General features: G+C 42.6%; 13 protein-coding genes across 20 annotated transcripts; 3 read left to right on the forward strand and 10 right to left on the reverse strand.

Moving 5' to 3' along the window:
- Nucleotides 1-5,972: 5,972 nt before the first annotated feature.
- On the reverse strand, nucleotides 5,973-19,425 carry LOC139343427 (voltage-dependent calcium channel gamma-1 subunit-like). The gene is made up of 4 exons (XM_070981083.1): nucleotides 18,887-19,425; nucleotides 12,030-12,104; nucleotides 9,950-10,087; nucleotides 5,973-9,643 (listed from the first exon to the last, which is right to left on the reverse strand). Exons 1-4 carry the CDS (start codon nucleotides 19,125-19,127, stop codon nucleotides 9,411-9,413), a joined length of 687 nt encoding a protein of 228 aa, XP_070837184.1. The 5' UTR covers nucleotides 19,128-19,425; the 3' UTR covers nucleotides 5,973-9,410.
- A 4,010-nt stretch (nucleotides 19,426-23,435) lies between these two features.
- On the reverse strand, nucleotides 23,436-37,603 carry LOC139344177 (voltage-dependent calcium channel gamma-4 subunit-like). The gene is made up of 4 exons (XM_070982153.1): nucleotides 36,867-37,603; nucleotides 28,612-28,695; nucleotides 27,163-27,303; nucleotides 23,436-26,762 (listed from the first exon to the last, which is right to left on the reverse strand). Exons 1-4 carry the CDS (start codon nucleotides 37,087-37,089, stop codon nucleotides 26,236-26,238), a joined length of 975 nt encoding a protein of 324 aa, XP_070838254.1. The 5' UTR covers nucleotides 37,090-37,603; the 3' UTR covers nucleotides 23,436-26,235.
- Nucleotides 37,604-39,681: 2,078 nt separating this feature from the next.
- LOC139343525 (uncharacterized) lies at nucleotides 39,682-42,512 on the forward strand. Its single transcript, XM_070981235.1, has 2 exons — nucleotides 39,682-40,007; nucleotides 40,348-42,512. The coding sequence occupies exons 1-2, from the start codon at nucleotides 39,816-39,818 to the stop codon at nucleotides 42,058-42,060; spliced, it is 1,905 nt and encodes a 634-aa protein (XP_070837336.1). The 5' UTR covers nucleotides 39,682-39,815; the 3' UTR covers nucleotides 42,061-42,512.
- Nucleotides 42,513-44,045: 1,533 nt separating this feature from the next.
- aimp2 (aminoacyl tRNA synthetase complex interacting multifunctional protein 2) lies at nucleotides 44,046-47,312 on the reverse strand. Its single transcript, XM_070981184.1, has 4 exons — nucleotides 47,050-47,312; nucleotides 45,672-45,890; nucleotides 45,116-45,350; nucleotides 44,046-44,912 (listed from the first exon to the last, which is right to left on the reverse strand). Exons 1-4 carry the CDS (start codon nucleotides 47,176-47,178, stop codon nucleotides 44,524-44,526), a joined length of 972 nt encoding a protein of 323 aa, XP_070837285.1. The 5' UTR covers nucleotides 47,179-47,312; the 3' UTR covers nucleotides 44,046-44,523.
- A 7,053-nt stretch (nucleotides 47,313-54,365) lies between these two features.
- pvalb8 (parvalbumin 8) lies at nucleotides 54,366-56,895 on the reverse strand. The gene is made up of 5 exons (XM_070981036.1): nucleotides 56,743-56,895; nucleotides 56,176-56,243; nucleotides 55,482-55,614; nucleotides 54,894-55,003; nucleotides 54,366-54,425 (listed from the first exon to the last, which is right to left on the reverse strand). The coding sequence occupies exons 2-5, from the start codon at nucleotides 56,234-56,236 to the stop codon at nucleotides 54,400-54,402; spliced, it is 330 nt and encodes a 109-aa protein (XP_070837137.1). The 5' UTR covers nucleotides 56,237-56,243; nucleotides 56,743-56,895; the 3' UTR covers nucleotides 54,366-54,399.
- A 3,215-nt stretch (nucleotides 56,896-60,110) lies between these two features.
- LOC139343198 (parvalbumin beta-like) lies at nucleotides 60,111-62,358 on the reverse strand. Its single transcript, XM_070980690.1, has 5 exons — nucleotides 62,014-62,358; nucleotides 61,318-61,385; nucleotides 61,081-61,213; nucleotides 60,499-60,608; nucleotides 60,111-60,400 (listed from the first exon to the last, which is right to left on the reverse strand). The coding sequence occupies exons 2-5, from the start codon at nucleotides 61,376-61,378 to the stop codon at nucleotides 60,375-60,377; spliced, it is 330 nt and encodes a 109-aa protein (XP_070836791.1). The 5' UTR covers nucleotides 61,379-61,385; nucleotides 62,014-62,358; the 3' UTR covers nucleotides 60,111-60,374.
- A 1,641-nt stretch (nucleotides 62,359-63,999) lies between these two features.
- Nucleotides 64,000-66,276, reverse strand: LOC139342914 (parvalbumin beta-like). The gene is made up of 5 exons (XM_070980214.1): nucleotides 66,215-66,276; nucleotides 65,239-65,307; nucleotides 64,857-64,989; nucleotides 64,357-64,466; nucleotides 64,000-64,111 (listed from the first exon to the last, which is right to left on the reverse strand). The coding sequence occupies exons 2-5, from the start codon at nucleotides 65,297-65,299 to the stop codon at nucleotides 64,086-64,088; spliced, it is 330 nt and encodes a 109-aa protein (XP_070836315.1). The 5' UTR covers nucleotides 65,300-65,307; nucleotides 66,215-66,276; the 3' UTR covers nucleotides 64,000-64,085.
- Nucleotides 66,277-69,111: 2,835 nt separating this feature from the next.
- pvalb5 (parvalbumin 5) lies at nucleotides 69,112-72,039 on the reverse strand. The gene is made up of 5 exons (XM_070980215.1): nucleotides 71,905-72,039; nucleotides 71,303-71,379; nucleotides 70,072-70,204; nucleotides 69,668-69,777; nucleotides 69,112-69,394 (listed from the first exon to the last, which is right to left on the reverse strand). Exons 2-5 carry the CDS (start codon nucleotides 71,361-71,363, stop codon nucleotides 69,372-69,374), a joined length of 327 nt encoding a protein of 108 aa, XP_070836316.1. The 5' UTR covers nucleotides 71,364-71,379; nucleotides 71,905-72,039; the 3' UTR covers nucleotides 69,112-69,371.
- A 1,097-nt stretch (nucleotides 72,040-73,136) lies between these two features.
- lmtk2 (lemur tyrosine kinase 2) lies at nucleotides 73,137-100,219 on the forward strand. Of its 2 annotated transcripts, none has more exons than XM_070980202.1 (14): nucleotides 73,137-73,671; nucleotides 80,717-80,850; nucleotides 81,045-81,198; nucleotides 81,690-81,766; nucleotides 82,078-82,196; nucleotides 82,506-82,593; nucleotides 87,732-87,862; nucleotides 90,738-90,822; nucleotides 92,049-92,170; nucleotides 92,975-93,124; nucleotides 93,273-96,345; nucleotides 96,436-96,568; nucleotides 96,656-96,910; nucleotides 97,976-100,219. In XM_070980202.1, exons 1-14 carry the CDS (start codon nucleotides 73,569-73,571, stop codon nucleotides 98,002-98,004), a joined length of 4,653 nt encoding a protein of 1,550 aa, XP_070836303.1. In that variant the 5' UTR covers nucleotides 73,137-73,568; the 3' UTR covers nucleotides 98,005-100,219. The 2 variants fall into 2 exon arrangements, with proteins under 2 accessions (XP_070836303.1, XP_070836304.1); XM_070980203.1 differs by having other exon boundaries at nucleotides 73,441-73,671; nucleotides 96,656-96,914; nucleotides 97,980-98,096.
- An 840-nt stretch (nucleotides 100,220-101,059) lies between these two features.
- On the reverse strand, nucleotides 101,060-111,904 carry tecpr1b (tectonin beta-propeller repeat containing 1b). Of its 4 annotated transcripts, none has more exons than XM_070980208.1 (26): nucleotides 111,772-111,904; nucleotides 111,484-111,580; nucleotides 110,385-110,616; nucleotides 110,121-110,300; nucleotides 109,885-110,007; nucleotides 109,677-109,799; nucleotides 109,148-109,322; nucleotides 108,857-108,957; nucleotides 108,672-108,773; nucleotides 107,570-107,697; nucleotides 106,869-107,455; nucleotides 106,557-106,675; nucleotides 106,311-106,466; nucleotides 106,074-106,223; nucleotides 105,821-105,978; nucleotides 105,471-105,598; nucleotides 104,766-104,859; nucleotides 104,587-104,683; nucleotides 104,422-104,501; nucleotides 104,268-104,324; nucleotides 104,017-104,191; nucleotides 103,736-103,871; nucleotides 103,434-103,526; nucleotides 103,236-103,342; nucleotides 102,995-103,114; nucleotides 101,060-102,144 (listed from the first exon to the last, which is right to left on the reverse strand). In XM_070980208.1, exons 3-26 carry the CDS (start codon nucleotides 110,607-110,609, stop codon nucleotides 102,004-102,006), a joined length of 3,555 nt encoding a protein of 1,184 aa, XP_070836309.1. In that variant the 5' UTR covers nucleotides 110,610-110,616; nucleotides 111,484-111,580; nucleotides 111,772-111,904; the 3' UTR covers nucleotides 101,060-102,003. The 4 variants fall into 4 exon arrangements, with proteins under 4 accessions (XP_070836309.1, XP_070836306.1, XP_070836307.1 ...); XM_070980205.1 differs by having other exon boundaries at nucleotides 106,557-106,735; nucleotides 106,869-107,460; nucleotides 107,566-107,697; nucleotides 111,772-111,887; XM_070980206.1 differs by having other exon boundaries at nucleotides 106,557-106,735; nucleotides 111,484-111,875.
- A 1,183-nt stretch (nucleotides 111,905-113,087) lies between these two features.
- Nucleotides 113,088-120,457, forward strand: bri3 (brain protein I3). Its single transcript, XM_070980212.1, has 3 exons — nucleotides 113,088-113,862; nucleotides 115,261-115,369; nucleotides 119,061-120,457. The coding sequence occupies exons 1-3, from the start codon at nucleotides 113,718-113,720 to the stop codon at nucleotides 119,191-119,193; spliced, it is 387 nt and encodes a 128-aa protein (XP_070836313.1). The 5' UTR covers nucleotides 113,088-113,717; the 3' UTR covers nucleotides 119,194-120,457.
- A 128-nt stretch (nucleotides 120,458-120,585) lies between these two features.
- Nucleotides 120,586-150,787, reverse strand: LOC139342912 (BAR/IMD domain-containing adapter protein 2-like 1). 2 transcript variants are annotated; one of them, XM_070980210.1, is made up of 14 exons: nucleotides 150,373-150,787; nucleotides 148,475-148,550; nucleotides 148,096-148,182; nucleotides 140,567-140,628; nucleotides 138,897-138,968; nucleotides 137,772-137,906; nucleotides 132,184-132,336; nucleotides 131,835-131,990; nucleotides 131,343-131,457; nucleotides 130,451-130,667; nucleotides 127,592-127,654; nucleotides 126,437-126,662; nucleotides 121,603-121,649; nucleotides 120,586-121,514 (listed from the first exon to the last, which is right to left on the reverse strand). In XM_070980210.1, the coding sequence occupies exons 1-14, from the start codon at nucleotides 150,421-150,423 to the stop codon at nucleotides 121,442-121,444; spliced, it is 1,533 nt and encodes a 510-aa protein (XP_070836311.1). In that variant the 5' UTR covers nucleotides 150,424-150,787; the 3' UTR covers nucleotides 120,586-121,441. The 2 variants fall into 2 exon arrangements, with proteins under 2 accessions (XP_070836311.1, XP_070836312.1); XM_070980211.1 differs by lacking the exon at nucleotides 148,096-148,182 and having other exon boundaries at nucleotides 150,373-150,673.
- A 10,832-nt stretch (nucleotides 150,788-161,619) lies between these two features.
- Nucleotides 161,620-218,084, reverse strand: LOC139343998 (neuronal pentraxin-2-like). 3 transcript variants are annotated; one of them, XM_070981870.1, is made up of 6 exons: nucleotides 218,074-218,084; nucleotides 172,758-173,447; nucleotides 170,712-170,958; nucleotides 168,058-168,302; nucleotides 165,079-165,258; nucleotides 161,620-164,502 (listed from the first exon to the last, which is right to left on the reverse strand). In XM_070981870.1, exons 2-6 carry the CDS (start codon nucleotides 173,205-173,207, stop codon nucleotides 164,275-164,277), a joined length of 1,350 nt encoding a protein of 449 aa, XP_070837971.1. In that variant the 5' UTR covers nucleotides 173,208-173,447; nucleotides 218,074-218,084; the 3' UTR covers nucleotides 161,620-164,274. The 3 variants fall into 3 exon arrangements, with proteins under 3 accessions (XP_070837971.1, XP_070837970.1, XP_070837973.1); XM_070981869.1 differs by lacking the exon at nucleotides 218,074-218,084 and having other exon boundaries at nucleotides 172,758-173,725; XM_070981872.1 differs by lacking the exon at nucleotides 218,074-218,084 and having other exon boundaries at nucleotides 170,712-170,955; nucleotides 172,758-173,634.
- Between the last annotated feature and the right edge of the window lie 70,274 nt (nucleotides 218,085-288,358).

Consider the following 288,358-nt stretch of genomic DNA (forward strand, 5'->3'; position numbering starts at 1 on the left):
TCCACTCTCTCCATCGCTGTTTGTCCAGTCTTCCCTTTGAATAGAGCAAATGTACAGTATAAAGTGAATCAGTGTGAGCACTGTCACTGCTACCTGTTGCCTAACTTGTGTAATCACATGCAATTAAAGAAATAGTTCGACATTTTGGGAAATGTGCTTATTTTCTGACTTGCGAAAATTGATACCACTCTCATGTCTATTTGGTAAATATGTTGCTGCAGTCAGCAGCTGTTTAGCTTACCTTAGCATAAAGCTTGGAAATGGAAGTGTAAGAGGTGGAAAAATGACAATTCACTAATAATGGACAGTAGTGTGCTGGACTATTTCTCATATAACGTGTTGATTAGTGAGATTAAGGTAAGAGATGCTGGTAGGCAGATTTTAGTAGATTTTGACAGAGAAAGATTAGTTTCTGCCAGTTTCATGTACTTATTCTAAGCCAAGCTTACAGGCTGCAGGGGGCTCATCCTTATGTCTCCAGGGTCCTATGTTCCCAGGCATGCCTGTCTTTTGATATGAACTAACATTGTTAGAGTGTAGTAAGGGTTGTCTTCACAGTTCAAATGACAAAAGAATGAAGAGAGGTGGATGTTTCTAATGCAGTTTGAATGGTAAAAACCCTCTCAGCCTCTGTGGAGATATCAATGTCTGAAGTTAAGAAAGCAGTCTTGCCTGCAAATTTGAGGGTGTAGGCTTCAAGGCATATAACATTAGGAGGCTATAAGCTGTGGGTGGGTGATTTCAACATATTGACCCAGGAAAACGTACTGCACATTGCTGAGATTAGACACATCAGGCTTTTAATGAACACCATGTAAACCCATCCACAGTAGTTCTAGATGCTCAGAGCAAAAAGGGCAAAGACATCTGCATATGCAGGGGGTCTGGGTTGGTAGATTTCAACTTGTGTACATAAGTGAACATATGTGCATACAACATACTAAACTCAAGTCAGAAACGAAATATTTTTACATGTACTTACATGTAAACATACTTATTTTAAGCCAATTCATGATCTCTTCCTAAAGCTAGCCAATCATTTTTGATGCCTAAACCAGACCAAACTGTGACCGTTTCACAGCATTAACCATGCGAAAGACTTTATGACTGGAAGGCTTTCGGCAGGAATCTCATACGGCACTGTGACGTCAATCTGACAGAGGTCATCTGACAGAAAAAGCATCATTGCAGATAAATGCTTGTATTATGTGATCAGCTATAGAGACCTTTAAAAGACTGAAAGAACCATCAAACAGCATCACAAACCCCCACACTGCCTCACGATTGCTGTAGTTTTACACAACCAATAATCACACAATCATGCCCACTTTACACAGCAATTGCCCAGGTGTGTGGAGGCAAGAAACAGCGCAGTTGCAGAGATGCAGCAGAGGTTCCTGACCGGACTTGAAACCGAGGAAGTCACGGTCAGCAGCTTGACCACTAAGCCATGGATGTGCCCCAGTGCGCAGGATTTCAACCTTTTCTCTCTTTTTCTTTTCATTCATCCACCTCCACTTGTGTACAAACAAAGCCTTTGAGGAGAGACTGTCCAAATAGTGTGCACTATTATTCCCACTGGTATGATTCATCTCGTCTATGACTGTGTGGCCATTATAAACACTTTTGCCCCGAGGCAGCAGAGTGTATCTTGTTATCTGTCTCACACACAGTTGGAGCATTCTTGCGTCATAATTTTCCACCAGCTCAGTTTTAGCCATCTAAAACACGAGGCCGGTGTTCTCAGTTTTATCCACTCTAGAGAGCATTTTATTATTGTTTTTAAACTATAAAAGGTCATCAGACACAATAACTCAGATGATGACTTTACAGGATGAACATCCAACAGTAGGTCAGGCTAACTAGTTTGCATTCTTAATTATATTGTGCTGACTAACACAATCATTGCCTGGATTATGTTCAGTCAATGCTTGCTTGAGTGAATAAAACACTGCATTGGTGTAACACACTGGAGTTGCAGGGAGGTCGTCGGAGTGGATGGTGGGAGTATGAAGTCAGGTCTCTGACCCCAGAGTTCAGGGTTCACGTCCAGACTGTGGCTAGGTTTAAGCAACAGAAGACTTTTTCTGTATTAAACATACCATGAGCTTTCCCTTACAATGCTATCAGTGCCTAAACATAACAACATAAAAAACATAAAAACTTGAATAATGCTGTAGTCACTATGACTGGGTAGTGCATTGCAAGTTTGCCTATTTTGGCAGAAAGCACATGAAATACATTGTCAGGAAACAAACCTCCAGTATCTGCACTTCTTCACGACTTGACGGGTACATTAATTAACAGCATTTCCTCATTATGTTAATACAAAATGTAATTGGTCTGCATTCCTTCGAAAGCCTATTTGCTTTTGCTAATTAGTTGTACATAAACATCATTTCTAAGAGACAGGGCTCGTCAGGCATGAAATATCTTTTTCACAACAACCCCTGTTGTTCTATACCAATTTCCAAATGTAACTTCAAGTTATGTGAACCTTGTGATCAACATAACCGAGCTGATGATTCATGCACATACATGGAACTTAAAGCCGGTGCTCATTTGCTGATATACAGTCTTCTCTTGCATAAATCATAGCACACTCTCTTCTCTTTTCACTATCAAAGCAGTTAAACATATGTGATTTAGTCAAGCGCTCTCAGCCCAGAGGACATCTCATCTCCACATCCATGCTCTGTCAGCTCCTGTCCCTCCAGGCCACAGTGCAGTGTGCACTGTATAGTATGTACAGATGAAGTACTGGTAGTGCATTGCACTCTTGCACTGGATTGTATTGCCTTATTACAGGTCTATCTCCGCTCAACAGTCACTACCGATCCAAGTCATTAGGCAGCAGAGTGCCTGCTTGAGAGAGCACTGGAGCAGAAAGATAGAGAGAGGGAGGGAGGGGAGGAGGGAAAAAGCTGATAAAAAGAAGGTGGGGATGAACCAATGGCTCACTGTCACTGCCTGCAGAGGAAAGTGTCAAAGAGGGAAAGGAAACAGAGGAAAAGGAGACGAGAAGAGAAAAGAAGAGAAGATTGAAGTCGACTCAGGAGAGGGAAAACAAAGAAACAGGGTGATTAATGAAGTGAAACAAAGAGGAGAAAGGAGGGGGGCATAATCTGCTGCCAGGCAAAAAAAGAGAAAAAAAGAGAGAAAGACGAAGAAAATAGAGAAAATATCAGGAAAAAAAGACGTGTGACAGAGAAAGAAAGGGACAAAAAAGAAAAATCTGGTTGAAGAGGGAGAATTGGGGATGCGGAGTAAAGAGTGTGGGCAGCAGAGAGAGCTGCAAACAAAAAAGGGCATGATAACAAGGATGGATAGAAACTGTCAGAGAATCAGAGGGAAAGAGAGGCAGGTATGACTGAAGGAAAGAGAGATACAGTCACACATAAGCAGAGTGGAGACAGAGCTGGGGTGAAAGTAGTATTTCAGGCTAACTTGAGTGTCAGTTTCACCGTCTCCCTGAGGTGAAGAGCAGTCGAGCAGATCAGCTTTCTTTGCAAACGCTGCGCTCTGTCTCTTTAGATTAAAGCCAGTGAGACTGAAAAAAGGTATAAGAACAAAAAAAAAACATCAAAATGATCAGTAAAATGTGAAATATAGCTCAAGTGACATCATATAGGGTGAGAGAGAGAGAAAATTAAGATGCTGTTACAAAGGTCCCAACACCAACACCCGTGGTCTTACAACAAGATACACAGAAGTAAGCGTTTGACTGTTTGCAAGTTCTGCATGTGTGGGTATTTGGATCAAAGAAAACAGCAGCAAATTTAGCTGCAGGTTTTGTCAGCTTTATTAAAATATTTAATGTTGAGCACTTCAAGTTCAAAAGTTCAAGTTCAGTCTCTGTTTGTTTCCTTTGCGCTGCTGGCAGAACTTCACAGCTCTTTGGAGGATCATGTCCTCTTCTTCCTCTTCTTTTTTTTTATTCTTATTGAGCCAAAAAGACAAAACACTGACAAAACAACACAAGGAAGACAGCTTTTTGTCCATCTCTGCTCTTTCAGGATGTTATGCATATCTCTGGGTCTCTCTGCTGCTGTCATCACACCGCGCTCAGTCACATCAATGTCATTTCATGTTCTTTTTCTACCCTGTCCACTAGACTTGCAAGAAATCCAACCCTGTGATTTTAAACATTTTTTGCCAGCTCATACGCTCTCCGAGGGACACGGCTGAATGGAAAATGCTTGTACTGTGCTGCTGTGTGTAGAGAATAGTAACAGCTTTGACAGCACTCAGTCAGAGGTCAGGAAAGGGACTGACAGCTTTACATTCATAGCAGTGACTCAAAGAACCGGATGACTCCTGCAAACGTCAACTTTCCTCATCAACAAAGTGACACAAAGGTGAGACAAACCAGTGGCATTTCTGAGGCTACACCTAGCATTTCTGAAAAGTTAAAGAGGTAAATCTTCAATAATTTAAGCAAGGTTACTTTTGTATTTCCACATCTGAAAGTTTCAAAATAACATACTCTGAAGCAAAAGTTTGGGCACCACGGTCTTATATCTTATCTTATCTTATCTTATGTTATCTTATCTTAGAACTTACTAACACCACCTTTGGCACCTTGTAAAGGCTTTTTGTAGCTGGTCAGGAGTCTTTCAGCTCTTGTTTGGACGATTTTCTTCCTGCATGAGGCTTCTAGTTCTGTGAGATTCTTGAGCCGTCTTGCATGCACTGCTATTTTGAGGATTTTCAGTGATGTTTAGGTCATGGGACTTTGAGAGCCATGGCAAAACCTTCAGCTTGCGCCTCGGGCTTGCTTAGATGTTCCTTTGTAAGCTTCTGATGCTGAATTGTGAGGATGCAGGAAAGGTTTTCTTCTGATGACTCTCCAGTGAAGGTCATATTTGTGCAGGTGTCACAGTAGAACAGTGGTTTGATTTGCCTTTCTAGTGGTCCAACAAGCAGTTCCCTCTCAAAGTTTTCTTGGTTCCAGACCTCAACCTGACGCCCACTGTTCCTGTTAGCTGCCATTTCTTAATTACATGACGAAGGGAGGAAATGGCTACCTGAAAATGTTTGGCTTTCATCTTACAGCCTTTTCCAGCTTTGTGTGCATCGGTTATTTAAATTTCAGAGTGCTAGTGCTGACTACAAGTGTGAGGGTATAGCACACATGGGCTGCATCATTGGCAATAGACCTGTTCAGTCGTTTATGTATGAGGATGTGTTGGTATGATTATGTTTTCTCCACAATTTCTCACCAATTACACATGAAAGCAGTTTTACCAGCATTTCTTTGAAGTTTTCCTCAAGAAATACAAATCTTACAAATCTAACAGCATAAGTTTGATGCGACAGGAAGATGAAGTGTGTTCCTGCTTAGTCTCTTTTTTGGTCTGTTAAGCAAGTTACAATTATTTATGGACCTACCTTTGCCTCTGCACAAAGTCTAGCCTCCAGCCTTGATAAATGCAAACAGATGCCATATATTCTACCAACTACTTTGTGCTTCAGCCTTGGACTATGCACAAATTACCAAAGGTGCAAAAAATGTGGGATCCATAAGTACAACACATTTTTGTGTGTGTTATCTTAATTGGCATAATATTGCTTCTCACATGGAAAAAGGTATTGCGTTTGAACAAACAATATCAAAACCAATGTAGGCAGCAGAGAGTACTGTAATACAGTTGTGTCTTAATGTACGCTCTGCTCCTGCTGGTCTCATCGCTCTATGGTAAAGGCCTCATGAATGATTTAGGGAGCTTCGTGCATTTATCACATCCAGCCCTGAAAAGTCCTGACCTGCAGTGTATAAGGTCTCTGGAGCATTTCCAGTAGGGTTGTTTCTCAATTCAGCCACATTTTCTTATTCAGAGGTTCCTGGACTGAATCGAGTCCGTAAATGCGTGAGCAATGACAGAGGAGAGATGTCATTTTTACTTTCCAGATAAGAGTTTATCCATCGAATCTCTCTATCTGTAGATAAACATATAAAAACATACCAAAGTAGAATTTTGAATATTTTGGAAGTTTTATTATATTTCTTTTGAAAAAAGACAACCATGAACATAAAGTACTTAATCCAAGCATTTACATATCTAAAATAAAATACAGATCAAGGATATTGTTTGGAAGATTGTTTGGTGAGTCTTTTGTCACAAACACATTGGCATGGGATTATAATCCTTTGGGATTATTGCATGTCTCATCATGATGTAACATCTCTTATGATTCAGATATAAATTTAAAGTACAAGCCAACAGCTGAGTATGATGGCAGGATCCGTGTGATCATTGCAGATTATATAAAATAGTCAATAAATGAAAAAATACAGGTATTGTTTCAATTCTATAAAATACAAACCTGTACAATGACCAAGTAATTTTTGTGATCGCAGTAAGAAAAATGGAAATGTTCCTGTCAGATGGACCTCAGAGCTAAATGTAATCATTTCTTCTTGTGTTCCCCTGTGAAACAGCGTCATTTATGGAACTTTAATTTCACTGCACCTGCACCGGCTGAATGACTTAAGGGCCAAAGTGACTCACTGAAAAATAACACATTAGGCATAGAGGACTGTTTTGCTAATACACGACCCTTGTGTGAGATCTACACATGAAAAAGAGCCAAATAAAAATTACTGCTGTCAGGTGAAAACTGATTCTTGTGTTTTTATTGGTTGCACTTGAACTGAAAAGGTCATTTATGATTTGAACATCAAAATAATTAGAAGAACAAGTGAAAGAAAGTCTGAATGAGGTTTTCATCTGACAGCAACAATATAGTTGTCTACAGAACAAAATAGTATTTAAACTTTAAGGTACCATTTTACAATCAATAGCAATACTTAAATGAAAATGTCATCTGTGTCATACTTATCCTAAATATTTTAGCTTGAGGCCTACATGTCCCGAAAGGAAAGTAATAATTCAATACATTGCAAATAAAAAAGTTCCACAAACATCTATATTTTTTTTCAAGTCAAAGAAATTCTCTATGGATGTTTATAATGTATTTTAAGAGCAGATACGCTTCATACGCCAAAGTTAGAGTATGGTCACACATACACAAATTCAGGTTAACGACCGTATCAATGTTATTCGTATCAACGATCACTGAAGCTGAAGTGAAGATGCCGACTGGCTCATGTTCTTCTCTAATGTGTGACTGTACCCTTATGAGGCAAAAATTCAACTGACCGTTTGCTTAGCCGCACGCCGCTATCAAGCTTTCCATGTTCACATGGCACGATGCAGTTTTCAGTGATACAATTTGCAGATTTACTGGATTTACCTTGAAATTCTTTGTAATTTTCACAATAAGGGGCCATTCCTCGATTTCAAGGGAAGACAAAAGCCGGCTTCTCATTTTGGGCGGGTGACAGTCAATTTTTGATTTTAGCAATTTTTGATTTTAGCATTTTTTTTGGCTAGCAAGTTAAGCTAACATCAACCTCATGTCAACCTCACATCAACCTCAACAGAAACTTTTTATGCTTGAATGTTTGGTTTTGGAGAGAGTTTAAAAAAGAAACCACCGTAAAACCCTTTGTGTACAGGCTGTCGCTCTTGCAGCCCTTTACCCACCACTTCATTTTTAGCTTGACAATTCTGCCAAACGGGCTGCACAGTGGTGCAGCAGGTAGTGTGCATGCCTCACAGCAAGAAGGTCGCAGGTTCGATTCCCGGGTCGGGCCTTTCTGTGTGAAGTTTGCATGTTCTTCCTGTGCATGCGTGGGTTCTCTCTGGGCACTCCGGCTTCCTCCCACAGACCAAAAACATGCTCATTAGGTTGAATGGTGACTCTAAATTGCCGCTAGGTGTGAGTGTGAGTGTGAATGGTTGTGTGTATGTGCCCTGCGATTGGCTGGCGATCGGTCCAGGGTGTACCCTGCCTCTCACCCGTTGACAGCCGAGATAGGCTCCGGCCTCCCCGCGACCCCGAAAGGGATAAGCAGCATAGAAAATGGATGGATGGATGGATGGATGGATGGATGGATGGAATTCTGCCAAACCTCATTTCTCTTCTGAAGCTATGATTGGACAATAGCTGTTGAGGGTAGAGGCTTAGCACACGGTCAGTTCATTTCTAAACTTTCTCTGTATATTTCTGCTGTTGTAACTATTTTTTTAAATGCTCAAAGCAGAGTACATTTGCTAACATACAAAGCATAACCCAGAGACTCACCAAATACTATGGACAATATTATAGATCGGATCCTCTGGACTTAAATTATCGGGGGTCTTGAACACTGACCTGAAATAAATGACTGATGTCAACAAGGGAGTATCAGACAAGAGGGTTCTCTGCAGACAATCAATGGCACAGATTGATTGCAGAAAGTCCTTGGAGAAAAGAAAAGACTGCAGTGACAGTAGCCCATTATAACGATTCACTACTTCACTTTAAACAAAGCGTTACCGTGCAGTTTCTCACCGTCTTTATCTGGTTTGGTGTAGTACACTTTAATTCGGTCCTTTTTCTTTTTTTTTCTCTCTTTCTTTTAGATCTCGCCTGGTCTGTTGTATCTCTATCTGGTCTCCGACTAAACCTTTGATCACGTTTTGCCTTTTTGTTGTCACACTGTATTTCTTTCATCTAGTCAAGTATAAACCAGCATCTGAAAATCATTTTACTCTCATTAGTGTGACATTTATAAAATGACCAACTGCGGTTGTTGACAATTCAGATGTCATATTATCCACAAACAACCATTTACAATTTTACATTGTATTTTTGAGCATTTTTTTTGTACTGTAACATGTCAAAACCCTTAAATGTGTTTGCATGTTTTACTCCAGTCAGTCTACTGCAAATCTGACTGACTGATTTTTTCTTGACTTCCAGTCAATTTTCAAATTTCAATTTGCAAAAATTTGCTTTTTTCGTCACATGGAGATGCAGTTGCAAGCAGGGCCCACTTGTGCTCAGGCGCTTGTGAACAGTTCCAGCGACCTAAACTTCAGACACTGCAGCGGAAAAGCATCGCATTTATGAAATATGTTGCCACAAAACCAAAAATTAAATAAGATAATGATAAACTATAAACAGATGGACCTTGTAAAAATAGATGATGTGAGTTTGGTTAATACTCAAAAAAAGGTGCTGCACGGCAGAAGACTCTTAAGTCTCAAGACACACCAATAAGGAAGAGATTTTAAAACGATTCCTGCTTCGTTTCACCATGTCAAGATAGCAAGAATGTCATTGTTTTTGCTGTGGCTGGTTATCTATCACAAGTCTCTCCAAGTTGATTTGAATATTTTATAACATGAACTGAAATTAATGGACATGGAAGGCGGGAAATCAGGCTAAAAAGTGTTGAATGCTTTGGGAAATAGATTGCAGTAATGATAAATATGTGGAATAGGTAGTTAAAGGGCAAAACCACTTGTACTTCCTCATTTTAACTAGGCCGTCAGATGTGCCTGTTGCGTCACCTGTGGCTAATCTAAGGTGTCAGGCTCAGCATCCATGCAGGTCTCCCAGGGGTTACGTGGCATGTGGGGCATGGAGATGAGGAGCAGGGCGACTCCACTGAGGATGAGCAGGGTGAAGGAGGCGCAGGCGCAGGTAAAGGACCAAGAGTAGTAGTATTCAATCCAGATGGTCTCATCACTGTCAATCATACGCTTGACAGACTGGCGCATTACCTCGACAGAAATGATGATGCACAGTCCTGCAAGCCAAAGAACAAAGAACGAGTTGCTGGGAAAAAAAATCAACTTTGAGTCTGTAACAGTTAATTCAACACTTTAAGACACTTGAACTGTTGCCCCAGATCTACTCTGTCAGTACTTCCCACCTCCAAAAAGAAGAATCAGCTTTGTCATCTCTGTTAACTTAGCTGTAACATTCATCACCAAAAGAAAAGGCATGCGTGATGATGGCGCTGACACACCTCATTTCAAGTTGAGCTGTAGCTCCGAGAGAAGAGTGCCACACAAAGCCTGATCTGTGATTCACTCTATCTGTCATGTCTGACCTGCAAAGGCGAAGAACATCCCAGCAGGCCGGAGCAGGTAGTCCCGCCCCTTCCCGAAAGAGAATATAACACACAGGGTGCCCAGGATCATGAAGAACAGACTGAAGATGGCGATGGCTGCTGCCGAGATGTTGTACTCTGAGGAGAGGAGAGATTAAGGAAAGAAGGAAAAAAAGGAAAGAAATGAGGAAGAATGTGGAAGAGACAGTAAAAGGAAACAAAGAATGAGAGAGAAGAGAGGCAGGAAAATGGTGAGGAGGCAAGAGTGAGTGAGAACATGATGGGAGGAAGAGAGGCAGCAAAGTGGCAGCGATTAAAAATTGAGAGGGTGGGTAGGAACAGAAGGGGAGGTTGCAGTATCGTTTACATAATAAGTGTTTCAATATTGCACTCCGGCAAGTTATGACACAGATAATTAGCCTTTAAATTAGCCTCACGTTAAAAACAACAGTCATTTTTTCAAACTGGCAATAACACCATTTGCATGTCAGATAAGATGCTGCAGGCTTATAACAAGATGATTAGAAGATCTTGCTCTCCTCTCCTGTCTGTTCGATAAAAATAATCTAGTCTTTCCCTCGCTCTCACACTCCAACCGTGATAGAAATGATCCTCAGAGCATCCTATTCCATTTCAGCATCCCAACTGTGGTGAAACACCAGGTGTAAAATTACCTTACGCCCAGCTTAGGTCGGGCTCATTCTGTGTCTGTTTGAGGACTGCTGGTCTGTGTGAGTACGCATGAGCGAGACGGTCTCTGTGAATGGTTTTATGCACCTCCTGTGTGCATGTTTCTGCTCGGTCCTGCTCACTTCTGCACGGTGTGTTGTCTTCCATCAACAGATTTCCAGGCTGTCCCGATTTGAAAATTAATTTTTGTCTTCGTTCTATGTCGTACTTTCTGCTGGCACAGTAGGTCAGTGGTGGAACAAGTGCTTATGTCTTTTCCTAAAGTAGCAAAAATATCCCTGCACTGAATGTTTTACCTAAAATTTGAAGTACCAGCACAGAGGTATGAGCTTCAAAATATAAGTACAAAAAGTAAAATTATACAGCATGCAGAATGGACCATTTCAGAACAATGCATATTATATTGTTGTATTATAAAAAATTGATGCATTAACATATACATCACTTTAATTGCTGCAGCTAATAAAATTGGAGCTCATTTTTCACACATTGCCAGGCAGCTTGTGCATTTCCCAAGGAAAAAAAATAAAGTCTTTATCCATAATTCTAAGTAAAATGTGCAAGTAAAGCTTTTAAAAATACCTGCCTTTCCTGTCTGTACACCATGTTGTGCTTATAAACACAGTTACAGTACAGAGCCATGAATTGATGTAAACAGATATATTTCTTTGTCTGTAATATTGTGTATCTGACGCTACACAGTGAATGTACGGTCCTATTGACCTTGCACCATGTATGAAACGCAGTATAAATCTAGAATTTTCAATATGTTTCTTCATTAATTCCACCAAGATATAACCGTGTGCTGTACATCTCCTGCAATTCATCAAAAGCCCTGACAATAATCTGTAATTGCTGCTTATATGAGTATCTAGCCGTGTGTTCCCTCTTGCTTCCCTTTGTGTTCCTCTCTGTCTAGTCAGAAGGTGAAACAGTCAGCGAGCCAACACAGACGCACAGAGGCTGTTTCCTGGAAATACATTCACTTTGAAAATACCATTCTTGGTAAAGAGGGGAAGATGAAAAGATGGAAATCAGAGGATATTGGAACAGATATCTTTCTTATCTGATATGAGGAACACAGTGCATGTAGCTGAGTTAGTGTTTAAACATTGCCTCATTATATTGAAAAAAAATTGCTATTGCAAGAAAGGAATGTGTAGAGGAGTAGTGTTCGCTTATTGTTGTGGTCTCGCTTAGATTTTTATTACATGGATCTGTGGTATCTGATCAGAAATCCATGTAGAAAATTACTGTACACCTACTTTCCTCTTGCTTTACTAGAAATGGTTTCTGGTATGTTTCTGTCTCATCACAGGCAGGCAGTTGGGTCTGAAAAAGTCAGGATCTGTTGTAACAGTAGTCTGGGTGGCGCTGAGGAGGCACCCACCTTTCTGGGTCTTGACTTCAAAAACTTCAGCTTCTTCCCCCGAGGTAAAGTGTTTGAAGTAGGAACAGTTTTTTGCTGCAGAGTAAGACAGAAAGAGAGAGAAGAGGATGAGAGGGAGCGATAGACAGAGGCAGATCCAACATGAGGCGGTGAGAGCAGGTGGCTCGGGTTGAACCCGTGCCGCTACGCTACAGTACACTCGCAACTAATGCAAAGGTTAATGTAAATCTCTCAGTAGAGCCCATTAGCGAGCTAACATGTACATTAATGAGACATGCGGCTAAGAAGAAGTGAATATTACATGGCTTCAGTATTCATTTATTTCACTGTTTTGCATGTATTCAGTGCCTTCAGTTCCACACTGTTCAGCTAACAAATGTATTAGATTTTATTACATGCTACTCTCTTGTGTTTTCGTATTTCAATCTCATTAGTTTTAACCTGTGGAAATAACCTTTCCTCTCAATAACACTATCATAAAAGATAAGATTCCTTAAAATCTATTGTAGTTCTGAATGAGGCCGCTCTGTGTTCGGTCCCTTCCCCGCAGCTCATGCACATATCACCAGGGTTGATGCAAACCAAGTGACTCAAAGCGGAGTCTCTTCGGTTGAACGACACTCTTTGTATTCTCTGTGTACTCGTTTCTCATCTTTCTCTCCTCTAAATTGGTAAAGAATAAGCTTGCGCAACTGTTGCAGCTCCTCTCTGGCTGTTTGATCAGATGTACGTTCAACACCGCCCCCAGATCACAGCAGTGTTCTGTGACTTGATGTCATCCCAAAATAAAATGTCTTAAAGTCAAACTCTTCACTGTCCTCCGTGTTGGCTGTGTTTACTTCTCAGAAATCAGTCCACACTCATTTCTACAAAGAATGACGCATTTCTGGACTTTGCTTTCTCAAATTGTCGTCCTTTGACCACAATCTTCAATAAAGCCCCATATAGGAAAACGATTCCCGGGTGCAGCCATTGCCCACACATCCATCTATCCATTTGTTGTCTCTGAGGGCAGCTGGGCTGAGAGGGAGGGGCAGTGAGGCCAAGCGAGCATCCCGTCTTTCCTCCACTCACCATCCGTTCTCGCTGAGATTAAACCCATAAAGCAGACAGTTGCTCTCTCTGTCCACACAGAGATGGACAGTGTTTGTGTGCTGGTGTCTGTGTGTGTGCGTGCACATGCACATACTATGTTTCTGTATGTGTGCACCTGGCAACAGAGGAACTGTTTGTTACCCAGGATGAGAAAGAATCACTAAAGAGGTAACCTAGCAACAGGCTGCTGCAGGTCTTGCCTAGTCCTATCTATTTACCCATGTAAAGGCAAGTGTGTGTGTGTGTGTGTGTGTAATAGTAGACGATCCTGGAAGTGTGTGTGTGTGTGTGTGTGTGTGTGTGTGTGTGTGTGTGTGTGTGTGGGTGTGTGTGTGTGTAATAGTAGACGATCCTGGAAGTGTGTGTGTGTGTGTGTGTGTGTGTGTGTGTGTGTGTGTGTGTGTGTGTGTGTGTGTGTGTGTGTGTGTGTGTGTGTGTGTGAGGGGATGGACAGGCTGGCAGCAGGGAGAAGCGGAGGCGGGGTCACAGTGCAGCTTGCTTCTGTAGATATATTATTTTCATTAGTCTTCTCTTTACCTCTGGGGCTAAGCTAATCTAAGCTAATTTGTAGTTGAGTGTAGCTCTAAGATTTACACAAGTCTCTATGAAGACTATTATCTGGCCACCACACAAAAACAAGACAGACAGACTTGATTTATACAAAGAGAGCTTCAGATTCAGATTTCAGCCTCGACTTATCTGCTTGATCTCAATGAAGGAAGAAGGACAATTAGAGAGCAGTGAAAGAAAATGAAAGTTAGGATTGTGAGTGATTTTCTTAAGGTTGAGTGCTTGACCATTCGCTAAACTCCACCCCCTTTAGTAAGTGTTGCTACACCTATCACACCTACACCTATCAATCTAGCAAGGCACCTATGCAGTTTACAGCAGCAACAGTGGCAGATTTACCACATGAAATACGCAGGGGTACTTGATTTGACAAAGAAGCAAGAAGTAAGATTCTAACAGACGATCATAGATTTTGTTGGCGTAAACCTGCAAGAACAGATTTTGTTTTTGGTCATTTCAGGGCAACAGAAACATAATTATAAATTCTATTTCTGCCAAAAGATCCCCTTAAATTCTACACACTGGTCCTTTAACTTTTGGTGCCAAGTTTTTACTTTTATGACGCATACTGCTGGAGTTAACTGTTACTCTGTTGCTAAAAAAGCACTCACACTGTGTCATAACTTTAGATGGTGAACATTCACTGAGGGAGACAACATCTGGGTGCGTATAATTGACCTTGCAGTCTGGCTAATGGGGAGATTTAGTTCCAGGGAGAGAGTGATTAAAACGAGGTATCGCCTGTCATCTTAGTTTCGCCTCTTTCCATTAAACTCTGCTGCCCCCTCCTCTCTTTGATATGCAACTTCTCCTTTATCTTTTCCTTCCTCTCCATTCTCTCCTTTCCACCTGTCATCATACTTGTCTCATGCTTCAACTTCAGCTTCTTTCAGTTTAGTATGCTTATGATTTTCCTTTTCTTTTTACAGTTGGTTTATATGCTTGTGTCACCTTTTCCACATTTAACCTTCAAAGGTTTGGAAATACATGAACTGGCATCAAAAAACAGATGGCTTTTAGCAACGTTAATTTGTTTTTTTCCATCTTTTCACCTATGTTGACAACTGCACTCTGCTGTATCTTGTAACAGAAGAATGACCGACTAATTCTGGGTCAATGTGAATAGGATGGGTGGTGGTGATGGTGGTGCTGGTGGTATTTGAATGGCTATTCCACCAGGAACTCTAATAACTGGGACACAGCAGCACAGGAGAGTCCTCACAGCCTAATCCTGAATGTGCATGTGTGTGGGTGGGTGTGTGTGTGGCCTGACCCTTGTCATTAAATTCAAAACATCCAAGTGTGACTGTCATCATCATGCAATCACCTCAAACCACTGTAAACCCCAGCATCTCAATCTGCAAGTGAAGGCAGCAGTTATCTGTGAATGTCAATTTCCTATTGGATTTTTCAAATTTACATAAAATGAAATGATTCATTCAAATTTTGAACCTTATACTTGTTTTCTGAATGCCAAATTAGTGCCACACGTCCACAGTTCTTGCTCTGCACTCGAAGCAGGAACCTGGCACACTAGAGAGGTAAATGACTGGGTGTCCAGAGAGTGAAAATAGTGGTTCAAGGTGACATCGGTGCTTTTGAGGGGATGAAATGGGGACACCAGCCACCAGGCACTGCGTTGCTGAAAGAGGAAGAGGACGTTTTATTTTGAAAGTGTTTGTGCTCTGGTGGTAATATCTTTCCACTGCAAGACCACAAAACATGATGCTTGACCATTTGTAAGCAAACATCTGCGATAATAAATTCCTCTCCCTAGCTTCTTTCCTCACATATGTGTACGAACACACACGTGCACACAAAAGCACCATTTATGCTCTTTATTTCCCAGCCGAGCAGCATAGTGCGATCCATAAAGGGGTTGTTTGATTTTTACAGCACTCAAGCTGTCATGCGTCATTTGTGGGAAGCTAATTTCAAAAGTCATTTGGGTTCACCGCTTTGCTGCCGTTGTTACGCAACCCCTTCACAAAAGCAGTGTAATTGTACCTATATAAAAAGTGTTTGTGTACGCGTCTCTTGACGACCAACTCCCCCTCTGTTTGGGAAAATGCAAATGTGTGTCATTAAGTCCAATCACGGCTGCTTGCTGTTCATCAAGGATGTAATCTGTTATAGTACACTCACTATCAACTCAGGGGTTTTTTTTTGGCACCACTGTGCTTTGCTTATGTGCTAAACTCTACAACACACCTTAAATTAAGAAGCAGATAAAGCAAAGCTAGTGTTGTAGTGATCCATTCAGCCACTCCATTAGGCTCAAAATTCAGGGACCACTTCCTTTGGTAGATCAGTCAAAAACTATATTAGAGTTGACTCCAGAACCTTGCAGGCTTATGCATCCTACAGCGTATCAGTAAGAGTAGATACTGAGTGTATTCTTGCACCACTGACTTGTTGCTAAATCTAAATATTTGTTTAGCAAGGTCCAAAGGTACTGTAGGTTGAATTCTGGAGTGTAACATCTCTGGAAGGAGACAAAATGACTCCATGATGCAAGCCTTTTCATGAGGTGTTAATGTTGGTGTTAAGGTTGGCTTCTTAGGTGCGAAACACTGGCTCCCTTAAAAAAAGAACAAAAAAAAAAACACCTGTGAATTTATCAGATGTGAAACAGAAACACTATTGCACGTGAAATTAGACACAAAGTGTGCAATCCAGCGCAAGCATTCAGTACTCAGCCACGCTGCTCTTCCCAATATCACTCTGTCGAGGAGAAAGCGAACAGCTCAAGCCGGAGAGTGGCTGTGTTTCTCTCTGGTCCTCTCTGCTGTCAGATTACACCAACCTGGCAGAATGACTAACTGGGTGCCAGTAGAGATAACACTTGTTAAGAAGAACCCTGCAGACGCTTTTCCTTGGCCACTGGTGAAGTACAGTCATCTTCGCCTGGTCAGGACAGTCACTGAAGCTCACTCTCTGAAGAGGCAGCATCTCACCCACGAGGGTGGTGGTACCGGCCAAACCTGAAATCTGATTGGCCAACACAAGTCACACCGATTACGCCTAAAGTATGTCTGGTGATCTGCCGAGTGACAGTTCTAGTTTAGTAATTAAAGTAAAAGGTCAGTGAATGCTATTCTGACTTGCGGCCACACCTCATGCCACCCTTGCATATGTCAGTGGTACCCCAGTCTGGACATGCCGCTGATCTCACCCAATGTCATCTTCACATTACGTGGCATAAAAGACAGCACAGAGGACTCGGGACACCACCACATGCACAGATCGTTCTGATGGCACTGAGGCTTGTATAACTAAACTATTGAGCTTGGCGTGGGAGCAAATGGCAGTGCTGCGCAGCCCCACATCACATCACTAGACTTTTTCAGGTATCATGAGAGAATGACTTGTGGAAATGTCACAGTGGTTTGGGGTATGTAGACCTATGTGTCCTTTCTAAGATTTCTCTCTCCACTTTACACCAAGAAGCAGTTCTGGAGGCCCGCGATGTTCACTTCTCCTCACTGAGAGCCCCCCTCCTTCTTTGAGCACTGTAAAAGTGCTCCCTCCTTCCCCATCAACAGAGGCATCCCTGCCTCTATCCACCCACACAGGCTCCTGCTTTTCCCCCAATCCCCCTCAGCCCTCCTGAGTCTCCCAGGTGTACTCTAACTCATGAGCTGAAGCGGGAAGCCACACTTCATTAAGGCCTGTACTGATCCTGAGGTGCTGGAGCTGCAGGCTAAAGTCAATGATAGAGTCAGAGTGAAATCTCTCAGTCAGGCTGCCAGGCACGCACACACAGCCAGAGGCCAGAGAGACACAGTATACCTTCTAACAGCACTTGTAATTAAAGCTACATGGCTATTTTGGAGAAGCAGACTTTAAACACAACATAGAATGCTTCTGTGCTTTTGACTTTATTTTTGGGAACCGCTTATTGTATGCAGTGTCATGCAATGAGGGAAATTAAGCAAGCGTCTTCTCGCAAATTGATGGTTTTAAATCGGGGTTGCTCAAAGCGGGGACCATGGACCTGTTTTTCTCTATCCAACTCAAGGGTCTAAGGACAAAAGGTGTCTTACGCTTTACAGATTGTAAAGCCCCTTGAGGCAAATTGTGTGTCATTGGGTGATATAAATAAAACTGACTTGACTTGACTTGACTTCAAACAGTCTTGTGTCTGGTTTGATCAAAGCCGGTTACCCTCAGATCTGCTGTGACACTGCCAGTCAGACTGAACAAGAGATGAAGAAGTTAAATACCATTTTATGATCATACATTTTCATATAGAGTCAGACAGTTTGCTGACAAATGATGATGAACGCTTGCTGCTGTGATGTGGTAAATCAGGCAAAGAAAAAGTAGTTTCAGGGAATTTAGAGAAATTGGGGCTTCGCTACGAGGTAAAATGGATTTATCTCGCTCCTCGCGTTGAGAGTCGCCCAGCACGGATGGAACAGATTCATGTTATTGCCATGTGAACTGTGAAGTATAGCAGTGATACTCTTCCATTATGCACTTGACTTCAGCTGTTTGACAGTGCTTAATTGGCAGTGTGTTCAGAGACTTCCTCTGTGGAAGATAATGATGGTTCAATGAAAAGCTGGCTCAGTGTTCCACGTTCAGTCCAAACACACATATGAACATGCCGTGGTCATATGTGTGTGAGACGGGAGAGATGGAAGAAAAACCTGCAGCCTCAGAGTCCAGCCTTCTCTCTTCCTTCTTTACTTTCACTGAAATTGTCCTTTAAATAATGTTAAAATATCAAAGCAACAATATTTTAGGGTTTGGTACAACAAAGATGAATGAAAATAGTGAAGTAATGGAAAAACACCCTTTTTGCATAGCTGAAACCACATACGTCAAAGTCAAAGCTTAATTCTAAGTGTGATACGAGTAGATGAGAGCTAGCAAACATGTTCAGCTCTTAAATCCATTTTTTTTGTTGTTTTAGTCGATGCTGACCCACATGTTTTCACAGATACATAAAACAGACCTGCAGTATGAATATTTCTTCTGGAACAAAAAAAAAAAAAAAAAAAAAACCCTCCTCACTGTGACCACACATCCAGGATCATTTCAAGCCAGCAGAGCTGTCAGTCAGCAACCACACAACAAATTCACCCTGATAACAAATAAGAATGTTTAGCCTTAAGCAGAGAAAAACAAAAATCACCAAACAGCCAGTTTTTATTCACCAACTGCAAGATGAAGAGGCTCCATACCTCCAGGTAAACTGATGGGGCCGCAGCCTTTGCCCTGAGGGTCCTCCTCCACAATGAAGATGGTCTTCTTGCAGAGCCTCCAGAGGCCAAAGTGGGCCGCCTCGCAGGTAGCGTTGAGCTTCTCCACCCGGGGGCTGAGCACGGCCCAGTGGTCGGTCACCACCGCCGCCAGCATGGACGACATGCCCACCACGATCACCACGGACGTGATCTTGACCTTGGTCGCCTGCTCCTCAAACATCTTGCTTGCTCGATGAGCGTGCAAAGTTGTGGATGTGTGTGCGTGCGCGTGCCTGTGGTTTGCACGTGTGTTGGCGTGTACGACGTGAGTGAGTGAAATGCGAGTGTGTATGTGGCCGTGAATAGACGGAGTGTGTGTTTGTTTGTGTCTTGTTTGTCCTGAGCTCCTTGACGTCGGATGTTGACTCCAGAGGTTCCCCCGTCTTGTCTACAGCTTCACTACACTTCTGATCTCCTCTCCTGCTCTCCTGTCCACAGCTCTTTCTTTCTCTTTCTCTGCCTTGTGCCTGCTGGTTGGTAAAAAGGGGCCAGATAACAGTGCCCTAGTTTCTACCTCTCTCCTCTCTTCCTCTCTCTCCCTAGTTGCCTTTGGTGAGCAGAGGCCATTCAGCTGCGAGATTAAGATGTACTGGAAGGTGCTTACACCTATAACACCCGTTACTTGACCATTTTGGTGTTGGCAAGCGTCGGTTCAAGATCAGACACTCTCAAAGGTTCGACGCAGTCTGCTGATGGTGAGCGTTCCAGTTGCTCACTTCTAACAACAACATCGAAGACAATCTAATGAGAACTTCCAGCACGTTCTGGCAGTGCCGCTCAGTATCCCATTACCATGTACCAAATACTGATGATATCAGTCTGTCGTGTATGTGAAACACTCTCTGTCACATCTCTTTCATATTCTTATTCAGTTCCATCCCTTTCCAGCTCAGTTGTCTCAGGCGCCGTGTGCCAGGGGACTCCTGGGGGGGAGATTTCCTTTATTAGTTGTCATCTGAATGAGCTGATCTACTTACTCAGCCAATCAGCAGTTAAGGCTCGAGACAAGGGTCCCACCTGATGCCGGCAGCTGGTCCAGATTCGGAAAGACAGAAAAAGGGCCTCGACATAGGACCTCTAAAATTTGACGTTCAGTTCATAAAGTTTGAATATGCTTGGCAGCACAGTGGAAAGAGTTTTCGATTTTCAGAGCTTTGTATGTTCTGTGTTTGACAAAGTGTCCTTCTGAATGTTGCTGAATATATTTTAACTTGCATTTGGAGCATCTGGAGCAAGCTTTAAAAAAAAAATCCTACAAGTGGCTTTGACGTCCTGTGCTTGATTCCATGTTTTTCCATTTTGTAAACCAACATCTCAAGACTTTTTAATCTATCTTTAACAATATATTGAGGTAATCTAATTTGACGTGTGGACGTTTTTACTAAAAAATGACATCACCCAGTTTCAGGATGGGAAAAACACTGTAAAAAGCTGATACATCTCAAAGGCACAATCAACCTTTTCCCTATGAAATGCTTGAGTAAATGGGCATGCTTTTTATAAACCACTGTGCCCCACTTTAGACGGGACTCTGGCCCATTTTCAGCCCTCAGAACACTCACACATCTCTGGGTTTTCAACACATTAAATGGCAAGACATTAAAATCAAGAGCAAGAGGTGAATGGAGATGGCAAGATACATTGCTGAACAGTGTTTGTATAAGCGTGTAAAACAGAAAAGGAAGAAAATCTGGAGTGTCTGGATATTTTATACACCAGTTATACAAAATATGAGCTCATGTCTGTGTGTTTAAAAGAGAGTTGGACGAGTCTGATGTCTGACACTCTTTAGAAAATGGATGTAATGTGAGAGAAAGTGCTATCAGTAGCTAACTGAACCAGGAAATTGATCATTAAAGATAAATCATCTCACTCACTGTCTTAAAAAAAAAAGAAACCCCTCAGTGGGGGTTGAGAGAAGATGGGAGACAGTTGTGTTCATTATCACGTTCCACCTGGATGCATTTGCAGCAAAACTGCCTTTTCTCCCAGAGGATGCGTCCCCTTGCTGAGGCTGTGAGAGCCAACGCTTGTCTCTAAAGTGTGTAATAATAGTGTCTTTTGGCGCAGCCCGTCTCACTGGGTGACCCTCTGACCTGCTTGATTTGCTCATGGTCCCCTGGTGACTGCGGATTGACCAAACACCTCACAGCTGCAGGGTCTCCAAGCAAAAGCCAGCCATGTGGACGACTGTGGTAACATGTAATCGACGACAGGAGTGTGTCACATCGGAGGGATCGCCTCATGTCAACCGAGCGAGGGATGGCGAGCAGTGAAATCCGATGACGGCATCTGGCAAGGAGGCATCTCTGACTCACCTGTGAGCGCCCCTCACCAGAAATATCAAGCTCTCAAGACCAGAACTGTTAGAGCAATGGCAGAAACATCCAAAATCACTTCAGCTGAAATGAGGATTGACAGGTCTAAACTCAGCAGTGATTAACTTCAATTAGGGCCGCCAGCTTTCCTGTTAGAAACAGTATTCCAGCATGAAAAACAACCTTAACTGGTGGCTAATTTTACCCATAGCAGAATAGATTGCATAGCTTTCAGAGGGACCTGAATGTATTCATTTGCTAATGACAGGCAACATTACTCAAGTTAAATTAGATTACTCATGCCCCGAGGCAGCTTTCTATGAGGGTCATGTTAATATTCTTCTCTAAAACAATGGGATCAGTTGGCATGCATGTTCGCCTCGCTGCCGCCGTCCACACTCAGTTGTCATGTTCCAGCAAGAAGCTCCAGCCATCGATCTGCAGGAGGCAGGAGGTCAGGAGATGTGGGACGTTGAATTGTGAGCTAATGAGCACACATCGAAGAAAAATGAAATTACAAGGAGCTGGCGTATCTATATTAGATATTAGATATGAAAGATAACTCCCCCATCAGATAAACAGCTCTGATTCCTCTTTTTTTACCAAAATTAAATCTCACCAGCCTGAGTGCATATATTACGCAGGGTGATGTAGCTTTTATTCTCTTATATGAGGCATGCCATACCTCACTGATTCTTATCTAGGTAGTGGTACTTGAAATGGAGAGTTAACTATGCAGTGGTATTCTGCTTTCCCTGGCAGATTCATAGCTGGATTTGATCTAATACAGAGACCTTCGGAAAGCAGAACAAAGGAAGTTATTACTGTAATGTGGAGTTGCCTTGAGAAGTAAAACTTTGACCTGTCAAAACAATTGAACCTCTGTTTGAATCACCATATTTCTCTCCCACCCATCAGCTCTTTTCTTCATTCACTGTATTTGTATGATTCACACACATTGGGAGAGAAAAGGTTTACTCTGATCACTGACTGAATCAGCCGGGTGGCTGTTGAGGTTCAAAAAATGGCTTCATTTCTTATCATATGGCATCTCTCCTGAGCAAGACTGACGGCTTTTTAACATTTTGATCTAAGAGCGCTGCCATCAGCATGATGCTGACTGATTTATTTCTTTGCCAAACAATACGGAGACTGCGATGCTGAAGTGGCTCATAGCTCACTCTGAGATGACAGCGATGCAGCCGAACTGAAGAGGCATTCAGGACTCGGAGAAGGTCAGCCACAGAAATCTGAATGAAGCACTGCAATCAAAGGTCTTCAACGCAAATCAAGCTCCACTGAGACAAATGCTTATGGCTGCAATCATTTAGCTTTAAACCGATAAATCTGTACGTGTATTTTTAATACTTAGCTGGAGGGTTGTCCTTACATTACATTACATTAGCTGATGTGTGGATTTTTGATGATAACAATGTGTCTGTTGGTTTGTCAATCCATAACTACTTGACTGAGATTCCGAAACAACTATTGGATGAAATAAAATAAAATTTTGTCCAGGAATTCATGGTTTCCAGAGGGTGATTCCTCCCAACTTTTTATGACTTTTTTTCATTTTTCACCCCAGACTTTTTTATTTGGAAAACGTCTGTCAGGGTGAAGACACTCAGAAACTCTGTTTGCACTGTTGATGTGTAGATATGTGAAATAGAGTTCTTGGCTTGTGCTAAAAGAGTGTGTGCCATTATTTCCTTTGTTTACATGAAGTAATATTTCGTGCAAAGGCGGATGTGGCCAAAATAGTGCTGGTGCTAATATTGCTTACGGGACTTTTTACATGTTTACACATAAACGTACAGTCACTCTTCCACTCAATTGAGCAACATAGGCATCAGAATGCATTCATGAAGGTCAGTGCTATGTATTTTAACACCCCCATGACACAGACCCCGCAGCCAACCATTCCTTTGGACAGATATTTTTTAAAAGTGTTTGCGTGGATGGATTTTTATTTCTTTTTTGGAGAACGAAGGAAGAAAAAATCCCATTTTCAAAAAAACCCCTGTCCATACCCGCTACACATGTTAGCATTGTCATTGTGAGCATGTTCGCATGTTGACGTCAGCAGTGAACTAACAGCAACATCGTGCCTCTGGAACGACTGCAGACTGAGTCTTATTAAAAAACAAATCACCACTAAAGCACAACACGATAACCCTGATTTGGTTTATTTGTCTATAACAGTATGTATTGGATTGTAACTAAAAAGTGATCATGACAGAAACAGTTTAAGTAAATTCAGATTAAATAAAAAGTTTTTTGATTGGAACACTAAAAGCAGGAAATACAGTACATTATAAATTGAACAAAGGCACTCTACTATCCAATATGAGACTAAGCTTACAACTGTGATGCTATTGGAGTCGGTTTGACCTTGAAACATACTGTAACATGGAAGAGGAGTTCATTTTTTAAAGACAATATGTGCCTTGGTTTTTCCCTGCGATTCATTTTTTTATTATGCAACTCATTCAACTATCACCTCCCTTCTGAACGTCTGTACTCAAATGTTTATAGTTAATTTCTTGAAAGAAATGTGAGAATGTGCTTAATTCACAACAATAGTAAGCCATAAAGCAATATAAGCACATACAGTAAAGTAGAGCTGCCACATACACATGGAATAGAAAATCTAAATTTGTCTCCTAAACGCACTAACTGCACTTCACCTTACAAAACAGAATATTCAATAGATTAACTTTTCTGACCGATAACAGCAAAACCAGCGCGCGTTCATCCCAATATAAAATGATAACTTTAATTGTATGACCAACACCAGATTGCATCAAGGCATTATTATTGAGACACTGTTCAGTAAAATAATGCTTTGAATCCTCTGTTCACGTCTTTTCACATTCAATGTTTTTTTTTTCTCTTTTTGAATTTTTTTTATTGCACTTTTATATACATCTTTACAACTTTACATTACAAACAAACACATTTGGATTCCCCCCCCCCAAAATTATAATATAAAAGATCTACACTCAGAATGGATCATACAAATGGCTTTCTTACAAGGGTTCAGCCTGGCCATCCTGTTCTTTTTTCCAGGCCATCTAATGAACGTTTTTCCTTATGGTACCCTTTAGTGTCTGTATAAGACGTCTGCCAGACAGCCTCTTGAACACAGGGTTAACGTTGTGAAACAGTCGTTTGCTTAGGTTTTGGAAAAGTCATCAAAAAAATAAGTCATCGTTAGCTTTTGGTTACTGCTCTCTTGGGAGAGTCGTTTTACCCTTCAATCCAACCCAGACCTCCTCCAATGTGGACTTTTTTGCTGTTTATACCACGTCACCTTGCACTGAGCATCAAATATTGTGGTGGGTGGGTTTAAATTGGAGTTAATTGAAAGCCTGGTGCGTCTCATGCAGATGCTAAAAGTTACCTTGCGCGTCAAAATAAAAAACTGTTGGTATTTGACGGCCTGGGAGTGAGAACGATCTGGCCTGGTATACTGTAGGAAGTGGTATCTCTGATGGCATATCAAGCACACGAAATACAATCAAATACTACTCTGTGGTTGAGTGAGCTTGCTTGGCAGACCAGAACCACCGGAAAAGCCCTGAAAAAACCCACCCCAGCTGGTTCTTGGAGCAAGCTCAAGCAAACACTCACAGCGTTTACTAAATACAATAATGGCATTTTTCTCCTCGAATCATTTTCACCAGGTTTATCTTCATCACTGGTCCATTTCCCAGCACTGCCACAAAGCAGGGAGAGGACCTCAAAGTGTTCAACCTGCCACACCAACACAGTATTTCCTGAGAGAACTAAAAGAAAGAGCTGTGATGGACGTGCAGCACACACAAACACACAGACACACACACGCATACACACACCAACACTTGTTATTAGAAGCAAATCCTTCAGGGACGCGGTCGCAGACAGCTCCCTCCGCTTCTGTCTGGGTCCTCTGTTCGAAAAGGCAACCAGATGGACTCACAGGGGGTGTGACAGACAGACAAACATTCACTGCCTGACTGTGATCCTTATCCATTCTGCACTCTGGACGCCAAGGCTTCATTCAGATCAAAAGAAAGTCCTGACCTGTGCCGTTTTCTCAGTTCTGGGCACCCCCTTTTTGTCAGCTGCTCTTCTCTTGTGACAGGCAGATACACGATGTCACATCCATTGGGGGGGGGTTGTGATGGAAGGATGGCAGACTGATATGGAAGAGAATAAAGAGGGGCCGCTGAACAGAGGTACTCCTCTGACAAAATGGACATTTTGTTCCAGTGACAAATGTCACAGAAGAATAGGGTTAAGGAAGCGACAGACGGCGAGGGAGACAAAACCATACTGGATGGTCGACTTGAACAATCTGCTAAAGTACCAAACATCTAATACACTGCAACTCAGCAAGTCAACTCCAGACTCGCAGACCACACTCTCAGGAAAAGAGATCCATTAACAGTATTTATAATCTCAGCTCAGAGTATAAGGCAAGACCAAACTGGTTATGAGGACACAATACAAACTCTGGACAGAGGTCCACACTTTATAGCAACTGCACACAAATGGAACACTTTCAAGTTGAAGAGTACATTTCATTTAGCACCTTGTTAAATACTTTACAGGTAGAATACTGCTGATTGATTGGCACATCTCGATGCTTCACTCTCACTTTATCCACAATGTTCAGTGATCGTTACACAAACACGGGTTGTGATCCACACGCTGCTCGTTTAAGCATTTCGACAGTTAAGAGCTAACACTAATTTTGCATCGGCTACAGCACAGACAATGTAACTCTATGTTCTGCTTTGTTGATCTTTCAAAGCAGATAAATGAATCTCATTGTTAATTGGCTTCCTGTCCAGCTGACTGTCCTCTCTTCTCCTCTGGTATTTTCAAAAAGGACAGTCTGCGCCTCTCAGACGGCAGACTGTCACGAGCACTCGGGCTCCAACGTTAGCCCACATCCACCCCCAGGTGAACCTCGAGCCCAGCCCCTCACACAGGTGTGGTCCTGCGATTCACCCCGTCCTTTAAATCGTTGGGGAAACAGTTATGGACTTGGAGGAACTCAGCGGCTGCCTCGTGTTCTGGGCTGTACGTGTTCTCCGTCACGCTGTCCCTTGCCAGGGCGTACATGGACAGCTCATCCAGGGCCCCACTGGAAGATGGCGCCCCCTTCAAACCGACCACCGGTGAGTTCTCCCGCGATGCCTCTGTAGAATGAGAGCTGGCGTGCGACGTCCGCCGGCGGTAGCGGAAGCTCGGTATCCTCGAGTACGGGGAAGAGGAAGAGAGTGAACGTATGAACTCGCGGCGCGCCCTCCAGCGGACCTCCTTGTTTTTCTCAATGTAGATGTTGATGGCGAGGACGGCCACAGTTTCGGCCACAATGAAGGACAGGGCGCCAAAGTAGAACGACCAGCCGTAAGAGTAAGTGTACTTCCTGTCATCGTCACGCTTATCGCTGGGGTCTCCTGCGTTGCTGGAAATATAGACGATGATGCCAATTATGTTGCTCAGACCTGTTTAAAAAGGAACAGAAAGAGAACAGAATCAAGAAAGAGGAAAAAGGGACGGATGAGCCGACAATGATCAATCATGCACCACTTTTCCAGCCACAATGATGAAACCCGTGGACTCCCTCTGTGTAAAGCTGCTCATCAGCCAATCATTACAGGACTCTCATCTCTACCTTAATGACATGACATCTTCATCACTCATGTGTGAGGTGTGTGATGAATGGAGACCCTACACCTTCTTCAGTAGAGACTGAAGTTCATTCTTATGATTGCACCATTGATGCAGCATAATATGTGACCGCGGGTGCCGCATCAAGCTGCCTTCCTTCATTATAAAAGCCCAGTCGTGACATGACTGCTCCTCGCTGGGAGCGTGGCAGGACAGTGTAATCCTGCAGCTCACCTGCAGCTACGAACAGGATGCCTGCGCTGAGGAGGACATTGTTTGTTTTGTTGTAGACTCGGCCCACCCCGACGCACAGCCCGCCAAGCATCAGCAGGCAGGTACTGAGGATGGGGAACACGCTGGAGGCGCGAACTATACCTGCAGAGATATGGGCGGGAGGACAAAGAGATCATTCATTGTTTCATGAAGTCACTGTAAATGGTTTAATTCATCAACCAGTTCTTGATTGGAAGAGACCTATTAGTGAATCAATCCATCAATTAATAGATCAAACTATGATCAAATCATACATACCAAAATAGAACTAGAAATAGATGAAAACAGGCAATTTTTACATTCATTTAACAACACAGTATTTTAAAAGAAAAATGGACTCTTTTAAATAATTTGAATTTTAATTACCTTGCTGAGCCCTCATTTATCCAGCCCTCCACCTCCTCTGCTATCCATTTTAGAGAACTCCATTATCTTTTATACTTTGGGGCCTTGTTGTGACAAAGCATTGCTAATCAGCTGTGGGATGTAACAGGAGCTCTCACTGACTATCACCTCCCCAGAAATGAATCACTGTGCCATTTTACAAGAGTCCAAGGATGGATAAGCTTATTCTGTTTAGAATAATAATAATTAACTGTTAAGTTGAATAAACCCTCCTGGCTAATGGACTGAGATTGGACTTTGTCCAAAGTCTGATAAGTCGTCTTTGTTCTTCTCTGCATAATTAGGCAGACACTGAATTGGCTGTGCCGGAAATGAAGGTCCTCTGCTAATTGAATATCCCCATTTTATTTCAAACGAATCTCAATCAGTGTCTTGCCATTTTTATTTTCATCGGTTTTCAAAGAAAAATCAAAAGGAGCAGTTTGGCAGTTTAAATTGTTTTTAACATTTTATGTCCCCACACAGTCATGAAGACTATTCACCACAGTTCGCAGTCAACAAATCCCTCTTGCTGTGAGCACTGCTCGTAATATGCGTAATGTACAGCCCTGATTCCAGAATAGTTGGGAGGTGCTATTTACAGCATCTCAATTTTTTTAATTTTTTTTTTAATCAGGGCTGTAATAGTCAAAATGTGATGGGAAAAGGCAAATAAGCTGATGATCCTGCACCAGCGTTAGACAAAATTAAGAAATAAAAAACAATAAATTATAGAGCCTCTCAAAAAGGGTTTAGGAGCATTTCATCCAAGTATGAGACTCACGTAAAACTCCTGAATGTGACTCCAGCACATGTACCATTATATGACCATATAAGTAATTTATTGCTTTAAAATAATTTGCAAGAAAAGTGAGACAGCCAAACAATCTCAATCTCCGTATACAGGAGTGTTGCTTGAAGACCGCTCTCAGAAATAATAAGACATTAAAGGTCAGTGGACTTCCTGTAAAAGGGCAGACAGGTTAGAGAGTGCCAGACTAAGAGGACGAGCGGGGGGGCACTTACGCAGCAGGTATTCAGAGCTGTCTGTGTCGTAGTCGTTGTCATCGGGGAAATGGTTGATTCTGTAACAGCTGCCTTGATTGATGCCTGCAGGACAAAGACAACCACGAAGATACGTGTGATGTTTAGGCTTCATTTGACGCTCAGAGGTTGGACTTTTGATGCGAATCTATCAAAGTCCACTTGGTGTCAGCTGGTTAAAGGATGCGTGGCTGGAGGAGTCGGAGCCATAGTTGTTCCCCACCCAGTGACCTGATTTCTGTTAAACTGTGTCCACTGGAGTAAGACGCTCTTGATAAAAGAGGAGGGAGTGGGAAGTCACTTCTCAGGTGACCGCTGGTTATTTTTGGTCTATCCTTACCCAGTAAAATTGCCCCGAACTGACTGAGTGAGTGAGTGATTGATGAGGTTACACCATTGGTCAGTCGAGTGTTGGAGTTTCCCCGCTGGCCTTTGCTCTTTCAAATGAATAGTCCTGAATTGCACGAGCACATTGACCATACACTAAGAAAACTAAGACCTCGTAGATTGTCGACTATGTTTAAGCTTTTCATGTGTTGCAATATGCACTTTATTCTAAGACCACTTTTCTTTAAGCGGTGCATATAGACTATTCCCTATAGAATTTATTTCATTAAATAACATGGATCCATACATGTAACACACAAAAGAAACATATTCTCAAGGATTAACTCATCATTCTCTCCATGGTCTTCACCTGCAACCATAAATGAGACTTTGACCTTTGACCTACACTTTTTAAAAGCACAGTGGGGTCAGACAAGGATTGTTGTCGTTGTTCGTAGCTGGGCCATCATGAATCCTGCAAACTAAAGATCACAGTTCACTGCACACAAATTGAAGGAAGAAAACCAAGGTGAGGAGGGGTTGAGGATCAGTGCATACGCTGTACGGTGGTGGGATTAAGATTGCATTGCCCGGAGGGATTTGTGGGTTTGTGGTGCGTGTCCAAATCCAGCTCAGGTGAATGGCTGAGTGCCGGGAGGAACAGGAAGCCTATTTGAACAACAAAAGAGCACGTGTTGGAAGCTTTTAATGCCGAGGTGAGTCGCAACAGGAGAATAGAGTCGAGGGTGAAAAAGAGAGAGCGAGATGGAGAGGTCAAAGCTGAGAGAGGCCTGTAGCTGTAATTGAGCCGGAGTATAAACAGCACCTTGTCTAGAGAGAAAAGGGTTGGGGGTGGGGTTAATGGATGTGCTCAGTGCGGCGGCGGTAACGCTGGGAGCTCTTTGGCTTTTCATTCACCATTTGGGCTTTGAATAGCCTCAACACTTTAGTTATTCTCTAAACAACACCCACAGAATAAAAGGTGGGCAGGGCTGTGGCTTCACTTGCATATTTTTACATGAAGATATTTATGTGTTTGTATCGCATCCCAGAGAAAGGAAAGCAGCTGACCGGTCGCTAAGCTCCGACAGCCTTAGCTAGGCTGCTGTTATTAACATAATGCAGTTTATAATGAAAACTGTGGCACCTGGACTACTATACTACTACTATACATCATGAAGCTCCGTGAGGTTATGTTTATGTTCATGCTGGTTATGATCTGGAGATTAAATAAGCAGACTTCAGATGACTGCACAGGACAGCTGATATTGAATAGTGTAATAATACAGGCATTCCAAAGAAGACCCTCTGCCAATGATGCATTAAACGGTACGCTTCCTGTGATTGGTTACAATGGTGTTCACACCAGAAATGAACCACTCCTAAGGAAATTAACTATTTAGCCACAGACATAATAACAAATACTAACAAATAAACACACTTTATAATCCATTTCTTCCATGTTTGCTCTTGTGTTTTTGGTTTTTGAAGCATCTAAATGCCAAGTATCTCTCTCACTCGAGGCCCATGCACACCATTTTGGCACGTGAGGAAATTCAAACCTTGACAGAGCTGCTTGGGCCCAGTTATGGTTGCAATGCTGTGATTAGACATTAGCTGTTTAGGGGGAAGGGTTTAACAAACGGTCAAATGGCTCTGCCCATCTCCGTACGCAGCAAAGACTTTTACTTATCCCACATCAAAAATACAGAGTGCCCTTTCCATTTCTAATGGCTTGACAGGCAGCAGAGATTAGAGCTGATATAAATTTCAGCCTCTCCATTAACAGCCCAAGCCGATGAGAGACAGACACCTGTCATCTCATTTCACAGGTGCCGAAGGATCAACAGCCATCATTGTCTGTGCCACGGCTTTTAAGGCCGCGCTCACTTCCATTAACTAGGTCTGCTGCTTAATAAGGGACATCAAATTAATTAGCGTCAAATCAGTCAGTGGAAATGGAGCACAAGTTTCTGTGTCTAGTCACTGATGGAGGAAAGGACTGTGGACTATTTTGAGCAGCGATATGAGACTTTGTGCCGTGTGAAAAAACACATCTGGCTCTTGTGGTTAGATCAGGAACTGTGAAGATAACAAAAATACAGACACCTTTGCTGTGCTGTTAATTGCTGTGTAAACACTAAATCATGCTGCTGCATCCAGGCTCGTAGCAGATTTTATATGTGCCTTTTTATAAGTCTGTGTGTGTGTGTGTGTGTGTGTGTGTGTGTGTGTGTGTGTGTGTATGTGTGTGTATGTGTGTGTGTGTATGTGTGTGTCTGTCTGTCTACAAAACTGAAATGTCAAACTGCTTCCACGCCTTTTAAGCTACATGCAAAGACACACCTTTCACTGTGAACCCAGAACGTTACTATTAATTTTGACTGCACAATATTCTCCGTCCTCTGCTGCAGCCCAGCTACCCCAGCCAGTCTGACGCCTCTGTCTTGTCTCGTGTGTGTGTGCGTAGGTGTCTGTGTGTGTATGTGTGTGATGGAGAATGGAAGAAATAAAAGACAATATTGCAACTGATTGGGAATCTGATTATAAGCGGAGGCCTCGAGGCTTGTGATTTATGAGTGACAGTTATCAGCTCAATGTCTGCGTTTAGTGTGTGTGTGCGTGCGTGCGTGTGTGTGTGTGTGTGTGTGTGTGTGTGTGTGTGTGTGTGTGTGTGTGTGTGTACGAGCGTGCGCGTGTGCACAGGCTGTGAGATGAACCCTTCGTGAAATGAAACAAAGTCTGAATACTGACTTGGTGGGAGGGAAGGAGGAGGGAGGAAGCAGAGATTAAACAAGGGAAGAAGGTGTGAGGAAATGAAACAACAAAAGCACAGGGAGCAGAGGAATGACGGGCATGAAGGAAAAGACAGGAGGCCACATTAAAGAGGGACTGGGACTAAGAAGGAGAGCAGGGAATCGGCAAGGGAAATCAGGGAGCGTTAAAGGGTAAAATGTGGATTGTGCAGCAAAGGTCAGAGGACAGTTGTGCAATGTAAAAGCTGTGACACTGAATGAGCATGTCCACAAAAAGCGTTGACCAGACAGACAGAGAGACAGACAGACAGACAGCTGGTCACCTGAGTGTTTGTAACATACAAAATCGGGCTTATCCACAAATTTGGGGGGGGGGGGGGGGGGGGGGGGGTGCGAGCTGTTTACGTTGTGACAAATTGAGAAGTAATCTTTCACAGTCAACACACTACAGAGGACATAATGGATTCTCCGGGACTGACTGGAGTTGAAAAGCCCCATGCCGAGCATCTCCTCCTCTTCTCCATGGCAACCCCTGTTAGTCTTTAATAAGCTCGTTTACATAAACAATCTCCAAGGATGCTTTTGACACCTTCATTGTATTTTGATACCCACCGAATAAGAGACGCCACTTCCCCCGGCAAAAAACCCTTCTGTCATCAGTGCACGCCTGCCAGACACAGATGGACACGTGCACACGGACACATGTCCAAACGTACGCGCATGTTGTACTGGGAGCAGCTGTTACCGCTGTGGTGCCACTAGCAACAGGATGATGCACGTTGTCATTGTTTTGAATTAACGCTGCTCAGCCAATGAGGGAGTGGTCTCACACCAATAACATTGTCTCACTGAGTCCAACACTTCCTCACTCTCCAGGACTGAGGTATGCCTTCACAATGAGCTCCATTGCTCCCCCTCCTTCCTCATTTTCACACTTCAGCAGCTCTGCAAATTGATTGATGATTGAACCAATCAAAAGTGATTTTAATATTGCTTTAGTAGCCTCCAGTGGGTGATGTATTGGCAGTGATGCTACACATACCAGATCGACGGCGAAACAGAGTAGCAGCGCCCTGTTCTGCTTTGCTTCGAGAGAGTGTGAACACTGACAAGGGAGAGCGATCTGAGGCTTACACTGCAGGTGGGATGATTAGGTTTTATGAAGCTGTAAACAGATAGAGCACTGTCACTGGCGCTTGATATCAAACGCAGACAAGCACACACAATTCGCACAGACTTAGCGTGCGAAATATACATTTATTACTTTGGAAGCAGGCAATGCCAGAGCAGACTATAAAAGCATCTGTGTAATCAAACAAACTCCTCCATCGCCCCCCCCCCCCATCCAAGTGAGGATGAAAGAAAAGCAATTTGGCGCACACATCAGTGATTCAGTGTTGATATGACTGACAGTCGGTTAATTAAATTGTCACCAAGCAGTTTCTTCAAAGGCAGCTCTGCTTGGGTTAGACTGTGCATGTGTTTCCACCATGTTGGGAGAAAACTGAGATCTATCGCCCCATGTAGTCTGTTGTGAAGTTATGCACCGTCACTGACTTAGAAAAATGTGTAACTATATAATGGAGTCTGAGCACAAGGCCGAGGATTTTACTGTTTGAATGCAGATTAAGAGGAAAGATATTTTGCATTGCAGCCCATCAGTTTCTCACGTAATTTATATTATTCCCGATGTATGTAGCAAAAAATGCTCTGCTAAGCTACATCTGGGCAATTTAAGCTGAGTTAAATGAAAAGTTCGATATTTTTGGAAATATCCTTTTTTTTACCTACATTATTTACATTAGAGGATTAATGTTAAATACGAAGCTACCACAAGTAGCCAGTTATCTTAGCTTAGCTTAGCACAAAGACTGGAAAAAGGGGGAATCAGCTTGTCTGGCTCTGTCCAAAAGTAATAAAATCCATCTACTCCAAAGTATAAAAATATCAGTTCATCATTGTGTCAATAGATGTCTCCATTCTCTGTGCTAAGCTAAGTTAGCGTGCTGCTGCTGCTGCTGCTGGCAGCAGCTTCATATTTAGCATGCAGACACGAGAATGGCATCAACCTTCTGATCTAACTCTCAACAAGAAAGTCAATAAGCACAGTTCCCAAAATGTTGAACTTTTCCTTTAAGGTTACCTATTTGCAAATAGCCGCAAACATAGCTTGCATATGACACAAAGGAACTTTATTTAGAAAGAGATGAGAAATGCATCCAAAATTAAAAGGAGGCTGAGGGGTTGTGGGCATGAAGGGGGTGACAGAGGGTTCATTAAAAAGGTAGAATAGTAGAGGAGAGAAAAGATAAAAGAATGATGAGAATGGGGGAGTTAAACCTATAATGAAAAGAGAAAAAGAGGACAAAGTGTCTGAGGTGGAAGTTGGGGCTAATTAGTGCCCCTGCATGGATTCTCAGTTATCACGTTTTAATTACAGACTTACAGAGCATGGTGGGAATGGAAGAGTGACCCCCAAAGAAAAACAGCTGCCTCGCCACCCCTGCCACCTCCAGCTGGGATGTGCACTGTAAATATGTACCTGCTGATTGGATTAGTCATCAGGTCAACTCTCATTGTCAGGGTTGGCTTTATTTACTTGAGCCGCACATAAGCGACAGCCTCTGATGCATTGCCGATTCTGACGCAAATTAGGCACCGCTCTCAGCTACCCTGATCTCATGGCGTTCATATGGGAAAACAAACAAAGGAGGGGGGAAAAAAATCTAAACAACTGTTGAAAAATGCAAAGGACTCCATGAATGAGGGCAGCGCTGGCCTCACTGCCTCATTTGGTATTTTCCTGCCTCATCTGAAATATCATGCAGGTAACGCTTGCTGGGCAGGGTGGCGAGAAACACTGAAACACATTCAGTAGAGAAGAGAAAAGGGCTGAAGAGTGGTGCTGTGTGTTACAGCAACGTGTTGTCACTGCAATCTGTTCAGCCAAACGTGGTGATGTTTCCCCCAGTAGCTGTGATACACACGTCCCTGTCAATACCCCAGTATGTTTGTCATTATGACCAGAGGGCTGTGTGTGTGTGTGTGTGTGTGTGTGTGTGTGGAGGGGTGGGGGGTTGAGTCTTCCTTCCTTGTCTTGTCCTCTATACTTATGAGTCTCCATGACAACAGAGCCATCGTCCAGCATCAAGCAGAGGCGCAGAAGTGAAACTACTGTGAGCGCTGGAGAGAATGATATGATAGGCTGGCCTTTGTTTGTGCAAATCATGCTTTTGAAAAAGAAGCCTCATCGCACGGAGCCGGCCTTTGTCCTCATCAGCGTTTCAGTCTTTACTGTCACCAATCGTCCGTCATTGTTTACTTCAAAGCACTGACGGGAAATCATGCTTGACACAATAGTTGGCAGGCATTTGTCATTTATTGCCATTTCTTAGGGTTTCAGAGGGTACAATGCAGACTGCCAGCCTGTCCGCATCGCAGACAGGTGCCCAGTCAAGCATGACTCCCAGTAAATTGCAAGTGTCATAGCACACAAGGACGTACTTCACATGTGTCTAAAGCATCCATCATCACCACAGGATGAGGCCAGAGACAGTTTAATCATTGCTGATGGCTGAATTTGTCCCTAGACGTGGCCTCTCGTGACGCTGAGTTTTTTAAATGTGAATGAAAGCAAACAAATCCACACAATAAACTGCAAACAAAGGAAAGGTAGGCAAAGTGTTTTTTGTTTTTGGGGGAAAAATTGTAAAATATTCAACTGCTTTTGTGGGAGAAGAAAAAAACAGATGTAGATGCCTTAATGTAAACATCCAAAATAAAATGCATAAATTTACATTTTAGGGTAGACTGTCGTACAGGTAGGAGGTGACAAAAAGAAAACGTTTCTGATCTTGTTTCCTTCTCACAACATTATTTTTTTCAATAATGCTCCAGAAATGACAGTAAGGCTGTGTGTCACGTTTCACGTGCTGCGTTCAGGGTGGACGCCTCCTCCTGTATATACATGTCTCCGTATCTCTGAAGTGACTGTCTGCAGCTGTGGCTGAAGTCTTCATTCTGCAGACCACTTAAGTTAAAATCGTGTTTTGAGCCTGTGCATTCCGTTCCGACGAAGCAAAATATGTTTTGTCCTGTGTATATGCTGCCAGCTGAAGATGCATTTTGTCAGATTTGGGTGCGTTTTCAAAACGTCTCGCAACAAATTCTGATGTAAGATATGTGCGTTTTATCTCTTTGCTTACCATGTATTTCTTTCTATCATTCTCTGCGTCACGACAGACGTTTTGGACATGATCAAATCTCTCTAGTCATATCGACTGATTGAAAGCTGAGGCAAGAAGTCAAGGGGTGGCCGGAAGGAGGACTGATCAATGAATGAGCGCCTGTCTGATTCTGAAGTAAGACGTCACCGGCAACGCAACTCAAACATCAAATGCGTAAAAAAAAAAAAAATTAAAAACACTTTCCAAAAGAATGAAAAGAGGAAATATGGGATGCTTTTCTCGTGTTCTATAACAAAAAAACTATTTATTTCTATTGCTTGGACATGACGTGAACTCAGAGTCATCTATTTTTAAATCACCGGGCATGTTTCCATAGCAATTTCAGGGATGTTGCCAAGCAACAGCATCGGATACAACGAAGACATGAATGAAAGTAGACTCACAGCGCGCGCATTTCCTGGCAGCGACCGGCTTAAAAGTGAATGGGCTCAGACGCGCCGGCTTGGCATCACAGTCTCTTGCAGACTCAAACACAGTCGTGTTTATTGTGTGGGCCTATGCTTGAACAATGAGAGGTAACACTTAGCAGACAGCTTGAGTTGAGCTCTTTGCGGGACGCCGGCCGCTCGCTTCTCGTTAATGTGCAACTTCAGCAGCTCAGCGGGGTTAAAATCCGGAGCGTATTGACGCGTTCTCCGTGTGACCTCTCAAAGTTTCTCCGCCTTTATGATCGTTTTCTCGTTGTGTCCCTATCTCCCGATTGAGACGTTTGGCGTGCGTAAAAGGGAAAGCGTCCCTTTGTGCGCTCAGGTGTCTGTGCGCAATGACAGACAAAAGACTCCCCCTCGGAAAAGAAGAGATAATTCCAACTACTTGCTGTATGAACGGGGAGTCAGGCAGTCTGTGTTGAATTACTACGCACAGCTCTGCATATGTTAATGTTTTTCATGCGTTGGGACAGGCTTACCTTCAATACAGCAGATTCTCCACAGCCCGGAGTGGGTGAGGTCGCCCTTCTTAGTTTTGGGCTGTGATTGGGTCTCGTCTGTGGTGGCATTGGTGCTGTTGCAGATGTACGCCCGCGAATAGAGCCAGTAGTCCGTGCCGATGGCGATGGTCATCAGGCTGAAGGCAGCGAAAGCCCCCACGGTGGCCAGCAGCGTTTGAACCCCGCGGTCACACCAAGCCATGGCGCTTCATACTAGTCCACACTCTCACCGGTCCAACATGCACTCCACGGGGTGCGTCAGGGCGCGGATCCTTTGGTCATACTTGTTTTGGTGCGTCCACTCTTTCCTCTGCTGAAAGTGTCGCCCAGGGAAAGAGGAAGACGAAGTGGAAATATTGTCTGAAACGCTCACCTGATGCTTAAAACCAACTGCTTGCTGCTGTGGATGTGAGAGGACACCGGCTGTGCCCACTCCAGAGGTTCCACGCAGGTTCGAAGCGCGCAGGACAGTACGAGAGCAACATCGTGTACCAAAGCAGAACACTTCAAGTCACCTCACCGCTTCATTCTTCTGTTTCCCCCCTTTTATCTTTGTCTCAAAGCACTTTTCTCTCTTCCTCCACAGACTGCTCTTCTGTTAAAACCCGTTTCCAAAGAGGACTACGTCAATGGCTCTTCTCAAGTGAGACCCCACCCTCACCAAATCTAACCAATAGAGGAGATGAGCTGTTGAATAAAGAAAGAAAAAACAGTGTGTCATTTGGATTTTCACTTGGGTCACTAATACATTTAAAACATGTGGAAGCCATCTTTGGAGAAATATTAATGAGCCAAACAACCTGTCTGTCATGTGAGACATCTGGACACTGTCCACTGAATTCAGCGGATATGTTACCAAAATCACAGTCAGCTGTCACAAGGGTGGGGATGGGGGTGGGGGACAGAAATAACGAGATGGTTTGACATAACGGTCCTTCTCTGTGATGCGCTAACGAAAAAACAAGCAATCCTCCGCTGAACAGAGCATTAAAAACACTTAAATGCTTGGTGAGTGCGTGTTACCACCAAGCACCCCCTATCACTCAGGTTCATCCCAAGACTGTCACAAGAGAGCAGGCTGCTGAAAGTAAAGATAATGACAGATAGATACACAGATAGATAGTGCAGACACTTGTTGCTCAGCAATGCTAAGCAAGAACTGATGCAAATGGAAATGTGTGTTTCTCGATATAAAGAAGGAGATTCCTGGAAAAAAATGTGCCATTTAAATAGTGAGAAATAGATCATTCACACTGACACAAGCTCTTTCCTTCCCTGCATCTCACTGTGATCACACAGCTGACAAATTGGTTTTATTAAACATTAAAAAAAAGCCATTCATGTCCATGTGAACACCAGATTAAAGACATGCTTAACACATCTCTGAGCCAGATGGGAGGTTTCAAACCAGCAGGAGGTGTTCTCAACTGGCAAGGTGCCTCCAGCTTGATGAAAGATATAAAATGAATAAAAATTCCCGTTGGTCAGCTGGTTATTTTCACCCTGCAGCGCATCTCAGAATAACAACTGACTATTAGAGACAATACTTCAGATTTATAGAAACAACTGTAAAAGTAGCAATTCACATCTTTCAACAAGCCAAACCACTTGATGGAACAGAGGGACAATGTCCACTTCAGCTTTGTTCACCTGTCACTATTCCTGTAAAGCAAAACATAAACTGCTCTCAGAATAGTAGAAACTTTCATTGAAAGGTAATGGTCATGAGACATAATGTAAGCTGTAATGCTGTGCTAATACATGGTCATGATATAGGGGTTTCATGGAAAAGTAGTGTGAACTGAAGGGGGGTATGAGGTGAGGACAGTTCCTCACTTTGTTTTCATGGACCTGTTTCTACTCTTAGGATCCGTCTCTCTTTCCTCATGCAGCCAGACGCATGAATGGACTTCCACTAAGATGTCATTTTGAATTCTAAGATACTTTAGATCTTCAAAGACCCCCTCCAGACACATTTTAAAGCATGAAAATGCCCAGCTGGTTTGTGTTTAACATATTTTTTCCAATAACCTTATTAGAAATTCTTAACCTTCCATCCACTCCAGCTTCCTCGTAGAAAAATACTGAATCTTCATACAAATATTGTTGATTTCAAAAGTTAAGCTGCTGTCCATTCTCAGTGTACATAGTCTGAAGGCCTCAAGTGTCCACACCACACACTGGATTACGACGGGCTCCCAGACTAGCTGTGATGTCACAAACACAGAGGAAATTTTCCCCCTTCCCCCTGAACTGTTTGAGAAGTTGGACTGTCAGGTGCAATTTTTTGATTTGGTGAAAGAATCAGCATATAAAACCAGTGGGAAAATCAATACAACATTTTATTTTATCCTATTTTATTTAGCATTTTATGCCATTTTATACAATGTGATTTAAATCTGGGGCAGGTTGAGTAAAGCAATGGTAATGTAATACTTATTTCTTGCTTCTGTCTCTGTTTTTCTTGTAATTGCTGCTCAGATGATCATTTTCTCCGTTAATTTATAACTGGATGCCATTTAAAACATTGTGGATGTTTACCACTGCAGCCCTGGTGGTGGCGCCAGCTCGCTGCAACAATGAAGGAAAAGGAAACGCTGGTAAAAGTACTTCCATGAATGTGAGTACAAAACACAAGGAGGGGACTATGACGTCCAGTTTGAGCCAGCCAGCGCATGCGCAGTTCACCACCGCGCCTGTTCGCCACTGAGTTTGTAGACTGTCACTTCGCATGTGCGAGAGTAAACAGTGACGTCACCGTTCTCTCCTTGTCTGTTTCCTGCGCAACATCCGAACAAAGGCCTGCCCCTTTTCATGAGGATTTCTCTACCGCCATCGTTACATTACGTGTAATCACGATTACTAAATCGGATTACGATACTTTTATCATATTTTAAGACGTCAACAACAGCAACGATAGCGTCCCAAATGGATGTGGATCACCATGAGCCCGGAGGCGAGACTAAATCGGCCATGCATACTTGGCGTTACCGCCACCATTTCACGTACAAGGCAGATCAAGGGAAAAATATCATCGTCCAGTGTAATCTGTGTCTGCCGAGGGTTAATCTGCTCTCCACGTCGAAAACCTCTACATCCAACCTAAAGAAGCATTTAGACGTAAGTTCGTGAAAGTCTTTTCCCTGTAATGGTCTCCCGGACCCGCCAGGTTAATGTTTGAACGCGTCAATGAATGAACAGCTACCCTCGTGATTAATAACGTTACATTATAGCTGCGTGCTGATTACCAACTCACGGCGCTGCACGCTCCTCGGGATTAACTTCCCTTTTAAAACCAACCATTTTACCCTGCACGTGTGTCATCAAAGTTATAGTTGCGGTTGAAGTTTTTAAACTGTTAGACACTCTGAACACACACACACACACGCACGCACGCACGCACACACCTCCACCAAGCAACAGGAAACAAAGTTGATGTTTTCCTCTCTCTCTCTTTCAGAGAACACATTTGGGCTGTGAAGCCAGGCCTGATGCCAAGAGGGGAAGGAAGAAAGAGGAGCACAACGGCGAAGAAAGCAGACACTGCCAACTCAAAAAACTCAAAGCGGAAATCATCTCCAAATGCATGACCCAAGCAAAGACAGACGATCTTATTTTCAACTTCATTGTGGAGGATTGTCAGTCATTTTACGTGCTGGAGCAGCCCGGCTTCAGGAAGCTGATCGCAGGCTTAACTGAAGGGCTGAAGTCCATGGACAGAGTGACCTTGTTTACAAAAGTGGACCAGGGTTTCTCCAGGATGCGGGAAGAGCTGATGGCGAAGCTGAGCGGCATCCAGTACGTGTGCACCACAGCTGACATCTGGACGGCCAACAACAGGAGCTTCTTCGGGATGACCTGTCACTGGATCGACACGGATTCTCTGGAGAGGAAGTCTGCTGCTCTGGGCTTCGCGCGGCTGCAGGGCCGAATCACATACGACACCATTGCCGGACGGATACACGACATCCACGTGGCGTACAATATTGAAAGCAAAGTTCAGACCACGGTCACTGATAACGGCAGCCCCTTTGTGAGCGTGTTCAAAGAGTTCGTGGTGGACGCCACGGAAAGTGACGATGACATCGGCTTCTACGAGAACGTGAGCGCCGTCCTGGAGGGTGAGCCGGAGCAGGACATGCTCCTGTTTCTCCCCACGGTGCAGCGCTGTGCATCACACACCCTGGAGCTGATTGTCACTGAGGACTTCTGGCAGGCTGTGTCGCAGGGGCCCATGTGCCAGCTGCATTACAGCGCAATGGCCAAGGTGTACGCCATATGGAGCAAATGCCACCATCTTCAGGTGGGTATGGATGCGGCGGAGGAGATAGGGAAGATGGCGCTGGTCGTCCCCGCTGTCATACGCTGGAATGTGGAGTACTGTGCGGTGCAGAAGATCGTCTCTCTCACAGAGCGGGAGCTGACCGAGCTGTGCGCCCGGCTGGAGGTCCCACGCATGCAGCCCGAGGAGATGGCCTTCCTGAAGGAATATGTGACTGTGTTCCACCCGCTGGCGTTTGCACTTGAACTTTTCCAAGCGGAGCAGAAGTGTTATCTGGGGCTGGTCATCCCAACCGTGCTCAGTCTGAAGAACAAGCTAAGCGAGCAGAAAGACGCGGCAAACTACTTCGCCGACGTCATCAACGCCATCGTAGTGGCTATTGATATGCGGTTCCAGGAGCTGTTCGCCAGCACGGAGGCGAAGATCGCCACAGCGACAACTCCTCAGTTTCGCTTGTGGTGGACTGCTGCCTCTGAGAGGGAGGAGATGTGCACCCTGCTGGCTACAGAGGCGTCCCAGGTGGATCCCTGTAACGTGACGGAGGTGAACCCCAGCCGCAACTTGTCGACCATCGAATCCGAGGATGACTTCTTCAGCTACGGGCCCGTCAAGCCCGCCATCCAGATCCAGCAACGGGGGGTGATGGAGGAGATCCGCAAGTACGTGGAGGGGACGGGGAAGAGCCTCGAGTGCCTGCAGGACTTCCCTAGGGTGAAGCAGCTTTTCCTAAAATACAACACCACCCTGCCGTCCACGGCCCCGGTCCAGCGTCTCTTCAGTCAGAAAGGCAACCTGGTCACCTCACAGAGAAACTTTCTGACTGACGACTACTTCGAACGCATTCAGCTTCTGAGATACAACAGCAACGTGTGCACTTTGGTCGCTGAGTGAATACACTCCCAGTGACTCTCTCTCTCTCTCTCTCTCTCTCTCTCTCTCTCTCTCTCTCTCTCACAGCCTTTTAATTGATGCAGAATCAAACCACATTGTGCTAAAATCATGGCAGAAAAACCCTGAGTAATCTCTCATTTCAGACAATTTAGCCCAGGCGTGTTCTCTGTTTTCTAATATTCCTCTTGTTTTGATAGCATATATCTCCCACTCCTGAATGGCCTAATGGAAATATCTCATTGACAATCATGGACGATGGCATTCGAGGACTGAATATACTGACGAAAGCATCTTTCTGTCTGTGCTGTTTGTTGTGATTTGAAGTAGCCACGGGGTTAAACTGAAGTGATTCTGTCTTTCAGTGGAGCTAGTTTGTTTTTTCTACAGCTCTTCGGTGAGAATGCATCTCCTGTCTGTATGTTTTATATCATATATAAAGAGACAAGGAAAGAGCCTTTTATTTGTCCGTGTCTCACCTCTTTTCGCGTAAACAAATTGGAACCCAAATGTAATTAGATTAGTGACGATACGGGAACGGCTGCTTTCATTGGCATGCAGCCCCCGACTGCATCAACAGATACTGATTACCTTTTCAAAGAAGCCTGTGTTTGTGTGTGAGGAACACACACAGCACGCAAACACATTTCCAGGCCTGCAGAGTCCCAACTGGTTCCCCTTGCCATGTGCCCAGATGTCAGTCAAGAGCTTTGGTCTTGTCAGGCAGCTGCCTGGAGACCAACGGGAGGCTGTCGGAGCATACAAACACTCATACACAGGCTCTGTCTGGACCCGAGCTGTCGAGAACATGACACTTCTGAAGATGCAAAACCAACCCTGAGAGACTGTGAAAAGCCCTGGGATTTGCTCTTTCTTCTTTTCAACATCATTGCATGTATGACTCCATGTATACAGCCTTGTTTTGTTTGTTTGTTTTTTTTCTCCACTTTGCCTGCAGCAGCCTCACAGATGTAGCCAGAGATATAAACTCCCCGGCAGCGGACTGCTGTGAAGCTGCCTTCACTGATCCAAAATCTGCTCTGCTCGACAGGTTATTGGGATTCTGTTCAACGCATCAGCTGATCAGGACAAAACTGCAGCTTGAACAGCTGAGAGAGAACGTGGGAAATGTGTCGCTAAAGGTTTGCTGCAGAAAACAAACACCTTTCAACAGAATATAGTTATAAAATGAGCTGAATTTAGGTGAAAATTGCACAATGATAAACAGATTTAGAGATAAAATAATTAGTAAACTGGTAAAGAAAGTGGGAGCTGCAGTTTGGTGTAAGCTACAATAATTCCACACAGGCAACATACAAAACATGTGAACAGCTCATCACTTCTTCCTCCCCTCTTTAATTATCGTTGATGTAATAACACTTACAAAACTGCCTCATTCAGCCTTTAAAAAAAAAGGTAATTCTTCAGTCATCACACATGCCTCTGCACGTGGTCTTCTTAACATGTTGCCCATCTCGATGCATGAGTGAACACAAAAGTGCAGCGAGGTGTAACGAGTGCTGGTTTCCTGCTGCGGTGCTTTACAGTGACAGCAGATGTGATATTTCCACTGAAGTGTCACAGCACTGAAAAGGTTTCTTCCACCTCGTTTAAAGAACCTTGTCCGCTCATAAAAAGATGACAAGTGCTGAAGCCAGAGGGTCTGAACGAGGGCTTTTTGAAGCCAAGTGGAGCCCAGATTTTCCCAACATGACTTCTTGTGTTAGCTGCCATAGTGGGACCACCTGTTGAGTGTTTTCATATATTCCACATCGTGTGTGGTGGGAGGAGGTGCAGCGCTGTGTGACTCTGCATAGGATCAGCGGGTGGATGAAGTTAATGAATGTCAGTAAGTTTTCACATTTTCCTCAGTTTCTAAAAGGCAATCCTGCCACCTGTTGGGCGCAGAGGTGCACTCCAGTAAATGCCACTCGTTTGTTTTCATGAGGAAATTTGTTCAGTTGAATGAAACAAACCTCAAGTCCCAGTTCAAAGTTAGATCCAAAGTTTTAATGATGTCAGAAAAACAAACGGTACAAAGTATTACTCCTGAAAACATCTAGTAATACCCGTTACCACACTTAGACACACACATTTAGAACAGGATCGTTTTAGGCACAAAGTGGGTGGAAGGTGTACAGTGTGTGTTGGACTAACATCTTGTCAGTACCTTTGATTTAATCCACCGCCAAGCCCATGTCTTCAGTCCTCTCATGCTTCCTCCCTTGCAGCAAACAGCTTTAGAATCTTTTTTTATTTAGCAGCATGGCTGAGACAAATACTTAAGTTACATTAACTGTCAACCATATTGCCTCTACTGAGTCTTTGTCAGTTCAGTGATATATTCAAGTCAGGAGGGAAGCATTAGAAGGTGTTCCAGACATGGCTGGCATAGTTTAATATTCTAATGCCCTTCTCTCACTTTGCTTGGGTAAGACACCCTTCCGGTGTGTGGTCCCGAGACGGTCACTGCAGAAGTAGCTTGGCAGGACTGAAGTGGCCCAGGTTCTCACAGGACTTGATCCAGCGCTGGACATTAGCGGGGGCAGCGGAGGCCGAGCCACTCTGTAGCACGCAGCAGTAGCAGGCGATGTCGGCCAGGGAGAACTCCGGGCCGGCCAGCCAGGGGTTGCGGCCCAGAGCGGAGTTGAGTGCCCGCAGGACGGCGGAGCGCTCCTTGGAGCTGCCCTCAGCCAGCTGGAAGAAAGCAGTGTCCACCCAGCTGTCCACCAGCGTGGCAAGAGCGGGGTCGCTGGGGTAGGGAGCCAGCAGCTTGAAGAGGAAGCGAGCCACGTTAGCCTCACCCTCGATGGGACACATGCTCTGGACGCTGAACTTCATTTGCAGTTTGGCGACTGTGAACACCGCAAAGGACAGACATGTCTCTCGGTGAACACGGCACAGGCATTTACAACATCTAAATAACATGAATACAAAGCCTGTAATGGTTCGAAGTAACACTCCTTAAACTTAGCACTTTAGAAATAAATTTGTAAATGATCTTGTGTAATTTCAAGAGCTAAATATTTTTTAATCCTCTTTTCCACCTCCATCTTACCATCTTTCCATATGAGGGTGAAGCCCAGCTGGAACATCTGGCGGGCATAGCTGTCTGCATGGCGTGGACCGAGGCAGGACAAGAGCTGCGGCGGCACACTGGGAACCGAGGAGTGGACATGGATGGTGGAGAGCACCCGGTAACGCTGACACAACAGGCTGTGGAGCACCAGCAGGGACAGAGGTGGCTGTGCCGGGTTGGCGTTTATGACAATGTCACGGAGAGCACCAAGGTCCTTGTGACACGAAGAAAAAAGCAGGTAAATAGATGCAGCACCCAAAACAAACTATTACAACATCTGTCTTCTGTAACAAGGCCAATACAGAAAGGCTGTAATCAGTCCACACCTTCATACGTGCTTCAAGATAAATTCCAATATGAGCAGGTTGTGCATGTTTGCGTACTATTTTTAACATTTAATGACAGGCAGTTATGATGGGTGTGATGAGGTAAAACACTACAGAGAAAATGCAGTCAAGGTCTGCAAGGTGCAATAAACCAAAGCACTCTGCCGGTGCATCAATAACAAACACTTGTATCATTCCCAGTTTCTCACCTTTCCCAGTAGTGTGTCCAGGTGTGTGACACCTTTGAAGGTTGTGGAGCTGAAGCTTTGGGAGGAGAGGCTGCTGCTGACTGTCAGGTCCAGATCGGCGTCTGGGGTTGTAACCGTCTTTGCCAGGCCCTCCACAGCTGCTTTCAACTCGTACAGTTTTCTCATGATCTCATCCTGCCGGGCCTCCAGAGCTTTGACTGCCGGGTCCACCTCGCCATTCTGTGGAGACAACGCAGAATCGCTCAGTTTGGCTGAAAGCCAAAAACAGTTTTACAACATGGGTGCAAGCTGGTGTCCCTACATTTTAACTGTGCTTGCCCAGATAAGATAGAGACAGAACATATGTAATATATGCTCAGTCTTGAGATAAATCTGAATAGTATATACACACACACAAAGACGAATCAAAGCAAGACGTCTCATGAAAATACTTAGAAGGCATAAAAGCTTTCAGTCTTGTCCTGATGATATGTGTCACAATATTTACCTCAAATGGAAATAACAACTACACACTAGGCTGCAGTACTGCAGGAAGTACCCAGATACTTCAGTAAAAGTAGCAATATCACACTGTAAAGATACTCCATTACAAGCAAAAGTGTATCAAAAATATGACTTTAGAAATACACAAAATTACCAAAAAATGTTCACAAAGCATCAGTATTCTTAATACAGAAAAATAGGTAATACTGAGTGTTGGACTGAATTAATGTGTAAGTAGCATTTTACAGATTTAACTGGACAAGGTGGAGCAAATCTTAACAGTTTGATGTATTGCTGCGTAGTTTCATCTAATACAATGCATCATTTTAGTGTGTAAATCTTAACCTGTGAAGTAATTATAGCTGCCAGATTAATGCAGTGCAGTAAAAGTACTACATACTAAAATTAAGTGGAGTAGAAGAAGAAAGTGGCATGACATGGACATACTCAATGTACAAGTAGCCTTACAACTGTACTTACGTACAGTACTTGAGTAAATGTACTTAGTTACATTCCAACACTGCACAGCCAAAGTATGTGCATCCAAACCATCATGATATGCACTTCAAGGATTATTAATAAAGACAGGAAATGTACCAAAGGACGGAAATACTCCGATACGGTCATCATTTAATAATCTGTAAGTGTTGATGGAACAGTGAAGACGTGAAGTAATTGTTGCATCAGCCAGAGGTGAGATTTCTACTGACATGCTAAGCTAGCTAGCTAGCTTGGCTGAAGACAGCTAATGCTAGTATACCGCGCGAGGTGCGCATGAATCAATACGTGAGAAACAAAACGAGCTGCGGGAAAACACGGAGAGCCAAGCACAAGCTAACGAGGGAAAAAATAATAATAATAAGCTCGTATTCATTCAAAATCAGTTAGCGGTTACCTGAAGCGCGTGTTCAGAGGTGCAGCTGTTCCCCTGCTGCTCGTGGACATTTGGTAACTTGTACATGCAGGTTGGCAAGTCGGTCTGTATGTGACCGCCGCAGATGGGCTTTACCTGGTACATGGGCATGGTGGCGGACAGTTAGTGGACTGTCAGGGACAAAAAATTAAAATCAAAATCCCGGACAAAGATGTATTCTGGGGCTGTATGATGTTGACAGGCAGCAGCAGCAGTAGCAGTTGCAGCTCCACCGGTTACGCAGGAAAGAGGCCGTGGTGTCGTCACATCCGATGCAAGTGAAAGCCGCATCTAAGTAATGTGGTTGTGAGTAGTTTTGATTATTTTCTTTAAAATATATATGAGAGGAGATTTCTGTTGTTAATATTCACACAGTATTAAAGCACGAAGATTCACAGTTACATGACATGCCGCTACTTTTCTCTCGGAACGTGTCATCTCAAATACACTAGAGGGCGCTACAGAATAACTTCTAACACGTCTTCTTTGCGAGTGCAAGTAACCGGATATAAAAACTGATCACAACTTACTGCTGCTTCTGTTTTGCTGTCAGTACAGTCCATCATGTGTCATTTAATCTAAGATTTATTTTATTTTATTTTCAACATCTAAAAGATCTTGTGAGTTTTCTATATCTCTAATCAGCGGACCTCTTGTGACATCACTAAAAGGGGTGTAGTCAGAAGTGCATCATTCCAGCACAGTCCTCCATGATTCAGTGGGGATTTACATTTTTCTTTCTTTCTTTCTTTCTTTCTTTCTTTCTTTCTTTCTTTCTTTCTTTCTTTCTTTCTTTCTTTCTTTCTTTCTTTGTATCATTCTAAATGTTAAATTATTGTCTTTTACTGGCTTCCGTTTTTAATTTTCCTTTAAATGTATTTTATTTTATTTTTATTTTACTATTCTCTTCTAATTTCTTTCTTTTTCCTCTTTCTCTAAAATGTATTTTGCATTTATGATTTTAATGTATTTTTATGCTTCTGTAAAGCACTTTGAATTGCCTGGTGTATGAATTGTGCTATACGAATAAATTTGCCTTTGCCTTTGAAACTTCAAAATGTTACATTGAGTCAAGCAGGAATTCTTGGTTGTCCACAGTGTGCTATAAAATGAGCTCAGCATTTTCTAATAATTTATAAAAATCACTGTGACATGATTTTAGAAATTGTTTATACATATTATGTATATACATACACACACATACAACACACACACACACACACACACACACACACACACACACACACACACACACACACACACACACACATTTATTTATCTATGTATATAGGAACTTGTATGCATTGCAGCCAAATCAGTACCCCTCGCCTCACCCCTCCTCTTCCAAGCATTTAGGAGAACCTACAGTGGCTGATAAAAACATGAAAAACATGAAAGGCGCTCTCTAAAGCCAGTGTTTGCCTGGGTTATTGTAGAAGCATGGTGGTGTGACATGGCGCTCTCTGTGGAAGAGGACCTGCTCCCTCTCTTCATATAAAGGAGATTCCAAGGTAACAAAAACACATTTCTTGTTTTCAGGTGATTGTACACTGTAATGAAAACATGAATTTGAACATTATATTTCATATCTGAAAATAGATCCCCTCAATCCTACACACTGGTCCTTTTTACATTTATTCCACACATACATTGCCATAGTCCACTATGACAGTTAGGCTGCAGTGGAGTTTAGTACCCTGTGAGTCATTCGTCTGTCTGCTTTTTGTTTTCTTGTGTCTCGCGTGACATCAACGTCTCCGTGATCTCTTGTGGTCAAATAGATAAACATAGTATTTCAGATCTGAGTGCTTCATGTCTCCAGCAGTCGACCTGTTGACACTGATCAAAATCAATTAGTTCAGTCTGGCTTTTGACTCAGTCAAACTTGGCTACACAATCCTTTCCAGGAAGCAATTGAAGAGGCCGTGACTTGTCCTGATACCTGGCTCTCCTTTGACATGCCCCCTCGCAGTCACCGTCTTCTCTGTCACCTTTCTGTCAGAGGAATCGGCTTAGTACTGTTTCACGCTCCTCTCCTCTTCAGCTACAAGAGACGCGGCAAGAGAGGTTTAATGAAAATGCACAATTGAGTTTGCCGTTCCGACAGCTTGTTAACCCTGAATAATTCACTGTTTGCTGTAGTCTGGCAAGAGAGAGGGAAGGAGGAAAGTGGGTGGCGCCGGGGCCAACCTGGCAGCTCCGCTGAGGTAACAGTCGGATCTGATGGCCAGACTAAGACCTGAGCGAGAAACTGAGACTACAGAGGGACTGAAACCTGACAGTTCACAGTAGTTCTTTAAATCATGTAGGAACAAGGTACATGGAGTACATGCTGTAGGTAGCATGGATGTAGGATGGGGGGGTGACACAGGGCTTCTCGGTTCTATCATACTCAGATACAGTCTTACAGGGTCACTGACATAGATGAACAGTGTGCAAGCTGATAGCTGGCAATGAATACTTTGCTTACAGTTGTGCCTTAAAGGGAAATCATTGGGAAATATAATATAATATAATATAATATAATATAATATAATATAATATAATATAATATAATATAATATAATATAATATAATATAATATATATTGAAGACTGATCACGTGGAACATTCAGTCTGTGGGTGTGCTGGGCTAGGGTGATACTAAAGGCCTATTTCAATATTTATTTGCACAGCCATAGAGCAATTAATGCTATATGTTTAATATAACCCACAAAAAATAGGTACTATTAAAATGTGAAAAGGTATATAAGTTGATGGAATGCCAATGAGTGCAAAAGTAAAATATGACAGTATGCTTAAAGGTGTTTATGGACCCAACTCCACCTAGACACAAGCATTCTTTAGTTGTCCTCCTCATCCAGACATTTTGCCTTCATTATTCAGCAAGTTAAAGTAAGTTTGTCCTGGATGACTCTCGCCATCTTATCTGATAGTGCCTTCTCATTTGGAAAAGTCTCCAAAGTACCTGTCTACATCTCCACGACAGCCATTACTCAGTCTGAGGGTGAGTCAGCTCATGTCACAGCTGCTCAGGGGTTTAAGCCGGGTGTGGCCTTTAGTTCAAATTGCAAACTTGCTTTAGACTAGTTAACAGACACAACACACTATATATACAAAACCTATCAATTAGCAGATATGTAAACAATAGACTTAAGCCAGGGGGGAAATAGATTCAGAGAAATCACCTTCCATTAACGCCCTGTGTGTATCAGGAGCAGCCATTGATACGTGCATGGCCTATCATTCATTAATGAAGGGAAGCTGCACGCAGACATCATAAGTAGAGGCTCAGGACTAATGCTTGTTGGGGAACAGTGGCAGCGCTGTCATCCCCTGCATTATGGATAGAGTTCCTGCACAGAGCTCACAAAGCCCATTCAGTCATCCTAACACGAGAGTTAAATCTTTTACGACGTTCCTCCCTGTTCAGACTATCAGGTAGCAACATCTCCGATACGTTCAGGCTCCAAAACACAGGGAATGAGTCAAAATATGATCACTGTCTCTCATAGCGGACACTGGACATACGACGTGGACATCCAGGCGCTTCGGCCTCCCATTACCTCGTTTGCTTGAGCACCTCAAGTTTGTTATCAGTTGAAGATGGGGTGCACATTAAAGTTTCACACAGACTTAATCAGTAAGGTGAGCCTGACACTCCTTTCTTGATATGAGTTTTTGGTGACAATGAAGCGAGGGCATCAATTATTGAAGTACCAAGCAGACAAGCAGGCTCGGCCTATGTGGCCATCCTAAAGCGGCTATCCAGACGCATTGCGTGGTTCTTTAGTCACACAGAATGTTTTGCGATAAAAGTTTAAGTTCAGTAAAGTTACGCTTGTTTGTTTACTCTGTCCCTTTGTTTGTTACTTAATGCTGCATCCTAACATTTCAAGGCGACTACTGCTGCAACTACTATTACCACTACCGCTGTTACTCTGACCTGTAGTACTGAATTCAGCCCTGCTAACGTTTCCATGTTATTTTTGTAATCTAGCTATTTATTACTTTAATTCTTAGAATACAAAATTACACCCTCAATGGTCATGTATAGCATATTTAAAAGATAATTACATAAATCCTAATAATAATTCATTTATTTCTAATGACATGACCCCTTCTTATTAACTCATATCATATTTTAAAACAAAATTAAAAGTAACTCTGCTTTAAACGTGTATGTTAGATCTAAATAGCTGTTTTAGCTCTTGTCAGATGACAGAGATATCTTTAAAGGACAGTATTGTTAAAGAATATTACAACATGGTCCATCTTACGTCTTGCAGCTCTGTTGCTGATGTCATTTTTCTCATATTAACATCCCATCAGGACCGTTAGACATTATTGGCCTGTCGGATCTGCGATCTCCCAGACAGAAACAGAGTGCCAGTCTCTGTCTCTGCCTCTCTGCCCTTGAGTCCAGGTAATCTGCTTGTCACATTATCCTGTACTGCTGTCCCACAGCAGCACATCCAGCAGTCAGTGTCGACCTGTTGGCTCACATTTCCTTCCTGTTTACCACTCGCCTCTCCTGACCCGCAGGGGTCACGGCTCCATTGTGTGTCCCCTGGCTTGTGTTTCCTAATGGCTTCCCCAACCTTGTCCCGTTGTCAGCTGTGTACCCCCCTACTCCCACCCCCCAACTCCCATTCTCTCCCCTCCACCCCATGTCTGCAGAGGACCAGAGGCTGACAACAGCAGATATTGATACATGATGACCTAATAAGTGCCCTGTGTCTCTGTGCAAGCTCAGTCTTTTGGTCTTGATAGATGTTTTGTCTGTAAATCCATTTGATTAACATGCTCTAAAATACAGTGCACATTTTCATGTATATGCACAATTTTAAAAAAGATAAACCTTTACTGATCCCTAGCAGGGAAATTCAGTTCTTACTACAGCAAAAAGGACAGTAATAAGTACAGATAAATAAATGTACAAGAAAGTACTACTCACTACTCTACTCTACTTAGAGTACTAGAGCACTAACATAAGAATAGAGAATGAAATATAAACTGTTCAAGAGCGTTTGAAGATAAAAATGATAAGGTAAAGTGACAGCGGTGTGGTTAATAGGAGCAGAGTCAGCAAGTCCATGCAGCAGACTAATGTATGATATGATTAAGTAATGCTGCTTAGTGTTTGTCTTATTAATATAGAGATGTTATATACATATGAAGCAAAAATCATCGTAATTAAACAACCATGTCCCCAATAAAGTTTTCTTTAATTAAAATGACAACATTAAACCCCTCTTACATGCATGTATGCCTGATGTTTGTTTAAGCATACTTTTAAAGATTTCAACCTATTATTTCTTCAGTGCTTTTTGGTCAAATTCAACCTGAGACTTACCCTTGAACACACCACAATCTATTTAGACTGTACACATAAAAATGTCTGCTCTGAAGGTTGCAGTACCTGGCAGGGTCTCTCGAAGTCTTCGCTCATACTGACATATAATAGTAATAATAATTGTAACTTGGAGGATCTCGAAAGCTTGTTTCACTCCACTGACTGCTTGATCTTATGTATTTCACTGTGAATGCCTCTGGCTTTAATGTCATTATTGCACTTTGATTACACAACACTCAGTCATTTACGCTTAATGATTTATGGATTTGTCTTCCATGGAGGCAAATAAATGATTTTGACTGATATATACCTGTGATAAATTAGCTTTGCTTCATCACATTTCCAACACTTTATAGTGACAGTGAAATTTATGCTATGACAAGATACACACCCAGCTGAAGAAGAAACACTCTTTAAACCTCTTACATTATCACAGCTCGCCACCTGAATCAAGCAGCAATAGATACGACTACACATCCTACACTTGTGACCACGACCCAATGCTAATACCAGGGTATGTCCCATTGCTCTGAGGAGCAGGTGTCTGCTGTAATAGTCAGCTTCTCCCTGTAATATGCAGGTAATTGAACTGACACTAAGGTGGAGAACGACTGGAACAACGTGTGGGACTCTATACTTTGGCGCCTCTAGTGGGTGGGTGAATAGTGAGGTAGTTGTTAATTTTAATCCCATGAATCCTCTAAGTGCAGTGAAAGAAAACACTGTGTGCTATTTAAAGTCTGTTGGAGAAGGAATGCAGCATTGGGGGATGGTCAGTCTTCTGTCTGAAAATGTGGGTGTGCATAAGAAAATGAATCTTCTTTAATATATCCTGAGCAAGTCCTCCTGGCTGTCAAGGAGACCTGGCAAAGAACGTGAGGCGAGCGCTCTCAGATATTGCATTCTGCAGAGTTTGCACCTCTGCACCACACACATGCTCACGCACTCACACCGATGCATATATTAACAGCAATCCTGATGTGCGTGCCTTTCTGCCTGTTTGCATGCATGGGCGTCTGTGTCTGAGCTCATATTTGATTTTTGCAAATGCATTGGGTTTTGTGTGTATGCATATGGGTGTATGAGCGAGTGAGTGTGTCTGTGTGTGTGTGCGCGTGTGTGCGGTTTGTTGCCCCAGGCCGAGCAGCACCAAGGTTCAGCTGGGTTTATTTACTAAGCTGAGGTCAGGTGTCACTCGATCCAGCCGTGGTGACACTCAGGTGGTCATCAAGGTCACCAACACTGCTTTTTCCCTGCGCTAGCTCTATGACTGTATAAACTCTCTCTCTCTCTCTCTCTCTCTCTCTCTCTCTCTCTCTCTCTCTCTCACACACACACACACACACACACACACACACCTGTACTGTATAAGCTTTGTGTTTTCAAGACATACCTCGCCTTTCATATCTGACACTGTGTGTTAGATAAGTGAAGATTTAAAAACTCCACAGAACTATGGAGCAAATGACTTGTACATGGGCACGTCTGGATCAGTTTGTGTGTGTATGGATTCTCACTTCCTATGGGTTAATTAGACCATCTTGTTCAAATTAAATATTTCCCAACACCCCCCTTTTTTTCTTTTTTTCTCAGGCCACCCAGCGTCATCTTAAACCAGATGTAGAAGACCAACAGAAGCATACAAAGGTGTACACTTGAATAGAAATTATGAAAAGGGCCACAGTTTTGGGGTTTTATTATTTTATTTTCTCATTAATTTGGTAAATTGTACATTTATTTGGGAAATACAACATTATGATCTGTCTAAAACATATGAAAAAGAAGCAAAAAAAAAAAAAAAACTAACTAAAAACATGATGAGGATGTGTGTCTGTGAACCAGAGTGAGTCTTGCAAAATAAAAAGAATCAAAAGGTTCTTCTAACCAGATGGAAACTGACTACAACTAAGAGAGCCTTTGGAGCAGTGGAATGGGGAGGGGGGTCAGATTGAGTTGGAGAGGTGGAGTCCAGCTGTTTAGGACAAGACCATGGCCTGGAACTCTGTGGAGACAAAGAAACAGCATTAGTAAGATGTGACACCTGATTGTTAAGCTCAATCCAATCCAACACCTGCCTCAACATAACTCTAAAATATGAAGACATGAAACCCATAGAAAGAAGGAGAACTAGCACTGAGATGCTAGATTTCACTTCTACTGTTATGCTCTCAAGTTAACAGCATGCCGCTGACACGATTTGTCCAATAAATTAATTCACAAATCTAAAATTACTAATGGTCTGTTTCAGCGTTGTGCAGGTGTCGGCTGCTACTGTAGGACAGTGTGCAGGGATGAGGAGGTGCTAACTGTGACAGCTGCTTGTCTTACTTCAGCACTGGAATATATACTGCCATCTCTTTCTGGCATTACTTACAGACCCAGAGCAACCACACTATTGTAGGAATAAAACAAATTCAGCCCATCTGCATTTTAATTGAGAATATGAAAAAATAGGTGTGGATCCTCTCACCGTCTGCTCCAATCCGGCCATCGCTGTCATCATCAGCAGCACACAGGAAACCCTTGGTCTCCTTGTCTGTCAGGACGCGAGCCCCAACAGAAAACCTCTGGAGGAAAAACCTGACATACACAGATCCACAGGCAGAAGTTAAAGTTGGAGGTATAGTAACAACTGGACAACAATGCAATATCCACAAAGACAGAAGTTGGGAACTAACACTAAGGTCCAGTTAAGACAAAACTTACAAAAGAACCCTTGACATGTGTACAGGTAATGTGATGTATATCTAAGTAAAACAGGTAGTTTGAAAAACCTAATTTAAGTTGATTAAGTCACATGTAATGTCAAGTTATCAGGTGTTGTTGCAGCCAGAAAACACAACTTCTAGTCAGCAAGCAGTCTGGGTGATTAATATCAGTGACAATGCCATGATGGTTGGGTAGCCACCTCAATGCACCCATTCTCATGGAACAGCATCATGAAAACTGAACTGAAATGTGATGATTTCCCAAGAAAGACGCATGATCTCTCTCTGAGTTTCAGGGACCAGTGAATACAACCACAACTCTGCAGCCTGGGAGCCACCTGCTCACTCACTTGAGCTCTTCCTCCTCAATAAACCCGCTGCCATCGTTGTCTAGGATCCCAAAAACCTTCTTCACATCCTGGGGGCTCTTCTGGGTGAGGCCACACATCTGGAAAAACTTCTTGGGGCAGAAGGAGTCTGGTACTGCAGGAGGAGAGTGTGGAAGTGAGGAACAGCAGCAGGTACAGTTCAATGAGTCCAATCTAGTTCTTCACTAGACTAGAATTAAAGCAGATTCCCTGTAATATCAGCAAATCCTCAGACAATTAGTGTCAGCTTAAATTGCGGAGGCAAGACGACATATGACTGACATAGTGTTATTAAACATGATGTAAGTGGCTTAACCTTCTCACGCCGAGGCGCATAGCATAGAGAAACTATTGATACTGAATGCTCCCTGTGAAAATATTTTACATTTAAGAGGTTTGACAGGCCAATTTTTCTTGATCTTTGACCTCAGTAGGAACTGCGCCCAAGTGAGGCTCCTAATGTCACTTCACAAGCCTTCCCCATGCTGTATTGTACTTAATTTATCCTTCTATGCGTTTATATATCTTTTCATGTCAATATTCTGCAGCGTTCCAGATGTAGAAACAGCCTTATAGTCTGGTGACTGCACCAGCTCCAGTACAAATCACTGTATAGAATTAAAAAAAAAAAAAATTGAATGAAGAGAGCAATAATGATATTGGTGGAAGACGATACCTTGGCAGTCCTTGATAGCACTGTCGATGGCATCAGCGGAAAGGATAGATGAGAGGGACATTTTATTCCTGTAGAAGGAACAACCATGGTGAATTATTAACATATGTAGCCAGGTACAGTAGCATATGCGTCTAACTGATGGAGCGCAAAAGTTGTCCAGGTGATAAACACTGTCAGGAGAGTCTGCAAAAGTGCATCTCAATAAAATCTTATGGAAGCCAGAAAGTAAAAAAATAAAATAAAATAAAATAAAATAAAATAAAATAAAATAAAATAAAATAAAATAAAATAAAAAGCCTACATTTTTCCAGTAGTTTACTCACTCACCCACAGATTTAAACATGATCGAAATATTTTTTACCTTTGGCTTCTGTGACCTTCAACTCTAATAAGACTCTCTTTTTTACGCACGCACTTTCTTCGCCTGGCATCTAACTAGGCAGCCTCTGAAGTGCGCTGAACATGCAGGAGCCAGAGAATCTGCCTCTACAAAGTCTTTTCAAAACAAATTCAAAAGCAGCCTCTTTGCATCAGAGGCAGCCTCCCTGAATCCCCACAGCAACCTACCGTGTTAAGGGGTGATCTCGCCCGGTCGGTGATCCAGCAGAGAAGAGGTAAGGCTATGTGGTGACTGCTGTCTGTCAAGGCGGATTTATATAGGTCTGATTGCAGTGACAATAGGGATTGCTTGAGTTACCTGTCTATGGATCAAATTCTAACTGCCCGCCCCTGATCCAATTTCTCAGCTAACTAATTAATTTACTATTTATAACGCCCAGGGACAGAGAGACCGGACCGTGGACATCTGTAACGCCCTTGTAAATAGCAAATTACGTTAAAAAGCGCGTTCTTCTCTCCATCCGCCACTCCCTCCTGTCATCCCCTCACCCCTCCTCCTCTCACCTCTAGAATTATATAGTACAGTAAATGCAGGGAGGGTGTAATGTAACTGCAATCTCCCTCTCTCTCCTTTTCTCCCTCTCTTGCCCCCCCTACCCTTTCATGCAGATATCCTTTTACAGGCAGCGGTCCCAAAACGAGCACATCTGAGACACCTCCCTCTGCAAATATGCCCTGATCATTACATTTCAGGTGAGTTATGGGAAATAAAATGTCAGCTGACTTTGAACCTTTCGTGTCATATTTGTTGTGGTGGGGCCATGTCGATAGCATTAGCGCGAGCTTATAGAGTCACCTAAGAGGTCAGCTCATGCGTGCTCTTTGTCTGGGGCACCGGCACTGTAGTGCTTCACTTGCCTTGGACATGGAACATGCACTTGCTCAGATTCACAGCATATGGGGTTCAGATTAGCTCCAAAATCTATTAGAACCCCAAAACGGCTCGTCACTGAATGTCAGCTGCCTTGGAGTCCTCTCGCGCTCTCACACTGACAGGGGGACAGTCTCGCGAAATTGCTTTGTCAACTGTGCTGATTAAGAGACCCGAGGTCACCCTCTACTGCCGGTGTCCCGTCCCGCCTCGCCTTGATGGTGATGATGATGATGCATTATGCACAGTGTCCCATACTGACATGCACGAGTTGAATAGAGGTATAGCAGTCAGAGGTCATGCTGAGCGCTGGCTTCATCTCTGCTGGTGTGTGATCATGTGGTCACTTTGTTTCTTCCAGTTTCTGGAAGCTGCACACTGGATTTGTCCAATTTGTCCAGATGCAGAATGGCAGTTTCTGGTTGTCCTTTTCGAGGGCATCTGTGACCGCCAGCGGTCTGACACACCAACAAATTCAGGGGTCATTAAGCGCATTCCTGGGAGAGGGTTCGCTGCAGCAGCACACAGAGGAAGGTTATTCCTCTCCATTATCAGTTGGAGTTGTGGAAATGCAGCATCCAGCAGCAGCCGGAGAGGGGGGGGGGGGGGAGGGGGGGGGGGGGCAGACACACACTGCTAGAAATGTGTAACATGGTCTAATTAATTTCTAATAATCAAACATGACCGAGAGGTTAGATGCTCAACTTTAACAAACTACCCTCGCTGGATTCAGAGCGCCGTATCCAAATTTTCTGCAACCTGACACTCGGGGATATCCTTGAATGTTACCGAAGACAGGGACACAACAGCCCCCGGGCCAGCTTCCTCACATTAGAAGTCAACCACTTCTTGCGCGCACACGTGCGCGTGACTCACGGGCAACTCCCGGCAGGGCTGCCGCTCTTGCACGCGACAGCTGGCGGCCGTGAGCTGCGGGTAAAGTTGGCCCTGCACCAGCGCGGTGTCATGGCATGCGCTAAAGATCCTCTTAAACATTATTTAAAGGCCTGAAGACAGAGGACGAACGTCGATAGAAATCAAACACATTTATGACATTTTCTCTTAGCTGACGTGATTCAATTATTTCTAAAGAAACGCTGCTAAGTCACAAAAGCGGGTGTTTTTGTTATGGATTTTACGCACAGTGGATGTAGCCTTTTGTTTATTTCTCTGGCAGCATCATGTCGTCTTTCATTATTGAGTAAAAGCTTGTATCTCCGGTGGTTTGTCATTGTCAACCTCTCCTAAACCTAATCCCGGTGCCAACTTGTTAATGGGGCCCCTCAATAAGTGATGTCTGCTGTAAGGTTCTCGTGAAGCCGGACTCCTGAGCAGGTAAAGAGAAACTCAATCATCTCCTCAGGACTGTGTGTGAAAAAGAGACTGTGGACACCGGAACGAGAGCAGTGGTGCGACTTTACCCACACCCGGTGCATGATGTCATGCGCCATGCTGATACCTCACAGACTATACTGTTACTGGGCGATCATTTATTCATTTACATTTGCTAATGTTCTTTACGGGCCTGACTCCTGGACGTATAGATCATCCCCTCTCTGTTACTGTTTGTTTTGGGGAATAAAAAATGATTTAACTCAACGATTTCGTCCTGCGTGAGTGTATGATGAGTTTCCCACTGATTTCAAGGAATCAAAATGTCCACGCAGTTGTCGTTTTTATTGCCATGATGATTTACTGTACGTCTGTCTCGTGTCTGTCTGTCCCAGCTTCTCCTGTCAATGGACCTAATGCCATCTAGTGGCTGCATGATGGAGCTGCATGACGCCCGCGCGCACCCTAACCCTTACACATTTCTAGCGGTGTGTGTCTGTCTCTCTCTCTCCACACACACACACACACACCACACACACACACACACACACACACACACACACACACACACACACACACACACACACACACACACAGAGTGAGAGAGAGAGAGAGAGAGAGAGAGAGAGAGAGAGAGAGAGAGAGAGAGAGAGAGACATTACGTAGACCTACATTCATTTCCCGGAGACTTACCCTAAGCATAACCATAACCACTACTTGTCCAACCCTAACTCTTACCATAACCTTAGCCTAACCTTAACCTAAACCTAAACCTTACCTCACCCTATAATTTGATGATTTACATCATGGGGACAAGCATTTTGTCCCCACAAGGAAGGCGAGTCCCCACAATATGACTGTGTAAAGAGATTTATGTATTATGAGTAATACAAGTCCAGAAACACACAATACACCCACTACACATACACACATTTATATTTAGGTGTGTGTGTGTGTGTGTGTGTGTGTGTGTGTGTGTGTGTGTGTGTGTGTGTGTGTGTGTGTGTGTGTGGGTGTGTGTGTGTGTGTGTGTGTGTGTTAGCCCATTTTATATGTATCTAGAGTTTGAGAGAGAGAGAATAACCCCTTACAACACCAGTTTCTACTATGATTACCATTGCTTTCTCCTTTTTTGTCCACTATTTCCTTAATATGTTTTAGTAACACATGTGTATTTATATTTCAGGTATAAGTAAATAAATAAAATTGATAATTTTGATTTTGTAATATTTTGATTTAGAGAGAGTGCGCGTCTCCGCATCGACCTGTTGAGTTTGTAAGATATTGATAAATTAAAAAGAGACAAATCACACAAAGAATAAAAATCCAGTGAGACCGTAGCAAAAGAATATTTATTCTTTTTTTACCGTTCGTTCCTGGAAAGTGCATCATAGATTTTACAGTAAGCAAAATTCATATTTAAGACATGAACACAACCGAGCGACATTCACAATCATCATTTTGGACAGTGTGTTGCATAGGAGGAAACGTCTCTTCAGCAAATGTATAAAAATCATTTATATTCAGATGAAAAGGGGGGAGGTCGACGTGGGCTTTGTTGTTCCATCAGAGCGGGTGTTGTTGGTCAGTTGCCACTTTATGCCTTCACCAAGCTCGCAAACTCTGCGGGGGGACAGAAGAAAACACTCACAGTTAGGAGGCCAAAACCACAGCATGCCGCTGAGCACTCTGCGTGGCAAAGAGCTGATGGCCGTCCTTACCATCAGCGCCGATCTTGCCGTCACCGTCGGTGTCTCCGGCCTTCATGAAAGCCGAGGTCTCGGCGTCGGTCAGTGCGCGTGCACCGGCCTTGAAGTTCTGCAGGAACAGCCTGCGGACAGACGGTGGTGAGTTCACGGACCCCAGCTCCCACTGGCTCAGACACACTTCATATTCAGCATTTAAATGTTACTGATGCAGATGTTATGTGAAGAACAGCATTCACCTTTTATTGGATCATAAATACTTAGAGATATTTTTATGGAGTTAAGTTACTTTCCTTACAGTAAGGGAGGAGGGGGCCGCATATGTTGGCCTTAAACAGGTTGCTAAAGATAGTTTGACCTGTGGCTCCCAAAGTTTACATTCCTTCAGTCCCCACAGCCTGGTAAGCACAATAACCCACTATTCACTGGGATTATAGACAAAAAAAACTAAAACAAACACCCATTGTTTACTGCTGCTGATATCAGAACAAAGGCTTGAATATCTTTTCCATGAACCGCTGTGATGTGTGGATATCTGTTCAGGACAAAGGTCCCCTGGTGTTGCGTTTGATGTGCAGCCACAGGTGTGTGTCTTACTTCAGCTCATCCGCCTCAATGAACCCGCTCTTGTCCTGGTCGATGATGGCGAAGGCCTTCTTGACGTCGTCGGCGGACTTGCCGGCCATACCGCACGCCTTGAAGAACTTCTTGTGGTCGAATGTGCCAGCGTCTGAAATGCATGCAGGCTGTGACTAAAAACTCCATATGAAACGCACATCGATGCTCCAAACAAAAGGCCACACAGGGGGGGCTGTGACTGTGATTTTGTGTCACCTTTGCACGCATCCAGGGCTGCAGCGACCTCAGCATCATTCAGTACACCTGCGAAGGCCATTTTCAATCTGTAGAGAAACCAAATAAAAGCGGTTATTCTGCGGGACTTATTGAGTAAACATCGCTGCAGAGCCGTCTGGGAACATCTCAGAAGCTGTCACATATTGATGACTATATGGATTATGGGTCAACATATTCATATTTATTGTATCTTTTAGAATAAATATCACGAATCGCATTAAATTGGCCTTATCTCAACAGAGCACAACTCCGCCCTTTGCGTAAGTTTGGCCTTTTGCCAAAATCTCCAAACTATTGTTCCAAATGGAATCGAAATAGATTAGACTAGACCCATTTCAGATTTCAATCCACTTCTTTCCAGATCCCATTCGAGAGGCTGAGACTGACACTGCAGCTCTGTAGATGCTAGGAGCTCTGACCAGTAATCCATGTCTTCACGCAGCTGACGCTCCCGCAAAAAACAAAAAAACAAAAAAAAAAAAAAACAAAGTAAAAATAAACACAATTCTTTCTTTAGCTGTCGCAGGCAACTCGAAGTCCACATCAAATGGTTTTTTTTTCTTTCTTTTTTTTTTTTCTTTTATCATTAATGTTTCTCAGAGATGCCGAGCGTGGTGCTGCGGGCTTTTGTCTGCACGGATCCCGGGTCTCTTCGCTCCTTTTACGCAAACTCACCTCTGGTGTCTTTGCTTTGTGGGGTACAGATGATACAAGACAAGACTCGAGTCGACTGCAGTGATCTTCCCGGTGCTCCCGGTGACCTTTTATAGTTCCACTCTATCGGAAATCTGAGGCATAAGATAACTGACACCACCGAGAAGGGGGTGGCGAAAATTCGCCCTGTAGCCAGAGAGTCTATTTTAAGTTTCACAAATGAAGACGCTTAAAAGGTGCGTTTGAAGAAGTCTTTAATGTCCCCCCATCGCTAAGAATAGGCCTGTGCACTGCTGAGGAGGACGAATTGGAAATGCTGCTGGCACCACACAACCGTATTCAGGAGGGTGGATAAGGAGCTTGCATGCGTTAGAGGTGGCGTAAGTGGCGCTAATTAGTTGTTTTCCCCTCTTTTTTGTGTTACATTGTTCATTTGGGAGACTGTTGTATTCATGGTTATTTAATTAAATTTATCTTGCGAGTTTGGATAAAAGAGTCCCTCTGCCGTACTTAGGAGTTAGATAGTGTAGGAATGTACAAAGATAAATTATAATTCACTTTGTGGGAATCATGCGTTTGCTGTGTAACACTGATAGTCCTCACAGCCACAATGAGTATGGCTTTTCTAAGTGCGGTCATTTGCGTTCTGTCGGATCTGGTGTATTAAAATCACAAAGCAGTCATTACTATGCCGCATAGAAGCTACAAATTCCAAATGTTAATCAGTCCCATGTTGACTGGCATATTTAGAAAATGTCTTATCGTTGTCCAAATTAGTCAAAGCGGACTGAGTGATATTTGGAAACTCTCCCCTTCAGTTGCTGATGCCACACAGCCCCTTTTCTTTGCCTGCCCACGTACCATTCATGTTTTTCTAAGAGCTGAAAACGTTTACAAGCTCAAGGTATTATGCTGTTAGGCAGATGTTTCTGTAAGCTCCAGAGTTAAAATAATAGCTGTATTAAGAAATTCTAAGCAATTCATCTTGACTTGATTGTACCATTTCCCCACTTGAAGTGCTGTGAACAGCTTTGACCTGTAGGTGGCAGCACTGGCCCACGGGGTAACGCTGCTGTCAGCGCGCCTCGTCCTGTTTTGACCACCGGTTAGTGGCAACAGGCTCAGGGTGTCATCTGATAGGGTTGAGGGTTGTTATATTGCTCACTGGTAGTTCCCTGAGCATTCATAACTTCCCTTTGATTTGTAACTTGACTTTAATATGACTGATTACCTCTTTAAATTTTATTGTGCGCCAATATTTGTATAGAATATTTCCCAAATAAATATTACATTCTGAAAACTGAATAGATCAATTGAAAAAATTGTTAAGAAACCTTCAGACCACTAAAGATCTGCAGCTATGCACCAGATTCAACCTGCTGAAGGTTGCTGATGCAACCGCGGCTGTTAATAGCCCCCCTGTTGCCACAGCACATCATCTAATTGACTACGCAGCAGTTGGTGGAGAGAAAGACCTTGGAACAGACCAGCTAATTACACTATGTGTGACAGCTATCCATTGCAAACCTCCCTGGATCCAGGAAGCATGTGAGCAAAGCCCCCAGGGCCTTTCCCACTGTGTTTGCCAGCTTGTGGCTTGAGTCCAGCTAAACTCCCCCTCCCATTAACCAATTATCAAAACAAGTGCAGGGCAGGTCAGTTCAATTGCCTCTCAGCACCTCCTGAGTATTCAAAATCCCTGGCAGGTGGAATCTCATCTTGCACCGCCTCTTCCGCAGCATATTGTGTTGACATTGCCACAGCTATGCAAATACAGTGGGTGGTGTGTAATGCATCAGTGCAAAGACGACTGACCTGAAGAAGATGACTTTACAGCAAAAGAGTATTTATTCCTGGTTCTTCACTCTTCCTCAAAAGTGCAGATGGTGTTGTACAGTTTGCACAAGTCATTTTTCAAAACATTTAACACAACTGAATAACATTCACAGTAAAGTATGTGTTCCATGTTGAGAAATAATACGCAGGCAACTCATAAATAAGGTATAAAAAATATTCTTTCAGCTGATGATTACTGAATCTTGCGAGGAGTTTGCAGTTCCATGAAAAGAGGGGGATCTTGGTCAATGGAAAATTTATGCCTTTACAAGGGCAGCAAACTCTGTGAAAACACAATAAAACTGCCATTAGTAGTGAAAAAATGTATTCAGATTCTTATGTCATCACGGTGGTAGGATCTAGACTAACTGGACCCACTCTCTGGCCAGGACTCTGGGTCTGTGCAGGTGCTAGAAGTATGTGAATGGATGCTAAATGATTGCTCTAGAGTCCACTGCTAAAAGGCATCCCAGTGAATCTTGTGTTTCTCTGCTACATTCAAAAATATGCAGGAAGAGGAAGTCTTACCATCGACTCCGATCTTGCCATCACCATCACTGTCACCAGCGGCGAGGAAAGCCTTGGTCTCCTTGTCAGTGAGTGCTCTGGCGGAAGCAGAGAAGTTCTGCAGGAACAGCCTGAAATGAAGCAGCAGGAGTTAACATGATGAACATTTCAGGCTGTATTGATAAGTCTGCTGTAAGTCAATGTGCAGAATGAGTATCCTTCAAGCACTGAGATTTTAAAGCAGAATGTAAGATGGCAACAAGCCTGTCTACAGGGTTGTTGTATATCTAAGCAGGTCATAAAACCTTCAGGCTGCATTAAACATTGCTGTTCTTTGGTTTTTTGGTGCAATAAGTGTGTAGTTTGATTAAAGCCAAGCTAAAACAAAATGTCCAAATGAGGGAAAGAGTAAATGTATCCCTTGTTTTTCTAAAAAGTCAAATGCAGCACAGTGATATTTGATCTGGTGTATGTTTTGGTGCCACCAGAGGCATCAAGTGTGCGTCGCTTGGGGGTCTTACTTCAGCTCCTCCTCCTCAATGAAGCCACTGTTGTCCTGGTCAATGATGGCGAAGGCCTTCTTGACATCCTCTGCGGTCTTGCTGGCCAGACCGCATGTCTTGAAGAACTTCTTGTAATCGAAGGAATCAGCAGCTGGAACACACATGTTAACACCATTAGCGCCGGACCAGCTGCTGGCACTTCAGTGTTGATGTAATGGGATAACTGTGCAGTTTAATCTGGCATGTTTGCACATTCTGAGAGTCCAGCACAGTGATCTCCATTTCTGCTACTTGTTTTTTTGATTAAATCTCCAGTGAAATGTCTTAATATGCAAATAATAATAATGAATAACTGTATGGTTTACTGTGTAGCCTACTAAATGAAGGTAATGAAGCTCACCTGAGCAGCCATCCAGGGCTGCCTTGACATCTGCATCACCGAGGACACCAGCAAAGGCCATTTTTTATTCTTAGAGAGGAGAGAAAACAAGGCTTGTCATTAGTATAAGCATCACAAGTCCGCTACAACAATATCATTGCATTGCAAATATCCGTCTACAGAGCAAACCATTTGAACTTGTGACTTGTTATCTGAGATTTGAGTCTGTGGACCTAAGATACAGGGACTTCAGGGAGGTATTCTGGGTTTAAATCACCACATATCAGACAGATCCTCAGCTGTGTGAGCTAAAGTCATGCATCAGAGTCCAGATATTAACTTCCAAGTATTAAACAAGGCTATTCCTCCTCCTGCTTCACAAGAGAATGAAAGTTCAGGAATGATTAACACTACATTATAAAGCGTCTTAGAAGCGTAAAAAGTCCACTTTCTTTCTTTTGGTCGCCAGTTGAACTAATTAATTGCTTTAATTTGCAAAGGCAAATGTACTGTAGCTATGTATTTATTGTTTTCATAGGCTAGAGAGCTACTCTTTGCCTCCGGATGTCAAACACAGGCCTGCCTGTGTGTATCCCAACTCGTTCTGCTGCTATGGCACTAAACAGGCCTGGGTGATGCTCCCACTGAGAGGCCGAATCTCGTCAACACGACCGCATGTAAACGATGCAGCCGGGGGAAACGCAGTCAAGTCAGACGTTAGCTGTAAACACGCATACTTTTCATCCGGTTAAGAGAGAGCATGTAAAATAGCGCAATTATCATCCAGCAAACGTCGATCCTCAGGAATCAAGTGGCCACATTTTGGCCTCCCTCGCGCACTGACTGAATCGTCCTGCGGTCCCGTGTGGTTGTCGGCTATGTTGGTTCCGTTTCTCCCTACAGTTATAGTCCACGGGGATCTCCTCGTCTGAGTGCCTGTCCTCCTGGTGTGAGAAGCCGCTCAGTTCGGCCTTGGCGGGGTGCAGTTCCAACTCACCTTTGCGCTGCGTTGAGGCGAGTGAAAACCAAGGCGGACTCGAGTGAATGCCAGGAGCCCCTTCCCCTCGCTCTTATATTGCCTTGTGCAACACCATTTACAGAGCTTTGAGTCTCAGTATCAGGTGCCAAGATGCGTGGGTTTCGAAAAAATGTGTCTAGTAGTCTCGACCTATTTTTAGGTGAACAAATGAGGATGCTACCATGTGTGCGGAGGCCTATAGCTAGACGTGTGGAAACCCGAGCAGGCCCGCTGCTCACCGGCTTCACGGGACGTGTTACACTCGTGTGATTTATGGCCAGCATTTAAGATGCGATGTTGTAAATTTCATGTGAGAGTATAAATGAAAATAATGGACGGACTCTGGGCCGCACGGGTCATATCTCCGAGTTTGATATGTGAGAAAAGCTTTGAGCCAAATGGCACATGAACGAGTACCAGGGTGACACGGTCAATTTCACCGCTGATGACTTTCTTAATTAACAGAGGAAATATTTAATTCATGGCCTTAGACGTAATTTATCACTCTGAAAAGATACTGACCTCTCAAATCTTGTGGGCTAAATATACTGCATGTGTTAGGACTGCTTAATTACTGCCCTCAAAAACACACTGCTGTTTATCTCCTTGTGTTAATATTATATATTATTATAGAGACATAGAGATTCCTCTGTAATGGTCTGCTTGTTAGAAACTGTTAATTCTGCCTTCTGTGCTATCATTAAAATGTTCCCATATAGCCCATTCATCCATAGATAGATAGATAGATAGATAGATAGATAGATAGATAGATAGATAGATAGATAGATAGATAGATAGATAGATAGAGTATTTGATTGAATCCCTAAGGGAAATTGCAGTGTTGTAGCAGCTATTCACACATCACAAAACACACATAACTTACACTAAGCTGACATGAGGTAGGTGAGGAAGACATTCTTTTAAAAATATATACACATTTTCATGAAAACTGTTAGATAAAAAAAAACTAGTTCTCAAAGTGCAAATTTAAGTTGAATGTGCAAAGTCTCTCAGAGGTTAAGTATTCTGAATTCATTTTAAATTACTGGAGCCAGGCTTTCCATTCTTGCATCTGACGGTCTGGTGTTGCAACACCACCCTGAGATGGTCTCAGATGATAGCCCAGACATTTGCAGCCTCAGCCATTTGCCTTCCTGACACAGCTTAAGTATAGGCTTCCGTATATCTCCATAGGGATCATCTGTATTTTACGATCAACAGGGAGAACCCGCATGCAGGACACAGAGTCAGAGTCAGAATGAATAAGAAAAGTTTTATTGATGGTCAGGGAGTGAGGGTGGATAGGGGTGAGGATGAAGGCAGAGGGAAGCTGGTGGCTGGCAAAGCGGAGCAGAATGAGGAAAAAGACAGGGATGTGATGAAGCCAGCTGGGGAGCTGATCCAGTACTTGGAGACAGGATGACAGTAAGATGAGCAGGAAAACAGGCAGACATGCAGTGATTCTGTGGCACAGAGAGACAACGTTAGTTCAGCAAAGAAAACAGCACAAGAGCCTGAGCTTGGAATTAATTCAAAGAGGTCTGAGCCATGATCAACCACAACGGCTGAAACAATGATCGTGGCGATGAGTGGATGAGGGTCCACGCTGCTGAGTCGATGAGTTGCAGGTGTGTAGGCAGGAGCCAGACACACACACACACACACACACACACACACACACACACACACACACACACACACACACACACACACACACACACACACTGCTATCCTTGTGAGGACCCCCACTGAAATAATGCATTCCCTGGTCCCTAAACCTGATTCAGACCTAAACCCTGAAAACCAACCAAAAATGTGCTCTCTCTGTTGGCTGAAATCAGAAACGCGCGGGATAAATTGGCACAGCCGTGACTGTGACACAGAGCTCCACATAGACTGGGTCAAGTTTCCAATGATCCCAGCAGCCAAACATGGACAAGACTATGGGGCTTATACCACTGGATCCCTGTCCTTATAGGATGCTGCACAGACCAACCTTTCACACTATTTTGTTAGTGAGGTGTGATTGTGTGCATAAACATGTTAACAATACGTCGACAACTAATCTTAGCTTTCATGGCACAAAACACAGCTTGTTAAGGTTGGGACCCCTTTTTCCTTTCACTGTTTTTACATGACTGATGAATGTGTTTTTATGGCTTTCGTGACCTCTTTATTAAATGTTAACTTTAGCCTGTTAACCATTTAGGTAATTTAAACCTTAATCAGCCATCACTGACATTCATCTCAGTCATTTCTGTTAACTATCAAATTATTAGCATTTTCTTAATTATTGTGGCTGTTTCTACCTGGCTCTGCAGGAATTTGAAATCTGTCCAACAGAGGGCAATATTAGTCCCAATAAGGAAAACATGGGCAACATTTGGCAGAGCCCATGTGTCTTCAAGAGTTGAGCAGGCTTTCCATTAATTAAAAATGCAAACTTCCACCATTTAAAAACAAATGATTTTCTTAATATTGGTTAAATGAGTCCAGCTCTTTTCAGTTTTGTCATTGCCACAGGTTTTAAGCTACTCTGCAGCAGTGAATCAGAATTGGGTTTTCCTAATCATCAAATTGATGCCGGTGCCTTTCTACTGTGTTGACATCCTCCACCAGGGCACTTCCATGAGCATCAGCAGGTATGAGTAGTGTTTAGCTGAGAAATATCACCACATTTTATCCTATATATATATTTCCTTGTTCACAAACTGGAGAGTTGCAATCGCCCAGAGCCAGCGTGCTCTCTTGATGCTGCCTGCAATATCATCTAATGAAAGGTTTCTCATGATTTATTATATACTAGGTATGTCTTAATCAAATGCTGAAGTCTATACTGTGCAGTGGAATAAAATGAGACACAGCACACAGTGATGTCACATCTTAAACACATTTATTAATCCAATTCAGGTACCTGATTGATTAAACACACAACTAATATCCAACTTAACATCTGTCTGTCCACCAAACAGTTTATGCATCCTAGTATCACATCAACAGGGAGAGCAGCAGGCAGGTACAGATTTTCTGAGGTTTCTGGTCTTTGCATCAAACAATCTGGAAAGTCAGGATTTCCGTAAGAAGTCCATCATCCAAAATAGGGAAGGACAGCCGTGGCCATATGTTCATTTTCTCTTTATTTCAGGATATCACAGAACTCTGTAGGGGAGAAAAAGAAAGAGTGGGCTCAGTCAGAGATCCATATTAAGAACAGCTGTGTTCTCCAGGCAAGGAGTTAGTGTCGTACAACATTACGGTTAAGCAAGATGACTAAACAAACAACAAATTATGTTTTTTTCGCTTGCTAAGATGTTCTCATATGTGCCGACTGCAATTTCAGCACTATGTAATGGACAGTTCCCCTGAATAGATGGCTCCTTTTCTCCTCTGCTTTTTTTCCTTTTTTTTTTTAGATGTTGTACATGCACCCACCTTCCAGCCCAATCTTGCCATCGCCATCCTTATCTCCTGCAGCCATCAGAGCCTTGGTCTCAGCCACAGTCAGTTCCCTCGCCCCCGGAGAGAAATTCTGAAGGAACAGCCTGATGTGTGCATAAAGAAATATCAGTGATAAGTTCAACTTTGTATTGTCGTAGACTTAATCTTCTCTGATGGCATTTTCTCCCCCTCTAGGGCTTTCTGAGCTATCTTAAGTCACCAGTCCTCCCCTCATGTATCACTGAATTCATTCACAGCAGAAATGCCGCTCCATTCATACAGTGACCTCTGCCTGAGGGCCACCACACGCGGTACACCATTGATTTCACACACATGCACACTCACACACCCATCTCTATCCTTGTTCTAGCCCTTAAAGCACCCACACCCAACCTTACTTGAGCTCCTCCTCCTCGATGTATCCACTCCTGTCTTGGTCCAGAACTGTAAACACTTTTCTCCCATCTGCCTCAGATGAGCCGGTCAGTCCCACTTGCGCAAAGAAGGACTTGAAGTCGAATGTGCCCGGAGCTACATTGGCAGAGGGAGATGAGGAGAGCAGGAGAAAGAGAGGACAGATGTGGGAGTGAGGGGTCAATCACAGAATGACAAGAGAGCAAGAATGGCGAGGGGCTGAATAGAGATGTCGCATTTACTCATTCGCTCAGATGACTTTCATTCTTCAACCAATGGCATTTACCAATATACACCTTGTAGCGCATCACTGTCTAATACCATTAAAGGCTATGTCACTAAGCCATTGAAGCAGTCAGAGACACTGAATATCGCCTGTGGGTCAAATGCAAACCTAAATGTTAAAAGCCCTTTATTTATCAAGCCGTTCAGAGTGGAAATTCTGATCTACTATGAATTACTGTCAAGTGTGAAAATGTTTTTCAATGTGATGTGACTTGGAGCCACAAAGATTTATACTCTAATATAATAAGGGTGGGGACGGTGTGGGGGGTGATTTGTCAGCAGTCCCCACTTTGATCACACATTTTAGTTTCCATCATTTCTTAAAATACAGCATACATACTACCTCCTTTATTGACACTGATGCAAAATAATAATAATAATAAGTACAACTGACAAAGTTTGAATATTTTTTAGCCTAAAACAGCGCCAACAGGGGGACTTTCTTGAATAAAGGGCATATAAGCGCTGACATTTGATATTCATTGGTGCGGTTGAGCTGCGTTTGCCTGGTCATGCAGACATAACTGTTAGAGATAAATGATTAAGAGCTTTGGGACGTGAGGGTGGTATCGCTTGTGTGATTGTGGTCTTCTCTGTGTGAATGCTCAGCATAAACACTTTGGTATCTGCTGGTAACTGCTCTCCTGCCACATGGCTGCCTGGTTACCTGCAGTTTCCGTGTCCCCACTGTGAGCAACACATCACACAGGTATCCCTTGTGGGAGTGGGTTTAACAATCTCTCTCTCTCTCTCTCTCTCTCTCTCTCTCTCTCTCTCTCTCTCTCTCTCTCTCTCTCTCTCTCTTTCCTTGTTATATGTGACTGGATGTATATTCACTTCCTGCAAAGTATGTGTTCATGTTTTCATGATCAGATGCTTGTAAAGTGTGTGTCTCCCTGCGTGCGAGTGTGTGTGTTCTGTCTGACTCACTTTGACAAGCCTGGACCGCAGCCTTGATGTCCTCGTCGCTCAGCATCCCTGCAAATGCCATGGTCCTCTGTAGTTGCCTGAGGGATACAAACGCACATACACGGAGGAAATGCAAAGTGACAGTAAATGAAACTGGTGCAGGTGTTTTCTGCTGTCAGGTAGCAGTCTCTGTCAGATAAGGTAGATTAAGAGTAATCATTCCTCTGTGAGTAGTCTTCAGGTATGTCACAATTGTCAAAAAAAGGTCACAAGTTGCATATTTCATCCATAGGACTGTATCATTTTGAGAGTAAGGTATACGTGTATTTACAAAATATATGAATTTGTATTGTTTTCTCAGAGAGAGAAACAGATGTATTTCATCATATAACCTTTCAATCATTTGATAAGAGGCAAACTGAGAGACTGTTCTTCCCCACATGAAAAGTTGTTGCAACTTGAACACAAAGAAGGTTGGACATACTATTTTTTTTTTTTTAATTCCCTCTCCTTTTAAGCAAAAAGAACTGAGACGCTCAAAGGCACAAGCATGCACAGAACTGCCAGCTATGATCAAATGAACAACGGCGTGCACATGGATTTGCAAAAAGCTCGGTACTTACAGTGCTTCGGCTGAGGTTTGCGCTCTCTGAACCTATGATGTGCAGATCTCTGCCTCTCTCGCTTTGTGCCTATGAACCACCGACACTCTCTCGCAGCTTCGTGATCAAGAGTGCAAGAAGCAACCTGACGTATCTGTCCTCAAACCCAGGGAGATTTCCCCCACGCCACAGAATGCCTCCTCCTCCTTCATCAGTTAATCAGAGCAGATAATTTTCTCACTCATACCATTTCACAAACAATAAATAAATAAATAAAAATTAAATGTATGTATATGTAAAGATTTTTTCAACAGCTTCTGTTTTTACTGCCACAGCAACAATCCCTCATGCTATTACTATTGTTGACACTAATATTATTAAGGAATAATAATATCAAATACGAGCAGGTGTCCTGTCAGTAGATGAGAATGTGATAATTAGCAATTATCAGCTCTGTGTCTTCTTCATTTTAGTGTTAATTGTGTCTGGTAATTTTAAAAACATGCAATAAAGACATTGTGTAAACACATGAATATGTCCTTGTCATATTGTGAATCTTAGCCATATATAACAAAAGAGGAATATGTTGGTTTGTCTTGTCAACAAGCATACAGAGAGCATTGTAATGATTAAATCTGCTGATGTTCTTTATTTTGGTTTAATCACAACTCATAAAATAATTGTCATGTGCCATTGCTTGAAACTCATTAAAACATTATCTCAGGAAATATGTATAGGTATACAGAGGTATGACTGTCTTTAATTAAGAATAATAATCTATATCAACCTGACTGTTCAACAGCTTTTTTCCATGTTTGTTGCTATTGTCATATATTTGCATTTTGTTTACTTTGATTTGCATATTTAATCATGAAATAATCTGAGTTAAAAAATCACTGGAAATAAAATGAATAAAAATCTACAAGAACTAGATCATGATGATTAAGGCGGAATCAGTGCACCAGTCAAATCAACCTCGCCATCTATTAAGTGCTGCTTGGTATTTTATGGTTGGCCTTAAATCTATAAATACATATTTTAATATGGACAGATCGTCTTCTCTAGGCAGTACTGCATCACATGGTTGGCAAGTGACTGGATGTAAAACGCTTTCTTCAGCTTTGATACAAAGCACTGGATTTACATGACTGATAATAAAGATCGAAGCTGATTGGCTGTATGTCTCTAACGTTTGGTTATTCTTCGTTGTGATTGGCTTGAGTCCTTGTCAATTATATAACGTTTCACGCCTCATTCCGTGATGTGACGTTGTACAGGAACATGGCGCTTTGGTATAGAGGTGTTTCATGATAGTCAGGGGTATTGATTTATTTACTTTAGCTATGTTCAGATAAATAACATTGAGCTACATCCACCAAATATGATAGCCCGTGAAAGGTGATCGCTCGTTTTGCCTCTATGGACGACGGAACACTATATTTCGCAGGGGTGTTTGCTGTCGTCAGCTGAAACTGTTAGCATTGACATGCTAGCTGAAGCTAGTTAGCTGGCTAACAGTAAGTCGCTAACGTTAAACAGACAGAAAATATGCTTGTTTATGTAGCCTACACTGACGTTGAACGGATTATCAATGATTAAAACACTTATTTTAGTACCAAATCCGCCATTTACTGATTAGGACGACGATTCCAACTAGCTAACATTTTGTTAGCTAAGCTAGGAGGATGAAGAGCCGCCATGGATATGTTTTGTTGCTGGCCAGTGGGATTTTTCTGTCGGCGTTCTGTCTGTCTGAAGGTGCCCCTCTACTGTATTCTCATAAATCAGGTGAGACAGCTGACTGCAAACAGATACACAGCTAAGCTATTGTTTGTTCACTCACTACAGTTCTTGTCTATCTAGCTGCTTAGCTAGCAGATGTTCTGTTTGCTAATATTCGATGGGGTAGCTGTTGCTAATCAGCAGCTAAAAGCTAACAACACAACAAACTGACTGCATTTCGTGCTAACCAGTGAAGTGTGTTATCAGTGTATGGACACTTGTACTAATGAACTAGTATTTGTTTGAGTTTGCAGAATAGCAACTCTACTTTCTGTCTATATGGCCTGAATTTTTTTTTTTTAAGTGCTTATAATGGAAAATAACAGCATGTCATTGTCACGACACAGCTAATTAATAGCAAACTGGTAACGTTACACATAGACATTGCGATCCTCTACCAGAACTCAGAAAACACTTATTAACCTTGTGTGGTTTTACTGTGATTGATATTTAACACAAATAAAGCAGTCTCCAGGTAGCGGTGACGTGACGAGTTAATATAGTAGAGCCTGTTTTAACTGCAGGTGCAGAGATGTTTAACCTTTCAGTGGGCTGGTCCAGTCATTGACATTTAACCGAGTTTATGGGACAATGGAATAGATGCTGGCCTACCAGCATGGAAACACTGATTCTTGTGAACTTTGACTAGCCTCTTTGATGTTGATTGTAGTAGCCTGGCACTTTTCCGTCATCACAGGTTTTGTCACGGGTGTGATCATTTCATTATTTCTGGATAAATGGAAATGTTTTTATGGAAGAAAACAGTTTGCCATATTGTTATATTCCAATGTGATTTTCCTTTTTAAAATCCACTTAAGAGACTCTTGCTCTGGACAGAATTACAGAAAGAGGACAAAATTGATGATGAAAACAGTTCTATTCCAGCTGTTTTACCCGGTATACTCATGTGAGATAACTGTTTTGTAGTCGATAGTGGATCAACAGTTCTGAAGATCATTAATCATTGAAGTCATTTATCAAGAAAAAACATTTGTTGGTTACCCCATCTCAAAGATGAGTATTTGTATGTTTTCCTTCATTTCAACAAACTTTAAATTGAATCCTTTTTAAGTATTTTGACTGTTCTCCAAAATAAAAATAAATCAGGAATTTTGATCCAAAAACAGTACAAACAGTAAAACAATAAATGTCAAGTCTAGTAGATGAATCACTTACAACAACAATCATCATTTGTTACAGTCCTAATGTTCTGGATGCTGTACATCCACTTGGAGACAAGGGGATGGTTTCAGTGTTTTCACACTTTTTGTAGCCTCTCAGAGTGAGAAACACAGGGCGCTTTCACATCTGCAATGTCTGGTCTGGACCTTCTGACTTTTCGGTTTGATTCAACCCAAAATTACAGGTCTGAGACCTCCCCCAGACCACCGCCCGGACCAAACAGCCAAGCCTTTTTCCAATGAATAGAGGTGGTCTTGGTCCTTGGTCAGCTGTAATCATGGTTCAGTTTGTTTCTAGTGTGAAGGTTTTTTTCTGGATGCTTTGGACTTTTGGACCAATTACTGGAAATTTTGGCGGGCTATTGTCAGATCCAGAAAAAGGAAAAGCAAAGTAACAAAACAAAAAGAGCTGTGGTAGCACATGGGGAGAGGAGGAGAGCAGATATTTATTTTATTTGTTCTGTTGACAGTATAAAGACTCATTTGGGAAAAAAAATAAATAAAAAATCTGACACCCTTCAGTTATCTTTTTTCTGTGTGTGAGTGAGTGAGAGGGTGAGCGGATGAGCGGGTGAGTGTGAGAGTAATCAAATTGAAATGGCAACATGCCAACATCAGCTGCATACCTGTCTAAAAAATGGGTCAATTGTAAATTTAGGGAGAGGCAGCTCATGTTGGTGATGACGACAGGACGTAGATATATCCTGAATTGTTCTCGAGTAATTGCAATGTGAAAGCAAAACTAACTGGATCAAATTTAAACAGTGTAACAAAAACACAAACCTTGGTTCAGACCTTAGTTTGGATTTTCAGGTGTGAAAAGGCCCTAAGTCATAATCACTGCTCTTGGTACAATGTAACCTGCTTCCCTTTGAGAAATGAATGGATATATGTGCATGTGCTGCAGGGAGGGTCGGTAATATATAACTGTAACACATTCCAAGCTTATCAGCACCAGTCAATGATTAGCAACAGTGATATTTGCTTAATTATCATACAGCGTACAGCAAAGTGGTGTTGCAATATGAGCATGCTTTTTATGCCTTTATTACATAGCAACCTGTACTTTGCCCCACTTCCACAGGCTTTATTTAACAGTGGATACAAATGTAGTATAATAATTATAGTTGATTGTTAGAAGTTCTGAATTAGGTCATTGATTGGCAAGTCAGTAGCAAAGCTGGTCTTTAAGTGACATGCATTCTGTTACACACATCAAACATGGGTAAAGATAGTTGGGAGGCTTTAGAAGTTGTAAATGTTGTAACAGCCTGGTGACAGAGCCATGACCAGCTGTAAGGCAAGGTGGACATTGACCTTAACCTTGCTCAGTGATTCAGTAACTACCATGCCAGGATGTAGGAGATGCCGCTTTTAAAAACCAGCCTATCCTTAATGTTGTTGTTCTTTATACCGCCCCAATTCAGTTGCTTGCTTAATTTATCTATCTTTTACACCATACCTTTTTTGTAAGAAAAAGACAACGTTTTGCATTGTGAGAGTATGTTACAAAAGAAAGTGTGTACAGATGTTGACCAGATTATTATTTTTATTATTGGAACCATTGCAGATTTCTAATTGGAATTGACAAAACACAAAGTTGCAAATATGGGTCCTGACAAATGCTGTCATAAGTACTGGCTGCTCCAGATCCCTGGGCTCTTCATTTGATCGATGAGGCTTAGTGCTAGCAGACAGACAAATCTTAGCTGTACCCAAACATGTCAGCCAGACAATGCCATCCTTCATCCTGCACGTAACAGAAAGCACAGACATCCACTGTTGTGCACACTGGTGGGTGAAATCTGCAAAAATGGGTCAGCTCCCCCTCTGCGTGAATGCCTACTGAAATATGCAGTGGAACCGAAATAAGACCTGGCAGCTCCCTGCCGTATTGGTCCCAAAAACCAGTTGAGTCATTTGGTGGTGCCTGCCAAGTCATAATATGAACCCATGACTCAGATAAGGCCTAACAGAGGAGAACTGATCCCATGTAGTGCTGCCGTGACCCAGCTCCTGTTTTTTCTATCTGACTGTTGCTGTAGCCTGTCCGGGAGTCCTGAACTGCCTGGAACCCTGTCGCTCTGCTGAAAGAGACTGGACGTGTTTGTATCAAAAAAACTGCCTGCAATTACAGCCAAATGTTTTTCACAGGATTGTTGTGAAGTTAGACTTTGGCTTTGTTAAAGCTGATTAGAATTCTCTCTGAATGACTGCTCCTGTCAATGACAGATACTAACTTTGTAAGCTCTGATTACAGATGGAGGAAGTGTTTTGTGAAAAGTACAATCACGTGACATATTTTGGATCTGACTTGGATGGGGCTATTAAGTTTTGGTTTACCATGAGCTCATTTGTGGTCTCATGGAAATTCCTGCCAGTCTAGAGTTATGAAACTTACATGTTTCATATCAGGTTGGTCTTGCATTACATGGCTGAGGTGAAGACCTCAGGGGGTTTCCAGGTCTCAGCATGAGGCTGTGGTGGTACCTCTTCTTACTTCTTAATTTGTTGTAGTGTGACCTGTCTGGAGACATGTCGAGTGCTGACTCACAATCACAATCTTAAATCACTGAAAGGATTATGTAGTCTGTTTTTTTTTATTAATGCAAGTTGCCCAGATTCAGTCTCCTCAGTTCTTCTCCTGTTTCTTCCACTGACAACTGTACCTCAAAGGAAATGTGTATAACCTTCAGTAGCTTATGTAAGACTTTGCATGGCATGTCACCTGCCGCCCCAATGCCATCAATAGATAGCAAGATAGGAAACGGTTTAATGTAACACTTGTAAGTACACATCTGTATTTAGAGCTATCCACTGGACCTGTGTCCTGACGATGGAGCCAATTAATCTTTAATTGCACTCTGAGAGGCTGTGCTGTGTGGATACAAAGGTGCTCCATCTGACCAGACCTGACATGTAGTATCACCGCTCAGCTTGTTGTCACATATTCTTACCTCGGGTTCATCTTCCAGAGAATATTTTATTTTTAATTTGGGGCAAGGCAAGACTTGATGCCAGATTCATTTATTCAGTTCTACACAAGACCTTTGGTACTTCGGCTAAGGTTTGCTCTGTCACTCTTAATAATGCTGTGGTCAGTGTTTTAGGCCATGCCCATGTGGATAAATCTAAATGCATTGTTTACATGTAAAGACTACATACATGCACACACCAGTTTTTTTCAGCATCTACCACAGTAAAATGCCAAAATGGTAGAAAAATACCTAAATCTGTTCTTCTTTCCTCTCTTTCTGTTTACCAACAACAGCATTATTCATTACAGCCATCATTGACGTTCATTCGCCTTCGTATTTCATTTGACGTCTGCATGCATAGAAAGTAGTTTTATCAAAAAGGGTAACTCAGGATAATGATAATTCCTGTGCTGCTGCAGTAAGCATTGATCATTTCATTTCACAGTGTTATGCTTGTGAAAACCTCACATAAATGCAGATTAGAGATGACACCTGTATTTTGGGATTGCCTATACGAAGAGATATGGAGGCAACACAAATTAGATTTTTTCAATTTTTTTTTTCTTAAATTGGATGACTAGTTTCCAAGCAAACATGCTATAATTATTTGGAAAAGCTTACACCTTAACGTGGGACCATTTTCAGATAGATTCATCTAGATAAACACACATTATACACTGAAAAAAAAATGTCAAAACGCAGAGGAAAGATATGTTTTCTTATTTAGGCTTAGTGTAAACATACTGGCCTCGGTTTGGTTTCTCATTTATCCCAGATGGCTCAGACCTTTTGTGTTTCAGTCATATTCAGAGTCTGTTTTTTTTCCTTCTTCGTGTGCTAATGTGAAAACATGGGACAAGTAGAAGTAGCTTTGTAGTCTGGATGTATTCAGGACCCGCTTTCATCTGTCAGGAATTTGTAGTTCAGCAGAAGGAGACTCAGTAGGTGTTGATGCTCCCTCTAGCAGACAGGATGTACCTGACAAGCTGTGACCAGTGGGAGACAGAATAAACACAGGAGGGAGAACAGGGAGGAGAGTCTCATACAAATTCTCACTTGTGTTTCAGCACACACACACGCACATAATGCCATATCGAGATGTTGTGGGCTGAGATTATGTTTACAGTGTGATGCGACATAGTGAAATTAGCTTGACATAGAAGTGACTGCCTTGTTGTCACTGTTCACTCACTTTCAGCAACTGTGACCATTGCTCATACCTTTCAGATGAGCCACTTAGAAATGAACAGTGACATTTGGGACATGCAAAGACAAGGTGGACATGTGGTGAAACACAGAAACTGGCATCTTTGAAGTACATAGTCCATACATGTGACTATCTTTGTGAGCTTCCAGTCCAGGGAGAACATACGATCGATTCTGCCCTGAAATTAATTTGATATATCGCTGACTTATTTAAAATCTGCTTTGCATATGGTTTTACAGCCTACAACTGCCCACTTTTATTTCCTGTAGTAGCACATTGTCTATGTTTATTATCTGCACACAGTTCAGAGGCTGGAATGCATTGGGCCTCCAACAGTTAATGTGCTTTGCGTGTGAAGCAGTCTCCACAACAAAGATGTTGGTTGCACTAAATTGGAAATCGGTTGCACTAAAATGGAAAGTTTCAGCTGTGTGTGTGTGTGTGTGTGTGTGTGTGTGTGTGTGTGTGTGTGTCTGCGTGTTTGTCTTTGTGTTGGTCAGCATCCGTGTCGTGAGAGAGCAGCAGCAGCTGAGCAGCACAGTGGGAGGGGTTGCAAGGCTGCCGTCAGCCTTGACACTCGAAGTGCTGGGCCAGCGGCATCCTCACCGGCACAGACCCACACCTGCTGTCACCGCTGCTGCACCATCAGCTGCTTATCAGGCAGCGATGGCCCCCCCACAGCTGTCTCCTTGAATGGCTGATTAGGGATAGAGTTTGGTTGATCTGGTCTAAGGAGTCACAACTATTGTCACGTGATGTTTGCAGAAATTGTAAACCTTAAAAGAAGAATCACTGTTTTGAATCTGTACACTATCAAAATTATTGTGTCTTGCACAGTGTTACAGCTTGACCTTTTTCCCTCTGCAGAGGAGTTGCTGGTGAAACAGAGCAGGGAGCTCAAAAAGTTTTGTTGTAAGAGCAGTTTATTTTTGCTGTCAAGGTTTTATTGTGGGTGGATTTAGAAGAAGAGCCAGTACACCCCTGGTGTGCCGTATTACTGTCAAACACATTTATGTTTATGCTCGTGACAAGGCTGTCAGGTGCCTTCTTTCATTCTCCTCCAAATGAATTTTGAAGCACGGCTCTAAATGATTCAGCATAGTTTTTGTTTCTGTTCTTATGCCTCTGCACCGGTGACAGCTGTGGCCAAATGCATTACGTTTACAGATTGTCTGTCTGTGTGTCCCTCAGTCCCATTCTCGTGAACGCGATATCTCAGAGCGCCTTGAGGGAATTTCTTCAAATTTGGCACAAATGTTGGCCTGGACTTGAAGATGAACTAATTTTGGTGTCACTGTGCCCACATGTTTTGGCCATAACTCAAGAATTCACACACTAATTATGACACAATTTCACACAAGTGTCTCACAGGATAAAATGATGAAGTGATGACATTGTATATTTAAAAGGTCAAAGGTGAACTTTGCGGACCAAAACCAAAAAGATCCTGAATTGGTGACACTAATCTTGGGTGTCCACTTTGAAGCTGTAGTGATTGTATAGATCTTCTGTGCTGCTGGGTTGAAGATGTGTGTGAAGCTTTACAGCTTGTGGCTTCTTTGCAGCAACATCCATATTTGAGTCATTGTAGTCCTTCACATACTTCACTACATGTATTATATGAGTCTGGACCGACATGGATGTAATGCAACTAGACTGGTTGGTAATTCTTGTTCTCTTTTCAGGTGGAAGCACAGGCGACACGTTGTCTGTGTCTGTCTGCCTGTCCCTGGTGGTGTCGCTGACGGCGCTTGTGGCCTTGGTGGTGTTGCTAGTGAACTGTGTGACCTGCTGCAAGGAGAGGGAGATCAACTTCAAGGTGAGAGTCCCGGCAGGCAGGTAGCCAGACAGAGACAGCTCTACCTGCTCCCATGCGGGCCACACCTAATGAGTACAGAGTGGGGATGGATTGTAGTGGACAGCTTCTGTGAATTTAGGGTCTGTTGTGAAAGATGTGCAATGTAGTATCATTGCAACCCTGTTTTTATCCATTCCTGGTTTTTGTCGATGTAGGAGTTTGAGGACCACTTTGACGATGAGATTGACTTCACTCCACCGGCAGAGGACACACCCTCTATGCAGTCCCCAGCTGAGGTGTACACCCTCGCTGTGTCCCCTGTGGCCCTGCCTGGTCCCCCACATCTCCAACCCCCTGCCCGCATCACAGGTCAGACGCTCAAAGCCAAATAAATGTATAGGCGCATAGACATATAAATGACACATTGATAATGGTTCTGAATGACTGGATTTTGTTTTTTTTCTGTTGTCTGAGGGACCATTTTCTTCTGTCTTTGAATTGTTAATATCTGTTTTCAGAATCCAACAATGAAAAGTCTAAATATACAGACCTTTTAATCTTAAATAAGTAAGGAAATAAATTGGAGATTGATGTGTTTTTTTGTGACATGCTGTAACTGGGACATTGTCACTCCAAAAGAAAAACACATCTGATTGGGATCTTAAGCACCACCTGATATCTTTCTGTTGTCAAGTCTCTGTAAAACAAATTTTCAGCACAGAGGTTGTAGTGATTTCAATTAGTCAGAAGTTTGGATGAACCTTATTAAAATCACTTATGAGAAACCTCAGGTGAGACTAATTAATGAGTTAATTAATTAGTACACTCTTAATTAACATTATTATTGGTTGGTTTCACAGAGGCATCCAACGGCTTCCAGGTAGCACGTCACAGCTTGAGTTACATCCAAGAGATCGGCAATGGCTGGTTTGGCCAGGTAAGATCTACTTCAAAGTAATGTTTGGTTGAATATGTTTATTCTGTGCGACCTTTAACGAGAGTGCTGAGGACTGCTCTGAATCTGTTACAACTGAAGGTTTATGCACATACTCTGTTTCCCTGTTGTACTGCTTATTCTGCATCTGTTCTTAAGGTGGATAAGTAAATACACATGTTCTTCAAATAAATCTGTTGCTTTTTTCAGCAGTTCCCTTGACCTCTTTAAACATGTCACATATTGAGGCAAAGTGCTGTATGGCCTGTTTCTCTGTGTCTTGTCAAGTCTGAAGTGTTGTCATATATTAACAGGTCATTCTGAGTGAAATCTACACAGATCCAGGTGGAGCCAGAGTGGTGGTGAAGGAGCTGAAAGCTAATTCAAGTGCCAAGGAGCAGAATGATTTCCTACAGCAAGGGGATCCATACAGGTAAACCCCACCAAAACCCCCTTGACTTTTTCATTCAGTTTTAAATCAGGTGACATATAATTGAAATATTTAATATTTGATTGATTAATGATTGTACTTTGTGTGTGGAAGGATATGCATACAGTGCATATGGACAAAAATAGCGATATGACATCACAGGAATGCCAGCAGCACCCTCTGCCTTTCCTCTCACACACTGCATTAGACTTAATCTTCTCTCAGATATTATTTTTAGGTATTATTTTAAATCTTCTTGCAGTCCTATTTAACATCAGTATCAACAGACATCGTGTTATTTTTTCTATACAGAGTGCTGCAGCACCCAAACATTCTCCAGTGCCTGGGACAGTGCGTTGAGGCGATTCCCTTCTTACTCGTCTTTGAGTACTGTGAAATGGTGAGTGGCTACCTGCTCTACTAAATGTTATTTATAAGCACAAAGTACACCATTGACCTCCTTTTCAGTTTCCAAGAAGTTGTTGATCATTGAAGAAACTTGAATTATAGCCAATAAGATTATGTCATAATCATGGGAATGAAAGTGGTGAACTCTAAATCTGCAATCTTGTGCTATTAATATGCTGTCTTTGTCTATTGGTGTGGAGGAATTGAGAGATGGTCTATTTACTATGTCTTACTTCTTCATTTAGAAGGCTTCAGTAATTGAGAAATCTGAGAATTAGCTCCTATTAGTCTGTTAAGCTCACCAATTCACAGGGTGAGACCCTTTAAATGCTGTCCAGCACACATGCATAGCTGACCCGCCCTATTGACCATCTGGACTGAAAACCTACTGTCTCAATCCCAAATTAGCCCTTCTGTTCATCTTCACATATTGAAGTGACTCAGACCCCATCATGGCAGCTGATTTATTCCCTGTTTCTCTATCTATCCTGGGTGGGCCAGGCCCTGACTGCTGGGAGCTCCTGCTCCTCTGCTCCCCTCCCCCTGCTGAAGTTGCATAGCTAGTCTAAGCCTGGGACTTCTCACATTCCCACCTCACCCAGTAAAGCAACAGGCTCCATTTACGCTCCTCTGGTGTCACCTCCACCAGTTGCTGTGTTTGTGCATTTTTATAGGTTGCACCTTGTGCATGTTGGAGACGGTTGAGTTCAGGCTAAAGTAAACTAAGCTGTTCCTAAAGAAAACCTTTGGGGTGCCCAGTGACGAATTCAAGAAGCTGAAAATGTTACCCTAAAAATATACACTACCTTGGTGTGTGTTTGATTTAGTAACCATGAAAATGGACGCTGCACATTTTAATGCAGTCCAACCTGTAATACTTACTAGCTCTCCTTCGGAGAGATGTTGATTCAGCAGGCTGTTTGTTTGTTGTAGTAATAACATACTAAAAAGTATTTCCAATTCTGTTTCCACATGTTCATACAAGTGGGAGCAAAAGTATAAGAAAACCTTAAAATGTAATCCATCAAAGTACAGCCTTAAAACACACCTTATAATTGAGTCAGCATTCATTCAAGTTAAGTAGTCCCTGCATGCCACTTCTGTGTGTCTGTTGATTGTCTGTTGATCTGTTGTTGTATTGGTTGACTCCCAGTTAGGCTCCATAATTGTGCTGAAGCTAGTAATTATTTTCATTATTCTTTGAAGCTGCTGTAAGGAGGATTTTTATAATGATGAGTGACAATGTGAACATGGTTGCACATGGTGATGAACCTACAGGGAATTATCTTCTGAATCTGCAGTTCCCTTTGACTTTAAGGAGCTTGGTGGTCAGTTTCAGCTCATTGTTTAGTCTGGTCCCTAACAGCTCTCACAACCCTGATTCCAAAAACAATGGGACTCTGTGTAAAATTTAAAAAAAGACAGAATGTGATCATGTGCTAATCCTCTTTGACTTGTAATCAATTGAAACTCACACAAAGGCAGTATATTTAATCTTTCACCTCATCAACTTCATTGATTTTTGTATATGCTTATTCTGAATTTAATGGCAGCAACATGTTTCAAACAAGTTGGGACAGGAGCAACAAAAGACTGGGAAAGTGGTGGAACGTTCCAGAAACACCTGTTTGGAACATTCCACAGGTAAACAGGTCCATTGGTAACATGTGATAGGATCATGATTGGGTACACATCATTGTACAAAGGATGTTACTACATGGACTCAGGAACACATCATAAAACCATTGTTGGTAAAGATAGCTAATTTACGTTTTACACAGCATCCCAGCTTTTTAGGGATCAGGGTTGTATATCATCATTTTTAGTAGCAACAAAAGAGACATATTTCTCTCAAGAGTTGGTAGATACCAACCATACCAATGAGACTTGTTTTTGCCTGGTGGCCAGAGGCACAACTCCAAATGAATGAAATGTTGGCCTGTAACTGCTGCATGTTTGAATAAATAACTGTTTGCTAACGAGGGCACCATATCAACTGACAAGGTGATGATATATCAATGTTGTGGTTACAAGTTGTTTCTGCTGCCCCCAAGAGGCCAAAAATGTTAGTTATTAAAAATAAAATATTATTAATTATTGACTGATCATTTACTCTGTGACTGATCAAACATGACAATTTCCCATCGTAAGTGATGTTTTAGGATTAGTCTGACCAACAGACAGAAACTACAGCTTCATAAATAACCACAGAGTTGAATTAAAATACTTCTTTGACAGTATCAACAATCACTTAGTGTTTGCTCTTTACTCTTCACCTCAGCACGAGTCTACTGCTCAATCAGATGACCCTTGTCCCATTTGGGCAGCGATAGTTCTTGTGCGTGTCTGTCTCAGAGCGAATCAGACTCCAGGTGTGTTTGGGTGCCCAAGAGGGCCATGGGTCCACCCACTTACTGCTTGATGCCATAAATGAGCTGGCACAAGCTGAGCCATAAAGTTTGACTTCACAGTTGTTTTAGAGGGAAACATCACATTCGTCTGCTGGATTAAAATCTGTTCATGTTAATGTATTGGTTGCTTGTGTGCAAACGTGCCATCTGCAGTGTGGTTTTCATTTCCACTCCTTGGATGTTGAGCCACATTTTATTTCCTTGCAAGAAAAGGGAAATGTATTTCTGCTGCTTAGGTGACACAAATGATTTGAGTGACTCCACCCCCACCTTCCTTTCCTTTTTCTCTGACCTGGTAATGTGTCCAACAGGGTCCAGTTTGACTCAGGTTGCCAGACATTGCATAACTCTGTTGGTCCAGGGTATTGTCAGCTGCCCAGGCCTGGCCGGTGTCCTGGCATTGTGGTTTTTCCCAGCCAGCTCTCATAATGACTCTGACAGGAGATGGAAATGAGTCAAGGTGAATGACTTATCACAAGTGTGTGTGAGTCATTAGGGAATATAGGATGATGAAGACCCGGTCCTGTTTGTTGAAGGTGATAATGTGTGAGGGTAGCACAACTGAGTGATGTCTGTGCTTGTTATCCTTTGCTTATCACTTTATCTCAAGTGGACTCTTGCTTTACACAATACATGTTTCCTTTCGTTCAGTATATACAGGTGAAGTTCCCGTTGCGCTACTCAAAACTTCAAAATAACACTTGTTTCACGTTGAAAAAAGGGTTTTGAACCTGCTTTCATGTTGAATTTCAAGTGAAAGACAACTTGTCAGTGGCCTCTTACTACTTCAGGCCATGTCAATCATCCCCTTGATGCTGAAACATGATATATAACACTGCAGCTGCGCAGTGGACACGCTGAATCCCAAAAAGCCAATGTACTGTGACGTTCACTGTGACAGCCTGGTGATTGATGGCGGTTTTTCCGTCCCGTATCACTTGTGCCGGGTAACCCTGACTCAAAACATTTTAGACATCAAAATACATCAAGCAACTGGTGCAGGGGCCACAGAATGTCACATACCATAGTGTGAGTGACAGCTTCTAATGCATGGATCTCCTGCCTGGTGCCTGGCCAGGACGTTAGTCAGACCCTTCTCCAGTTCAGGGTCTCAAACATGAGCCAGCTGACTTTTGGCTTTCGAAAGTCGTTGATCTCCTTCATTTATTATGGTCGTTAAAGCGGCAATCCTCACGGTGTCGTGAGAGTGCTCTCTGTGCTACTGTCATGGCATTAATTAAGTTATACTTTACTGACCATGCTCTTCCCATAGGCGCTTTGAGCATTGTAATTCACCTTGTGGATGAAGTTGTCCTTATGTGCTTGGTGTTGTTTTTGACTTCTGTGGACTTATTGACTCTATTGATGGTAACTCAGTCTTTAAGTCAGCATTTATTTAACGGATACTGGTGCCTATGAAAAGACATTTTGAGGAATCATTGCAACTTAATCCTTTTTCACATTACTCTCAATTGCCCATTTGCTCTGTTTATCTTACAAGTAAATAAGCTAACAGTATTCAGATTATAGCCTGCTACTAGTGCCCACGAGGACCATGAAGGGCTAGCACTTGAAATAGCTTAATGGTTTTTTGGTTGTTTTTTTTGTTTGTTTGTTTTTAAACATAACTCAATCATGTGGTGGCTGAGCCACTCATCAATCTGTGCTGCACTGGGGACTTGGTACGCTCTTGTTTTTTCCCTGGTCAGACACAAGGCCTAATTGTTTTGGCCTCTCGCAGTTAATGTTGTTTCATTAACAGCACTGGATTCTCCCCCTGAAACCCAGAGCTAATCACCTGCTGCACAGCCTTCACAAATAAAGACAGCCAGAGAAGGTATCACTTACCATACATTCAATATAGATCTTCTCTGAAGACTGCTTCTCAGAGCTCTGTGCGTGTGTGTGTGCGTGCGTGCGCGTGTGTGTATTTGAAGTGAACCATGTTGCTTACGTAAGACAACTGGTCTAAGCTGCTTGTGGAGCGATAGCTCAGGGAAAAGTAAACCCTTTTGTAAACACGCAGACACACAAACACAAACTTGCACGCTCAGTAACTGCATGTGACTTGACATTTTTAACAAAAGCGCCTCATATATAATGTGACTCTGTTGTGTGTGTGTGCGCACACAGTATGTTCATAGTCGCTCAATCCTCAGGGGTTGTTCTAATCAGGAATCTCCTTCACTTAACTCTGTGGTGATCTCAAAAGCACATGTAACTATAGAGGCCCTTTACATTCACATTGTACATACTAATTCCAAAAATGTCCACTATCTCAGGTTGTAGCGAAGCCTTATCCTGCTTCCCTCACGGGACGCCTTGTTCTTGTCTCCCCTCCACTCGTGAGCGAAAAACCCAACTGGACACAAGCACAGTTCATTTCATCTGACCTGAGCTGGACTCTTTTATTTATAAATCTCTGTGACACAGCGTAGAGGTCCATTAAGCAGCGTTACCCTTATTTGGTTGTCTCGCACATCAGCAGTGAGAAGTGCTGAGGAGACAAGAACAGGAGAGTCTACTGCCCCCATGTGGCGGTCTCTGCACAATGCATTTATCTAGAACCACTTATTAAATTCTTCCTATTGCTGTAACACAAAGATGATTCTTCTAAAATTCTTGGATGTTTATGTTTGATACAGATGAGCTAATACAGCTGTGTGTGTTTGTCTGTCTGGATATTTGTGTGTGTGTGTGCGTGTGTGTTTGTTTGCAGGGAGATTTGCGGGGCTATCTGTCTCAGCAGGATTGGATGTTCAGAAACGCTGAGTTGCTGCAGCTGCAGAGGATGGCCTGTGAAATCGCCGCTGGTGTCACACACCTTCACAAACACAACTTCCTGCACAGGTAGCACTTCAGAATTGCAACACTAAAGCAATCTCAGAGGTTTTAGACCCACTAAGCTAAGCATTGTTTCTCATAGCACTTCATCTGTCAAAGACGATAGCTACTGTTTAGAGTAACGCTCTCTCTGTCATTGACAGCTGGACACAAAAAACATTGTGATCACGTATTTAATTACAACCTGAGCCAACATTTCATGTTTTTCTGTGTCAGTTTAATTTATTAGATTAGTTATTCTTATTAAAAAATAGTTCTCTTTTAACTCTTAATTGTGTGCAACATGGTATATAATTAATATATAGTAATTGTACTCAGTATGTAATATCACTTGGTATCATATAGCCACAAACATCCTAAAATACCATTGTAAAGACGTAGGTCATCTGTTAGATTTACTTTAGTGCTAACTGTTTAGTCAGTCTCAGGAGTACCAGTGTTCTCCAAAAAAGGTGTGTACAGCAAAGAGGCTGCGTTTCATTTTCTTTTTTACCCTCAGCGAGCACTGGATGTCTGACTGCTAGCAGCCAGTAGGGCACAGGGGGTGTTGGGAACGTGTGGCTCGGGGGTAACATACGATGCTCAGCTCATCAGCTCTATTTTGCATGCTCAGAATAAGCTCAGAGAGTTCCAATTACACAGCTCCCATGCATTGCCACAGTGTCAGCTGTCCGCTGCCAGAGGGATATGATGATTCTGCTCTTTGCATGTAAAAGGATAGCCCCATATTGAGCCTTGTGTTTTAATCCTTGTTACAACTTAAAGGGATTCTACAAGTTTCCCTCCTTGTGGGCAAATTTAATATACAATTGTAAAAATATCTTTGTGGCATTTTTGTTCTAAAGCCATAAATTTTAGAAAAGTTGACACAAAATGAATGACTCAGACTGCAGCCGCGTGCTGGCAAAACTGAATGCATGTTGACGGTGCAGTGCACAGACACAAAACCCTCTGGGCTGCGTTGGCTGATATCCAGAGCTGAGAGTGGTGCAGCAAAAGAGCAAAACACATACTGCACTGTCTGCGTGCACAAATATAATCTCATTGAGAAAGTGTGGATCAAGTTTCTTTTCAGCGATTGCTCAATGTATCTTTTCAGTAGCCAAGTTTGCTCGTCTCTCAAATTTTAGATTGTCAATCGATATGAGCCTTGTGTGTGAGCAGCCACTGTGTTGTAAAACTCTCGATATACTACCAAGAATGTTTTTGTAACTTAAGCTTTTTAACAGTTTCCAAAAGTTTATATCTAGCTCATGTGTAGTCAGATCCTAGTTCTCAAACACAATTAGGAAAACATTAATTCAGCCCGAGTCCAGTTTCTACGTGTTTGAAGGGGTTGAGATCACGTCATAGCTTCAGTGAACATTTGGTGTCCGTATTGTCCTGAGAAATAAAGCCTCTTCAACAAGGAAAGAAAAGATGGGATGCCTCCGGAGTGCGGACTGATACTTCTTTCTTGCCAACATGTAGTTGATCCTGCGGAGGCAACCAACAATTGTTGAAGCACCACCACTCCCGCTCTATTTCCATCACTGTGTTTGATACGAGGTTTTATTCATAGTTGCGTAACTTGTTATTTTGGCTGTCCAAATGTCAACTGACTTTCTTTCAGTCTTCAAAATTTCTGTTGTTTGGCCCATGCTATTAAAAGCTATTCAGGAAGCCTCTTAGCCATTAAATCATATTTATATTCATCATATTAATTAGTCAGTGAGTAATATATACTCAAACACTAAAACTGTTCACTGCACTTTAGGAGCATGTTTTAATATTTTGATAAAAAAGTATAGTGTAATTACAGTATGTCCTACCAAAGACTGTGAGAAGAAGTTATCCAGATATATTTCAAATTCCTGTTTTAAAGAAAACATATCCAGTACTGTGACATCAATTACTGTCACTAATGTTCACGAAATTATATTTTGGTTTTAAAAGATAGTGATTATCAATAGTTCTTGGTAGAGGACATAATATTTTGCGCCCCTGAGTTATTTTATTTTCCTTTTGATCACAGATAAAATCAATAAAATGGTTGAGGAAAAGGCACGAGACTGCACTGGTGTCTGATACATTGGAGCAATCATTGGCACGCTGTGTATAGGCCATGTAGGGTTAAGAGGCTGCATCTACACGGCTGTGTTACTGTATGTTGTGTCCTCAGTCAACAGCAGAGGAAGGGGGACAGGAGAGTTTAAAATAAATCTTCATTTATCTTACAGGGGTTTCAGTGGGTCTGACAGTATCCAGGCCACGCTCATGCTAGAACACTGGTGTCAGCAGTGTTTGTTGTTAGGCTGGAACCTGCACTGGCAAACCATATGGGTGCTTAATGTGCAGAGAGAGCCACGGAGCTTCTTACGCCCTCTCCTGGCAGCCCCGCAAAACGTTTGCAGAGTCCGTGTTTGCCTTTAGAAACTATATCCTGCGGTTGTATGTCTGCTGCGAGTCAGGAATAGCCCCTGTATGAGTCTTGTTGCAAGGTGAAGACCAGTGGCCAATGACAGAGGAAGAATTTCCTATAGTTGCCAAAGTAATTTGTGATCCTTGCCAGACTCCCTTGCCCTTTATTCTTGTGAGGTAATCTTAGCCTTTAAGGTTAAGAGCAGATGTGGATTCCTTGTTGATCTTTATCAGATTGATTTTGTTGTGACTTCATCCTGGTCTTTGCTTTAACTTTGCTTTATAGACACAAATGACAACACACAGGCTAATTGAAATTGATCAACTGGGGCAAGAACAAGCATCAGCTTAATATTTTCATCCCAGTGATGACCACAAACTTGCCTGCAAGCTTCATAGTCAGTGAATGATTTGATCATTGTGAATTTGTATCTGATCATCCCTGTGTGTCGTTCTGATGTCGTTCTCTGTGCTTTCACAGTGATTTGGCTCTGAGGAACTGCTACCTGACTGCAGATCTGACAGTCAAAGTAGGAGACTATGGAATTGGACCCTACAGATACAAAGTAAGCATAAACCTCGGTTTCAGATATTTTCTGCATAGAGACTTTGTTAATTTCATCAGCACTGTTTTGAATTGCTTTCTCTTATCAACACCAAGAGCTGGTTACACAAAGATGCTGTACATTAGGCTGGTTTAAGACCGGTCGTAGTTTGAATGTAAAACAAGACATGATTCAGTCAAAAAATTTCAGACACTAATAAATAATTATAAAATTTTATTTGAAATTGCTGGTCTGACACAGATTACCAATGGTAATCCAGTAAGTCTCACTGTGTCTGTTTTTATGTGGTCTTGACTGGTGCTAGTCACCTCGTGCTATAAAGTACATTCAGCTCGACTGCATCTTGAGTCCCACTGAGGTTAGCTGTGCCATCTGGGGTCTTTGTGGTGCTAGAGGGAAATGCACTGTTGTAATAGTTAAAATATTATGATTAAAATATGATTTAAAAAGTCAAGCAGTTTAGAAGGGAAAGATTTTTTAGAGACCACAGTAGCACCTTGTAATTCATAGTTCTTCTACTGAAGTCACCGTAAACCGTGGCCTGTTAGATGTCCTTGTAAGTGTTAAATTCTTCCGCAAGTCGCATGTAAATGAGAGTTTAGTAATTTGAAGGAGGTTGACCTTTTTTTGCTTGTTTGAAAGAGCCTTCATTTACTAAATTCAACAAAAGATCCCCTCTTAGCATGGCCAAGAACTACTCCACTTTGTGGAGCTGATGAACTTAAGTTACCTTTCTGACGTCTGGCTATTTGAGCTGAAGTCAAAGTCTATCTTTGTGCAACCAGCTCCAGACGACCTGATAGAAAATAAACCGTCTTTATCGTGGGCTGTGCAGGTGTTTGCCTTTTGATCAGCTGTATATTTCACTGAAGAATTAAGATCATCTTTGCTTGTAAATTGACACCCTGCAGATGTCCTCAGGCAGTTCTGTCTCCTGGATTCTTTAAATACTGCTGATCCGTCAGTTTGGCTGTCTGAATTTAATACTCATAAGATAAGGTCACCCACTGATTCTATTTCTGTAAAGAATGAGAGAGGCAAAGTGAGAGCGTGCTGCCTCAGTGAGAGCTGATAAACAACCAAATTCCTTATATTGTAGAGTGCCTTTTAATGATATGGTGTTTGCACAATTATTTACGATGTTTTCTAGAAAGTTATGGTTTGTTAAAGTATCAAACACCATGTGTGACTGGATTATTTTTTATTTTTTCACAATGTGACTATAGGAGGATTACATCATCACAGAGGATGATGTGTTCGCACCACTTCGCTGGTTGGCTCCTGAGTTGGTGGGCGAGCGTCATGGGGGCGTGATTACTGTGGAGCAGACCAAGCCCAGCAATGTGTGGTAGGTACCAGATTGTAGCGCCTCACTGACACTAGAGGACATTTTTACAAACCTATAACTCATAATGACAGTGAGTGAACCTGAATCTGGTCCAGAAATACTGTAAAATGACACTCCTGGGAGAGAGGCAAAGATTTATACTGCCTTATTGCATATTGTAATAAGTGAAGTATGAAAGATATTTTAGCTGGAGTCCTGTCCTTTAATCAAAATATACATAGGATTTATAGTAAGAATGAGACAAAGTATGACAGAAAATAAAAAAATCTGCAGTACACCCCTGGCTCATTGCTGAGAAAACCAGCCATCTCTGCTAATAGAGATTGCAAATCCCAAACAATCTGGATCATTTCCACAAGAAGGGGAAAAGACACTGACACTGCACCAGCAAAGCATCTCTCCACACTGTACAGTCTTTTCAGCCCCTCCCTGACTTTACGACTCATTTCCCAAATGCTTTCAAGTCGTAAATTGCATAGTTACATAAGGTTGTTGTAGCTACAAGAGCCAGATTTGCCCTTGAACAAAAACATGTTGAGATTCAAAATGTTTCGCATGTAAAGAGCAACTTGCTTATCATAAGTGTTTAAATTTGGCTATTGCTGTCGTAACTGTTTTATGAATTATGTAATGTACTTAAGTAACAGTACTATTCGTGGTTGTGGATATTCATAGCGGTTCACCCAATGAAGTTTTATGGTTTTGGGTCAAGAGGTGAAGGTCACTTGTTGAACTTGGGGTGCACAAGATAACCTTTGTTCTGCAGTAAAGTCCAACAGCTATTTTATCCTCAATTGTCTGTAGGGCTTTGGGGGTCACATTATGGGAGCTCTTTGAGAATGCTGCACAGCCATACCCACATCTGTCGGACCGGGAGGTTCTCAATCATGTGATAAAGGATCAACAAGTCAAACTCTTTAAACCACAGCTGGAGCTTCCTTATTCTGACAGATGGTGAGTCTTTGGAACAAATTACAGTACATACCAACAGTACTGTACAACCAAAAATATGTTTGTCGTATTACATGAATCAGGTGTTAAGTGATTGAAGTTATCTGACTATTAAAATTGCCTGAAAAAGAGATTTTCTCTGTAACTGCAGGTACGAGGTCCTGCAGTTCTGCTGGCTGTCTCCAGACAAGCGAGCCACAGCAGAGGAAGTGCACCGTTTGCTCATCTACCTACGCATGCAAGGCCAGAAGGACATAGAAGAAGATTTTGAACAACGCTGGGATGCTCTCAAGCCTAACCCTTCCACACGGCAGACCACTGTTAGCCACTCTTCGTTCCCAATCTTGGAACAGTTCGCTGATGATGCCCTGCGACAAGAGATCGATGAAGTTCTTACAGTTACTGAAACAAGCAAAGGTCTCAGCTTTGAATATGTTTGGGAGGCAGCCAAGCATGACCACTACGACGGCAGCCATGTGCGTTCAAGCATGGACACAACATTGAACTATCACAGCATGTTCTTTCCTGTTTCCAGTGAAGACATCCAGGCCCATTTCCCTGATCCTGTAGCGAGAGCAGCGGGTAAAGAAAGTGATAACACTCCAGGAATTCCTGGGATTGTACCAGTGTTTGATGCACAAAAGCCATCTAATGGAAATGAATATTACATACAACTAGAAGAACAAGGGGAAAGCACTGCCGGGGAAGATGGGAACAGAGGGCAAGACATGGACTTCACTTCAGGCCAGCAAGACTTTGTTGTTCTCCAAGATGTCCGGTTGGATGAGTCGAGTACTGATGCTGAGTTTTTCCATCAAAGTATTGACTCCAAGGACTCCTATTTACCAGATAGCCACATCTGGTCATCTCTTGAAAATGACAGTCCTTACCACACCAATATTTTCACTGAAGGCGGGTCCAAGCATGAGGACTCTCCTTCCTGGAGAACAAGTTTTATGGAGCTTCCAGAGCGCAATGGGAACCCTTTTCATGAAGGCGCACCTTTAGATGTCCAAGAGGTGGACACAGATAAAAGCTATGGGGATTCTTTTTTAGGGGATTGTTCAGAAGCCCCTCACCGGGCAGATTCTGTGGAAGTGGAGGGAGAGGACACAGATGTGAAGAGGCTTCTGAACACTGAAAAACTAGCTGAGAACTTCATGTTTCTCAAAGAGCAGAACCTGATGAAAGGCGGATCTAGTTTCTCAAGTCCACAGGAGAACTTTCTTTTACCCGGCGTAGCCCATGAACCAGAAGACACATTCAAAATGCGTTCTTGGGACAACCTTGAGACTTTAGGCAGCTTAACCACAGTGGACACTTATTTAAAACCTGCAGCAAGTAGCACATCCTCAAGACAGGAACTTTTAGACTCTCCAAATGCTAGTTTGGGGGAGTTAAGTCAGTCTCTGGTAGAAAAGGAGACACTGGTGCCTTTCATTACAGTGGTCACAGAAGATGACACAAGCAACCAGCTGCCACTTAGAAATAGTTCTTCCACCGAAGACCTTGGTCTGCTGCAATCCTCAGACAGAGGTATAGACTCTGGTTTTGATTCTACCTCAGAGAGGTTTGAGATTATCATCAGTCAAACTGATGGACACACCCCTGCTTTCTCTGAAAGTGCCACTACAGACTTATCGTGCACAGATGCCAAAATTCCCAGCCTTGAAGATGACCTTGGAACCTCAAAGGATAGTGTTCAGCCTGTAGAAGGTAAAATGCCTGAAAACCTGCAAGTCCAAGCACTGTCGTCAGACAACGGACACGGTGAAGACCTAACGAGTAACGATCTGTTGAGTGATTTAATTGAGGATGCAGATATAGAACTGGAAACCACTCTGTCTGACCATGAGGAATCCTTTATGGACACCAATGGGCCTCCTCATGTTAGATCTTCTCTGTTAGTCTCTGGGCCATCTTTGGACCAGATCAGCCAGGACAGTTTACTGGAAGACAGTATGTCCACCACTCTACCAACCGTAGATCATTCAGCTGAGACACCAGACTCTTTAGACTCTCTGGACATCCACAGGCTAGGTGAACAAGGAGAAGAGCTAAGTGCGCAAATAGCCCAACACAAACTCCAGCCTCCATACAAAATATCAGACAGCGGATATGAGACGGAGAACCTGGAGTCTCCTGAGTGGAACTCTCAGCCTAATGTCAAAGACCACTCCCCTGTTAAAAATGGCTTGAGTGTTGCCAAAGAAGAGGAAGAGACAGAAGAGCCCACAGCTGTGACAAATCTGGTTCCACCAGAAATCGTCATCTCTGAGGCAGAGGGTGTGCTGGATGCCCAGAGCGAGGATCCCAGTGAGGGCCAGCAACCAGAAGACGTAGCCCCTGCTGAGGAGCCGCTCATGGGCAGTAATTACAGGGACTCTGCCTATTTCTCAGACAATGAATCAGAGCCTGAGAAGAAGTCTGAAGAAACATTTGCGGGAGGCTCTGGTGAAGTCACGTGGCTGAGGAACTCTGCAGACGCAGTCAGCGGGGCTGCTGGTGGTCCGGCGCTGGAAGTTCATATGGAGAGAGATGTAGATTCTTTATTTTCTCAGTCACAGTCTACTTTAGCTGCTGAAGCTCAGGCCGATGGAGACACACCTTATCCTCATGTTTCAGGCATTTTACCAGAGGAAGATGTCACAGAGAAATGTGAGATGGAGGCAACAGAGTCCAACAGTCACGGTGAGGATGGACACAAACTGGAGGCACTGAAGGACGTCACATCTCCTGATCAGCCACAACCGTTGGTGGACCTAGAAACCTCAACTCCACTTCCTTCTTCTGTCCCTTCAAAGCCATCACCAGAGAGCGCAGGTCATGCAAAACTAACCCGGACGTATGCGAGTGATGGTCATAAAATAAAAGAGCCAGACATGGAGGGGCGTTACCTGGGCAGGCGGGATGGCTCGGCTTTAGATGGACAGGAGGACGGCGTAGATGCAGACGAGGAGGACGAGAACAGCGATGACTCTGACGATGACATCCGAGCATACCAGCTGCACAGCTCCAGCTCAGAGAGTGAAGATGACGCCGTGCATACAGTGCCACTTATTGTCTCAGATGACAGCAGTGCAAAGAACCTGAAGAGCTTGTTGAAACCCACCACCCTGAACATCCAGGCATCATCCTCCCCGTTTCCTGTGAGGAGCAATGCAGATAGCGCCAGAAGAGCTGTGTCTTTCTTCGACGATGTCACCGTCTACCTGTTTGACCAGGTAAAGAACGGGCTGTTTTGTCGTAGGTGTAACTAGTAAGCTACCTCTGTGGAGCCAGTCTTTAACAGAATTCAACTTCTTCTGATTTAGGAGACCCCCACCAAGGAACTGGGTGACCACTCCTCAGGCTCAAACAGCCAGGCACCAGAGTTCAGCAGCCCGGGCCCCACTGCCAGCTACCTGAACCGGTTCACCAACTCTGAAAGCTCCACAGATGAAGAAGGTAACACCAAAACCCACATCGTGTATGCAGCTGTTGAACGTCATCTTTGCCATTACATGTCCTGACCCATTCATTAAATCCCTACAGGTGGTGGTTTTGAGTGGGACGATGACTTCTCCTCCCCAACGCCTGCCTTCCTGCCCAAGACGGACAAAGACCCCATATCGAAGGCCGTGTCCTCATCTGCAGCATCTCGCTTTTCGTCTCCGCCTCCCGCAGTGGGGCGCGTGCTGGAGCCCAGCTGGACCAGCTCCTCAAACTACTCCCGTTTCTCCATCTCACCGGCCAGCATCGCCAGCTTCTCCCTCACGCATCTCACCGACTCTGACATCGAACAAGGAGGCAAGTCGAGCATGCACTCATACAAAGGAGTAGTTTGACTTACTTTTCAATAGAATATATGTCAAAAATAGTGCTGTCAATCGATTAAAATATTTAAGCGCGATTAATCACATAAATGTCATAGTTAACTCGCGATTAATCGCAAATTAATCACACATTTTTAACTATTCTAAATGTCCCATTAATTATCATTTTAATACTGTTATCACCATGGAAAAGTGGATAGGCTTGCTTTGTGCAAATGTTTTTTACGGAAAACAATGTGTAGTGTTATATTTCACACTAACATTCTCACTTTGAGCAGTCATTCACATTTGAATGAATCAAATCTCACACATTTTAACACTGTCAATAAACAGATGACAAAAAAATAAATACTTGGTTCCAAAAAAGCCCCTTCAACAACCCTTTCTATAGGGATCAAAACAGGGTGATACGAAATAAAGTTACAAAGTGTACATCACTGTAAACTAGGAAGAATGAACATTACTTGGCTATGGCAGCAGTAAGCTTGTTTTTAGTTGCGGTATCCATATGCTCTGTCCAAACTTTGGTCTTGTCAGTCGACCCATCTGGCACCTTTTTGAAACTAAACTTTCCATTCAGAATCTTGTTTGCATCCATTTCGGCGTTTCGTGCTTGACGTCCGCCTACACTTTCACAGCTAGCGAGCAGGCGAGACCAAAACATGCGTGGGGCGTGCCCATTGTTTTGTTTCCGGTTTACAATCGGATCCTGTAGTTTTTGTCACGTTACTAGCAGTGGCCACAGCTTATAAAAAACTACAAGTTCACTAGGTCACAAAGACCGTTAATCGCGCGATAAAAAAAAATGACGCCATGAAAATTGATTTGCGTTAACGCCTTAATAACGCAATATTTTTGACAGCACTAGTCAAAAAGGATTAGCAAATGATCAGATTCTCTTTTATGTTTTACACAGCGTCCCAATTTTTTAAAAAAAAAATTTAATGCACTTGCAGTATTTTGAAATAATGATGTTTGAGTAATATTCATCAATCAGTTGAACATGTCTAAACTTGTCATTCCTTTTTGTTCACCTCAGGAAGCAGTGAAGATGGAGAAAAGGACTAGTGTGATAAATGAAGGGACCATTCATCATCACACTATCGAACAATGAACCTATACTCGCACTTTTCGGGCATGGAGAACTGCTGAATTAGGACAGATGACGCGGTTTGTGGGGCAAACCATGGATGCTTCTCTCAGGCAGAACTGTTCTTTTCCTACACGGAGATGGCCGTGAGAACAATGGCTGCAAACTGACTTTCAGCAAATAAGACAGACAAGGTTTGAGCCACTTCACCTCTCCAGCTACGTCAGTGTGTGTGATTTCAGTTCAGTGCAATTCCATTTGGGAAGAAAAAAAAAAAAGTTTCTAAATGTTTGCTTTAAGAGACTCATCAAGCACATTCCAGGTGTTTGGCTGCTTCTTTTTGTTGTGTGTCGAAGTGCACTCCTTTTCCAGGACTTTTGCATCACCAAAAAAAAAAGAAAAGAAAAGAAAAAAAAGAACTGTTTAGGTTCTGAATTCAACACACTGGGCTGGCAAACTTATCACTACAGCCAAATAGGAATAAGCTCTTTGATTTCAGTAGACCTAAAACTGAAAATCCAAGCTTTTTTTCTCTAACATTATTTCATTTCTCTTTAATGTTGTGCGATTATTTCAGTGGTTGCCTTTTTTTTTTTTTTTGGAAGAGTGATTTTTTTTTTTCGTAACCTCTTGTTGGGTGTTCATCAGAGTCTCCTGATTGGAGAGAAACTGTGTGTGGTATCCTTCTGTAGCAGCATTTGAAGAAGAAGGGTTGAAATTTAGGAAGTGCCATCCTTACAATGGGTGATTGGCTACCTTAACTGAAAATCCCGCATCAGGGAGGTGACACACTGAGTTCCTGTATTTATGTTTGAAAGGAACAATTACAGTGAGTAGTTTCATATTTTTGAGACATCTCAGTAAGAATGGTTGGTGTTATTAGACGAGGATTGTCGTATGAATCCTTACAGCATTTTGTAATGCTTTGTTTTATGCTCTGAAAATGTGCAGGAAGTTGCTCGGATGGTTTTGTCCCAATTACTCGTCACTGGGTTTTATCACAGTGCCCGTGGCGCTGTAAAAAAAAAGACCCCAGCTGCTCTCCTGCGTTTACTATCACTACAAAATTTAAAATCACACGTTCAGTGAGATTGTGTAAAAAGCGGGAGAAAATTTTATTTTTAAATGTCAGAATGAAGAAGTGTAATGAGCTGTTTGTAAACAAATGTGCAATGAGTTCTGTTGATTAGTTGAAATTTGCTCATAGGAAGACCTGGCGAACGCGGCGGCATTTCTTCGGTGCAGGGACTTGAAGCTTCACTACTAGAACAAAAAGAAAAAACACCGCTGCTTTTATCAACTACAGTGTCCTGGACAAAGTTGTCTGCCTTTTTTTTTTAAACTTTGTGTCAATTAACCGTTCTGATGGCATTTTCCTCCTTACGGACCCCTCGTCCAATTGCAATTTTGAACATTTCACTATTGTATCTTATCATTTGCAGGCCATACATCGTCTCTGTGGCTGTACACGGCTGGTTGGGGATGTGCGTGTGTCATGATCAGTTTCTGTATAAAGCATAATGCAAACAGTTATGGAGCAAGATGTGCTCTCTTTCCACCCCGAGGTTTCAATGTACAGCTATAAAAACACTGTTCTTTGAAGCTGTTGGTTATACAGTTACTGTATGGTTCTTTCTTTTTAATGACACCTGAAGGGGTTGTCACAGATGACATGAACAGCTATACTTCACCTGTAGTAGATAATGTCAATCTCCCCCGCCCCGTACAGAAGACACTGTACAGTATCTTAGACAATGTTAACCTCTGTTAAAAACCAGCAGCCTGTGCTTCAGTTAAACTTGAACATTTATTTAAGGAAATCTTGTTTTATTTGACTACAGTATACATTTGCTTAATCTTGCACATTTGAGAAATGTAACTTAATGTTGAACTGTACTGATGTATGTAAATGTTAATTTTTTTTTCTGTCTGTAAATGGGAAATGATGTAACTGAGTTATAGGTATGAGGTTTCATTTTGTAACTTAAAGCTGAGTTGATCAGAGGAACATATCACAGTCGTCGGCTAAAAGCAGTTAAATTAAGACACAAACGCAGATGTGAAATCATTCTGTCCTTTAAACTTGTAGATTTTAAAAATATTTTTACTTCATATTTATCATGCTTAGTGTAATTGAATGAAATGTTTATAATTACACTGTTTAATATGAAAATAAATGCAAATGAACTTCTAGTTTCTGTGTGGTTGCTGCGCATACAGCCCTGATTCTGAAGAAGTTGGGACGCTGTGTAAAACGTCAAACATCAACTGAATTTGATACCAGCAACATGTTTCTTCCTCAAAAGGCTCAGTCGTTCACAAGCAAGGATGGAGTGAGGTTCACCACTTTGTGAACACATGATTGTATAAAGAATATTACTACATGAGCTCAGGAACACTTTGTATAACTATCAGTAAACACAGTTCATTTGCAAATATTTGCATTGTTTTTATTTATGTTTTACACAGTGTCCCACCTTTTTTGGAATCGGGTTGTGGTCAGGCTATGTGTAGGGGTCTGGGGTCTTGCCAGTCATCCAGCCAGACAAAGGAATGACCCCTCGCTACAAGAACTAGCTCTCAGGATGTGGAATGCGGACAGGAGTGGGAGGTAGCACCACAATACTGGTGACGAGCTGTGCGCAGGTGAAGGGGTACTCGTGAGGCCACAGGTGAGCTCTGTTTTCCTCTGAAGAAGAAGGTTGTGCATTTGTACTGAACTGCAGCCCAGTGCATCCTGGGATAGGCTCCAGCCCCCAGGATCGATACAAGAACATAAACAAACAGATAAACAGATGCATAAACGCAGCTGCTTAACAGGTACCTGCTCATCAGCTTGATTGGTTTGGAGCTTTCAGCTGCGCCCCGTGGTCTTCCTCAGCGAATGGAACTTGCTCAGGTGTAACAAACATTTGTGTACTTTCCACAGATGTGTGCTCAAAGGTCAAGAACAGGTCACAGTCCATTTAATAAAAGAGAAACTTGTCAGTCAGGTGACACACTGCAGACCGACTGAAATGATGTCAGAGTGTAAAGACTTTTAGACTTTTATTTCACATTTCAATGCCCTTGTAAGATGAATGTCGAGTCATGGTGACATTCGAACCGGCCCCAACAGTCGCGGTCATATCATGGTCATAGCAGTTGCACTATGTGGATGGATATAATACTAACAGGAAGAGCTTTTATTATTGCAGGCAGATAGAGAGGTATCATCTGCTAATGTGGACTGAATTTTCCAGATTTTTCTCTGCAGTTACTTGTGATTTAAAGAGCATTATATTGTCCCGAAGTGTGGAGATCTCCAGTCCTTTTTGAAAAAGCCGCCAATTGTGGGAGCAATTTGGGCGAGAAACACTCCAAACATATAATACATCCAAACAATGGAGAAACGAAATTCAACAAATGCATAATAAATAAACGAATAAATAAATGAAATCACATGCAAATGTATGACAGGCAAAAACAAACAAGATTCTACAAACCCAGACGATTTAGGCTACAGCGGGGTTATGTGTTAGAAGTCAGTTTGATGCCCCAGCCTTAGCCCTTTATCAAAGACCCACCCTCTTAGGTTTTCACAGGATATCGTATAGAAGAATAAAAGCTATTGCTAGATCCCAAAACACCCAGTAGCCAAAGCCTAGAAAGAGCAAACACATGCACTCACTTTTAAATTTTGATCCCACGAGACATCAAGATCCAGCCTTCTTAAATGCTCTTGTGCTCCCTTTTCCTCTTTTGTCGTCACTGCATACCGACACGATTTCTGCCTGAGAAACAAGCCCCAGGGAGTAACATTCATCCATCGATCGAGAGTCAAACCCAACCAAAACATACAGTATAAACTCAGTGGTATGATTGTGCATTCCCTTTGCATGAAGGGATAAGGGCCTGTGGGAACGGTCTGAGACAAATGGGGATCCAGGCACAAACAGGGCCGGGGGCGGAGGAGGTGACGGGTGGGCGGGCGGGTGCTACACACCCACAGCGTTCCCGTTCACTTGTGTCGGAGGGCGCGGGGGGAGCGGGCTGCGCGGGGGTCCAGCGGGAAGAGGATGGGGGGCGCGAGGAGCCTCTGCTGAGTTCCCCCTCACACTGATGTGCTCCCATCCTCCCTGGAGGCAAAACACACAGAAATGACTTTTAAAAATACCTTTTCTTCTGCACAACACGGCTTCACGCACAGATGCTCTCACAATGATCCGCTGACTTACTTGCATGTTACTTAACTTGTGCACTAGAGGGCACTATCACAAATCCACAATACACTGGAAACATGCTTTCAAGTTAGAGCTAAACACATCAGTGAGCTGCACTTCATTCATTATATGTTTCCCAACCTTTTTCCTTATGTGATATATTTTATGTATATCTTATATTATATTCAATGCATAACTACAAATCCAAGATAACTGATAAACTGTACAATTAACCCAAACAGTGAGCGCAATAACTGCAGGAAGTTTGTGTAAAAAGAGCAATTTGGATGAATTTTGAGCAGATTATTTCCTCTGAATTTTGCATCAGAGATGAATTTCCTGATTTTTTAAAAATTTCTAACAATCATACACACTTAAATTCAGTGTTTTCTTCTCCCTGACGTTCAGCCATTGTTCTGTTAGCTCTTTGGCTGTTTTAACTGAGTACTTTTCTGATGCAGGACGAGGTTGTTTAGAGCGAAGGCTCTGTGAATGTAGCTTGTGTTCAGATCTTCACTAGGCCCTTATATCTTCAATAATAATGTAAACTTCAAAAATAACAATTTCATTTAGTTTTCTTCACAGAAATTAATGAAATGCTGGAATAAAGCATACTGTATATCAAAATACAGTTTGCTTATACCCATTAAAATCATCACGATCATCATTTATGATACAAAGTTAACAAAACTGCCTTTCCTTTGTCCTTCCATGTTTTAACTACAATGTGAACTTAAAGAGGTGTACTTAAGGACCACGGACTCACCCCTACGCCATAGTCCCAGGACTGGCCCTTGGGCTGCATGGGTCCCAACCCCAGCCTGTGGCAGACAGCTCCAGGAGTCTCAGCAGGGAAGCCTGGAACTCCATCTGCTATGATCCACACCTGGAGGGAACAACAGCACTGAACCAGTCGTGGTTTATCATCAGATATAATTCACAGTGGGATCCCACAGTGACGCCACATGCTTATATAACTTGTGACTTGACCCTGCAGTAACACTGACCTGGTCCAGCGGTCCCACAGAAACCTTGGTGACGTTGTTAGAGATGAGCTCCCAGGCGGAGCCCTGAGGGTAGCTGGGGGTGAGGCCCTGTCTGTACCACAAGTTACCTATGAAGACAAAAAGCTTTTAAAGATTTCAGTTCATTATCTCCAACTTTGAAGAGCCCTTGGTTGCAATAAAGTAAGAACTGCTTCTCACTGTTTTCATCCACAGCAAAGACAGAGGTCCGTCCAACAGACAGCTGTCTGAGAGTCTGCCGAGGCGGGGACGGGATGTGGTACCAGCATTCTCCTGCAGAGGGACAAGACATCTGGAGGTTTGGCTCTGTTTTGTCTGTTAGTGCCTGGTACAAGTACTCAAACAATAAAGCCCTCATTGCTTTTTAATGCTGCACGCAGGAGGAGAGTTTCACGTTGCTACGTTACAGATTTTATTCAGATTTTCTGTCTTGCAGGTGTGAAACATTACAGCTTTATCTGAGTTTCACATCTTCAACCGACCTGCAGGGTTTTGTGGGGAAACGGACCCTCTGTAGAACACGGCTCCATCCTTGGCGATGGCCCACACCTGGTTGGCTCCGCCGATGGAGATGGACTTAAAGGGCTGGTCTGTGCCCACATGTAGCCAGGAGCTGCCCTGTGGGATCAAACGCACTGGAGTTATCTAAGAGCTACGAATATTCAGTAGATCTAGAAATCTGTCCTGCTGCACTCTCTGCACATCTCTCTGGGTTAAGATCTAAAAATAACCCTCTGAATTTGTTTTTCAGCACTTCTCTCACCGCAGGGTTTTGAGGGCTGACTCCCAGACGACACAGGACATCTCCCTTGTCACTGAGGGCCCAGACTGGGACTTGCTCCATCCTGCTCTGGGCCAGGCATGGCATCAGAGAGATGTCACTCAGAGGGATGGGTGGGACCTGCTGCCATGGACCTCTCAATGTGAGCTTACACTTCCTGTACACAGAAAACATGTTATTATTTTTAGGCTGAACAAAACCACAGAAATGCGTGAGAGTGTTTGTTTGATTACCTCGTCCATCGTCTGCGTCTCACAAAGTCCTTCATGGTTTTGTGGCCGTGAAACGTCCTGCAGTAGAGAGACAAGTCAGATAGATGACACAGCGCTCTTTCTTACGATGCTGATTCTTTTTGAGACAGCGTCCTGAGAAATGAAAGTAACGCACACAGGGAAGTCTGCAGCGTACTGCCAGCCCTCCTTGTCCGTCCCTCCAGGGACGCTGTAGTCCACAGCCCACTCTGACACCTAAAAAACAGCGTGGTGGTGGACAATTAGCTGGCGATGAAAAAAGAAATGAAACGGGTGTGCAGGAGGACTCCATCCCACCTACCCAGGACCACTGAGGGGAAGGCGGGTGCGTGTTGCCTTTGGTGCACTCCTTCAGTCCGCTCTCATCACTCCACATAGGGCGGTCTGTCGGAAGCCCTCTGGAGCCAGAACACAAGACAGCTTTTAACAAAGATCAGGACAAACTACAAAGACTTTACTGCAGGGATAAAATATTCCTACTTGTCTGTATATCCAGTCATGGGGTTCCATCTTTGATTCTCATACACATGAACACTCCTGACATCAGTCTGCTGATGCACCTGAGCTGCATCTCCTGCAGGAAACACGTGATTGAAAATGTAATGCCGGTAAATAAAAAGTTGCACATTTGTGTGCATACGTTATCTCCACAGCTGCAACAGATGGTAGAGGTTTGAACCATGCTCAGCAACTGCACACAAAACTACAAGCTGTTAGCAAGAAGATATGCATGAAATGCATCGATTCTCTCTTAGCGAGTTAATCACTGACATTTGACAGCTCTGAAGCTAATTAATGATTATTTCATTATAGATTACATATAAACTATGGAAGAAGAATTTATAGCATAAAGCAAATACATTTCTTCTTTACTTTATAAATAATAATATTATTGGAGTTGTCACATGTAAATCTTGATTAATTGGTTCAACAGCTGTAATAAATGACAAACTGAGAAAAAAGATCATTTAAAAGGATCCATCAAAAGTTTGTACATATCAGAGGCGGGAGACTTGTGTCACATGTCTTGACTTGCGTCAGACTTGATTTGGGACTTTCTTGAGATCTGCAGGTTAAGACTTGAGACTTGCACATGTGTGACTTAATCCCACTTCTGGTACATATCCATCTTGAGGAGATGATGTGGGGAAACATAAGGCTAGATGTCTACAGGGGCATGTTTACCCGGGGTGGGCTGTTGCCCATTGCGCCCACTGTAGACCCAGGCGGTGCCGTCCCACCCGATGCCCCACACCAGCCCCAGACTGTTAGACTCTACACAGCGCAGGTGACCCGGGACCTGCCGCCAGAACCTGCAGCACCATAAAGCGGAAGCACCCAGCGTTAGCCACATTATTGTTGTCACACACAGTCTGACAGAGCACACTAGCAGCACAAATAATACCCACTTTCAGCAGGCAGGGCAGGATGTTAGCATGTTAGTGAGCTGAATCAAGACAATGTAGCTGATGGAAAACCAGGTGCCAGAAAGAGAGAATGAAAACAGGCTGACTGCTATTCGGTATCAGTCTCACATGAGGTCACAGGACAGTGTGTGTGCAGCTGCCTCCAGGGAGAAGGACGGCTCATGGACCATGATGTCCCCCTTTGAGGTTGTAGACCACAGGGCCTGTCTGGATGGGGGACCTGTGATCCCTCGACACTCGCAGCAACAGTCAGACAGCAGGCCCAGCTACAGACACGGGACAGACACAGAGACAACCGGGAATGTGATCAGCAATGTGCTTTAGCTGGTAAATGTAAAAATGATCTGTGTTTCTGTGTTACCCAGTCATTCATGTCCTTCTCAGTGTGTGCTGCCAGCACCAGAGGCCACCTCTGTTTGGTCCTTTGGGCTGTGTACACAGCAAAGGCATAGTGGCAGTCCCTGAGCACTGGAACCAGCGCCGTCACTTCATTTATGAACACGTGAAGGTGCTGAGCCAAAGAGACAAGAAAATGAACATCAGTCATCATCAGTTTGTGGCACCGTGAGAATTTAACTGACTTCACAGCAAAGCTGACCTTCTTCTCATCATACTGTGTGTAGTAGACAAAGAAGATGCTGTCCTTCCTGCCGTCGGACTTGGTGGACTGCTCCAGAGCAACGCCCACATCCACCCAGCGCTGAGGCTTCCAGTCCCTCCACCAGCGCAGCCCACCTTTACGCACCCACACCGACTGGAGGACGAGACCACATGCACACAGACGTGGAAAATGTGACACGCAGTACACTCACTCATCATTAGAGACAGGAAAAACCAGCCTTACGTTGCTTCTCTCCAGCGGTTTCTTGCTGATCTCCTCTCGGTGTTCCTGCTGCTGCTGCTGCTGCTCGCTCCAGGCTGCTGACTGCACTGGGGTCAGTGACAGGGAGCTGGTGAGAGGACCTGACATAGGGACGTACAAATGAGACAGACAACCACAGAGATGACGCGCACAGTATATCTCTGCACATGTAAAAAAACCAAACACACCACGCACAGTGTACAACAATCAAAAACACAAACACATATAAACTGACAGTCAACTGAATTATCAAATCGGGAACTGAATTGTTATTAAGTCTTAAAATCCACATACCCGTGGGACTGAGCCAGCTGATCTGTGAGCTTACGTCCACGTCGCAGCCTCCACCAGAGATCCAGGTCCACACCGGCCCGTCCTCTTCTCCAACACCCTGAGACGTCTCCAGAGTCCCCAGGGCATAGGTGGCAGCAGCACTGCTGTGGCCCAGCGAGAGCCCTGCCGCCTGGGCACTTCGAGCTGCTTCTGCCCCCTCCAGATCCACGTTCATCCAGGGGATGTCTTGTGCTACAACTTCAGGGGTGGGGAGTATCGGGACAGGGGACAGCTCCTCACCTTCTTCCTGCGGTACCTCTGCGATGGACGTCTGGGGTGTGGAAGTTTTGTCGCGGTCTGAGACCAGGCTGTTGATGAAGCTGTCACTGGCGGGGATGAAGGGTTTGGGGGCATCGTGCTGGGAGGCTGAGGGAGTGTCCTCTGTTTTCAGGGGAGGTGCAGGTGCATCAGCTGCCCCTAAAGGGACCACAGAGGGGGCTGCTGCCTCCAGGACTGGGGTGTCATCAGTGCTGTTTTGTGGGTCAGGAGGACCTAACTCTGAGTCCGAGTCGGTGCAGCTCAGAACTGAGGCCTCCGTCATCTGGCCGCTGAACTCACAATCATTCATGTTACAGCAAACACATGCAGACAGAGACAGAGATATAAACAAGCTGGCTTTGTTACAAGATTCAAGAGGATTCCTCTCGATTACTCACACACACCTGGGTCGAATAACTTCTTTACTGTTGCCCCACTGGGCAGAAACAGGGATCCAGCCGCTCCCACTTGGTTCAGAAGGGGTCACGCCCATTCTGAAATACAGGCCGCGGTCCTCACCAACCGCCCACACCTGAGAGAGACAACAACGCAGAGCAACAAAAGTGAAACACAACGACCACAAGCAGACGCCCACAGAGCTGCTGAAACACGTCATCTTTATTTACCGAGCTATTAAATAAAGTCGCACAGTAGTCGCATGAAGGGAACAGCAGCAAGACAAATAAACTAACAGGATAAATGTGGCAGAATCCTCATAAATGTCAGTTAAATTAAACTTTTCTTCCCTCTTAAAAGATCTAACAGAGGCACTAGAAGGACACAGACAACTGTTACTTTATAAGGCCATATACTGTAACACTGGCGCCTGCCGCCTCACACAAGCCACATCCATAATTACAGCCTTGAAATATGAAATATGGGATACGATGACGACGGCTTGGCCAGCTTCTAATTGGGGAGTCTCCCATATGTCAGGCCAGTAGGGATATAGTCTGCAGATATATAAGGATGGGCCTGAGGTGCTACTGCTGGGACATTGGCTGGAACAGACGGTTGTACTCATGTTACAGGGCAGCGGTGGGGTAGGACTAGACGCTGGAGGTAGAGGGGCTGGCAGAGGTGGGGGGGGGGCAGGGGTGAGAGACAGAAGGGGAGGAGGTGTGAGATGTGGGTTTGCAGTGCTAGCAAAGTCCTCAGCAGTGAGATACAGAGCGAAGACTTTCTGCCCCTGACCCCAGCCCTGATCTGGCTTGTCTTGAAACCAGATCCAAAGTTGAGGGTAAAGTGAATCTGTCAGAGGGGAAGCAACTAGGCCACAGAGGCTGGCTGGGCTGGAAACAGGCTACAGTAAAGGTTTAAAAAGGCTGGCGTGCTAATGTTAATTATAATCTTAATGACAAAATTTCATTGGGAAAACATCTAGCATATCTTGACATGTTGTTTTTTTTCTGTCTAGCGTGTTTAAATGTGGTGTCATGAGAGTTTCATGTGTATAAAAGTGCTCTCGTCAGAAAGGTGTGATCGTGCCACCAGAAATCTTTTAACCTGGTCATTGAGTCCGACATCCACCATCATCATCTCCCCTCCGATGCTGATCCAGCCGGAGCCACAGGGGTTGTGGGAGTTCACACCCCGTCTGAACCACACCTTGAAACAGACACAGACGTGTTAAAGCCACATTGAACAGCTGCTATTCAGAGTCTGCACATGTGTGAGGAATATTGATTCACCTTATAGTCTTTAGTGACCACCCAGACCACACTGACCCCAACAGCCACATGAAGCGCTTCCACCTCCTTTCCTGGTGATTCCAACTCGACCCACGATGTCCCTGATGAAAGAGGAAAATGCTGCCACCATTACTGTGGTAGTTTCAGGTATGTTTTATAACACTTAAACCATTATATTTGAGCATTTTTTCGAAATAAGTATTGCTGCTGTTAATCTTTACAAGACCAGAAGAAGAGACGCAACCAGAAAATCATTTTTTGTGGGAAATGTGGACTACGATGAATGCTGACCAGTCGGGCTGTCCAGGCTGAGGCCAGTACGGACCAGCAGGTTCCCATCCCAGACTAAAGCCCACAGCAGGTCTCCGGGGCCTGCAGATAACTGAGCCACCTCCTTGGGCACTTCTACTTCCTCCCAGTTGGAGCCCTCTGGGACCCGAGGGTGGATGCCCTCCCTGAACCACACCTGCAGGGTAAAGATGAGGTCATATGATTGGACCGGGCGGGCTATGCCCCACAGCTTGAACGATGCACCCATAATGACGATATTGTTTCAAGTGTAATTTAGGCTGTGCTCTAAAAAGCACGAACAGGATTCCATTGGTTCAAGAGGGAATTATATGAAGTCATGCCGCCCTCTGCTGGCTAAAACAGGAACCATACATACAGCAGGATAGCAGCCTGTTGCTACAGCTTATGTTCAACAGTGTGTTTGCTTTTACTTTTTTGACCGATGTAATTATTTTTTAATAAACCTAAAGGTTGCAGATCCTCAAAATCACAGCATATAACTGTCATTAAGTTGGTCCAGCAGACTCACCTGTCCTTGTTGGGACACGCCCCACAGGTAGGGATACCTTCCAGACTGGTCACTCATCTCCCATCCACCACAGCTTATGTCACAGAGCGGCAGCGGGGGCTTCCTGGGACTGTCCAGGGGGATCTGCAGGGAGACTTTGACTTGAATCTTCAGTCAGACCTGTGCTCAACTTAAACAGACATAAAATATAACGAGAGAGAGTCCAAACCTTTGCCCAGGTGCCTTGTGCTATGTATCTCCTGTAGCGGATCCACCGCCTGCGACGAACACAAGAGTTCCACTTCTTGTCTGGGGAGAAGTTGGCCGGGAAATCGACTGCATACTCCCAGCCCTGAAGGGCATCGTAAGACATTTTATATTTCATTCATTAAAATCAGGAAGACAGCAAACAAGAGAAAAGCCATAGAAATAAATTCAAAGGACTGTGCGTGTGTTGTTTCTTACCCCAGTCTGGCTGGGGTCTCCACAGCTCTGATCCACATACCAGTCCCCCTCCCACTCCCAGCTGCGGGAAGGCAGCTCAAAGCTGTGAAGCGGTTGAGGATTCATCCCGGTCACGTCACTCCACGGCCAGCGGTCGGTGGGCAGCAGTGTGTCAGTGAAGCTGTCCACTGGGTTCCACCTCTGGAAACACACACATACAAACTTCAGCACTGTCGTCATACAGCATCCACACTGTAAGCGTAAAGACGTGCAGCCCGGGCCGACCTGGTTCTCATAGGTCTCCTCCCGGTAGCGGATGGGGGTCTCACTGGGCATCATGTTGAGGTAGACGTGGTGGTCACAGCCGATGCCCCAGCAGCGCCCCTTCCCCGCAGTCACACGCTTCAGCTCCAGCAGCATGTCGTCCGCACGCTCCCACCGCTGGCCAGCTGTGGACAGGCTGTACACCCTGCCATACACGTCCACGGCCCACAGCAGCGTGATGGGCATGATGGCCCTGAACAGAGACAGCAAGACAGCACTCGTCCTTCCAAGCTGTCTGGTGTTTACTTTACGACTCTGTCTATTTCAGCATTATTGATATCCAGAAGAGGCCATGAGTAAAGGCTACATTAGCATTTAGAGTCATCCTTGAAAAGTTATTTTCCCACTCTGGTAGTGATGAGATGTGGCATATCATACACTTTGTTGTATTTTATTGTTTTATTCTAATGTAAATTAAATATTTTGTCTGTGTGCAGCATGGAGGGGGTGACAACTGCATTTGTGCAATCTTGTATTGGATAATGACAATGAGCTGAACCTTGATATTGTCAGAATTCAGTGGTTAAAATTGAATTCAAAATCTTTATTGTTATAATTCTGCAATTGACAGAATTGTCAACTGTATTCTGAAGCTTTTTTTCTTGGGCTTCTTACTTTTTCCTCAAAAGCGTCATGAGATTAACTTCAGACATTGTTTTTCCGCAACTGACCACGAAAAAGTAATGGCACTGGCGTTTTAATTTGAAATATCTGACCGGAAGTCTCCCTTTTCTTCTGGCTGGTCAGCTTGACACTTGCTTTATCGACTGATACTAATCCGCTACGATATTGACTGTCACTGTGCCGAGCTATTCATTCAAGAAGGCCTCTATTCTGCTCACTTCAAACAATAAGAACAATTAATAATTAACTTTATTCTCAAATTCAAATATACGGAAATAGTGTAAAGACAGACAAATAGCCTGGAGTGAATGTATCACATTACACAGTTTTTCTAAGACTACAATCTCCTAGAATAATCTTAACGTCCCTGCCAGCCTGCAGTGGAGCTCCAGCAAATCCACCATCAAAAACACAGTGGGCTCAAACAGCAGCCTACCTGAATACTGGTATCCGATCCGCGGTTGTCAAGGGAAAATCAACAGAGGTGTCATCATGACATCGAGTGCACCAGCCGACACCTGCCGAGGCCCACGCTGGGACACGTCCAACATGTTAAAACCCCACGTTAAACAGCAGCAGAAGGAGCGAAAGCATGCGATGCAGCGCAATGACACACGCAGCTGATATGGATGCCGCAAAGTCGGCTATAAGCTGTTTACATCTCCGGGGAGCAGGCGGCGGTCAGACGGCCCGCAGAGGTCTCACACACATGGCGGCTACTTACGTGCGAGGCTCTGTCATGAGCTGCAGCCCTGCGGAGGGACGGCGGAGTCATCCGTGCACATTCCCACAGAGCGACTCAATTCACATTCTGGACCAGAGGAATCTGTCCAACTCCCGAGTCCACAACAGGAAATGGACGAAGCGCTGCTCCGATTGGTTCAAACTATGCAGGAGTGCGGGACCTCGTCCTCCTATTGGCCGAACACAGGAGCCCTCTGCTGTTTTTTTTCCTCTTTTTCCGACGGCCGCAGCTGATTGACGCGCATATTTCAATAATTTATTCAGCGCCAAATGAATTATTAAAGCGCAAGGTTTGGTTTTACGTGTTAGGCTACAGTATATTTAATGCAGGGGGAAAAGTCTGAGGCACTGAGGTCTGTGTGCACAACACAAAGGCAAGACAACTCTGCCTTTCAGGGTGAACTCTCTCACGCCCCGGGGGTCCAGGGTTCAGCACCTTGGACAGGGGTGTAGACCAGGGTCCACCTGAGGCTGAAGACCAGGGTGCTGTAGATGCTGGATGGTCTGCAATGTTGAGTCTGCAGGTTTGCATTAGAGCCACTACTTTATAGGCAGTTTAGTCCAGGGGTGGTCCAAGCTTGGGGTGGAGCCCCCTGCAAGAGGTCACAAGATAAATCTGAGGGGTCAACTTGTATTCAGGATTTTTGTGCGATCATTTGACCTCTTTGGGCCTCAAAGAGTTATTTAAGCCTTTGGCTGAACCCACAATGCTGTCAGTGTACTTACAGACAGGTAAAAAAAAGGTATAAATATATTTATATTTGTATATATTTATACATACAGTGTGTATATATACATATGAGACTGTTGTAAATTGTAAAAAGAGGACCGTGCAGAATGCAAACAGTGCTGGAATAAATATCAAATGATTCATCCAACAGGTGACTTTACATAACTTGTTATACTTTAGATACTACTTATAATAAAACTTCAATTTTCACCCAACAAATATTGTGGAGTAGAAGTGATAAGTACCTCTAAATTATCCAGTACCAGTACAATACTTCGTGTTTTCCAGCAGTTTGAAAGTGTAACAGGATTACAGTGTTTGATATCTCCACATTAAACGTAGTTTTTGTGTTTCATTTTAACATCTAATCGTGATCTGGTGCCTCCTTGTGAATCTAAAACATCTAAACATGCGGCCTCTTTAACGTCGCTGATGCTTCAACCTGCAAAAGCCTGCAGCCTTCACTAACTCTGAGGATGTGAAGTCAACATTATGCAACGTTACGGGTGGCCCACTCACGATCAGGACCACAATTACATAAATGGACACACGCGCGCGCGCGCTCAGACTGTGACATGAGGAGCCGCGTGGACCCACAGGGACTGCAGTGTTCAGGCCGTCGTCGCGATCAGCTGGCATGAAGCTGGCGGCTCTGCAGTGCTCTGCATGCAGCAGTCGCTCTCCGGCTTTTATTTCATGAGCTGCAGCTTTAAGAAGCCTTCGGGTGCGCAGAGGCGCTACAGCAGCTCATCACATGACTCTTCTCTTGTGACAAACCAGACAGAAAGGAAAAGCCTTTCTGACTTCCAGCCGAGTTCCCCAGACGCTGCGATGACACATTACTGTTGTTTTGGTACCAAAGGACCAACTGCACGGAGGGAAATGGAGTTAAGTTAACCATTAGCAGACTGACTCGGCCCATTCCCGTCTTCAAAGAGGACGTTTGGTAAAGATTTGAGGTTGTTGCGCCGACGGGGACAAAGTTGGCGCATGGAGAGGGACGAAGTTTCATTTTGGCGCAGCGTCTTTTCTTTGTTTTCTTTGTTTTTGTCGCCACTGCGCGTCAGCCAGCGTCACACGGCTTTCCCGGCAGCGCAAGACAAGCAGCCGGAGTTCAGTTTTTGAGCCTTTCTGTCGCCCAGTTGAACTTAAGGACAGAGAAGCGGACAAGTTGAGGACGCGTCACGTCGGCTGAGATGGTGGACAGCAAACCTCTTCTTCAGGACAGACCTCCCGCCTACAACGCCGTCCCCGGGGCTTATGAGTACGGGCCGCAGCAGCACAGCTATGGGGCCATCCCCCCGCCGGCCCCGCCGCCCTACCCGTACCCCGACGGCCAAGGCAAGTACCCCCGCTAATGCCCCACATGTTTACCAGAAACCACCCCGAGGAGGACGGGAAGCCTGGACTGACTTGTGTCCGCTTCCGCCTTCGTTTAGAGACCACAGGTCGCTTCGTTTCGGCTCTGGGGGCGTCAGTAAGTCAAAGGGCAGATTTTGAAGCACCGTGTTTGAGACTTGAAGTTGCAAATATCGTGAAAAAGTGACGAGTTTGGTTTTTCAGGTGAGCCAGACTGGCGCATGCGCACTGAGGCATTGCGATATGTTCAGGGTGACCATTTTTTTTTAATTTATTTTTTGTACAATTGGACAATCGGCGCTTTTTTTTAAGGTTATGCGCCATGAGTGCTCGGCAAACCATGAATTATTGTAAAGTTTATACTCTGATAATCTTTTTCAGACACGTCAGTGTTTCTACAGGAAGAGACAGAATGTGAAATATGTCAATGATGGAGGTTTGGCTCTGCAGGGAGCTGCTGTAATACTACTGCCTTATGTGAAGGAGCAGGTTATCATCCGGCTGATTGAATAAGAGCTGAGCAACAAGGAAGTTATGCACTTAGCCTAAAATGGAGTCTCATTTCTTGCAGTTGCATGTCATTTCCTGTTTGCTCAACCACGTGGTTCAGGTCCTGTCTGTAGATGAAAGCGGCCTGTGGCTGCAGCTCAAAGGCATTCTTGTTAAAACCGTGTAGGTGCATGTTGAGCTTCTCTTGCAGGGAGGCATCCTGATCAGACCAAAGGTAGCTGGTAAACATTTCTGAGAAGTGTGGTTATGGTATCAAAGTTCACTGTGTCACACAAACATCACTGCAGGTGTACAGAGGTGGTGGAAAAGAATCAATACGGCCTGAAGGCGAGATGAACCCTCACAGTCTCTCCAGTCAGCCCTCGTTTTATCATAACCTGTTCTTTCACTTCATCCAGCCAGCTTTTATTTCTCTCGACATGATCGTGCGATGTGTCTTTTGAAGGCTCTGAGCTGTGTTTGTCGCTGAAAAGCGTGACTGATCATTGAACCTTCCTTGTGACTAATTAATCACATGCTAACCCCATAAATTAAGCTATCCTGACCGCACACGCAGAGGACATTTTCACATAGATCGCAGCTCTCCGGGAAGTGACATTTTCTCATTGGGACTCATTTTCATAGCAGCAGATGGCTTTCAGATGACTTCATAAAGGACTGTTCAAATGGCAAACACCAACTTTCACAACCTGTGGTGTCACTTCCTGTAAACATGTTGGTGCTTAAAGAACTTTGTCACCTCGTGTTTTGTTAAAGTAAACTCCAGTACTGCGTGCAGGCTCACATACATGCAAACACAGTAGGGTCATCTGTGTATTATGTATGTACAGTATGTATAACATGCATGCCATCTCCCTCTGTTCACCACAGGATACCCATCAGCCCAGATGGGCCCTGCAGTAGCCCAGCAGCCCTATGCTGGTACTTACACCATCATCCAACCCTCTGTAGTGGTGGTGGGAGGCTGCCCTGCCTGCAGGTGAGGACACACACACACACACACACACACACACACACACACACACACACACACACACACACATATATATGCACATATAGTCATGTAATGTCCTTTTGGGGACATTACATAGACTTGCATTTAATTTCCTGCAACCATAAGTCTTCACTCTACAAGTCAATCAGTTACATTATGGGGACTTTGTCCTCATAAGGAAGGCAAGTTCCCACAATGTAAGTATCTCACACACACACACGCACACACACACGCATTGGAGTGTATATTATTTGTATATTGTATATTTGTATATTACAGTAGATATCAGAGGGCCTTTATGGTCACATGATTTCTTACATACATCAGAACACTGAAAACATTTATAGTTTCTGAGCAAATAAGAGATGAGGTGCTGTGTCCACTGATGACAGTGAGGCCTTTTCTAGATTGGCATGCGTCCTCGCTCGCTGCAAGCAAGCCTGTTTCCCTTCGAGGCTAAAACCATCACTTTCTGTCTGCGTGTCTTTATTTGTGTTCCTGTCCTTCTGCGTCCGAGCGTGTTTTCGCCGTCCCCTGCACGTTCGTTGTCAGGTCCGCAGTGTGACCTAATGTCAAGCGGACGTGACTTTCCATTTCAGAAGATGTTTTTTTTTTTTTTTTTGTTGTTGGTTTCACTGTGCTTGAGTCAACATCCTGTCAGTCAGATGTTCTGCAGCCTCAAACATGTGACGGGGCCGGTCAGGCCACACGGGGCCCAAGGTTGCCGCATGACACCATTCACAGGAACAGCAAATGGAAATCAGATTCCCTCCTTCATCTGAATAATGACATGACATGATCTATTCCAAGAACTTCAGGAGCCTGGTTGAGGAGCTTTTAATTTCACGGCAGTGCAGCGGGTTCGTTTGTATTGTCACAAGGCGAATGAAAACCGCACAAGCGCACTTCTGTTTGTTTTATTTAAGCTGAAGTGGTTATTCATGTACGTGCTTCGTGATCATCATGACTTGCAGTCTTTGAAACACTCTACTGTGAAATCATACATTTCCAAAAAAGGGGAACACCTCAGCCTTTAAATTAAGTTGATGGACTGCACTTACTAATTAGCTAAGCCTGCAGTGAGGGCCTCAGTATTTTCTATGACTAAGTAAAAATCCCAAACTTAAAGAATATCACTGACACATCTGTCTTTTAATTTTCTGGCTGTTAAAGCTATGCTATGCAGTAATTGTTAGTTACGCTCTGTAAACAGTTTTTGGTGCTGTGTCGGCCATTTTTGTAGCTTCCTCCTGGATGTGTGCTGCTAATGGTCTGGCGCCTGGTCACAACCTGTTTTATTAGTCCCGACAGTACCTCACATGCACATGTTATTGGCTGGGGGCTACACACCCACTGCTCACAGGCTGCAGCACCAGAAATGTCCAGAATACAGTAAAATAAGAAGAAAATCCTGGCAGAGGGCAGAAAAATACACCGCCACACACTTCTAGTGGGTCATAAGTGATGATTGAGAGGGATTACTTTGCTATAATTCTATACATTTTGGGCAGCACTGCTTTAAATGAATGTATTTAATTACACTGGCAAGGTGTTGAGAGTCCACTACAGTTTTAGTCAGCGTTTGCATCATGGCCATGTTTCCCTCTGTCAGTGAAAGCCGCTGTTTCTGGCACCGGTGCACGAGCAAGTTGTGCAAATACAAACACTTCTGATGCAGCTCAGCAGCACATGGTGTGATGTGGTGTCATGGCAGACTGAACTCTTACAATACCGTGAAAGCAAGCCTCGCTTTAGGAGCAGGAACAGCTCTGATCACCAGTTCATCCCCATGGCAGAATCTAGTATTATCAGGGTCATTAAGGCTTATTTATCCAGTTTGTTTCTGTTCACTTTCAGCCCTAAAACATCCACAGCTACGCAACACTAATAGCATTAGCAGTAAATGCTTTCCAAAGTAGCTTTTCATTTCCCCTTGCTCCTCCTTCTCGAGGCCACGCTGGTTGTCAGCGTGGTGTGGTCATGAGACCACGGTCAGCAATTTGTTGACTGTGACTGTGGATTAAAGCTGCTGTGAGCCGCGGCCTTCAAGACTCCCCCTTCATAACAAGCTGCTTCATATTCTGAACAAAACCCTCTTTAGATTGTACTTTCTTTTGTCTAAAGATCCCTCAGCCTTAATAAAACTAACAAGTACAGTGAGCTCCGCTGCCTTTACATCGTGTACACAGAAATATGAAAGGCATTGTAAAAGGCTGGATGTTTTTTAGATGGTGAAAACAGACTTTTACCATGGGAGCCTTCAGCAGATTCCAGGGCAAAATCTGACTGGTTTCAGATGTTTAATGATTTTCTGTCTTTCTCTCTCTGGTCTTTACAGTGAGGCTATGATAGTGCTCTATGGGGGAAGAAGCAAAAATGGGCTGAAGGAAAACAGCACGTCTCTAAAGAACTTTCAAAGTGAACTTTTTGTTCTTTTAGAACAAGGTCAGACTTAAGCCAAGCAATGGGTTCTTGACGGCTGTTTAAGGTGAAATGTCCGGACATGACTCAGACTGGAGATAATAACTGTCATAATGTCATGACCTTTGACACTGGTCAGACCTCAGCCACTTTGGAAGATGCTCCTAGCAGTCATGACCTGCAGGAGTGAGTTTAGTAATTGTTTTGTGTCTCTTTTTGGTCATTTAGCGTCTTTGTTGTTTGTGTCTGTTTGTGTTTATTTAACATCTTTATTGTTTGTTTGTGTCTGTATGTGTTCAGCATCTTTGTTGTTTGTTTGTGTCTGTATGTGTTTATTTAGCATGTGTTGTTTGTTTGTTTGTTTGTTTGTTTCTGTCTGTCTGTCTGTCTGTCTGTCTGTCTGTCTGTGTTTATTTAGCATCTTTGTTGTTTGTTTCTTTCTGTCTGTCTGTCTGTCTGTCTGTCTGTCTGTGTTTATTTAGCATCTTTGTTGTTTGTTTCTGTCTGTCTGTCTGTCTGTCTGTCTGTCTGTCTGTCTGTCTGTCTGTCTGTCTGTCTGTCTGTGTTTATTTAGCATCTTTGTTGTTTGTTTCTGTCTGTCTGTCTGTCTGTCTGTCTGTCTGTCTGTCTGTCTGTCTGTCTGTCTGTGTTTATTTAGCATCTTTGTTGTTTGATTGTGTCTCTTTGTGGTTATTTAACATCTCTATGTTTGTTTGTGTCTGTTTGTGTTTATTTAGCATCTTTGTTGTTTGATTGTGTCTCTTTGTGGTTATTTAACATCTTTGTTGTTGACCTGTATATGTGTACTGTAGTTCTGTGTCCCTTTTGTGGTCATTCAGCATCTCTTTGGTATTGTTTTTTTGTGTGTGTGTCTGTGGTTATTTTGCATCTCTTTGTGGTTGTTTCACTTTCCAACAAAAAGCTTCAACAGTCACCTCATACAGAGGTTCTGTTCCAGGTTCCCGGGGCCCAAACCCTGTAGGCCTGTTCAGTATCCAGCCAGAGAAACATTTGTTTGACTGTTTTACAATCCGCTTCAGTATTTCTGATTGGTCTGTGCACCTTCCTCATGGTTTCTGGTGTGTGTGTGTGTGTGTGTGTGTGTGTGTGTGTGTGTGTGTGTGTGTGTGTGTGTGTGTGTGTGTGTGTGTGTGTGTGTGTGTGTGTGTGTGTGTGTGTGTGTGTGTGTGTGTGTGTGTGTGTGTGTGTGTGTGTGTGTGTGTGTGTGTGTGTGTGTGTGTGTGTGTGTTTGCAGAGTTGGTGTCCTGGAGGATGACTTCACTTGCCTCGGTATCCTGTGTGCCATCTTCTTCTTCCCCCTGGGGCTCCTCTTCTGCTTCGCACTGCGTCAGAGAAGGTGTCCCAACTGTGGCGCCACCTTCGGCTAGAGGGACCAAACCGCAGCTCGTGCACCTGCTTGTGCTCCTGTGCATGCACACACACGCGCACACACACACACGCATAATCCAGCATTCTTGTGTCTTTTACTTTGTTATCCTTTCCTAATATTGCACATATTGCTGTCGCCATTATGTTATGTACAACAGATGATCAAGATGATATTACCATGAATTATGATGTGAGTTTTTATTAGAGGCACGTGTAGAAATCAGTTTTCATCTGCTAGTTGAGGATATATTCTAGCATATGTAAGTGTTGTCAGTGCCTTCACCACATGCTGAGTGATCATCAGAGATTCCACCAGTCACGATTTCTTCTGTAGATTTAGTTATCGGAGGATCTGAGCAGATTCCTTTTGTTCCGATAAGCTGGAATTAACCGAGGCACGCATAGATTTCGTGCCTGCCTTTTTCTTTTTTTCCTTTGTTGTTATTGCCTTTGCTGGCACACTGCAGACACGTTTGTTTGTTTTTTTTGGTTACCATTGTGCTTATGACATTGTACTTACCACGGCTTCCATGTAGATCACTGATGTATCTTTTTCCGGACATGCAAACCTTCTTTTGGCGCAGCGTGTCACATGGAATAACACGTACATGTTAAAAAAAAGGAGGTGTTAAGATCCTTGGACGTGAACTGTCCCGGCTGGAACAATGGACTTGCCTCAGACAGAAAGCCTGCGCCATTTTGTCTGTTTTTGTTGATATTATTTCTTGGGGCCATATTTGCACTGACCGTTTGTTTGATGATTCTTCTGCTGGGTTGTGCTTTTCCAGGGCCAATGCAGACCTCAGGTACATACAATCTGAAATGCCCTCGACTTTACAACCTCAATCACTGTTTGACATCGGACTTCTAAGAGGACTCTTTATGTCAAAGTCAGACTCCTTTAATGTGTGGAGTACCACTTCCAGGAAGCATGCTGAGAGCCGTCGCTGAAGGAGAGCTCTCAATAATGTGTATAATCTCTGGATTTTTATCTTAGTACTCTACTCTGTGACAAGTCACCCTGCCCCATTCCTCCCAACCAGACAATCAATCGAGAATGTCTATGTCTATCTGCAGTATCTCCATGTCTACGTCTTCCATTACAGCAAGATGTTATATAACTGTCCATGGCAGAAGCGAAAGATAAAACTGTGTGGGAGGGATGAAAAAAAAATCTTGCTTTAGAAAACACACTACGCACGCTCTTATGATTGAGCTTCTTACTTTTTATATATGAGTTACTGTAATTAAAAATGAATGCTACTTACTTGCCTGATTTTTCATCTTTTGCAAATACAGGAACATTTTTCCCCGTAACAACCCTGAAATCTACTTTTTATACATGATGATGAACGTTCCAGCTGAGCGTGACGACAAAGTAAACAGCAAGCTGAAGAAATAAGTCTTTATTTTTCTTACAGCACATACTTTTATGGGTGTAATGTGGGCCAAAGAGTGAAACAGGAGTACACGCTGTGGTCTTCAAATGCCGTGTAATGATTAAACTGTCATGTGAGGATGAGGCGATTGTCACGACTCATGTTCACAATCTGAAGAATGCAACAGGTACATGATATTTTACAGTAGGTATGTATACATTAAGGCAGAAGTCCTGTCCACGATCGTCTAGCTCTACAAAAAGTTAAGTTAGATGGCAAAGGACAATATTTATATCATCTGATGTACAAATGTATCTACAGGATGGACTTAAAGAACACTTGTGTGCCTTTTTGGATGCATCTCTCCTCATTTTAGTATCGACGCTGAGGTGCAACATTTTGGTAGGGAGGTCCCCTACAGTACATTCTTTTACTGTCCTATGGCAACAGAAAAGATTTCTAACAGTCATTTGGACGATGAGCAAGCGACATCAACGATACAAATACATCGCAGTATTTGCTTTGACCATTTTTATTCATCCGTTTGTCAAGTGCGGGTAAGACTGTGGTCATTTAAATATCGCCACCACAAACAGAGGGACAAAAACAGACATGGGAAATATATATATCTTAAATATATGAGCATCTGTTCTGGAAAATAAAATGGTCCTAAAATACTTCCGTATGAGTGATTGCAGCGATGAGAGGATCCCAGATCCCAGATTTCCCTCAGCACTGACCAGGTTCTGTCTGGTTCCACCCAGACCAGGAGGACAGTAAAGGCAGGTCAGAGCTGCGCATCCCGGGGTGACACAGGAAGTTCGAGAAGGGGTTGTGGGAATGAAGCGTGTGTGGAAACTTGGATAGATCAGATGACCGGAGCAGAGCGGTCGTTGGTGACGGTTGGACGTAGCCTGACTGTGGCAAATGGGTTCCCTCCCCTGTGGAAAAATGCAGCAGAGATGAGTGATGAGTGTGTCTGAGCGAGAGGAAGGCAGATCATCTCGTTCATGCTCTTGTGTGACTTACGCAAGGTAAGCAGGCGGAGGTCTGGAGACGCCATTAGGCTGGACTGTCTGTGGGGGAAACACAGATTGACTATGACACAATTTGTTGCACAGTACATAACTGTGACACACGACACAGAATGAGTACCCCAGTCACACCCAGATGCATTTACATTAGACACACACACACACACACACACACACACACACACACACACACACACACACACACACACACACACACACACACACACACACACACACACACACACACACACACACACACACACACACACACTAGGCTGCTGAGGGATTGGACACACTGGATGAATGGATTGGTGGGGGAAAGCCAGCGTGCTGTCTCATATCATGGGACAGTGTGTGGAATCTGGATCTTCTGGAAATTCAAGTAAAGTTCTCATAATGAGTCTCAGTTAGTGACGTGATGTGAAATGCGCAGCCATTTTTTTAACAGTTAAACAACTTTAAAAGGCCAATAAATGGTCTCCCTTTTTTCTCTCTTTTCAGATTTAAGCCTAATATAGACAAATACAGCAATTACACCCTAAAATCTATCCTCAATTAAATTACCAATGGAAAGATAAAAGACCATCTGGCATACAGGCACAAAGACACGCAATCACATCAGCTGAGTGTGGAGTTTCCTCTTCTACCGGCGCTAGAAAAAATATCCGTCTTCCTTTGAAAAACATCAGAAGAAATGCACTTACTGTCTGTGTTTGGACTGTTTTACTGCCCAACTTCAATAAAACTCGAGTTAATCGTAGTCAAAAGTGTAATAGTGTCTCATTCAGGGAGCCCTGAATGACTAAATTAGGGAGTGATTTTTGGACAGTCGCTGCTTTTTAAAGTGTTTTTTTTTTTAGCACAAGTGTGGAAGATCGATTGTTGATCTGGGCACAGTCATCCATGCATCAACCTGCAGTACTGCAGATATTCCACTAGAGGTCAGAAGTGTATAGAGTGACAGATGAGTCTTGGCCCAGTCCTCATTGTGACCACTGGTATTTCCCACAGGACCTATACAGTTTCACATCTGTCCTCCTCCTACAGATGTTTGGATTACAAATCACGTAGCAACAGCTGTGGCTGGAAAAAAAAAGCACACGAACAGTTCTAATGTGTTCTTCAAACAGCATTCAGTGTCTCTCTTCTTCTGATTGCAGTTTAATATGTGCTTGTTCAGTCAACGTGCTGATTCACAGCTCAGACAGGGAACCAAGCTGGTTTTCACTTCTGTCTGTTGTGCCCTTTAACTTGATCAGCGGATGATCGGCACTCACAAGTATTTTCTCTTTCATTCACACCGACACGCAGCCTGCAGGTCCAAACCGTCTCTGCCCCTTTAACTTACTCTGTAGATCTCAATCTCCCACATCTCTTTCTCTTTCGGTCACTCTCCATCCTCTAAGCATATTCATTCCTGTGAGTTGTTATCTTTTCCTCAACACAAAGCACCAAACCAGTGAGGGTGCATTTTTTTCTCATGGTGACAGTGCATTCCAGGGTAAGCCCTCCTCCCCCGGCCCTCCTGTTTGCTCTGCCCCTCCTCCCCTCCCTTCACCTTTCCCTCTCTGGAACAACCTGTAACACTGAAAAAAGGCTTTGCTGATGACACCAAAAAGTGAAAATATGGATGTATTTGGAAACAGTAGTAGGACATTACAGGTGTTCTGCTTTTGGCTTAATGTCTACATCGATTTAGAGCACAGGCAGAATTATCATCTAATAAAAAAAGCAAAAAGAAAACCATAAGAAGAAAATCACAAAAATTGCTGCAGCACACTGACAATAATGTTTGTTAATGTTGCAGCCACAAGTCGCTAACTAACCCAACACACAACCTCTGCCACCCACTCACACCCTGAGCTGAACATAAACCAGAATATTATAGTCTACTGTAGCATTGGAGAACTTTTTCCCACACAGAAGTCTATTCTGGGAGCTATGTGTGCGTGTGTGCGTGTGTGTGTGTGTGTGTGTGTGTGTGTGTGTGTGTGTGTGTGTGTGTGTGTGTTAAGAGCAGATTTAAAGCCGGGGTTTGTGAGTCACTCAGAATGAATGGAGGATAGACTCCCCTGGAAGTGACCCTTCTTTATGCTGTAAATAGAGGGAGGGACAAAGAGAGGTATGCATTTAATGAGGAGTGTGTCGGGGTGGAGATAAACAAATGATGACGACAGAAACTGGAAGAATGAGGAGAGCAACAAAGAGGGAAGGTGGGTATCAGGTTCACCCTGAGTGGAATTCCACCATGACGCCAAGTCACACACACACAAAAAGCATGGTAATCACTGGCTCTGCTACTGTATGTCTGCCTGTGGCCCAAATGACTGGTAAATAATGAATACTGTAAAGGCAAGAAAGAGAAAAGTATCTCCATTTACCATCTAACCACTGAACCTCTAACTGGGTCAAACATCAAAACCCACCAGAATAGCCAGACTGGCTGTGTGTGTGTGTGTGTGTGTGTGTGTGTGTGTGTGTAGCCTAAGTTATATGCACAACTTAGGCTACTTTTGGGGACACATATGCAGCGTACCCAGTAGGAAAACAGCTGGTTTTTGGGTCAGTGGTTAAGGTTTGGGTAAATCTCCAGGAAACTATGTAATTTCCATAAAGTAACCTCAGTAAGTTTGTGTGTGTGAGTGTGTGTGTGTGTGTGAGTGAGTGTGTGTCTCTTTGATGCCTTCCATGTATACAGTAAGGTTGCAAAGCTGCAACAGGTAAGGGATAACGCCTGATGAGGTGATGAGAAATGACATTATTTCCTGATTATGGACACCTGCACCTTATATCACGGTCACTCGACAAAGACAAAAAAAAATGAGACCATTAATATATATTTTCATGCGTTTTGCAATCAAAATCAAAAGTTTTCCACGAGTCATAACTCAGTTTCCATGGTAACACCTGAGGGTTGACTAATACCTGGAACGAACATTAGCGTCCCATAAAGCTCTTATGCAAAGGAAACACTGGTCAGGAGAAACCTCAGATACGACTTGGCAACAGGAGATATTTCTACTCTGCTCGGCTCACAACCCCTCAGTTCAGCTGTGACGTGTGAGTGAGTTCAGAGGGGCAGTCGACTTCCTGCAGATTGTGTGTTGCAGTGTCCATCCTGTGGTATCCAGAGGATGAGGCACTGAAAGACCTTTTGACTTTTGAATTAATTCTCCATTTTCTTTTCAATTTCTCTTTCTTCAGCTGTACCCCAGCCATCAAAGGTGCCATAGTCTCCAAACAGGTTACATGTTGTAATTAGATGTTAGCTTGTTTAGCTTGTTACTCGTTTTCGATACAGGCTGTGCATCAATTTAGAACAATGAAGAGATATTTTCACTTGAGCTACTTAGCAGGTGTCCATTATCAGGACTTAATGGACAAGCCGCAGCCAATCAGAATAGAAGAATATTCACAGACATCATGGTATAATACATTTTATGAAGTATATTATATATCCAGTGCATGACTTAGATAGCGTTTACGAGAAAGTTTAAAACATGCGACTTGATTTGACTTGCAAAACAGCACCTTGACCTTATTATCCAGTGTGTTCATTTCAGTCCATATGGAACTTCAGGAAATGAATGCAACTCAGTGGCACGTACAGTGTATCAGTCTCTACTGTTCGTAAATGTGATTAACTTGACTGGAGACAAGGTCTCAGTGCTGTATGAGACAAGAACAGCAGTGTCAGTGTGTTGCTGTGCAGGAGGTGTTTATGTGATCGTGCAGACGGAGCAGGTGCTTTTAACCCTGGGCTACCACAACACATTTACATTTATCAAGCGCAGAGGAACAACAAAAGCTTTTGCAGAGGAAAACCACAACTTTGGCTGATGCTTTGCATGGTATGCAAAAGCAGGAACATTCGTAAAGAAAGAACTTGGCAGAACCAATATTATGATATAATAATTCTATGTTAATATTTGTGAGGATGGACAAATTAAAGAATATCTGCTGCTGAGATACAGAAAGCTTCATTCATCATCAGATTAGGTGAGGGTGCTGTGTGTGCACTGTTCTTCAGTCAGCCAGGCTGACCCAGACTGTTCTTGTCCCATCCCAGTGTTACTGTCTCTTAGTGGAGAAAAGACTCCAGGAGACTCATTATCAGCACACTGGGGGTTATTATAACAAAGACGAACAACAGCTGTGGCCTGCTCAGTCTGTGTCTTCATCTCCTACAACCACATGAGGATGAACACACTCTTTTTTTTTACCCCAAACACATTTATAACCACCTTACTATTAAGAAAAAATAAGCTTAAATCAGTATTGTTTGTACAAGAAGAGACTGAAAATACTCATAATAAGCATTATCAGCATGCATCTCATGAGATTAACACACCACAGATGTATTACCCACAGCAAACTAAGCGTTGTACAATCCCCGAGTCCCAATAAATGATTTTGTATTGAATGCATTAGCTGACACTGAGAGTGTATCAGAATGTGGTCGGGTTTCCAAGGCAGACATAAAAAGCTCATCTGACACCACCCACACACACGTACTGTCATCAGCAGTCAAGATAAGGCTGCACAGCTGAGGGTACAGTAGCCATGCTGCAGGAGGTATCAGGTAAGTCGTAGCCTCACATTGCCAGTCCTGCCACGACACTATGGCAGGACTGTGCCAGCACAGCAGGAAGGTCTGGCACAAGACAGTACGTCAAACTGTTCTGGGCTGATTAAGTTTCTTCAAACAATCATTTTAAAGGCAGGGCTTAAGTGCACTAGGCTTAGTGGAACATCTGACACGTGGCTTAGACTCTGGCAAAAAGTGGCAAATGTGAGAAGAAAGTACATAAACCTGTCCACTGACTGACCGTGTTGTTATCAGACGAGGAGGAAGCCGCAGAGGGCGTGGGAGAGTGCTGGTGGTTGTTATTTGTGGCAACGTTGCTGGTGGACGAGCTGTTGTTCTTGATGCCGTTGCGCTGCGGGGCGTCGCAGTAGTCCGCTGGGGGGAGCACCATGGTCGCCTCGTCTGTCTCTGTGTCCTGGTGGTGGAGGTTGACCACACTCCTACTGCGGTACGGAGCAGCAGACACACTGTAGAGGAGCGGGAGGAAGAGGAGGGGAGGTGGTGTGAGAAATGAGGAGATGGGGTTGAAACAAAAAGACAAAAATAGAGCATGGATATATGAGGGGTAAGACAGGATGAGACAGAGTGGAAGAATGGAGGAGAGGGAAGAAAAAGGCCACTTAATCAAGCTAATTACAGGATTTGCATGAGTCTCTGTGTTCTGTGTTCTGTGTTCGGGCTGTATCTTGGGGTTTGGGGTTACAAACAGAATTAGATTAAGGCTAATCTTAAAGTTGATGTTAGTCTTATAGGCATGATGTTAAAATTAAGGTTATGGGATACAGACTAAACACACTCTGAGGAGGGTCCTCATAAGGACAAAAGGACAATATATGTGTTGTTGTGTCCCCCAGCGCTGGTTATAGTTTAAACTTTCTGTTTCCCTGACTTGTAGCAGTTGACTGGCAGCCTCTCTGTGGGAGGTGCAGCACATTAAGATCTAATAAATTAATCCGACAGGGATTAGTCTCTTTGAAGAAGAGGTTGGAGTCAACTCTCTGAACCTTCTCTCTCTCATCAGCAGCAGAATCTATTCATCAGCACACACCCTTTTCTCTTTTGCTGAGCTTGTCTGAAAAGTTCAATTTCAGATTCATTTGAGTTACACAGATTTAAGGGTTATATTTAAATATGGGCAAGAGATAGTCGAAAGTCTTTCTAGGGTCTATGAAAACGTTTTGAACACAAAGGTTTCACACGGCAAAATGATTGAGGCGACTGAAAGCAGAATGTGACTGCAGCAGCAACAGGAATCAAAGGTTGAGGAACGGGAGAGTCCCCCATAGGATTAGAAAGGTTCTCACTAACAGGAGTAACTAATACAACAATACAGCTGGCTGCAACATGAAACCTGCTGGTGTGTGTGTGAGTTAGCTGCAGCGTGGAGTCTCCTTACCTGTTGTTATTCACGAGAGGTTCGGACAGTGCTCGGCAGTAAGATGAAGGGAACCAGCCCCTCCTGCCAGACACAGACAAAGAGGGAGAAGCCAGGTTAGGGATGATTACATCTGTGCTCTATCCTGCCAGCCTGCACACCGGCTCTCATTGCACAGAAATCTGCACGCTTCTCTTCATGATCAGTGACGAGCTCCTCTGCTCTGCCCTCAGCTCACTCACTTGCTGTTGCTCACAGGCTTCCTGCAGCGTTCACCAAATGGCATTTTTGAAACCGTTTTAATACCACAAAGAATGCCTGTTTTCCACAATCACTGCTATACCTGCCAAAATATGAAAGTATGAGGGAAGCCAGTACGGACAACAGGGCCTAAAATTAGCTATAATTACATCCCCTTTTTTAACACCTTCCAGCAGTATGTAACAATAATTCTAAATGATCAGATGAATTGAATGGATGTGACCTGATCCCAGGGATAAAATGTATGGATGGATTAACCAATGAAATGTCATATATTCATTTAAGTCTTGCTAAAATCAACACTTGCTCATTATGGGTGGATGTGCTTCTTAGTGGCTAACAGTAGTGACAGTGCTTGCAACATATTACAAAAACATTTTATAATCATCAACATTACTGCCTGTGCAGCAGGCAGGCTTGCAGATACCCTGTATTAATACCATGTATTATACTTCTCTCTATTGTTATACTGTGTGGATGCATGCCTATGGTAACTATGGTAACAAAAAGCTGGAATCCATCCTAGAAGAGAAATCCTGATGAACAGGCGGACGGACGGATCCCTCTGATTGGTAAGGATTAAAGACTACCATTTCAAATGGCCTTTATTTTGATGGATTTTGTCTCCCCTAACAGCAAATCTTATTCTCCACCTTCTCTCCGGTGTAAAGGAAATCAGCCACTTAACTGAATCAAGGACTTGTGCTCAAGGTCTTCTCTCAAACCATCCGAGTATTTGCTTGGAGCTTGAATGAATCTTTGGTTTATTAAATGAGTCAATGTCTCAGTCAGACTGGAGACCATGAGGTTTCGAGTGACCTCAGTATGGGAATTCAAGCAGCCATTTGTTCCTGCCTACACACACACCAAAATAAACGACTTCGTTATAGAGTTGAAAAACAGAGTGAGAACAACGTGATGAAGCTCGTTGAACGATTAAATTAAGTTAAGGCGACTGACCTTGATCTGATGAAAAATGGTTTATTTCAACAGGAAAGCACATTTAAAATGATTTCACATGAGAACGAACAGGTTTAGGAAAAATGAACGACAGCTAGTCTGCAGCAAAAGCAAAGACCAAGGACTGTGTGTCATTGTGCTGTTGTTCCTAATCAGTATGTAGTCAGTCAGCTTTCCCCTCCACGTGGATAAATGCTAATATTTGCACATTGGACTGGAGAGTAGGTGTTTCTTTCATGTACCTACGATAAAAAGGCTCCTACTGGAAAATACACCTCACTCAATCACACTCATTAATAATAGATTTTATTTACTTAGGGAAGGATTTTACACTGAGAATATATGTTTGTTTCCAGCACGAATGAAAACCTTGATCAAGGACAGCTCACTAGTACTCAGAGTGTTCACTTCCCCTTGTGGACTTTTTCTGGACAGGCAAGCAAACCTCTAACAAGCCTGCCCCGATGATAAGACGGCGGGAAAGTATGGAAAAGTGACCATGATAATAATATGCATGACATGCCAGATGTCATTATTTGTCAATGTTAATGCAGTGTATTATTTATTATCAGTGCAAAAATGTACCTCTGTCATACTGACATTCATTGCTCAGTCCAACAGCAGCGTGTGTGTGTGTGTGTGTGTGTGTGTGTGTGTGGGTGTGCGTATCTGAGTCTAGGTGCTGCCAGGCACGTTACACTATCAAAGCTGATGTAAGACAAAGGGAGAAACCCAGCAAGAGACCCAAATGCATCAAAGCCAAACCTCCTCCGGGACACAAACTCTATCTTGTCAGATGCTGTGTCCTGATAAACGTGGTGATATACACTTTTTAAGCCTTTAGGCACTTGAGCTCGTCTCGCTTGCAGCCGTGAGGCAGCAAGACCAAAGTTTTGCTTTGCGGCAGCCACACTTTTGAAAGCAACTCAGAAATGATTCCTTTCTGCCCTTGATCAGTTTTTTGGATGAATTTGCCAGGTAATTTCCCTTGGTAGTGATAAAGATCAAACCCGATGAATGATTCAAATTCAAAAACACACTTCCAAGGGCCTCAGATCAAATCCCTGTTTAAAAAGTCAGACATCAGAGACCCGGGGAGAGCAGGCTGTGTTGGTGCCTGTCTGTGTGGGAGAGCAGGTGGTACTCTGAACTTCTCTCTCTGCCTCACTCCAGTCTGCTATCGTACATCCCACCCTCAGGCCATACTTTACTTTGATTTCCTTATCAATGAGTGTTCCAGCTCAGGCAGCACTCGGCGAGCCTGGAGCTATGTGCGTTCGAATACATGCTCAGCATAACAATCAGGTGAGGGACCATCGGCCCAGTTAGGACAGTGCAGTCCAACTCATTCAATCACCTGACTGATGGGCAAACGGAGGGACATGACAAGTGGGTTTAAATCAATTGATGATAAGGCTGTCATGAGTAAGTGATTATAGTAAATTCATACATGAGAAGGTATAATCTCGTTAATAGTCATTAGACTACAAGGTAGCAGAGGTATATATTGATCGTAAGCGTGTGCATATACATGCAGAGCACGTAATCATGTCCCCTTGTACAGTGCAGTGTGTGCACATGCTTTCCATTATTTAGGAAATTGTAGTCCTCAGTAACACTCCTGTTCCAGACAAATGCAACAAGTGTGATTCGACTCACTTTCCATTCTTCTCCAGTTCACCGTACATCCACCCGTCTCTCTCCTCGGGGATGAGCAGGGCGATGACGTCTCCCTCGTCAAAGCTGAGCAGTGTGCCGTTGTTGCCAGCGGTGTGGGGGAAGATGGTGCGCACACGTGGCCTCTTCACTATGTTGTTGAGGCCCGTCGCGACAGATACGGACCTGGCCAGACTGTTCTCCTCACTGTTCCCGTGATCTGTGAGGGAGGAAGGAAGAAAGGTAAGGATGAAGAGTCGCAGCAACAATACATCAATAACAACAATAAGAATCACCTGAGAACAGTCGTGCTTTAAGATTAATGGCCACATCAACACACTAACATGCTGACAACGTAACTCATAATGTTTGCCAACATCTGCTAATTAGCACTCAATATAAAGCTGAGGCTGATGGGAATGTCATTAGTTTGGCAGGAATTTGGTCAAAAACCAAAGTACTGGACAAACCCCCATGGGATAAATATAAAGATATTTCACAAGTCCAAGTCATCAGGATGTATCCTCTCGCGATCTTGAATATCTTTTATAGATTTCATGGAAACCCATTAAATGGCTGTTCAGATATTTTAGTTTGGACCAAAACGTTGCAATGATTGTCAATCATTGTTAATTAACCTTTATTTAATACAACCATTTCATCCTGCAATACATTTTGTAGCAATGAAAGGGCGGCAAAACTGCCAAGAAAAAAGTGTCACCAAAGCCAAATCCGTGTGAAGCAGATGCTGTTGTTCTAGGCGAGACAAAGGCCAGTCACATGTCAGGAAAGAACAAACAGTTCCACTCGCTGTCTTGAAAAGCACAAGCTTAAAGCCACAATGGCACAGAGGGAGGCACCACGTGAAAACCACAGCCGCTGCATGCCATGATACCTGCGCTGTTGTTGGGAGTGGTGGTCATACTGGAAGTGTTGTTGTCCTGGGTGAACATGTTAGCCAGAGGACTGGTCTGAGCCTTCAGAGGTGGCGTCGGGGGAACAGACATGTTCTGCCAACATTAATGATAGCGTTAGCATGTTAGCAAGGCCAGTGCTGTCATTTATGTTTGACTGTTTAAGTACATAACACTGAATCACCAACACAACACCGAACTGTTGACAGTAGTAGTGGCCTCATCAAAAGCTTAACATAAAACTTGAAAGCACACTGAGCAGGATGCATGAATTTGCAATGTAGTAAAAGTGCCAGATTCAGCGGACTTGAAGATCTAAACAATTCAATTTAAATTATTACTGTCTTGTAATAGCCACAAAATAACAAGGGGTACATTCATGTGAATATTAAGCCACATCATACTTAATACATTTTGTAAATAGAAGCTATCTTGATTGAATATGAGGACAATTGAGGTAGCACCCATCATACCACGCTGTGCCGTGATGGGGACGGACTGGGTAGAGGTGTGATGGAGACGGGCGCGCGCAGCCCCTCGATCATCGACAAGACACTCTCGGGCATGTCGGTGGCATCGTTGCACTGGTCCTGCCAGCTGTTCAGCTTTGCCATCAGAGTGTCTTTGGCCTGTCCAGCAGGCACGGACAGAAGAAAAGATATTCCAAGAAAACACGATTAATCAGGAGAAACACTGCATGAAGATTTTCATCACTATGGTGACACGATTCATTGATAATCCTGAGATTGTGGGTTTTGGAATAAATTGTTCTGGCTGGAGTTTTGAACAGGTTGAATTTATTTTCCTGTAAGTGTTTTGCACCTTGTCATGGAAGGAAGCGAACTGGTAGGAGAACATGCAGTGTTTGTCCACCAGGAAGCAGAAACGTCTCTTCTCCTCCAGCAGAGCCTCCTTACAGCCGTCTGCGATGAACAACTGCAAGTCCATCTGACGGCTCGTCAACGTTTCCAGGCACTAAGAAAAAAAAACACATACGCACATAGAAAATATAAAACAATTGTAATATTAAGTCAATTTGAATGGATCGAAATCCTCGGTTTGTTCTTACGTCTTTATCTTCCCGGCCACATGGTTTGCAACCCTCAAGTCCCCTTTCATTGTTGATCTGTACACAAACCCAACAAGGGCAAATGATATGAAAGGAGCAGGGGTCCTTTCTGTATGTCCTAATCTCTCTCTTGCAGGGGGAAAGGTATCATTGTACTAGAGTTTACTGTATTGACAGATTAGGTTGCATTGAGTGCTCAGTGAAAGGACAGAGCAGCAGGAGGACAGGGGACAGGGCTCAGCAGTTGTAGGGAGGGGACGTCTTATCTACATGGACAGCCAGGGATTAGAAAAGGTCAAAAGGCTACTGAGGGGATCTTAGATGAGTGTGTGTGTATGTGAAAGTGAACGGACACTGACTTCAACTCCAGCTTTGATCGTATTTTCCCTCAAACTCCTTTTATCATCTCGGTTTATCTGACAATATTATTTTGTGAACAAGAATGAACACAATGAAGCTTCATACAGACTCGTTTTTCCAGTAACTCTAGTAAATGTATTCTTTTATTGTGTACGTATTATTAATGCAGAGTCCTGGTGTGGGGCGTCAACAGCATATATTTATTATGTGGATTTGAATTCTAGCTCTTGCAAAGGATTTTTATGACTTCCAATCCACACAGAACATTTTATAGAGAAACCAATCATTCACATAACACATAACTTCGAACGAATATACAACACAATCAGAACCCCCCTCCCAAAACAAACAAACAAACACTGTCTTTTGTCCATGATTCCTTGTCAAAGCTACACATGAGCTCCATAACCTCCTCCTCATCCAACTGGCTGGAGTTGGCACACCTGTAACGACTGTTAAAGCAATGGCACACACCCTCTCTATTCAGATCGTACAACCGCCCTCTTCTGAAAAAGCCTTCAATGGCTGAGGGCTTTATTTACCAGGAAGCTGTGGCAGGTTGCATTTATATGTAAAAAGCTGAAACCCTCATCTACTGCGTCAACCTCCGCCTAGAGAAACGTATTGCATGTGGAAATGTGTCAGCCCTTTGGTGGGGGAATGTTGGTAAGTGCAATCAGATGTGGAGTGTTACACAAGGCTGTAAAAATAAAGATCATTAAAATCCTGAATTTCCCATTTAATGAATTTACCAAAATGTTTGTATAACTATTCCTCTGAGTGTAAAATACGCAGAGTAAACGTGCCCTCAGCACTAATACAGAGAAAACAACACCACTGAATTGTTTCTGTAAAAACAGGATTACAAATAACACCAAATAAGAGCAGTAATGATATCCGTATAGCATGGGATGATTAAGATTTTGCTAATCTACCAAAACAGCCATCTGTATTCATATATGTCTTCACTTTTGATTTTACAGTCTGTGTCTGATCCAACAGACTAACTCATTTCAGTGGGAAGCATAAAGTCAGACGTACTGTGTGCACCTGTCTGTACATTCAGCTCAGTAATGCTCATCAGAGGTGATATCATCCTTGTCCAAACAGTGACGTCTGTCTGCCTGGCCGACCGGGAATCTGTCCGTCTGTTAATGCCAGGAGGTCCTCACATGACCCCATTCATTTATCGTATCTCACTCAGTAGCCGATGTTATGATAACAGGTTTACCCTTGTGGCATTATGTCAGCAAACAAGCAGAGGCTAATGTATGATGGAAACAAGCACACCTACACAAATAACAGCAGAAGTAGCACTCTTCTTCTTGTTACTGCACAGAGGATTTTACTTTGTTTCTCTTTCCCTGACTCTCTGTTTACACTGGAGCCATTATTTCCCTGTTAAAGGTCTTTCCATCTTATCTTGAAATGTGAAGCACTTTGTAAAGTCTGCTGCAATATGTGCCCTATAAATGAATCACTGATCATTGTTCTGACATTTTAGAAAGATGCTAACTGAGACATCACTGCGGATGACGGTTTACAGGTACGTGTGATCAATTAGTGGTGTGGATGCTATAAATAGCCATGGCAGTACATAATGACAGCTTCTCTGGTGCTGAAAACCCCACCGGTGAGACACAATCAGTTAAACGGCGCTCCTTCCTCTTTGCCGTTCTTCCCATTGACAGGTCTAATGAGTGCTGGCAAGAGTGTTGATATGCAAACGGATGTCTGATGATGTTACAATAACAGGAATGAGGCTTTGGTGCATCCAGTTCCATACACACAGCTTTATAACTGACAACAAGGATGTGTATGCAATAATCTGTCTTTGTACCTATACACACAGTTTTATGCATCTGGTTCCAGATCCTCAAAAGTCATTTCATCACATTCAATTAGCTAATTAAAATATGTTTTCTACGGGGTAATTAAAATTTCATTACTGCCCTTGAAATTATTTACCAAATGTATGACATGCATTTCAAGTACTTAATTGTTTTTTTTTTTTTTTTAATCTATTTTTGTGCTCTGCTTTGGCATAAAATACTGTGGCAATAATTAAAGAAAAGAGAGAGACAAAGTGAAAGAGTGAGCACCTTCCCAGTACTGCAGAAGTGGGCGGCATCATTTCTTCTAAGTGGATGAGGGGGAAAAGGGGGAGTGTGAAATGCTATTTCGACACACACAAATGCATACCTTCTCAATCACTTTACATCTGTCAACACTGCAGCGAGCTTGTTGCTATGGACAACGTATGTTTTTTCCCCAAGAACGATGCATAAGAAAGAGCACAGGTGAGAAAAACAGATGACACGCTTCCTCAAAAGATAAATCACAGTTTTCACTCCTTGACATGTAACACCCTTGATACATATCTCAATTGCTGTTAATCTTGTATTCAGAGAGGAAAACGTGGCCTCACTGTTTGCTGGACGGCCTTTTAATCAATTGTTTGACAGTTTGACAGCACTCTCACTTTCTTTCTTCTTTTAAATCCCGTCTCTGCGCTCTGACAGATCGTTCCCTGCCTTTGAAGTGTCTCGGGTGTCTGCTGAATCATCTGCTCCTGTAAACCCCTCCTTCTAAGCCCCAACACGCTGTTTGTTTGTTTGCCAACCCATCCATGTGACTCTCAGGTGTCTAAATCCTAATACCTGGCCTTAAATCAGATAAGTAAGCACAGCAGCGAGCAAACACACTGAGTCATGGCTTGGTGGGAAGGTGATGGAGAAAGGAGAGGTGAGAAGGAAGGAGGAAACAAAAGAAGGCAAAAGAGGAATGAGGAAACAGAAGAATGAAAGACATAAGAAGAAAGAATATGAGAAAGAAGAGGAAGGAAGTCTGTGAGGAAGACACTGTGAAAGAGTTCATCAACTTTTCAGAATCATGCTCATACTGACGCTGATTTGTATACTATACTATAATGTCTTAAAGCTAACTTGTATTTATGCAATAATAATAATGATTAGGGCTGTCAGTTTAACGCGTTAATTAGATTAATTAATTACGCTGCAAATTAACGCGCTATAAAAATTAACGCAATTAATCATGAGTGGCAAGTCAATGCGCAAGCATTTTAAATTTGGCCCTTTGAGTGACCCGTAGGCTGCAGTGGCAGGTAAGCAGGGTGACAACAGACATGGATGCGACACCGGAGAGCGAGGCAAGCCTATTGGACCTTTGAACGGCAAGTTTATTTATAAAAAGAACAAAGACGGGACTATTAACAAGAACGCAGTGATTTGTACCTTGTGCAAAAAAGAATTTTCCTATCACCGTAGCAGCTCCAGCCTGAATTATCATTTAAACGCTAAACATGTAGTTGCTGCTAGTGCCGCTAGTGCTACCGAGAGCTCACTCCGCCAACCCACACTTGCTGAGTTAAGAAAACGAATGAGCAAAGCCACGACAGAAAAACTGACAAACTCAATCGCAAAGTGGGTTGCTGCTGATTGCAGGCCGATTTCAATCGTGGAAGACGAGGGCCTAAAAGAGGCGTTTCAGATAGCGTCATCTGAATTTCATTTATGAAGCACACTTCACCAATAAAAATGTGGATATCAAATCTTCTCTTCTTGGTGTATTCAATTGATTAGTCATGCACTACAATTTTGTAATGTCCTAGAATTCAAATTCTTTATTTGGGGACCTTTAGCAGATATGAGATTAAAATGCGATTAATTAGATTAATTAAATACAAATCCTGTAATTAATTAGATTAATTGTTTTAATCGCCTGACAGCACTAATAATGATACATCATAATTTATCGTAAAAAGCATGAATTTAAGGCTGCAACTAATTTCTACTGTAGAGCTTGTTAAGCCAACAAAAAATTGTGAAAAAAAGCCCACCAAGACTTCACAGAGCCCAAATTGACAATGTCTGAAATTATCAATTATAAAAATAGCCAATCAATTTTTAATCAAATAATCAATCAACTAATGGCCTCAGCTCTGGTTCACAGCATGCTTATGCTCTGCAATTGAAGCTAGTTTTGACACTATTATTGTTACTATCAAGCATTTTGTTTCTGGTTAATGATAAAAGATAAAGTCTATGTGGACGGTTAAACTGCAATAAACCTATATGTTGGTAATGTAATTCCTCCTCCTCTCAGTTTAATTCTGCCAGGACAGGTGTGGGGTAGACTGTGTTGATAGAATAAACAAACCCTTAATCATTCACAGATGCACATGAGCACACAAACACACACACCTGAGTGAACAGGCTGCCTGACCGGTGTGGTGGCAGGAAGGTTATGTAAGATCTGAGAGCGCCCTGCTCTCAGGATCGCAGCTCTGAGATTAAACTCTCCAAATTTTATTCTGTAGACTCACTGTTAGGGTGTGGCAACACTTTCTTTTTCAGTACATGCATATTTGCATATAGCGAGACAAAATTAAGTTCAGGACATATCACTCTGCAGTACTTTTCTAAGGGACCTGACAGACATGCCTCCAGGGTCCACATGGATTAATACTTTCTCTTTTGTATCTGATATGGAAGCATAAATGGAAATGTCCACTTTATGTATTGTTCTCTATGGTTGTCCAGATCTGTGTTCATAACTGCAGCCATCATAGATGTTGCAGCACTTTCTATCTTTTCTATTAACATTGTTCCTTGTTTGCTCGCTTGTTTGCGCATGTATGTGTCCATTTTCATCAGTGAGCATGCAGGTGGATCAAGATGCTGCAAGAGAGGACTGTATGCGGGTGTAAAGGAAACCAAATACAAACACAGATCTTCTCCTGCATGACTACACAGACCAGACACTTCACACATTGTCCCCAACTACTGTTACACTGGCTTTGACAAGGTACATCTCAGGTGTCAAGGCTTGTGAATGACTTTGTGTTTGTGTAATTGTGTCGATGCAGATATGAACGAGCATGCGCGTGTATGTGCGTCGAAGAAAGAGCATCCACGTGTGACGCGTCACGTGTCTGTTGCCGTGTCATCATCCATCTCACCTCGCTCTCCTTGTTCTCGTACTTGTTGGCGTTCTTGCCTTGGCTCTTTCTCCTCAGCTTCTTCAGGTCTGACTGGGACCTCTCCAGAGAGTCCTGCTTCATCTTGTGCTCCATCTGGTACCTCTTAAACGTGGCCTGGAGCAAAGGAAAGATCCATCTGAATGCTGGAACATTAAATTGGTATTTGCCAGAACCATGTCAGCCAGCATAATTAAGCACATGAGCTGCAAACAATGGGCGCAATATGAATTTGAAAAAGTTATCTAAACCACAAATCACATCAAGAAATATCAATACTTCAGTTAGTACACTGAACAAATCAAAAAACTCCCTTTAGAAAGTGAAATGTATCACATTATCAACTTTGTTATCAGCTTTTACAGAATAAACCATTTCTGAAACACGCTTTTATGACTATCATTATTAGTAAATGTTGGTTCCATCTGCCATTTGGTGAAGATGCAAATTTGACATTAGACAGTAATAGCTTTATTATGATGATTTAAAATGATACCTATTTCCAGTGACCTTTGTGCAGTTGTAAAGACATTTGCATCCTAATGCACTGCGCACCACAAGTCAAAGCATTAAAAACATGCTTGGTGCACCACTCTGACTTGTGTTGCTACTGGAAAACAGAACCTTGTTTTTCTTGTGCTGTGTTGCAGCAATAACTCCCATTAAGACATAAGTTAATTGCCAACTGCAGTCATAATGATAGAAAATTATAGCACTGAATTACTACACAGGATCAGATTATGGTTCAAGTGTTTGAATTTAAAAGACACCCACATGATCACATTTTTCTATCCATCTATCTGTTCATTCTGTTTATGATCACAGTTAGAAACAATCCAATGTTTTGCACTAAGGACTTTAGCTTACAGACATGTTGTGCTTCCCAACCATTCCCTGTAGAAACCACAAAATAAACACGCAAATGTAAAATGTAAGAGGCAACAAATCAATGAGAACTGAAACGTAACAAAACATACTCTTATATGGCAGTGTGTGTTCTCATGAGGGGGTTGAAGCGCTGCTGCCACAGAATGACTCAGGCATACAAATAAACACGCATTTGCACAGTTGTGCAAGTGTGCACGCACATGCGCAGAAACTACTCACTGTCATGTATTTGACATCCATGTCAGTCTTCCTCTCCAGCTCGGCTATTATGTCCCTGTGAAACCTCTTAAACTTCGGGTGAGGAGGAGGAGGGACCAGAGAGAGGAGAGGGGAAGAAGACGCAATGGTGATTAGAACCTGGACAGGAGGATGGACTGCAACAGTTCGTTAGCTTTGCTGTCAGCGATAAACAGGGAAAATACTGCAATTCTCAAAGAGAGAAATGAGTGATTATTTACAGCATATTGGTGTGTGTGTGTGTGTGTGTGTGTGTGTGTGTGTGTGCGGGGGTGAGAGCCAAGTCTAAGGTTGCGCTTATGAATGAGTCAGAAACAAAGCGTGGGAATGCCCACAGACTTCTCTCCCTTTCTCTCAAGCTCCCTCTCATTAGTGTAAGGGTGTCGAAGCGCTCCCCTCACCACAGCCTTGAGACGCAGCGGTGGTGCCCACCTGGGGGCGACCAGTGAATTGGAAGCCCCCATTACTGAACACAGACAGATGACCCCGGAGACCTTGTCGCAGACCCTCGTCGAAGTCTGCAAAAGGTTGTCTTCCATCATTTTCCCTGACCTGAATTGATGCTGTGACTCACCAGCTGGAGTCCATTAACAAGTCAGCCCACTCTCTGATGCTGTTAACAACAATGTCTCAGAGAAGCGCCTCGAAATTTTCTGCCCCAAAGTTCAACTGCAACAGGTTATTTTCAAACTCTGCCATTATTTATTTTCCCAAGCAAAAAGTTAATGTAAAAGAAAAAAAAAAACATGGTTACCATGTGAAGATCTAATAATTATAAGTGAGGCCTTGACTAAGAATGTAAATATTGACAGGTATTGTGGTGTAGTACTGAAACCATATTTTAATGACTGAACAGACAGAAAACTATCACCTAACAATCAGCACTAAGATAAATGCTTTAAGCAACTTATCAAAGGAAGATGCGAAACATTTCCAAGTTTCTCCAGTGTGAGATATTGCCGTTTATTTGTACCTATTTGAACCATACAGGTATCATCACAAACTCAATCCTTTAAAGTTTTTAACTCTAATTTTATCAAAATACAGGAAGATATCACCTTGTGCTCCGGGAACTTCTAATTAGCATTTGATCATTTTACCGACTAAACTAATATATTTATTGAAAAAATAGTCAAAAGGTGAATTAATGATGAAGATGATAGATGTTGGCAGCCTTACTGTAGTGTTATCTTGCTAACAGCTGAAATTAGGCTGTACTTTCTTGTCACACTGAATTAAAACAGCTCCAGCTGGTCTTTTCCCAGGGCATGTTGAGGCCTGCCCCGTTTCAGCCGGGGAACAAACCAACAGGTGCTCCTGAAAGTAAACCTGTTATTTCCCTTCCTCAACCGACCTCTTCTGCTTGGCCCTGATGCTCCTGTAGTTAATGTAGTTGAGGAGGGAGGAGAAGAGGCAGTGTCTATCTACTAAAAGTGGGAGGACAAGAGAGAGTCAGAGCTACCGGCTGACTGTGTGAACCACTAAATGCTGCTTAGTGAACTGAGGCTTTGCTTGTGATTGTCTGGAATTACACTGAGTGACAAGTTCAGAGAGGGACAGTGTCTAACAAAACGCATTTGGGTGAGGCGAGGCAATTAGGGAGCAGCCTCCGGAAGGATTGGCGCAAGTGCAAAACCATATGTAGCACTCACATTTTCTTCCAGCTCAAGATGAACCTTCCTGTGGACCTCTGAGATTTCCATCAGCACTACACCTGCCACACAAAGACAACAAAAGAGGGAGAAAGAAAAGGCACAGGATTGTGTCAGAAAGACAAGCCAGCAGTACTCTAATTGTATGCTCTTTTTTGCTTTTTCTTTCAGTCTTTCTGTCATCTTAAGATATTGTGCAACACAGTGACAACAGTGCACAATGCCTATACCCTATACATAATGTTTATATATATGTACCTGTACTGCACATGGATTTATGTATTACGTATTATGTATTAGTGAGAAATGACACGTGTCATTTGCAACTTCAAAAACCATCAAATGTCACCTGTTACAGATTATGTTGCAAGGATTCCCTTCGGTGAAATGAAAGGAAAATAAATACTTGTACCTGAACCAGAAAAACCGGACCACCTACTGCTTGGCTAATCAAAAAGAGCTCAGCTGGCAGGCAGCCACAAATTATAACCTTCTGTCTTTGCATGTTGCTCCCAAAAGCAATCAAATTAGGATTATGGAGCACAAGCATGGTGTGGAGAATTGTAATTAAATTTCCTGTTGACCGCCCCCGATACAGTGCAGAGCACACTGTCAGAGATTTAAGTCATCATAAAAATCATCAAAATTCTTAATCATACTTGAATTCACAGTAAAAGTACACAGGAAAAAAAACAAACACAAAAACAAACTTTGCAGCCCCACATAACTGAATATGACTTGTTATAAAGCTTGTTATAAGAAAAGATAGAAGACAAGTTATTTAAGAAATAATTGCAGCTTTATGCAGCACTAAGAGCAGTGACTCCACTCTGAGCCAGATGGCCTTCATGCTGACTTGTGTCTGTTTCTAACATTGTTCGTGCCATGGATAATACTGCTCACAGATTGAAAAGGCCTCTGAATGTGTGCCCATGTGTTTTTGGCCGGTGTGGTCGCTTGACAAACACCCTTTTTAACACTCTTCAGATGAGCGGTAGACGTGGAGAAACAGTGTGTGTTTGCAAAAATGTGTGCGGGCAAAGATTCTGATAACTCGTCTTAGCATGGACAGCCGCAGCAAAGGAGACAGAGCGATGGAGAACTGGCAAAACTACAGCAGCTGAGCTGTGGCTACAACTTCAGCTCGCTCAAAATAACAAAAAAAGTCATGGGAGTTGTTGTCTTCATTGTCAAACGACCACCACTGCCAATTAAAATTAATAACCGTGCTCCCTCAAGAGTGAGCAATACTCAATACAATACAACACAATAGTACACAATAGTGTGGCTAGCTAGCTAGCTTGCCGACGTCCCTCCTCACTCCCTGACATATCATCTGGTGTTTCCCTGGACATTATAGCAACTAGAGGGTTTAAAGGATATACAGCACCATTGGCAGGCGATCAAATGTATGGAAAATCTGTAACACAGGTCTAGTTGTACATACTATGCTATATGCATACTCTTTAAACCTTATGAAAATAAGTATAAATGATTTGGAAGATGTCCTTTGAGAGAAATGCTTAATACATACTGGGACTGAGGACTTTATGTCTACCATGGGATCATGTGTCATATCGCCTGAATGCAAACTTTATACTGCATGTTATGACTTTTTCCCACACTGAGCTTTTCCCCAAAGGCATTCATTTTCCATGTAGAGTGAGTAAACGTCACAAGGAAAACATTCTTCAGTAGCCAACAAGTACAGCTGTACTGCACACAGGGGTGTTAATAGTGATGTAACCCTGAGACATTTTTTGAAGACAGATTTTCCACTGCTTCTGCTTCAGAGCACACGGACAGCTAATTTCTCTTTCACAAATCGAAGACCTGGACCATCACAGAAGGGAGGTGTTGGGTCAGTGAATAAACAACACTTTCGCCATTCAATATTTCCATATTTGTTGAGGTTTATAGATGCTGTAGACTAATATTGGAACAAATGTGAATAGAATCATCTGTACAAACCTAACAGAAAGGTTTTTTGAAGACTAATAAAAGGGAACAGCTGTCTTTGTGCATTGCAAGCAATTTTTTGTGTTCAAATTCAAGAAATCTGTGAATCTACATCCAACATTATAAAAGTCAACCAGGAAGAGGCCCCTCCAGTGAGATAAATCCAGTCTCCTTTTCTCAGCAACATCATCAGGTGTAAAAATTTACCGTGCAAATCCCTGACAGACATTCAATAGGCTGTGAGTCTGATGTATCACTGTGACCTGTACAGTCATCAGTATGTAAACAGTGCTTACTTCCCCCACTCTGTCTTTCTACACCTCGACTGCTCAACCTTGCCTTACAGCCAGAGTGGCTCTTTCACTCAGAGCAGTTCAAACAGCGTCATCAGATAAAGGACAGATCACCGCAGTCAATCTGCGCTTTGACAGAGCAGGAGAAAAGGGACTGGCAGCGGAGCAATGGCTGGGATTGGAGTTAAGGAGGTACATAGTGAGGCAGGAAAAGGTACAGTAAGCATTAGAGTAAGGGGTGCAGAGTGTGTTAGAGTGTGGATAAAGCAAAAGAGAGAAAAACCGCAGGCAGAAAATGTGAAACTGAGAATGAAAATAATGAGGGTAGAGGCGCATGATGGCAAAGAATGAAAAAAGTCCACCATATTACTCCAGAGGACGCTAGCTTACATTAAACTAGGCTAACTGCCAAAGACTGAATGCCTGACACATCTGATCTTGAAGTCCCCTTATCTTACAGTTAGAAACTAATCTTAAAAATGTCAGCAGGTGTGTTATGGAGTCAAAGCCCCGACCGACTGGTTTATTTGAAGGACACTAAAGTTGAGAAAAAACTCATCAACTTATCATTAATATCTGAGTGGTGAAATCAATTCAAATGTGACATGTTACCGACTGGCCACAGGTGTCTTGGCTACAGTAGCATCACATGAATCAACAGTCTTTGTTTGGCCGTCCACACTTTTCTGTTGTCACCGTTTGTACAACATGTTGCCAGGCAACCAGGTTCTTTTCCGAGCAAGGTGTGAGGGCAAAAGTGTGTCATGATGTGGATAACAACAGCCGCCATCCACCACCATTAGCTAACAAAGCCAAACTGAGATAAACCCACACAATACAGACGGGCTGCCTACAGCCCTGTTTGGAATTGGGTCTGGAGTCATGGCTGGACACACTTGAGCATTTTACATTGACTATGACAGGGCTGAAAGCTGCTACTCAAACACAAAAGACATCATCTGACAAATCAGCTTGAGTGAGAGGTTAAGGATCTGAATTTAACTTGCTGCTTGGATGTCAGGAGTGGATGAGTCACAAAGTACACAAATGTGAAATTGCAAAGAGGTTCAGGATTAGAGACGATCATCGGAAACTGAACGCAGACATGGTAAAAAACTGTTAACCATTACGGTCCCTCTGTGTCTGCACAGCTGAGTTATGTGAAAGACAGCACATCATCTCTAGTACATGCCTGCCTGTCCTCAGGGCGCTGTGGTTCATGTCACAGTGTCGGTATGCGCTGTTTGAACAACACCACTTAGTGATTTAAATCATTTGTCGCTTGCCTCTGGTGAGGTGTAAATCACTCAAGCAAACATGTCACATTCTGACGTCATCCTATGACAGAGCAAGTCAGACAAAGAAAAAGAAAAATGCTACTGGTCTCTTTCTTTCATGATGTACAGATGGACGGGTTGCACTCATCTCTGCGAGCGTGTGTTTGTAGAGAGGCTCACTGCATCGTATGAACAATGATCACTTGATTGCAGCAGATAATTTAAGATTAAAAAGAAAAACTGCTATCAAGCTCCATTCTTGAGCCACGAGCTCTGTGGCCCCTGTGGAGGAGGGACACAGTCCAATGAATAAAGTGATAAAGAGAACGTAGTCAGAGTGAAATAAAAAGAACTTAAGGTGCCCAAAAAAATAGAAAAAAATAAAATAAAAGCAACTCCCTACTTTGAGCCGACTTTGAAAACAGCATTTTGCCGGTGCCATGCAAAGCGGCCCGCAGTTCCTCCACTGTGTTTGACTGCGGGCAAAATAATCCTGGCATCCGAGAGAACCACCTGACACACCATGCAAACATGCTTGGATTATGTAAAGTGGGCCTGATGCCATCTGAACAGGCCAGGACCATCAAAGAACGGTGTATTTGAGTGTGTGTGTATGTGTGTGTGTCTATGAAGCATCTGCAAAGCCCTAGCTGCTCTAAAAGGACAAGACTGGATGAGATTCAATTCCCCGCGGACATCAAAATGCTGCACAGCCATGGCGTCTCACAGGATGTTAAACACTCTTCAGGTTTTTTTGGCAACAGTTGTGGGTTTGTCCCTGTCAAAATTCTCTGAGGAAACCAAGAACACATTTAAGGTCGCAGCATCAGTTACGCTTATGGCGCATTTCTATTACACAGTTCCAGCTCTACTCGACTCCGTTCTACTCTACTCTACTTGGTTTGGTTGAGTTTCCATTACAATTGAGTACTTCATAGTACCTCCTTAACGCAGGCGGGTTCGTCATGCCACGGCTGCGCGAAACTGCCATGACGTCAATTTGTACGCGACGCAAACAGAGCTGACAAACAATGGAGGACATCGAGGCGATGTTGTATTTGCCGCTCGGTTTGTGGCTTTTTAGTCTGGACCTCGTCGACGGACCACGGTGATATTTTACGAGCAGCCATTTCCCTCGAGTGAGAATAAAGAATAAAGTCAGCGGTTGCTGTTGCCCGGTGTTACAATGGAGGGGGCGGGATTGTTTTTCCAGTGTTGGACATCGCAGACCAGTGACGACACTCTCCGGCCAATCAGTGGCCGACAGGCTGTTGACGTCACACATATAGTATCGCTTCTGCACGCTTGGAACCTCGCCAGAGCAGGTACTAAAAATAGTATCGGGTACCAGGTACTATCCCTAATGGAAACACAAAACAACCGGGTAGAGTCGAGTCGAGTCGAGTTGAGCCGCGCTAGTGGAAATGTGGCATTAGTTTCACCCCAAATACAGTCAGAAGACATAAAGGCCGAATACAGCAGGGCCCAAAACTTATGGCAGATCTTCAGATCTTAATTCTTGCTCCTGAGCAGAGAAGGAAACAAGTCAGACACCTGAGCCCTTGAATGAAAAAACTGTTGACATTTGAACTCTGACAGATGAGGAAGAGGAGGAGGGAGACTAAAGGAATGAAAGGAAGAAGGCAGGAGGACGAAGTGCACCGGTCCTCCAATGCCTCTGGAGAGTATCTGGTTTCTGGTTGGCTACGCGTCACTGAAGCTCAGGTTTCTGACGGGGCAGCTTCACTACGTCCACTGGCAGGCTCAGAAACAAGACGCAAAGACTTTCTTGTTCTTTGTGCAATAGCTCACGTTCCTACTGAGAAATTCTGCTTCCTTATAATTCTTCAAGCAGAATTTACATTGTAGCAGAAGTGCCTCAGGTCAGACATCCTCTTCATAGGGATGTGTACTACAGTTACAATGGGTTTGGGTTAACAGGCCCGGTTCATTAGATGACTGTAGTGCTTATCTAATCACCCCCTGCTCTACATAATCCTCCATAATGACTCAGAATAAACTGATCTGTCATAAGAGCAGAGTGCCTCTCCCCGTCTCTGTCTGTCTCATACAGGGATTAGTGGGTGCTGGAGTGTTTCCACAGGTCAAGGGTGAGTGTGATTCAGCCTGGACATCATGACTTCCCCCTACATAAAGCTGTTTTGTAACCATACCGGCATGTGTACGTCATAGCTTGGACTCATTTCTAGTTTTTATTTTTCAAAACAATATATGTTTCTTTATTTTGAATGTTAAAACAAGTGATAATTGGTTGAAAAAAATGGGCTTTTTTTAGGTGGACACTGATAATAATCTTTTTTTTGTGTCCCTCCCCTCATTTCCTCTCCATTTCCTATTACAGGAAGTATATTCTTAGCTGTACTGATTTACTTTATACAGCTCTACACAATGTACAAACAACAACTTTTGTGCCATTTTTTGAAGCAATTTGGATATTTTGGGGTGAAAATCAAATCAGTCTAAAGCCTCGCAGGCATGCCAGTTTTGACGAAGAGCAAAAGTGCTTCACCTGCAGACTGAGTATATTTTATGACCTACGGATGACGGAGCTAAGGTGTTTCTGCTACGTGATCGTGTTTACAAACTGAGAAAATGTGTAGGAAAATCAAAGAGTTGCTTAAAATAGACGCAACCTGATCCATTACAGTGATAAACCACCCAAAATCGATAGCAATTTTTGGATTTCCAACCACCTGTAGATTTAGGCAAAGCTGGATGTTAAACATTGGTGCAGAAGTGACGAGTTTCAGCCGATCCATTAAAACTTGTCGAGCCACTCCTGCAGCACACTTCACTTCTCAGCGTCTCTATTCTCACATGCTGCAAATGCTCAAGTCTTACCAACAAAAACAATGACTGTTTCCAACATGCTGCACAGATGGGACAGATGGAGGGAGGGAAAGCTGAGATGTGGATTTATAAACATACAATTTTACACAGTAAAAAGTTGTCACCGGCAGAATTCACTGGAGCTTACATGAATTCAATCTGTCCAGCCACAGTTCTTAATCAAGGAGCTAAATTTTACAGCCAATCTTCAAGTCCACACGGGTGAATGCTTCATTTTTTGGGTGGAGTATCTCTTTAAAGTGTGTCAGGAAAATTGATAGCAGTACAACACCAGACGCGTCCCATTGTGCTGCTGAATTTAATTAGCAGTTTTGCTGCTAATCAGCAGGGGAGCTGAGACACATACAGCGGTTAAATCAAAGTGTGCTCGTGGTGACGGTGAGCTTGGATGCCAGACATCTTTGGACTCCAAATGAGCTTGTGGGAATTGAAGCCTGGGGAGTTGGCCAGAAACAAACAGAAAAACTAAACAAACCCTCCGCCAAGGTGTATTTCTAAGCTAACAACACACAGCAGTGAATCCATCACAAGCATCATGCTGGCATTAATCAAAGTATAACTGCTCCTGTGTTCACCGGTGGTCCCCAGCCTGTGTTTCTCAATGATAATGAGGAGATCTGACAGTACAAACTTTTACTTATTGTTCTTGTTTACCTTCTGTCAACAAAAAGGTACAACAATTTGCACAAATTTCAGCAGCAATGCCTTTAACTGCAGAGCCATGCCACAACCACAGTGAGTTAGTTCTTTGTATGCTACATTTAAGGCTTTGTATGGATTCAACACTGTATATCAAATATTTGATTGTTTATGAGACTCACTGCAAATTCGTCTGTACAGGCTGAAGTTAAAGATGTCCAGCTTTGGCCACCATATGTTTACCTCATCTAATCTTTGCCATTGACTGCGAGGCCTTTCTATAAAAACACTAAAATTAAAAATATAAACTGCATTTACACAAAGGCTAGAATGAGAAACCGTTGATGCACCCCTGGAAAACAACACTGCTTCTGAGGCCCAAGTGAGATAAACAACTATTTCAGGACAGCAGGTGCTGTGTCCACAGTATGCATTCTCCCCCAGCTTCTCCCAGTAGAGAGTCAGAGGACAGGGCAACATGGAAACTTACCTAATTCTCTGGAGACAGGAGACACTGCAGCACTCTCCCCAATCTTAGACATTGCATCAAAATACAACTTTCCTGCCAGGGTCATTGCTGGGAAAATGATAAAATGATCATTAATGTTTGTCAGAACAGTTTAGGGAAAATGTAGGATCCCTAATAGCTGTTGAAGTCGACTGAAAAACACCATACATATTCTTTAAACGAGCCTCAGCTGAGGACAGTTTAAAAATCCATTTTTCTCAGAACGAGGAAGAGGATGAGCTCAGTGGTAAAAGCCTTTACTCTCTCAGCCACCCTTCAACCTTATAGGATCTAAGTATCTATCCATTTTTCTCAACTCTGAGCTACTGTGCATGTTTATAAATGTGATAAAAATACTCACCAGCCACTGATTTCTCATAGTTCTTGCCCAGGTTGACCAGATTCCTCAGTCCTGGATTGAACTGTTCCATCACACTCTGGATGGGTGAAAACAAAAGGACAGAGTTTGTCTCGTTCAAAGTTTGAAAGATTATGCTGTTGAAACACTGCTGCGTCAACAGGTGGGTGACTGTCCACCTGACTGAGCGACATCAGGTGTGAATACAGTAGGAAAGAATACAACACATATATAAACCCTGCTGACTACTGACAGGAGCTCTGACGTATGGCCCTTAGGCACAGGCAGGCAGCCTTACATGTTACATGGAAAAAGACAAAAGACACAGAGACCGAAGAATGAAAGACAACACTGCAAAAAGAAAAGGCAGGGACTAAAAGTACGAGAATTAGAGGTGGGGTCCTCATTCTTAACATTCCTTTATCAATGCCACACAGCGGAACTATCGTCTGCAATCATGTCTCAGATTCAGCTCTTATCTCTGTAATTGTGTAAATACTCTTTGTGATGACTATGAGAGGATAAGGTCTTTGCTTGGGTTCACACCCAAACCCAGAATGCAGAAAATTATACAACTTTGGTAAACCACCTTAACTAACACATGGCAGACACTGAGGTCATCAGTGACCACAAACGTCTCATTCAGACCTTTGGCAACAGGTGACATATACGCTGCAGAACTTGGGTCCTCTCATCGCAGAATTCGTGAAATACAAAAAGCATGAAATCGCTGATATTGTATATTATTTGAGCAACAAAGACAACACAACTGGGCCCTCTGATCTGCAATACTCGTGTAAACATACAGTATTCTGGGAGCCTTGGACTGCTGTTGATTATAGCTGCGAGCGACAGGTGATGGCTGCCGAGGAGCTAGCTGTATAATCTTACCACACAACACACACAGCCAGCTAAATTATTAAACCTGGAGTCTTTTTCCTGCATTTCATCACACCAAGGAGCTGTGGGGGCTGTCCCGAGAGGAGGCTAGCAGATGAAAGCTATTCACAGCGGCTAAATGCTTGTTAGAAAAAGCAGTAGGTCCCTTCAGCCTCTTTATACATACTCACCTTGTCTTTGCCACCTGTGCAGTGCAGCATGCAGACCTGGCTACACAGGTATGAGTTTCTTTATAATTGGTTGAATTCATCTTAATGATATCAATGAAATCACAGCAAAAAGTACCCCATGTGATGTCATGACCATGATTGAAATTGTTTTGAAGGAATTTTAACAAAGCAGTGGCCAATACACCTTCAAAGAACCAACTTATCTTTAGAAAACACATTAAACTCAATTACTGGGTGCCACATGCCTGATTACACTTAAGAGCAGCTCAAACGATGCTGATCAACAGGGGCAGCACTTTAATGAGGAAAAGGCACCCCTCGGGTGGGACTATTTTCCTCAAAACCAGTGATCAAAACTCCCTAAGAGTCAGTTTGTGGCCTCGGCTTTCCAAGAAAACTGTTGCATTAAACTGTTTTCAGCACTGTGGTCGGTATGCATTTCACTGATGCAGCGGGAAGTGAAGAAGAGGTTATACTAGGAATCCTCTAAAGCACGAGACCATATTTAAATGTTAAGAATAACTTGTTTACAGCATTAATATTTATTTATAACACATTGTGTGTTAACATAATATATGTTAAGAGCCGAAAGGTTAACTAATTCCAGGTTTTTTTTTACAGTTCAGTCCATCTTTGCGTGTAAGTATTATTAATTGTTAGTAAACAGTTTCATATGAAGCTACTTGGACCACCGAATAAGGCTAATTACACTTGTTAGCCGCTAAAAGTCACTGGAAAGTTGGACATCAGCAGGCGCGGACACATGGGTGTGTGGAGGTGTTTTTCTCCTCTTGTCGTGGTCGCACCTGTTGTGTTCACACCAGCACTCACCTTGTATGTACTTTCAGTTAGCTTGTACACCTCCTCCGTGCTCCTCGACATGTTTGATGTTAGATCCCTCGCGACAAAGAGAAAAAAAAATACAACAACGCCAACCAAAAATGAGAGGGGAGGGTCCAAGAAGGGGAAAAGTGACCAAAACTACGGACACCTGAAATTCCTCATAGCCAGCGGGAGACGAAAGACGCGCACATTGCAAGAGAAATGATGAAAGTGAGGAGGAGGAGGAGGAGAGAAAAGTGAGGCCGGAGAGGGAGCTGTGAGCTGCGGCTGCTGCGCGTGAGCACGGTACGCGCGGGGCTGTCAAACTTGTTGGAGGTGGTTAGTTGGGAGAAGGGGAGGAGGCCTGTGGAGGTGGGGAGGCAGGAAAAGGTGGTCAGGCGTCAAGTCGACCGGAATGAAAGAGGAAAACACTTTTCCGGTCGGCTCCTTTCAAATTAAAACATCAGTTGGTTTGATTAAATCATTGACCACAAGTGTGTGTTGCAAGCTGCTGAGGAAAAATTAAATCTGGATAAGATGACCTGCTGAATCAAATTTCACGGTAAAGTCTGAACTGGTAGATCCATGCTCATTAAGGCTTTTTAACCCTCAACTTCTGTAAACATTTTTACCACCACCCATGACCAATATTTACAATCAGAATCAGTTTAAATGCTTGATTGTGTCATCTTTTATTATTTCCAGTTGCTTTCATACAACTCTGTATATTTGTGGTTGGCTGTTGTACAACTGGTTTCATGTATTATGACTCCACTGCAGATTTAATGTCCTTTTCTTGACTCTCCAGATCTTAGCTTCTTATTTTTAAGCTTTATTTTGAAGGCCCTGTTCCACCATTGTTCTTGTCGTCTTTGTCTCACTTGACAGTTGCTGCAGGCAGGTAGTAAAGGTGGACCACAGACTGAAGAGTGGAGACGGGCGCTCCCTGGAGGCAACTAATCCATAACACAATGAAAACACATCATCTACTGGACACTCTAATGTGGCGTTAGAAATAAGGTAAAGTTAATGGAGTAAAACACATCAAAATAAGTTATTTGAAAAGTTGTAACTCTGGAGTAACTACAGAAATCATGGTAATAAGAAATATGTACAAGTATTTTCTCTTAGCCATTGACTTGTTGCATGTTATTTGTTACCCCTGGCTTAACTTTATGGAGTTTTGTGTGTCAGAGTTATAGAAAACAGCATCAAATAGTACTTATAGACTTCAACTACGTTGCTAAGATGTATGACAACGTTTCAGTGATACAGTGGAAAAAGTAAAGAGGCAGTGACATGTCTGGTGCAGAAGTGGCTCTACTGACACTTGATACCTTTGACAAGTAACAGACACCAGTGACTTTGCCTACAAGAGTCATTTCAGTTTGAGTGTCCAATAAGCACCATGCAAAACAGTTTCAGTATTTCTGACACTACATACAAAAAGTGGGAGCTCCATGAAGTAGCACAATGGTATTGAGGAAGTTCTATAATTTACCACTAGATGTCCCTCATGGTCAGCTGATTTTCTTTCATTCTGACAGAAGTTTCACAACCTTGGAGACAAAAGAGAAAAAAAAAAATCAACGTACATGTGCATGACATGCATGAATTTCTACAATGTCGTGATGCTTTTTCATGTGTCAATATTGTATTCTGAATACATTTCTTATTTACTGTTACCAATATATGATCAATGCAACCTCATGTATAGGCTGTGCACTTAATTGCAGTATTTGGACAGCTTGCCAACAAATCAAACACAGTGATGGCAAATATCACGAGTATCATTTGCGAGAGCAAATATGCCCAGCCTCTGCTTTGTAAATGTCATTTGATGTTTAAACTATGGTAAGCACGCTGCAGCCACGGGGAGCTACAAAAAGGCGCTGAATGTAAAATGAGAATGTGCCCTCAGGCTCTGAACACATACCACTGCTCTTAGCCCTTAAATGCTCTAAGGTGACACATACAACGTAATTAGTCTCCAAAGCCACTACGTGAGCGCTGTGCTATTTCTCTCTCTATTGCTGTTATCTCCTGCATCACGGCCGTCCTGACAACCTCCCACTGAGTTATGTTCCTGTAGGCAGGAATCAATACTGAATGAATGTAATGCTAAATAAAGCAATATGAGGGGTCAATTACAACCAGTCACATTTCTGAAGGGCTGAAAAGTAACTCCAGGCTTTCGCCAACTTCACTGTCCTCAAAGACAGACATGAGGAAATAATATGTTTCCAATATGCTTTTTATTCAAGGAACAATACATAAGGCTCACTATACATTTCAATATTCAACCTGATTTTCCATCAGATTTTTGCAGTTAATTTGCCATTAATTGGACACAGCTGGACGACTTTTAATCGACTACTTAAAGAAAGTGGGAGTTGGAATTAGAATAATAACAGGATATCATTTTGAATGAAAGGTATTTTACTGCTTTGAGCACAAGGTGTACATCTAATTAAGTACACCTGGCCACAATAAGTCTGCTGTTGATGTATGTTCGCACTGGGCATCTAATTAATCAAAAGTTGAGTGGACCAATCGTGAGCAATCATTTGGAAGCAGACATGAAATCGACTTAATAACACCCCGTCACCCATCATCCGCCCTTTTACTTCATCAGTGATTGCATGGACCGGACAACCAATCATGAAGTCTGTCAAACTGCTATGACGAAATTGATGTTTTCAGTGTTTCTCTCTTTCCAGAGAGCAAAAAGAAAAAAGTGCAGTATCAAAAGTACCATAAAGAAAAAAGTAGAAGCAGTGCACAGCATGGTCATATACCTTTGAGTAACACAATTCATGTGAAACAGCTTGTTCTACTGTGTGTCATCAGGAATATGAAAACATTGTTTAAGTAAGAGACAAGAACCCTATATGGCTGCATACGATTACATCTGCTGAAGATCTGCACGCAAAATACTCTCTGCCAGTTTATTTGTGACCTCTCAATCACTGCCTCTGTTGTGCGTGCCCTCTCAAGGACAGCTGCCCATCCGCTGTGACTGAATAAGTCCCCCAAAGCATTCAAAATACGGCCCACTTATGCTGTGCCAGCAAGGCCACCTCCTTTTCAGACATGCCATATTTTTCCCCGCCAGTGTTTCATAGGAGCGGTGTGTAGACAATGGAGATGGCTTTTCGCCCTTGAAGAGGTACACAATTCTGCAGTTTACAACCCAGCAAGTGTAATCAGCAGCACTTTGGTGAAAGAATCATCTCCAAATATCTTTATTTTAACTCTCATTCTCTGAAACTCTTCATGTCAATTCTTTTTTTTTTTTTTATTGACGTCATTCATACTGTTCCTGAAATAGTGCAAGGTTGGAATAAAACCAAGGAAGATAAAGATAAAAACTCCTCATTATACTCACACATTTTGACCAGCACCAGGGCCAAACCTGCAGAAAGACTATTATTTTCTGACTGAGCTATGATGCTCGACCTCATTACTTTCACCAAACAAGATCATAAATCTAGCCTTAATCTATGGAGCAAACTGAGGCCCTAAAGCCAAACAACTAATTCTCATACACATTGTTTTGAAGTAACAGCTTCACCACAAAGTTAAAACAGCCTCTTGTTGTGCAAAGCTGTGGCTCAGTAGAACAACTGCATCAGGAGTATGACAGATAGCAAATGCTTTGGTGCATTTAGGAACAAAACAACATGTAGCCAAGCGCCTAAGTGACACAGCAGCTGCAAAATATCCTTTACATGAGCAGTCTTCCTCTGTGTCACAGTGTTCATGGTGCAAATCTTCAGCAAACAACAGGCGCTGAGCTTTGACAGTCTCATCAGGATGGATACAGAAACTGGGACTTTGGCAGCTTTTGGGTTTCACTGCACCAAATTATTCCCAGAAACATTTTCCAAGTTGAGGCAGACATAAATCTCTGTCTAAAATAAAACTTGAATAGATGATGTGCCGGTGCCTGGAGGAGGCTGGAAGTGCTTGAGCGAGAGAAAAACTTCATATGTGAAAATAGATTTTTAAATGAATGGCTTTAAGAGGGTCAAAACTATTTCGCTGTGATTTAAAACTTCATTTTTAAGGGACGGCTGACAGACAAAATGTCCATTTTTGTCAGTCCGCAGTGGCAGAAGCATATTTCTAAACTTATTCTTATTCTAACGTGATGAGAACAAAGGCCTGGATTTTTATTCTTATGAGGAGAAACTGCTGTGTCATAAAAACCACTGACTCATTTGTGCATGTATTCTTCAACATTATAAGGAGGAGGGCAGGAGCTGATTTAATGTACTGCACGTTTACAGCAAACGAGTAATTAACAGAAAGATTCTTGCATAAGCTGCGTGTCACGTTTTTTTCTTCCATTTTAGTTTCCACTCATGTCCAATAACATACTCTTTTAAAGGCCGACAAGACATTTAATAACTAGTCACTCTCAGGGCCAAGAGCCGGCCCTGTGTGGACCTTGTAAATAGGTAAAATAAATCAGAAAAGTATCTACGGTGTTGGAGGTGCACACACACACACGTACAGAGTCATGTTTCCACCACTTTTGGGGACATTACATAGACTTACATTCATTTCCTGGACACCTTCACCTAACCCTTAACCCAAGTCTTCACCCTAAAATTGAATTATTTACATTGTGGTGACTTGTTTTTCATCCCCATAAGGAAAGTGAGTTCCCACAATGTGAGTGTGTAAACAGATTTATGTCCCCACAACGTGAGTAATACACTCACACACACACACACACACACACACACACACACACACACACACACACACACACCGGATGAAGAAGTAGCTTACTTGAGGAAAGGTAAACAGGCCGGGGCACCTGAGGGTACACTGCAGCGATGATATTGCGGTCAGCAGTGTGTGAAAATTTAATAACGTAGCTGATGTCAGGCGCCACATCTCGCTGGATCAGCTGTTTCGAGTTAAACTGCCATGTATGAGCTCTCCATGCTTCAGTGGCACTGCTAAACATTTACAAACAGTCAACAGAGCAGCCATGATCCCTGTATCAACAGTAACTGGTCTTTCCATCCATCCCGGGCCTGGTTTTATGTGCTTTATGTGCATTTTTTGAGTTGATTTTTACAGCTGGAATCTGGACAAATCTGAGGGTCACATCCTGTTTTGAGCTGGAAATGGAAATGTAGGTGCTGTATGTGTGAATGTATAACTGTAATCAGTAAAACTCACGGAGAGTTATCACCTTTTCTTGACTTGCAGTTGTAGCAACCTTATTGGGCTAATCAGTGTAATTTTAAAAATGCCTCAGATCACAAATGAACTTTTGTCCTCATGAGAAACAAGTGGAGGATGAGCCTAAATGAAATGCTGCCTGGGGCCTCATGCAGGGTGCACTGAAGACACAGACTTAAAGTCGCAAAGAGTTGCTATTTTAAAACTCACCTCCATGCCTGGTGGCAGCAGACATTAACATGAACATTGATCCCATAATCATTGTGTTTATGCAGAACTCCCTGCAGAATCCAGACACTTTTGATCACACCAAACATCTCACAGCTGCAAACACTCGTAATGCGGCACTGAGACATCTCACCCACGAATCTTGTCTGAATGAGACAAGAGCTGTCATTTTCTTTCGCAACAAAGCTCGGCACTCTGGGACCTTGATTCAGTGCGTTTGAAGGCTCTTCTCACACAAACACACACAAACGCACATGCACTAATTGCTGTCTCTGCCATCACTATGCCTTCCCTAAATACTCCAGGTTTGTATCTGGGTTAATTACACTTTCCTAATCCCTCTGAATCTATGCCTTGCCATCAGAATCTGCCTTATGACTGACAAGAGAAGCTTTGCACTGTTTGTGTAATATTACCATCCAGCCATTAAATGTGTTGCATGTTTCCGCTGTGCAAACACGGCGCATAAGGCAAAGGCAGCTAAATGAGCAACTCGTGCACGCGTTTATAATTTATATGGGCACACGAGACAGTTTCCACAGCAAGCAGCTCTTTATCATTTATATGTGAACATGATATCTTGATTTTACATTATTTACTATGTGAGCTGCTCATTCTGCTTGTATCGTGGTCCCTGAGCACATCTGTCAAGCAGAGGCGAATTATCCATGTGTGAGTTGCAAGCTGTGCTGAGAAATAAGAAGTGGCCATCATGTCTTATTCACTGTTCAGCAGCATCATCCTATAGATGGAATCAAGACTCAGGGACAGAATAATCATAAAGGTGTGTTTATAAGTGCATTTTGTATAACTCAACCTTGAGTGGGTACATATTTGGACAGAATCGCTCCTCAGAAGCCACTGGTTAGCACTGTGAAAGACAGCGAAATGAATGCAATGTCCTCCAGTCCTTCGAGCATGTGGCTCTGTAAATCCCCTAAGAGCACATGAGATGTACCACAGAGACATGAGCGTTTGTAACACAAACTTTATTTTATGAAACCACGAGCTGAAAAAGAAATTTCGAGCAACAGATGCACAATCGGAATTAAAAGCAAAATTTGCATTTTTGACAAGCTGTGTCAGAGCCATAAAACAACATCCATAACAAGTTTTTGTACAAACTTAAGTTCATAAACCACATGATAAAAATGCTATTAGTGAGGAAAAGGATGGCTTTTCACTGTCTGCTTTGTGAGGAATGACTTGTCTGGTACAAGCCTGCTATCAATTATGCTAAATTTACAGCTGTTAATATGAATAACCTTGCAACTCTTGTCGGGCTTTGGCACAATGAGTCAGTCTAAACTCTCTTTGCAATCAATCATGGCCACTGTAACTCAGGTGAACGATGGCTTTCTTGGCACAAACCAAGCCTGCGCCAAGTACCCGCCTGACTCTAAATCTCCTCTGACCGCGCATATCAATAGCATTTTGTCATCTTCCTTACAGAATATATGACAGAATATATTTATCTATTGGTATCATCTGTTATTCATGATGCATTGTAATCAAAAATTGCACTGCATAAAGAAGAACAAGGCTACAAGATAATCAAATTATGCAATTCTCCTTTGATTCACTATATTGCCTCGTGGACCTGCTGTGTGTGTGTCTCATTTTATGATGCGTGTTTATGTGCAGAAAACCCTCATTAGCTGTACATCTGTGCATGGCTCAGAGTTTAGTTTGAATAAATACAGAGTTCCAGCATTTCTGCAGATGCTGTGACAAATATCTTACAGAGTGGGCGCACAAATCGGTGACTAATAAAATCCATCCAGGCTCTAACAAGGTGTTTAAAGTGCATGAACACAAACACATTTGTTTGATAAACTGTCCACTTTTCCTGTGTGAAGCATACACGAGGACACTGTGTTTCTCCTTCAACTTTACCCAGCGTCCTCTCAGCCACGTGGAGTCTGCAGAAGGAACATATGGGTAACGTGACGGTACTGACCTTGGCAGCGAGGCTGTTGATCTTAGCTGCCTCGTTCTTATCTCATAATAACCATTCCTCTCACACTACTCTCAGACACACAGATGCTTATTTTTCATGCTCTCAGTTACTCTTTGATCCAGTTTGCTCCCTCGGTGTCAAAAGCTCAGACATCAAGCTAAAACTTGTTGTTGTTTTTTCAGACCATTCACTGAAGCATGCTCGGCCATGTTCCAACATCTGTCCCGTCAACTTGTAGCCTTGTCTGCCTTTTGTGCACAGTAAAGTAATAAACTAGAGTTTACTGCTTGATCCAAAGCAGGATGGGCTTACTTTCAGCCAGCGGGAACAGGAAGTTCATTTTCAGAAATAGTGCGCTCTATAAATAGGGCCTGCATGGATTTACATCCACAAATAAATGGTTTTTATGTCCCCAGATCCCTCTCCTGATGAAAGTCACATGATCTGCTAATGTCAGTAGAGAGCAGGGCTTAATCACACCAGCCAGAGCGTGTGTATGTGTGTGCACATGCTCCGCGAGCCGGTTGGAGGGAGGGTGGGTTCATCTCCTGGGTAGGAAACGTTGGCTGGTGGTGATTTCGTTAGCAGCAGTGGAATGATCGAGATAATACACTTATCCACGGCCCCTCTGGGGGGATTCGAGCCACCGACATCTGATTAGATTCCACAAAGATAAAAGGATCATGACGAGTCACATGTCTACTTTATTACTGGATGACTTTGGAAGTGTATCCCATGAATCAACATCAGATAATAAAGTGATGACTTTCTGTGTTTAATCTCCAGTCAAGAAGAACTGATTTGTTTATTGCTCCTGCATTTTTCATCTTGAGCGACTGAGCTGGAAATGAGGTGACTTTATTTTCACACAGGTGCTCAACAACAGCTCACATTTTGTTCTTCATTTTTCTGACTAAGGCACGACCGTTTGCCATTGCTGTTCATATTTTGTGATGATGGTCGGAGCATCAAGGAATGCGAATTTATGAGAGACCTGAATTTCCCATGTGAACCAATTAAAAAATAACCAACGATGGCTTCTCTTCTAACATACTGAGGTTTTTTGTGTATAGCATAAAGTAATGATTCAGCATTTTGCGAAACAGGCTTACTTACTTTCTTTCCAAGAGTTAGATTAGAAGATCGATGCCTTTCTCATGTCTGTACTGTAAATTTTAAACTAGCAGCCAGCTAACTTAGCTTAGCTTAGCACAAAGACATGAAACAGGGAGGAAAAAAATGTAACACATGCAACAACTTTGCAGTTACCCTTTCCATTTTTGTTCTGTAGCTCTTTAACTGTCACCTCCCTTCTCCTTGAAAGTGTGCAAATATGCTTGCCATACAAATAACAGTTCACTGAGGGCATTCATGTTTTCCTGAGCAGATGCAGATCAGAAAATAGTGGAGACATTAACTTAATTTTTTGTTTTTTTTTGTGTGGAAACGCAACAAACTTAACACAGTAAGTGCATTTTCCTCACAGACAGACAAGTCTACACAGGAAAATCCAGAAGACACCATGTACAGCTCCCTCTTTTCCAGAACACAATATTCAAGGATCTTTAATGAGCTCAAAACAGGCTCATTTGCCCTTTTAAGTTTCTGACAGGCAAAAAAAGAGAGACAGACAAGGGGCATTTTACAGTCGACGTCTTTATTTGATGCAGTGGAACACAGATGTTTTGGAGAAAATAATAGAGCAGTGATGCACAATGAGAGATTTGGGGCTGCAGAGCCTTACTGCTTGTTGCAAGAGACACAGCAGAGGGCTGTGTTAAATTTGCAGTCCACACAGGTGCTGGAAAGCATGATTTAAAGAGATTGTGGGCGAGATTTAAGCTCTCACCTTTGCAGGCAGAAAATTCTGTATTACAGCCTACCTTCCAGGTTCATTATTACAGTTTCCTCTGTAGAAATCCTAGATATTGTTAGAAATGTAAATGGTCTCTGTAGGAACACATTATATCTTCTTCTTCAGAAAGAAGAAAGCGTGGCAGTGAATCTATGGGGCTTTGTAATCTGAGCATGAATAAGTGTCAGATTTACAATTTTCTACTATGCTTGAAAATACTGTGGATTGCTTGACAGAATAAAGATGAATGAATATCTTCAGATACCATCCACAAGCTCTTTGATCTTCAGGGAGGTGGCATTGCAAACTGTCACACAGCAGCTGTTTCCTCTTCTGTGCTGATTAATTTGTTTGTCCCTCCCTCATGTCACCTCTGTCTCCACTCTTTTTATTCTCATTCCTCCAAAACAACACTTAAGCTCCTCTACCCGGCCTGCTAAGCGTAAATAAGTAAAACGGTGGGAAAAGGTCAAGCTCATTCCCTTAAAATGAGCAAATGATACTGTACCAATAGTAATCAATTAACAATAACAAACCATGAAATTCTAGAGAACATATTGTGATGAAAATTGAGACTTTTTCTGTTTCAACTTTAAAAATGGCTGCCAGACAGAACCGGAGAGGGGAACAGAATGTAACATTTTTGATGCATAATTTCATAAAGGCAGAGATTCAGGCTGACGGGGGTTTGTGGGTCTCAGTAACAGTCTGTGACATCCAAGAAAACAGCAGTTTTCAAATGCCTCGGAGAGCCTCGCCTTCTGCACGGGCTTGTCTTCCATCAGGCTTTAATTACTAAGCCAAAGGACTTCTCTAGACTCAATTCTGAAACTTGTTTTTCTCTCAGTCTTTACAGAGCTCCGTCTCTGGGGCTCCATGGGGACTCCATGTGCGAGCGAGGGCGCTAGGAGCAGAATGGCACTCTCCTTCTACCTCCTTCCCCCATGCTCAACTCCTCCGGCCCCTTGCAGATCCATGCACCTATCCACTGGCAATCAAATGCACTCAGTGTGATTTGATTTTAATTATGGGCTTTTCACACACTTTGCCAGAACCTTGGGAGATGTTGGAAAAGTCACATGATCCAGAGCACCGAGAGAGGAGCGTGTGCATGTGAAGAAAAGCTTTAATAAAAATGAGCCATATAATCATTCACTGTCACTCTATCCACATGTAATGGATAAACAGACAAACACCACTGAATTGGTAATTTGTTTTTAATGATGCTGTTATCATTGCATCTGCAGCAGCTGCTGAGATCATGTCTTCCTGAACCCTCCAGGATTTCACTGGCTGGAAATCTCAAACACCACTGCAGCGGGAGAAAAACTCAATAACCGCAACAAATCTACTCCTCAGACCCAATACACCAGCAAAGTGTTGCTCTCTGTCACACACCCACGTACACTGACACACAAACGCACTCATTGTTTATCCTGTTGAATCATGCTGCTGTCAGAGAGACAGATGATATCTGTAACGCTCAAAGATGATGCTTTTCAGTCTAATTCCCTTCTCAGTTAGGTTTCATTAGTTCCATGCAACACCTTCTGAAAGATAATTTGTCTTATACACAATACTCAACAAACCTGAGGGAGAATGGCAGCAATTAAGGCAGGAGATATGACAGCAGCAATCAGTTTGTCATAAGCCTCCGTACAAAACTTTTGTCAGCTGTCACAAGCAGACACACACCCTCCTCCTCCTCATCCTCCTCTGCATTAATAATTTGAAGGAGGCTGGGATTCCAACACGCGCCTTTCCTTTAGTTCCTTGCCACCAGCAGCAGTTATCGTGGAGGTAACATCTGTAAGAGCTGTCCAGCCGTGGCAAAGATGAAGATGAGGAAGTCTTCAGATGTGTAATTTCATCGTTCTTTCTTGCACGTGAGCGTAGAAAAGATTTGATGAGGAACCACATATCATCACTCTATCTGCCGTCGTCTTTTGTTCTTCTGAAAAGAATCTACAATGCCTTTTACACAAACTAACGAATTTATCATTTATTCAACGCGAGGTGAAATCTTTTCTTTAATAATTCATTTGTGCTTAACATTTGAGAACACCGGGATGTGCAGTGAATGTTACAGTAGCAATGCGATGAAAATTAGGAGTACACAGTGTGCTAGAAAACATCACACACACATATTTACATATTTCACAATGTTGCTTGTCTATCAGAGGCCTCAGATTGTTGTTCTATTAAAAAGCAGGAGCCCCCCGGTGCGTCACCACCAACACACTGGCAGTAGCATCAACAGAAAGCGTAAAGGAGAATGAAGAAGGCTCCCAGTGTCCTACATTGTAGCAGCTCCCATAATCCGCATGGGCAGATTTTTTCATTTCCACCTGGACGTCTGCCAGTCCAGAGGATTTCTCCACTGTGGACAACATTACATTGCCCAAATGAGAGGACATATCCTTCCATGTGTATTATGGCTAGTCCTACAAATGATATGGCTATACTGTACCAACAGGACAAACATCTACTTCTATGTTATTAGTGTGACCAGAAATCTCAAAACTGTGAGCTCATCAGATTAAAGTATGGTTTCCTTATTAAGAAACATCAGTGAAGAGTGGTGCATGACCTTTTCAAGGTTACACTGACTTCATTACTAATGCAGTGCAATGATATCTTAATCAAACACGCTTCAACTGCTCAAACAGCTGCTTAGCTATTCTGTCACATTATTGAGTTGCCGCTTTAATTGCCACACCTCTGGAACTTGTTCTGTCTTTTATTGGGTGCAAAAGGACATTCAGCCACATGGCAGAAACTTAAATGGGCACTGCACGCGGAAGGTGACTTTAAAAGAATGACAGCAAACACATTTTTTCTTTCTCTCATTGTCTTTGCTGCTAGAATTGAATTGTCCACAAGCGAAAGCACATATGGTTCTCACAAAAGGCCATTCACCATATAAACAAAGCTTTTTTTTTTACATAATGTGCTGCTAATGGACAAAAATCATGAGCAGAAAAAGCAAGAAAAACACACTTAATACAGGAAAGACGTCTCTTGATTTTACATTAAAACATTGTTCAGAAAGACACTCAAAAGAGGAACAATCACAACATGTTGGCAGCGTATCCAACAAGTCCTTATAACATTGAGTGTGCACCCTCACTTTTATAACATTCTGCGCTGTCCGGTAACCGACTGCGTCTCCTCTGCTCTCTTTTCAACTGCATTGTTTCCTAATGTGGATAGAAGCTTCTTAATGGCTTTTGAACTAGTGTCTACTCAGTAAGAAAATTCCACATAGAGGAAAGAAAGAAACTTTTGTCTTTGATGCCTCTTTTACATTGTTTCCTTAAGAGGCTCCAGCACCAGGCTTGATATCGGTATTTCGCTGTTTATGAAGAGCAAACAGCACCGAAACAAATATCCACCACAACATTAAGGTCTAACACAAATTAAGCTGCAAAACGCATCGAATGTATTCATTAAGCATTGCCAAAATCCACTGATTCCCCACATTTTTAAAAATATATATCCATGGATCAAAACTATTCTTGTTCAATCTGTTAGTGACATTCATAATGCCCACAGAGTGCTGCACTCGTTTGACATCCCTCTCTGCTCACCGCTACACTCATTCATAAACACACATAATTACTACCCAGATGAGGAATTAAGGATTGTCCTTGAAGGTCATGGCCCAGTCCCTGCCCCCACCGGGCAATCGGCGGGCATCCACTGCTCTGTCGATGCGCCAGTGCCGGGCATCTGTCCGACACTGCTATTAACCTGAGCAGAGCCAGCCCATCCATAAAGCTGTTTGGGATATGGCAGCTGCTCAAGGGGCAGAGAGGTATTAAGCATAGATTTACAAGAATGAAAATGTCCTCCCTGCCTCATAATCTCTTAACACGCAAGACAAGCCATACACGCATAAACACACACGTACACACACACTCTCTTATGTAATGTTGTCAGCACGCCACATTGGCTTGTTTGGACGCACCACACGCACTCTGTGTATTGACAGGAAGCATGCACTGTCACTTCTGAACTGACATCCACTCACCGCTCGGGCTCATGCATAATATCTGGACGTTCCGCCGTGTTGTCTCAAAAATAATCAACAGCGAGGGTCGTTCTCGTCCACTTTGAACTCATGAGCATCCACCTCATTTCACTGCACTTCTGGTTCGCCGTCTCATTGCTCTTTAAACAGCGAGGAGGCTCACAGAATCTCGTATTCTAGCATGTAAGTCAGGAATAGTGTTCCACCACACATCAAAGCCTGTTTGAGCTCACATTCACTACGAATACAGTGCAGCATTGTCAGTCTAAGGATTGCAACCAAAAAGAGCTGTTTTCAAAGAGGTGTCAAATGAAAGCTGATCTGCTGGAGAGAAAACACAGACTGACAGTAGGTCATATCATTACAGTAGACTGATGCAATAGCATATCTTCTTCAGATGAGCACACTAATTTGAAGTCTCCTGTAATGTCCTCAGGGTTCAAATTGAATGAACACATCAACATGTGAATCTGAGTCCATTAAACATTGAGTCTTTGAGCAGTCGGAACATATAAATATGTAAAGATGTTGCACTATACCCTTTACTGTGGGATTTGACTGAAGCAACAAACAGTCAGAATACTCAGCTTCTCGATCCCCGTGGCGATACTGGGCTTCCTTGCGTCAGATCCTTTAGGAATCAAAAGCACGATCTTCACAGATCTCCAGAGCAGCTTTACTTGCACCGCCAAACACTTCCACATTTGCATCAATCCAAGGAACCACGTTGCCCGGCATGTAAGCTGAGCAGTTGGCCAGACCCATGATGTCCACAGGCCGCAGTACTCGGTCCCACATGTTGAACTGGCTCAGCTCGCCCACAAAGGCCTGGGTGGCATCGAAACGCCCACCGACTATGTCCTTCATAGAGAAACAGAAAAGCAAAGTTTATGAGTTAGCTTATGTAGGAAATGTAAACAGACCTTAATTAAAATGAATCAATTCTGCTTGATATTCATCAAACTGGCAAATGAGTGTACTGCCACTTTAAATATCTAAGTGATGAGCAGTCTCCAATATTGTGCAACTGGGAGCAATCTCACCTTGTGTGAATGACTGAAACATAGAACCACGCAGCCCTTCTTAGGCTCCAAACTAATGCAGCATGAGTTAATGGCTCTCTAAGGACATTATTCGTACGTCACTGTCCATTTCTTATGTATATGCATGATGCTGTCATGGAGCTAACCGCTAGAATAACCAGCTAAGGAGACTCCCAAGGGCACAGAGGTGCAGTTGAGAGGTAGATGAATGAGGTAAGACTGAAACGACCACAATAGCGTGAGAAGAGCCTCTCTGCCTCCTCTCCCCCCGCTCCCTGCTTTGTGCCTCCGGCGCTGAGCTCAGGGGAGAATACACACCGGGAGGACAAACACACACACTCATGCATGCACACACACCTGTTCTCTACCGGCTAAGCTTCTCTGTTGCGCTCACCTGCTCCTGGCCCAGGATGATCACCCCTCCAGGTTTAATTGGGTGCCACGGGGCCAGGTTGTCCCCGGTGCCCAGGCGTTCACCATCCTGGTAAGCCTCCCAGAAACCGTCTCTGGTCGTCCACGTGATGCAGATGTGGTGCCAGCGGCCGTCACTCACTGACAGAGGGAGCTGGGCCACCTGGTCAGGAGTTCAGGGCAAAGAGTGAGTGACATGAGGGCAGTGAGGAAAGAGCAAGGAGCAGGGAAGGGATTGGGGGGGTATAATGGGGCAAGATAAGTCAAGTGAGGTTTGAGTTTAATTGCGGCACGTTAGAAACAAGGACAGCAATTAGAAGGGTTAGGGCTTCAAAGAGACAGCCCTCTGCAGAGCATTCTCCAGATGAGCCAACGCGACATATAAAATTTAGATTACCCAGGTGACATCAAGGGATAGAACATCCTTCAAAGCAGTCGGGTAGCTAACAGCAAAACAACGTCCTCTTATGCTTTTGCGCTTTGTTCACAGATCAAAGAAAAACAACTGGTTATTTTACCAACCCATGACATCATAGTCCTCTGAGGCTACAGTGCAACACATGAGATTGTGAGCGTGTAACTCATTAGCCTTTTTCTTATGCAGATGCATATAAAGCTTAAAAGATGGGAAGAGAAACTGAATGTAAAATTCAAGTCACTCGCAATTACAGAGGCAATTGACCTGGTTAAGAACGCCAGGTGGCGTCTGAAATGCCACTGGGAACACTGGAACACTGGCAGCATTATTATAAAGTCTCTCTGAGTGGGAGTAGTCTGAGCCTCGCTCACTGTTTGGGATCTCAAAATGAAAAATAAATTCTTTTCAAATAGCGCTTAATGTATGACAGCCATAATGATTTGTACACAAAGAGCTTAATATTAAAACACCATATCCACAGGGCATACACTTCTATGAATAAATGACTCACTCATCTTCATTTAAATGACTACAAATGAGCTCAGTCTCAAAACATAAAGTGTTACAATTATTTTCTATAATTATTATAGTAGAATTATTATTTTCCTATAGGCCTTTTTCACATCAGACTTTCTAAGCAGGAAAAAGCATAGCTTTAACTTCATTTTGTGTTTCACTGAATCAACATGTGTAATGCCAGGGCCATGGAACTGGTGCCTACAATTAATGCAGGTGTTAGTAGTTCATCTTTGCTTCTCCTGCTGTAAAATGTCAACATGTCTACTGTGACAAAGGCCAATGATTATTTAACTTATGTTCCAAAGGACATTTTGTTCTTCAGCTTCAAAAGGATGCCGATAAGGTTCTGCAAATAAGTATAAAATGGTTTTAAAAGGTCATAGAAGAAGATAAGATGTAAGCAAAGTATCTGTTTTCCAGCCAAGTCTGATAAAACAAAATGAGCTCACGTGCATGATGCCAAAGAAAAACATCTGAATTTTGAACGGCACTGGGAAAATTCTGGAATAATCCAGATTAATCTGCAGAGAATTTAAGTTTTTCAAAAATTTGGAAAACGGTCTCCCAGATAAAGTCAGATTTATCAGATTACCCATGCACACTTGCCAATAGAACTTAGTTTTAATGTTGTACAAGACGACTACAGATTAAACTCCTGGCAGCCACACTTGGAATTTTTTTTGTTCAATGCCGTAAAACTGTTTTGCGTGATTTGAATGTTGGAGGAAAAAATCCAGAGATATCTGTGATTTCCCTGAACAAAAACACTGACTAACCTGATGAAGATGTTAGTGTGTAACAATAAAGATCCCGTCTCTGCAGAGCCACCCACAAATACAAAATACAGACAACGCTGCACTTTTTAATACTGTCAAGGCAGCTTTCTGCTTCTCTCTCCTTATGCAGCTAAATCATCAGCATAAACAATGTGCCCCACTGGACCCTGTTATCACTGTAAACAAGTTCAACACATGGATGTGCTGCTGCACATACGCTAATCGTATTCACAAGTCTTGCCTCTTTCTCTCTCCTCCAGCTCGCTCTCTGTGTCTTGGTTGCTTTCCCTCTCTGTTCCTAGTGCGTTATGACTTCCTTTTCCTGGCACCCTCTGATCTTTCACTCTTTCCCCTCCTCTCAGCACTCAGTCACCTCCAACGCTCTGCAGCTTTTCTATTTCCTACCCCTTTCCCTCTTTTTTTCCTCATTCATACTCTCATCCCTTTCTCCCACCATCTTTCTCTCATCTGTCTGACTTGAACACATGTATAATGCATGGTGAAGGGAAAGCTGTGAGGAGACCTGCCTGTGCCAATAACGCCCCAATGTAAACAAGACAGTGGGGGAAAAAAATCCTCTCCAGTGCAGCAACATTTTACCAAAATCCAACATTATACTGCCGCAGAAGCAGTCATGCCATCTTGAAACAGAAAATTACAATTGTTTTTCTTTGGAGACTGAATGACTTGAAGTGTTCGTGTATGTTTCTGCCACTTTGCTTGCTGCTGTGTTAATTAAAATCCTCTCAGTTGACTGAAATCTCACTGTATGTGAGTGCCCACAGAAAGCAAAGAAGACCAGGCCTTCAAATGAGCACACATGGCAGCGTAAGTTCTCTAATGAATTACTGTTATTCTTGGGTGTGTGGAATGTGGGTCAATGATATTAAATGTTTATAAGGTGCAAAATTAAATATTCAGAGCCCTTGGTCAGTGAATCTCCTCTACCATTATTGTGCTTACATGTGCATACAGTCACTATGTGCTTGCCTCACACCACAGCGCACAACAATGTGAACATATTCATGCATTCTTTACATTTAACGAGCATCATCACAGAGCTACGCTTACTGCCAACATTACAGCCGGCAGTGTTGCCAGGCGGCAAATAATACATGACATCTGACTCAAGTTCATCTTCCCATGTAAGAAAATAATCAGGGTAAGAGTGAGAGCATCAGAGTTGCTCTTCTCTCTAATAACAAATAATTAAAGACACAGAGGCACTTGCTTCTCATTATGGACCTACCTTATCATTAACGAGCAGCTCGATCGGGTTGTTCCCCCATTCAATGAGGACTATCTCGTTGGCCTGGCCTGGCACGCCATAAGAGAACGGGGTTCCTATTCCGGGACTGGCGCTGGACTTAAGCCACATGCACACAGTGAAGGCGTACATTTCTGGGAGGCTTTTCTTGATGCGTCCGTACAGGTAGTTGGTACGAAGAGGGAGGGACACCTTGAAATCCTCAGGCGACTTGAAGGCATTATTACCTGTTGATGGATAATGAGCGTATATGGTTATATGTTTCAGGTTTTAATGTGTTATAATTTGATCCAATCGGGAAAGTCTCCTGTGTGGTCTTCTGATGATGATGCTGAAGACTTTTGCAGGAGATGCCTGAGGATGGTGACACAAATAAGCAAATGGAGGGACAATTCCATCTGAGATGAGGAAGAGGAAGACGAGGCTGAAGGTAAGGATCAGTTGTTGAAGAAGAGGAAGAAGAAGCATGCTGGCTGCTAGCAAAGTAAACATACAACAAAGTAATAATGGATGAGTGGTGGTCATGGAGGCTGCACGGTGGCGCAGCAGGTAGTGCGTGTGCCTCACAGCAAGAAGGTTGCTGGTTTGATCCCTGGGTCAGAAGGGCCTTTCTGTGTGAAGTTTGCATGTTCTTCCCGTGCATGCGTGGGTTCTCTCCGGGTACTCCGGCTTCCTCCCACAGACCAAAAACATGCTCATTAGGTTGATTGGTGACTCTAAATTGCCCCTAGGTGTGAGTGTGAATGGTTGTTTGTGTATATATGTTGCCCTGCGATGGGCTGGCGACCAGTACAGGGTGTACCCCGCCTCTCGCCTGTTGACAGCTGGGATAGGCTCCAGCCCCCCGGCAACCCCGAAAGGGATAGGCGGTATAGAAAATGAATGAATGAATGAATGAATGACGGTCATGGTTGGCCAGCTGCTTCTTACGTCACATCAGTGAGAAAACTGGTGATTTTTAGCTGTGGGCTAGTAGATGTAAATCATTCTGACAACCAGTCTGTCATCTGAAGGAAAACAAACCAATGTGCCTTTTTAAGTCCCACGATACAAGGAAGCAAAGAGTCTACAGCCATGCGAGCAGCTCTGTGAGGTTGTGCTCAGGCACGACAGAGCGAATTGCTAACATCTGCATGCTAACATGCCAGCATGTTGATGTTTAGCAGGTATAATGTTCGCCATGTTCATCATTCCATTGTCGTTGAGATATTTCAGTCTGGACCAAAGTAGTGGACAGACCAACAGACTGATGGGCATTATTTTCAGGCTTCCCTGTTGTGTGCGTTAGGTCACATGCAAAATGCATCACAGCTTATAAATTATGTGGCTGTTGGTCAGTTAAAGAAGGATAACAACAGTTTTAATATTTTAAAGACTCTGAATAAAGAAATGAACCAAAAATGGAGTAAATACGGGTGCTAGATCATGCATGATGAAGACAAGAAAAGAGAGAGGGTTGCTGAAAATTTAAAGACAAAATGAAAATAAAACAGGAGAAAGTGAAAATCACACGCACGCATACACACACACACGTCTTTGCAAAGGATTTGTATGAAGGAAATGTGTTGCATATTTTAATGGGATTGAACCACTGTTTTATCTTTGTCGAGCAGAGTATCTGAGGCTTAGCTACTGTTCAAACTACCATTTTTTCTGGCTGTATTGTGCAGCTCTAACACTGAATGAAAGGCTCACAATGTGGGCTCACGCTGGCAGCAGGGTTTGCACATGTGGAACCAGCAAAACCACTCTGACCCACAACTCAACACAAAAGAAGAGAAAGAAGGAATAGGACATAAAAATGTCCTCTGCAGCTACTTTGGAGCTCCTCATAGTACTCTGTACAAGCTCAGGCTCAAACTTCTAAGGATCAGGGGGCCCTGGACTCTACTCCAGTATTTTTCATTGTAAGGCCAGATCAGGGAGACAACAAGAACATGTTACAAATTAATTGTGGGGCTATCGTGGATGGAGAAAGGCTCCCATTTCCATCAGACAAGACAACGCCAAAGACTCCAGCCTCAATAGTCACTGTAGGATTAAATCAACACCTCTCTGACACAGCCTTGACGTAAATTGAACTTAATGAGGCTCACAAAGGTAGCATTTATTGTGGGGCTATGGTATTGACTCATTATATTGTAGAGGTAGGTGTGCCTGTTGTGCCCAACTGCTTTAAATCTGCGCAATTAACTTTGGTTAAACCTTGTATCCTTACACAGCCACTGATTGAATCAACTGAGCCTCAGGGGACATGGGCCGACAGGAAATGTCCAGAGAGTGGTGAGATGATGCGCTAAAATAATTTTCCTTTGGGTAGAGATATTTTGTGTTATTTTGACGTCTACCATCAAAGTGATGCCCTGGAGTGTGGACATCTCTCCAATATTTCTTAAACTAATTAAGCATTCAGTGTTGCTTTCCAAGCCTTATTTCCAAGACCAGGAGCTGCTTCGAGAATAGCTCTGAGAGAAAGAAAAGACTATGTTGTGAGGTTTTTTTCCTTGCATCATCAAAAATTTGCATAGGGATTGACTAATTAGTGTAAAATCTGCCAGACAATAGAACCCCCCCTCCAAAAAAATGTCTGGCATTAAACATGGCCAACATTTCACAGCACCCATTGTATCACTTACTTTTCTCAAGCTCGGTGATCCTCTCCAGGAGGGAATTGAGAGTGCTCTCTGTGCGTTGGCGGTGGGCCGCTGTTTCATTGTAGAGCTGGCTCTTCTCCTCCTCCAACTCGGCCACCTTCCGGAGGAGCTGGGTCTCCAGTGCACCCAGGCGCTGCCGCAGCAGCTCCCGCAGCTCCGGTGGCAGGGGAGTCAGTGCTGAGACACCTCCAGCTGACACATTTGTGCTGGGAAGACGCAAACTTTGCTGCTGGGAGGCAGAGTGGGAAAGATTGCATGGAACAGCAGAAAGGACAATAGATAGATAGATAGATAGATAGATAGATAGATAGATAGATAGATAGATAGATAGATAGATAGATAGATAGATAGATAGATAGATAGATAGATAGATAGATAGATAGATAGAGGGGTGACACATACGAACAATGACACAGACATTTAATCCAGTTAATCCTGTGTGCTCAAACAAGCATTCAGTCTCCATAAAGACCTAGATTTGCAGTGGATGACTGATATTATCTACCTTTCAGGTCTGATATCCTTTTAGCACCATTGTTTTTGATACAGCATTATCAAAATGAAGACAGTGTGTCCCTGTGGTGGACTTTGGTGACCTGCCAAACACCCATGGCTAGGCCGGGTATTAAAGGTAGGCGCCACGCGTGACGTCACCCAGAGGTCACATCAGGCTTGATGGCAGATGGTTTTTGAAAAAGGGGGACAACCGCCCAGGCCCACGCTTCTAGGTGGTGCTTTCACTGTGCAGCCCTCAGATGTTCATTTCTGTGTGAATGTTGCCCTGCTGCCTGGGACTTGGCCACTTTGTAGCACATTCACAGAGTTTGATGAATCTTTTTCTGACAAATTGGACCCACATAAATAGCTCAAATGAGAGATTCCCTAATCTTGCACCAAAGGCTGAAGCAAGCAATTGCAAGGTCCTGAATGCAACTGTTGAGATATGCAGAGGGCTTTGATTAGTGGGAGAAGTCCTGCTCCAGGGAGTCATATGGTATCAGCAAGACCAGTCTTTCAATAATCATTATGTTAAGCAGATGCAGATCAATAGATATGTGATTAAAATGCAATATAATATGAATCCTCACAGCAGCAGTATATCCTTGATTTGATCAGGGTATTAAAGCAATCAAGGAGAGAGGGTGAGGGGGGAGGGGAACAGAGAGATGGATGGATCGGCAATGCAGCATACTGTATATAGAAATAACCTTGAATCAAAATACACGGCAATGTGATTGTTTGTGGCATCGGGGTTGTCATGTGGTGAAAAACGTACTCTGATGATATGATATGACATAAGAGGTAAAGCCACGGCTCATACCAGCTTTCTGCCGTATAGTATGTAAAGCACTCCACCATAGCTGACCTCAATATGAGTAGTGATCTCTGAGCCAAAAGTGAGGTCTGCTGGGACTGAACAAAAGGCTGGTCCAGATGCAAAAGCTCTCAGGTCAACAGGAAAATCAACGACTGAACCAGCAAATGCTTCGATTCATAAAATTTCACTGCTCTGGTGCAGGTGCAATCTTCTGGAATTAATCTCATCATCTGCTATGAACAATTAGTCACATGACTGCAAATAAAGCATTATGTGGAACACACGCGTGTGCTCATCAATTATTCAAGGATGCATTTCATATCCCTGCACCACATGCATGGTTACACCTTTGACAAGAGTTTTTGTTGCTCATATCTTATTGATGCCTGCTCTGCTACGGGTTTCACCATCACAGTTATCCTTTAATGATTAAAAACGTATTGATGTGACATGCCTATTACGTGACCCTTTGATCTCGCGATTCTACTGGGAGGTCCCCAGCGCAGAGCATTAGACGTGTGTGCTATGCTCCATAGTATTACTGGCAAAACGCTGAAAAGCATGGCTAAGGCGCATGTGGCTCTGATGACGTTAATATATAATATATATATAATATATAAGTAATTAATAATGTTGGTTTTGGGGTAGAATTTAAGAAAAGTGAATTTCTGGCACGTTTACGCAGCAGCTGCATGTTTGTGCCACCTTACCTCCAAGTTCTCCAGCCGACCCTTGAGACTCTGCATGGTCTTGCCCAGTTGGTCTATGGTCTCGCTGGGGTCCCGGGGCAGGTCTCCCATGGTGTTCTTGCTGTACTCCTTCCGTCTGGAGCCCTGACCCCGGGGCTTGCCCTGCGACGACTCGTCCGCTGCCGCCTCGCAGCGCGCCAGCTTGGAGTTGAGCTCCTTGATGGTCCCTTGCTGGCTCACGATGGTCTCCTTCTGCTGCAGGATTGTCTCCCGGAGCTGGATGATCGTGTTCCGCAGCTCGTCCTCCACGGGGCTGCTGCTCTGGACACGGTTTCCCGTTGGACCGTACCCGCAGCCCGGCTCTGCGCCCGGGGGAATGGCGTTACAAACGAAGCGGCTACCTGTAGCATCCTGGCTTCGCACCGCGCGTCCACTGACCAGGTACAAAAGTCCAACTACGAAGATCAGCATCCCGACTAGACACAAAATCCACGTATTATATTACTACTTGAACGACTGAAGTCTCCCGTAAAATAATCAAATAAACTTATTTCACCAACAACTCAATAATTCAAGTGCGGACATTTTCTCGACTTCCATACTGTAACAAAAAAAAGATCAAACTTATAGTGTAACCATGGAAAAAAGCAACCCAGAATCCGCAGTGAAAAATAATAAATCATACATCCACCAACCACATGGTCGGTCCTGCTTGAAAATACACCAATAAATCTAAATTCTTACTTTCAGCGGGTGGTAACTCGGTAGATTAAAATCAGAATTTGATAGCTCCTTTACTGGGGACAAAAAAAGTTGTCCTGATGTGTTATCGTGACTTAAATATTAAAAAAAATCCACAGAAGGGTGCAGAGAAGTCAGGTTCGTCTGTCTTGCCTCTCCGGTTAGGTTGGATTGTCAGTGAGTGGTGCTGAAAAGACAGCGACGCTGCTCAGCCAGATTATTATGGGGAGGTGCGCACTGGCGCTTCCGCTCATCATCTGTGCGCTCCGGTTATACAGCTTCAGCCCACGTCATCAGTGAGTCTCAGTAGATCCAAGTCATGCTATGGGTGCGTCTTATTGACTTTCCGTGTTCAAATGCGCTGATGCTTAAAGATGTCAAGCAAAAGCACATTAAGAGTTAGTGCTCCAGTTTAAATGTAAGGTGGTCGCCTGTTACAGACTCTGTAACCTTTGTTTAGCTACTGCGAATGATGCCCTCATGAATACAAGCGCCAAACTATTTATGATTTAACAGTTTGACACTCTGAGTAATGACTGATCACTTAACAGCTTTCTGGATCCCACAGTGGGAAAATGCTGCACTCTTTATGCCCCACAGAGTGTGAATTTGTTTGAACTAAGATGCCTTTTCTCTTTCTTCCAACAGGGCACGCATGGCCTAAGGTCAAACCATAAGGATTAGTAAATCCAATTCAAATCCACAGTTGAAATGGGAGGTTTGATGGTGTGACTTGAATGAAAACCAGATCCCCATTGCCTTCTCTCATTTACGCACACTGATGTCTGGATGAGAAAATGACTTTGATTTTCTCCACAGCATGCTCTGTGGCATTGGCGAAACTTTCCACTTGACTCCTGAAACGACAGCGTTTGTGTCTTTCCTTTGATAGAATATGACTCGGAGGCATGTTGCTGAACAAATGTATTCAAAGTTAAAGACACAATTCAGACATATGAAACCCATGTCTTGCTGGGAAAATATGATGGTTTATGCTGAGTGCTGCAAGGTCATGTTGAAAGAAGTCACAGGTTAGCTCTAGTTTGCTACGTTTTCATGCTGATAAAGAATATAAAGCATGAAAGAATGTCTTTCTCTTAAATATTAATTCAACCATCAAAGAGAGCTCGGCATTCTGGAGGTCTCTCTTTGGCCCAGGTTGCTCTCATTGAAGGAAGGATTTCTTTTTTTCTTTTCCTATTTTTTTTTTTGACAGCTTTTATAGACCCAGCCAGTAACAGATTTTCCTTCTGTCAGGCTGATAGGGCACATTAGGCTGCTGATGTGAAGACTCAGAGCCGCTGTAATTACTTTATTTCATATTGCTGATGGCAAAGGTTTAATGGAAATTCTTGTACTTTTTTAATTGGGGCTCAATTTGTGTGTGTTTGTGGCAAGCATAGTACTTGTGACCTGGGCCAAACAGTACTAAGAATAATCCTTGGTGTTCGCGCTAATCTGGCTGGTAGGAGGTTATTCTATAACCATTAGATAACAGTTTTACATGAACAAGTAAAAAAAATGAATAAACAAATGGCGTGCCTGAATTGTGGTTCTGTCTTGTGGTTTGCGGTTCAGTTTCTCAAAGTGTGAGGTGCAGTCCAAATGGGACAAAAGTATCCATACAAAGACGGAGGAACAGTATACGAAAACTTCACTCTGTGACAAACATTTTCTTATATTCAAATCCAGCTCCTCCTGACACAAATCTCACCCTGATATCCTATTTCATGTGGAAACATGTCAACCCGTCGAAAATAAACTATGATCTCGAATCCTTTTCAGGTTGGGATCTGTCCTCAAAATAACCCAAAGAAAGAGAATGACATTTTTAAGAAAAAAAAAAAAAAGAGGGAGAATTCTTCCTGCAGCCAAGTACACAGCAGTGCCTCGCTGTTGCATGTGCAACATGATTTGATGTTATCGTTTCTATATATGTAGAAGACAAACACTGGCAGATGAAGTCATTAGCCTCTGTCTCAATGACAGACACTGAAGAGTCTCACATTAGGTTTTGTTTGGAGCGCCCTTCATGTTTTGTCAGACTAAGACAAGGGAGCAGGCGTCTGTCAGATACCGCCTAAGAATTGTAGAATATGAAAAACTTCAAAGTCAGACGTCGACTCCGTTCGAGCTGCTATCAAACACTGAGATGCCTTTTTCCAAAACTGCCTCATTAATCTTTATTTCCCTTAAAATCTGAGGCAGTAGGGAAGTGATAGCTCGTGTGGGATGCTCTCTTAACATGGTGCGCTGATTTACCATGCTGCCCATCACAGCCGTCATCTCCTATCCGTTCGCTGGGCCTGAGAGCTAAATGTCAGCTGGCATTAATGCAGACTCAGCGTACAATGGGCACACAGTGCCTGACCTGACAGGGAACGGCCGGTGAAGTCGCCGCTAAGGATGACAGTTTCTAATACGACAGGTCCCCTGGGATAAGGGACAGACAATCACCATGGAAACCTTATCTCCTCCCTGATCCCCACCACCACCCCCATCCGCATCTCAGTGAGCGAGGAGCTGGCAGAGGTGAAGTGGGAGTACTGAAGACTGAGCAGAGATGACAACTTTCACTTCAAAGTTGATGGGATAAAGTTATTTCCCTTTCATGTTGCAACTGGTGAGCGCCGGGGTGAAGTAAGTTTACTTTTTTAAGCGCCTTCAGTGAGGGTTAAGTCAGCAGGGATCGAGCTCTTATCCTAAGTAGAGCTTCCCATCTAAATTAATACATTTCAGAGACAGGTTTTCTTGCTTGCTTGGCACTTTACACAAGCAGAGGCACTGATTTACAGTTTGCAGAAAAATAGAAAACACTGCCATACACTGTAATGAAATGCAATACAGCAACAATGAATGAAACGGTTGGGTTTTGTTGAGACTGTTTTTATTAAACGAAGCAAAATGTGTATGCTGCCTCAACATTGTGGTGTTATTTTATTTGACTCCAGTGGATTGTGAGAAAAAACGTTAGAAGCTACTCTCAAAGTGATGCAATCCAATATAAAGAAAACACAAACTACAGGTCCAAAGTGACAAGAGCTGGATGAAAAGTCTCTCTCTCAGGCAAATGGTTCAGTGGCGATTGGATGGAAATACAACTCACAAATATTGTGTGTAAATGTATATGAGAGCATAAATTTAAAATGAAATGTCAAATTAATTTCACCAGCTGTTACAGATAGCGACTAATCAGTGCTTTTGGATGAATTAACAGCATTAAAGGTGGGGCAGGCAGTATCTTCTGGGGCCACTGGACAAACATTTCATAATGGCCTTTCAGCACATTCTACTTCAAGTATTTGGAGAGAAAACTAGACTTCTGCACTTCCTCCTGGCTCTGTTTACAGGCTTTAGAAAGTCTAGCTTAGGACAGGAGACTGGCCAATCACAGGTCACTTCAGAGGGATGGCGTTCCTGATTCATTGGCAAGAAATCCTGCAGAAAATCTTGCAGCTTGTGATAATTTTCTGATACCTTCTTTACGTGCAACGACGTATACTTGTACTGCAGCAAAGGGGCCAGATGATGAACAGTGTGGAATAACTTTTAGAGTGGTGTGTACGTGTGGTGTACTAGCCTCTCATCCCACTTTTTACAGCGTCGCAGCTGCCTCTGAGGCCTGGGGTGCTCTGCCCTGGGGCCACGAAGCGCTGGAGGGTAGTCGCAACAAGAGGGACCAGGGTCTTGGCTAGGCTCATGTTGTGGAGAACATGTCCTCCGAACTATAGGGGTTTTACAGGGCAACCAACTCCTTCTGCTGCCGTTCAAACTTGTGGTTTTGGCAGGAGGGGCTTAGCGGAGTGTTACGATGCAGCAGAGAAAGGGTTGGAAGGTGTTGCATAGTGCAACTTTAAAGGTACAGACACACAGAATCAGGTGAAGACATATCTGAATGCACTGCACCACTGAAAGCTCCAGCTGGTGGGTGGTGCACTGCAGGTTGGGTGGTGCTTGGATTTGGCTCGTCCATTTTCTACATATGCAAATTCAGATACGTCAACTTCCTGTTGACCTGGGAGCTCTGCATCTCGACCAGCCCTTTGTTCACTCTCAGCAGACCTTGCTGTGTTTTATCCTTCGTGTGCTGTGAGGATCAATCTCCTGCTCTCCATAGAAAATGAATAGGATTCATTGACACTGACATCCATCAACAGATCCAGTGTGTCTGCACCATAATGGTCATGTTCAGTACTGTTCAGTACTAGTTCAATACAGTACATGTTTCACGACCGAGATCTTCCTTTGTACATGTTCTTACTTACCATTGTGCTATTTCACCATTATGATGTGCAGTGGATGCTGAATACTCAGAGCCACACTCACCCTGCGTGACACAGAGCCATGGCCGATTGATCACTCAGCTAGTCACAGGGTTCAGAACAGTGAGCATCTCTTCCTGTGTTCCAGCCATCCCTCCATGCCTCACCCCTCCGTTCAGGCCACCTGCTGCTGGCTACCTGCTCAGCAGCATGCCTGTGTCCAGTGAATCAGAGTCTGAGCAACTCCCGCACAGGCAATGACAGCACACACCCATTTTACATATGGCCACATACAGTACATGTGATCCCATGCAGAGCGAGTGTGACCAACACAAATGACATGGAAGCACGTGCTAAATGTGAAATCTGTTAGTCAAACTTGATACTGTGACACAAGCTATCACACACTTAAGTCACGTTTTGAACACTGGTGTATGCACGCATGCACGCACGCACGCACGCACGCACACACACACACACACACACACACACACACACACACACACACACACACACACCAAACCTAACCCTGCCAGCGCCTTGGGGGCCTTTTAACTGTCTTCTAACTGGCTTTTAGCCCCCTATCTATTAACTGGCACTAATTTTATCCTTTTCTTTTGCAGCAGGACGCTGTGCCACCTCCCAAGCCGAGCACCCACCTCAGCCACTATTTTAACCTTTTAAACTTTTATTTTGTAGAGGAAATCTGGTTTATTTTCTCTCTACTTCCTTTATTGTTGACAACACACTCTCCTTTTAACCTTTCTTTCATTTTAACCGCCCTTATCTAAACCTAACCCTAACCCTAACCCTAACCCTAACCCTAACCATCCATCCATCCATTTTCTATACCGCCTATCCCTTTCAGGGTTGCGGGGGACTGGAGCCTAACCTTACCACAGCTGTCAACGGGCAGGGTACACCCTGAACCGGTCGCCAGTCAATCACAGGGCAACACACAAGACAAACAACCATTCACACTCACATTCACACCTAGGGCAATTTTAGAGTCACCAATTAACCTAATGAGCATGTTTTTGGTCCGTGGCCCGGAGAGAACCCACGCATGCACGGGAAGAACATGCAAACTTCACACAGAAAGGCCCCGCCCGGGGATCGATCCAACGACCCTCTTGCTGTGAAGCATGCGCACTACCTCCTGTGCCACCATGCCGCCCCTAACCATTTGCCTATTCCTAACCCTGTACCGAACCTAAGGTTACCTAACCCGTAACCCTATCCTCAGTCTGCACCCTAAAATTTAATGATTTACATTAAGGGGACCTGCATTTTGTCCCCATAAGGCAGGTGAGTCCCCACAATGTGACTTTGTAAACAGATTTTTGTCCCCACAACATGATAAATACATGCACACACACACACACACACACACACACACACACACACACACACACACACACACACACACACACACACACACACACACACACAGCCAACTTCCCGGGGTCTTACCCTAACCTTAATCCAAGTTTTCACATGTGCAAATTGGGTAAAATAATAATAATAAAAAATGCTGTCATTCAGTGTCTCCACACCTTAACTAAAATCCCCATCGTAACAGCGTGTAGTGATGTGTCTTTTCAGGAATTAAGTCTTTGTTGCAGTGAAGGACATTCTGAATCAGAAGTGAAAAAAAAAACAAAACCTGTTTGTGTGTACAAAAGCTTTGAATGATAATAGAAGAAGAAAACTGCAGTTCTTGACATTTCTCTTAGAATGTGTAGGTTGTTGTGCAGTACTGATGGAAGTGCTCAGAAATACAACATTACAAGGTTACATAGAATGCAGACAGTATCAAGAGGCATAAAGCATAACATAAAGGAAATCACATTTTTTTCTTCCTATGGTTCACTCACACTATAATTACACTATAATATCTGGAGATATTATTATGGAGTATCCTTGATACTGTCTGTATGCCATCTTACTTTCCATTAGTAACGTATTTCTGAGCACAGAACATTATGTGCACAGCATAGAACATGCTGACAATGTCCTTCATTGCAACAAACACTTCATCACAATTCAAACATTAAAAGAATAAACAAAGAAAGTGATAACTGCATGGTGCTGCCACACTCACATGGGACTCTCCTTGCTGTAATATACAATATATCCAGCGCACACTTTGTAATAAAGCGGTCTATTTAAACGGTTGCAGCACTTGTATGCACATTTCACTGTAGCATTTCATAAGCCAACTCTCCTGCCAACACTAATGTTGCTTCAGGATGGCTTTATGGGGGGATAATCGTGTTTGCAACACACTCCCCGCTGCTGCTGCCACTATTCAGCGACTCCATCCGTTCCTCAAATCAGATGTCGGCCTCCAATACCAATTCAAGCCAGAAGAATATCGTGAGCTGATGTCTTGCCTTTGTTCAATCGGTGTTTGCGTGCTTGCCAATATGCTGCTGGCTGCTTTATTGGTCTGCTGCAGATCTACTTGTAGGCGATGTCTTGGCATCTGCTGGCTGCTAATCTCTGCTCTTACACTACTGATGTCTATCCATGCATGTGTATTGGTATTAACTGTAAATTTATTACCCATAGTGCCTGTGCTTATCATTCTTATTGTTGTTATCAGTACTTCATGGTGTTTTTACTTTTGAGTGTTGTTTGATGAAGGGATTTTGCTGCATACTTGGTTGCTTTAGAGGGTGATATTGTCTATTGACGTCATATAAAGATACATTTGTTATACTCAGAGGGAAGCAACTGTACATTCACTCAAGTACTGTTATTGAGTTCATCCTATCTTGCTGCAGAAAATAATTACTTGTGTGCATAATTCTTATTACCTGCACACATAATAAAAAATATTAACTTTGGGAACCTTCTATATATCCACAATTTAATGAGAACTCCTTTTAATCATATGAAAATTCTAATGGAGGACTTTTATTTCTTTCACCACTGGCTGTACTCTAACAGCCAGGAGGGGGGTGCTTGATTCAGTAGTAGTTTGATCTCATGTGGATATGGGTTTTGGTTCATCCAATGGATCTTCCAAATGACATGACAAAAACAAAAAGTTACATATGGTCACTGCAGGAATAAAACCACTTTTTTGTTCTGATGATGCTCAAGTTTAGTTAGCTTTAATAACCACAGTAGAAATGGGAACTTTTCAATGGTCGTGTCCAACGACCTAAACCATCACCCTCTGTGAGTGATGACTCCCTTTGTCACTTGAACGTATTTCACTGTTGAGATGCAGTTACTGTAGAAAGTGCAAACTAGGTAGTATATTCACCTCTTAGTCTAGAGTTGTTTAGCAGAGGGAAGCTCACATGGCGGTTTGTGCTGCAAACCCACACAGTGTAGACCCCACATAATGTCTGGCATCGGGCTCTGTGTCAAATGCAGTTTTGGGGAGAGTTTACTGTCATTACCCAATCTCCTTTAAAGCTGTAGAACTTGTCTCAAGGTAAAAACTCAGTGAGTTGCTCTTATTGAAGAAAGGTTCTGTGACACCGACATGCGCCCAACTCATGATTACCCTTTTGAAACGAATTGGCGGGGGAGGATGCGGCATAGAAAACAAACACGGTAATCTTTAGCCCCTCCAATTGCGGTGCTGCGTGACACATCCAAGTGAAATTAGGTTAGAATTACTTCTCCACATGTACATCAGTATTGGCCTTTTATGCAGCTCTCATGCTGGATGTAGGACAGCTGCCTTCCAAAAAAAAATAAAAAAAGGTCTGATTGACTTTGTTCAGAAGCCTGCCAGTTCCTTTGATGTCGAGAGTGGCATTGAATCGAGGCAGTAATGAGAATCATCCAGTTCAAATTGAAAAGAACTTAATCTCTGTCTGTCTCGGGTATATTACCACACTCTTGAAGCGCTCACCTTTAAAGGAGCGAGTGGGAACATGGCAGAGAAGGGTTACAGGAAACATGCGGGCTTCTCTTGAACTTTCTCATGACTCGCTGGACATGACAAAAGAGAGAGTCATGACATGTTGTTTGAAGTGGCAGACGGCATTGAAACATTTCGCTTGTTCGCTCAGAGGAATTGCATTTTGGCTTCAGAATTCTCCCAACCACTTGGCATTCAAACAGAGCTTTGCACGTCTCTGTGGTGTTTTGTTGATCCACCTATTATCAGGTAAACGATTACGAACACGCCTCAAGGTTTGCCGTCATTCTTGACTGATTCATTCTTTATATTCTAAGAGCTCACTCTTTGTTCAGAGCAATATGCTACATTGCTCTCAAGGCTGCGAGCATTGCATCATGCAGAAGGGCAATAAGGTCCAATTCGCAGTCTGTGGCCTACCGCACAGCTCTTAATGACTTGTCCGTAAATAAAAACAAACTCACAGGTTGCCATTATGTAATTCACATGCTGCCATAGGGAATGACCGCCCACAACTCCACATGGTCCGCCATCAGCGCCTCGCCATGAGGCTGGGAGTGAGTCAGTGTTTATGTGAGTGAGTGTGCGTTTTACCACATGTCTTCATGTGAGCATGTGTGTGTATGCTTTACTCTCAAAGTTCTTAGAAATAAGCAGCTCTAACTTGCTGCAATTGAAATGCTCAGAATGCAGTTATTCCTCCCATGACCCTCCTCTCCATAGCTCACTTGTTGAGAGTAATATAAACACCACACCGGGCCCTTAGCACAACAGTGATGGATATTATTAACTGCTGAGAGAGTTTTATCACATTTCATATTTTAATAACTGGCCACTGTTTGGAGGGCTGGATGAGGAAAGCACCTGCACGGCCCTGAGAGACTCACTGGTGTCGTCTTTCAGCTTTGTGATCGGAAAACCAAACTCCCTCTTTAAATTAAGCAATCGAAAATCAATTAAACTCAAAAGTAAGAGCGATCCATCTCGAGAGTGTTTGAGATTTCTGAGCGATGATGTCGTGTGCCTCTATGCTATCATCACACCATAATTGATTTACTGTATGAAGATTATTTATTGCAGAGGACTTATTCCTACACAAATTGTAGATAAACGATGAGCAGTGGAGACGGCTGCTTCCTGGACAGCTTAGAAATACTCTTTAGGAAATGCTGAGCCTCAAAGGAACATAAATAGCCAGTGCAGACAGAGGACACAACAACGTTGGCACCACGATGTGAATCACCACTGTTTCACCACTGTTGTTGTTGTAGACTCAAACCAGAAGGCACATCAGCACTGATTTGTTGTTGATGTTGACAGCATCTTTAGTGAGGGGCCTTCTTTTTATAGTTTGAATTATGGTCTGTCGGTGCTGACGATGGAAATCAGGCATGATGATTCTCACATTTTTCACATCTCAGGTGGTCATGTTCTGTTGCAATCACACAGCAAAGAAATATACCGTACTGTTCTCTGATTGTACAGTAACACATTAGTAAAACTTGAAATACTTTGTACTTGTTTCTGGTGCCACTGACCACAGAAATGTTTAACCCTCCTGTTGTCTTTGCAGTCAAATCTGACCAAATGACAATTTCTCTCTCTAAATTATGTAGTTAATTTCATCTGTTTGTCATAAGATTCCTTGACTTTGTTCACACATGGCATCTTAACACACAAAATGAATTTTGAGATTTCTTTTTTTCCAATTTTTGATGTTTTATTGAACTTATGCACATTCTTGGTCTTCCCGGTCAGAAATGACCGGTCATTAAAAATGAATGGATAAGATTACAATTAGTGTATAAAATAGAGGTGTGTGTGTGTGTGTGTGTGTGTGTGTGTGTGTGTGTGTGTGTGTGTGTGTGTGTGTGTGTGTGTCTTCATTTCTGTGGCAGCACAATGGCTGAGGCTTCAGATCATTTCTTTGACCATGACACTGATGAGGAGGGGAGAGGGGAGGAAAATTACATTGAAGATGCTTTTGAAGATGAGGTGTCAGAAGATGAGGATGACGCAGAATATGATCCAGACAAAGAGACCGCTGATGGGGAACAATCCAGTGATGAAGAGGATGCTCCTGCTGTGGTTACATTCCAGCTGTCAGCAGAAAATCTGTGAAAAATCTGCCATAAAAATCTGACATAAATAGCAAATGGAAGTTCAAAACTGGTATTGTTCGCAAGAATTTGAGTTGATAAAAAGGTGCAACACAACATTAGGTGATAATATATATTCATGGATTTATAATCAGCTAGAAGGGAATGGTCAATTTTGACCAGGAAGACAAAGGTACAGTAGTTAACAGAAAACAAAGACAACAGGAGGGTTAACTCATCAGGAATTTATTTCAGTAAAAGACATTACATGACCTGTCACAAACTCCAGTGGGCTGAACATTTGTAGGGCTGACTAACTCCAGTCACTTGTTAGCCTAGCAACAATAAGGCTACAAACAAGCCACAATGCTGTTTCTATTAAAAAAGAACATCTGATGTTATGAATAAGATGGAATTCTACAATTCTTGAATGTAATACAAACCTCATCTTTTTCTCCTAATTTCTTACATTTGGACAAATACAGTGTTTATTTCATATGCGAGCATGCTCAGAGTCTTTAATACTTAAAGTAAAAAAGATGAAAGGTTCATCAGGTAACTGTCTGATCAGTAATTGAGTCTATTACTCAAACCCATGTTGTCCTTGCTCTTAGCTGTTATGTCTGTTTCTGTACATTTTAAGCCATGAAAAAAACAGAGCCAAATTCCTTGTATGTGTGTGTACACATAATTAAAAAAAAGGTGATTCTGATTTTGATACTTTTATAATTTCTTTTAAAACTAAGTTGCTGTCATTCAGTGTGGCTTAATGATGTTTCTGTGGTTGAAGAATGGTGATTGGACAGCTGGCAATCAAATGACATGATTAATGTTCTGGGTAAGACGAATCATATCACATTAATTGTCTAATTGTTCTAAGAAGCATGCTCCATAACATGTCCTTAATTACCTGTCATTTGCTATTCCTGAAGGAACCAAAATAAGATGGAGAAACAGGCCGTTTAATATCTTGGTAAAAACTATGTTGTGCCTTTGGTGTTCATGTATCTTTACACAGACAGTACATCTGACACATGTTGGACCACACATCACATATATTTGTCAGTAGATGCAGGAATCAAAGTTACCTCTGATGTTTGTCTTTCAGCTTCACGGAAGTACGTGAGTGAATTTAATAAAGATGAGTCTTTTATGCTTTATTAGGGAGTTCGCTTCACAAGTGACTCTTTTTTAACAAAGATATAAAGAAAGCATAGTGTAAGAAACCCTCAACATGGCTTCAGATTCAGTGCAATCCATGAGGAAATACAGGCAATAAAGGGGCAATAACCAGCGCAGTGAACATTTATTGACAAGTGGAAGCAGACTTTTCCTGTTTAGAATTCTCAGCCCAGTTCTGGGACGCACCCCAAATAAGTGACCGCTCAGCGGGATCTCAAAAGGTCTGCTGCTGTCTCATAATATCATAACTGCAGGTGCTGTCTGCCAACTGTGGCTGTTTATGATTAGAAGCAGGCCACGGGAGACAGAGCGCGCCGGGGTCCAGCTGCAGCAGGTCACGACTGGGCTCGGGATTCGGAGAATCCTGGGGGCTGCGCTTGGGGGGTGGGTGAAAGCTGCAGGCCTGGCAGTGTCCACACCCCGGGGGACACAGGAGATTGAGACAGAACCTTCTGGATGTGCAAGGTTGCCAGATGTTGTCTGGACCAATTGTAAAGCTGCCTGGCTGAGCAGGCACTAGCTGAGAAAAAGGCAGCAGCTGTGCCTTTATCATAGCGTCCAGTGGGCTTCACTTGCTGGACTCTCAGCTGCCAGAGTTTATGAGGTTTGGGTTTGCTCTCCTCAGGGCAGAAGACCTCTGGGAATGTTTGTTTCTGTATTTACAGCTTGCACATACAGAGTATCACCAGGCATACATTGAGCTGAACCAGTCTGCCTACACTACCCAGCAAGTACACAACAAGAGTATCTAAAACCATAACAACTGTGCCATACTTGTCTCACTTTGCTTGATGATAAATTATGCAAGTCTTGCCACGCAGCTCTGGAGTCACAGGAGGCTGCGAGTGCCACGTCATGTCAAGCAGGCTGCCAGTCTGTGATCTTAGATCACAGTTCTCACATTCCAAATAAAAGGTCAAGTTCTTACCACAAAATATCATCATGCTGCTGTAGTAATGTTGTCAGAAAAGTTTGCAGAGTACAGATTTACAGCTGTAGAGTTACCTCAAATAGGTTTTTTTTTTCTCTATAAAATCATCATTCAGCAGCTGTTTTTTTTTTTTTTTACTGTAGTGAGAGCTAAATCCATGGAGGGATTATGTGTAACTTTGTCTGATGTGAGTACAATTCAGAGCCTTTGTGTTTATCATAGTCTTTTAATCTGTCTTCTCCTCTTCCACCTCCTCCTCTCAGCATAACGTAAAGCCTACTTTCTGCTGTTGTTCTATTTTTCATTGGTGAGTCTCTGAAAGTGTGCAGGTGCACCACGTGTGTAGTTTCATATTCAACCAAATGTCTGAATGGTAAAGATCAAAATCATTGGCCAATAAAGGGAAACAGTTCTCTAGTGCACTGTTGCAGGAACGGATGTTGCTCCTAATTAGTACCACATTACATTTCAACATAAGTACACATGGATGGTGAAGTATATTGTGTTCAATAAGAGCTGGTTATTTTAAGAGCTTAATTACACAACCCAAGACATTTAGTGCGAAAACACAGCAGCACTTAACATGCACGAGCTGTCTGTGATGATGCCCTCGAATAAAACCAGGTGGTCTCAGAGCATAAACAGGTTATACACAGCATATCAAATCAAATAATATAAAGTAGATTTTGAGTACTGCAGAGCTTCTACAGAGGCAGATATGCAGCAATATTTTATTTTGTTGTGTCTACAGTGCACGTGACTGCAAATAGTGAGATGTCTGTCGGGATGTGTTCAGTCACCCTTTAACAAACTTTAAGTGTTAACTTCTTTTCATTGTAAGGAGATGTTAGGATGTAACAAAGATGTAAACTGAAGATTTCAATTTGTCTAAACAACAGCAGATTTTGTTAAATGGAAATATTTGCCAACACACCATTGCATTGATTTGTTTTTTCCTTATGCCTCAAGGACACTGCTGAGGGTCAAACCACATGAGCATAAAGAACCACAAGCCCAATTTGAAACTGTGCACAGTTTAACTGGTCCATTGTGACTAAAACGTTTCCACAGGCCATTTATGAAAGAGTTTGTGTTGGATGTACTCATGCAGTATGTATGTATGTGAGTGTACATGCATTTTCCCCTGCTTTACCACCTCCAGTATTTTCATCGCTTTGGGATGAGTCCACTGGTTCCAACAGCCAATTGATTTTCCGAGAGTCATGTAAACAGCACCTGCAGGGGTGAGCAGAGGTCACTGATGGTCAGCAGAAAAACGAAATTGAAGAAGATAGGTTGTTGCGTAAGCCTGCCACAGATTTTTGGATCAGTGCAGATTTGGCTCACTGTCAAGCTGTCTCGAACCAAATACCGTACAGTCAGTTTGTTCAAATGGTTGCATGGGTGGTGCTAGAGTATGGATTACTGGAAGCTATAGCCACCCCTAAGCCAGCTCTTAAAACTCCATCACTCCTAAAGAAAGTGGCATTTACTGAAATATGAATGATGAATATATTTGAATAGCAATGCTTAATTTACATAAAAGCATAATACAATTTGAATAATAGCACCGGCAGAAAACAGCAAGCACAAAGTGTGTGTTAAGTTGCATCTTCAGGCACATATACTCCAGTCTATTTAATTGACTTCATTATTGAATAATGAAAGAGTAATGACTAATACCGTACCCGTGGAGGAACAAAAACCATAAGACGGAGTAAGTTACTGGAGATGGTACTGATCCTAATTAACCAACCCGTGCCACCTAGCTTACTTAGCACACCAGTGTGAGAGCTCCTTTGCCAAGTTGGAACTTGTGGCCAACCAGGAAGATGAATCTTTCTCAAGTGGAACTGCAATCAGATCTGTCCAGTGGAATTTAATATTGCCAGGAAAAAGAAGACACACCTGCTTTAAGGTAAGACAGCTTGCTCTGTTAAGAGCAGCGAGTGCAACAGTTTCTCTGGCTCTCTGTTAAAAGCTTTGCTCAGCAGTGGTGTGCATAGTATGGTGTAATTATAATTTGAGTGTGTGATGTGTAGCTGCCAGTTTGTGTAGCTGGTAATGTGGGCTCACAAGAGGTGGCAGACTGATGGGTTTGGATTGAAAAAGCAAAATATTGGGTATGATTTATCAGAGAAGCTCAGCAGCAGATGTGTGGTAATTCACCGGTGTGCATAGATCAAGTTGCTTTGCTTTAATTCCACTGATTAAATCCCATGTGGACTCATAAAGGTGCTCATGGGTGAAACTTGTTTCTTTGCTGGCGCATGGCAGGAAAGCATAAATTTCACTGGACTGACATCATTGATGGCGAGGATGTTCTCCGCCTGCAGGCCTCTGTGTTCTTGGCAACCTCTCTGGTTGATGTTGTGGTTAATGACATCTTACCAAATATCTAACCCTGAGAGGCACTGGAGAAATAGTGTGGGCACCAGAGAAGCTGGAGTTTGTGTGTGTGTGTGTGTGTGTGTGTGTGTGTGTGTGTGTGTGTGTGTGTGTGTGTGTGTGTATATGCGTATTCTTCCATAATGTACTGTATATTTGTGTGTGAAAGAAGATATCACAAGTTAATCTTGCTGCCAAAATGAATAATTCATATTTCTTGCCATAATGTTGCTACACATTGGTTTTTTTCTGTGGTTACACACTTGTTTACGATTCAAGGATGCATTAAAGACATTCATTTATTTAATTCATTGTGTTGCTTTCCAAGGCAGAGATAGCTTACTAAGGAATGACACTATGAGTTGCAGTTATCAATGCAGAGACTTCATTTGAATTTGACTGACACTGAAATTCACAGATAATTTGTTGAAAAGAACTGAGTGACATTCATGTGCTCTCTGAAAGACTGTAGATTAGCCGCATTATATCGTTTAAGAAAATGATAAAGAACAGTAAGTGTAAGCCAGTCACCAAGGAGCAGTCGTACTATATTAAAAAAATCACATTTATGTACTCAGATCTCAAAGTGACTTATTATAATTATTGCTGCAGAGAGCTCCAGTTGCATTTATCTGCTCTCTCTTTCTCCGTCTAGCCTCCCAGTGGCCACTGCAGATCCAAAAAATCCTGGAGCTGTCACTGACAGCGGGTGACAGCTCAGGTTTTGTGGTTTCAAACTCAGTTTTGAAGCGTGTCTGCTGCTGTTTTGACAAAATACCAACCTTTAATGACGCACTGCACAATGACGGTGCACTACTTCCACTCCTCTCCGCCATAGGAATTCCCATATTGCCCCACTGCATCGCACTAAGTGGCTGTCATTAGCGCGATGTCCCATTGAAAGTTGTCAAGGCTGCTTCTGTCCCCTGAAGGCCTCTCGCCACTTCTGTGTGTCCTCCACGCTGACTCAACCTCTTCCCTTCCTGTCAACCCACACACACACACACACACACACACACACACACACACACACACACACACACACACACACACACACACACACACACACACACACAGGCACTCTCCTCTCTTTTCATCCGTGAGCCACAGTCTGCTAGAGGATTTGGTAACAACCGGGATTTAAGACAGCTGTGCCATGTGAGACAAATGGAGCAGAAAGAATGCCAGAAATGGGATGATAATGCTGTGCAGTGCAGATGTGCCCCCACTTGTTAATTTGTGCGAGCAGATACGTGCCAGAAGTCGTGCAGAGATAGTGACCAATTAGTTAAAGGCTACATGAAAATATCCAATGTCATGCAACATCGTGGTCATGGAATCGTGGCGGAGAGCGGTTGATGTTTTTTATTTTCTTATAGATGACAATGTCAAGAGGTTCTTCATAGCTAAAATTAGACATTGAAGTGGCTTTTGTGTCTTTGTTTCACTTGAAGGACGACCGGTCTCCTGATCTCCGCACAAATCAGCTTCAAGGAACTTTAAGCAATTCAAAGCCGTCCATTCCAAGTTATACAAACGATTTTCAAGGACCATTTGAAACTTGAAATCCATTCATGGACAAACTTTAATTTCCTCTTAAAATTTGTCCATCACGACTTTCACAATGGTGAATATCTAACTCTTTGTGTGAGAATTCTTTGATGTACTTTGGACCAAGTAACCATTCATTTAAACTCAGACACAAAGCGTTTGCCACATTCATGAACACAATTCAAGAATACCAATGATAAAGAGCAGCAGATCACAATGCCTCGGGCTGGCCGACTTTGTACCATTTTCCAAGGAGTTTAATTCAGAACATTAGCTACAGTACTATTTCAAAGCTGCTGTTCCTTTTCAAAGGCCTCAGGGAGACTTATTTAGACTCACTAGTTGCATTTTTGAATGAAAACATAATTTTTTAATCAGAATTTTCAATCGGAACTTTTTAGAAAAAACATACTGTAGCAACGTCCTGTTTGATAAGCAAGTGAAGAATGCAGGTCTGTCCATGAGAAAGGCATTCAAAATTAAACTTTAGCCAACGTAGAGGCAGAGATGCCTTTATCATGCCATAGCTTCAGAAAGCAGTCGCCTGACAGAGATATCTGAGGTTGAATCCCAGGAAACATGATTCCTGGGACGGGAAAACAGGAAATAAAGTATAAATCTATCTTAAAACACCCAGAACACGTTAGAATATTTTTTAGAAAATACATAGACCTACAGTTTACTTTCTTAAACACACTGAAAGATTTATGTATCTAATGAGCACAAAGCAGAGACAACACGCTTTCAGTAGAGCAGCACAGCCATATTGTAAGAAACAGCATTATCATGGTTTTTATGAATAAAGCTGTTATATAAAGTTATCTTTCATTTAAGTATAAATTATCTGAGGTACACAAGGTTATTACCTTGACTTCCATGCAAAATGGTGATGCAAGTCCCCGCATGACTGGAGGAGGCTCCTCTATTGATCACTGCTGGAGTGGTCAGTATAGGAGCCTCCAACTTGACCACTAACTCGAGCACTAAGAGCCAAGTTCCACCGGTCCAATCGGCACCTCTGCTGTAATTTCCTTTTGGCCCACCACATTCATCTTTTGTGGGCCGTACCATCTAATATAGGCTAAAACAACACGACCGGCTTTTTTGGAAAGCCTGTGGAGATTGGAGTTGAGTCCCTTTGTCAGTTGGGCTCTAGTCTCATCAAAGCAGATGGGATTTTTATATTCTTGATGGATGAGCTGAATCAGCATGAGACTCCACTAAGCCAGGTGATGAGATGAGAGATGAGAGACGCACTTCAGAACAGATTCGCTGAGCAGAGACAAGAACACAGTGTTTCTGCACAGGTAGGCTTTTTACTGAAGTTTGAATTCTAATTACGATTAGAATATCTTTAGTTGCCAGTGCTGATGAATATACCTAGTTGTCCATTTGTCCTCTGCATTTAACCCTCCATAAGTTCAAGCTATGGCTCTTTAATTGACTTTGACTGACAATATTATACAGATTGGAAACCAATCGTCATATAAGAGGGGGAGTGTATGACTTCATCTCATGCTCCATCTGGATCCTGGTGTACTCGTGCAGGCACTAACACCCAACGACATCTTACCATCAAGACAGATGCTGCTAATGACTGCAGAATGACTTGTCCAGCGTCTGTTTTCCAGCCATTGGGACTAAGGGGAGAGAGATCAACAAATCTTCAGCAGTGGGAGAGGGCACATCGAGTGCACCCGGGGACCAAGTGGCTCCAGATGGCGCTCCAACAAGTGAAAGAGTCCAACCTGGCAACAAACCTCCAGCACGCCATCTCCATGACCACCAAACCAGTCCTAGAGGAGAGAAACTGACCTGATACCTGTCTCATGGCAGGACAAAGCCCTTTTGCATTATGTCTAATGTTTTACAGGCTATAAGCAAGCAAGCTCACTTGCATTTTGGACATTAAACTTGCCATATAGGCTGCTGGGATTGTTCTCACTGTTTTGAAATACTGAAGAAAAAAACAAAACAAAACAATCTGTTAGCCTTGAGTGGTCATTGACTTTATTACATAACATTGCTTGGCTATTACAGGAGGCTTGCACGCTCAGAGAGTTTGGAATCTGTCTTATCTATCCGAGCTTAAGTCAAGTATCACTTCCACGGGGCTGTTCTCAGCAGACAGATCACAGGCAATGAACTTTCACATTCCCTGCAGCTATAGTGACATTTAAGCTACATGAGTTACTATACCATATATTATCTAATGTTGGTGAAGATAAATGATGCTTGTCTGCCTTACTAATACCACCAACTAACACAGTAAGGCAGTCAGGTTGGGAACCCATAGGTTTGTGCATATTTCACCTTGTTGCATGTGGTGTTGTTTGAAATATGAGCAATGACTGTAGCTGAAGTTATACCTGAAAAACAAGGGCTGTTCCTGAGCTTCCCAGAATAGTGTGCTTCCATTTCAGGGTAGAAAGTGTCTGATTTTTGTGAAAATATCAATCCGTTCTAATTACACACATCCTAGTTTCACTTCACTGGTTACCTGTCTCTTTGGAGATTGATTCCAGCATTCAGCAAATTAATTTTAAAGCTCATCTAGGACTTGTGCCTACAACATTAATGACATTTTAATCCCACATGAGCCAGAACACAGCTTGAGGTCTTGAGCAGAGCTCAGAATCAATGTTTCTGTTTCAGTTTTAGTTTCAGTTTTTAAGTTTTAACGAGAATACGGACCCGAACGCTGTAACTCAGACACGGAGGCGTGAGAGGATGACAAGTTAAGAAGTTTAATGATATTTCCAATAATGCCAAGCAGTCAAATCTGAGAGGTCCAATCGCAAGAGCAAACGGCCAGGCCAGAGAGAACAGGTCCGAGAGGGAATCCAGATCGAGAAACTCATGAGGCAGACAGACAGGACACAGGCTGGAGCACCAGGCAGGCACCGGAGCACAGAGAGCAAAAGACAGGGAGGCAGACAGAAATACCACAAAGCTTCTTGGTCAATCACAAGGTTACCACGGAGGTGAGCAGACGAACGGATGAATAGTTAGTGGTTGGAAGGCTGGTGCTTATATGCTGTGGCAGCAGGTGGGTCTTGATTGAATCATTGCAGTCAGGTGTGCTCAGGAGAGGAGGAGGCTGGACCGGACAGACAAGAGACAGAGGGGAGGGGAGACACAGGAGTGACTTTTGCAAACGAAAAGGAGGGACACTGCAGATCCAAACAAAAGAATCATGACTGCAAACTCAACTGCTGCTACTTAAAAAGCAATGTAAAAGTTCCCTGTTGAGTTTTTGACCAGCCGTAATGCTACAAAGCAATGTTTTTATGTGCGGCCTCTCCTGTGTGACGCCCACGCATGCAGGAGACGCTACACATATTCCTGCCAATGACTTTGCACTATTCCAGTGATCAACAGGTGGCGCTAACGTCAAGAAACACAATAACGCATCAACAGCTGCACACGAGTTAATGTGGGTATAATCAGTACAAGTTTCAACGTTTTCAGAAATCTCAGGTTTGCAGATGTTTTATAAGGAAGGAAAGGTGTTTAGTTGAAATAGTTTTAAAAGTGTGTTGTCTGTCTCGTCTTTGTATGTACGCTCACAGTGCTTTGAGCCGGTGAACACCTTTGTTTAAGAGGACAATTTTTTGTATTTATTTCTTGCGTCCAAAAGCAAAGCCAGGAGCCATTAAAGAAGAGTGGGAATTATTTAGAATAAATTATGAATAAATAAATAATAATAATGAAACGTCCTGGCTGCAGAGCAGACTCTGCAACGAATTTTGCCTAATCAGTCATGGCCTCTTTCATGGTTATTGTAGGCTTCTTGCTCTATCTCTCTGCCTGGCTCTTTTTCTCCTCCCCTGGTTGCAAGTGTGCCAGCACATCTGTATGTTTTGAATAGAGATTGTGGAGACTGTTAGCATAAAATAACACCCACTGGCTCTGAATGCCACAGTGATATAGCATTCTTTTTGTCCTCTCAGCCTCTCCCTCACTCTCTGCATCCACATCAAATATTCTTTTATAGCAGTCTCATGGGGAAACAGGGAGGGAGGCTGCACAGAGAGCTGACCCACACTGAAGGCAGACATTCTCCTCTCTACCCTGCTCTAATTCCTAATTTTACCCACAGTTGTACATGTACACACACATGCCGCTCAAAGTGTTCGCGCACCCCGCCCGTCGCCGCTTTTGTTATTCACCACAGAGCAAACAGTGCTCATCTTTGTGTCTGTTTAAGCATCACCTGTTTGAACTAAAGGAGCCGACTTCTTCCTCTGTGTGTCTGAGGCTGTGTGACACACACACTGAGGCCATTTTTGTATTTGCATCCTTTCCAGCGAGGAATGTATGATATTGCACACATAGCTGCCAGTCTTTGACCACCTACCTTTTTCTCATCTACAAATGAACTTTGACTTTCTCTCTTATTAATACAGGCCTTTTTCCGAGCCTCTAAATTTGTGCAAGGAGCTTCTCTGTTTGCCCTCTTTACCCTCTCCAACTGCTTTAAGCTGTAAGTTAACTTACCTGCTAAAAGGTCTCCACACACCCCTAATTGAAGGCTATGTTATCAAGCACTAAAAGACATAGGCTGCTGAGGGGTCTGCTTGTTTAGTCATCAGTATGAAGTGGATTTTCTAATTTTATCCAGTGTTGGAGCGTTTTCATGCCTATTCAGTGACTCACTGATGCCGACTTTTGTGGAGTTCCTGAAAAAAACACAGGAGAAGCCCGATCGAAATAACGAGGTCAGAGAAAACAGGGCATTTAAGGTTTATGTTTTCAATGCCTCACAGCAAGAAGACAGTGATTATTAGAGTCTGTTATTGTGTATAGCTGCTCATATTGCTCTTACAGCAACACCACCAATCTGCTTTGTTGGTTGAGGTTAGATGTGGGATCAATGGCATCATCTAACTAAGACATTTCGTGCTTTTGTTTTGAATACTTATTGTTTAAGGTCAAGTGTGTAGGATTTATGGGGATCTATTGGCAGAAATGGAACTTAATCATAAGTACGTTTCATTAAACTAACCTGACAGTAAGAATTATTTGTTTTCTTTAACAAGAATGAGCTCTAGATAAAGCTAAATGCTACACACTGGTCCTGAGATAATAGTTATTATTATCAATATCATTGTCATCTTTGAATGAATCTTTCATAAAATAGCATGCGTTTGCAGCTGTGACTGAATGAATGTAAGTAATAGTGAAAAAAATCTAATGTTTTGTATCCATCACATCACTGTCAACACACGATCTGCTTAATAAGGTTAATATCTGTGCACATGCCGGGCCGACTAATCGAAATAGTGCATCCCTGTGCGCGCACACACACACACACACACACACACACACACACACACACACACACACACACACACACACACACACACACACACACACACACACACACACAAACACTTGTACCGTTTGGCTTATTTTCAATAAATGATTGCTTTTACAAGGCAGTTGCTCGTGGTGTGGGGTAATGAGGAGAATTTATTGCCTATCCAGTGTTTGGAAATGCTCTGTCAGTCACATGATGCTAACATTTATAGGATGTCTCCTTCATACTGCTGTAGGATTTCAGAAAACATGTCTTGGAAAGATGGATTCCTTTTTGCTGTGTATGCCACAGATACCTCTGCATGTCGTGATGTTAATCTTCATGCATTTCTTTCGTTCAGCATTCATTTAGAGGATTTTGCTTTGGTCTTTTGGGATAGAATTAACCACCAATAGCAGTAAGTCTTCTTTTCAATTCTGAAAACTTGGATTCTTGTGAGGTTGGAGAACTTTTTTGGAAAACACCCTGCCGCTGTGGCTGTCTGTAACTCAGTATCTGTTTCCTCTCTGAGCTCTTTTTCTTCAGTGTTTGTTATTCCTGTATTTTTTGACTGGGTGCAGTGGTGTGTATTTTGACGTGTGAACTTAAAGGGAGACCTTCTTCTGCAACCGAGCTCTGTGTGTTTGTGTTTGTGTGTTTGTGAAGTAAAATCTGCGACTTAACGCTGAGTCACTGTCTTGTGTGTATTCAGTGTGTATGTGCACACATGTGTGTTTGATGTTGCTGCTCTCTGCGAGGACGGCTGGGTATCATTGTCTCCGACTGCTGCTGGAAAGGCTTCCGTGGCTCCCCGTCCTCTGTGGGCTGACTGCTGTATGACAAGCCACTGATGTCTGGATGATCTAAGAGGACACTGTCGACTCGCTCCTCTCTCACTCCGTGTGAAAGAAAGCCAGTTTGAAAGAAGAGTTAGGGCTGATTGTGTTTTTGAGAGCAGCTGAGATTTGTGCTACAGTTATTGCATCTGAAAATGTGCCTTACATTTCATCTGAGGAAGACGAGTGAATGACCACAACGATTCTTCCCAACTGGCCCTACAAAAGGGACACGCTTGCATGCAGCACACAAATTCAGTTACTTCTTCCCACTCATGTAAACAGATGCAGGTCCAACACAAAAGAACAGGTGTGCAAAGTGCTAAAAAAAAAAAAAAAAAATTCAACTGGCAGGAGCCTGACTTAGAGACAACCAAGTAGTTTAAACTTTCGCTACAAAGTTTTTCTCAGAATTAAAAGTTAAATTTGCAGTGAAACAGTATCTTTATATCTGATGGAATTGCAGGAATTAAGTTGTTACTGCATCTGTATGTATGATAAGAGAACAGTGACACTAAAACTGTGCACATGTGCTTCAACATTTTGACTTGTCATAGTAGGAAAAGCACAGGTGTAACTAATATTATTAATATCAACAGTGGCTCTGCTGTGTTCAAGTGTCCCTGTCAGCCAGCATTGGCTGAAGCAGCTAAATGGAATTAGTCAATGATATATTACAATCATGTCACAAGCTTATTTGCTATTTTATCTGCATGTCAACAACAAAGGTCATCAGAAAAAGGGACAACAGATGCGCCTTCATCTTTGCTGTTATTATCAGGTTTTATATCATTTATCTAAAGCAGTGATTAAACTGGGTAGTGTTTAGTTAATTTGTTAAATTAAGAAGGTTGCCAAAACACACAGAGCCAAGCAAGAATATTTGGCATCTGTTCAGTCAGCACTGCAAGAGCAGCAGAGCTGATACAAAGACTGCTGTTAAGTAGGTGATATGGTTACTGTGGCTGGTCAGTGTGACATGAAATGCAGTGACTGGATGGTACTTAGTAAAGAAATTAGACACAGCAAATGGCACAAGCCAGGAGAGAGAGTGGATTCTCTGCCCAATTTTGCAAAACCACAGTTACCAATCAATGTGACAAAAATAATTGAATTTCAAGTGAATATTGAAGATGTTATCAGCTTGAATAGCAAGATCCAAGTCTAGATGTCACCTTCTATGTTATATATATAAAAAACCCTTATGACGCCATGCAGTGTAATATCCTCCCCTCCCCCTTTTGGGGTAAATAATAGTTGTTCAGTAAAAGCTTGCAGCAAGTAAGGCTCTCCTCTTCTACTGCTTTTTAAATACATGTGCCATTAAAGCAAAAAAAAATTTCACCGTGAGACTAAAAGTTGCAGTTACAACAGGAAGAACCCAAAGTTAATGGTGAGTTCAAGGTAAGTTGTCTTTGTAGTAGAATACTATTAACAGTAGCACATTATTACAAGATTGTGTCCAAGGGGGGCTTGTATCGCGGACGTCAATGCAAAAACAAACACTTTAAAATGAGCTCCAAAGAACCCGAGCTTTGTTGCATTATTAATGGTCCCACAGAGAACAGATAGGGGTACTGTAAAGGAAGATAGGTGGAGAAAATGCAAGAAAAAATAGCAAGAGAGGGAATGAAAAAGACAGAGGCAAGAGGGAAAACAAGGCAGGAAACAGGGAAAAAAAAGCTAGAAAAATGCAAATTTAAGAGAGGAAGCACAGTGGGGGAAAACGCTGGAATAGAAATAAAAGTAGAAGAGAGAAAGCAAGAAATATTGAGAATAGAAAAGAAACAGGACAGACAGATCACAGAATGAAATGACGCAAGAGAAAGGCAGTGAGAAAGAAAAACATAGATGAATCTCATTTCAGCTTATTCCACCAATTAAACCAACTCCCAACTCTCTCTGTGCGTGCTTGTCTGTGCCCGATCAGCAAGCCTCACAGTCTGTGCCACCCATAGTACCTGAAGCAAGGAGCTATTTAAGCACCCAGTAAATTATTCAGAAACCTCAGCAGTGTGCTGAACAAACTCTAAAACTGATTGTACCTGAACTTTTTTTTATATCTGGTCCTATGTTTTTGTAGAAAATCTCTTTATTTCCCTCCCTGTCTGTGCACCTACTTATTCCATTATAAACAGATTGGAAACAAAGCTCACTGTAACGGGACCAAGTGAGGAGAATGCATCGTGAATAGACTGGAGCTAGCTGTAGTATACTGGAGAGTCATTCCTAGTAATCTCCAATCTAGATACTGTAAGCATTAGAATATCAGGCTTGAGGCGCAAGACTGAAAAATAGGGCACATGCTGAGATACAGCAGAAGCTCTATTGATCCATTACAGCGAACAATGATTCGTATAGTGGGAAATCATATGTGATGGCAACTGGATTGTTCCCTGGCTGTGTGTGAAATATCTCCACAGCCAGTGCTTCCATCCTAAATGGGGTTTTATTAATAAAAAAGATTTAGGCCATAGCCGGCGATGTCGGATCTTCAATATCTTACAACACTCACAGCAGATGAGCCACATTTGCAACTTTCACAATACTTCACCACCTCCCATTCCTTTCTTCTCTGACCCAGTTTACTTCCCTCTCCATCCTCTCAACGTCACACCACCAGACCACCTTAGGGCCAGCGTCCCTCTGGCCCATAATCCTTTATCCACACAGGGCGCAAACAATAACTCTTGAAGCTAATTCCTCTTTATTTCCCAGGAGTGCAGTACTGAGTTTCATTTTTCACTAAAAAAGATTGTTTCCTCTATCAAAAAGGATCTCTTGAACCTCTAAGCTATGTTCCTTCATTCTTACACCTTGTCATATTGTCGGTGTGATTGCTCGATGTTGGTCTGGAATGGATCAGGAGTTTTATTGCTGCTGTATTTCACATATCAATATAAGGCTTTCTCCGATCCTGCATGCGTGTCTTTCAAAAGAATCGAAAATACCACTCAAATGTTCATGTAGTGGTGCAGTTCTAAAGCTGGATTTTACTCCGTGGATATCTCTGTTGCTAGCTGTATGAGTCACAAGTAAGAGCATCATTTTCACCCACTTTTAAAAACAAAAGAAAACTTCTGTGACGTGATTTTCATCTCCACCTCGCCGTACTGCTGCAGGCTGACAGCGAGCTCCAGCTGTCAGAGGGGTTCAGGGGAAATACTTTCACTCCACACATCACACACATCCATCCATCAGCTCATCCTTCCCCCACCCCCTGCCATCCAACCCCCCTCTCTCTTAGTGTCTGATTCGAGTACTGTCTAGAGGAGGGCTCGCAGCAGTGTGAGCAACCTGTAAGTCGACTTCGGCAAAGCCATAGAAAGTGAGTGTGTTTTTTGTTTTTGTGCTCTAGGGCAGGCTCACAAACCACCTTCTAAAAGCACCAAAACAGCTTCTTGTCTGTAGAACAAAGACAGCTGGTTCCAGAAGTCTGAGGAGGAGGGAATCTTAAACCTCAAAAGATGACAATAGAATGTGGTGCTCTGGTGTTTACCGGCAAAGGCTGCATCATCAAGCATGTTACATTTTAAAAGTGTTGGGGGGGGGGTAAGAGCGATGTGTTAAATGCCCATTAGAGGTGCATTAATGACTTCTGTATGATCAGTCAGTTTGAAAAGCCTGTTCGAGTGAGCACTGTAGACTAAATCATTGATTACCTCTCTGATGTTTGACAATGATAACTGAGCTATCACTGACAATGACAGTTTGCATGTGTGTGATTAATTAATGATAATACATTCACTACAAATAGCCACAGCCACGCATAGGTACACCTGCTTCCTCCCACAGTCGAAAGGCATGCAGGTAATGGTAATTGCTCTAAGGCAGCGTTTGAAATTGCATACTATGCACTGCATCTATCATTCAACATACTTTTGTGTAAATAAACAGTAGTGTCTATCTTTGCTCTGTCTGCTCATCGCTATCTCCTCACCTCCTGGAGCAGGCAGACATATGGATAGGCAAGCATGTTTAATAAAGGGTGTGTTGATGTCCATTTATAGTCAAATTGTGGGAGGAAAATCAGTGTTAGACTGAAAACATCCCTACTTTAAAACAATCCAAGGAGCTGCATTGGTGAGGATGTGTTGCTTCAGGCACAGATGAAACAATGAAATGTGATCCAGGAAGCCCAGTTTGATTGACACATCTGAGAGTCTGAAGACTTATCATACACCAAAATACTGCACAGTGGTTTGTAATACTCTGACGTAGGATTTTACAACTCTGAAATTTATCCCAGCCACAACTATTTCATCTTTTGATGCAATGATCATAAGGTAAACAATAGAAATGCTGCATTCACATTGCAAAGAAATCTACCAGGAATGTTCCCTTGCATGCATTTGATTTGTCATTGCAGTTTTTGTTTTACGTTACACTGCATAACAACAAAAGTAGAGTCTGATTTAACTTTTTTTTTATTGGAGACCCCTGCTTGGGCACCCTACTCTGACCTTATTGAAATGAATGAGGTCACATCTCTTTTTACGCAGGGCTACTGTCAGTACACAGTGTTATCCATCTGGCCCCCACCTGATGTTTAGTGTGGAACTGAGCCACCAATCACAGGGCGGAGCAACCCTCCAGCCAACTGTTCATGCAAGTGGATTAGCAAAAAGCACAAAGACAGATGCTCGGCTGAGCCAAAATAAACCAAAAGATGGTGATGGATAGTGTTTGGCATCCTTTAGCAACAATATGTAATGCTAAGGTTCCAGCATAAGCCCATCACATTTGGACATTAAGTAAGTTATCGTCAACATATACACGAACACAGCACACATTAGGTCCATATAATTGGGGTAAGAACTGGTGAAAATGGAGTGATAGACTTTGTATGCCACAGTGATAGATACTATTCAATCACATATCAACCTGCAGGCACTGACTTGTTGCCAAGCCATTATGTGGAAGGATCTAAAATCGCAAGCTCAGCCACCATGTGGAGAGAAAACAATGATCTGTAAAGTCAGATTATATATTGGCCCTTTTCATGTAAAAATAATTATGCAGCAAAATCAATATGCTCTAGTTCTGTACTGCCTAGATTCAGTAGATTATGACCTATTTTTTTATAAGTGAGTTGAGGCTGAAATGTACAAAGGAATAAGCTTTTCTCCATGAATCCATGTGTGTGTCTAAATGAATGTGAATACTATCTGTTGTTTTGTTCTACTTTAATTGGACACCGGCTTAAGCTTCAGCAATGAAGAGGTGTTTTGTGAATTCTGCGTAAGTTCCAGGTTAGCATGAGGAAGAGTATGTGGGAGATGTCTGTAGAGGACTGTTGCAGTGAAGATAATTACTAAGTGCATAATTATTACTGTTTAACAGTTTGAGAAAAAACAAACAAACTGAATGCTGCTTTGGAGTGGCGTGGCATGTTAATGTGCTGCTGTGCTTATGATGAGAAAGTATAGATTGTGGGTTTTTTAAAGTTCAAACAGGCACAAAATCATTATGAAATATTCCTTCAGGTGTGTAGAAGGAATCTGACTGTTTTTAGTAGAACAGTGTTAGTGAATAATAATATTAGGGAATAAGTTACTTGGGGGTCCCACCACTGACAATGGAGCGTCAAGCAGAATCAGAGCAGAAGAAAAGACTTCTCTCTGACAAGAGACTCCAAGCTAATGATGAATGCACCAAAATGTGATACAAGATAGGTCATTCACAGCCACATTTAGCTGACAAATCAGGTGTGTTTTATACAGGCTGTCATAAAACACACATCAAAAAACACACATTAACTGTCAAAGCTTCTTTTTGATGGGTCAGACTTAATAGAGACTGTGAGGGAACAGACAGCAAACAGGCAAACACTTGGCAGCATCCTCTGCGTATGACTTGGTCCAAATAGTAAATACAAGCAATCCAGACTTACTCCAAAATCAGCAAGGTGGTTAAATTGTCTGTTACACTGCCTTTGAGCAGTGCAGCATCGTCTCTCAGCCCTGATGCACATTCATCTGTCAAAGACGACCACAGAGACCTCTGATCCAAACCCAGCTGTTGACCTGTGGATGGAGGCAGCTAATCAGACTCTCAGCCAGGGACTGGGAGGTGCATCTTCATCATCTACCATGCAGGGAACTGAAGCAGATGACACTGAAGAAGGTGGTAAGGAAGACTGTGCTTATTAAGACAATGCTATGGGGGTGACTCCCAAACACCATCTTCTGGTACTCACCTGGCACTTGACTAAAGAAGTTATCTGCACCCCAGAACATAACCAAACAAAACATGGTAGAAATGTCTTTTGCTCAAATGTGGGGAGGCAGACTGATCACTTGCAAGTTTACATGCTTAGTATTAAAACATTGAATAGTGTTGTCAATATTTGAGCTCCCCTGCTGCGACTGCATCCTTGAACAGAGTGCACAGAGTGTGTTATGAGCTCTTCAAGATGGTGATGCTGCAAATAAACAAACAGGATGTTGCCTGTGCTGAATTCCCGAACACTCCAGCTCGAGTGTTCAATATAACAAGCATAACAAGCATGACATGGCAGACCTGGAATCAGTGAAGTTGTAAGTACAAAGAAATGATTAAACCGACGTTGAGTGTACTAAATGGTTTTCCTGATGTCATGAAACAGGGTAGCAAGGGAATCTTTGAGACTTCTTGTTGCATATTACAGCATCTACCGCAGCCCCACAAGGGACATACTGTGCATTATGCAACCTTATATATTCATGTGTACATAAATCTGAGACCCAATTCATTCAGCATGTAAGATTTAATGATTCCCCACTGCATGTGTGTTTTACATGAATGCGTCAGATCACTGCTGCAATCTTCTAACCATTATATAGAAATTTCTCAATATAGCCATATTTTCACAGCAAAGAACAAGAAGCAAAAAGTAGTTGAAGTTGTTTGTAGGTTATCGCCATTCAGATGATGTTGCAAAGGAGTAAAATATGCCCAGAACATATCCATCGCCCACATCCGTATACATGCCCCAAGGCTTTGAACAGGTTGGAGATGAAGGCTAGTTTAATTCTGTATCAGCTGTTTGACACTTTGGCATCCAACATGCACGTCCATCTTTTCTATCGCTCGAATAAAGTAACGGGTCAAGAGATGTTAAAATTCATCACACAGCATGACGGCTGTGCCATGTATAGATCAATGTAAACACACTCACCGAACCGGTTTGTGCTCCCTTGCGCCGTGTTCATTCTACAGAAATACAGGAAATCATTGATTTGCAAAGCCTTTGGCATCAAGGTCAGATTGGTCAGACTAAAAATGCCATAAAGCTCGAAACATTTCAAACAAACCTCAGTCCACATTCCATCACATCACAATCTAGTCCCTCTGTGAATTACTTACGAGGCCATCTGAGAAAAAAAAAATTGGTAAAAACCATCTTCAAGGCCTCAGTGTGTCTTTTTCATGTGAAGGTCTGGAAAGAGAGATGCCAGGATGTTACTAATGAACACAAGTAGCAATGCCTGGAGAGCTCGCCTTACATGGCTACTCAACCACCTGATTAGCCATTCCTTTTCTTCATTTGAAGCCAAAGTAGCTGACAGAGCTTAATCGCTTGATACATCCTTTCATTCAGGAAACGTTTTTTTTTTTTTTGTTCGGTCTACGTATTTGTTTTCAGTTACGCTCAGTTACGTTCTTTTTCTTGGCGGCGGTAACTGAAAAACAGCTTTCTCACCACTGAAGAGCACGGCGAGGACCTGCGAATAAACATATAGCTGTTCCGTCTCTTGATGTTTGGCACGTGCAGGGATAATAGCTCATTAGATACAGTCTGTGAATGATAGCTTACAGTGATCATGATAAGCCATCATTCGCTTTAATTAGAGAAATTGCATTCATCTTCCGCTGTGTTCTCGGCTCACGCTGGAGTCTCCTTGGGGATTCTCCCACTCTCTGAATTCCTCTCACTTGCCTCTTCTGTCTGTCGTAAGACGATGTAAGAGAAGAGGTGCACATTGTAATACACTTCTTAGTATTAAAGGAGCCTAGTATTAGTGGAATGAGCATGGCATGGTAATTAAAAAGACCATCTTTTCCCCTGCATGATAGTTTCGTGTCTCGTGGCAGCGCCTTCCTGTTGAAGTGCCCTTGAACAGGAAGTCACAGACATGTTGTTGACCTTAACCTCATTGCTGATCAGTTCACTCAAGACAATTTCTAGAGTATCCCAAAAATCTGTTGTTGTGAAATAATGGCCATCTTAAATAGCTATAGTGATGGTTAAATGGAGCTCAGCAGAAGCTTAATCACGACACCTACGTCATTCTTGTCTTACCTCCACTGTATCATTCATTACTCCCAAAGCCTCGCTGCTTAGCCATAGGTAATGGCTTTGGTTTTATGGCCTACAGCTTTGCCTGTTTTGCTTCAGTCTCACAGCTCTCATCATTTTTTGAACAAAAATTATCTGCCCAGCATCACACAGGAGACAACATAAAATTGAAATGCAAGCCTGGATTTTAGCACCATCAACAAAGACAATTTCAACAAGTTACGGCCTGATGAATGACATGCAGCCGCTGGAGCTAATTGCAGCTATTCGAGTGATTCCACCAGATGCTCTGCAGGTTTCAGAATCCTCCTCATGGCGGCTCTCCGCCCTGCTCCACTGAAAATATGTGCCTAGATTTTTTTATTTTTTTTTAACCGATGCCACATCAAGCTGTAAAGAGCAGATTGAGTATAACAGGAATTTAGACACAGGAACAGCACAGACTATCTGGTCAGAAACACAGGTCAAGACCCCATTTTAAACATTTAACTTCAAAAATCAAACAAAAATGACCAAGTCAACAGAACAGAGTGGGAGAAATCCTTCACTTCTTAACCCTGATGGGGTATGATGTATGAAGTTGTGCAGCGGTTGGAACAAAAGTGCATTGCAGACACAACGTCATAGAGCCGTGCCAAGTGGAATCAAGCTGTCATCTCCAGATGTTTACCATCATGACAAAGTGACCCATCTGGCTGCTCAGAAATCCAATCCAATTAAGTTCTAGTCTCACTTTGTTTGAAAAAATTTTGACTCCACAGACAAAAGAAGCTCTCATTCTTTTGGAATCCCTTTTATTTTCCAGCTTCTCGATGATTGGCAACATTTTGACATTAAACAGTCATTTTCATCCAACACCCCTCCGTAGCTGGGAAGCCTGACACACTGCATGAGCACTGAGTTTGGACAGAATGTAAGACTCAGCCTACTCTTATTCAAAGGAAAATATCCCTTACTCATTCATTTTATGTTAGCACAAGGCTTGAAAAGTGTAGTGTTGTAATTACTAATGGGCCTATTCAAAGAACACTCCCACGTTGACATTTACACCAGAGCTGTACTGGCATGAGGTTAAAACCATGCTTTTTACAAGAAAGACTACTGAAAACACGCTGATTTAATGTAACACTACAAAGTTCTCTTTACGGTACAGAAAGTGATGGATTCATTAATTTGGAAATGCTGTTAACAAATTGTATTTGCAAGGTAAATGAGCAGCATGTACTGTACAGAGTGAAAGAATCATAGTAAATAATGTAATATAATAAATTATATTTTCTAAATACTAGACAATATTCAGTTTATTTAGCCAATGAAGTGTGTAAAACAGGTCACATTTCGTTCTTATTTGTGCTTACAAAGACAAGATGACATGGCAACAGATAACCGAGGTTTGCAACATGCTGAAACCTCCTAAACACTTTGAATAGTTTTCAGTGGTTTGCTTAAGAAAACAGACACTCTTTTCAGAGAAAGTCACTGTTTATCTGTAATGCCTGTCAGATCCTTGCACTGTGTACTGTGTAAACTTACACTTTATATTGCACCTGGTAACAGAAGTACATCAGACTTCCTTACTTTCATAGTCTGTATACATTTTATGAATGAGTGTAAAAGCAGCTCTTTCACAGTCACTCTTAGGTAACTCATTCCTGATGATTCTGGATTCTGGTTGACTTAAATACATTATGGGTATACTTACAATGTAACTAATTATGTAGTACAACAATACAAGATGGATTTATCTGCAAGAAAGTACAAAATCAGTGGTATTGATAAACCCAAAGACTCAGACGCAGATGTCTCCCACTTTGAAATCAATTTCCTCAATAGACCTTGATCTTCAAGTGTCTCCTTGACTGAGCACAGTCGTCCTAAACAAGTCTTGCTTTTTTGATGAAAGGGAAATTGAATTTACCAGAATGCCCTGCCTGGTGGGCAAGACAGAGAACCAGCTGAGCTGAGGGTTTGGTAAACATTTCAGTTTTCATCATGAAAACCCCTGAAAATGTGGTGTCTATGAAGATCCTCCTGGAGATCTGCAACACTTTCCTTTCATCTGCCATCACAACCAATGTTGGAAGCCCCAGGTTTGTCTGAGTCCAACCACACTTTTCACTTTCTATACAGACGGTTGCGTAAAAATACACCAAATCAATACATTTTAAAGTATCCTGATACTACAGGTGGGGCAACCCTGATCTGCACCAACATGGCGTGAACACAGCTGTCAGGTGGAGTGATGTCACTACTCTAAAGATTAACACAAAGACAACGGAAATAATATAGTTGACACACAACACTGAATTTGTCTGCAACAAGACAAAACAAACACATCATTTTCTCCACCACTCTTTTGGTGCGAGTCGACATATTCTTCTTTGTTTTTTTACTTCTTTGATTAAGAGTGTTCCAGAGTATTGTAATACTAAGTGTTACAAGTGTTTTCCGCTACTTTAACGTCAAAACTGTCTCACCAAATGAAAATCAATCCCTTGAGAAACTCTATGAATCAGCTATTCAACCATCTTAACATATTCAGACTTGCTAACAACACTGTCTCTGACCTCAACCATGTCCTGAACAACGGATCCAAAAGTTTCCACCATCATCATCGGCAAGTCAAAGATAACCACACTTCCTGGACGCCAAAAAGCAGGCCAGAGTCTCTACTTGTGGATAAAAGGGTGCAATCTCGTAGCTCAACCCTCCACATTGAGCAAACTGTGATATGCCAATCATTCTGTGTCAAACGAAGCCTTTGTTCCACATTTCTACAAAGACCTGTTTCTACATGAAATTACTGGGACTTGATGAATGCATACCCTGATGGCAGGAGAAAGAGAAAGAGAGGCAAATTCATAGGACTAGATTAGGATAAAGGCTCCTCTTTAAATCTAGCACTGTCACCATCATTACTAAAGTATGCTTGGATGTAGTACTGATGAGCCAGAACACTTTGTCTCCCCTCCAAGACACATAAAAGCTGAAGTGGATTAATCATTCATGCTAAAGGTGCAACAGCCTGAAGTACCATGCAGCAGTGGCAAGGTCTAATGTGCATGCCTGAAAACCTTGGGACCTCTGCTGTTTGTTTGAAAGTCTCCCATCAGTATCACTCGTCTTTACACTGAGCTGAAATATTGATTAGCATTCCTGTCTGTATTCCCTTCACAATCACACCACTAACCAGTGAACTGCTTCTCAAAGCCCTCATAAAATTTCATCTTGCCTTCAAGATACTACAAATTAGTGTCCATATGGGCTCAATTTAATCTTTCCATGGGCTAGAGGTTCGCGCATCCATCCAATGACATTAATATACTGGCAAATAAAGGCGAGTACAAAGAAATAAGAGGAAGTAAAAGTTTTTAGAGATTATTTGGCCTGCTGCAGCTTGTTTTTTGTCTCAGTGCAAGGACACCAGATAAAGGAGAGCACATTTGTTGACAGTCTCATTTTAACCAATCGCCCATGGTCCGCTGAAAGAGACGGAAAGAAAGGAGAAAGTGGGGAAGGTTGTTGCTGTGCTGTGCTCTCCAGCTCTCAACAAATTCCTTTTTAGAATGCATGATGTTTGCTTGGCCTCTTTGCATTTTTGTAGACTCTATGTGTGTGCGCGTTATGGTGTTTTGATTCTTGATTCTTACGGCTGACACAACACTGAGGCCTCATACTGATAAACTGTCAAGACGCTTTGACCAATTTACCGCCGACTGGACGCCCTCCCCAGCACGGAAAGTTTTGTATGTTGTGTCTGTTATGAAAAGATCCCAAGTGGTTGGGAGAAAAAAAAAGGGGGTGTTTCTGAAAGATTCATAGGACCCTCGTTCAACAGGCGTTTCCATGGCAACACAACCGTCTCTAGCTAAAAGAACCGAAGGCCTCAATGCAGACGCAGCTCCACCGCCTCAAAGACCCTTTGATTTCTGTGTACATAGAGAAAACACAGACGCGCACACACAAACACACACAAACACACACAAACACATGGCTCTCTTTTTGTGTGCATCATGACACAATCATGAAAATGTCTGTGCTCATTTTGTTCCCCGTCTTGGATATCAGTTAAATCTCAGCGCAATAAACACTTGACTAAATTTCGAACAACTCGAAGGCAAACATTGTTTTCCTCATTCTAATTCAGCGAATGAGTTTAAACAGATTTACGTGGCATTACACAACTGATTAGATGTAATTACTTGGGATATGGGATATTTGGGCGAACGTGGGCAAACCGAGTTTTAAATGATCATCCGCAAATTTGTCCTCCCTCACACATCGAAATTCAAATGTATTTTCCTCCATCATGTGGGTGATTTGTTAAAATGGAACCAGTGGGATTGTGTGGAGGCTAGCTGTTCTTTTGGATTATTTGAGCTGAGGGACACATTTCATTCATTTTTACTTATAAAGATCCCTTTTCATTTCTCCTCAAATTGCCCCTTGCCATCCATTGACTGAGACACTAAACCGTCAGCCCATGGTGGAAGGTTCCCTCATTTCATAAATAAAGCATCCTGCTAAGTGAAACAATTTAGTGTGCAAGCAAGACAAGGAGGAAGTATTATTATTGCAGCATCTCATAGCCTCCAGTTAAGATTTGGGTGATGCTTCTACGCATCTCTGCTGAACACCCCAACACAAGGGGGTTACTCAGAGCAATATCTGCTCACACAGCGAGCATGCTGAATAATAAAATGCTAAATATGTCCATACCCTGTGAGACCAAGCAATGAAATACTTAATGAAGTACTAAGATGCTCTACATTATTCAAACATGCCGTGTCTGGGTGGAAATAAGCGAACTCTGAAATGGACATGGATGCTGCTCATGTACAGGTGTTAAATGGCATTTATTGCCAAGCAGAGTAATAAACCAAAATAGTTCAAACATAATCAATTTAGGGTTAATTTTATGGCTACTTTTGCAGCTAGGTAGCAACTTCATAGTTGCCCTGAAGAAGCAATCATATAGTCATTTGCGATACTGAAAACTATGGAGATTGAAAGGTGCATAGTGACTTTGTGAACATGGTCCCATGTGACTTCATCTGTCCTTCCACCAGGAGTCAGTGGAAGGCAGTAAAGACTACAGATAGCAAGGCCGTCAAGCAGTGAATAAAATACAGCATAAAGTGCAGTAGTTTGTAACAAGGTTTTCCCTCTTTGTTCAGGTTTACACTGCTTCATCTTTGCATGGCACAAGCTGCATTGTTTCACTGTTTGACTGGTTGCTTCAGACAGAAAGATCTGCCGTGGACAGAATGTATTTTTTCACTCTTCCTTCACTTTATTGAGTTTTGTCTGAAGGCCTTTCATCCCCAAAGGGCCTTTAGGCAAAGCCCAAAACACACACGCGCACACACACATGCACCTGCGCGCGCGCGCACACACACACACACACACACACACACACACACACACACACACACACACACACACACACACACACACACCTGGGTTGAAACAGCTCTACTTTCTTGTCTGCACGACACAACCATCCTGATTCTCACTGGAGATTAAGAGATTACAGGACTTTCTGTGCATGTGTGTAAAATGATGGTGCGTGGGTGGGGCAACACGTGGTGAACCTGTCTGTCAGTAGACTCTTTTAAATCATTTTTTAGGTTGTGCGTGTGTGTGTGTAGTTCCACATGTGGATGTGTTCATGTGTAGACCTGTTTCTGCAGTGAAGTGTTTGTGGAGCGAAGACTCTCTGGTCCTTTCCTCCCAAGGCCAGTTTGGAGACAATGCCTCTCTCATGTTGTTTTTCCCAATACATATTTTAAAAAGGATCCTAAGGATGCCAAATTCACCAGCTGCATGTCCTTCAATGCTGCTTTACTGCTTTAAATGACCATTCAGTTAAGGATAAACACCGATGTCATGAAGACTGAAAGCATTTCTCATTTTGCTAATCTCTGACGTGTGCTGTGTGTTTCTGAGTCTGAATTATCCCACAGAGCCGAGAAAATATGACAAAAGCTCAAGGATACAAGAAATGACAAAACTCTTCTGAAAGCTATTTGTATGAGATGTGATGATGAGTTTTTTAATACAAGCGTGAAGGTGAAAAACGCTGTACAGGAGAAAAGTTTGGCTTGCAGTGACCCCTGCTGGCATTTGCCTAGAATTTCAGTTCTGTGTCCTTTGTGCAGTGGCTGGTGAAGTAACACACTGCAGGTCTACAGTATGTAGGTTCTTACATGTCGCATTTTTGCTTTGCTGGGAGACTTAATGATGTTATCACTCAAAGCTAACCACTGCATCTATTATGCAAAGTTAATTACATGATTATTGAATCACTTCTCTTTGATGCAAGTCAAATGTCTGTGGTCTGAACAGTTCCTCTGTGTCTGACACAGAGGCAGAGCGTCCCTGTCAATGGGAATGTTCTGCCCATTTACTTCTGTTTTGTGTTGACAGTAAATGAGAGAAAATTGTAAACCTCCTGATTGAGGACTTTTTACATGTGAAATCATTTCATCATATATTGTTGCAAAATGCATGTACATTACTGTCAGTTTAAGGAACATGTTATCCTAATATACTCTATTGACAGTATAAAACAACCCTTTTAAAGCATACCAGGGTTAGCTTAAGCTAACGGCGTAGCCGGTGGGTCACCAGTGGGTCCACCACTTTTGTCCAGGCTGAAATATCAAACTCACTGAATGGATTGTCATGAAATATTGGGCAGAATTACATGGTGCTGATGTTCCCTCATGTCTTTGAAACGTGGACTTTTCCTCTAGCACCACCATGAGGTTCTCATTTGTAGTTTTGAGTGAAATGAAATGGAATCACTCTGAAGAACTCCTGTCTAGCACCATCATCACAAGGACAATACATTTAAGGTTTTACCTCATCAGCTTCATTGATTTTTGTAAATATATACCTCTTCTGACTTTGATGACAGCAACATGTTTCAAACCAAGTTGGGAGAGGAGCACAACAACTGACTGGGAAAGCACATTATTAGGATGTTACAACAAGGGCTCTGGAACACTTAGCCTGGTTATTAAGTTAGGGGTCACTTCCTGTCACCTATTACTTGGTCACCTCCTTTCAGCACATAATAATAGAAGACTTTCTTGAATGGAACTCAGTGGGTAAGGAGTCACGCTGCCCCTCTTCCTCACCTCCTATCATCTCTTTTCTTTCTGCCACCCTCCATCCACCAATCCCTGCTCCCTTTTGTCCTCTCCCGTCCTTTACTTCCTCCCCACCTTCCCCCCCTTCCAGTCAGCCCTCTCTCTCCTCCGTGGCTGTGCAGTGGACACTCTGTCTCCTGAAGCCTGTCCCAAGCTGAGGGCCTCGCCAATTAAAGGCTGTCATGTAGGCTCTCTGGTGGAGCTGCTGTAAGTGGTGCAGACAATTTGTATTACAGAGGGTCTATCTCATGCATGGGTGAGCTGGGTGATGGGCCTGCCTGAGCTAATAGGCTGAGGATGCAGAGGCCATAGACCCCCGAGCACTCCACAACTGGAGGGCTTAAGTAGGTGCTAGTTAAATGCAGTATTCAGACTGGACAGAAACTACATGGTTGCACTAACTGGCTGTATATGCATGCAGAAACATGGCAGGTGATCCATACACATAAAAGGCAAGAACAAACACACAGCCGCACAATCTTTTCTAGTTTTGTCCTTCAGCTTCCTTCTGTCTTTCTCTTCTTTACAGGCCCTCTGCTGCTTTATGCCATCCAGTTTACCGTAATTGGATGAAGCACTACAGATCATCCCTCATTACTTAAACTGACAGGCCCTGTCTCAGCTGCTTTCTGAGGAGACAAACAGCAAGACAAAGGAGAACATGGGTGGGAGCTCTGTGCTTGTGTGTGTGTGTGTGTGTGTGTGTGTGTGTGTGTGTGTGTGTGTGTGTGTGTGTGTGTGTGTGTGTGCTTGTGTGAGCCAGCGTGAAAAGGTGTTCAAAGGAAACTAACTAATGTCAGCTTCAGCTAATTTTCAAGTTCTCCTTATTTACAGTCCAATCTACGGTGAAAAACAAAGTCTAATAGCCATAAATCCATAAATTATGATTTTTTTGTACCCTTGATTGCGGCTGCATCGTCGTCAGAACTTCATGTGACAAAAAATGGTTGGTGGTTGTGTTTTTTAACCAAAAGGAATCGTATGCGTCTGACAGTGCACGAAGGCGTACACGATGTCGAGCTTTTGCTACACAGACAATACTTGTCAGTAGGATGATTGTGTTTAAGTTGTTTTCATCGATAACAATTAAAAAGATGAATAAAATAATCGTTACAAAACACTGAACTGTAACTGCACCTGAATGGATGGAAAATAACAGACCCAAAGGGGGCTGTGATCCCCCACATATTTCCTCATTTATTTGTTTACTGTTGTATTTGTGTCCATTCTCTGCATGCGGCTGCTTCACTCCTGCAGCAGGGGTTTGTGGGAAAGATCAGCCAATCTGCATAATTTCCTATTACTGATAATATGTGAAGTGATGGGATGTCTCAATGAATTATAGAGTATATTGCTATAACCTGTGTTTCTGCATCCAAAAAACAAATAGACACACAACACACGCCTACATATGAGCTGTGTGCTAAGAGTTTCATCTCATTACAGCATTATTCAGGACAGCTGATACAGATGCAGGAATTGTGCTGTTGGTTAGAACAGTTCAGATTCCTGATGAACTAAGTGTCCAAACGTACAGCGTTTTATATTCAAAGCAGCTTAAATTGTTCAATGCAGAGCGTTCTATAAGTACATGCAATATTATGGATGAGCTAAATGTGGTGTAAGTCAACATTTTTTGCATGTCCTGATAAAGGAATAAACAGTTAATTAGCAGAAAAATGAACCATGGGAGGAGTGGGATCCAAGCACAACCCTGTCCCCAAAAAACAAATTAAATTGTATTCATATAGAGCCAAATTACACCAGAAGTTGTCTCACAACACTTTCCACATAGAGCAGGTCTTAATCTACAGAGACCCAACATTTCCCCCATGAGCAAGCACTTGGCGACAGTGGCGAGGAAAAGCTGCCTTTTAACAGCCATTTAAAGTCTAATGTTGACAAGATAAATACCTGTCTGCTCTTCCTGGCATCTCTTTAAGTGAGAAACAAGTTTTTGATGGTGATTCACCACCTTATTTTCATTCACCCGGCACTGCTATGGTTGTCAAAAACACTCCCCACAGATTAGCTACCAAACAGCACTCATCACTGCATGTAATGGTGAAGACACACAGACGAGCTGCTAACTAATCACTAACTGTGATTGTCTTGCACCGACTGATGATCGCTGATTTGACTCCAGACTGAGGTGACCTTTTGAACGAGATTAACTTAAACTGTCCTTCTCAGACATGATGGTCCTAGCTTTAATCTAGTGTCGTAACAGGCTTCCTTTACTAACATTTAATTTCCAAGGTGACACCTGTTTTTGTCCTTTGTGAGAATATCTGCTCATATTAACAGCAACAGAGAAAAGCATCAGCAACAATTTATCATTAGTCCATAAGTCATGCGATTGTACTTTGAGGATGGTCTATAGATCAAATGTATATGTGGGAAATTTGTGGAGAGTTTGGGATTAAAGATTTAAAAAGAAAAGTAACATCACAAAAGAATGTATGGCAACAATAAACACCAGTTTCATTTAGGCTCATTGTTCTGTACTGGCACTGACACAAAATGTATTTCCCTCGAGGGGTTGCTTCAGTGCAGTCAGTCAGCAACATTAATTGGCTAATTTTTGCACAGTAAAAGCCCAGATGGAAACTGAAATAATTACAGCACAGTCTTGGAAGATGTAGATACGCTTGCTTTCTTCAGGGTCATTTGTCTCTTTGCTGCATTTCTATAACTAACTCCCTAACCTTTATAAGGCACTGTCCTCATTTGTAATTGCATGCTTGTCTTTCAGCCGGAAGTAGCGTAAAAATTATGGATTCATTTCTACTACTGCTGCATCATACGCTCTGTTTATACCTGCAATGGTTTATTTTAGAGATCGTCCTTTTACAGAGATTTTTTTACACCTTGAAAGACACAACCAAAAGGTTTGACATCAGTTCTGGTCTCCCCCTCCTCGTCCTCCTCTTGCCTGCATAGCAGGGCAAAATAAATTGGAAAGAGAAAAAGTGAGAGTGCTGGAAAATATGGTTGATATGGCCAAAATGTGTCATTTTTGAATGTAGGTGTAAAAAGGCCGGGCTGTATTATAGCTGGAGGAAATAATTTGCCCTCACAATTTAGATTTGGTGTGTGTGTGTGTGTGTGTGTGTGTGTGTGTGTGTGTGGAGGTGGGGTTAGCCTGTGCTAATGGGACTGTCAAGGTGAGTCCATCAACACAGGAAAAAAGGAAAAATTTTGAAGCAAATTATGAAACAGTGTGTGTGTGTGCACGTGTTGGTAATGTGCACGTGTAGTGCACAACGGTTTCATTAAATTAAGCGTGTTTGCTTATGTACAGGCGTGAGAGAACGAGACAAAAGCAACAGAGGAGATGAAAAGCAAAGATAGCTGCTGCATAACAGGGGAGTCATTTTCAGGCTGTCATGAGTGACGAGTGGCACCCACACATGTGTCACACTGAGTCATACTGGCAGCTGTGCTGCAGAAAGTCTTCCCATCAGTTGGCCGTGTAGAGATTGTGCACCTAATCAAAAAGACTGCTTTTATAGTTGGTTTTAATGGTTTTAATCGTTCCTCCCACCAGCTCCCAGTTAACATTCCACTAAAATGGATATATGCTAGCAGAAAGGACCTTTTCCATTTAACCAGACTTTATTTGTTTAATTTTGTGTGTCTGTGGCTTGGGCCTGTAGTAAGAAGAGGCTGTCCATGTGGTTGTGCACTGGAAGCGCAGCTCACACTACAGAAGAATGAGCTGCTTTCAGACATTTTCACCCTCGCTCACAAAACAATAATATGTTTGAACAAGCAAGTTGCACAGTAGATGACTGAGACCTGCAGTTGTTTTACTTTACTGTCACCACTTTCCTCATGATGCTTGTCTCATTATGATGCTGCCCCACTGTGTTTGGTAGCTGTTGCATTCCACATGTTCTAAAAAACAAGAGAGATATCTGGCAGGATGCAGGTGTACATAAAATAACAGCTTCATCCATTAGATAAGAGCAATTAGTGCTATTACCCGCAGTGTGTGATCCTGCGGGTGGCATCTGCAATTCAGTTGTATTTCACCTTTTTTATAATTACAGAAGCAAGTGCGTGTTTGAAGCACTAGAGGGTGCTCACAGCCCTCATCAAGGCAGCTTACTGAGCTTTCTTTGCTCCTGAAACATAAAAAAACACACCCCCCTGTGCCCACACACACACACACACACACACACACACACACACACACACACACACACACACACACACACACACACACACAAATATACACATGGTAAGTTTTATTCTGTCCAGTGAAACAGCTGTCTGTTTTCTGGTATTTAAGTTTTTAAATTAGCTTAGAAACTATTTATCATTTATAATGCATGCATGGAAATAAACTGCAGGAAGTGTGTAGTGGCATTAGCATAGCACGTCATATTTTTCATTTCATCTCCATTGTCAGGAAGCTGAACCTCGCTCCCCTTTGTTTTAAGCAGTGCTTCCCTCCAGAGGTGCTTTTTGCTGACAGGACATCCCTCCAGCCCTGCTTAACATAGTAAATAACACTGAGACGATTAACCCTTAATACAAGGTTAGAGTATTTTGCATTCTTCACGAGCGTGTGTGGAAAGCTGTTTCTGATAAAGCCAAAGACAGTCAGTCCTTTCTAATATGGAGCCACACACAGCTGTCCTCTGAGGCATGGCTTCGCTCTCCTCTCTGCTGGCACACTGCTTCCCACCCAAGAGGAGAGCTTTACTGAATATGGATGGAGACTCGGTGCTGCCAATGGCAACACCACTGTGGTCCAACACCACCTGAGAGAGGAGGGAGAGGCGGAGGGATACTGGATTCGGGAAACAAAAAGGATAATACTGTAAAACAGCAACTGTACTATCAGCTGCAGGACACAGTATTTGTAGTATGTTGACTCTGATCGATAGCTTTGAGGAGATGTGAAAGAATTAAGGTGGAAATGATGGTGTGCGGAGACATTTAGACAGAAAGTCTGTGTCATTGATGTTTACATGCACACTCATTTTACACTGTTAATTCCAAATTTGATATGTAAACAGCATATTCCTGATGCCATATGCTGATATTGATTTTTTTAGGAGCATTCTTTTGACGTGTGTAGCGTATTCGGAGCATAGGTTTCATTTAGGTTTTTATCACAGTTTGCGACACACAACCTCTCACATGAAACATGAAATTATGTCACTTAGAGGTTAAATACAGGAATCACAGAAACTTTTAGCTACTTATCAACATTTGTTATAAGAAAGTACAATGGCCACTCTTTGCAGCTGCAGGAGTCCCTGTGGTGATGGTGGTCAGATAGTGGCAGAACAGGTGCACGGGTCCCCTCATGAAGTGATGTGTGGGACTTTTTCAAATCATTGTGCAGTAGCGCATGCCTCCTCCAACGAGGGCGATGCTGGAAACCATGCCTTGGTTAGTGATGATGTGACAGTTGCCATAGCTACCTAACTTTACAGCGCTATTGCCACTCGCATCTCCAGTCATCCACATGCACGCACAGTGACATCTGGTGGATGCACGGCTCCCTCCACCATTGATCACAACTTTGAGAAAAGACCTGCAGTACATGTAAAAGTTTTCTCTCCATTCTCCGTCACTAAACTCTCTGAGGGCTGCTTCCTCCCACCAATCCTTACTGTTTACCTGCAGTAGCGGCATCAATGGTAACTTGCTAATCACCTTAACTGAGCAGGCCACCTGCTGCAAGTTGTGTGAGTCGGTTCTTGTGCATAGTTGTTAAAAGAAGAGCCTGAAGAACACAGCTTTGCAAAACTTAATTGACAACAAGGGTCCACCAAGGATGCAACATGACTGCAGTTTGAAATTCCTCTGTAGGACGTAGCCATTGGGTGTATGACATTACATTAACGGGAGGACACATGATTGCAACTGAAATATTCATTTTCATTAGCCATGTGAACAGCCTGGTAGGAATACTGTCTTTTTTGTGTCATTTTGTGCATTTAAATGTAGTCAATTGTCAGGTAAAAATGACTCACTCAGCACAGCTGAACCCATTACTATGTCTTTGTTGTCTGTATCCAAGTATCACAGTGCTTTCTGATAAAACCACATGTTCCTTCCAAGTCCCGCTCTCTGTTCGTTCTCCAGCCTCTACTTGGTATCCAGCATTTAATCTCTTACCATAAGTGATCCCTTTTATCAGCCAACACCTGCCATTTGCTTTTCCCAGGCTGACATTTGATTAATTGACTAAATAATTTACTGGCAAATGCCATATATCACACAGGCTGGGGTGAAAAGAATGGAGGATATTGGGATTTAATTGTCTGCATTTTTTCTCTCTCCAGCTAATCAGCACACAGCTATCAGTTATCCTGTTCCTCCATGTCTGATTGGTTGATTCTAATCATGACATAAATTTATATATAATTTGTCACCTTTTGCCAATTATACAACTGATGGCTGTGTGGGTCTTGAAAATGGCAACCCAGTCTGCAGATATGTGATGAACATTGAATTACATGTAATATGTGTATTGATCACTGCTAATATAAAAAGAGTTACCTACACCACTCATGGACCTGCAGCAGTTCGTGTTGGATTGGTCCATTTTGTCTGTAAGAAGAAAAGAGCTTAAATCGATGTCAAATCTGTCCATATTAGGCATATTGCTGGTATTTAGCATAATTGTTTAAATCAGTTTTAAAGTGTTTTCCATTTCTAAGCTAATAAAAAAGTGGTTAATGTCGCACAAAATGACTTTGAAAAAAAAAAAAAATACTGCACTACTGTGGCTGTACAATCTCTCTGCCCCTATTGGTATATTGATATAAAGAGGTTCTAGTCTGCTAGACACAATGCAGGTCCTCTGAGTATTACAAATACTACACCTGAGTGGGGAGAACTTCAGAGCTTGGTGCTTTAGGAGAGCAAAAGAAGATGATCATTTATATCGACTGGGTCAAAGTGTGAGTGTGCTGGTCCGATGCCGGAGGGAAATGGTGGGGCAGCTTGACTCTTCAAAGCAGAGTAGAGAGCACTTTGTAAGTAAATTACTCTAATGATTCAGCCGGTGGAGCTGTAATTGCCAGCAGGCGGGGAGGCATGGCTGAGGAGGGTAACTTCTCTTTGTTACAGACTCGCTGGTCACTGGCTGAGCTGTGCCTCATGCACAGTAATGATATTAGCGACATATCTTCTTCCTTCCTATGGGAACGTTCCCTCTGCTCGCCTCTCCGCTGTTATCAGGGTCCGAGAGCAGAGAACAGGACAGAGCAGCAAGTTCTGACCAGATGTTCTTTTCAGGGTATTCTTATACTCACAGCTGCAAGACATAATGCATTGTAGTTACATGATATAATAAGGATAATAACACTTTTTTTTCTAGCATTTTGCGAAGCAAGCTTTTTCACTTTCTCGCCAAGAGTTAGATGAGGGGACCAATAACACTCTCATGACTGTATGGTAAATATAATGCCACCACCAGCAGCAGGCCTGGCTCTGCCCAAAGGTGTCAAAATCCAAGCTCTATGAAGCTCACTAAGCTTTTTAGCATGAACAAGAATGCTTAATGGTTTTCAATACCAGACGTTTGAACGAGGGATCTTCCTGTTGACCAATTTCTCTGGCTACGTATTACACAGAAGTTTAAGAGTTATATGAAAATGTTAATTACTTTCTTTTTTGCACTGTGCATCAGGGCTCATGTGTCGCAGATTTCAGTGTCCTGGACAAATGGGAGAATTTCCATTAACTATTATCTGTGTTTACGGACCCTGTTTTCCCATGTTTTTGCATCCAAGTGACTAATGGGAACAACAATTTTTGAAATTGGCCCAATATTGAACGAGAGCTGCAGCCAGCAGCCGCGAAACAGGCTGCAACGTAATCCCTCACCGTCGAAGTATGTCCACTGAAAGTGTTTGTTTTTGTCACTGACAGGCTCAGTTTGCTATTCTAAGTGTCTGACAACATTATGGAAAGGATCCCCACAATGAAAAACCTTTTTGTTAAAGAGAAAGTTGTTTTTTTTTTTTTTTTTTTTACAGAAACAGCCATTATATCGCTCTCACCAAAGCCGCCAGACTCCATTCACAGAAACAGCAATTTTATCATCGTGAAACACACTTCATTCAAACTCTAAAGAAACGAAATAAAACTCACAAAAACGTCTTTAGACTGTTCCAACAATCACCACCAACTCTGGTTCGGTCGAATTAAACCTGTAATTCACCGAATCGGGAGAGACAGTCAGTGCTGGAAAATGGAAACCCTGCCATTCATTATTAACACTGCTCATTAATAACATATTAAGTTTAACCAACTAGTATTTCTGGTGCCAACTGGTGAGAGTAGCATTGTTTAATCGACTAGCCAACTAATGTTTTACATCCCTAGTTTGAACCCAGGTTTCATTACTGAGAGACGACTGGTCTCTCTCCTACTGTTGTTATTCACCACATACTGTGCCAAAAAGCAAGGACACCTGACATGCCTACCATGCCTGAGGCTACAGGGAAGAATTCAATATGGCACAACTGCATGCACACATGAGAGCTGATGACAGCTGTGACATGCTATTGCAGCGAAAGCACCACCCTGCCTCGTCTGATTGATGAGGAAACTATTATGTCACAGTACAAGCTTGTAACACAATCCTTTGTATCTATGCAACATAAATGGAGATGCTGTGCCCTCAGGCTGCCCACTGTGGGTCTTGTCACCAGAAAGAAAGAAGTGGAGCAACAGGAAGCAGCAGCAAGGAAAATAGAAAGGGCAAGATGAAGTGGATGCAGGAAATGAAGTAGGAGGGAATGGGAGAAGAGGAAGTGAGTACTTTCTCTGCCAAGAGAGAGCTGATCCAGTCTGAGACTAATGTGCCGAATTGATCTCTGTCTCTTCCCTCTCTCTTTCTTTCTTTCATTCATGCGACTCCATACTCTTCCCTCGCCACACTAACACAGCGACACACACGAGCACACACTCCAGGCTGATATTGCTATTGGCTCCCTAAATTGCCTCTCAATTTTCATTTGGCCCTTCGATTAGTCCATGTGCCCGCTCCCCTTGTGCTCTCTCCCAAACCACTAGAAGCATTGCTTGCAGGCAGATCAATGGCACACAGCCCCGGGAGGAGAGAGAGATGGACTGACTGTGGGTGTTCTGGCTCTCGCCTCCTTCTCCATCTGCTGGTTTTCTGCACTTCTTTATCAGGACAGAGATTAAACCTTCCTTAAAGTGCCCCCTTCTCCTAACTCTTACTGAGCTCCCCTGACAGGTACTAGTTAATCTACAAATACTGAATATGATGCTAACAAGGTCATGTACTACATCGGCTATATCCCTCATTATAAATGTGTTTTCCACGAGCACACAGTGCGTATCAGCTGCATTGTATCATATCTATCATATTTAATGTGTAGCAATAAAATCAATAAAACCTGGGTATAAACCATCTTGTTGGGTAGTTTGCTAAACTAGGCCATAAATTCAGCCTGATTCTAAGTCATAAATCAGGCGTATCTGGTGATCGCTGCTAATGAGCACATTGCCCTCACTTGTGCTCCGACCACAGAGCAGTTAATGGGTCTTTTCAAAAGCCAAGGACGCCTACAAAGGTGTTTTCAGGTACTTTAGTGAGCCATTTCCTCTTCCTCTATATGCAGCTTTACGTTTTTTCACCTTGATGATAAACACAATAGTCTATCAGGGGGTATTTAATTCCCTAAAAGACATACCTATAAATTTGGTATCCCCTTTATTTTCACTTCCCTCTTGTTGTCTCTGCTCCCAATTATCCCAATCCTCATCTTCTTGTTCGCAATTAATTCTTGTTTCCTTGTCATTTTACACTCTTCACATTGCAAATAAAAAAGAAAACTTGCCAGCAGTTCACTCACCGTCAGTTTTAATTGCAGACTTACCTGACAGTGTTTTGTTTGTGAAGTGAAGGTTACACCTGAACCGTTGACTGACATCACCTTTAAGCAACTAATTAAATACAGTAGGTGTAACTGATCGTGTTCACTCACAGTTGAGAGTGGGAGGATTTTTGGTTTTGATGAATGCTCATTTCTGTTCTGCTGCATGCAAGCACTTGTGTTTTTGCAGCATCTGTTGGGCTGCCAACTGACATTGCTCTCATCATTCAGCGTGTATGTTTTCACTGTGTTTATGCCTGCTTTTCATATGTGCTCCTCTTTGACTGGCCAAAACTAGGCGTCATTCTTCAGGTCTGGTTGAATCTCAGGCAGCTTTTAAACAATGTGATCAGTTAAGTGTTGCTTACTTAAATACATCTAGTTGCATAACGAGTCGATGAGAAACAGCTCACAGGCACACAGGTGATTAGTAAATAGGAACCGGCCTTGCAGGAGCTGCAGTCAGTTTACCTGCACATCAATGATGGGTTTTCTCCTGTTTTCTGTTTTTTGAGCTTAAAACATGGCCAGAATTTGAGTTTAAACATTTAAAAATGAAGCAACATTATCAACAGAATGTGAAGGGATAGTTCTGACATTATTTCAAAGACGTCCATATCTACCACAAGAGGCGAACTCACCAAAACCACCTTGTCTTTCCACTTTTACAACAATCACCAACTCTGGTTTGGTTCTCCGAGTTAGATGCAAAAATATTCCGGCTCCAGCTGTGCTTTTCCATGCTTCATCCCTCTCCTGTCCCGGCTTCCCGTGTCTTCATCATCATCTGCAAATCACCTCTGCAACATTTTCCCCTGTCGTCAAAGTGGTCTCCTTTGGTCTTGGAGGCTGCATTCGGTCCTGATTCACCGTCTTATGGGAACTCATTAGATTCAATGTTAATTTCAGACATACTGTATTCCTTAGTTGAGCTTTAACTATCCTCACCTACCTGCTCCCCACTTCCTCCTCCTGCACTCTCTCTTTGGCAGAAGTCGGCCGTAGTGCAGCCAGAGGCATTTGGACAAAGACCTAATCACTTCACACCACACTCCCCCCATTTTCCCATCCTGGGGTCCAACCCACACTTTCACAAGGACACTGTGCCTGTTGCCTGGGGACACTGCTAGTTAATTTGAAGAAGGCAAGTTCAACCACACACAATATTTGACATGAAGAGAAAGGAGTTTCCTTCTGTCCTTGGAGGCCATATTCTCTCCTCATGTAAGAGAAGGTTGTTTAGATGCCGCAGTTGGAAAAAGGCGCATATGATTTAAGGTTGTAGCGAGCTTGGATGAAGTGACTCATTTATCACATCTGGAGCTGTATGAGGGGAAAAAGCACAGAAAAGGAGTGACACAAAAGGAATATGAAGCAGAGACAAGAGGTAATTTCTTGAGGTGGTTTACACTCATCAACCCCTTTCCCCTCATCACCTGAGCCCCACCCGAGGATCTGTCCCAGCAGAGCCAGCCAATTACACAAGGGCACTGGTGTATTGTGTGCGTGTGTCTACCTCAGAGTGTTTGTGTTGTGAGTGTACAGCTGTGTGTGTTTGTGGGTATAACACCTGAGAGGCACAAAAGATTGATGCACTGTCATGAATCAACAGCTAGCGTTGTAAGGGATTGTGTGCCTCAAAGCTGTGATGAAGCTGTGTGTGTGTGTGTGTGTGTGTGTGTGTGTGTATGCGTGTGTGTGTGTGCATAGGTTTGTGTTGATCCAAGGCTGTGACAGCTGTTTGCCAGATTGCTGTACAAGATCTCTATGGGTAAACTTTTCACAAATTGTGTGTGTGTGTGTGTGTGTGTGTGTGTGTGTGTGTGTGTGTGTGTGTGTGTGTGTGTGTGTGTGTGTGTGTGTGTGTGTGTGTGTGTGTGTGTGTGCGTGTGTTTGTCCATGCCAGTGTGTCCATAAGGTATGCAGCTTGGAGGTTATTTCAGACAGTTTAGCCGAATCAATACAAGTTTAAGTACAAGTCGTGCAATCAATGCCTTAATTTGTCTGTAAGTAAAGTGTTGGGGGCATATATGAGGAAGTTGAACCATCCCTCTCATAGCCCAGCTTTGTTTTATTGGTAGCTATTTCATTTCTTTTTTTTCATTGGTGCTGTGGCCTCTCATTCATGATACCCAGCGTCTTATTCTGGCAGGACTTAAAGCAGCTCTTCCCGTGGGCAGTGAGTCCCGTGGGTCCTGAAGGCCTCAGGTTCCCACAGCAATGGTGGGTAATGTAGTCATTATCACTGCTTTTAAATAGCTCCTGTGTATGTTCTCCAGAGGATAATGTGTGTATGTCTGTCAGAGTGTGTGTTCATCAGTGTGTATTCTTATGGGGACTGTTGTTTGTTAGATGTGACCTCACAGTATGTGTATGCATGTCTAGTGGCAAACAGTGGATTTTTAAAGGGCGATATAAAGACTGTTTGGAGCAGAAAAAGCCCCAAGACCATTAATGGAGCAATTTGATTAAGAACTACATAATAGAGTGCACCTTGCCTGCATAGTGTGAGCGATGGTTAAGACTGCCAGTGTGATGTGACCTAACAGTTAGGTGATGTCTCACATTTGTTGTTCCTACTGTTGAAGTGGACATCAAACTGGACCAAGTGACACAGATGATGCCCATGCTTTTGCGTTACCCAGGGCCTGAAAGTAGTTTTAACTCAGTGACAAGTGTATAGTTAATGCTAAGAGTAGCAGTGTTCCACTGGAGGTGGCTGTTTGTTTTTAGCTTTTTTCAGGCAGTAATGAGCTAACCGCTTTCTCTTCCTCGTGTTGGATTGCTGCTTGTGAACTTGGAACGGTTAAAGTTGTTTACATGTTACTCTGGATAGTACAGCCTCAAAGTGGATGTGCCTAGCTCACCAACGCTAAGACTGTTAACTGCTAATGCCCATTCTGAACTTTCAGTGCACTCTTAAAAAATGTGTTTATAGTGACCGCTGCGTGACTGGTTCTGCCAATAACAGTAGTCTGTAAAATGTTCTATCGGCTCTGATTAATTAGTCGACCTCCAGCCTGGGGTGAATGCAGTGAATGCATGCTTCTAATGGTCATAGGATTTACAGATGCTTGGCTGCTGGCTCTCTGCTTTACTTACATTCTATTGCTGATATCCTTGTTTTTTCTGCCAAAAGTTTTGAAAAGTGGATCCTGGATTTTAATAGATCAGTGGGACTTAAAGACACAGAGGGCTGTATTTTCTATCAATTTTATTATTTCTTCAGTACTGTGTGAGTGTGACTTCTAAAGAGTAAACCTTTTTGCTCTGTCTGTGACTGGAAATGTGCGCTGCGCCGAGTGTGACTGATCGAGAATGGCAGAGCTTGAAAAGGAGATCAAAATGCTGTACCAAAACTGTGAGAGTGAGCACTTCATTGAATCTGTACTAGCTGCTGTATAAGTTGCTGAAACCAGACAGACTTTATGCACAGGATTACATCCGCTGTAGAGCATCCTGTCACAAACTTGGCTGACACGCTGCCCTACACGTAACCTAACACCACTAGATCAGCTGGTAAGGCTCCCAGGTCACACTACACAGGTATAGATGCCTGATTATTGTTCACAATCAGCCATGACGCTGGTAATTCATCAGCCACGACAACATCATCTCAAAATTGGCCTAGACTCATGTAGTCTGATCCTGGCATTACTGGAGCATCCACTCAACAGGTATGGCCAACTGACTGAGCAACAAAAGGTGTGATAATACTAACTATGCTGAGTCCAGGGAAACTAATCACACCACTACCACTAAGGCTGACTTAAACCTAAGAAACAGCCACCAAACCACTGTGAGGCTGAAGGCCAGAAGAAATATTGCAAACTCACAGCACAACATGAATTCAGATCATTCCCCACTCCAACCTTGGGGAAAGGAGTCAAATCTTTCTGCAGACTCCCTGCCCTGAATACATGGCTGACGTCAGCATGCCTCACCCATGGGACAAAGTTTATTGACAATTTCCATATCTTTTGGAGCTGGAAAGACACCTTTAAGCCTGATGGAGTACGTCCAAACATCGCTGGTTGCAGACTCCTTTGTGCCAACCTGTGTCATGCTCTTGGCATGCTGTACCCAAACAAGAATGCACAGATCAGTACAAAAGCCATGACACACAGGTAGAGAGACTTCTTCCCCGACCCTCTGCTGTCTCAGTCCCAATCAAGGATCCAACGCACCTCTTCCTCCTTGTCATCACATTCTCTTGGATCCAACATCTTCCCTCCTCCCTCTACCACTATCATCAATCAAGAAGTTAGTTCAGCTGCCACACTGAAGCTCAGTCAAATTGGTGAACTATTAAGCAACAATAATGACAGATGTCATCACTCAGGCATTTCTCAGAAATGAGACAGACACCATGCTGCTTCCTTAAACATATGATGATCTTAAAATGCCGGTGGCATGGTCAAACACATCATAGCAATAAAAGATCATCTGGTACCCCTCAGTAATCTTAAATTTATCAGTGTTCAACCACAGTCAGTCTCCTTTCTTGTTGCATCCCTACAGCTGTAATGACCTCTTTTTACTGTCAGATAATTGGCTATCAAATCATTTTTGGTTAATGATCTCATAAATTAGAACAATTTGCATTTTATGTTTTTAATTGAGACCTGGCTAAACAGCACGAATGGTGTGGCAACACTGATAGAAGCTTGTCCTCCAAATTATTAATGTTATCAGTCAGACAGACAAAACAGGAAAGGAGGGGGCGCTGCAGCCATTTTTTTCTAAACAGTTTGTGTGTAATGACGTTGGCCTGTGTGAATTTACACCATCATCATCTTTGAACTTACACTACATATAAATGAAGCCACTCATCAGTGTGGTGACAATCGAACAGGGTTAAACATTGACAATGTTTCAGTATTATAATTATCTATTTCTGTTCATCACTGTGTGTTTTCTAATGCCTACCTAATCTTAACAAAGACTGAATTTTTTTATTCATAGATGGCAAGGCTGAAGCAAAGTTCTGTAATACTATTATGTAATATAATGTAATATCATTTGAGTCACACAGCTATGACTGTCTTAAAATACCTTGTCATCTGCTTTAAATACTGTTGCTCCACTAAAGGTTAAGAAGAGGTTGAGTGACAGAATCTCTCCATGGAAAACAGCAGTGTTAATGAAATTAAGAGAATTTGTCGAGCTATTGAAAGAAAATTGAGGAAAAACAGGCTCAGTGTTGACTGTAATACATACAAAGAAGCCATGACTGTCTGTAACAAAGCAATACGTCTGTCAAGAAAGGATTACTTTATTACTTAAAATAACATTCTGGATGAATTTCAGTCTGGCTTTAAAACAAACCACAGGACTGAAAATGAAACTGCTTTGACTAAAATCATCAAACTAAATTCTGATTTAATCAAAGGTCTCCGTTCTTGTCCTCTTAGATACGATTGGCCATGATACCTTAATAATTCTTCTTGAAAAGTTTGTTGTTTTTTCCGACTGTGTTAGATATCTGTCAGCCTTGGAAATCATGTCTGAGAAACATAACATCTGCTTTGAGTTTGCACAGCGGAGCTGCCTTGGTCCATTTTTCTTCTCTTTTCATGCTGCCACTTGACACCACCTGATATCATCAGAGAGCACAATGTATGTTTCCGTAGTTACGCAGATGACACATAACTGTACATCTCTGCTGAACCAAGTGACGCTGAACCTACAGACTTCATAACTATCTTTTGGCAATAAAATAAATGGATGAGCAATAATTTCCTGAGGTTAAACAAGGACAAAAATAAAAAGAGAAATAATGTACAGTGTTGATGTTGTCCTCGTTTCAGATCTTTGCTTCAAGCCCCACATCAACAAGGTGAAGGAAGCTTTATTTTTCTACCTCAGAAACATAACTGAAGTACGACCAATTATAAATCAAAAAGATGCTGGAAAACTGATTCATGCTTTATATCAATAGGAATTCTGTTTCTGTCGAAGTGGAATGTAGAGTGAATTAACATGGATGTTTTTGATTGTATGGTACTAGCTATTGAACACTAATTACACTAATTGCCTTGCATGGTAACTGAAGAAGCTTTATATTCAGATGGTTGTCATATGGGATAAAGATGACATTCTAGTGCAACTTGGGCCATTAGAGCTAAAACTACTTGTGGTTTTCAGTTTCAGTCTCAGTTTCAGTTCATTGGGTAGAAGGAGCTTCTTTGTCTCGGTGTGCCTGTGCACAAAAAACTCATGCAAAAAGACAGACACAAAACCTGCATCAGCACAGATGTTTCACAACAGTTACAATAAAAATACACTGTGGTCTTCTATAATAATAGCTCTGCTGTTTGCAGTGTGTTTCACTGCTTTGTGACAGCTCAGATGACTAAATCTTTAGTATTTGAAGGTTCTGACATAACTACAAAAATGCATCAATTCAGGCACTAATTTGCTCCAAGATGTGGCTCTACGCTGTGTTTAGACAAACATAATGAGCATGCTGGTGGATACGCTGCTCTAACCTCCATGGATTTTCCTGATGGTTGCTTTCATAAGGCTTCCATGTTCTGAGGTGTTCTTAAGTGTCTTCAGAAGTTTGGTGAAACATTATTCGATATACAGTACATGCAACGTCAATATATTTGTTACTGAGCCTTGAGTTGTACTTTTTAGACTTTTTTTTCTTTTTACCTTTCATCTACCACTGTTACATGTTTCAGTGGAGAATGTGTGCCTAATAAATCTAATAAGGTGGAAATGTGATGCATGTAATTATGTCAGTCTCTTTGATGGGCAGGTGGTTGTAGGTGCCCATTCCGAGTTTTGTTGGTTTTATTTACATGCGGACATGAAGTGCATGTCTGCATGCAAGTCTTGATATTTCATATGTTCTGTGAAGTTTAACCTTCCCCTTTGCTGCCAAAGTGAGAATCTGTGAGCTATTCTGTAAGAGGAGTGTTGTGGTCCTGTTTTTTGTTGTGTTTTTGTGTTTGCTCCTCCTGACTTCTCTCTCCCTTTTCCTGCAGTGTGAGTGCAGAGGGGCGGGGCGATCTCCTGGAGCGCTGGTCTCCAGGCACACCTGCAGCTCGTTCTGCCTAATCAGCCGGCTTCATAAGCCACCCTCAGTCTCCAGTGCTGGATTATTCTCATTGCTTCCTGCATGTTGCTTGCGCTGTTTGAGATCTCCTGCCCCTCGCCCTTCTGTGATCGTATCCTGAGTTAGTAAGTTTTGGTGCCTTGTCACCTTTTTGTTGTACTTTGTTCCTGTCTTTTCTCCCTTTTAGAAGGTGACTTTGATTATACGATTGTTCCTGAGAAACTGAATTTCTGTTGCTACTTTGTCAATAAATTGTCTTTTTACCACTCTCTGCATCTGGGTACTGGCGTCCTTTGTCTGGGAGAGGCTAATGTAGACGTCCTGCTTCCTCAAAAAGTCATTACCTTTACATGAAAATAGGTTACTGGGAGAAATAAGGTTAAGGCAGGAAATTCTCAATTGGGTTTAGATGCATAGCAGTGATTTGGTTAATGTAAAACATGTTTTCAAGGAGCTAGCTGATTTCCTGCTCTGCCACAATCATTTCTGAACACAGACTGGCATACTTCAGTAAATAGCTGCACCTATATTGCACTTTATGCAATTTGCCTATCATTCACACACACACACACACACACACACACACACACACACACACACACACACACACACACACACACACACACACACACACACACACACACACACACACACACACACACACACACACACACACACACACACACACACAGCACCATGACCAAGGACACTTCAACATGTGGGCGGGAGGAGCTGAGGATTGAACCATGATGAGTGGACAACCCGCTCTATCTCCTGAGCCATGGCCACCCTTGTTAAGTGTTTCTGTGCATTTGGACTGATGGAGCAGCGAGATAACAGGCTCTGTAGTGACAGGCCTTCTTGAATGGAGGAGATGATTGCAACGGCAGGTAAAATGGGCCTATTGAACTACAAAGTCCAAAGCAGAAGACACGTACAGATACACAAAAGATGCTCTCGCACATTCATCTCCCTGTATGTGTCAGGGTTGTGTTTTCAGAACTGTCCAATTCTTTGCCCTCACACGTTTTTTTTCTCATTCACACACACTAGCTCTGGTGTGAAAGGGTCATCATCTTCAGTAACATCACAGTCTCTTTGAGCCTGTAAAACTTCCCTTTGATACAGCCTCATGTCGGGCTTCTTAACATCAGTGTAGGCACCACGGACCATCTGGCAAACTACGCTGTTGCTTAATGTATGTGCTGTGTCGCACACAGCATGCCAGTCAATAATCATTCTTATTAATGAATTCCTTCAAATCATGTGAGTGAAATTGTAAGATCATTTGTTTAAACGTCAAGTTAAGAAGAATCCAGCTTGCATTAATTCAGGAATTATACATTTAAAGTTGGTGATAAATGACACAAATGCCATCTAAGAATGACAAAAGACAGGACATTTTTATGTTCCTGCAAATACCCAACGCATTTTTATTTTAACCATACATTTATCTACTACCTATCAGTGGGCGGTTACATAAATCTGAGCTAATGACTGAGTGAAATGGAAAGAAGGAAGCATGGAGTGCCACACCACACCATCTCCTTGTCCTTGTGCAGCTTTTTAATAGAGTCATAAATACATGGAGATGTCAAGAGCTCCATGATGTGGCAGTGCACTGCTTCAGGGCTGTCATACATCCATGCCACATAGATACAATGGACAGGCCAGGTGGGCTGGAGCAGGTGGCTATTAGGGAGCAGGACAGGGCCACAGCATCTCAGCAGGAATGATGGCTACTACATAAATGTGATGTACGTGAGACATGCATATGCTCCCTGAACACAGTTTAAAACTATAACTTTTCATGTCAGGTGAGGCCTGCGCAAACATGCAGTCACATGTCCTGCAGAAATCTTATAGAGCAGGGTGTGTGTGCTTATTTTTGTCATTTTATTTTTCTAATTTGATAGTATGCCAAAGAATGAGTGAGAGCAGCAGGGAAAACTGCATGTAAAGCCACAATATTTTCACATGTAACTCAGTTAATTAAGGGTTAATTTTGACAAAACCGGAGTTGGTGATTGGTGGAAAAGTGGAAAGACTACCCAGAGTGAGATTGTTTTTGTTGAGTTTGAATGAAGCGTGTTTTACAACAAGGCAATTAAGCTCTTTGTTAAGTGAAAGAGAGAAACTTTAATTTAGAAGGTTTATTTTATTTTATTTATTTATTTTTTGTTTAATAAGGATGATGGATGCACACAGACAGATGCAAACATATTGCTAATCGCAGGTTGCTGACAACAACTGGTTGGAAGTTCTGTTTCTCTAACTTCAGGAATTTTTTTTCTCTTCTTTTTCTTTTTAGGTTGTTGGAAGTATAAAATACACACATTCCAACAGAAAATATAATCGATGATAATTGGGATGATAAGAATAGTCTGACCTTATGGTGGAGAGTTAGATGAGAAGATTTATACCACTCAAAGACACGAAAGCAGTATTGATCCTTTTATCTAACTCCCTAAATATCAAATTATTCCTTTGAGGTTTTATCTCATGACTCATTCACTGTCTCCGTTTGACACTGACTTTCCTAATATGAACACAGTCTCGGTGCACCGCAGAGCTCAACCCATTGCAAAGAGTGTGTCACTGATCAGCAGAGAGCCCTTCTTCTGCTCGCCCACAAAGCGAAGAAAAAGACAGAAGGGGCACGAGCGAGAACACACTGGGCCCACCCACACACAACTAACGAGACTGATCGCTCATGCAAATTGCATTCAGCACAGCCATCTGAAATTAATGCTTTGACATCAAAGGAAATAGAGAACGGAAAATGAAAATGATGGCAAGGTAATTTTCTGGCATGAATGCATATTAAGGCATAGCTGCAACATGATACCAAACATACAATAACATCTATCGAACATAATTAAGCCATCACCAAAACGTAGTTTGGGAAAAAGACGAGCTAAAGGTCAGATAAGAACCTGCAAATGGTGACGTGCTAAGACACACAAAAAAAGCCTTAAATTGCTTTTCCAGTTAAACAAAGTTCAAAGTTTTGATGATTAACTGGAAAAAGGTTGCTGCCAGTGCAGATGTATGTTAGCTTTGCTTTTTTACTTTCAGAAACTCACATAAAGCAGGAAGGTCTCCTTTCTCTGGAACTCTTTACACACTCACATGCATTGTTCCCCTTTCTGTTATCCATTAATGAAAACATTTCTCCCCTTTATCCCGCATCAGTCATTTCCTCATACGCTCATTGTCAGTGAGTGACGCCATCACTGACTGACTAGCTTAACATCACCTCCCACACATAAACTCATGAACCAAATCAATAAAAGAATCAACAACCACATTTAACATGTTTGAGCTGGTTAGACGTGGCATGGATGGATGCTAATAATCTGCATGAAAACACTTCAATGCTGAAATTTAAGTACATTTCCTCAAGTTCTGTACTTAATCTTAAATACTTTTACTTTATTTGAGTATCCCCATCTCCTGCCACTCTACATTTCAGAAGAAAATAATTTTAACATATTTATAAATGCATGTCAGTATCTTATAAAAACAGACCTTATAAACTACCCAATAGTTATTGAAATGTTGTTGTGATTCTACATAATATGTAATAATAATAATAAAAGTATAATAAGTGAACACTCATAGTTGCTTTTTTCTACATAATGGGGACATTTCTGTACCAATGCTTCTGTAATTTTACTCAAGTGAAAGTATAAATACAGGACTTTTACTTGTAACATAGTGTATTAAAATTGCGGTGTTGCTGCTTTCACTTATTCAAAAGATGTGAATGCTTCTTCCACCGCTGGCCGCTGTACAGCGCTGGTCAGGATCTGACTGCTTAGGTTGACAGATGGGCTCTGTCCCTCCATCTTTACTTCTCTTTGATCTTTGCTGTCTGTGACTGTCAGTCTGCTCCCCCTCCAGCTGTTGCAGGCAGGGTGAACGCCAGACGATGCAAGACAGTTGCGGAGATGCCAGCTGCCAGGATGCCCTCAAACTGGCATTTCAGGAACTCCTGAGGGGCTGAGGTGGGGCTCTGTCCTGTAGCACTCTGGATCAAGGAGGTCACAGTGACGGGTTCAGTGTGTCCTTTCAAATTGTGAATTTCTTTTATTCATTTGTCTGTGGTGAAGATTGGTTGTCTCAACTTAAACTTGGCTCTGTTTAGTCATGCTGATGAAAAGTTTTCAGGGGTAAAATACACCAACATGCAACTGCATGGATGGAGTAGAGAAAATATATGTTTATTGGTGCGCGCAGAAATTTCATCGCCACGTTACAATGATTCGGTAGTGAGCTGTGTATCAGCAGTCATATGTCACAAAGGAAGGACTATAATCACGCAGCATAGGAAAAATCTGCCAGTGACATTTCACAGCTCAATCATTTTTTCCGTCAATTATCTGTCTTTTGAATTAGAATTGAATCAAGTCAACGGAAGAGGCTAATTTTAGAGAAAATAAGCTGATTGCACACTAAGGCAAGCAGAAATCAAATCAAAAGAAAATCAGACTGTCTGACAGAACGCTGTGACAGTTTTTCCTAACGTGGCTTCACTAACTGGCTGACAGAGGCAGCAGGGTTGGATGATGGAACAGGGTCGTGCATTGCACCAATGCATACTATTTATAATGTGTTCGACGGTATAAAGTGCTATAGGACAGAACATTAAACCTACAGCTGATGCATTTGATCTGCTTCATTATGAAACACAATCTGTCCTCGTGTCATCGTGAAGCACAAAGTAACTGAAAGCTGGTGGAGAGTCAGCAGGAGAAAAGAAGAAGCCGTCATTGTTGGCCACAGAGAGAGAGAGAGAGAGAGAGAGAGAGAGAGAGCACAAGAAGGATGGGATTTCTCAGCTTTTGGCTAAGGAGAAAAGAGAAAGAGCGTCGCTGTGATGATGAACAGAGGATGAAAATAGGAAAGCGGACAAACAAACACGACTCAGTGTGAGAGTCTGGTATTTCAGAGACATAAGGTTCCTGCCAGGTCTGGAGCCACCGCTGCTCTGGCCTCCCCCTCATCTCTCTGGGCGTCTGATCCCAGCTCAGACGCTCACTCTGTGCTGCAGTTTGTCTCCAGCGAGTATAAAAATTCCACACATGCACTCACAAATCTAAGTACAAGCGAGAGGGCTGTGTCTTTCATTCGGCTTGTTGGCTAGTTTGCTTCTCTATCATGTTCATGTTTTTCAGTTCGGTTCCCCTTTTTTTTTCTGTTTTTTTGTCTCTCTTCATTATCTCTGCTTCCCTCTTTCTTCCTCTCGTCAGCCCTTTTCTCTTTCCTAATCCTCATGTACCTTTGAGACTGTACTCCCCGCCTCGCTCATTTCAGGCTTCAGGCTGTTTTAATGCACCAATTAGTCTGTTGTCTTGACTCTTTTTACAAAGTGAAAAGAGCAGAGGGGGAAAAGTAGATTCTTGGGGACAAAATAAATTCATCATAACCTTTTACGGAGAGAACAAACGACTGACTGGATTGAACGCTAACAAGCAAATACAAAACAGTTAAATGGGCTTTTTGTGTGGGACTCACTGCCCTCAATGTGTGGGACCAGATATTGACACCAACCCACGAACACACATACACAAACAGAACCTTTGACCCTAGTCTTGGCCAAGTGGAATTGATTTGATTGGCCTTTGGCCCCCAGAAATGTCCCACCTGCAGGGGTCAATGGAGCGTTGACCTCTGGCACAACATGGAGGCTCTGAGAATTTGGGCTCTCCTATAGAAATCTCTGGTGGGCTGCCATTTAACTGAATCCTCAGTGAGGTAAGTACGCTCAAAGCCATGACCTGCCCCTCCGACATCCCAGTGGATACCTTATGCTGTTCTGAATATGGTCATGAATATTCAACGCTCGCTTTCTTCCTTTCTGATGGAGTCTAGAGAGGAAATGTTCCACCGGCTGTTCTTTTCCACAGACTTAAAGAGGTGCCATATGCTTTAAAATGTCACTCTTCAGTGTAAGACACAACGGGTTGTTCAACAAATTCTGCTCGTTTAAAGATTTAGAAAAGCTTCATGCAGGAATTTAGTGTTCTTGTCCTAAACCTCTTTTACTTTTACTACTTACACGAGGTTTCCAAGTCAGAATCACCAAACTGTCTGAACTGGACGAGCTAAACTGCTTGGTTCAGGCTGACGAATGTCACCTGCCAGGAGAAGGTGCACGTTGGCGATATTTGATCATTAGTATGATTGACACCCCTAAAATTTCCATAGAAGTGCCTTTTCTGCTCCGTTTGTTGGCACGTTTCGTTCAGAAAAATGTTGCCAAAGAGGAAAAAGACTTGCACACACCAGACCTTTAAGTTCTGCTGTCAGCAGATGAATTACAAGTCTGTCAGTAGCTGTATTAGAGTACACAAAACAATTAGAAAATGTTAATAGTATAATAACAGAGTAGTGCTATTCTGTGACAGACATAAAGAAAAATTGGCCTGAAATGATGTTGGAAGCTTAATGCACTAAGTTTGTTTTAGTTACAGTATAGATTTTATTTTACTTAATTTCAGAACATTTTAGAGTGAATTTGCACATAGCCCGTTCAGATGCAGGTTTGGTTCACTTGGGCATATGTGATCACAGCAGTTGCACTCGGATGTGGGGCAAAAGAGGCGGGCCGAGATCGCCTAGAGAGGTGTCTTGGCTCACCTCCACTCCATCGCTGGAGGGGATTGTTTGCAGTCGGAACGCCATCGACCTTTCCATCCGAAACAACAGCAAACAATTGTCATGAGAGTGTTTGGTGGTATGCATCAATCAGATCCCATCTCCAATGGCGAACTCTTCAGGTGGCACTTTACTACATAATGAAGGAGGGAAAAAAAGTGAGAGGAGGAAGCGTTGTACAATGCTAAAGAGAAACTTGTACGTACAAGAAAATGATGCAGCTGAATGCCACAAATTCTATCAAATCACTTTTAAGTGCCACTGAAGAACAAATCTGTTCATGAGTGTTTCTAGGATGAAGCCTGTTAGAAGGTCGGTAATGTTCGTAAAGTTAAGCATTTTCTATATTTTCCCTCTTATCTCTCCCAGCCCACTTTGATCAGAGAGGGCGGGTGTTTCTGGAGCTCTGACTTCATTAGCTTTCATAGGTTGTGGTTGCTAAGATAACCTTCAAGTTCAAGGAGCCATGGCATGAAATTCTTTGCATTTTCACTTCAGGCATTGCATATGAATTGTATTACCACACAGAAAAAAGGTCTTCCCTTTTAAGATGATCTACTGGAGACGCTCCGTTCCTTGAAAAGTATGTAACAAGAAAAGTAGCTCAAGCAATTATCATATGAAAGAGTGCCAGAAAAGAACACCTCGCTGATACATGTGTTCCCAATTCATTAAAATGATTTAGCATGTACCATACAGAATTTACATATAAATTGTTTCAAAATAGATGTGAAAGTACTCTTTTTTCTCTTTGGTTGTCAAAAGCCTGACTGCCATCGTGCAGTCATTCCCCTAACAGTCCCATTTTTTTAGATCACAGTAACTAATGATTCATAGGTTGGTCAGTCAACTCTCGGATCTGCTGAATTTAAAGTTATTTGAAGGGAATAGTAGTGATGAAACATATCGCATTTCCTTCCTCGCTCCACATTCTGAGCATTGTAAAAGCACTCTGTACGGACATTTGCATGGTGACCAGTGTATAATAAGATTCCACCTCATTTACAATCCAAATTTACAATATTTAACAATCTTCTGTCGCTGTTTCGCAGCTGCACCGGCAACACTGTCCATCCCATGCTGGCAAATGTGATATCTCAGGAGGGAGGGAATGTCTCCAAATTTGGCACGAATGTTCACTTGGACTCAAGTATGAACTGATAAGATTTTGGGGGTCAAAAGTCAAAGGTCAAGGTCACTGTTACCACACAGCTCATTTTTAACAATAACTCAAAAATTCATTCACCATAAATGACGGAATTTGACAGAAATGTCTCGCAGGATAAAATGAGGACATGATAACACTTCTGTGATCTTATATGCTGCTGGGATGTGTGTGAAGCATCCACGTTTAACAATTTGTAGCTTCTTTGCAGCAGCATCCATATTTGAAGCATTGTAGTCCACCACAAGGTCATTGGTCTGCTGATATTGAGCTTCAGGTGATTGTCGTTGCATGTGATGAAGCTCTGTCAGTCCTCTGTACTCTTTAAAAATACATCAATCATATGTGTCAATGTAATAACTTATACTTATAACTTATAATTATTTTGAAATACATTGACATACATGCAAACTGCTGCTGATATTTGTATAAAACCCATTTCCAGTTTAACTCTTTGCTTCACTGCATGACTCCAGGCAGATCCAGGTGCTCAAACTCTGAGGTCATCTTCCATTACTGTTGCCTGATTTTGCTACCAGGTTACAGGTGTTACCATTGGGATGTTTAGGTGAAGAGGGACTTGAAGGAGAAAAATGTGATTGTAGAAAAATCGGATGTTAATTTGGACAGTTTTGACTTGAGATTGGTACAAAAAATATTTCTCACTGACACAATTAAGACCGAATTTCACAAAGCGCCTCTATTCTTGTATCCATTTGTTTCTTAATCTGACTTGTAATAACTTCATAAAAACTAGATATAATTTTCTTCTCATTAAGTGCGGAATAACAAAAAGTGCTCTGTGGATCTCAAACAAAGACGTGTCGATTTAATTTTGAAATCCTTTCATTCAGAGTGCAAACGTTTGAGATTGAGACACTTGGACTGATTAAACTGAGAGGTGAATAGTGTAACAAACCACAGCACATCACCTTTTTATCTTTCCCCTTTTCACAGCGTGTGCGCGTACAGTTTATCGGCATTCGTGTGTGTGTAAAAGCATTATTTCCCCTCATCACACTGCATTTTGACATAAGACAAGCTTGCAGTCTGTCACATTGAAACTCCTGCAGGCCAGGTCAGACATCAGCCGACAGAGATGTCGAGGAAGGTGATGAAAGACGAGGAAAATGGAAGCAAAATAAACACAGGGAAAGTGCTTAGAGACCCGTCAGACCCCCGGTGTGTGTTGATATATTGGCCTAACCTCCATGGCCAGATTTCTACTGTGCCCTCATTATGGCTTGGACTGGTGTCTGTACTGGGCGTGTTCCAGATTGTAATATTGTAAGCTTTCTTGAGTCCCGAATAATAAGTCCTAAAGGTTAAAAATGGTGAAAACCAGGTACTGAGTGGGCCCCTGGTGCCAGATGTGATATGTATGTACATATGCAAATTATAGATAGTTTTTAATCAACCTATTTACGTTCAACTGACTATTAACTATTCCTAAAATGACAATGTTCTGAATCCTTCATTAAGGATAGACAAAGATAAGCAACAGTGTTGAATGGAACAGAAATCACTGTCTTTAATGTTGGACTCCAATTCTCTGCTGCTATTCTAAGAAATTAATCAATAAAATGTACATTAACTGTAACTGCCTCCCAATGCCAATTTAGTTTCTATTTTTCTGCCTTCCTATTTTTGGTTCCTACCTATAATATCGTATTCCTAAAGGTGTGACTAATGACTGCTGATCTAGCGTTCTGCACATCGTATTAATCAATACCTTGCAAGCGACACTTGCAAAACTAATGACATTCCCATCAGGTTCAGCCGTACTTTCTGTGTGCTGATAATTACCGAAGGTTAGCATGCTAATGAGCAAAGATGGTGAACACGTGAACATTTTCATTGTGAAAATTGTTTTTTCTGCTCGCAGAGCTACCGTTTGGTGTATCTATGTTTCAAAGCCACTTCCTGTGGGCTTGATACACAAATATATACTTTTACACACATTCACACACAGACCTGTTAAATAAGATATTCAGTGATTCCTATTAAGTGATTACTCCAGGAAGTGTTTCACTCTTGTGGAGAGGAAGTGGAAAATTTATTTTATTTTTATTTTATTTAATTAACAAAAAGCTGATAAGGTGTTCTCGGATGGCTGAAGAGAGAGAGAGAGTGTGTGTGTGTGTGCGTGCGTGCGTGTTTATGATGTCAGTGTTTGTACTGTATGTGCTGCACACAAAAAGGGTTGCTCTTCATCCAGACCTATAAATGTCACCTCTGGTATTTCCTGTCTTTAAGGTTTAAACACCAATATAGTTTTATTCTGATGTATTTATGCCCATTATGCATTTGCATATCTTTTAGTCTCCATTCTAATAATGTTTGAGTATCAAGCCAATGCAAGTTATCACTAACTTTTTTATGCTGTAATTTCATACTAGCTCTGACGTTCTGTGGTGAAAATTCAATTTTCATATGGGAAATAGAAAAAGTCTATATTTTTACAGCTTGTGTGAGCATGTGTGAGTATGTTATCCAGATGGTGTGTTTCACAGAACCACCTGAGAAGTTATCCTGGGAAAAAACATTGATTGAATGAACCCTCCGTCTACCTCCCATCTATGGCAGGCTAATTTCAATCAATCAGATCAACGAATTATGTAGTAGGCGAGCTGAAGCCAGATGAGTGAGGAGTGAAAACATTACTTCCATCGAGAAAATCCTTCAGTGCTCTTCTTTCACTGAGGAAATACTAATCTGATATAACTGATGCTACAGCAGTATCTACGCTAACCTCTTTAGGAACCGCCATTGTTCACTGTCATCTCACCTAAAGCACTCCCGCTCATAGTTGCCAGTAATTATACGATGCTGATTGGCCCGAATGACTGTGTTTCAGCCACAAGTGCATAACTTAAAGCCTGGCAAGATGGATTCTAGTGTCACATGATCTTGCGAATCCAGCTGCTGGATCCAGCTCAATAAACGTGTACCTTGATTTTTGTGATTTTTGAAGGGGGGGGTCTATATTTGGTATCTCATTGTAAGAAACACTTAAAAAGCCTGAGACAAAAACTGCTGAAGCTCAGTGAAGACAAAGAGATGAAAACACAGAGAAGAATGTTCCAGAATTGCTTTTCATACTAAAGGAGTGTCGTGTTACAAATGTAATCTCTAAGTAAACATGTAGAGTATCTGATGCTACACGTCCGCTATTCCCCCAGCACTGGTGATGCATCTCTCCCTTCCTTACTAATGAACACCGAATGAGTCATGTACTCCCTGTCTGTGTGTGTATGCATGCATGTGTGTGTTTTCATAAGGCCCCTCTGGAGATGTAATAATACAGCATTGGACATTAAAAGTGTATATGTTTGCATATGTGTGTGTTTGAAGTCATTTTCACGTTTCTTTTTCAGGCTGAACTGAAGAGGAAATATCCACACTTGTTTTGCATGTGTTAATGCAGAAATATACCCTAACATTGCAACATGTACACAGGAGATCAGTGAGTCAGTGATTCCAGTGTCTGATTAGGCCTCATATTCCTGTGAGAAAGCTCGTACTTGTCTTCGCATACAAGTGCGCAAAAGAAAAAAGGGGATCATTAAGCTGTGAGCTTTAAGATAATTGCAAGTGAAGACCAAATTCTTTCTACACAAACCATCCTTCTTAGTAGGGCAGATTATTTCCATGTTTTCTATTTTTCATTTTGAACTGGGATTACGACCTGCTTTGTGGCTGCGTGTAATAAAGGTTCAGTGCCCTGTGATGTGATTACAGTGAATTGAATTTTGGATCAAAGAGTATCCATAGAGAGTATTATTAAATGCTGATGGCGCAGGCAGATAAAAAGCCTACATGGCTTCTGATGTGGGACAAGGCTTAATAAAATTATATCTTTTACAAAGTATATTGAACACATTCAAAAAAATGTGAAAAGTTTTCACCCATAAAAGTTTCGCATTCGCTATCACTCCCACAGTGATGGACAAGGATAATTCCACCGATATTACACATTTACAGGCACCATTGAGTGCACGGCATATGTGAACAAAAGTTGCATTAAGCCTTTTGTGGCTCCAGAGGGAGCTGCATGAGATCTGATAAATTGCCTCAAGTGAGCGTCAGTTGATCTGAAGACTGCAAGTTTGAAAATTAAAATGAAATATTGAGGTGTGGAGTCAGAAAGAGGTGAGCTCAACAGACCTCTCACCTCTGCCCGAGGCTAGTGGCTCAGGGCTACATTAGCCGCTACAAGCATAACACAGCTGAATGTGTGACCTAATGTAGGCTTTGGAAGAGAACTGTGTGTAATAAAAAACACAATATCGCTGGTGGTGCTGCGTCAATTTTGATCTTTTGTTGGTTAAAAACAATGTCTGTCAACAATGTTTTGGAGGTGCAATGCTGAATGGGTGGAGTACTGGAGTTAATATACAGACACTAATCCTACCACAGCAAAATCCAAATTAAAAATGTTTTTTATAAAGGACGAGTAAAAAAAAGACATATTTTTTAATTTGGTGAAAACACCATGCCTTGATTCATTTAGTCAGAAACTTCCTGATTTGGCCTTTAAATGCTTTTTTATGGGTTTGACTTTGAAACTTAAGAGTAGCTGTAGGCGTGTGGACCCTGATGCCTCCTCTGGTTCTGTTAATAAGTTTTGGAGCAATGTTAAATGAACTGAGTAACTATGAAACAGTAACTGTTTAAGCTCACACTGCTTACTGGAGCAATAACTGTAGGGTCTCAGCAGGTGCAGATTTTGCAATAAAGTTTCTTCTGGTTTCACTGGATGTGGAATTTAGGGTGTGTTTGTTTCCACTTGACATGTAAAGTGGGAGTGGAACGCTGTGGTGCTGCAGCTTTGTACACATGTTCCTCACAGTGTTATTCTATGAATACATTAATAAAAGAAAGAACATTGTATATGCATTTTTTATTTGACAATATTGGATATCTTCTCGAATAAATGAAATTCAAAGGTCACACCACCCACTTCCATCTTTCAATCTGCCCATATGGCTGTGGAAGAACTTTGAGAGTTCACTTTTTTACCTTTTGAAATGTGAGGGCTGATTATTGCGAGGCATAAAAACACATTTTCAAAGCAGAACTGTATGTACAGAGCGTTGTCAGAATGAAAACTATACTGTCGGAAATAATGAGGTAAATATTGCTCGTGGTCCCACAGTGCAGTTGTTCTCCTAAAAACATTTCTTCCACTCACAGAATTTAATGGGCATTTTAAGCTGTATGGGTTTCTAAGAAGTGAAAAGATTGTACGACTAAATTTGGGAGCTTGTGCACAGGCTGAAACAGTTGATGGTAGTCCTTTAAACTTGCAGCTAAGTAAATAATGGGTCAGGTTTCATTTTTAGCACAACCGTTCCTTTAAGCACATTAAGACACATCATGTGTTGAGGAAGTTGTCTGCTGATTTGTCTCAGGAGGTAGGCGAGGATGCCCGAGGGACAGAAAGAGTCTGTGTGAAGTCTGGTGCCTACATCTGGACAGGGCTTGGACAAGTCCCAGATCTCTGACTGGGTGACAGGCTTGTCTGCTGGCCAACCTTGGCCATCTGAGATGGGGGTTGTGGTGGTGGGGAGGGTTCAGGAGAGCGGGGATTAGGGAGGTGTCGGGCTTTGACAAGGGCAGACAGGACAGCCAAGTGTCAGAAAGTGAGCCCATCTCTGCTGCTTTGCCTTAGTCTCTCTCTCTCTCTCTCTCTCTCTCTCTCTCTCCCTCTTTGTCTCCTTGTGCCTCCATATTTCTCCTCAGTTTATCACCAAACAAGAACCCAAAGACAGGTCAGCCACGCTTTCAGGAATATAAGGAGCGAATTCATGATTTGTTCTGATGGGGTTTTATTTCTCCCTTTTTTTCAGATATTCTGTGAAAATCCATCCAAGCATTAACAGCCCATTTCTTAACACTGATTCTGATTTTATTTACAACTTCAGCCGCCACGAAGTCACTTTTTCACTCAGATTCCAAACGCTCTCAAACTCTGCCGCTCTTGAAAGTGCCAAGTCAGTACGCTCGGAGGTGAAATCCAATGCTTAACGACATTCTTAACACAAAAGCTCTGTCATACAAGCTGCAGCAATGTGCAGAAATTAAATGAGAGGAGAAACCCTGACGCCATCAGTCATATTGTTCAGCTTTCTCTCCCAAGCTTTTTTTTTTGTCAGCGTGTGTGCAGCTGAGAGCCATGCAGTTGAGTGTGTGTGCGTTTCCACATGTGTGTATCAGCTATCTGTGTTTGTGTCTAATCTCTTTTCTTACTGAGAGACACAAAGACAGGGGCTCCCCGTAAAGTCCAATAAAAGTGATTAAAAAAGACAGGGGTGGTGCAGAGGCACCATGGAGCAGCTGCAAACCTCCCAAAAAGCTGTAATTACTTTTCCCTTCATCTCTCCCTTTCTCACCGTCTCCCACAGTCTGATTACTTACCTAGGAGAAAATCTAATTGACACAGCAAATTGGCAAACACACTCTGAGAACTTCAGCACCAAGCCAGTCGATCCTGACTAGATAATTGAGAGAAATATAGCTTTGCACCTTCCCAGGTCTTTGTGGGAGGGCTTAAAAAGGGGATGTAGTATCTGTCTTTGCAGACTGGTGATTAGAATCAAATAGAGTCAGTAATTACAGATTGGAACACCAGTGGGAAGGCTAAAGACCTAGAAAGAAATAGGGTGAGGACTTTCTCCACTTTGCCTGTGTTGGAGCCAGTATTTAAAGTTGTTTTTGTTGGCCTTTGTGTGCCAGCGTGTTCTTTTTGTCCCCATTTGTCCCCTGGAACTGGAACTGGAGGCAATGACAAGTGGGAGGTTTTCTTTCCGGTGCCAGATGAGGTCCATCAGTCGAACTTCTCAGGTTTGTCCAAGTGGTAGAGTTGTTGAGGCAGTGATGGTGTGTTTGCTTTATGGCCCATATTTTTTTAATATCTGGTGATTAACTCTGGAAGAGTCTGCTCATGCCCTGACCTTGAGTTGCTGTCAACTGTTTTTGATCTAAAAGATGCATGAGCACATCTCTGGAAGCCCACTCTTCCTGTTTGACTGCTGTAAAATCCTCATTAATATCACAAGGGTGAGCTACTGTTCATTCAAATGTTTGGCTTTAAGCTTTCTAAATGCTGAAAGTCTGTCGGGAACATTGTTTCTCTCAACTCTTTGACCTATTTCTTTCACTTCATGAAAGGTACTAGATTCTCTTGACCTTATGCAGGTTCCCCATTTAAAAAGTCAAGGCTGCTCTTCAAGGCTACTGGGCAATGTCCTCTGCCCGAAAACAGATCACGTGGCATAAGAAGTGGTTTAGAATTGGACTGGATAGCTCTTACTCTAAACACGAAGTGCACTCCATATGACGCAGCCAATATGTAAGAGAGGAGGTTGGGGGGGTGGATGGGGCAGCAGCAAGCAATGTCGGTAAGAGCAAATCAGTAATACTGAGAGGTGTCAGGTTATAAAAGGGCGTCGTATACACCTACATGAGCATGATTGAGTTTGACTAGTCAGCTGGTAGCCAAGCAGCTGATATGATGGTGGAGCATGAATGAAGCTGCTGATGCCAATCAGCTGATGTAAGCAGGGCTTCAGTGCTCTGCCTGAGCTAATGCAATGCTTCATTACTGTAGTGTGCAATATATCACATGATGATACAGTAATCTGCAAACACTGCAATGTCTGTGTCACTGATGAAGGAAACTCTACCTCTCATAGTGCAAAAGCCTTTTGCAGGACAGAAACCTGTATTATTGACTGTATTATGAAGAGCTTTTATTTTTAAGAGTTTCATCGGGAGCTGTGATGAAACAATTTGTCCACAATTTTGGAGCCTTTTTAACACACTCACACTACCATGAACACATGTAGGGTCACGTTAATGTCCAAACAGCCATAAACTGGCAAAACCTTTGCAAAACATAGTTAAAATTTGCTGATATATCGTGTATTGATTGACCCTCATCACGTCCCGATTGCCACATAGGCCTCCTCCTTCAGACTAGCTGCAGCATCTTTTAATGAGTCTGAGCAGCTCTTAAACATCAACACCGGCCATGAAATTTTGATATTTAATTTGGAGAACTTGTTAGCCTCAATACATCAGATGCTCCTCCCTCCATGGAGACTATGTCTTGTAATGCTCTTGAAAAAACATAACAATCTTCGCGCCAACAAAAATAAACTCTAATTTAAAATTCATAAGGAGGCCACTTATCTCTGTGCCACAGAGATTACTCAGAGCATTGCTCAGAATGTATGCGGGACAATTTGTCTCCCATTCCCACCTCTTAGTTTTCGACACGTGCTGTCAGTTGACAGCAGTACGGGTTGAGAGAACAGGGCCAGCAGAACCATCCCCCTAGTAAAAAACTCAGCACAAAGAAAGATGAAAACTAAATCAATTTTCCTACTACATAGCTGTCACCCTGCAACATGGCTACATTGTAAGTTCTCCTGGAGCATTTGACCTTTGGTTGCTCCCTCTGTCCCTCTGACTGCACAGTGAAGCCTAAGGGGGGGTCAGCTTGGTTGGTGCAGAGGTCTTGCACCCCCCCTTCCAGCCTCCCAACATTTAAGAGTCATGGCAGGCAGGTTCCTCAGGGCGGTCTGCCCAGCACAGTGACCCCACCGACCGAGATCGAGGGAGAGAGAGCAGGAATATGTGTGAGGGAGGGGAGGCAGCGTGACAGAGTGCTTGTATGTGAGAAAAAGAGAAGGTAACGGATGGAGAGAAAAAGCGAGTCGAGCGAGAGGGAACAGAAAGTGAAAATGAGACAGAGATGGAGTGAGATGAGTGCAGAGTACAGGAAGAAAAAAACACACAAAGAAAAGTGACAGAGAGAGAAAGGTGTGACAGCTGGAGACTAAATCTTGAGAGACAAAAGGACCAGAGAAAGAGAGGGAGAGAGGAGCCAGGCAGAGACGGACAGTCGCTGTGACTTCTGCTGCACTGAACAGCCCTACAGGCCATCACGGACCAGTCCTCCAAATGTCAGTCCAGTCAGGACCACCCTGGGAAGCCAGCAAGACCCCCTGGGACCTCCAGGAAAGCAGATAACAACTGACATGGGAGGGCTGAGCTGTCACGTGCACACACACACACACACACACACACACACACACACACACACACACACACACACGCAGCACTTCCTCCTCTCGTACTCCGAGTTCCTGGAGCAGACATGTCTGGGCTAGTTGTGCTGCCATGCCTGAATTTGCTCCCTCATCTACATCATCTGTTTTCAGACTCCGCTGCAGCCAACGTGGGCACGAGCCTCCTTCGAAAACTAATTCCCTGGGACTCGGAGGACTTTGTTTCTCCGCAGACTTAGACAGGCAACAACATGGATGATAGAGGGGGATAGTAAAATGGCCTCATTCTTTCAGTCTCGTACTAATGCAGCGATGAAGAACGAAATGAAAACTGTCCGGCCGAGGGAGCCGTCAGAGAGCGTGTGAAAGAAAGAGAGGGAGGAAGGAGATGGTGAGGAAATGGAGAAGCAGAGACAGAGAAGCAGAAAACAAAAGCGATAGACAGAGAGTGAGAACAAAGCGCCCTCTCCCTGCTCAGGGCTTGGAGACAAAGGGAGAAATTAGTGCCAAGGGGAGAGGGAGGGGAAAAAAAGGAGGCGAGCAGGAAAGAGCAGTCTGATTAATTGAGACAGAGTCAACTGACCGCAAGTCATTAAGCTGCCACTGGGCTGAGCGCCAGTCACTATTCATTCTCCTCACTACCACTCTCTGCTCCTCTGCTTTGAGCCCTGTATCATCCCTGCGTCACCTCTATGCTTCCTTCACACACTCACTAACACATGGGCGTAATTCCTTCCAGACAGGAGGCCGCTCTCAAAAAAGAGCTTTTGTCTTCATTTGGCATCCACTTGGAGGGATGTCATTTGGGGTGGCTGCTCTTGAGTGTGGGATGACAAATGATGATTGTTTCGGTGCACCGAGACCAAAAACAATGCGTTTCACCAGATATATTGGGGAGGTGGATGACATAACGTAAGCTCTTTTCACACTGGGAGAATGGAACATCGCTGGTTGTTTGGAGACATTTGTGTAAGGCATGTGGTTTTTTTAGGATTCATGCTCATTTCTCCTCCACACATCTCCATATTGACTGTTTCTGTGACCTGAATTAAGTTGTGTGATTCGGAAAATATCGACACAATAGAAAAAGAGTGCTCTAATTTCTCTAACACACTGCCTGAATGATACATTTCAAAACTTACTTTACTGCTTTTGTTGTCTTATCATTAAGTAGTGTAATCATAGTCTATGACTATATGCTTTTGACTAAACCAGTAGCAAGTCCTCACCAGGAAAACATCCTCATACAGCAGTATACGACCCATATTTACAATTATTGTTAGGCTTTGACCTCTTGTGGAGCAAATAATTACGATGATGGAGTATAAAAAGCAAAAAAGTCCATGCTTGAAGCAGGTGGATGGATAGGACTAACCCCAACCCTCAACCAGGAGCCCGCAGTCCATGTCCAAAGTGAAACCAAAAGTCAGTGTTGCCCTCTTTTCACTTAAGAACTTAACAGTGACGTGATCTTTTCCTCAACTTAACCAAGTAGCTTTGGTGCCTAAACCTGAGCAACTGTTTCACAATATTAATCATATCTCATCACATGATAAGACAGAGTTATAAACAGCATCCTGTTGTTACGAAAAGCTCACATAACAGCTAAGTTCAGTTCACTTTTTGCTGTGGAGCTGAGCCTGAACATGAGATTAGTGAGACGGGATGGTGTGCAGAGAGTGTTGGGGCGCTGGCTCATGTGCTCTCAATTTAGTCCATTTAGATAGCTTTCAATCAGTGACTGCTGATGAGGCTAAACAGAGGGCGTGATGGGGAGCTGTGCTACATGGAGATGAACTGCTATTAAGAAAAGTCTTAGTTTTACTTTGATTAAAGTGCACTCTCTGGGTCAGGTCGAGTTCGCGTGTCTCCTTCATAGATCTTTATTCTGTTTGTGGACTTTTAATCAAATGCTCACAAAAACCTCTGCAGTTCATTTAGTCGATTTCATTTAGTTGATTGATGAGCTCATTCTCTATCATCGCCACACTGCTTGAACTCAACACTTAAACAAGGTGACAGGATTAAGGCTTCCTCGCAAACTTCTTTTTCTCACACACTTCGAGCTGATCGAGTTTTGAACTCCTCACTACTCTTTTTTGCGTACTCTGTAAAAACGACAGCATTTGTGTGTCTCTTTATCCAGAAAGAGGGATCCTTCCACTGTGGCCACTTCTCTTACCCCTTTTATCAAATCAAGGGTCTAATGATAGAGGACGGTCTATGTTGTACAGATTGTCATGCCCTCAGAAACAAACTTGTGATTTTGGGGTGTGTGTTTGCAGCTGTCACCACGATGACACACCACTGCTAGTCACCTCAAACTCAGCTGTGTTCCTCTCCTTTTTCCCCCTGTATAACATCTCTGTTCTCATATCTCCATGCAGCTCTCCTTCATCCTCGCTGCCTCCTCCTACTGCATGTTCAGACAGAACACGAGATGAATTTTACTGCAGACAAAGCTGCACACAAAGTCAACGAAAAGATGCAATTAATTAATAAGACATTAATTTACATGGGATGGTGCAAATTGATGTGAAGACACTTTCTTTCTTTTTTAAAATGTTTTAACAGGAGCAAAAAAATGTGCACGTATCCCGAGGCTTCATGTGTCAAAACCTGAAAAAAGTGAAGTTTCTGAGCTGCCTCACAAACACACATAAACACACTGTGACACATCCGTTGCTGGCTAGTTTAAAGCTAATGCATGTACATTTGGTATGTTGACTGTTTGGATTTGTCAAATCTGCACAGATGACCATGGGGGAAACGTTAGTAGTGTCTTAGCAATGACATGTAATTAAAGCCATTAAACTCTTGCCACTTTGGAATCTGGCACATATAAACTATTAATAAGTCAGAAATATTCCAATCTGCTTCACATTGAAACTTTCACTCTCACTCACTTTCTTTTCTCCTCCTCGCTCACGCACTCACAGATGACACCGCTTTACCCGCTAACTCAACACCAGGCTCGTATGACAGTCCTGTCTCCCAATTGCTTCTACACACCTCCTGACACTCACACATCCTGCCTGTACACGCACACAACCAGAGAGAGTGGGAGGTGGAGATCCGCTCAAGCTTACGGAAATACCAAATGGTATGGAAACATTGCCCTGAAGCTTAGTCAGTCAAAGGGTTCTTCTGACTGACTGTCTATTTCTATTTCCTGTCTTGTGTGATCTGGCACTATTAACTTTTCCATCTCCTGCTGTGACAGGATTGGTTCTATAGATCAAATCCAGCACTGAGGATGTCATCTGGCTCGATACTCTTCAGCTACTGAACCGCACTGTCATTTCCCAACTTGCATGACCTTTGATGAGCAGTCTACTACAGTAAATGCAGGAGGGTCAGAGTCCCTGTGGTGCATGTGCAGCTAATAGATCACTGGGTTCGTTTCTCAATACAGCTTTGATGTTAGCCCTTAACCATGGCTCTGTACCGTGGTAGGTTGACATCTGTAAATCTCATGAAACAATGGAGGAAAGAGCACCGAGAGAGTGGTTAGAGATGCAACAGCATAATGATTTATACCTTGATTTTACAGGGTGGCAGGAATTCATATTCACAGCTGAAAAATGTTCATCTCATGATTAATTGTGAAACATCCGCTGAACTTTGTGTTGAGTGCTAATTAGTGGATGTTACCATGCTAGCTCGCTAAGATAAAATGGTGAACATGAATGTTACACCTGCTTAAAATCAGCATGCCAGCATCATCATTGTGAGAATGCGGATATTAGCATTTAGCTGAAAGCACAACTCTGCAGCCTCACAGAGCCACTCGCACAGCTGAAGACCATTAATCTTCTTCCTTACAGTTTGAATGTTGGTTGGTGTACAGTTTGCACTACTTCCACATCAATGCTAATCGTCAGCTTGCACACAATGGCATCATAGCATATCAAATCAAATGGGGAAAAGTCATGTATTCTCTTCAGATCGAAAAGCCCAAGCAGAATTCATCCCTCGTATTCAGCGCAGGATCACTGAAAATGTCAGAGATCTACTTGTTCAGGTGAGCTAAGCCAAGTCTGAATTGCAGCACAGAAGATCACAGAATTTGAATGGATCCTTCCTCCAGCATGACATTTAGATGCCCTGTTCTTAAATTTCAGTTGTGATAACAAATATTGTGTGTGTGTGTGTGTGTGTGTGTGTGTGTGTGTGTGTGCGTGTGTGTGTGTGTGTGTGTGTGTGTAACTGCTTGTGCGCTCTGTGTTCAGGTGAAATTCTATAAAGTCATTTCTCGGTGTGTTACACACCTCCCTCTGTGTGTACTGCACTGCTGCAGATGTATTTCGGCCTGTCTCCCCGTGTGTCAGTTCTGGCTGGAGGTGTCTCATTACGCTGTAGTGGCTTGTTCTGCCATCTCCCATCCAGCACCTCAGGAGTGGATCTAGTTACTGGCTAATGGCCCTCACCCACCCCAGTTCTCCACTGGGGACAACCTGACCCAGCTCTGCAGTGCTGTCTGTGAGTCATACTGGCCACACCGGTCCAACTGGGGCCGTCTAGATGGCTCAGTGTGAGGTGTGGGCGATATTGTATTGTAATGCATATTTTTTAGTTTTTATTTCAGCTCACATTGGTTAAATATTGTTGCAAAGTGCAGCACGTATGTGTCTTTTTTTACATTGACATCTGTTTTTGATTGCATGTAACGATGTGTTTACGTGATGCCTGCATATGCCTGCTGTTTGCCCTAGATCAGTCACCAAAACAGACACAGGCTGGATGCTGTTTTGTTATGAATACTTTACACTCCTCCTTGTATCACACTTCCCACCCACTGTTTCAGGATGTTTAGCCCTCATTCGGCAGCACTTGGGGAGACACTGACGCAGGCATTTTAGACAACCAAGGCCTCAGCAGTTTAAATGTATCAGTCATCAAGAGCTGTCTATCAGATACGCTATCCCTGCTGTCTGTGTGACTGCTGCTTTTATTGCTGTTCGGAGTGTTTACATAGCTTATTCAGACACTGACAAAGCAGAGCAGCAACCATACTGATGAGTATCATTAGAATCCACAACAACAACATTTTATTACAGAAAAAAAAAAGACATATGGAAAATATATCATTATCTTTGGAATTAAGACAGAGCAATTATAAGCAGCCGAGCTAGACTTTTTTTCAAGACAAAAACATTATTGAAATGGAACATGCTGACTTAATGGAGTAATGTGTTTTTCTCATATGACTGTAGATACATTTTCACTCCACAAATAAGATTAAGAAAAACTTTATTTTGTGCTCTTCCAGCTGACCCATTTAAATCTGTCGCACTTAAGAACACTTAGCAAAATGTCACCGAGCACCTTGGGTCCAGGCTGATTAATTGCAGGAGAGCATTTTACAGTGCAGAAATGCATTCAAACTTAATAGTGCTTCATTGAAATAGCCTGTTATATAATGTGCAATTTGCAATGCAAAATCTGTGGAAGAAAAAGAAGCTTTTCTTCCTCAACATTTCATGCTTGCTCTCATAATGCTCTCTGAAAAGTCCATTTCTGATGCATGCGGTTTAGATGTCCATTCTCAATCACTCCACTCAGCACACCCATTGTAACAGTGCCCCAAGTTCTTGCCAGCATTACAATTCACCAACTGGAAAGACCCACACAATTATTTTTTCCCCCGCCAACTTTTCAGGTTACGCAGACAGAAAGCTGTCATGCATTTTTCTCTGACATCTGTGGATTTTGAAGCCTCACAGTGAGTGTGTGGGTGTTTATTTGACAAGATTATTGTATGTGAAAAAGATGTTTGTACATCCTATGTTTTTTTTATTCACTAAAGCAACGTCATCCCATTTTCCACCCAGTTTCTACTGTCACTCAGCTACTGACTTCATCATCTAAGTGTCGACACACCTGAGTGCACACACAGCCTGACCACAGAACTAGAAATCCTCTGAATACCAGGTGAATTTAGTTTAATCCTAAATATTTCAGTCCTTTTTGATTTGGCAACACCTGTGGTTGCAGACTTGGCAACAGCAAGTGCAGTTTAACACTACAGCTAACATCCCTTGAGCAACTACTTTGTCAGAAATACAGGAGGGGACCAGATGTGTCCAGTGCAGCCAAACAGACATGTATTTTTAATAAAGTTACTCAAAAATACTGATGATTTCATGCTGCAAAATGCAGGGACAGCCACACTTCCTGGGACTGCTTCACACTTAAAGCAAACCTGCATTTCACCAGTTTTAATGTGAAGCAGTAGCTTAATAAAGCTCTGACACACTGTAAGTGAACAGTAATCAGTGAGGCTATATGAGTAAAAACTGAGATGCTTGCATTGATACTCTGGCATCCCTTGTGCTTATGTAGGCAACTACTACAAGACTACTACTCTGAGAGTGAGTGGCAACTGCAGGCCAGACTTTGGTTTCATGAAAATCTCGAGGATTATAACTTCAAGTCTCCTTCAAGTACACCTTTTATTGTAGACAGCAGCTCATTGCAAACTTGTCAATGTAAGTGTAAGAAACACCGCATTAATTTACAAAGAGTGCAAATACAACCAGTGTGTAAATCGAGTCAGCTGTGAGGCAGAGCTGAGGGGCCTTGCTGATTTTAAATAACCCAGACTGTCTCACTGTTGACAGTCAAGATATTCCCAGAGCAGCCTCCTAATTTCTCAGCGTATGTATGTCCATAGCAGACACAGGTGTTATATCTTCACAATCAGGCCCAAACTATATAAAGGAGATTTTAGAGCTGACTCGAGGTAAAGCATTTTTTTTTTATTATCTAAAATATGGAAACAGTATTGGAAAATGAACGGGGAGTTATGTTCAGTTGTGAGTAGGACTGAGGTCTCTCGTATTTGTATCATGTTGCCTGGTGATGACGGCCTCCTTGCCATGTAAAATATGACACTCAACCTGCTCTTATTTCACATGCTTTCCACTTCTTACTTTAGATTCCTCCCCGCTCTGTGAAGCCTCAACAGTGGTCGCAAGTTGGATCTTCATCACCAAACCACAATGTTTTGTTTTTCCATCTCCACAGCTTTCCTTTTAATATTGACACAGGTGATATTTCCAAACACATTCAGGGGTGATAATTGAAATGCTACAACGCTCTTACACATCTTTTCTCCAGTTGTCTCATTAAAGCAGTACAATAACTTCTCACAGAGCTAATGGCAACTCATTCCATTATCTGCCCTGTGCCGATGTACATCCACAGCGCAGCCGAAAGGGGTAACCCGCACAGGCTTCTTTATTTTCTTTGAATCCTTGGATCAAGTGGTAAGACTTTTGTGCTTAAGGCTCCGACGAGTAGTCGGGACTCCTGGGTAGGACTCCTAGTCAGTTGTCTTCTCGTGGTAAAGCTCTTTGAAATTAAAGCGAATTCTCCCTGCTAAGTAAGTAGCTAACTAATAAGGACTGAGGAGGAAGGAGCAGAGCAAAGATATGTCAGGATAATAAGTCAGCGGAAGAACTGAGTTTAAACAGCACATGATGTACTTTCTGCCTGTTTCATTGTCTTTGTGTCTTTGATGGTTTTTCCTCCATCCTCTATCTTTCCCTTGGCTACTCAGTATTTCCCTCATGAAGCCATTTACAGTGTTTTGGTGTAACCAAATAGTAAATTGGAAGAGATTTTATCAGGTACCACTGCCAACCAGGGCCATGTGCCAAGTAGGCATTTTCTCACAGGAGTGTTGGGGATAATCAGCTACTGGAATCGCTGACTCGCTGATCTTCTGTGTGTGTGCGTGTGCATGTTGGTGAGCTACGCAAGGCAAAGTCAGACAGTAGATAATGTTTGTCGGAGCTTAATTTGAGCTGGACAGAGATCAAAATTCCTGAGCTATGCACAAGTGCGCAGTTCAGAGGACAAGCGTTGGTGAGGTCCAGGTCCAGATGCTGCCTGAGGACCACAGTAATACTATCTGATTGCTCCACAGGTGTCTTGTTTAGTTGATACCTGGTTATTGAAAGATGGTTAACTCTGGTTTCCTGTCTTGTTGGTGTTTCCTCTCACAGTGTTACTATTTTTGTTGAAGGAACAGTTTGACATTTTGGGAGATCCACTAATTTGCAGACAATTACATGAAAAGATCAATCCAAAGCTCATATCTGCCTGTTGAAAATAAGACTACAGCCAGCAGTCATTTAGCTTAACACAAAAAGTGGAAACATGAGGAGAGGGCTTGCATGGATCTGTTTAAAGGCAACAAACCATAAACTCACTGATTAACTCCTTTAATTAATCCATTCAGAAGTTTTTAATAAAAGGACACATTACTTACTGAACTGAGAGGTGCTGGTAGGTGGAGTCTGTGTCTTTTTCTTTAATTCATCCCAGCTTCTTCCTCTCTATCACAGCCTCTCATCCCCCTCCATCACCTCGGAAGGTATTTTAGGATAATTTAGATAGAGATTTCTCCCCCCTGCGTAAATCAGGCAACGTTAATGGCTCTCTTTAACTGTGGTAGTGATTTGAAGGTCATAGGTGGCTTGTTGAGCAATGAATGGCTTTTAATTAAAGGTGTAAATTTTCACCAGGCGGGCCATTAGGGCTGTGTGCCGAGAGACAACAGATTGATTATTGAGATAATAAAGCATGTTCAGGATGCCCCTGGTCTTGATTTGATTCATCTGCAGGACTGTCACTGAACAAGTGGACGAGTCACTAATGAAGACTTCTGCATAAAGAGAAAAATGCTGTTTTTCTTAATAACACAAAGATACATCAGTAAATATACTCAATGATATGAGAGCACATACTGCAGGGCCAATGTGAAGATTACAGTGTGACAGTGGTTTGTTTTCCTCTGTTACAAACTATCTTCTCCACATTGTTAAATCACTGTCTCCGCTTGGGGCTTGCATGCGTGATCGATCCACTCGTTCAACCCATGCATATTTTATCTTTTGTTTTTGCACCCGGCCTCATTCACATTTCTTCCAGCAAACTTTTGCCACACAAGAGAACTGTAAGTTGACATTTTAGCATGGAAGGTAATTAGAATAAATAGCTGCAGGAAAAGAAGTTGAGCCAATTTTCACTCTGAAGTTACTTCACTTCAAGGTCGTTCGACAGTATGTATGACATTTGCAGCAATGTTAAAGCTGTGTGGTGAAGGCGTCTTTGTTTGAGGACATACAGCAGACACAGCCACGCACACATGCTCACATCTGCTGGGTTCTCACAGTCAGTTCTCTTGGCAAAAGGAGTGGAGTTTGGCTAGAAATCCTGGTAAATACAGGGATCTCAATTCTTAGGCTTTCAACTTACAGTAGTAATCATATGAGAAAGGGAGATCCAAGGCACTCCAGAAACCCAGAAAAGACTTCAATTTGGTGAGTAAAATTTGCTCTAACGGAGTGTACACTTTCCAGCCAGAAATGTGGTGATGGCGTGAGCTTGGTTTTGACGGGACACATCCACAGCAGTGTTTGTCTCTCACCATCTGCACTGATTGCCGAGCCATGCGTGGCGTCAGATACTGGGCACCTGCTCTCTGGGATTGTCAGGTATTGAAATATAGCCACAATAACATGTTTCAGATGTGTAATCCATGTCAGGGCTGCAGGAAAACACGATCCCTTTTTGAATCAAGGGAGCGGTGTCCCACTTTATGACCACTAAATGTGTGTATGTCCATGTAGTATGTGAAGAATACAATTAGATGAGGCTCTAGTGCATAAACCTAAACCTCAAAGGAGACAAAACCAAAGGAGTAAAAAACAAAATCCTCAACCCATTGTTACTTTCTTGGAAGGGGTGATACGTATTTCTCATGTTAAGCCAGCTTTAAGTGGTAGAGAATACGGGCAGAGCTCTGCCAAGACACTCTGCATTTATGAAGACATAGATATATTCTTCTCTTCTCACATAATCTGCTATCCCATTCTGTGCAATGAATTCATAAGACCTTTGGTAGGTTGAATATATATATAAAAAAGCCTTATTATAATCCCTAGCAGAGGCATTCATGAAAGGTGGCATTTGTATTCAAAGTCAAAGTGCATTCACCATCAAAGAGGAGTGCAGAGGAAATCCAGTCGTCTCTACTTCATTTAGGTAATAGAAAGATAGGGAGGAGAGGAGATTAAGGGAAGGGAATACAGAGAGAGGAAGAAATGCGAGATAAAAAGTAACCTCTGGGGATTAGCACTTTCCTACAGTAGTGTGTGCCCGCAGTAAGTTAAGCATTCATATATTTACTTTAACTGTGTTGTGCAGATGCATGTGTGCATGGACTCATGTAAACACACCACAGGCCTTTGATACAGGCACACTGAGCTGCTGCACATATTAGCATTTTGTCAAAAACAAGTGGCGATGAAGTTACACCTGCCAACGCTTCTGCACTGTAATGGCGTTTGGTGTGAACACACACATATTAAGATAGAGGAGGAGTCCTTTTCTAAGGCCAGGCATTGCTCCCAGGATGCTTTAAAACGTAGAGGGACAGTTATTCGATCTGACATCCAAAGGTCACCATCAAACTCACCTGCTGATTGGAAACACATTGCTGGACCCCATTTAAGCTAACAGGAGGTGAGCCAGAGTGATACTCGTCAACATTCATAAATATGCCAAAGTACAAACGCTCCATAGTTTTACAATAATCTGCTTTACATAAGGGCTGCATGGTGGAGCAGCAGGTAGTGTGTGTGCCTCACAGCAAGAAGGTTGCCGGTTCGATTCCCGGGTCGGGCCTTTCTGTGTGAAGTTTGCATGTTCTTCCTGTGCATGCATGCATGGGTACTCCAGCTTCCTCCCACAGACCAAAAACATGCTCATTAGGTTAATTGGTGACTGTAAAATTGCCCCTAGGTGTGAGTGTGTGTGAATGGTTGTTTGTTGTGATTGGCTGGCGACCAGTCCAAGGTGTACCCCGTTGACAGCTGAGATAGGCTCCAGCCCCCCCGCGACCCCAAAAGGCATGAGCGGCATAGAAAATGGATGGATCTATTTTGTTTTATGCTTTACATAAAACAAAATAGAGCTGCAATGATTGGTTGATTAATCAATGGAGAGAATATTAATCGTCAGCTATTTTGACAATCGATTAGTCGTTTGAATAATTTTTCCAGCTAAAATGTCAAACATGCTGGGTCCAGCTTCCTAACTGTGAGGATTTGTTAATTTTCTTTGTCACTTATGGTAGAAAATGTTTTCTTTACCTCTTAAAGACTAAAGAATTAATTGATTATGCATGAAAATGATTGCAGATTAATCAATAATGAAAATAATTGTTAATTGCAGCCCTATAACAAACTATGCATTCCTTTGATTGAACTAACAACTAATTTAGCAAATACTCACCCGTGTCTTTGAGGCCCCACGATGTTGACTTCAGCTTTGTAAACTCTTATCAAAGACTTCAGCAGTTTTCCAAACTAAATGAAAGTCGGACTGTTCTACAGAAGCTCTGCTCTCCTGCTTCTTGAAGGCAGAATGAAAAGGCAGAATTTTTCCTGCCCCCCCCCCCCTTTTTTTTTTAACTTTTGAGGATTGCTCTGGAACAAGATTAAAAAAAAAATGAAGAGAGACTGAAGTGCATATAAGAGAGAAAACAACATCCGCACCCAGTGAAACACTATGAAAGTCCCACACAATGTACAGTATTTTAAATGCGGTCTGCACATTTAATCTTTCTCTCATGCTTCCTCTCGCTCTTTCTTTTCTCTCTACTCATGCTTTTAATTCAGTAAACATTTATAAACTTTTGCAGAATATTTAAGAAAATATTAAATTACTGCCTTGTGCTTGTATGCCTCCCCCATGTCTGTCCAGAATCATATGTAGAGAAGACGTTGAATAATTGTCCTCACTTAGGGTGAATCCCATTTCTCTTTTCTACCCCTACCCCTTAGCCCTACCCCTTGTCCCTTGCCCCTTGAAATGGAGTGCCAAGGGGTAGGGCCGAAAGTCAACCCCTCCGAATTGGGACACCCCTTCGACAATCGCGTACGTCATCAGTAGTCGCCGCTGCGTCTTACGTAGGCAGATGCGACGAGCTAATGCTACCGTCACATTCGATTTGTGTATAACATTCCTGCATGTTGTATCCCATAACGCTGTCAATGTAACTGAATACCAGCAGCGAGGTTGCCAAAGTTATTATTAATAACGTTATCACTGCAGATTATCATCAGGACTGCCCACAGAGCACCGCTAGTGGCATTCAGCCTGGCAACGGTAACCACGTAACTGAAGCCTCGACTACTATCGATTTTTTTCAGTTTTTTTTTTTTTTTTACGAGGAAAATGACCACTACACATTGAAACAACGTTAAAATAGACAATAAAGTGGTTTTCGTACATTTTAAAACTTCGTTCATGGAGAAAATACCGGTCTTGCAAGGCATTCTGAGAAATCTGTCGTACCCCTCCGTTTGGAGTGTGCCTCGGAAAAATCTCCGTTTTGAGGGGTACATAGCCCTACCACTTCCCCCTACCCCTCCGTCATAATGGGAATTGGGACACCCCTACCCCTCCACGTGAACGCGCAAAATGGAGGGGTAGGGCCAAGGGGGAGGGCCAAGGGGTGAAATGGGATTCAGCCTTAGAGCCTATTTTCACAGAGCAGGACAGAAGACTGACAGAGAGCTTCATCACATGGTGAAACGACAATCATCTGAAGCTCAACATCAGCAAAACTACAACGCTTCAAATATGAATGCTGCTGCAAAGAAGCTAAAAATTGTAAAACGTGGACGCTTTACACGGGCGGCACGGTGGTGCAAGCAGGTAGTGTGCGTGTCTCACAGCAAGAAGGTCGCCGGTTCGATCCCTGGGCGGGGCCTTTCTGTGTGAAGTTTACATGTTCTCCCTGTGCATGCGTGGGTTCTCCCCGGACACTCCGGCTCCCTCCCACAGACCAAAAACAAGCTCATTAGGTTAATTGGTGACTAAATTGCGCCTAGGTGTGAGTGTGAGCGTGAATGGTTGTCTGTCTTTGCATGTTGCCCTGCAATCGGCTGGTGACCGGTTCAGGGTGTACCCCGCCTCTCGCCCGTTGAAGCTGGGATAGGCTCCAGCCCCCCCGCAACCCGCAGCCCCCCCGCAACCCCGAAAGGGATAGGCGGTACAGAAAATGGATGGATGGATGGATGCTTCACACACATCTTCAACCCGGCAGCACAGAAGATCTGTACAATCAACACAGTTTGAAGGTGGACCCCCAAGATTAGTGTCACCAATTCAGTATCTGACCAAATGTGAAATATGGTTGTAATCTCCCCGTCTGTTTCTCAGTTAAGGCATTCAATTATGGCCAGAAAAGTGTTTTTTGCAGAATATTCTGACATCACACTAAAGTTGAACTTCATCATTTTATCCTGTGACACATTTGTGTGGAATTGTGTTATAATTATTGTATGAATTCTTGAGTTATAGTGTGGCCACAGTGACCTCTGAACACCAAAATTTAATTAGTTCATCCTCGAGTCCAGTTCAAAATTTTTGCCAAATTTGAAGAAATTCCCTCAAGACGTTCCTGAGATATCACATTCATGAGAATGGGATATACATATGTGCTCCAGCCCCGGCTGCTGTCAGCATGGAGGCATAAAAACCAACAACACATTTTTCATCAGTCTCGAACTGAAATGTTTGGAAGGAGCGAGTGGGAGGATAAAAAGGCTGAATTGTTTGACACCATTTTGAATGTCAATGTTGACTCGGTTTTCATGTCCACACAAGAGGCAAGGGACCAAAAATCTGATGCGTTCAAATATTGAATCCATCTAAAATGGACTTGGACACAGTCTGAATATGTCGTGATTAAAGACGTATAACAGCAACCTCTTCCTCTGCAGCTGTCACTCACTATAAATCTGAGCATGAATATTTGCAGACACAATGTTGTGTTTATATCACTTGTGGGGACATTACACTTACATTCATTTCCTGGAGCCTTACCCTAACCCTAACCACTATTTGCCTATTCCTAACCCTAAACCTACTGTAACCTAACCTAACCTTACCTAACCCGTAACCCTATCCTCAGTCTGCACCCAAAAATGTAATGATTTACATTAAGGGGACCTGCATTTCGTCCCCATAAGGCAGGTGAGTCCCCACAATATAACTGTGTACACACACACACACACACACACACACACACACACACACACACACACACACACAGAGCTTTCTGATGAGCTCTTCCGATCTGCATGAATCGAATCTGTCACATAAATTCCTCTTCTGATTGGCTTAAAAAAATCAACACCCATGTGTCCCTTGTGCTCGATCTCTGCTATGAGGTAATATTGATGTTTTGCTCAACCTGGGATCAATGGCGTGTCACGCCTCATTAGGCAAGGTAGCAATGCTGTTTACTTTGCACTTTGTCATAGGGTTGTGTAAAGTCTGCACCCATACAGCGTCTCTGGGATGCATGCTAACCATGCAGGTCTCATGGGTGCTTTGTAGCTGCCTCAAGGTCAGAGGGATATCACCCGGGTCTTGGATTAACTGCCCTCTGGAGGTTTTTCATCTGTGTGAAACAGAGAATATATACTTGCCTGTTTGACCTTGGAGGGGGGTTGTTTTCTGCCCCTCAGGATCTGACAACATAATTTCAAAGCTGTGGTCAGTGGCTCCGTGTCCAAGGTGAATGTTCAGGAAATGACCTGGTAAAGTGAGACAAATTCACCAGTTTTTCTTTCCCATTTCAAACTTCTCAAGAGAAGCCCCCGAGAGACGGCGCAAGGCTTGTATGTGTCTTACAACTTACACACACTCTCATATGAATCTATTGATTGCTTTGCTTTAAAAATATGAGCTGGGAATTGTGGCACGCCGTTCTTTGTTCGGAGCCAGAGAGCCGCTGGAGTGTAATATGACGAAGGCAAATAGTATGACTCACCAGACGTTCTGTAATGGATCAATTGTTCTTAAAGAATCAAGTGTTTGTCAAACATAAAAGAGTTTGAAGGCAAAATTTCACAAAGACACTCCGACTTTTCTTCTGTTGTGTTTCTTTTGTGGTTTTTAGTTTTTGACATCTTTCCATTTACTTTAAATAATAAAGAGCCCACAGACTGTTTGAGCTAATATGTCTTAAGGATTTCAACATGGGCTCCAGCAGGGAAGATTTCTTTATTGATGTGCGTATTGATGTCTTACAGCCACATTTTTCTTTGATCAACTTAAAAGAAAATCTTGGAGCGCCATGAGCTGATTTGCTTGCAGACACAAGACAACCTATTTAATTATTTCTTTCTATTTTGTTTTTAATGGAAACATCTTCCCAACAACTTTCCCTCATTTCGCTCTGAATAATTTCTCCCTTTATTTAGTTCTTTACACTTTACCAAACGTCTTAATCACAAATTAATAAACTCTTTAAAGTGGCAGCAGCCACCGCGCTGATTAACACAAAAGTCACCACAAAAAACAAACAACTCCCCACTCCACCCCCCCCCCCCCCCCCCCCCCCCTTGCATAAAACCATTATAGATCTATTCAAGTCACGCTGGATGAGGTTTCAGTAAAGACCCTTTGCCAGATGGCTTTCTGGGAAAGGATTTTCGGTTAATACTACACTATAATGTGTCTCCTCCTTCCACTCTGTGTTTCCCCCCATTGTTCCACTCACTCCACAGCCTCTGTGCTCTCCTTCTGTATGTGTCTAATTGCCATGACGCCTTGATAAGACTGTCTGCATACTATGCTTTATTACACTGAACTTGATAGCATCACTATGCGTTGCATATAGCTGGACATTCCCTTCTCTGTCTCTGTGCTGCAGCACTGATGGAAGTGCACCTGTGCCTGTCATGCCTAGACCTCTTCACAGTGTATCTAATACCTGTCTGCTGCTAAATGACTGCACACACACACACACACACACACACACACACACACCTATGAGGACCCAGTGGGACTCAACCTACAAATGAATAGCCACTGGGTTTGTTTGATGAAACTAAACTAGTAGTTCAACTGAATATATTTCTTGGCTATTACTGACCGACATCAATAAAATCAACTAAGTCTTGAGTGTGGAATTTGACGTTGGGGACGGTACATGTGACACAATTATCTCTATTCATTGCTCTTCAACACCTTCCTCACAAAATGAGTTCAATGTCATCTAGGCTGAATCTAGATTTTCTTTGTTTCTTCAGAAGCTTCTTTTTTCAGCCCCCATCCAGATGTTAGATTGAAGTACATAGACACGGTTGTATTGTAAAGAAATAGTTGCAAAGAAATCCTAACTCATCCCAAATCTGTTTTCAGTCTGTCCAGTGTTACGATGGGTCACGTGTGGTAAAAACCTTTTGAAAGTTGAGGAGAAAACACACAACCAGATGATGCAGAGTCATTTCTTAGTCTTCAGTCTTATTGTTGTGAGAAAATTCTGCAACCGAAACAGAAACTGTGTTTGCAGCAAGACGTGTGCAGAGGATTCAGTTTCTTTGCTTCGTCTCTCAGCATCTGCACGGAAATGACCGACGTTTCACTTCAGTGATAAACCATGTTTTCCAGTTTATCCTCACGATAAATTCATTACACATTATTGAAGTGGATTCTCTGACTTTGTATACGGACAGGCATGCAGGCAGGAGAGCCTGCACTCGCCCTATCTACAGGATTACCTCTTCAAGGTCAGCGTAGTTATCTCTCCCAGCTTCCTGCCCTTCTTATCCTCCACCTTTCTCATTCTTTACCTCCGAGCTACGAAAAGGACAGTCCCAGCTGGGAGGAGAAAGAAGTAGATGAAATGGTTATTTAATATGGCGTCTGATTGATCTCTATCGCATGATAAGAATCAGATGTTTTATCGTCTTGTAAAGATGCCACGTTATTTATAATTGGAGACAGGAAGACACTCCATTTGTTACTGACATTGTCAGGCAATGGAATGGACAGCCCCAAAGTATTTTGTTATCTAGCTGATATATGAGGCAGCGAATGAAGGTCCCCAGGTAGTTTGGCTGAGATGCAGAGATGGGATATGCCACCAGCATGTATGTGTGTGTGTGTGTGTGTGTGTGTACAGTACATATTGTGTGTGTGTGTGTGTGTGTGTGTGTGTGTGTGTGTGTGTGTGTGTGTGTGTGTGTGTGTGTGCGTGTGTGTGTGTGTGTGTGTGTGTGTGTGTGTGTGTGTGTGTGTGTGTGACAGTGAAATTGGTTACTAGAGGCTGGTATCAGATTCTATATATCACAGATTGGTTGTGATGAGTGTCAGCCTAATGTTTGGTCTCAGCATCAGCAGACTGCTGCATTTTTAACAGCAGACAGCAGCATATGTTGGAATTGCTCCTGACAGTCATGTGTGATCACAGTTTGCATGGTGGAAAATTATAATGAGAAAGAATTCTGATGAACATAAGGAGGTATTACAACTGATTTATCCCCCACACTGTTTAATGCCATTTGTCTTTTTACCGCTGTCCTCGACTTTCTCGTACTGGCACAATAATGGAGGCTGAAAATGGATAAAACATATTTTTTCACCCATTCATGTTCAGCTGTTCATCAGCCTCAATACATCTCTAACAAGCTGGGAGAATAGAGGCGGTTAGGATAAGAACAAAGTTAATCTTGACCAAACTAACTGTACTCTAATAAAGAGGGAAGAGATTGTGATGTGAGTCATAACATATCTGTGAGGCAGACATAGAAAATCAGTTCTCAATCTATTTACTGTGGCTAAACTTGAAATCCTATTGTTGCTTATTGTTACTTTACGTTTGAGCTTCACTGTGCAGAATGATGTATGCACACTTAGAAACATAGTAGTTAGAAACAGTAAAATTTCTCTACTGTATGTTCAACTTAAATCTGATATTACATGTGTGTGCGTATGTATGTCTATGTTAATTCGTAGCACCAGCATACAGTATTTCCCTGTCTGTGGTCCCAGTAAGTGAAAGGCACAATGTTGAGAAAAATGGAGAGTGAAAAGCCCAACAGTGTCCATCAAACCAGGAAAACAGAACTCTGCACTTGTGTATCAACAAAAATTAGCAACATGGACGTCTTCCTGAGAGTCGCTAAACCCCCCACAGGAACACTGGCATGAATTAACCGCGTAATAGAATTTAGTGCACATTTATGTCACATTCACTAATGAATAGTCAGCCCTGCTCTCCTTAATACCCTGTTTCTACAGGCAGTAAGTTGACTGTTGCTCATAATAAAGGAGTATCATCAAAGCCTCTCTCCCTGCAGCTTGTGAGTGAAGCCTCCTGGGCACCGGCTGGTCCCTGAGGTCCTGGCAGGTTGACAGCCCAGTGATTCCTGCAGGCTTCTTCCCAAGGCCAAGGCATTTAACTAGACTTCTCGTCTCAGCCATTAGAGCCTGCATCTGTCTCTCTCACACAGAGAGACTAGCACATTGTCAGTATGTACTGAGACACACAAACACAGCCACACATACACAAAACTCTGGGAAAAAGTTTATACCTTATTAGAAAGGAAGTGAGATCATAACACAGGTTGCGCAGGTTTATTGTTCTATATATCTAACACACAGAGGAATACTTTGTTTTTTTTCTTTCATCGTTGTCTGATCCAGACCCACCAGCTCTGTCTTCGCACACATTGTTCACTCCCTGATTCCCCAGGCTACGACCTGATTATAATATGCCCTGCTTGGAAGAGGAAGAACGTGATACATATCGCACAAACACACACACTTTTCCTTTCATGTTTCACTCGAACCTCGTTCCTTCCCCTCTCTTAATATCACGCATGGCCTCTTGCAATTTGTTGCCATGAGCGTCATCCATAATGCCGGGAAATTTACTTGAAATACCAGTTAGAATGTTCCTTTCTTTCCTAAACAGAGCTGGAGATGACAGCTGTGGCCTGCAGCAAATCCAGCAGTGACCCGTGTTTGTCTTCATCCGTCGCCTTGTCAAGAACACAAGAGATGGTTATCTGAAAAATATCATCCAAGTGAGTTATTGAGAGCAGGGCTTGGCACCAGTTCATAATCACAAAAGGAAGGATTTTTCGTTATTTGCAAACTGAAACGTATTTTGTAAACACCCTGTAGAGGCCTCCAGACTGACTTCTCCACTGGTAACACTGGTCATACCAGCACATGATTCTGGATGCGGACATGCAAGTTCCAGCCCCACTACACTGCAACATAAATGACTTTATGTATAGATAAAGTCATTTCATATGTCTTTATCGATGTACCCAAAGCTAATATCAGAGCCAACTAAGCCAAATAATTGTGTTATTTCTGGAATGTTTACTTATGTCAGCTGACAAGGGCAAATGTGCGTCATTGACCCAAAAACATTTCCATTCAGAAATGGTGCCAATTCAAAAATACATACAAAAATCCAAGACAACTACAACAATGCAAACATGCTGCAAATGAGAAAAAAAAAGTGCTGCAGAATACCAAAACAAATACGTTAACAGCAAACATGCTGCGTAACCAGCCATGGTATGTTTGCTTTTGATGCAAGAAGAAAGACTTTCTGTTGCTTTCTTCTTGTTTTCAAGGTTTGTGTGTTTCAGACTTTGCATTGTTTCTGTATTTGCAGCATGCTTGCTGTTAACCTATTTGTTTTGGCATCCTGCAGCACTTTTTTTTTTTTTTTTTCATTTCTGGCACATTTCCTTTGCTGTATTTGTTTTGAATTTGAATGTGTGTCTTTGAATTGCCATCATTTCTGAAGCTGCAACACGCTTCTCCCAATGGACGTTTTGCAGGGTGTATCTCTTGTTGACCACTGAACACGATCACGCAATACATCATATAAAATTCAACATTGCAGATCATTAACCAGGCATATTATTAATCATTCACCATAAATACTAAATAACTAACCAGTTATCGTTGTGGCATATAAGCCATTTCTACTGGCATGGACATCTGGGAATTTTCTCATTATGATCTATCTTAGTCTGAAATGACAATATGTATTCATTACACCTGATATAGTTTTACGGTAAATTGCCATGAGCCATTTTCATCTGTCATTTAAACTGGCGCATGCATACATTGAAAACGGTGGGTCTGGAATTGTAGGGGCTCTCAAGCTCTGCAGGGCGATGTTTCTCCCAGATTGGTTTAAAAAATGGTTATATATGAAATTTTGGTTGTAGTCTGGGGCTGTGCTGGAGGAAGGGATAAATAGTACTGAAAGGGATAACCAGTGATAAGTAATGTTTGATGCAATGCTTAAAAATTAATAATAATAATGCTAATAAAAATAATGGATTGTGTTGTTTTCATGAATTGCTGTGCGGAACTGCAAGAAACTGTGCTGCTGATTTAGCCAGGAGGTGGATGATTTTGGATGGTGAGCTCTAAAGGTTACAGGTCCACTGTCATCCCAAGGTCGTGTAGGTGGCTAAATGCTGATTCACAGCAAATCATGGTTGCTTTCATCTGATGTGAAGTGCTGCCAGGGCTTATGCCATAAGACGGGCTATCTCACAGCATTGATCAACACTTTGTGCTGAACACGCACAAGTGGATAAAAAGTTTTTTGCGGGGATTAACTAATTTGATCTCTCCTTTTCCTTGCGAGGGGAGGCGAGAGAACAGATTGTGTGAGTATGCTGTTATCCATCACAAATATGCGTAACACCGCGGGGGTCCAGTTAGTGAGTGTTTTTACTGTCTTTTGTTGAAGGCGTCAGCATAATGCAATGACAGACCCTCCTCGGGGTCCATTGCTCGTATCTCATAAATGATGCACAGGCAGGATTCTTTTGAAGGATAGTAAACCTGGGCTACAGTATATAGCAATATTCTAAACAAACGATATCAGTTGCTCACTCCAACACTCTGCAGCTGGTGTGTCGTCATGTTATGTGTGTATGAGCGTGACTCTTGGTCTGTTTAGCTGTATATTTGTTTGTGTGTGTCTCTTATTTTCTTGTACATACACACATTGTACACACAAGGGCACACACTACATTTCCTCTCTCACACACAAACAAACCTATTAGATTGCAAATATTACACTGTTACAGCAAACTCTCCATAGCCTGCTGCAGGATATTGTGAATTAGCCTCGGCTGTAGTAAATAACCATATGTGTACTTTGGCATGATTCTCGGAAACAATGAAATGTCTTTTGAAACAATGACATAGTGTCATGTAAATTCTGTTTACTGATAATATGGAGTGACAGACAAGATCAGCTGAGAGCCAAGAAAAAGCGATTAAGCAGCTGTTAACGTTCGAGGTTTATGCGGCTACTGATGCCATATGGTGCTACAGCCATTCAGAATGAGCCCGATACAGACACGTAAGTCACGTACAGTATGTGATCAATGTGGTTATGAATCAGTCAAGATATTCAGTTATAATTAGGGAGCACAAGCCATGTTAGTGGCATGGCTGTAGAGATGTTGGTCCTTCTTACACTTTGGTCCAGACTAGAATGTCTCAAATGCGAGTCTTGTTTTTTCTGTCCGTACTTGTGTAGGAGGTTGTGCTTTTCTTTTTTTTTTCCCTTTTTTGCAAAACAGCTGAGTGCAAACCTGTTTGCGTAACTGCTGGAGCTAACAAACTGAGAAAAAGCTTCAGTAACTTGATTTCCTGATGTTTGCATGCCTGTATTTATGTATTAATTTCAGAACGGCATTGCTTCTTTCAGATAAAGTTGTAAAATTACATGGTGATTTAGAAAACTTTAATATTATTACACATTGTTTAATTTTCCCATAGTTCTCAAATGAAAGGGCTGTGAATGCCTACGATCTCCAAGACATAATCTCTGAAGGGAAGTTACAACAAAGCCGAGAATTTGAGATAAAACAAGATGTCTGTGAAGATTATCAGACATCCCCATCACGGTTATCCAAGGAAGGTTGAATCTCGGCCAGCTGGGCTTTGTTGTGGTTACTTGAAAATGCTTCGCCTCTCATCGAAGGGGTTTTTCAGTCCCTGGTATTTAACCTCTGTGGGGTCTGAAGAACTGAAGATGCCCCTTGGATGAGCGGCGAAACTTTTCAAAGTATCTACAACCCAATCCAGTTGCATGAGATTCAACCCTCCGTGGATGATATAAAGCAAGATTCTGTCACAAAAACCCACTTTTTCTTCTACTTGCATGCATATTTATGTTACCCTAACTTTCACGGAGAATCAAAAGTTGATCTCTAATTACCGCACTTGTCTTGAGGAGTTCTCATTTTGCCTTTTTTGTTGTTTCTTCAGGACCAGAATCTTTTCCGTCTCGTCCTCATTTGTACACGATGTAGTTTTAAACAACTTTAAGTGTAACTTACCCTGAAGGCGTCGGAATATGCTTCCAATTTCTTCCATGGCAAATGAAAGAGAATTCATCAACAAATGCAGAAGGGCAGACTTTGCTGTGCAGCATAATACACTTCAATACACATTCAATAACTGTATCCTAACTGCAGCTGTTGTTGCTGGATGTCACGTTTTAGGCTGGTGAAGGAGCTTCTCTGATGCTATTCTGACCTCCTGTTTCTGTATCTATTAGTCTGATGAATCTGAGTTGTTCATAATCCTCTAAAAGCCGATGAGATGGAATAGACAGAGTGCAGCTGTACGTACAGATGTGTCTGTGTTTGACCGAAAGGTTGCCAGATGTGTGGTTAAAATTGATTATTTTGGCATTTTAAATGTTGTGGACACAATAATCAGAACCCAAATGCATGTTGGTACTTGAATCAACTCCTGCAGTAACCTCGATGAGCTCTAGGGGGCAGAAAGTTTCATTACACCATCCTATCGAAGTCTGTCACCTCAGCATCTGCTCCCCCACCCACTTCTTCACCAACACGTCTAATCACTCACCGTGTGAGTAGACCCAGCTGAGTGCAATGGGTAACAGCGCTTATTGAATTCCAAGTTCATCCACAGGTTGTAAAAAGCTCTGAATAACATGATGAATCCTTAATGATCCCAGCATGGGGTTAACATTAAGGCATGACGAGTGAATAATAGTGGTGTCTATGATTTCCCACTGTGCCATGGATGAAATTAATATCCTCTGGTGTGAACTAATTGGCTCAGAGCCTGAGGGTTGAAAGAGGAGCCGGATGAGGAGCAAGGCGTGTGTGTTAGGTGTTCATGTGCACACACTTGTGCGCGATCGCAGACTTAAATGTTTCCATTAAGTATAACAGCTGTATATGTCACTGGTGCTGCAGTGGTACATCTCTGCCTGCAAATAGCCCAAACAACATTTGTCTTGTGCAACCTCAACTCAATTTTCATTTTTCTTTCAAATTTGCGGCTGCAAAATTGCTTAGCCTTTCAAAGAGAAATCCATCAGTGCCTTGGAGAGCGAGAACGTGAAAAGCATCGGCGAAAGATGGAGCAGACACGTCTCAGATTTTCATCCACGACATCAGTGATCCTCTCTGAATTCCTCTATGCAGCATAATCCTCAGCCAGTGGGGAAATGTGAGAAACTTCACAAAGTAATTTACACTCTAATGTCTATTTTCCCCAAGAACAGCAATGGGACACAATTTAAGGAAACCACAGTCACATTTTCCTTATTTTCTAAGATAATACGAAGAGGCGTCCATTGAGTTCTATCAACTTATTATTATTTTCTCTATGAATGAGTGGCATGCTCAGAATAGACAAGTAACATCAGGCCAAATAGATGGTTTCCTACTTTCAAAACAGGCACTGCAGACTAATTTAAAGCTGTGCAAGCAATCAAAAGTTTGAAGCACACTTAGAGGAGTACTGGGTTATCAGTTATAAATATTTACAGATGCCACTTTTTGTGCTTATAATGTAATTAGTTGAGTCAGTACGTCTGCATGATGGAGATGGTATTCACTAGGGGTGTGCGGTATGGCCCTGAAGTAATATCACAATATTTCAGGATATTTCTGCGATAATCATATTCTTCAAAATATGACAAAATACAGAGTACAACTTGCCAAAGATTCAGCGATTTTCTGCCCATTTTTCAGTGTTACCTTCACTTTCAGCCAAGCTTGTTGCTGCTTTGCGTAATGACACTTGGATTTCTGTTTTTCTGTTCCCTTTTTTTTTTTTTATCACATTAAAACTTCACAGACATCATCAGCAGTGTGATATGTCACAACCCTTGTGGTCACTTTCATTAAAATTTATCCAAGTAATCTGAACGGCGAAGTTCTGACCCTTCTGGAGCCTGAGAGGCCTTCGCATTTGTCAAGAGGAGAACTGCTGAAAACGAATCACCTCTATCTTATCAGAAAGTAAAAGCAGTTACTTGACAATGCAAGGCGCTGATTGCTGTCAAAATCCAGATTTCATCGCAGTGAATGGGTGGTTGACGAGCACAAGCCTACTCTATATTAGGCATGTACACTAAGTTGCCATCTTTTCCTTGACTTTCCCTCCTCATCTCTTAGCCTCTCTCTTCTTTTCTTATTACTCTTCTCGAGTCTTCTCTCTCATTTATCTCTTCCTCTTTCTCACAGACTGTTCTTCTCCTCTCTTATCTCTTTCCTCTCCTCAGGCAATCCCTACCTCTCATCTCCCTCCCTTTATCCTCCTCTCAGCCTGTGTGGCTCTCTGTGCTCCATTGCCCTTTATGACCTGTAATCCATGCTTATTAAACAAGGTGCCTGTGCCATTAAGAGTGGAAAATGAGCCCTAATGGCAACGCCGCTGGCAGCACCCGCTGCCTCAATGCCATTTCGCACTTATGGGCAACGCTACATTAGCACCCTAATTCGAGTTGCCTTGCATCGCTGCCTCTGAAAATATTTTCATAATTTTCCTCTCCATCTACTAGCCCTCCACTGTCTCCAGATTGGTGTTGAAAGCTGTGCTGGATTGTCACAAGCGTATGGCCTGAGGTGGAAAGAAAATGGTTAAACCAAGGTAAAGCTAATTTATCAAGATAAGTCTATCAAGGTGACACACTGCACCTCTTTTGTTTTTAACCTCCCATGCCCTTTAGTGGAATGACCTCAGTAAGTCATGTGGAAGAGTGGTGGTGGTGGGAGTCTGATGGAGGGAGTTGAAGAGGCACAGAGAGTTGAAGGCTCCCTATGATGCCAAATTGATTTATCTTGTAGTCACTTGTGCTTTGTAGGGCAAACCAGTGAGGACAATAGAACAACTGTAGGTGCGTGGACTGTATCATTATAGGAATCTTCCTGTAACTAATGAGGACAATCTCTCTTAATCTTGGAGGCACTGCAGGATCTGTCTCAGGTGGGTGCCACTGGGTTATTGAAACTCAACGTGAATCTCAAACAGCTTTTCGCTAGGAATTACATTTTTTCTTCGACAACTTTAGACACTTTTAGACAACTGCGTCTCTCTGAGTGGTCTAAAGGTGGATAGACTGTCCTCCAAAGAAAACTGAGAGCATCCGTAGTTTCAGCAAACGGCCAAAATCTTCACATCATTTATGTTCAAGTAACAAGCTGTAGGAATTTGAACTGTTTTCTGCAAAGGAGGGAGCAATGTACAGTGCTATAGAGGCACAAAATCTGATTGGGAGGAGGTCAGGTGGTTGGATGGGTCCAAAAAAGATAATGATGTTTCTTTCTGACCGTTAACATACTAAAGTTTTCTTTCAACCGTGACCATGATCGCTGCTCAGTCTTAATCTCATGGTTAACATTTTAAGTTAATCATGATGCCGCAGGCCCCCTGACCTTAACAAAGAAAGTTATTTTAATCCAAACCATGATCTTGCCCTAACAAAGACGTTTTTGTGCCTAAACCTAAGCAAACCTTAATCATACTGTTGTGTTGTCAGATAATACATTTTATTTTTAGAACAGCTGTGGATGACAGTGATAGATGGTGTTGTCCTGCCAACAGCAGGGTCAGATCAGAAATGTATTCTGGGGAATAGTAACAAGGGATATATTTTATCTTTAAATCTGAAGGATTTTTGGTACCTCATCCTGTCATATCACACACATCCACAGCTAGATGAGATGCAATGACTATCCAGACCTCAGCTATATGCTGGTAACTGGGAGCAAACTGGTATGTATGTGGAATTGTTCAGTTAAAGGGGTTGAATGTTTGCCTGGCACTGTTGTATACAGGTAGCCTGGTCAAGCTATTTAAATGAAGTTTTGTACCCTGTTGTTTCGTACACTGCATGTACTTTGATCTCATTTCGCTGCATTCATGCAGAGCATGAAGAGACTGTCGGCTCGCGGTGAACAGCCCCTACAGCTTGATTGAAGTGTGTTGCTTAATTTTGTTTACAATGTATTAGATGAGTATATCACTGCTGGCAGGTAAAGTGCTGTGGCACATTAATTAAAGTTAATAGGCAGCTAAGGGAGAAGGATGTGGAGGCTCCTGTCAAACAAAGATGGTGTTGAGGCTGTGTGAAAAATGCTGAATGCAAACAGTATTTCTCTGCCTTTCTGCTTCATGTACATACAGACACACACTGAGACACTGGCCCAGAGTCACAGAGCATGAGGTTGAAAGTGGGCAGAAGTTGAGAAATGAGTCACGTCGTGCCAGAGGCTGTTTGTGCATGTGTGTATGTTCAGTATGTGTGAGCATTTTGCATCGCTGAGCGTGGGAGTGTAAGTTTGTGGAGCTGTTTTTGAAATCACTGTCTGTAAAATATGTGAATTAATGTTTTGTTTTCACTTTCGCTTTCATGTTCTCTGTATGTGTGTACAAGTATGTGGGCTGAAGACACAGTGGACTTCTGATGTTCAAGGATTATACCAGTGGTGGCCGATAGTCACGATGAGCCCCGGTGAAAGGTTGGAAGGAACACATATCTGCTGTTGCGTGGTTTTTAATGGGGGTGTCAGTGAGTGTATATTTCTCTCTTCTCGCTTCACCTGCAGTGTTGTATATACCACACACATCTTCCCCTCACCATACAGTACCCCAAATTACACATTCTTGAAGTACAAGTAATAGTAACATCTACATTTGGTGATGTGTGCATGACTGATTAGCATTTTTATAGAATGGAAGACGAAGAATTGTAAAAATTAGACTAATTTCAGCTGACCCCACCATTCAAATAGCCTCCAGAGATTCCACACAGTTTAACAGCGTTAAACGACAAAAAGCAACATACAGTCCCTCTACAGCCTGAGCAGAGAAGCTGCTCCGTAGTCTGGTGTTACTGCAGTGGATACTTCTGTATTGCTTGCCAGACAGCTGCTGTTGCTGTGTTCAGGATTGTCTTTTTGTGCCCTTTGGGTTCTGCACAGGCACCTCACCTTACCACATCACTACTTGGTCAATGCTTGCCAGTGATGTTCTCGACGGCTGCAGAACCCTCCCGTCCTAGGCCATGTGCATCCCATGCCAGTGTGTGATGTTTCTAGTGTAAGAATTAACAAGAACTTGGCCCAGGGTGTGTGTGTCTTTGCCTCCTTTTATCTGAAATCAACAATCAACCCCACTGATTTGATGATGTCAATCAGTAGGTAGTTCTCTGTGCACCATCCTACAAGATTGTTGATTTGCTTTCAAGTTGAAGTCTCATCGTCGTTTGAAATCTGGCGGATGGTGGTGTCATTCGAAAACAGCAGAGGTCTCTCCATGTCGGAGGTTGCAGTCGTGGGTGTACCGCGTGAACAGGAGGGGGCTGAGCACACAGCCCTAGGGGGCTCCTATGTTCAACACTATAGTGGAGGAGGTGTGACTGCCAATCTGAGCCGTCTGTGGTCTGTTGATTGAATGATTCTTTCAGCACATTATAGAATGACTGTGAGTCATGAAGTATAAAATGTTTCATTTTTCGAAGACATTGTGTTCTCTAGCGAGGATGTATATATACATCCTGATGAATTTCTACAGGCAGATTATTTTTTCAGTATGTAGCACCATGCATGCTGTATGCAGATACAGTGTACATAAGTGCGACGACAGGTGTGGATTCACGGTTCACAGTGTCTAGAAATACTCATGTTCTCAGCTATATTTACAAAGCATCTTGCAGCCAGAGAATTGCATTAACACATTCATTCATTTTCCTCTACCTCCACATCTCTAATGAACAACTCTCTGCATAGAGCGCTCTCTTCATTCTGACACTCACTGACCTTTGGTGCTCTACAACATGCAGCCACTCTCTTGTATGCTGTGAAATATTAATAGGGCCGCCACGGGCCACAGCGTGTAGTGTATTTGAGCTGCTAATTGTTCTTTGGGTGGACCTCAGGGTGCTGTCATCTTCTCGGCCTGAACACAAACAAGCACCCTTGATACCATGGAAGCATACACCATCACCTCATCATTTGATACAAGGTTGTGTTTTTTGATTTATTACTTTTTTTTAAATTTTATTCAGTGCAACTGTACCCTCAGAGATGAGGGTATCCACGGTATGTTGCCAGGGCTTTGTTTTCTTCAATATACTCAAGCAGTTTCAACAATTATAGCTTGCCTGACACAGTTTTTCTGAGGCCGATGACACTACCGATATTTAAGAATTAAAGGAATATATTTCATAAGTATAATATACATTTGGAGAGGAGATAGTAGACTGATGGAGGCATCAGTCTACACTCATCAGTCAACACAAGGACAGACTGATAATTTGATCCCGGTCCATGGTGGAAAGCCCGAGGTCTGGGGCAGCTTTTGAAGGGATGAAATACTTTGTGTATGTACAGTCATTAGCAAGCAGGATGGATGAGCAAAGCCGAAGCAGTTAATGATGGGGGACGACGAACATACCTGTGTGCATGACTGGGCTTCCACCAAATGTACAGATATTGGAGGAGGGTTCATTTGAAAAAAACAGATATCTTGGTTTTATTCTCCCAAATCCTTTTTTTAAGTTGTTGTTTATTGGCTTATTAATTTTGTGATTTTTTTTTCTGTTTTCACAGATAAACTGTCCTCTGATTTATCTATTTTTTAACGTGACATTTCTTGTTTGTCATGTGTTCAAATCATTTTACTGCTTGCTGAGATTTGATCAATTTCATGTGTGCTCTGGCACATGCATACTGAGAGAGACTGGTGGCATGCAGTTGATGTGTTTTCCCTCTTGACTGCCTCAATCAATTCTTTATTATCCTCAGCAATTAAGGTACCTCACAGTGATCAATGATTCCAATAAACCTCTCCGTGGGTTTAGTGAGATGGTCGTTCTTCTCTCGGTTTCACATGGCTAAAGTACACATATGACACGTGCATATGGTTAAATACTGCTGCACTAATCCCTATAAACAGATGTCTGCATATGAATGCAGGATCTGTAGGCACTGAGCTTTCTGATTTCCATTTGTAGGCTGTTTAAAGTCCAAGTAGCATTTACAGTGCGGAGAGCGAAAGAGGCCGAAAGCATTGGTTTAAATGCAATCTTGGAACCCATCGGTTATCATCTGATGACAATTTATCTTTTCATTAGCTTTGTTTTAATTGATCTGCATTCACATGCAGATCTGTTGATATAGATTAGCCATCTCTCAACTCCAACTCAGTTTTCATGTCTCAAATTGCTAATCAGACTGTTGAAAATGAAGGAAGGAAGAGGCAGTCTTGCTCTGGATATCTGCTGGCGACACCAGAGGCCCTGAAACATTGGGTGTTGCTCCCAGAGGCTAAATTGTGGTCAGATGAGAGCCAGTGAGTTCTGAGATTGCCTCCTCACATCATAACACAGGGGTAGATGACCCAGTTGTCTCAGTAGTTTCAGTATGTTGGAAATGCAAGAAGTTAAAAAATATAAGTTCATCAATGTCAGTTTAGCTGTCCCTAACCACAGTTATCCGATGCTGCAATTTTGTTTAATTCATGTATTTATTTTTAAATGTATTAATTAATTTATTTATATATTTATTTTGCTATTTCTGGTTATTGTGCACCAAAATGCAGGCCAGTTGTCCCAGGAGTTTAGAGAGGGGCCACAGTCAGCTGTCTGTCAAAAGCATCAGTCTTTGATGTTCCCCTGCCTATAAGTTGTTGTGAACTCTTAACAATATGCAAAATTGATAAAAGCACATTTGAATCCCCAGACTGTTTTCTCATTTGCATGACCAACCGTGACACCTGCAAAAATGTCAGTCAGTTTCAGTTCGTTTAGGCAAAAGTCCTGAAGTCGAAACGAAAAGCAGAGGATGTTTTGAGGAGACAGGAAATCCTTTTCCCTTTTCTGCAGTTGCTCTTTATCTGAGTTATGAACTGATGCAAACACTGCAAACTGTCAATACCGTTAAATGTTACTCAAACACACATGAATGTGTGCACGCATGTTGTGCACACTCAGAAATGCTCACCCTCACATACAGTATAAACAAATGCATTGCCTGATCCATCCTATGAATTAATAATCCAAAAATACCAGCGGTGTCGGAGTAAATGTCGGGCCTCTCTCAGCGGATTGCATTAAAAAAACATCTCTGAAAAGCCACATATTTCCCCACAGGGAGTCGTGAAACTGTTCAAGAGGGAGTAAAGGGGGAGGATGGTTCACATGCAGATGTAGCATCACACTTTTTACTTTCTTTCAGCATCTCAGGATTATCATTTGGGAAATCTTGCCACTCTCTTATTGCAAATGTGAAAATGCCTTCTGTGAATAGAGTATTATCATTTATTTATTCCAGTTCAAGTCCATAGTTATCAAAATACCGACACTGTAAGAGCTGACTGCACACAAGATACAGTATAATCCATAAGTGAGTGGGCTGTGTGTGTGTGGTTGAATAACACTGAGGTGACCTTTTAACCTCTGTTGATTTTCTTGGTACGAAAAAATATCCAGCAAAGGATGAACATGTCCATCGACTGCACCATGGCCAGCCAGCTTCATTATGCAAACTGTGGTTCATTGTGCTCCAAATAAAAAAACTGACTGACAGGTCACTTTATGCTCATTATATTTTATTCTTATTGCATTTTATGCTTATTTTACTGTACAAGGTTGTCTTCCATTGCTCTCCTGACTTAGATACTATGATTATATAATAAATGGGGCCGGAACCAATGGTTATTTTCATTGTCGGTTAATCTGCTGATCATTCAATCGACTGTTTGGTCTATAAAGTGTTGGAAAATCTCCAGAGTTTATGGCAATGTCTTTTTCTGCTCGATGAACAGCCGAAACTCATGAATATTAAGCTTGCCAAGATATAAAAAAGAGATCAAGAGAAGCGCCTCACATTGGAGGAGTGTAAACAAACAAATGTTAGGCATTTGTAATTTGTCAAAACGTCGATCAACTTATCAATTATTGGTTTCAATTGTAATATTAAATGCGTTCTAGAAGATTAACATGTTTTGAAATTCAGCACTGCTGTCTTCATTTCCACAAAGTCTGATGTAACTTGAATCCATTTGTAAGCTCAATCATTATCTGAACAGTGTTGGCATTTCCCACCAATGGCAAACATCTTCCGTCTCACGTATATGTACACGTGAGGTTCTTCACAAATAATCTATTCTGCTCAGAGTACCAAGAGTGCCAAACAAGCAAACTTTTAGCTGCAGGTGGCAGTTACATGTTGGGCCACACTAAAAAGAGATAAACACTGGCAATCCACCACAGTGAATTAATAATCCCTCCCCACTGTTTTGCTTTATTCCACTGCCCTCCAGCAGTGGAAGTTAGGCTGCAGTGTTTCTCCTCTACCCAGTCTTCTCCCGCCTGCTCTTTGAACACTCCATTGTTCCCCCACTTCAAGACGTCTCTGATCCTTTCAAGTGATGCCTCCTTGATTACACAGGATAAATACTTGGCAAGTGTTTTTTTTTTTTTTTTATCATCCCCCCGAGGCAGGTAGACAAACTTTGGTCATTACCATAATAAGGTAAATCAGACTGTAAAGTGTTGCTTCAACAGTAGCCCTGAAGAAAACTGCTGACGGAAGCGTAACTCGTTGGCAGATCTTCAGGGGAGAAGGCTTGTTTGTAATTGCCTCAGCTACAACACAGTTCCCCCTTTGAAATATAGACTCCACTTGACTCCTGTAAGTAGAGTCGATCCATGCAGTTTGGTACTTTGATGAGAAAGTGGTTGGTAAGTGGGGTGTGCACACTCCTTCTGTAGAGCCCTAAAGAGAATAGTTGAGCAAGAAAATGGGGGAAGGGAGATACAGAATTTATGGCTTCAGCAGAATTGTGATATTTCTAAGGGAACATAACAGCTAAAATAAACCTACTGCTGTGCATTCATACCTGTACATGTTTGCAGCTAGAGTAGAAATAGGTAACACTATGTGAAACAGTGTTCAGACAAATTAAATGTCAAAACACATTGTGTGTCCATTTCATATCAACACACAGAAGCCTTTTCTGATCTGATGTCGCTATCAGCGGGATGACATCACTCATGTATAAGCACTTGCGTAGGTTGAGGAAAAGATCATGGTTTGATTGAATACACAGTATCCAGTTTCTCTTGCTGGGGGTCTCACAATCAAACTGAAATAGTTTGATTTGTTTATAGTATCAATTGAGTATGTCTACAGTGAATATTTCTATTTGTATGAAATGGATCAGCCGCCGTTCTTAGTGCTACCCATTCATTAACTATTCTGTAACTACACAGAGAGCCTCCATAGCCAAATGCTTACAGTACAAGCCACATGGCCACATGGCTGGTCTGCTTCCAGCTGGTGACCTTTGCAGCATATCATACCCCTCTCTCTGCCCCCCATTTCCTGTCTGCCTCTTCACTGTCACTGTCTGAAAAAGGTATAAAATGCCAAATGAAACTATTCTATAACTATACTAAATCTATATTAACATTAAAATGACAATTCCACAAATGCTGTCGCTTTGTTTTCTATGTTAATCACTATTAATGCTTCTGCTCCTTGTTGAAAATATAGTGCATACCCAAGAAGATGAAAGGACAAACAAACAAAATGTAAATGCTTTAAATTCACTCCGACCGTGTTAGAGCAAACAGTGCATTAACATAATTATATTTCCTCTACATAATGACACATAAAATTGCTGACCCATTACTGACAACAGCAAAGTTTCAGGTAGAGCAAGCTCACCGCAGCCTGGTTTTCATTCAAACCCATACCCAGGGAGCAATACCTCCAGAGGAAACAACAAATTTCACCCCATACCATGCCACCACGAAAACTGCACTGCTACCCCCTCTTTCAGACCACACTTTGCAGACCACTCAGGGCTCTGACTCTTAACATCCTGCTGATGGAGGAAAAGTGATCCAGGTCTGACTGCGGGCAGCTTGGCCACAGAGCAGAGGCTGATGACTCACATCTCTTTCTGAGCCTCCCAGAAGCAGTTCAATACCTGTACTTCCTCAACATTTCAGGGCTGAAGTCAACCCCCTGTGGCCCTGTTTGGCAGTGTAGAGGAAAGGGTTTATATGATGTTTGATATGGCTGTAAATGATGATGACAAATTGATGTGATGCTCAGAAGCCTGACAGCAAAAGGTCTATGAGAAGGAAGGAAGTTTCAGAAGAAGACTGCATGATGCCTTGCTAAACTCTTCAGTCTACGATTTACAAAAAGTATTTTCTCTATACTGTGTGTTGATTGTGATTGAGCACAACAACAACGCATGTCTTCACTGCACAATTTGATATTATGCTATATGATTAAATAGATTGGGAAAACATAATTACCCATAATCTGTCAGATTGACGGAGGAAAGATCTTCTATGATAACATTGTAGCGTAAAAAGACTTTTCCTCTTTCGTATATAACAGTCTTCCAGGAGAGATGGCTTAAATTTATGACCTCTTGCACACGAATTTCAAGTGCTCACAGGAAAAGAGAAAGCTCGGAAGCTGTTTCTCTCCTTTTACAGGTTATTCATGTTCAATATATCTGACCCTCAATTTCAATATGCCTTAGCCTCAACTTGTATGTATGGGTGGATGGAGGGGTGGCTCAGGAGGAAGTGCAGTCGTCCACTAATCAGAAGGTTGGTGGTTGGATCCCTGCCCCCTGCAGCATACATGTCACAGTGTCCTTTGGCAAGATACTCAACCCCAGGTTTTTGTGTGTGCAGGTGGCACCTTGAATAGTGTCCTCTGCCATGAGTGTACAAATGTGTGTGTCAGTGGTTGAATGCTGGCTTGTGCTATAAAGCACTTTGAGTGTTTGATAAGCCTAGGAAAGCCACATATGAATACAGCCATTTACCATGAATGACAGATAATTATATATTTTAATGCTATGAAATTGACTCTCCACATTAATACTTATGGAAATTGATGTCTAAATTAATGTAATCAGTGCCAAGTGTGCTGTTTCAAGGCTTAGAGGCTTAAGCGGATATTCTACAACCCAGATGACTAAATGCCATCAAAGACAAGTTAATGTAATATTCATGTAAGCCCATTGTTCACACAGAGCCTCTTCAGCATTCATTTAAAATTATTTATAATGTATTTTTGACCCCAACAATTTATTTTTCCATAAAACAATCATTTCAAACACTGATTGTTGTAATTTTCCAAAATGCTAATTTTTGTGCTGGACCCTGTTATTGAAATTTGAGAGAGTCTGCATCATAATGCTTCTAAGTCCCACCCGCAAAAACAAACAAACAAACAAACAAACAAAAAACTGTCAAATTATCTGCTGTTAAACCTCTATTAATTTTTCACCACTTCCACAAACTGTAAACACAATGTGGTATTTTCATCTTATCAAGTTGATATGGAAAATAGCCCATTTACACACAGCCAACACATTAGCAACATTAGCATTCATTTGGAGTCATGTTCCTAGCCACCTGATAAATGCAAGTCCAATATTCATTCTCTTTTATCTGTTTTTTTTTTTTTTTTTTTTTTTCTGTCTCTACCAACTCCTGAGGGAAATATCTGCCTCTTTAGCTGTTAAGTGCTCCACTACATTATGTTTACTAGCCAGTCACCAACTGTCTGCCATTTTTCATGCTGAGTACACAGTGGGTACAGTCGGTTTGTTAAGGGGCTAAATTGGTGAACCCAGGTGCAAACACAAACATAGTCCAGTATGAGATTTGAGGTTTTTCTTTATTGTAAAAGAATGGGTAGCAAAGCAGAGCAGGTCCAGAGTGAAATCCAGGGGGTTGTTGGGCTGAGACTGTTGTTGGATCCAAGACTGTTTCTCCTCCACCTTTTATACCTGGAACCTCCTGTCCAGAGGAGAGACCTGGGGCAAGGAAGTTTCTGTAGTTTAGGCATGAGTGTTGGCTGAACCAGGTGCAGATGTCAGCTGGATGGCAATGAGAAACCAGGAGCAGGTATATGGCCAGACCACTGACATGGACTCAGGAGCAGGTATCAGCTGGGCCCCTCACAGGGAAGCAGGAACAGACTTGGCCATGTCTGACCCAGGGACTGGAGAGACATCATTCAGGGTGCTGGACAATGGAACCTCTGTAGTGCTGGGCAATGGGACCTCCATGGTACTGGGAAGTGGTGAAGACAAGGAACTGGGAAACTGAGAGACATGCTGTCAGTGGGAGCCAGGCTTTCTTTTCAGCGGCATCTTGATAACTAGCCGGGTTCCCAAGAAAGGAGACTCCTGGGAATTGTAGAAGGAGGAATCAGGCAGAGGGCTACCAACCCAGGGACAAGATCTGGTAGGAGACTAGTGGGCTGGTAGCTAGCTAACTCTGAAACCTCAGTGATTGCTTGGAGCTAATTTGCTGAAGGCTAGCATGCTGGTCCCTATCATGCTGGAAACTAGCAGACTGAGGGCCAGCTGCCTGAATGCTAGCAGACTGGAGGTTAGCAGCCGGGGTAAAAGCTGGAGACTTGCATGCTGGAAACACATTTGCTGAAGGCTAGCAAGTTGAATGCTGGGAACTTGGGGCTAAAGCTTGTGCTGATACCTGGGATCATGGGGCTGAGGAGAGTTAACGTAACTCTGTGGCAGGAAACGTGCCATGTGAGCAAACTCAGGGTCCCAGGTCTAGAAAAGTGCTTCAAGAAGTCTGGATCTTATGTCTTATGTTCGTCCAAAGTCTCACAAAGAAAATGGCATACTAGGAAAGTGTCTGTGTCTGCTGGGTCCTTACTTGGCTAGATCTTATTTTTAAGGGGCTAACCTGGTGAACGCAGAGACACAGAGCCCAGTATGAAGTTTAAGGCATCTTTTATCATAGAAGAATGCATAGCAGAGCTGAATCCAGGGTGGAATCGGGGGAGTTGCTGGGCTGAACAAGGATCCAAGACAGAGGATCAGGGCATAGGAGACAAAGGGAACGGAGCAGATGGAACTGCAGGGAGAGGATAAATAAGATTAGTCTCAGAGAACAGACGGTAACTGGATGCACAAGGCAAAATTGGTAAGTAACTGGCGCGAGGTATAGCAACACTAACTGGTAGCAGAGTCTACGATCTGGCAGTGTGGATGTGGCAGAGCTGAACCTTTTTAGGAGTCTTGATTACAGAGTAGGATGCAGCTGGAGAGGCTCTGCTCAGGCTCTGGCACACCTGTCTCAGCTCAGGCAATCACACAGACACAATGGCAGAGAGGGAGAAAGACAGAGACAAACAGGAGCACAGGAGACACAGGGAAGGGTAAACATAAGGAAATACAAGGGAAAAAACTGGGACACAGCCGTAGGTGTGACAGGTTTTTCAGCTTTTTTTAATTTAAACAGCTGCTTTGTGCTGCTGGAAATAATGTTGATGGAAATGGTGAGACTGAACCAAAAGAGTAAAGCTATAAAGCATACAATCAAAACAATGAGCTGAAAAATGCTAAAGTCCGACCACAGAGCTGGTCTTCCTTACAAGCTGGCCTCACCAGCGATGCCACCACCAGACCACACTAAAGGACAGTCAATTGGCTACTGTTCAGGGTAGAAGCTCTGCAGCAGCCTGCTGTACACACTGAAGAATCTGAGTCTCCCTCTGAGTCTCCCCAGGAAGACAGGACAGTCTACTCTGCCCTTTCCTGAGTCCATTTCTGCATGGGTTTGTTGCCTTTACAGCCTTTTACACAAAGTTGGTCTGTGGTTAATATAAGAACATTGCAGCTTTAAATGAAATGAGACTACAAAACCTAAATGCCTTCAGTTGTTTGGGATCAGTTGTTTTTAGTACAGCATTAATCATGCTTTTAAATATTAATCTGAAGTATATTTCAAGGTTCTGCGCATTCTGAAAATGATCCTTGGTACACTCAGGACTGCAAGCACAGGTATTGGTTTTGCTCCCAGTGACAATAGACTGAGTGATTCTCCAAAATAGTCTATGGATTAGCATTAAACTTGAGTTTGTATAATTATACCAAAACAGACCTACACTCCCTAAGCTGCCACTTCAGTGCAGTGAGAGAGGAAGAGAGAGAAACTAATCAGATTTATCGCAGGGTAGCTTTATAATTATTTACTCCATTAGCCATTAGTGGTCGACACAAAGTGCACTGGCTCGCAAAATTAGAATCCTTATCTGAATGTTCCAGAACCTTCACTGTATTCTCAAAGAATGTGTAAATGCAGCGGGATGTGTCCTAACCAAGAGGCTCCGGGGACACAAGGACACATTAAGGACACGTCAGGATGTGGCAGCAAGATGTTTTTGCAGCACAGTGGGGGATTCCAGAGAAAGTGTGGTAGTTTCCTCAGGGAATCAAAGCTCTCATTTGCAATGAAGCCATCAAACATAAATGCCCCTGTGCTGAATGTTGAGGATCCTGTTGACTTGCTTCCATGTTGTGCTTTTGCCTGAAAATCATCAGGTTGTTTCAGCAGTATAGAAAAAAATACATTTGGATCATTTCAACACTCTTCAATGCCATGGTCATAATGATTCATTCCACATTGTAAGCATATCAGTCTAATATTGTCTGCATCACAAAAAATATCTAAATTTTTCCAGAATGACTGGAATGTATGTTCTCAGTTTAATGACTTCGTCCTTTGTGAAAGGCTAGATGCTGTTGGTACAATAACTGAGTCCAGGCATGTCGTTATAGATAATACATCTTGAAATCCCTCAGTCACTTCTACTTGCAATAGGCAAGGACAGTTTGATGCAGGGGAGATTCTGCTTTCCTCGAACTGCAGGATGATCTATGATAGCAGAAGGAGAAATGGCCTCATATGTTTGCATTGGCCTGTTTGTGTGGGGTGTGGCAGCTAGTATGGTGATATGTTAATGACATTAAATGACACAAAGACAGAGTTGGCCAATATATTTAATTGCAGCATAAGAAACAACACAAAATGTACTTATATTTTCATTATCTCCATGTCTCATCACTGTCACACACCATTTGAATAATTTAAGAGATTATGAGCACTAGGCCGGACAAGGCATGAAAATATAATATAGGGGTTGAGTGTAAACCAAGTGCCGTGTAAACCCCAACCTGCCATTGGTATGGAGGGCTTCTACTGACGCTGCCCTGGACCTCAGTGGGATTTAACCTTTCCACTTCACTGGAAGGACAGATGAGGTAGAGACTGTGGCAGTTCTACAAAGCACAGCCTCCAGCTTGATCAACAGTGCGTGCAGAGTGCTGTATCCTACATGACACCTTGTATTGTTTCCCGATGCTGCAGGCAAAGGGAAACATAAAAGACAGACCACACATCTATACTCTCTATGAGGTCCTTGTCGAATGATAGATGAAATATAAGTTAAAGACTAACAAGAATTCGGGAATGGTTGTTGAGAGAAGATTTGCAAGCCACTGTCCAAAAAGCACGGTCCTGTGGTCTTCCTGTTGAAACAAATGGCAGCGAAGAGCAATACCCGTCTCAGGGGACAACAGAGACATGAGGACCTCTAGTTCTGAATGATACACCAACAGATTGATAGAACTTACACTCTGTCTATGTCTCTTCCTTTCTCTCTGCCAGCCCAAAGTGCCTCATTGGCTCAAAGTCTCAAGTGCAGTTGTAGTGGGATAGTGCAATATTCTGCAATTTCTGAATCATATTGCAGTTTGCAGACAGTCTCTGCTGCAGCTGCCTTTACACTTAGAATAACTGAGCAGATGGGATTTTCAAAGTTCACTTCAAAGGTTCAGATGTTTGATGGTTGTTATAATGAGAGGATTTGTGGTTACACACGGATTCATATGACACTATTAAAAGCTTCAACTTTCAAATATGAGCGATCTATACTTTTTTGATACCTTAAAGGTTTGCTGGATGGAAATTGGATTTCATTGTAGCTTACAAAAATCGCACCACCACTAACCATGGGGGGAGTGTTGTATTGGACCAGGAGGTATGAAAGATATCAAATTAATATTGAAATAGCATGTGTCAGGGAATCCTCCAAATTTTATCTTTTCAATTTCAAGTGAGTCAGTTCACACCAGTCAAACGCTTAAACGCTAATACTGGTGGTTGCCTCAATCAGACATCATAAGATGCATACTGTTTTTGAAGCAACGCACTGAAATCTCCCTACAGCACTTCTCTTAAATGTTTGCCCTCAGAGCTTTGAAGGAGTATTGTACATGAAATTATGGACAAGAAGTCTTATCAAAATAGAAGAATATCCCATTCCACCATTTATGTTTTAAAACTAGAAGAAAAAAAAAAGAAGAGTTATGGCTATGAATATACAAAGCATGCTTTATTTGAAATAATCACCAAAAAAGGATAAATCACTCATGTTCTGCTGCCTATTTAGAAGGTTGTTGTAATAACTTAGGAAACATGTAAGCAACCAAACCCAAAGTTAGATGAGAGGACCGATATCAGATCATCTCTATGCATCCAGAAAAGAGGTTACACTAACTTTACATCAGAAGCAGGGCAGAGTTGCTGCTTTTTACAATCTGAAATGTCTCTATCCTGACTGGATGTGACCCAGAACAGGAGGACAAGCCATGGTAGCAACTTGTCAATCACAAGGTAGTCACGCCCTAAGGCAAAGCCTGCTTTATCATCTATTTTACTCTAAATGGGACCATCATTTAACAGCAAGAACTTCATGCTGTTGTGACTGACTAGTGATTGACTAGTGACTGAGACCACAAACTTAATAGGAAACTGTTAACTGAGGTAGTAAACTTAATCAAGTGGGATCATTTTCTCCTAAACTTACATATAATCAAACTTTTTGCAACCAGTGGAGTCTCCCTCTGCTGGCCATTAGAAGAAATGCAGGTTTAAGGTACTTTCGCAATGGCTTCACGTTTTACACCCATAATCTCCACGCCTTACTTACAATCTATGGTGGTTACATCAAGTGCAGTTTAATACTGCAGAAAACACTCTTTCAATGGTGACTTTTTCAGAGATGCAACAGAAGAGCAGCTGGTGTTATCTGTTGACAGTGCAGCCAAACAAAGCCCCGTTTAAATAAAGAGGGCAGTTAAAAAATAATTGCGACAGCAATCCAACTTCGTGCTTCGTATGGCGTGAGTAGTTTTACACACAGCAGCGGGGCACAGTAAAGTTTAGTTCCTTGGGGCTGCTCCCTCATCTTATTACTCCCTGCTGATTGCTGCTTATTTAAAACTGATCTGCTTTCAAGAATGCCAAAAATGTTTTGTATGTGCTGGACGCCTGCATGGCTCATCTGCTTTGGATCACTCGTACATGCGAAGTGCGAACTCCGCCACTAACAAGGAAAATCCTACATACAGCTCAGAGGTAATTACAGGATGTTACTACACTGAAAGGGTCTTGCTGGAAAAAATCCTGCCATAAATAGTATTGAAAACAGTTTCATGAAAATATCAAGGAATTTAAATCAAAATTTCAAATTAGTCAGTAATTTATAACTTGTAATTTGTAACTTTACACATCATCATCAGTGACAGGGAAAGCGAGTCACAATGCATCGGGCAGCCATAGCTGTGGGTACCAGGTTTTTGCACCCCAAGCAACTGTACCTGCATCCAGAGGGCAGTACAGTGAAGTGGCGATTCAGTGGGTGAGTGACCTTAGAAATGTTAGTGTGAAGCATGTTGTGTGTTTGCTGTACGCAACTGAAAGTTTCCTCCTGTTTGCAAAAATGTCTAATGGTGTAGGATTGAAGCACCACATTACATGAAGGAGAGCAGGGAGAGTGAGACTATCCATATAGTAATTGCCTGTCTGTTATTGAATTGCCAATAGAGTAGGATTGACACGAAGACACACACATACAGATGCAAATGCACCCTGGAGTGACACCTCTGTAGCCCTGAGTTATTTACATAAATGGCGTTTGAATGGGATTCATAACATTGTAATGGTTCCATGCCTTAAACCTTCCACTTACCCCTCCTGCAGCACCTCTGACTGACATGATGGATTTTGTTCTTTTCATTGCTCAGGTGTGCTCACTTAAAATGAAATGAGACAGTTCCTCACGTTGTTATTCTTTTGAACCAGCCTGTGTGGATGCTTGTTTTGTATCTCTGCCAAGCACTTACGGCAGCTCATCTAAATCTCAACCATGTTTACCTTAACACATGGCACCCACAGACACACCGTGGCTAAATGAAGGCCCTGTCAGGTAGGCATTAAATGAGGACACAGTCCGCATATCTTTATAGCTCTGAGCCATGTTGCATTAAGTGTGTGTTCCTCAGTTGCTGCTCCATACCCACAAACACCTTCACTTATTCTTACATGACATACTGCAGACACACACACTCAGACATATGCATACAGTAGACCCGACTATCTTTCCTTCACACATTAGCAAACATGACAGCTGCCTCCCCTTTTATTTTTATTCTTGGTCTCATATCTTTTATAGCTTATATCAGCAGGGACACGCTCAAACTGTTTGAGGGGCAGTGGTTCAATTTATAGAAATGAAACTGTACCAGCACCTCATCCAGAAGCCAGTGGTAAAAAGATGCATATGTTTGACTATGTATACACAATTTTGTGGAGCATCTGAACTGACAGAGAGACAGAATCTAATATGCAGAAATATTCTTTTCTTTGTCAGTGCATGTATGTTTTTGCATTCAGTATACCTATCTGTAATATATGTATCAACTTTAATTAATTGCTTTGTATGCTCAGTGTTATTCTTATATGCTAAATTTCATATGCAGGTAGTTGATTAAGGTGTGTCTATATCTGTTTGCGGCCATCTAGGAGGAGAAGTCAGGCTCATACACAACATTATTGCATTTCTTGCAACAGCTTTATGGAGATGTATGTGATAAAAACTGCAGTTTTATGCAAATAGAGTGGACGGTTAAACAAAATACTGCACATACACATCTTTGCAGACTGTGCTCGGAGAGGCCACAGTGTCAGATCCGACAACCTAGAGGCTTTGACCTCTAAAGCACTCTGTTCTCCTGTGGTTAGATCTCTTGGGTGGCCACTTAACCTATATCTTGTCCTGCGGGACCGCATGACATTTCAGAGACTGCGCCGACACCCACCCAGACTCCAGCTGCAGCGATCAGTTATCGCCATGAACCGTCTCTGTCCAAAGTCCCGCATAGCCTTGCAGCAGAAACAGAAACTGTGGTTTAAACAGTGAGAGTAGCAGATGCACAAAATTTTCCCGAGCGGTTGTGAAGACGATTAGATAGAATAAGCAAAGCGAAATATTCAGGTTGTGTACATGGATTTTTTTTCTATAATGAGGCTGGAAAAAAAACAAAATGCTTTTTCTTGATACACACATTTTATCAAACTCTCTAGTTTAGACACTTTGTGGAGTTGGTAAATGTTTACTTTTTTTACTAACTGTAGCAATTGTCTATGATGGCAGCCTAAGATGTGGTTTCCATCCATACAGCAGATGCATCACAATCCTTTTTTTTAACTAGCTTTGCATCACCCCTTCGAAACTCATGGCACTTTATTATTTCTCCTGCTGACGTCTGTTTGAAAGCTTCTCTTCAGAGATGCTGCCTCTGCATCATGTTGCTCTCTCAGAGGTACACTTTTCATTCAGAATTCATCATTACTCCTCACCCTGTCTTCAAAGTCGCTCTCCTGCACCCGTCTTACCACATTTCTGTAGAGATCTGTATTATTTAGAAAACAAAATGCAACCATTTCAAAGCTCTCTATTGTTTGCCTCGCCTGCACACACAAGCCACCCCTCACACAGAGCTCAGCAATGAGTCAATTATAAAAGATTGCACCATTTTCCCTCACACTCTGGTGCATATTGCACATCCACACCTCTCACTCCCCTTTTGCCACTGAGGTTCCATCAGTTTGAATATTCATCCAGTTTCAATACAGCAGTGGAGGTCCTCACTGAGCACACACACTGTTTTATCAAGTTTAGGTTTACCACAAATGGGACGCTTATCATCCCACATCCTCATATGTGAAGAATAGTCCAACAGAGCCTTATTAAAGAGGGTGATACATGGCATTAATGTCTATGCAGCAGCTAGTCGTAGTTAGTTTGATA

Source organism: Chaetodon trifascialis, chromosome 15 (assembly GCF_039877785.1).
Source record: "Chaetodon trifascialis isolate fChaTrf1 chromosome 15, fChaTrf1.hap1, whole genome shotgun sequence".
Taxonomy (NCBI): Eukaryota; Metazoa; Chordata; class Actinopteri; order Chaetodontiformes; family Chaetodontidae; genus Chaetodon; species Chaetodon trifascialis.

Bases quoted from the DNA above. Each gene is read 5' to 3' on its own strand.
- LOC139343525 (XM_070981235.1), top strand. From the start codon at position 39,816: ATGGATGTGGATCACCATGAGCCCGGAGGCGAGACTAAATCGGCCATG. The intron at 40,008-40,347 runs GTAAGTTCGTGA...TCTCTCTTTCAG, and splicing joins ACCTAAAGAAGCATTTAGAC to AGAACACATTTGGGCTGTGA.
- pvalb5 (XM_070980215.1), bottom strand. From the start codon at position 71,363: ATGGCATTTGCAGGGATGCTGAGCGACGAGGACATCAAGGCTGCGGTC. The intron at 69,778-70,071 runs GTAAGGTTGGGT...TGCACACATCAG, and splicing joins ATCGAGGAGGAGGAGCTCAA to GCTGTTCCTTCAGAATTTCT. The intron at 69,395-69,667 runs GTGGGTGCATGT...TCTCCCCTACAG, and splicing joins TGGCAAGATTGGGCTGGAAG to AGTTCTGTGATATCCTGAAA.
- aimp2 (XM_070981184.1), bottom strand. From the start codon at position 47,178: ATGCCCATGTACCAGGTAAAGCCCATCTGCGGCGGTCACATACAGACC. The intron at 45,891-47,049 runs GTAACCGCTAAC...TTGTCTCCACAG, and splicing joins CCTCTGAACACGCGCTTCAG to AATGGCGAGGTGGACCCGGC. The intron at 45,351-45,671 runs GTGAGAAACTGG...TCGTGTCACAAG, and splicing joins TGGACACACTACTGGGAAAG to GACCTTGGTGCTCTCCGTGA.
- bri3 (XM_070980212.1), top strand. From the start codon at position 113,718: ATGGTGGACAGCAAACCTCTTCTTCAGGACAGACCTCCCGCCTACAAC. The intron at 113,863-115,260 runs GCAAGTACCCCC...TGTTCACCACAG, and splicing joins CCCGTACCCCGACGGCCAAG to GATACCCATCAGCCCAGATG. The intron at 115,370-119,060 runs GTGAGGACACAC...GTGTGTTTGCAG, and splicing joins GGAGGCTGCCCTGCCTGCAG to AGTTGGTGTCCTGGAGGATG.
- LOC139343198 (XM_070980690.1), bottom strand. From the start codon at position 61,378: ATGGCCTTCGCAGGTGTACTGAATGATGCTGAGGTCGCTGCAGCCCTG. The intron at 61,214-61,317 runs GTGACACAAAAT...CATGCATTTCAG, and splicing joins AGCCCTGGATGCGTGCAAAG to ACGCTGGCACATTCGACCAC. The intron at 60,609-61,080 runs GTAAGACACACA...GTCTGTCCGCAG, and splicing joins ATTGAGGCGGATGAGCTGAA to GCTGTTCCTGCAGAACTTCA.
- LOC139342914 (XM_070980214.1), bottom strand. From the start codon at position 65,299: ATGGCCTTTGCTGGTGTCCTCGGTGATGCAGATGTCAAGGCAGCCCTG. The intron at 64,990-65,238 runs GTGAGCTTCATT...TGTGTGTTCCAG, and splicing joins AGCCCTGGATGGCTGCTCAG to CTGCTGATTCCTTCGATTAC. The intron at 64,467-64,856 runs GTAAGACCCCCA...GCTTCATTTCAG, and splicing joins ATTGAGGAGGAGGAGCTGAA to GCTGTTCCTGCAGAACTTCT.
- LOC139343998 (XM_070981870.1), bottom strand. From the start codon at position 173,207: ATGCTGATCTTCGTAGTTGGACTTTTGTACCTGGTCAGTGGACGCGCG. The intron at 168,303-170,711 runs GTAAGTGATACA...ATCCATCAACAG, and splicing joins GATCACCGAGCTTGAGAAAA to GTAATAATGCCTTCAAGTCG. The intron at 165,259-168,057 runs GTAGGTCCATAA...ACTCCTGACCAG, and splicing joins AGCTGCTCGTTAATGATAAG to GTGGCCCAGCTCCCTCTGTC.
- LOC139342912 (XM_070980210.1), bottom strand. From the start codon at position 150,423: ATGTCGAGGAGCACGGAGGAGGTGTACAAGCTAACTGAAAGTACATAC. The intron at 137,907-138,896 runs GTGAGTAGTTTC...CCTTTGCTCCAG, and splicing joins TGGATGTCAAATACATGACA to GCCACGTTTAAGAGGTACCA. The intron at 132,337-137,771 runs GTGAGATGGATG...TTTTTTTCTTAG, and splicing joins ACGAGAACAAGGAGAGCGAG to TGCCTGGAAACGTTGACGAG.
- lmtk2 (XM_070980202.1), top strand. From the start codon at position 73,569: ATGAAGAGCCGCCATGGATATGTTTTGTTGCTGGCCAGTGGGATTTTT. The intron at 82,594-87,731 runs GTGAGTGGCTAC...GTTTGTTTGCAG, and splicing joins TCTTTGAGTACTGTGAAATG to GGAGATTTGCGGGGCTATCT. The intron at 96,911-97,975 runs GCAAGTCGAGCA...TGTTCACCTCAG, and splicing joins CTCTGACATCGAACAAGGAG to GAAGCAGTGAAGATGGAGAA.
- LOC139344177 (XM_070982153.1), bottom strand. From the start codon at position 37,089: ATGGCTTGGTGTGACCGCGGGGTTCAAACGCTGCTGGCCACCGTGGGG. The intron at 28,696-36,866 runs GTAAGCCTGTCC...TTTGTCCTGCAG, and splicing joins GAGAATCTGCTGTATTGAAG to GCATCAATCAAGGCAGCTGT. The intron at 26,763-27,162 runs GTGAGCTGCAGG...CTTTTTAAACAG, and splicing joins CATCCTGTTCGTAGCTGCAG to GTCTGAGCAACATAATTGGC.
- tecpr1b (XM_070980205.1), bottom strand. From the start codon at position 110,609: ATGCCCATCACGCTGCTGTGGGCCGTGGACGTGTATGGCAGGGTGTAC. The intron at 110,008-110,120 runs GTAAGAAACAAC...GATGCCCTTCAG, and splicing joins GAGACCCCAGCCAGACTGGG to GGCTGGGAGTATGCAGTCGA. The intron at 102,145-102,994 runs GTGAGTCCGTGG...TTTTGCCTCCAG, and splicing joins CCTGGGACTATGGCGTAGGG to GGAGGATGGGAGCACATCAG.
- pvalb8 (XM_070981036.1), bottom strand. From the start codon at position 56,236: ATGTCCCTCTCATCTATCCTTTCCGCTGATGCCATCGACAGTGCTATC. The intron at 55,004-55,481 runs GTGAGTGAGCAG...TGTGTATGTCAG, and splicing joins ATTGAGGAGGAAGAGCTCAA to GTTTTTCCTCCAGAGGTTTT. The intron at 54,426-54,893 runs GTGAGAGGATCC...TTGTCTCCACAG, and splicing joins TGGCCGGATTGGAGCAGACG to AGTTCCAGGCCATGGTCTTG.
- LOC139343427 (XM_070981083.1), bottom strand. From the start codon at position 19,127: ATGTTTGAGGAGCAGGCGACCAAGGTCAAGATCACGTCCGTGGTGATC. The intron at 12,105-18,886 runs GTATGGAGCCTC...CTTACTCTGCAG, and splicing joins CCCCATCAGTTTACCTGGAG to CAAAAAACTGTTCCTACTTC. The intron at 9,644-9,949 runs GTCAGACATGAC...TTTGGCTTGCAG, and splicing joins GATGTTCTTCGCCTTTGCAG to GACTGTGCATCATCATTTCT.